Below are 284,099 nucleotides of genomic sequence, written 5' to 3'. Positions count from 1 at the left end.
GGTGCCCCACCCAGGTGGTGATCTCATCTGTCTCTACGATTCAGTCTTCCTCTGTGGTGTTCACAGACCTGAGAACGGCCCGGGTTGAGGTGAAGCTAGATGGCAGTTTGGTCCTCTTCCTCCAGGACCACCCCGATCGTTAGCTGTGACTTTGCAGAACTTACGGTGGGGTTGTGAAGGAGTCTTTATCACTTCAGAAGGGGAGTTCGCAGGAATTTCGGTCTTTCCTTGAACCTGACTTCTTAGCGTCCCAACTCCTGCATCTTCAGAATTCCCCAAGTGCCGGAGATGGTGACAGGCTTGTATTTGAAGTCCCCCATGCTTCCGCCAGTATCCCTTCATCCGCAGGCACAAGTTAAAAGAGTTCTTTGTTATAAACTGGACACAAATCTTTCATCACACGTAGGATTTGCAAATATTTTCTCACAGTCTGTGAACTGTCTTTTCACTTTCCTGAAGGGGTCTTTTGAAGCAGAGATGTTTTTAATTTTGATGAAGTCCAACCCCTCAGTCTTCCCTTTGGCACTTAGGCTTGTGGTGTCACATCTAAGAAATCTTTTACTTTACCCCCAAGATCATTTAGATTTACTCCTGTTTTTTCTTCTCAGATGTGTTGTCTGTGAGTGTCCTGTGGGAGGGGCAGAGGGATAGAATGAACTTTAAGCAGGTTCCATGCTTAGCATAGAGCCCCAGTACAGGGCTCGATCTCACAACCCTGAGATCATGACCTAAGGCGAAATCAGGAGTCAGATGCTTAACCAGCTGAGCCACCGAGGTATTCCTTTTCTCAGAATTTTTTAATGTTAGCTCTTAACCTTTAGGTCTTGGACCTACTGAGTTCATTTTTTGTACATGATCTGAGATAGGGTCCAAATTCATTGTTTTGCCTTTGAATATCCAGTTGTCATGGCACCAGCCATTAACCCACCCACCACCCCCTCTTAAACTTTGCTATAGAACTATTAGAATAGATAGAGAAATAGAATAGTATAATGACTCTCTGTGTATCCACCACCAGCTTTGGTTATCACCAACTTGCCAGTCTTGTTTCATTCGTTTCTATTCGCTTTTGGACCCACTATGGACTTAGGCTTCTTTCTTAGGTTAAGTCTGTGACTTCTGGATCTCACTCATGTCTTTGCCTTTTTCTGGTTTTACACTAAACTAACTGGACCATATCCTTCAAAAGCAGGTGTAGGAATTAAACTTTTTTTTAAGATTTTATTTATTTGAGAGAGAGAGAGAGAGAGCACTACCAGGGAGGAGGGGCAAGGGCAGAGGGAGAAGTACATTCTTTGCTGAGCTGACTCAGGGTTCCATCCCAGGACCCTTAGATCGTGACCTGAGACAAAGGGAGGCGCTTAACCAGCTAAGCCACCCAGGAGCCCCAGAAATAAACTTTTTGAGCCCTTGATTTCAGATACGTCTATCCTGTGCCCACACTTCATTCATTTAAGTTGCTGTACTTGAAATTCTAAATTGAAATGCATTATTCCCTCGGAATTTGGAGAGTATTTTACCATTATTTTCTAAAAACCTAGTTTTGTTTTTGAGAAAAGCCTGATGGAGTCTGAATTTTTGTTTGTAACCTACTGTTTTATTTGTTTGCCTTTCTGGAAACTTGTAGGATTTCACTCTGTTTTATGGTCTTAAATTTCCAGAGTGGTTCCTTGCCGTGTATTTTTTTCAACTTTTATTTTCTTGTTACTTGGTGGTCCTTTCTGTTTGAAAACTCTTGATCCTCAGTTTTGAGAGGAAATATTTTGGCATGTTGATGTAATAATACATGGGGATATCCCCAACTTCCTGGATAATTCTCAAAAAAATAAGAGCCATTTTCTGCCATAGCCATCAGAGTTCTACAGGTTCAATTCTCTTAGAAATAGATCTGGGAACTGATAACCTGAGTCTTCTCCGAAGGAGGGGCTACTGGTGTTAAGGTGATAACACATGAAGGGAGACCTACTTCTCGTGTGACGCCTATTTATAAATTTCTGATATTTTGTTGTGCTACATTTCTTACTCAGAAATACAAATGGCAGAACACTGCACATTAATAGCAGGCTTAGGATCATGTAATCTTTACTTAATCTTGTTATTGATCTGTAGCTCAGAGTGTTGTTAGGAAGGCAAACATTTCATGAACAGCTGTAGATTCGTTCATAAAACCTCTTTGTTGTCACCTTTTGCTTAGACTTCTGCCTCTTCCTGTAGATGGATCTCTATGATAGAAAACTGCATTTCTCTTTCTAACTGTAAAAGGGTAAATAAGACTCTCATTTAAGTGTTGTCTATTAAGTTAGCTCCCCAAAGCCTGTGTTAAATGCCTTCTGCATGTCAACTGCTTCTAGATTCTCTATGGAACAGGGATCTATAAGACAGATGCTCCATGCTACTTCTCACTCGGGTAGAGAAAGATGAGCACATAGATTCAGCAGATATGATGAAAGGGAATACAGAACAGTGTTGGGAGTTTGTTGGTGCTTCTCTTGGATGGTATCCAGGGTGGGATTGACCCCAGGCCAGATATAGATAGTCACTGTCACAGATACGGGCCCCTCATCTTCTTTGTATAGTATGGTGCCTTCTTCTGTGTCCTGCTGAGTAGGCAAGAAGTGTGAGTAGGTCTCATCATCCAGAGTAGCCCATTCATCCAGATTAACTATTCATTCTATACCGTATTTGTTTCTCTGGGTCCAGATCCTGCCCTCAGACTTGTTGGGGAATATTGTTCACCCTCTCCTTTCCACACCGAGTGCCACTCACTGGAGAGAAAGCAGAGACTTTACATCTGAGTGTTGGGTGTGGGGGGGGAGCCACTGCTTAGCTGTCCCTGGACAGTTGCTAAGGAGGGAAAGATAGTGAGAGGAGGCATGGAATAGAGGAGTGATGGTGCAAGGTAAGTGGGTGGCAGATGGGGACGTGTACCCCAGGCTACTTGTGTCCTTCTCTTTGGCCATCAGGGTCCTGGTTAAACTGTCCCTTCCTAATGGGCTCTTTTTGAGAGGAGTAGTCTACCGTGGGAGGGTGTTGGTTTTTTTTAACCTTTTAAAAGAGTTATTTATACCTGTAAGGACCAGAAATTCAGCAAGCTATTTTAAATTGAAGTAAATGTTTGGTAGAGACATACAAAGGAGGGATCTAGGACACCGTTCTTCATTCTATAATCCGTACTCTGAATAGCAACTTCAGCGTTTTGTTGCTCTATTTTAAACAAATGTTTACCTAAGTAATTGGAATTATCTTTTTACACTTAGCACCTGGCTGCCGTGGAGGAGAGAAAGATCAAGTCTCTGGTGGCCCTGCTGGTTGAGACACAGATGAAGAAGTTGGAGATCAAACTTCGACATTTTGAGGAGCTGGAAACTATCATGGACAGAGAGAAGGAGGCTGTAAGTAAAGGGACAGTTGTGGTGGCTTTCTGACCAGGAAGTGCTGACACCTTCCGTAAACCGCAAGTTAGATGAGTGGTAGCCTACTCTGTTGGTGCTTTCTCCTTGTTTGCTTTGCCCTTTCAAAGGGGTTCTCGGTCATTGATGAACAGAAGGAACTCTGTTCTCATTCTAAAACTAATGATTTAAATTCCAGGTTTACGCCTCTCAGCTTTCCAGATGCATGCATGATGGTATAAAATTCTTCAATACAGAAGTTAGATCTAAGACTTCTTTTCTGTATTACTTGTTACCAGTAAAGTAGAATTCATATAGATCCATTGTCTGATTCAAGGATTTTCTTGATTTCCTGTCTTCTTCAATACAAATCTCAGAAAGTAAGGGCGCCTGGGTGGCTCAGTGGGTTAAAGCCTCTGCCTTTAGCCTCAGGTCATGATCTTAGGGTCCTGGGATCAAGCCTCACATTGGGCTTTCTGCTCAGCAGGGAGCCTGCGTCTCCCTCTCTCTCTCTGCCTACCTCTGTCTACTTGTGATCTCTGTCTGTCAAATAAATAAATCTTTAAAAAACAAAACAAAACCAAAAACCCACAAATAACAGAAAGTAGGAGTTAATCTCCCCTTGAGTTAGAAGCCTTGTTTCTATGACCCCTCTTAACCAAATCCTCCTCTGGTCCACCTTGGACTCTCAGTCTTCCTCCCCTTCCCTGCACAGTGGAGGGCGGGGTGGGGGCTAGGCCCTTGCTGAGCTCCTAAGCAGCATGGTTGGGGGCAGACACTTGTGAGAGAAGGATGTGGCCCAAACAGGATCAAGAGAATTGTAGAAAAGGCCAAAACTAAGGAAGGAAGCAAAAAAAGTAAGAAACTAGAGGCAGGGGAACATTTGGTCATTCAAGGTAATTTTTGGAGAATTATTTTTTTAATGAGTTGACTAGAAGAGAGATTGATAATTTACTTTCTTTTTTTGTTTTTTTCTTTTTTAAGATTTTATTTGTTTGAGAAAGCACACAAACAGGGGGTGGGGACAAAAGGATAGGGAGAAACAGATTCCCTGCTGAGCAGGGAGCCGGATGTGGAGCTAGATCCCAGGACCCCGAGATCATTACCCAAGCCAAAGGCAGACACTTAACCAGCTAAGCCACACAGGTACCCCGGGAATTGGTAACTTTCTAAGCAGTGGACTAAATTTGAGGATTTAGTTAGGACTTGTTCTCTCTTATTATTTTGAGTTTTATCTATATGTGAGATACTGGTATCTAAGTGGTAGAACTTTAAAATTAAATTATCCCAGAGGCCTTCTAATTTTTTTTTTAAGATTTTATTTATTTATTTGACAGAGAGATCACAAATAGGCAGAGAGACAGACAGAGAGAGAGATGAGGAGAAGCAGGCTCCCTGCTGAGCAGAGAGCCCTATGCAGGACACGATCCCAGGCCCCTGGGATCATGACCTGAGCCGAAGGTAGAGGCTTAACCTACTGAGCCACCCAGGCGCCCCGAGGCCTTCTAATTTTAAGAACCTTTTTGTATTTCTTTAACTGTTTATTGGTCACATCCAGTCACATCCTCTGGCAGATTTCTCAGTAGTCCAGTAACTGTCATAAACAGCCCATTTTCATTTTGTCCTGAGACCAGCTCTGCCACTTTGGCTGGCATCCAGGCCCTGAAGAACAGCAAGGCTCCTTCAGTAACTCTCTACCCACACCCTTCCCCAGCCCACCCCCAGTTCCCTGACCTATAGGCTTGTCTCCCACTGCTGGCCCTCTCCTTCCCTGGGAGCTGCCCTCTGGGTACAAGCCACACCATGCCCCATGCAGGCTGCCCTCTCTCTGGCCTTGCTCTCTGTGCCACCTGTATGATTCTGCTCTTCTGCCTGCAAGGCCGTCTTCCCCAGCCCTGCATCACTCAGCCCTTCCCCTCTGGGTGACTTGCCCACCCCATCTGCGGCCGTGGCAGCCTGACAGAGCACCTACACTATGTATTGTAGTTGTTGGCTCACATGTCCATCTACCATCCCGGGGTATAGGCCCTTTGAGCGTGGAATCGATCAAGTGTTTTTGTAAACAGAACTGGCACATTATGGGCTCGTTTCGGTGGCTGTTGAATGAGTATATGCCAGCATCAGTGTCAGAAGTTAGAGAAGTGGAAACGGGAAGTCCACCCTTTAGTTGAGTGGGGAAGACAGGTAGACAGATGATGGCACGGTGTGTTCAGTGCTCCTCTGAGAGCAGTAAGGAGGCATACGTGGAAGACAGGGAGAGGGAGAATTCCTCTGCCAGCCGAGCCGGAGAGTTGAGGAATGGCTTTGTGTGTATCTTATCCTCATAAGCTGCCCTTTTGTCATGTGTGGATGTTTTTAGTGGGCTCAGTGTAACAGGGTAATAATGCACTGGATTCCCGTGGTGATCGGGTAGTATCCACTGGCAGCCAGACACCCTGCTGTCGTTCCTAAAGCAGCACCAATGGCTGAGCCTGGAGATGAGCAGGACTCTGGGCATTCACAGGACATGTCTGGATTCTCAAGGGGCTCTTTTCTCAGCTCTAAGGTACTTTCTTCTCAGAGGTTGAACCTGTGGATCCCCCCACTCTTTGAAACCCTCAGTGAAGATCAGCACCGTCCTCCGCCCCTCCCCAGTTCTCGCCCGGAGTCCCAGACACCCAGGGGCCGAGTGTAATGGCTACACTTCTCTTGGCCCTTCAGAATTTCCCTCATGCTATGGATTTGTAACAGTTACTACCTCTAATTACAGAACTGCACTGTGGTTTTCTTACTTGAATCTTTTTTTGTTGTTATGTTAAATTCTAATCAGAGCACATGAAACATTTTAGGGACTAGTCTCTGAATAAAATAGCACAACCAAAAATGTTGGGAACGCCTGCACCACGTCAGGTCAGTCTTCTCAGAGCCTTTGGTGGTCAGCCTGCCTTCTCTCAGTCGGCATCTGGGCAGGAAAATCCTCTGTGGGGGATAGTCCCAAGCTCTTGTCACTGACTAAGTAACACAGCTGTGTTATTCACTGCTGTGGGAAAAATCACACTAAACCTTAGTGACCGAAACAGCAAACCAGGTCTCACATGGCTTCTGGGAGCGGGGAGCCAGGCACCCTGGCTGGATGGCTCCAGCGTGGGGCTATACGAGGGTGCAGGCTTCCTGGGATCAGCAGGGTTAGGGCTCCCAGCTTAGCCCTGAGGTAAGCTTCTGCCACAACAGTTTTTCCAGGGTGCCGTTCATGAAAGGGCTCCCCCTGGGTGGGTGATTAAAAAGAGAAAGAAAGTGAATGAGCACCCAGAATGGAAGTCACCCTGTTGCTTGTCACCTAAACTTCCCAGTCTCTGTTCCTTCATTTTGCTGTGTTCTCGGTCACCCAGGCCAGCTGTGGTTCTGGAACCGGGCTTGGGCTTAGACATGGTTCAGGAGGCAGAAGGGCTAAAGACCGGAAGTGGGAGTGTGGAGGCCGGCTCAGAGGCTCACTCTCAGAACCAGAGTCCTGCAACACTCAAAATGTCTCCCATTCATGTAGTATACCATACTACTTTTTCTCCACCGGGTCCTGCTCTCCTGTCCTTTCATGTGGGCAGGCAAAGCCATGGCTACTTTCCAAACCAGTGATTACAGCATGGGACTATTGTGGGACTTAAATGACAAAAGTGTGGCATGTGCCTGGCACAATGCCTCTGACACATAGTAGGTGTTCGGTAAATATTTACGCGCCTCTCTTTTTTTAGGCACAAGGTAACCAGTGATTGTATATTAAGATTCATTATTTGTAAGTTTTTGATGGCTTTATAAACATTCATCGGACCAGTCACTGTGCTAAACCACTTTATATGGATTTTCTCATTTAATCCCTCAAAATCTATGAGGAAACCATTAGCAAGAAAATACTGATTGCTTTGAATCTTCAGCAGTGATGCTGGATGGGCACATAAGGCCCTATCTTTGTTCACTTCTCTTATGGAGGGAGAGACTGGAGCTTGGACAGGATACATTATGTACCTGCGATCACAGTCTAGAAGGGACAGAGCCAAGTGCCAAACCTGTTTGTTCAGCTTAGTGTTTTTATCTAACACTTTATAAAGAAATAAACCATTCTCAACTTCTTATAACCAAGAGAATCTTAGATATGCAAGGGTTTTGTTGTTGTTGTTGTTTTGAAGATTTTATTTATGACAGAGACGGACAGTGACAGAGGGAACATAAGCACAGGGAGCTGGAGAGGGAGAAGCAGACTCCCCGCTGAGCAGGGAGCCCAGTGCGGGACTTCATCCCAGGACCCTGGGATCATGACCTGAGCCGAAGGCAAACGATTAATTACTGAACCACCCAGGTGCCCCTGAGATATGCAAGGTTTTATCATCCCTCTTACAACTTAAAATTGAGACTAGAAAGTCCAAGTCAGCCAGGAGCAGAGCCTTGTACTAACCACCTGGCTGCTCTTCTGCCCACCACATTGCCTCAGTTCACTTTATTTTTTATGTTTTAAAGATTTTATTTCTTTAGTTGAGAAAACCAGAGTATGAGCTGGTGAGGGGAGGGGCAGGGGCAGAGGCAGAACGAGAAGCAAACTCCCCTCTGAGCAGGGAGCCGGACATGGGGCTTGATCCCAAGACCCTGAGATCATGACCTGAGCTGAAGGCAGACGCTTAATGACTGAGCCACCCACGCGCCCCTGCCTCTGTTCACTTTTAGGTGTACTTCTTTACCTACCAGCTCCAGGACATACTTTTTTTGAATTAAGCATTTGGTTTTATTTATATAGCAATAGATGTCAGAATCTATTCTTAGACTTTTAAGAATCAGATATGGAAGCATCTGGGTGGCTCAGTTGGTTAATCATGACTTCTGATCTCAGCTCAGGTCTTGATGTCAGGGTTGTGAGTTCAAGCCCCATGCTGGGCTCCACACTGGGTGTAGAGCCTACTTTAAAAAAAAAACAAAAAAGAATCAGGAACTTTCTTTTTCTTCTCTAATGACTTAAAATCATTTCTCTTGAGTCTTAAAGTATGTAATAATTAAGAACAAAGGACATAAACGTTAATCTTTTGTAGATACTGTGCATACAGCTGTAATTAGACTCAGAAGCCATTATTACACTCTCTTGTGAAGTGCTGGTATTGGCGGAAGGCAGTTATGAAATGTATAGAGCCCATCGAAGAAATAACGTGATAAGTATTGACTCCAGCTCGGGTGAGGATGCTGAGCTTGTGCTGGGTTCGTAACTCAGAGGGCCTGCCCATCTGAGCAGCCTTCCATGCCAGGTGGCTAGCGTACAGCAGTCGAAAGAGCAGGTTTCAAACGTGGGTTATGTTGGGGAATTGAGCCACCTGGGGAGAACTGGGGGCCATGTGCCCTGTCTAAAGCATTCCCATTTGGATTAAAAAAATTTTTGATGCCCATGAGAATGGATCTGTGAGCTGATCTGGTGGGCGAAATGCTATCTGCACTTCTGCAGGCCATTTGGCTAGGTGTCGAAATTGAATACATTCAGTAAAGAGAGACTGTGGGAATCCCAGGCTCAGTCCTCAAGGAGGTTAGAGGGTGAGTGGGACCTTGAGACATAGAGACACTGCATACTGCAGGGTGATGGAGCAGTGGAAATCCAGTGGAGGGGGGGATCTTGAGGGGGCTCAGCCATGGTTGGCTGAGATTATCAAGGAGAGCTTCCTAGTGGAGGAGGGACTGATCTGAGCTATTTAAAAGTCCTAAATCCAGAACTTTAAGAGGAGACTGAAGAGTCAGCCTGCCTAGAGCTGTTTGCTTTTGCTGCATTAGGTGATGTAAGATTAAGGTCATTTGTTTGTTCCTCGGATACTCATTAAGCACCTGTTTTGTTCTAGGCCTGATATGGTAGTGGGGATACAGTGGTGAATAAAACCCAACCAAACTCTTTGCCTTGGTAAAGCTTGAAATAATTCACGAAGGGGGTTAGGAGATGTTCTGTGCTGTGTGTGTATGCATACACAACTGTATGTTCCAGGCTGGGGAAGGGAGAAATCGCACTTTGCAGTGGTGTCCTCTGGGTAGGCCTTATTGGGAAACTCACAGGTGCATCCTTCTAAGGCCTAGAAACAGCGCAAAGGCTCTGCGGCAGGAGCATGTTTGGGAACTTAGGAGTGATGGTTGGGCTGGAGCATAAATGAGGAGGGGAGAGGATAAAGTCAGAGATTTGGTGACCTAAGCCACCCAGAGGCTTTTCATTTTATTCTGATTAAAGCGTGGGAAAACTACAGAGCCCATTTTATGGATTCCATATAGTAAATGCAGAGGCTGGCATCCTTGCAGTTTCGCAGGGATCCATGTGCCGGCTGTGTTGTAGAGAGGAAATGACAAAGCAGCAAGGCCCAGAGAGGAGAGACTGGTGGCAAGGCTGTTAAAGTAGCCCACACGAGATGATGGTGGCCTGGATCAAGATGAAATGGTCATGTTCCCAATAACAGGATCTCTTCACACACGGGATGTAGGTTCAGCAGAGTTTCATTGTACTTTAGGACAGATTAAGGAAGAAAGAACAAAAAGCCAGAAAGTGAAGTTCATACTGCCCCAGGAGAAGCACGTTGCACTTGGTGTTCTGTGTCTTTGGGTTAATGCATTTTGATGCAGCCTGTCCTGTCACAGAACCTGTTGTCAGATGCGTGCCATTACGCGAGGGGTAGTTTCAGCTGAGTTGAAGAGAGCTGTGCTCAGTTGTGGGTATAGTTCTGGATCACAAATGCGTGGCCTCAGGCGGCAGGCAGAAGGAAATAAGACGGAGTGACCAGTCACCACGATGTGCGGCTGCCCTGTGGCTTTCACCTCCCAAAGCACATAGGGAAACCACGGGACATAGTTGTGGTCTTCTGTTTTCCACAGGTCTAAGAAGGAATGAATGGGTCTGTATGGGACTTGGTTTTTTATAAGTGATGTCTGGTTACTGACCCCTAACATTTTAAAGGAAGGTGTGTGATTATTTACTTAGTTCTGAGGCCAAGTCGTCAGAGGCTCAAGTCTCAGCCAGTATTTCAGCCCGTGGCAGTGTTGGTGGACTTGTGCGGCCCCCACCTTGTACTCTTTCCCACCCTCCTCCCTGCTCTGAGCCTGTGAAGCGGGGAGGAGAGCTCTGTGGGAGCCACGGCTGCACTTCGCAGCTGTGTCTGTGTTTGGTGTCTTGGTGCAGAAAAGTGCTCTGTTGTGCTCTGGTTCCGCTTGGATTCAGCTTCTGATGCGTACACAGTATAGCAGTGAAGGGGGAGAGGAAGGCACAGTTTGAATGCGGTGGGGGGATGTGTCTTCAGAGCCCAGCTACAGGCAGCTTTGTGTGAAACCTGCTGCCCTTGAGCCAGATCGGAGCCATGAGAGGAAATGGACAGGTTCATTAACATTCTGTGTCCGTGAAAGTACATACACGGTTCGCTTTAGCTGTTGGGACTTTGTCCACAGTTCTAGGAAATGGAAAACAGAGAGGAGAAAATCAAACTATCTATAGCATATGACTTGCATGCTTTTAGTGTTGGGTTTTTTGTTTTGTTTTTTCAGTGTGAGGTTTTTTGTGGGTTGTTGGGTTTTTTTGTTGTTTTTTTTTTTAAGATTTTATTTGAGAGAGTGCATGCGCATAAGCAGTAGGGAGGGGACAGAGGGAGAAGCAGATGCCCTGCTGAGCAGGGAGCCTGATGCAGGGCTCCATTCCAGGACCCTGGGGTCACGACCTTAGCCAAGGGCAGATGCTTAACCGGCTGAGCCACCCAGATTCCCTAGTGGTTTGTTTCTTGACAAAAATATTACACGTAATGAAACAATTTTCAATAAAGAAAGAAATGAATAAATTAAAAAGTCTCTCTTACCTTTAATTTCATTTCTAGGAATAATCACCTAATAGTTTGGTGTCTTCTAGGACACCAAATATATAATGTTTGTATATGTGAATAAAAAGGTATGGTTTTTTTTCTTAATTAAATTAGGATTAGGATTGTGTTAGTAAGTATTGCTGCAACTTGCTTTTTTTCCTCAGTGTATCTCAGACAACTGTACATCAAGAATAGTACTTGGGTCACCTGGGTGGCTCAGTCAGTTAAGTGACTGCCTTCAGCTCAGGTCATGATCCCAGGGTCCTGGGATCAAGCCCCACATCAGGCTCTCCACTCAGCAGCAAGTCTGCTTCTCCTTCTCTGTGATCTTTCTCACTTTCATTCTCTCTCAAATAAAGAAATAAAATCTTAAAAAAAAAAAAAAAACAGTACTTTAATGGCTGTCCTTAGACACACACACATAGAGTTTTCTAGGACAGATTCTCAGAAGTAGAATCACTGGTTTTATGCATTTAAAATTTGCTCAGAATCATCGAGCTCTCCTCAAAACTGCCAGTTGATGTTGTCTCCGATTGAACTCAGTAGCAGTAAGGTATCTACAACAAGAGAAGAATGTCTGTTGCATGATGGGGCCAAGATGTTTCTGGAAGCTCTGCTTCGTGTGCTGCAGAGCAGAGGTGGTCCTCTCGGAGCCACGTCGTGGCCTGCTGTCCGGGCACTGCACCCACCCCACAGGACCTTTTTAGCCCACACTGGAGATTTAGTTTAAACTGGGTTCTCTTTCAGGAATGTATGTATGCAGATATATGTGTTTAATTATTCATCTGTTTTAATTCTTCTAATTACTTTCTTTTAATTACCTTCCATGTTTTGAAATGATAAGTGAAGCTCAGGAAAAAATAGGGTAATTAAGGTTAGTACATTTGTGGACGTGGAAAACTGGGCAAATTTCTCTTTCCGAGGTTAATAACTTGAGGATAAGGTCAGCTCCCGCAGGACTGGTTTGGTTTAAAAACCAAACCAAGCCACTGAGACAGGAAACGCAGAGACTACAGTTTTCCTTCAGAGACACAAGATCTCTTCCAGCTTCTTGACAGAACAGATCTTGACCTAAATTATAGTTCTTACATAACTGTGTGACTTCAGCCAAACCATCCAGACCAATAGTGGCTTGTCCAGAACATAGATAAGAGGTCCTTTTCTGGCAACCTCTTATGTCTAACTTCAGCAAAGTCCTGAGTTTCCTAGAAAGAATCATTAGAAGGAAGCAAATCCTGGGACCTGTAGTTAGAATTTTTCGATCCCTTTTTTCTCAGTCTGCCTCTCCATTGCTGATTAAATGTCTTGCAGAGCTGGACTTACCGAGGACTCCCTTGTTTTTTACATTTTGCAATTCCCTGCTCATTATACAAACAAGGAGGAGGGACACCGTGCCAGGCTCTAACCTCTTTGGGTCACCCTCCTCAGAAAATGAAGAGCCCAGACCAGTTTGTTAGGACCATGGCAGCACCCTGCCATGACCCTCAGCCACTCACAAAGTCATTTGTTTCAGAAGATCTCCTCCCTAGGAGACTCCCTGCAGGCCAGCGTGGGACCTGAGCTTTACCATCTATTCCCTCCACTCCCCCTCCTCCTCACCTGGTCACACTGTTCTCGTCCCTCTCGCACCCTCCTGCACCCCATCCATGGCCGCTCCCTAGCAGCCACTCCTGATGACCAGTAATGCTTCCCTCTTGGTTCCGCAGGGTCTTCTCCTCGGTCAGCCCTCTGCTGAGAGCCCATATTCCTAGGCTAACTCTTAGGCGTATTCCAACCAGTTTTTGCTGGTGACAGTGTATAGTATTTATCTGTAGAACTGGCTGCTTCTGAAAGCTAAAATGTTACATTTTTTAATCTATTAATGCCTCGAAATAGTGCTATCCAACAGAAATACAGTGTGAGCCACATATGTAACTTAAAATTGTCTAAGTAACCACATTTAAAAAGGTGTAATTGTAATGCTTAATTCAGTACATACAAAATATTATTTGAACACATAATCAGTATGAAAAATTAATTTTTTTCATGCCGAGTGCTCAGAGTTTGGTGTGTGTTTTTTTACTTAGAACACATTCCACTTCAGGTTAGCCACATTTCAAGTGCACAGGAGCCATTTGTGGCTTCTGTCTGCCGTCTTGGACGGAAAAGCTCTAAAAATATCTTCCAGTGACTCAGATCTTGCCGCTGGAAGTGGTGGGCTTGAACATTATTGACAAGAAACAGATCCGATAACCCTCCTTATGATCTTTACACTTTTTACTTCCAAAATCTGGATTTTTATTTTCCTTCATGGTAAAGTTGATTTTCTTTTTCCAGGCCTGCATTAAATTATTTTTGATAGCATTTAAGGTGGGCTTCCTCCTCTGAACTATTCTCAGGCATATGGTTTCTGGATTTCCTGGCACATGGAATAGCTTATTTCTCTTTATTTTAATTTGGGTCCCAGAAAGATTATCTCGAATATTGAAATACTTATATTCTTCAAACCAAGATTCATGCACATCTTTATTGAGTCACCTAAAATATTCTGTGAATGTGTCACCCAGTATAATTTTGGGTAGTTGAAAGCTAAGATTTGCGGTGGCACTGCCAAAGCTCCACATAGAAAAATGTGTGTATTTGCAGCTAGGGCCACGTCCACTCACCCTGAGGATTTAACTCTGTGTCAGTTCTAAAATAGTAACCAAAGGATCACATCCAGAAGTGAACACCTGGGAAAGTTGTGTGAACTTGAAATTCTAGTAGCTGAGGGACTATTAAAAGGAGAGGGGAGGTTTGTTTTACTTGGGCAGTCATGAAACCTATTTTTACATCTCTGAAAGCCTGCCAGACAGGATTCCATGTGTACTGAGTGGGCCCAGAGAACAGGAACCCCACTGGGTAAAGGTTACAGGAAAGACAGACCTTGTGCACGACAAAGAAAAGACCTTGACCTTGGTAACAGGTGTCCACATGGAAATAAGCTATTCAAGAAGTAATGCCTTGAATGTTGCAGGGGGCAAGGTGGCTGTGTGCCTGGGAAGGTGGTACACAGAATTCGGGCATTGGGTCGATGTCCTGTGTGTCATCCATTCCCGAGAAGCTCTCTTGGTGTCATCTCTCTTTCCTTTCCTTTTCTTAACAGTTAGAACAACAGAGGCAGCAGTTGCTTACTGAACGCCAGAACTTCCACATGGAGCAGCTGAAATATGCCGAACTGCGAGCCCGACAGCAAATGGAACAGCAGCAGCACGGGCAGAACCCTCAGCAGGCACACCAGCACTCAGGAGGGCCTGGCCTGGCGCCGCTCGGAGCAGCGGGGCACCCCGGCATGATGCCTCATCAGCAGCCCCCTCCCTACCCCCTGATGCACCACCAGATGCCGCCACCTCACCCACCCCAGCCAGGTGAGAGGCAGGCGGCGCACGCGGGTGAGGTCGTAGTCATCCCTGCGGCTCAGTGGCAGAGGAGCTAACCACACCCGTGACAGTTTGGGGCTAGGACCGTGACTAGGATGCCTGTTGTCTAGGTAATTGTAGGCAAGTAAGACCCGCTTGTATAGCCCTCACCACACAATGCTGGCTGTGTGCTGTGCTGTTCCCGGTGTGATGCCCTTCCTCGGGTCAGTCAGCCTCCAGTTGGCTGGTATATCCCAGAGTTCCTTAAAAATTAATTCGTGGATTGTCTGCGCTTTTCTTCTTCTTCTTCTTCGTCTTCTCCTTTCTTTTAACTTACAGGCATTTTTAAAGATAGACACCCAAAAATAAAAACGCAGTGAACTCTTATGACCCAGCTTCCACACCCATCACTTTCCCACCATTTTTCACTTTTTGTTAGAGAATCTACCATGGGCAAAAGGAGAGCGAATAGTGTAAGAGTCTCTCCATATATACCTCTTGCACGGCTTCAGAATTGCCAATATTTTATTTATTCCTCCTCACCCTGGGGCAAGAGGTAGACTTCAAGATATATCTCTAGCCAATGGAAATCTTATTCTTTAACATAACTACTATTATCACACCCATAATTCCTAGTACCATTAACTAAATGTCCTCAGATGCTTCATTTGTTTGAATTGGTGTTCAGATAAGGTCCACACATTGTATTTGCTGATAGGTCTCTTAAATCTGTCTTAATGTGCTAACAGTTCACCTCCCCTTCTTTTATTTTATTTATTTATTTTTTTTAATGCCATTCATCCACCTGTGACTGCCTGATTGTGCCCGGGAGGTGCATGGTGTCATTTTGCATGCTCTTCTCCCCACCTACCTCTCCCACACATCTCCCGTAAACCAGAGGCTTCTTCTGGATACGTTACCAGGTGCGGGTTCACTTTTTGGAAGCTGACATTTTTCATCTCTCTTGGTGACATGAAGGTTGGTCGGTGGTTCTAGTGTTGTTAGGCTGACCCGTCTGCTACAGAGTTCCCTGGCAGACTTTCCCAGAGGTTTTCTGCTTTTGAGAATTGCTTCTAGATGAGCTCTTTCATCAGGCCTTGCAAAATGGTGAGACGTCTCTGTTGATCTTCCCTCCTGCATTTATTTCTATTCGTTCATTTATTAGCAGCGATTCTTTTATTTAAAAAACAAAAATCAAAGAGACCTTGGTCAATCATGTATTCATCCAGAAAATGAGTTCCTTACAGGAAAGTCTGGATAAAGGCTTCATCCTTTCTCTTTATTGGTTCCCTGAATAATGGATTTCTAACCACTGTCTTCACCAGAGGTGACCAGGAAGGGAGTGTGTATGCTCTCCGTGTGTGTTTTTAGTATTGTGGATTTATGTATTGTATATTTTACTGTTTCAGTCTGTTATGGACATTATTGTGTTTGATGCTCAGGTGGTCCTATGTGTAGCTTATGGGAGCCCGTTCAAGCTGGCAGCTACCCACGACATTTTAACCACCTTGAAAGTTGAGCTCACAGTCCTTTCAAACTTAACTACCTCCCCTAAACAAAGATTACCCACCAACATCATGAAAACCTAAAACATAGGGGCGCCTGGGTGGCTCAGTGGGTTAAGCCGCTGCCTTCGGCTCAGGTCATGATCTCAGGGTCCTGGGATCAAGTCCCGCATCGGGCTCTCTGCTCAGCAGGGAGCCTGCTTCCTCCTCTCTCTCTGCCTGCCTCTCTGCCTACTTGTGATCTCTCTCTGTCGAATAAATAAATAAAATCTTTAAAAAAAGAAAAGAAAAGAAAAAAAAAAGAAAACCTAAAACATACCTTTAATTGTAGCTTTTCTTCCCGCCATGTTCCTTTCCTTTGTAGAGAGTGATGTATATGGGTGTGTGCTCATTGATCTAATAACACTCATCCTGTAAGAGTTTCATAATTACACTCTCATCATGTGCCAGATGTCTAGCAGAGCCCAAGTTTGTGTTTCCTGGGGTGGGATGCAAATTCTCTGGCCACGGCTCATGCAAATGAACTAAGGTAATATTGGGAGACCCTTGCAAGCCAGGGAAGGTCCCAATGTGATGATAGCAGCTAGCCTGACTGCCTCAAATGACAGAGTCTCGAAAGCCGTGACTGAAAAAATTGTGATCTTGACAACTTGTATTATCAACATGGGTCTTTCAGTTCGCCACCCAAAACACATTTTATGTATTAATTTTTCTGGGCTTTACTCAAAACGGGCTAGGTCGATTTTGATTGGGAAGCATTCATTTCACACATACACGACTTAAATTACAGCTGTGGAATTTACAACCGCCATCAGGCTTGCCACTTGATCTAAATGATGTTTGTGGATATAATTGTAGCAGTCTCCCCTCCTCACAGTGTAGGATTCTTTCTTCCTTAGTCTTTCTGTCTGCTTGAACAGATTAAATTCTCTGTATGAGATTGAATTTTCTTCAAAATTAAACTTCCAAAAGATAGAGATGCTTAACCGAGTGAAGATCACAAAGTGATTTTTCAGAAATAGTGCTTATTTTTAAAATTTATTCCTAAAACTACTGGGGATTTAATGGGGAAGTTCCCTATGGCTACTTGGTACTTGGTTCTGGCTGGTGTTAAGCATCAGAATCTATAGTAATTGTTCACAGGAGCTCCAACATCTGCATTTAGCTTGTAAAAGATGGGAAGAGAGATGCTTTTGCCTTTTCCCTTAATTACATCCTGGTGAGGATAGGTTTTTGCAGGCTAGGCCAGTCACCCACCTTGTTCTGCTTGCTTGTCATTGTCCTTACTTTACCGCTGAAGACCAATGTGTGACAGGGACCATGTGGTCTTGCTGCCTGATGGACCAGGATTTGTACTGGGCTCCATCCGATTCCAAAGGGATAACTTCACACTGCGCCATGACCCCAGACTAAGAGGGGACGTACAGCAGATTGAAATACAGCTATTCTCTTAGGGAGGCTATGCCAAAGAAATGAGGGTTCATAGAAATAGCCTTTAGAGGGGCACCAAGTGGCTCAGTGGGTTAAGCCTCTGCCTTTGGCCCAGGTCATGATCTCAGGGTCCTGGGATCGAGCCCCACATTGGACTCTCTGCTCAGTGGGGAGCCTGCTTCCCCCCCCCCTCTCTTTGCCTGCGTCCCTGCCTACTTGTGATCTCTTTCTCTGTCAAATAAATAAATTAAAAAAAATTTTTTTTAAATAGCCTTTAAATAGAAATAGGGAGTTTTTCTCTTATTACTTTCTCATAGAAATAAGCTCTTCTTCAGTGATTTTTTAAACAAAAGGATTGTTGGGGCGCCTGGGTGGCTCAGAGGGTTAAGCTTCTGTCTTCGGCTCAGGTCATAGTCTCAGGGTCCTGGGATCGAGCCCTGCATTGGGTTCTCTGCTCAGCAGGGAGCCTGCTTCCCCCCGCTCTCTCTTCCTGCCTCTCTGCCTACTTGTGATCTCTCTGTGTCAAATAAATAAATAAACAAATCTTTAAAAAAAAAAAAAAGATCGTTGCATGTATGATGAGACTAAAATCGGTGATGAGATCATCTTTTTTCTTAGTTTTTTATTGAAATATAATGTATGTATGAAAAAAGACACAAATCATGAGTATTCAATGAGTTTTAACAAAGAGAAGATACCTGTGCAGCCATTACCCAGAATCCTCTGCTATCTTCCTTTCTACCTCCTTTTCTCCTGGGGGCGACAGCTATCCAGGTTCCTAACAGCAGTGAATTAGTTGGGATGGTTTTGAATGTTATCTGGAGGGACTTACAACATGACTTTTTTTTCTGTCCAGTTTCTTTCACTCAACACTTGATACCCACCCATGTTGGTGTCAGTGGTCGCAAGCTTATTTCTCCTGTTTGCTGTATGTGGTCCATTGTGGGGCTCTACCTCGTTGTATTGGTCTGTTCTCCTGTTGATGTACATTGATTAGTTTCCAGGGTTTGGTTGTTACAGATAGTAACTGCTACTGTGAACATGGGTGTGCACATGTCTTTGGTAGACATAGGTAGACATTTTTTAATTTATTTCTAAATTTAAATTTAATTAACTAACATATAATGTATTACTAGTTTCAGAGGTAGCATTCAGTGATGGATCAGTCTTTTAACATCCATGCTGATTCCATCATGTGCTCCTTAATGTCCTTCAACGAATTATCCCATCCCCCCAACCCACCTCCCCTTCAACAACTGTTTGTTCCCTAGAGTTAAGAGTCTCTTAGAGTTTGTCTCCCTCTCTGGTTTTGTCTTGTTTTGTTTTTTCCTCTCTTCTTCTACGATCCTCTTTGTTTCTTAAATTCCATATGTGAATGAGATCATATAATTGTCCTTCTCTGATTGACTTATTGCACTTAGCATAATACCTTCTAGTTCCATCTATGTCTTTGCAAATGGCAAGATTTCTCTTTTTTTCGATGGCTGAGTAGTATTGCATTGTATATATATACCACATCTTCTTTATCCGTTCATCTGTCAATGGACTTCTGGGCTCTTCCCACAGTTGGACTGTTGTGAGCATTGCTGCTATAAACATTGGGGTGTAGGTACCCCTTCAGATCACTACATTTGTATCTTTGGGGTAAATCCCTAGTAGTGCAATTGCTGGGTCGTAGGGTAGCCTGTTTTCAACTTTTTGAGGAACCTCCATGCTGTTTTCCAGAGTGGCTGCACCAGCTTGCATTCCCATCAATAGCAGAATAAGTATACGCTTCTGTTGTGTGTGCCCCAAAGTTCCTAGAATGGGTCATAGACTGTGCATATGTTCACATTAGTAGATGCTGCTGTTCCAGAATGGTCACATGGATTTACATGCTGGCTGTGTGAGAGTTCTAGCAGCTCAAGGTAATCATTTTTCTTAATTGCCCCTTTTATGAGAGTGCTTTGGAGTTCAAATGTAAAGTTAAATCAAGTGTGTTAGTAAAATTAAGAACAACAGTAAATTGAACCCACATTAAAAGTTGCTTTAGTATCACCACTTCCGAAAAAGCTGGTTGTTAACAGATGAGCCAAGGGCGCCATATTTTGTTACCAGCTAAAGGGGCCTTCTAAAGCTGGGCCAGTAAGGAAGTCGGTGGTGTTTTGGGTGAAGTTCATCCTCAGTCCCTTGTTTAGTGTGTCAGTTAAGAATTTTGAGTTTGGTCCTTCCACCTGTTGTTTCCTAAGTCCTAGAAAGGTTTGCAGGCCACAGCCTTTATGTTGGGAGCTGAGGATAATTATCCAGATCAGTTGGCTAGCTTTTGGTATTTGGCCAGAATTTACGGTGTGTGAAGGAAAGGGAAAGCAGCCTCTGAAAAGCCAGCAAGGCTGGGGAAGTGGTGAGGTCAAGACTGATTTATCACTGGATGGTTAATTTGTCCAGCTCTCTTACTTAGGGTTTGTATAATTATGTAGATAAATCCTCCATAAGCTTTCCTCCACAAAACTGTCCATCAGTTAGCAGTAGAGCCCATTACAATAGTGGCTCAATGTCACAAATCTGCCGGGCTGTCAAACACATGAGCCTGGGCCCCAGAGCGGCTGGTATAAACCAACACCCCTCCTCTACCACTCCTTAATTCATTCACATACTTAGAATTTTGTGTAGGGAATACTGTCTTTATGCTGTTCTCACTCCTCCTCAGTGCTTATTGTTTGGTCCTGCTCTGAACCTGGGAAGTCCGCCTTTGTGTAGGTTTCATTTCGTTCCTGTCTCTGACTGTCCCAGATTGGTCCGTTCCCTACCAAACAAAAAGGCAAAGGATGTATCTCTAGTATGTTTCTGGTGTATAGAGAGCAAATGGAGACCTGGAGGTGGCCACAGGCATCTTTGGACCGCCCTTAGGTTTTGCTCATCTTGATAAAGTACGTGCCACTTCATTTCGTCTTTACATTTCAACTGGAAAACTGTGATTTTATGAAGTGATTTCTAGAGTCAATCCTTATGCGTTCTGCCTACACAACTGCCATTGAGGATGGCGCAGGTGAACGGCCCTGGTAGCAGCCGCTTCTGGAGCACACACGTAGCATCCTTTGAGCGTGCCCTGGCCTGTGGTACCCGTGACAGCACGTGGGGAACCAAGGAGAGGGGCCTGGGTCGCAGCTGCAGCTTCCTGAGGTGCTCTTGACTGTGCGGCTTGCCTTGAGCCAAGAGGACCCCTCTGATGGCTGGAGGTCTTTAATGTCAGCACTCCCAAGGGCCTCAGCCTGTTCTTACAGGAACACAACCCGTCAGTGAGTTGAATCAAAAGGAAATGTGCACGTAAGCTCTGCCCTCCGCTGGACATTTAGAGTCACTGAGGCGCTTTGGAGTTTTTGTGGATCTGGAATGAGCCACCTGCCTTGGGGAAGCCTCTGCGTGAAAAGCGGAAGAAAAAGGACATGTTGGTTAGGTACCTTTATGGTTTCCTTGTGGTTAATAGTAGAATGATCTCTGGAAGTGCCTAAAAAAGCCGAGGTAGGAATGGATCTAAATGGATGAGAACTCAGACATGGTAGAGATGATGTTTTAATGACAAAACTAAAATTAGTGACATGTTGGTTGTTGAAGGAAATTTCAACCAAGGCGTTAGTCACTTGGCTTTTAAGCCCCCAAGTTAGACCCACTTCGACATTTCTACCCGTGAGAAACCGTGCTCAGGAAAGAATTCCATCCAGTCATCTCTGCCCAGCCCACTCCCTGGACTCCCCACACTGAAAAGGGAAAAGCCAAGTTTTTACTATCTTCGGTGCCTTTGGTCCTGCTCGCATCATGTGATAACAAGGCTGCTGAGCCACTTTCCGGCTTAGCAGGTTACCCTCACAAAGAGAACAGTGAGGGCCCAGTCTTCAACAAAGAACGTCTGTCTTGGGTGCCCCCGGAAGCTACTGCAGGAGGAGCACTCCCGGAGGAGCCTGGGCTTCCCCTCACTTGGCCCTGATTGTGTTATTTCCGTTCTCCAGGGCACTCAGCCAGGGGATGTGCTGTGGACGGTTAGAAAAGGGAGTGATGAAATGTGCCCAAGATTGGAAATTCACAAGTTCCCTTTCCTAGTTTCATGTTCTTTCCCCACCTGCCTCTTCCATCCCAAAGAATAGAAATCCTTAAATAATATTGCACTGGGCATGATGGGCATCATGCTTTAGTAAAAGATCTAATAAACCTGAGAGAGTGTGAGGGATTTTTCCACTAGGCTAAACCTAATTTTAGCAAACCTTTCCATTTTTCAGGCTTCAGATGCCTGCTGTGTTTTGTGTTTTGTGTTTTGTGTTTTTTTTAAGCTTGTATGTAGGTCAAACTCCCACCAGTTTTTGCTTTCATGCTACTGTTTTGAAGCCGTGTCTCATCTCTTTCTCCCTTTCAGCTCCCTTTCTACCAGGAAGGGAAATACCTGATTTTTTTTTTCTTTTTTTTTTTTAATGACAGAACATACAAACACACTCTTCATTTTGTGTGGTAAGGCCTGCTCCCGTGGCTTTCTTCATATATAGTAAGAGGTCATGGCAATGCCTTCAGACATTGTCATCCTTGTAAAAAAGCGGGGAGACCTTTGTCGGACACCAGAAGAAAATACAGGAATACGTAAATTTAAAAAGACCAGAGTTTGCATTACAAGAAATTGATTCTGTCTTCTCTTCAGTCCTCTTTCAAATTCTGCTTCATTTCAGATTTGATCCTTAGAAATCAGCTTTTCCAAGGAAAGAGCTGCTCCTTCAAGACACGGTGGTGTAGGTGTTAAGGAGGAGAGAATGAGCCTCGAGGGCAAAAAGATCTGGGTTTGAACCTCAGCTCTGTCTCTGCTTCTAGGGAACTCACAAGCCAAATTACACAGTCCCTCTGAGACTTTGTTCCTTATCTTGAAACTGGGTTCTTTCTGTCTCGCAATCTAGCCAGCAACCTAGAGGATTCAATAAAGTCACTGTCATTGCCTGGCAAATGGCAGGCCCTGGCTTAGGATGATATCCTGGTCTCCCTGCTCTCTGTTCCCTAAATCCACCGTGCTGATACCCAGCACTGTGAGTCGTACAGCATGTGACAGCACTAAGCTCCGGATGGCACAGGGACATCGCCCTCTCTTAGTGCTCCTTGCTGTCCTGAGAAGTGTTTGTGCAAAGTCCGATAAGCAGAAATAATCTGTTTCTTTCTCTAGCTCTTCCTTTTTGCTGCCACCTCTCCAAAGGAGCCACTGTCCTCTCCCTCACACCTGTGCTCCAGTGGCTTTATTGCCCTGCTACTATAGGAAGGTGGGAAACCTGTTTTCAGAATACTTCAGGATTTATAGTGAGGAAAAGAAGTTCCTTGCAACTGTTGGTCTTATGGCCTTGGAAAACCGTGAGGCTGCCCTTCCACAGCTTGTTGCCATAAAAATAGAGGGAAACAGGTAAACAGGCCAAGCAGGTAGCTTTGGAAATGGCACCACTGAGCCCTGCCAGCAAGAGCCATCAGCCTCAGCCCAGTGCCTGTTGCATAGGCGTCACTTCACAGGTCTGGGCCAATCTGCAACTGATTCTCCTCTTTGCCAGATTATTTCGTGAATAGCTCATTTCCCTGCTGGAACCCCCACACTGAGCTGCTGGTTGGAGACTTGTTTCCTCTCTGGAGCTGTGTGTGGGTCAAAGAAGTGACCTGTCAGTTTAGTGGCAGCCCGGCTTGCATCGCCCAAGTCTGTGGACCCCTCCTCCAGACTCTTACCTGCAGGGGGCACTGTGATCGCAAGCACCATCTCTGGAGCCACAGGACCCACGTCCCTTCCAGGCTCCCTGTTTACACTTGAGGACATTGACGAGTTACTCCACCTTTACGTCTTCTCCTTTTATAGATTCCGTGACTTGAAACACCAGATGGGCTCCCTCAGTCTGCAAGCTAAAAGTTCATTGTCTAGCCAGACCTGCTTATCTTCCGGAGTTCTAGGGGACAGTCTATTCCTTGTCTCTTACAGCTTCTGGTGGCTGGCAGCAGCCATGTGTCTCTTAGAAGGACACTTGTCATTGGATTTAGATCCCACCAAGATAATCCAGGATGATCTCCTCATCTCAAGATCCTTAATCACATCCACAAAGACCCTTTTTCCCAGTATGGTTGCGTTTACTGGGTTCCAAGTATTAGAAAATGTACCACATATCTGTTGGGTGGGGGTCACCATCCAGCCCACTGCAGGCTACCATATGTTTGGTAAATTAAAAAATTGCTCACTGCAGCGGCACCCGGGTGGCTCAGTTGGTTGTGTCTAGCTCCTGGCTTTGTCTCAGGTCATGGGATCAAGCATCGCATGGGGCACCACACTCATTGTGGGCGCTCTGCTTGAAGATTCTCTCCCACTGCCCCTCCCTCCCTACTCGTGCACATTCTCTCTCTCTCTCTAACAAATATTTTTTTAAAAATTACTGCAGGAGGGGTGCCTGGGTGGCTCAATGGGTTAAAGCCTCTGCCTTCAGCTCAGGTCGTGATCCCAGGGTCCTGGGATCGAGCCCCGCATCAGGCTCTGTGCTCAGCAGGGAGCCTGCTTCCTCCTCTCCCTCTCTCTGCCTGCCTATCTGCCTACTTGTGATCTCTGTCAAATAAATAAAATCTTTAAAAAAAAAATTGCTGCAGGAAGCAGGGCAGTCTTAAAACTGATACAGGAAAGAAGAAAACATGGTGGCTAGAACTAAAGTATACACCTTAGGGGGTGTGTTTTTTGGGGTGTATTTATTTATTTGACAGCACAAGCAGCAGGAGGGACAGAGGAAGAGGGAGAGAACATCTTAAGCAGACTCCACACAAGTGTGGAGCCGGGCGCAGGGCTTGGTCTCATGACCCTGAGACACCACCTAAGCCGAAAATGACAGTTGGACGCTTAACGGACTGCACCACCCAGTGCCCCAATTTTTCTTTTTTTTTTTTTTTAAATGCTGGCTATTATATTAAATCCTTTCGCAGGAACTGTTTCATTTGGGCATCAAATAGTGTGGTGGAAAGAGAACTGGATTTAGAGTTAGAAGACTTGGATCTGATACCTCTTACAAATTCTGTGACTGTCAGAAGGCCCTTAACTTTTCTGAGCTTCTGTTTTCTCTCTGTACAATGAAAATATTGCTCTCACAGCATGTTGGAGGAGCCAGTGACATAATAAGGCACTGAAACAAATAAACAAAGCCATAGGGTGAGATTGGGGCAGATCCCTAGTTTCACTCTGTATAATCTCAAGAAACCCAGGCTCTGGGCACCCTCAGTGACTTGCCCAAGAACACTTGATCTTGGTTGGGGTGACATGGAAGTAAGATCACGCTGTTTAGTTTTCCAGTCTGATGAGTTCCCCCATACCTGCCCTGTTGAAGATGGTACTAAGTGGCTGCTGACAGGGATCCCCACTGGTGAGCCAGGAGTTGGGGCAGCCCCCAATTGCTCTTCACGTCCAAGCGTAGACCTCTGACCGCTGAAGCGAGCAGCGGTGGGACTGCACAGCTGTGTGCCGTAGCACTTCTGTGAGCGCTCATCTGCTGTGCCCTTCCTTCTTCATCTACCAGTAGTCATTCTGGCCTTTTTTGGTAAAGGAGTGCCTTACTCTCTTCAGTTTTCTGGAGAGAGAAGGGCTGGCAACATATTTTTCCTCACTTGCTCAAGGCCTCTTGTCCAGACTGAACTTGGAAGAAGGAGGTGGCTGGTACCCACTGATACACAGGTTGTATTGGCTGGTCTAGCGCATGGTTTCCATTGGCCACGAGTCCATGAAAAGTTCTTTCATCTCCAGGTTGGGAAATGAGAGCTCCAGGCTTAAAAGTGGGCCTCGTGTTTCCAGCAACGAAAGTATCTGCTCTCTTCCCTATTACACCACCAGAATACCTTTAGAGAATCACTCTTAGAGACTTAGGGACTCGGGAGCCTCTTGAGCAGTGGCAGGGGACTGGCTCCATGGGCCGCTGCCCACGGGAGCCTCTGGGATTTGCGTACCTCCCGGGCAGCCCGCCTCCGCGTGCTCCTCTCACTGCAGGTGGCCTGGCCCGTGTCTCCCGCTGCCAGAGCCACTGCCAGAGCCGGAGCCCTTGCCCGTCCTCCCTACTTCGTCGCCGCTGCACTTCGCCCGTTGAATTCTCTGTCCTTCCCGCTGCACGCTTGCCTTCTGCCTTGCTCTCTCACCCCTTCCCAGGCCGCCTGTGGGTGCTGCCTCTCACCCCTCAGCTCCTACCATTGTCTACTCAGCCTGCCCTCCCGCTTCTCTTGGAAAGCTCTCTTACTCTCCTCTAGACTCCAGCTCCTCCGCTGGAGCTCCTCTGTTCTCAAAGCTCTCTGTCTCACAGGCCGTCAGCCTTACACTCCCTTCAAAACCTGTCACCAAGTCCTCGCCCCATTCTGTGTGTAGGGCTCATCCCCACAGCCCCTTTGCTGTGAGTCCTGTCAGACAGACCGTGGGTCACGTGGCTCTTACTTGAGCACTTTTTTTTTTTTTTAAAACACCTTTTTGAGCCAGTTGTTCCTCAGGCAGTGCCAGCAGCGGCTAATAAGGTGATGCACGTACCTCAGGGAGTGGCAAGTGTGAAGGTGCTACCGGTGAGTGGTCGCTCTCGGGAACAGCGGGGGTGACACTTGTATTGTTTGTTGATGGCATAACTCCAGCTGGGCCTTGTGCTTAGGATAGTCTGCTGTTGTCCTGTCTCTAATCCCCTCCTTCACTCCTTTGCAAGTCATCCAAAAGCCGAATCATTCACAGGTATGTCCAGTTGGCTGGACGGTTTCAGGTTTTTGGCCTGCTCCTTTCGTGGTTTTCCCCGAATGTGCCTTCCACGCTGCTCATCTGTGGAATGTATGCCATGCAATATATTTGATAGTAGTTCCTTTAATTTCCATGCCCCTCCCTAGATTGATAGGCTTTCCATCTCTGCCTGCATGTGGCCTAGCGTCATGGCCCATGCACCCAACAGCTTTGACTTTGATGGTCAGTTGGTGTAAGAATGGGTGGCCATGTTGGCCCCGCGGTGAGTGCAGGGCCTGCCCTTGCCCTCTCTGAAGCAGTTTGATGAAGCTGTCCTCCAGTGGATGGACCTGGGGGACTCCTGGTGGGCTCTTGCATGATCGCATTATAGAGCACAGAAAGCTGGGCCTGAGAGCCCCCAACTTGCTGTCCTTTTTGTTCTGAGACATACGGATATATTTTGCTTTCTAAAGATTATTTTTTCAAAGATAGTAGACCACCTCTTCCCCTGACTCTTGAACCTCTGGAGTGCTCTTCACTGACACCCCAGTAGTGAGGGTCTCCTCCTGTCCCTGGGTCAGGGAACAGACACTAGAAATAGATGGTGTGAGGCTTGAAACTGTGTGTCTTTTTCTTAAGACAGGCCTTTTTCTAGACCGTAACCAAGAACTCCCAGCAAGTTATCTCCAGGACTGCTGTCTACATTGTAACTGATCGGGAGCTATCAGTTCCATCTCCCAAATATACAAGCTGGGACCTTAAGCATTCTTACTTCCACCTGTCTCGGAACTGCCTAGAAACCTGTATTTAGTTTCATACAACTGACCTTACAGACATGCTGAAGTCCCTAGATTTCAAAACAAAACAAAGCACCATAGATTCTCTTTCCTTATTCCATAGAGAGTATCATGTGCCGTGAGAGAGAGAAGCATGCACTTCCACCTTGGTCTGTGCACATTGAACTATTCTCCTTTGTTTGTAGCTCTTTAAAACCAAGCCCAGCAGCCAAACCACTGAGTTTAAAGCAGGGTTGGTGAACTACAACCTGTGGGCCAGCTCTGGCCCACTTCTGTTCTTGTATGGACTGCAGGCCAAGAATGGTTTTTACGGTTTAAATGGTTGGGGGAAACTCAAAAGGAGAGTGTTTATATCTCCTGAGAATTATACAAAATTCACATTTCAGAGTCCATAAATAAATATTTATTGGGACACAGTCTCAGAAATTTGTTATCTGTGACACATGAATGTCACCTGTGACTGCCTTCATGCTACAGTGATAAAAGTTGAATAGCTGTGACAGAGACCATATGGTCTGCAAGGTCCAAATATTTACTGTCTGGGTCTACAGAAAAAGTTCACTAAACGTCCTGAAGGCTCAGCATGAAACTGCAGACAGGAGGTGTTTTACTTTTCCTGTGTCTGGCGTCTCCTCTCGTCGATTTCAAACCAATAGGAAGAGGTGAAGGGGTTGTCTGTTTTTCTCGCTGTGCACCCCCCACCCCCCCACCCCCGATCACAGTGCTTCATGGTGGGGGCTAGAAGGAGAGGCGTTTTCATGAACAGGACTTGGAACTTCCAATCACAATCCCTTTATAATGTTGATTTCACAGTTGTGACCAATATCCTTTCACACATACCCTCCCACGAAGCCCCTGTGGGAAGCTCAGTCTTGACTAGACTGCGCGCTGACGTGCAGTAAAAGTCTTCTCCATCCCCTGTGGCCTGTGCTTGGTGTTTTGTGTTGTCAGGAAGATGTAGGATAAGCCACTGTCCACCCACTAACCAAAACGAATGTTTTCTTGTAGGGTGCTTTTCCTGTAATTGCTTCTCATGGCTACCTGCCTGTACCAGGATTTAGAGTGGCCATGAGCTCCATAGACTGCCCCATTATCCTTCCTCCTCCCAAAAAAACGGAAATCTAGACATAGAGATTATTATAGATTATTGCTCTGTTGGTATTTCAGAGCTTTGGAGGGTTAGGTTTTTGTATTTAGCAGTCCTGTGCATTGATTTGATCCCTTTCTCCCCAGTACACTTACCTTCATACTTTAAATCTCCTTCCACAGGTCAGATACCAGGTCCAGGATCCATGATCCCTGGGCAGCCCATGCCAGGCCGTATGATCCCCACCGTTGCAGCCAACATCCACCCCCCTGGGAGTGGCCCAGCACCTCCTGGTATGCCTCCAATGCCAGGAAACATCTTAGGACCCCGGGTACCCCTCACGGCACCTAATGGCATGTGTAAGTAGCGTGGTACTACTACTTCATCACCATAGTGGGGTCTCTCTGGGTGGGCTGGAGGCAAGGGACAAAGGCTTTATTCTCTAGATTATCTATAGTTTAGCAGGTCCATGGACAGTGCAGCCTGTGACAGTGGGTTCCAGAAGATCGATGTGTGGCCTGTGCTCTTCAGCACCCCTGATGAGCCGGTAAACAGGTGATGAGTGCAGATGCTTACAGTCATTTGGCCTTGTGCGCCACAGCCTTTGTGGCCTGTACTCTTGACCCTGAGGTCTGTGGGAAGGCCGGAAAGACATTCCTCACCCACTCATCTTTAAGCTTCTCTAGTTCGAATCTTATTAGACATATTGAATTGCTGGTGGTTTTCCTACAGAAGCCTTTTATGGATATGGGGTTCAAATGTAGAGGGTGTAAAGAAAAATAAGAACCAGTTTAAGGCAGAAATCACAAGTCTTTTGTGCTCCTCTGGGATATTGCTAGTAGCGGCTTAGACTCAAGAAGGAGTGTTGAGGGGCTGTGTTGAGAAGGACTAGGAGGTCCTAGCGGGCTCTGTGGAGAAGGCACAGGTCCTGCTGGGCAGTGTCTGGCATGTGTATGAAGCCGGGGCTTTTTCTCCAGTAGACTCTGGTCTCCCCCAATCCTGGCCTCCAGAGGGTTGCTTCAGAAGCTCTGCCCTGTCCTTTACTCCTGTCGATCTCAGAGTGATCCCAAAAGACAGCCAGTGGTGGCCAGGTGCCCCAGCCACATCTGTGATCCTGATTCATTTACCAGTTCATGTATGTGCCAAGGAATTAGCTCCTATTCACAGTACAAAGAGCTAGGACTCAAGAATTCCTGGTCTCCAGGAGCCTTAGTTGGGAAAACAAGAAATGAGTGAGTAGAGAGTAGTCTATAAGATTTGCAGGTTACCCGAGACTCTGAAGTGCTTTGAGTGTACTGTAGTGCTCAGGAAGACTGCCCAGAGCCAGGAGGCAGGCTACACAGAGGCCTGTTTCTGGACCCCTAGGGGCTAGGACAGAGTAGGTGCATGGAAGGAAGACAGCAGTGTGGCCGCATGTGAAGATCATGACAGTAGAAAACCTTCTCCCTTGGGTCCTTGGTCACCGATTGCATTGTAGCAGATACTTTTCCTTGGCAAGAAAACACTGCACCTCACTGCCTTACAGGGCCGGTCTGCCAAGACAGCTGACCAGTTTGCCATTTAGTTACAGATACGATATCCTTGGTCTTTACACTGGCCAGGATTTCATCCTGAAGGGCCCTCAAGGGATCATCTTGAGAATGTGGAGGGTTTCAGGTGCTCCTCCCACTTCCCACCACAGATGACTTGGCTCTAGGATCCCAGGCAGGCCTCATTGGGTAAGGTGGTTCCCCTCTTCAGGTCTTAGTTTCCTCCACTGAAAGATCAGTGGCCTTCAAAATGCTTTGAAGAGCTTTAGCAGTTTGGTGGAAATCTCCTGGAACGGGGGTGCGGCGGGGGGAAGGTTGGGTGAACTGACTGGTAAGCAAGGCTGTACTTGAATTATTTGTTTCATATGTTTTCATTTCTGACCAAATCAAGAGGTTTAAAAAACCCTGGATTAAATAATCTCTAGGGTTCCTTTGTACGCTAAGCAGCTAAAGTCGAAATAGGAAAGAGCCCCAGACACTCATACTAATTGTTCCCTTCAGGACCTGACCTAGTTTTGGCCAAAAACCCAAGGACTACAGTTCAGGAGCTGTGGGGCCTCCCAGGACTGTCCAGCTTGTCAGCAGCTGCCTCGAGTGAAGCTCTCTGGTCCTGGTGGAGACACTTAATCAGCAAGAAGTTCTTGATAATCTGTTTTGTGCCCACCTAGGCCAGGCACTGAGAGAGAAAGAAAAGAAGACACAGAACTTGCCCAGGAAGGAGCTTTATCATTTAACTGAAGAAGTTAAAATTAGCAGAGAGAACCATTAAAATGCAATAAAATCAAACTAAAATTAAGTTCTGCAAAGGTCTGGAGTGATTCTTGGAAGGGGTGGGCTGCGGAGGAGGTTGGGACAGATGCAGACACCTCAGCACGCTAGCCGAGACTTGGGTGTTCAGGGGGGACCTGACCTGCCCGGCCTGCGGTGGCACCAGCACCTCGAAGGCCACGTTGATTGCCTGCATAACAAAAATCACTTCCTATGTCATTTTTCTTGGAAGGGGCTCTTTCCCCAGCCCTTGTGTTTCCAGCAATGACGAGTCCCTCTTGGCTGTGTTTGCAGATGCCCCACCGCCGCCGCAGCCGCCACCACCACCGCCACCACCGCCCGCAGACGGAGTCCCTCCGCCTCCTGCTCCAGGCCCGCCAGCCTCCGCCGCCCCCTAGCCTGGAAGAGGCAGGCAGCGTCCATGCCCGGCGCCAGCAGCTGCAGGGGGGATGACGAGACTTGTGTTCCTCGGCTTCCTTGGGTTTCTTTTAGGATTTTTCTTCTTGCAACCCCAAGCACGCATCCCATATTTCCCTGTACCCCTTGCCGGCCCTCTCCATGCTCGGACACCTCCTTTGTCAGGTCCGCGAGGGGAAGCCTGTGGGGCCAGTGTGTCCTGGTCATCCTCACGGTAGCCTGCGTCCCCCTGTCCTGCTGTGGGGTGTACTGACCCTTTCTCTGCAGGTCCTGTCAACATGAGAAGTTTGTCTGTTGTTTCAGTGCTCTCCTGCAGTGTTTGGTTTTGATGCTTACATGGCTAATGCTTTATAATCATTATGTTTTATTATTTTTTTTTCCTTTTGTCATTGCTTTAAATGAGAGCATCCTAAGTTCATAGGAACCAAAAAAAAATGGTGATGGGCAGAGGGAATAGCCAGAGGGGACGAACCTAAAGGCATTATAAGTGACCTTATTTCTGCTAATCTGAGCTAAGATTGGTGCTGATGGTGAAGTTTCCTGAGACTTTTGCCTCACATAGATGCACCAAAATTCAAAGAGATGGGGACAGGGCGGGACCCCACTGATTTTACTCCTGGACCGAAAGGACCTCCCTGCTGCATGGCCCCTTTAGTACCTGATAGGGGAGCGCCCAGCAGTACAACAGACCCACACTCCTTCCCTGGGCCCACCGGTTCTGGCTTTCTATGCAGATGATTTGTTGGATTAGGGGTGGGATTTGGGGAGGCGTTCCTTCATTTCCTAGACGAGCCAGGGAGCGTTTGAGTCTAGGGCGATGACTGTCCACTGAGTCTAGTCCACTAGTCACTGCTTTGTACTCATTCTTTTTTATTTCCCCTCTTTAAAAAAAAGCAAAAAAAAAAAAAAAAAAAAAAAGAAAAGAAAAAAAAGTAAGTAGATAGTGCTAAACATTTTAGCTCATGGAACTTGGTTAGGATGGCCGGGGGTTCGAGTCCCCAAACTACCTCTTGCAGTCCGGGGTGAGTGGGGCTCAGTGAAGCGGTACTTCAGGTTTGGGGCTGGATTGGAGAAGTGGGGCAAGATCAAGGGCTCTTGTCCCTTCTCGCTTCCCTTGGTGAAATCTCGCATTCCATCTGTCGCAGGGTTGTCAGAGAGAAGCTGGGGGTCCCAAGGCATGCAGTTGGCCATCAGAGCATCATGCTTTGAGGGTTGGGGTTCTCGGACTGAACGATCAGAATGCCATTCCAGAGGCAGAGCCACAAAAATGCCTTAACTCGAACCCATTTTGACCCCTGCTGATGAATTACTTGAGAGTTCTTGGTTTTCTCTTCTTGTCCTTCTTCCCTCCCCTCTATCCTTCCGTGGATGGGGGCAGGGTATGTTTGGTGGATCTTGATTTCCAAAGCGCCTGGCCTCTTCATGTCACATTCTCAAGTGGCAGTTTCATTGTTTAGAATACTAAGTGGCACACCTTTTGGATATCTTTTTCTATATATTCTGTAAAGCTTTACATACGAGAGGGTGTAGGGAGGTGTTTATAAAACACCTCAGAACTTTCTTCCTTAGTATCAGAAAGCAAAAAAATAAAACCACAATTAAGATTTGCCTTTCAAACCCTCAGGTGTTGCCTCTAACCAGGTGGCCCTGGTCACCATCCGAGTACTGGAACCAAGGAGACCTTGTTCCTTTTGTGTGTGTGTTCTGGACTCTTGGAGTGGAAATGAGCTTGTTCCTGCTGGAGTTAAGTTCCAATGCATTTGTCTCCAGAAAGATCCCAGTGCCTTTTGACAATGGCCAGGGTGTTCCCTAATTCCCGCCAGTCTTTCCCAAAGGAAACTCATTCCAAATACTTACTTTTTCCACTGGGGTCTTAGAAGGAAAATGGAATTCTGGTTCATACTGTGGTCCCTTGTTAACCTCAGGTCTTTAATGTGATCGCTTTCAAATTTATAAGATCCAGGTGGAAATACTTTTACTATGCCGGTAACAATTCTACAAAATACCTGAATTCTTAACACTGTTATATTTCACTATAAGTGGTGACTTTTCTTTTCATGTCTTTGATCTGGTTTCGTTCCTGTAATACAGCTACCCAATTTTGTGAGGGGGGGAATAATACGTGGTTTTTGTACAAACGTGTTTCTCAGTGTGTTATTTTGGAAAAATGAAGGGAGGGAGTTTTGGGAGATTGGAGGAAATTGATCAAGAAGACCTCATCTCCCTCTTTTTTTAGTGAATAAATAGAACATTTCTGGATTCTAGTCCCATTCTCTGCATTCACACACCAGTCTCTTCATGTGTCCTATGAAGAGTCTAAAGATTCAGCCCCACCTGGTCTGATCCGCAGTGAGTTCAGGGATGCGGGACTTCCTGACCGAGCACCTTGATGATGCTTAAGGAGCATACAGTTAAATGTGCCTCGCCCACTGCTTCCGTGGTCAAAGTGAGGAAAGGTCTGTGGCCAAAAGCCTGGCACCTCCAAGGGAATGAATAGTTTTGATGGGAAGGCTAGAGCATGTTTGTCGGGATGCCGTTTAGAGAGCCCCCAGCTGGAGGCAGACCTTGAGGGCAGTTGGTTTCGTGCACCTTGATGTACTTTTGAGGACAGCCTTTGAGCATCCACAGGTGCAAACCCTGTGCAGAAAACAGGAAAAGGCCATTGCCTTCTAGCTGCTTTTATGAACCCAGTGAAGCAAAAGCAGGGGCTTCTGCGGCGAGCAGTTAGCACCCAGCTCCTCGGGGAGCTGTGCCGGCCAGGTTGTGCTTTGCTGCTGGATCTGTTCGGACTCCCCTTTAGCACAGAGTGCTAGGACCAGTGGGGTCTCCCAGAGTTCTGTACTCCCCAAGGGTGACAAAGGAGGGTAAGCCCTGACCCAGACTAACCAAAGACTGGTTTCTAAACTTGAGTGTGAGCTCTTTAAAAAGTGTAACAGGACATGTGTAATCCACCAGTCTCTCACAGGTTCCTGGGATCCTTACTATGGAGTGGTTCCCCCAAGTGTGGTAAAGGACAGTAGTGTTGCAACCTCAGTACAGATCAGGATTACCCAAAGCATTGTTCAGAGACCGGCTGCTCAGCCCCACCCTCAAAAGTGATGGAGCAGGTCTGGAGTTCTGAAACACCATGTTTTGTTCTGTTCTTTAGAGAGTGGGGGCAGAAGAAGAAGGAGAGAATCTTAAGTAGACTCCATGCTCAGCACGGAACCCCATCGGGGCTCGATCTCACCACCCTGCGATCATAACCTGAGCCAAAATCAAGAGTTGGATGCTTAACCAACTGAGCCACCCTAGCGCCCCTGAAATACTGTGTTTTTAACAGATTTTTAGGGGGTCCTGATGTACCTGGGCAAGGGACCACCCTTGGGGAACCACTAGTTAGGAAGGTTGTGAGGTAGAACAAGATCTCTGTGGTTCCTGACAGCTGATCCTATGAGTTCCATTCATCTGGGAAACATTTGAGGGCCTCTTACTTGCCAGGCATTAGACCCTGCATGCAGTGAAGTCATAGTTATGAATAAGGTAGGCAAGGCTCCTGTACTCCAGGCCACTTAGATTCTTTTGGGGTGGGGGGTGGGGGATACAAGACCATAAATTAATAAGAAATAGGATTATGTTAAATAGTGCTAGGTAGTCATGAAGAAAAATAGTGTAATCAGGAGCTTTCTGGGGGATCATGTAAATGGTCTGTGAATTGGGTGTGCTTATATGATTTCTGTCCTGCTGGGTGCAGTAACCTGAGGGTTCCCCCTCATTCCAGGAAGACCTCATCTGAATAATCCGAGCACCCTTTGTCTGGATACACAGTGCCAGCCCTGAGGTTTCCTTCTGCAAACCTCTCTGCCTGTGGCCATTAGTGTAAAGCCCTTGCTTTCTCTTCTGCTGCTCCTGGAGCATAGCTGCACTCCAGTTGATCCCTTGAAGGAGGACTTACTGGGAACAAGGTGAAAGCTCCTTGCTCCCCTGTGAATGGGTGGTCTCCATCTAAGGAAGTCACCTTGCAGGATGGGATGGAAGCCCAGGACCGTCAGTATTGGATCTCCTTGTAAACGGCTCCCCTGGACTTCATTTCCTGGTGGCTTGTTTTTAGGCCTGCCTCCTCTCTTCTTAGGAAGCACCTTTGACCCTGAATTTAAAACCGAGCTAAACAGTAGTGACCAAAAGGAGAGAGTCCTGTGAATCAACTTAACCAGAGGTTCTCAAAGCAATTAGAGCCAGTTCTCTCCAAGCACCACCCCCCCACCGCCGCCGCCCTTTCCAATCCGTTAAACCCTAAGGGAAGAGAGACTTGTCTGATCCCCTCTTCCTGCTCCTGGCCTGTCTTGGAGAACTGGGACCAACTTCACTCCCTTCTGTCCCCAGTCCTTGCTGTCCTTCCAGGCCCTTCCAAGCCCACAAAGAACCGTCAGGTGACTGCTAACGGCCACCTTACCACTGCAGACCCTTAGGGTACAGCCTTTGCAGACTTGTGCAGAATAGCAGTGGCTTCACACAGTACAGTGACCAACACCTTTGGACAACTTAGACTGGAAAGAAAATCCCTCCCACTCTCTCCTGTGGCAACCTACCACCTCAGGTGCCCTCACAGCCAGATGGTCCCAGAGGGAGTTAGGAAGCAGCAGTGCCACTGGGTGGTAATAGCTTCTTTGCACAGGCTGATTTCCATGGCTGGTTTGGCCCTGACATTTAGGATTTCCCATAGTCATCCAAATGGACTGGCATTCCTTGTTCCAGGAACTACTGTGTAGTACCTATGGGTTTCCTGAGAATCACCTGGCGAGGTCGCTGGCTGAGACAGCAGGACTTCTGCAGACCAGCCTAGCCGCTGCAGGTCTGAGGCTGTGTTGACTTAAGCTGTGTAGCTCTCTCCCAGCTGACTTGGCTTTTGGGGAATGAAATTCAGGGGCTTCTCCAGTCTTGCAGCAGACCCATTGCCTGGACAAGATGACCACCTCCAGGTTGCGACAAGCCTTTCTAGGAGAGTACTTGTGCAACTGAGAATCCAGAGCAGGGGCTTGTCAGCGCACATAACCCGGACCCCTGACTCTTGGCTCTCCCGGTAATGCTGCAAGAAGGTCCAGTAGCAGCCCATCACCAAAAATGGTCAGAGCTGACTGACCTGGGACATGAGTTGGGGTTATTGCCATCTTGTACCCCGTAAGAAATCATAGCATTGACTTAAATGCCCAGGTGTAGGTAGGTGCAGGGGGTTGGGGAGGGAGGCTAGGCTTCCATTCTGCCAAATGAGGCCTGACCTCTGCATCCTGATTCCTCTTGAAACTAAGAAGCAAGGATGAAAACGTTTGAAATCAAGATCTTGGCTCAAGTCCTGGCCTTACCACATCATTAGCATGATCTCCGTGTCAGTTTGCAAATGTGCAAAATGGTTACGAGAAAGACTAGAAACTCTAAAGACTAGAAAGACTAAAAACTCACAGAAATGTTAGTAGTCACTACTAAGGACTTAAATCCTGGAACCACACAGCTTCCTGTTCAGACTGAAGTATGCCCCAACCATGGTAACTGGAGCAGCTCCTGCCCTGGACAGCAGCCCCTCGTTAAGCTAGAGGCTTTCTGTGCCCAAGGAGGCAGGCTGTAGCCATGGCAATGGGCCTTGTGCCTGCCTTGGTGCTGGAGGCAGGTTGCCAAACCCAATAGGATCCTCAGAGGCATGTGGAAGCCATTGCCTCACAAAAGCATCCTTGATGCCCAAATGCACAAGACTTGGATGTGGGGACATGGGTGTGGGCTCTGGACAGGGGTTAATCTCCCTTTCTTCGACTCTCTAGTTCCTACGTCTTAGATCTCTTATTTGGTCCACTCTAACCCCTGTGCCCAGAAAAAGTAATGCAGTCCCTGGACACTGTGGCTACCACTATCTCATAAAGGAGATGGGTTACTGACTCCCAAGGTCATGCAGAGCTGATGCTGTATCCTGCTTTTCCTGTCACATTCCATTGCCTGATGAGTTCCCCCATTCATCTCGAGGCGTTTCCAAACCTGGTGTGCCGTGCTCCGTTCTGAGGTCTAGGGGGAATCAGCGGATAAGTTTAGGTTAAAAGAATTTGCCCCCAAGTTAGGGAAGGGGGTCATTGAGGAAGGGGACATTTCATATTTTATTTTATATAATATGCGTGTTATAATTCAAAAATTAAATTGAAGCCAGCCTGGCCGGTTGAGAGGGTGGGGCATGTGACTTGATCTCAGGGTGGTGAGTGCAGACCCCACATTGGGCATGGAGCCTACCTAAAAATTGTTTTTTTAATTGAACTTAAAAGAATATATTTAAATATTCAATAAAATACATTAAAATGAGAAAGTGGAGTAGCTGGAGTTTTAACAGAGAAATGGGAGAAGGGTCCTGTTCAGAACTTCCTAGTGAAAAACAAGGGAGTGGTCCTCATGCCCCAGCTGTCAAGGCCCCATTGGTGAGGCCTTATTCCAGACAGACCTGCCGGGGGAAGGAGGAGGTAGGCACGTCTCCACTCTCACAACCACCACGCAAGAGTCAGACCCAAATAGAGGAACACAGACTTGTACATAGGCCAAAAAAGAAAATACAGATGTAAGCCACAGACCAGGGAAGCAGAGATGGGGTTGGAGGGTGCGTTAGTGCCTCTGTGGCCAGCCAACAAGTGCAAAGCCCAGCCTGGCCCTCTGCTCAGAGAAGACTGTATTCCAAACCGGTATTTACTGTCCCCAGAGGCAGCATGAAGCCATGGAAAGAACCTCACGAAGTCAGCCCCTTTGCAGGAAGCTCCAGACCCACGTTCTGTGGTGGGAGTATCTGGTGGGAGTTGTCTGGTTGGTGCATGTTTGCTTCTGCTGCCCTTCCAGAACCTCCCAGTGCCTGGTCCTGTGCACTGTGTGCTCCACAGTCCAGTGGGGAATTGCTGTAGACAGGCGATATCACCGGGAGGCTGGGAAGGCTTCGCAGAAGGGACAGGTAATGGAACCAAGCTTTCTGAGCCCGTTTTCCAGGCAGACTTGGAGGGCAGGGAACACCAGCCTGCCTAAGAGGCTGCTGTCACAGGACTGTCTGTGAAAGGAACACACTTTGAACCAAGGGAATGCCATCCAGAAACACGCACTAGGACATGAGGAGGTAGATACTCCAACTTGGTTACCTATGTGGCTCCCTAGCGACAGAAATGGGAGTGTCTCACAAATACCACGGTTGTCACATCTAAGGTGGTGACCCCGAATGTCATTTGGGTCAATAACACACCGGGAGGTGGGCGGTTGCTTTGCGGGATAAGCTACCAGGACTAGGTCACAACTCCCCACCAAGCATGTCTCCGGGGATGAGGGGTCCCTGGCTGAACACCGAGCTTCGGTCAGCCCGCACACTAGTCTGACACCGCTCCTGCAGCCCGCGCGTCCCTAGGCTGCGATCTTGGCTCCTTGGGTCAGCCCAGGACCTTGAGTTTGCTGGTCTGGGACACATGTGTGTTGGGAGGGTGGTGGTGATGGATCCTGGGAGGAAGGGGCCAGGATTAAAGGGCGCTGCCTGGGCTACCCCGAGGAGAGAAGAAAGGCGGGAGTAGCTGTAGTCTCAGAAGGGTCTTGCCCCCTGCCCCTGGGATGCGTTGTGGAGGGCCTGGCTGTGCGAGGTCTGAGCTTTGGCTGTGGACGGATTAGGTCTGATCCGATTAGAGCCTGGGCGGTCGGCTTCGCCCCCTTGCCTGGCGCTGCCGGCGCCTGCCCCGCCCCCGTGGGCACCCGCAGACGTCCCCGAGACCCTTCCCCGCCCCGAACACGGCATTGGCGCAGAAATCCGAGAGGCTCCGTGCTCCCCGGACTCGGCTCATTTCCACACCGCGAGCTCGGGCTTCCGCCCCCTGCGGCCCTCCCGAGCCCCGCCCCGAAGTTGCGGGTGTCTGGGCCCCCGCCTCCGTGCTCGCCGCGTGGCGGGTGGGTTCCTCGCAGGTGGGGGGGAGCCCGTAGCAGCCCTCCACGGGGAGGGCTGGCCCGCCCCGCAGCTCTCCCGCCCGTGCACCTGTCGGCTAACGCCACGCGCGGCGCTGTGCTCCGCACCCACCCGCGCTACTCCAAGTCCGTTTGTCTCGGCGTCCAGAGCCGGGGGTCTGTCTGTCCACCGCAGGCGGACGGAGCAGGGCAGGCGTCAGAGCTACGTGCGGCGGGGCGGGCGCGGCGGGAGGGGTGGGGGCGGCGCTGAGCGCGGCAGCGGCGGCGCGGGAGGCGGGGAGGCGCGGCGCGCCGGGGACAGCGGTGGACGGCGGCGGCGGCATGCGGCTTCTCGCGCTGCCCACCGTGGGCTGAGACGGCCGCAGCGCGGGCGGGAGGCGCGGCGGCCGGCGAGCCGAGGGCGCAGCCAGCCGGGCAGACCGTGGACAGCGGTCGGCGCGCCGCGCCATGGGCCGAGCCGGGGGCGGGGGCCCGGGCCGGGGACCGCCGCCGCTGCTGCTGCTGCTTCTGGGGGCCACGCTGGTCCTCGCCGCCGGGGCCGCGCCGGGTAGGTACCCACTGCGACCGGGACCCCAGTGACTCTCGCACCTCACCCTGGGCCAGGGTCCCGCTGGCCTCGGGTACAGGCGGAGTTCGCGAGCTATGGCAAGGGGGCGGGGCAGCGCCTTGCTCGCGACGGGGGCGGGGGAAGGGGCGCGCGAGGAGGTGGGGTACTTGAAGGAGGCCGAGGGGTGGGGGTCGGCCCCGACCCGGGTTGGGTGGGCAGAGGTGCTGGCTGGGGGGAGGGGACTGAGTGGGCGGGGCGTGAGGGTGCGACTTCGAGGCGGGACCTGGAGGTGATGGGGGCCCTGAGGATGCGACCTTAGGGCGGGGCCTGGAGTAGGGCGGGGCCTGGAGTGGGGCGGGGCCTTGAGGGTGCGACTTCGGGGCGGGGTTTGGCGGTGGGGTGGAGTCCTGAGGGTCAAACCTCTGCCTGGGGCCGAAGGTGGGGGCTGCCCCGTTCACACTATGGGCCTTGTCGGGGGCGGGGCATGACGCCTGAGGGGCGGGGCCTGAGCGGGAAACGTCGGGCCGGGTGTGTTCCCTTGGGGGCGTGGCCTAGACGGTGGGGCGTGGCTTTGGGAAACCTGGTCCTGGCGTCTTCGGGTGGGCGGGGAGGCCGGGAGTGCGAGCGGCAGCGGGGGGCGGGGCCCTGACGTCGTGCCCCCTCCCTCCCGCCCACAGCGCGTGAGGCGGGCAGCGCCGTCGAGGCTGAGGAGCAGGTGAAAAGCGTCCTGGAGTGGGAGCCGCGTGCCAACAGCACGCGGGAGAAGGCCGGCCCACCAGCTGCTGGGGAGGATGAGACCTCATGGACTGCACCTGGCGGCCAGCCGGCTGTGGTGGGGCCTGGGGCCAGGCCAGAGGAGGCACTGGAGGCGTCCGCGGCAGTGACCGGCACCGCCTGGCTGGAGGCCGACAGTCCGGGCCTGGGTGGAGTGACCGCAGAGGCGGGCAGCGGCGACACCCAGGCCCTTCCAGCCACGCCCTCGGCTCCTGAGGAGGCCCTGGGACAGTCATCGATGCCCACTGTTACCCCCGAGGCTACAGAGGCAAGCGGACCACCCTCCCCCACTCCTGACGACAAGCTGAGCCCAGGCCCCGAGCTCCCCAAGGAGAGCCCCTTAGAGGTTTGGCTGAACCTGGGAGGCAGCACACATGACCCACCTGGGCCAGAGCCCACATTCCCCGTTCAGGGCACACTGGAGCCCCAGCCGGCGTCAGATATAATTGACATCGACTACTTCGAAGGATTGGATGGTGAGGGCCGTGGCGCCGACCTGGAGAGCTTCCCAGGGTCGCCAGGAACCTCAGAGCACCACCCCGATAGCGGGGGAGAGACCCCTTCCTGGAGCCTGCTTGACTTATACGATGACTTCACCCCCTTTGATGAATCTGACTTCTACCCTACTACATCCTTCTATGATGACTTGGAGGAAGAGGAAGAGGAGGATGACAAGGATGCAGCAGGAGGTGGAGACCTGGAAGATGAAAGTGACCTTCTGGTGCCCACTGAGAAGCCTGGTCTGGGGCCCGGGACTGGCCAGCCCACCAGTCGGTGGCATGCCGTCCCCCCACAGCATACTCTGGGGATGGTCCCTGGCAGCAGCATCGCCCTCAGGCCCCGCCCAGGAGAGCCAGGCAGGGACCTGGCCCCAAGTGAGAATGGCACCGAGTGCCGCAGCGGCTTTGTGCGGCATAATGGCTCCTGCCGGTCAGTGTGCGACCTCTTCCCAAGTTACTGTCACAATGGCGGCCAGTGCTACCTGGTGGAGAACATAGGGGCCTTCTGCAGGTAAGGGTGTGGCAGGCAGGTGCACAGGGACTTATAAAAGAACTGAAAAGCATATGTGAGGCCTACTCAGCAAAGAGGAGGACATGATGGGCACAACTTCCAAGAGGTAGTGAGTTGCCAAGCCAAGAGGCTCCTGGGATTCCCAGGTCAAGAGATGTTCACATGATATCTTCCACAGGAAGTTACTTCTTAAATGTACTTCCTGTGACCTCACTAGGAAAGACTCCCCAGAAGTAAGATTTTGTATTTCCTCCAAGTGTGTGCCCTATACCAAAGCACTAAACTATAAAGGCAAAATGAAGGGACTTCTCTGAGGGTTTTGGAAAGCAGCCTTTACTGGCTCAAGGGGTCCCACTGGAGAGTTTTGGCTACAGTGGCACAAAGAGTAGGCTTATAAGCCTGCTCTGGAGGAAAGAAGGCCTCTGAGCATGCCCTCTGAGACACATGTATGGTAGGAAGTGGACTCTGTCTACCCACAGGGCACCTGTAGGGGGTGGACGTACAGAGTCACAGTGAGGAGCAGACCCCAAGAGGAGCCACTTAAGTAGGTCAAGTGAGGCAGAGTATTTTTCCTGGCATAGCAGATATGGGGTTCCTTGACTTTGGGTAGTGGCTTTTCCCTTTCTACTTGATCTTTGTCCTCCAGCGCAGAATGTTTTAAAGACTCAGAGAGTTTAGTGTCTCTAAGGACGTCGTCTGCAGCCAGCATCCCATGCCTCATCAGGAATACATCATACACCCGCCCTCGTGGCAAGGTCATTAACCTGCTGGGGAGCTCACTGGCTTATTCTGGAAGAATCCCAAGTCAGCAGTGATCTGGGTAGTTTGCTTGTCTCCGTCCTTTACAGACCCTGGAAGTGGGGTGGGACCCCCAGATTGCTCAGGGACTTGTTTCTGTTGGTCCTAGGAGGAACATTTCTGGAATCTAGGTGTTTCTCTAAGTGTCATTCCTGATGTTTCTTTTTCTTGGTCTTTTTGGAGGTATGTGAAGAATTCAAATTCTACAGGTCTTGATGTTCCGATAGAAAAATAATATATAGAAAGTGTAAATGTTGTGCCTTTGGCATTAAAGCTGGCTTCCAGTTCCTTCTTTCCTATAAGCAATCATGAAATGATTAAGGTCAGTCATATAGAATGTGTCCACACAATTGTGATTGGAGTTGTCCAGTCATTGCTAAAAGAAGGATCTGTCATCAAGACATTATGGCAATAGTACCTTGCTAGTTGGCTAAGGGCTACCAGAAGCTACCCTGTGATTTTGCTCCTCAAGCTTTGGTTAGTGGGATGATAGTGATGCTTAGTGGGATTTACCCTGGGAGCTCTGAAATCTCTGTGTGAAATCATTGTCTTTCATCCTGCTGGAGGCCTGGGCTTTTCACCTTCAAAGTAGTCTTGCCATCACCGCATGAAATGGAGAGCCCACGATGCTTCTGGAGAGCTAGCAAAGTTCCCAGAAGCTCCTGGAGCTCTAGGGACTCCCGAGTGAGAAAGCAAGCTTGTCCTCAGTAAGCTGCCTGGCTGTGCTGACCGGGGATCCTCCAGTGGGTCCCGCTTCAGAGGACTTTTCCACAAGTCCCCCCACCAGCTCCCCTAGCTCACCTTCCCTCCCAGGGGCACACTCGGTCCTCCCTCCCAAAGATCCCTCCTCAGGCTGTGCATGCCCAGGCTCTGCTCTGGCTCAGAAACTGTTTTGCATTCCATTCACAGGAGACTGCCGAGCCCTCCGTTGCAGACTGCAGCACGCCTTTGTCTCTGTCACCCTGACCCACTGCAGGGAAATGAGCAGAGCGATGGCAGAACTTTTCTAGAACCATGGGCTAGTGGGATCGTCTTTGCTCACTGCGCTCAGACAGATAGCCTCCCAGGACTGCAGAGCGTCCGTTGGAAAAGAAAGACTTTCCTGTTAGTCATGTCTCTGCGCACTATTTCGGGCGTGGAGTAGTCAATTCTCCGAGGCGAGGCATAATTTCCCCTTTTCTGGACCCCTTTTTCTTGTCTGTCATTCACCCTGAGGTTCATGTCCTCCCTCCTTTGCCTGCCTCTGTATCCTTCCACATCTTTCCTCTTTGAAGCAGCCTGGTTCCCATGGAAACAGCAATGTCATTGGAAGAGTTGGAGCCTGGGAATGTCCCCAAGGGCAAGAGAAAGTCACTCAACAAAAGGACTGAAACCCACCCAGAGGGTTGATTCTCACTGTGCTTTCATGACCGTTCTCATGGTAATAGGACAGGAAGCTTTAGGGGCAGAATTTGGGGGGCTGCAGAGACAGGAGGAGACTACACATCCATCTTTGTGTTCGTCCTTGTCTGTCACTTCCTTCTATTTCAGCATCTGGGGAGCCTCGTGAACTAGACGGGACTGCAGAACACCAGGAGAGGTTTTCCCGGGTAGAGTGGGTTGACTACTTTTGGAGCCAGAGGTCCTATTAATCTTGTTTTTCACCCAGAGCCAAGGGCAGGGGATGCTGAGAGAATCCTATAATTGTCCTCCTTGAGGCTGCGAGGTAGAAAACCAGGGTTCCCACCCCCCCCTTCCACACAGTCCCTTAACAGTCACGTGAGCGACCTGTTCACTCCGTCCCTCGGCACTCTGGTTGTCTCATTTATGTCCTGGACTCCAGTGCTGTCCTGCCCACTGCGTGGGGGTGGTCACGCAGAACCTCCACCCCAGTTGTTCTAGACCCTCATGGGAACGGGCTGCTGAGGTGAATGTGGGGCGAAGGGGCCAGGCCCTTGCTGTGGCTGCCGGCCCGTCCGCTCAGTCTCACTCTGTCGCTGCCCCCAGGTGCAACACGCAGGACTACATCTGGCACAAGGGGATGCGCTGCGAGTCCATCATCACCGACTTCCAGGTGATGTGCGTGGCCGTCGGCTCAGCTGCCCTCGTCCTGCTCCTGCTCTTCATGATGACTGTGTTCTTCGCCAAGAAGCTCTATCTGCTCAAGACGGAGAACACTAAGCTGCGAAGGACCAAGTGAGTCTGAGTCCGCCAGCCGCGCCCTGCCCCTGTGGCTGCCCCCGCCATCTGACCCCGGGGACCTGGCCACGGGGGTTCCTGGCACCTGCTGTGCCTCCCTAGTTGTGTTTTCCATCCCAGAGGCTCCCCCAGGTTGATCCCTTCCTGCACGGAACATGCTGGCATTGTGGCAGGGCCTGAGCCCCTGGGGCACACCGTCCAGCGCCGTTCCCAGTGTCTTCTGCCCCGTGACAGAGGGCGCTTAAGGAAAAGACACCCAGCACCCTCCTGGCCGTGGTCCCCCATGTACGTATCTGCGCTCAGTCCTCCCACAGCGGACTGCACCTGCTCCATGGCTCTTTGCCAGGCACGGCCAGTGTGAGGATCTCGCTCACGAACTGCGAGGAGTAACCCCAGCTCCCTCAGACCTGCCGTCTCCCAGGCCCGACTCCTCCTGACTGAACGCTGGAGAGAAGAGCTTGGGCAGCGCATCGCCATGCCCAGCTTGTCGGTGCCTGGTCCAGACAGAAGTGCAAGGGATTTAGGGAAGTCCTCTTGACCTCTCCTAAGTAAAGTTTTGGGGGTGGAGGGGCCTAGGCTAGGCTTCCTCTGTGGCGGATTTTCAGGGCCCCATGGGAATAGAGTCTCCTTCCGGCTTCTCTCTTAGCAGACGAGTGACTTCTGTGTGCATGTGAGATCCACATGTGTTTCCCTCTAAGTCCAGGCCTTGCACACTTGGCCGTGGCCTTATGCACTGTGAGAGAGTCACTCTGTCCCTGAGCAAAGTAAGGAATGCTCTGAAGTGTCACGGGAGTCCCAAAAGGAGGAGGTTGCGGTTCAGCTTCCTGGAGGCCTGAGAGACAGTTGATGCAGAACTGTCCCCCACTTTCGACCTGTTGCCCCCTCACTCCCCTCCCCCGCTGACCCGAGACTCCCTCCAGGGAATGCTCCTGAAGTACTTTCCCTGGGATCCTGGGAAAAGGACAAAAGGCCATCTGTTGCTCCTTTGCTGGGTAAACTCCTGCACTGTGCAGATGCGGGCGGCCGCCGGGAGCCTTTCAGTGACCCGTCCCGACGCTGCAGGGGCCTCTCCATTGTGACTGTGCGCTGAGGCGGGCCGGATCCGTGCATGTCCTCATCAGCCAGGACCCTGGGTGGCAGGGGGAGGAGAGGGCCATGCTGCGACCACCTACCAGGGTAGCTGCTGAGGAGGCCAGGGGAGAGAAGGAGCAGCTGGCAGGGCAGTGGAGAAGCAAGAGTAGTGGCCAGGGACAGTACCACGTTCTAGGCCTTCCTCCATCAACAGGCTTTGTGTTCTGCACAGAGCCTGGCCCCCGGGGCACCGTCAGCTCCCAGCATGCCACCCTCACTTCCCGCGCGTGCTTGCTTGCTTTTGGGCTCACACTCCACGTCCTCCGTGTGCAACAGATACTGCTGCGGTGTACTGCCTCTGAGATGTTCACCCCCCCCCACGCCCCCACATATTAGCGTCTCTGAAACTGGACTGCGTCTCACAATCACTGGCATCTTATCATCATGGTTGGCCAGATGGCAGTCACGATGTGGTTGTAACCGCCTGGCAGTCACAGTCCTGGCCAGAGCTGTTCATATCGTTGTCAGTGCTTTAACGGAAGTCTCCGTGAGCCACTTCCAGTCTAGAATAAAAACTCTAGGTGATAAGAAAGTTCCTGGGTCACGCTTTTAAGGGGCAGAAGTTTTTTTTTTTCCTCCGCGGTGCATCGAATAATGGCACTCCTTATTACGGTCCGCGGTGTCTGATGAAATAAGCATTTGACCCGCGATGCTTTGGGCAGGCTTGGCCATCCGTGATCGTCGCACTCACGTTTTCCCTGCTCTCTTCCGTCCCAACCAGCAAATTCCGGACCCCGTCGGAGCTCCACAACGATAACTTCTCCCTCTCCACCATTGCCGAAGGCTCTCACCCAAACGTAAGGAAACTTCGCCACAGTCCCTGTACCTCCTTTCCCCCCTGCACATGCCCGCACCTTGGCTCCCCGTGATGACTTGTCTGTCACCTGTGACTTGTCTTTCCCACCCTCTCCCTTATCCATAGGCCCTGCCCAGGCCACTGCCCTTGTCTTTGGGCTACTTCCAAGCTGGGGACGGCTCCTCCCAGCTCTGGAGGTGAGCGTGGGGAGACCAGTTTGGGTGGCGACGTGGGACTAGGACAGGGACGGTGCACCGCTTCCTTGACAGACAGCTCTAGGGGGTACCAAAGATCTTTTTTCCAGGATGACTCGGGATTTTTAGCTTTATCTAGACTTTAGAAGTCCGATTTTTCCTTCCCAGGGTCTTTCTGCTCTCTGTATGGAGAAGAAAGACTGTTTTCGTCGTGAGGGAATGTCCTCGTGGTCACTGAAGTGAATGGCGGTTGCTCTTTGGAATGGCTGGACCAGTGTCCTTTACACTGTCCAAGGAGGCATATTTACGCTGGTTAAAGCTGAGGGGGGCACAGAGCACTGGTGTAATAGTAAGTCTAGGGGTAAATTCTGTTCTTGGGAGGATGGGCTCGTAAGTATCAGTTGAGACTTAAGAGAAGGTCTCAGTGGTCTCAGTCGAGCAGTTTCTAAAGATCCTGGCCTTCTAGTGTGTCTTCTGGACCACACTAACCGGTAAAGAAAGTACTGGATACTGTGAGAGAAAATCTCATAAATAAAGCAGAAACCGCCCAAGCTCCAGATCACGTCACATCCGAACCCGGGACTTCGGCATGTGACACAGGCCCCGTACCACACGGTGAAGGCATCAATACACAGATAAGGGAGCGAAACTCAGACTCACAAGCTGCCTGCGGCTGGAAAGCTTGCGGAAGAGCGGCTTATGCTGCTGTGGGGACAGCACGGAACTAGACCACTGTTTTCCTCTGATAGATGGGGATGGTGCAGCCCCAGGAAGGGAAAGAGAGAATAACAGTAAATGTGACCTTGTTCACCAAACCCCAGGGAAGAACTTGGCCTGGTGGAGAAGGAGGAAAGGGGTCGACTTTAAAGAAGAAATCAAAGAGGTTAGTTTAGGATAATTTGTTAAAGTCTTTGATACAAAGGGTAGAGAAGCAGATATGATTTTACTGGGTATGTACCGAGATACTAATACGTTCAAGACCATCTAATAACCCAGGACGCCAGATGTCTTATAAACGTTCAGATTGATAAGCACTTTAACCAGCCCTTGAGATAGGCACTTTGAGGACAGGAAGAGCCTCCCTCGTCTCCATACACTCCATCCCTACCTTGTTCGGCCTCACACAGTGGTACATGTGTGGTCACCATTTGTGGAACGCTGGCAAAAGATGGCCTAGCGGGGCCTTCTGGTTCCACTGTATGTGTGGGGCAGCCCACCAGACCTGTGCGGTGGTTCCTGGTTCCACTGTACGTGTGAGGTCACCTGCCAGACCTGTATGGTGGTTCCTGGTTCCACTGTACACGTGGCTGTCCGGTGGCTTCTGCAGGCAGGGTATTCCTTGTCCAGAGAGCAAGGGTCCTTAGGAAAGTTTCTGATGCATACATAGTCCATTGTTCTGGCATCCCAGGTGTAGACAGACAACTTTCCTCTTCCCGAAAAGGGAGAGGAAAGAAATAGCTCCTCTTGAAGGTCTCGGTGGCATGAACCAATACCGAGGCTTCCTTGGCCGACCTGACTTTGTAGAAGGTACGGCGTTTGTCCAGTAAGGCCCCCACTGACCTTGAGTTCAGAATACCACAAGGCTTAAAACTGGAGCCGCGCACGGGCCGGTCCACCATGGGGGACTCCGCCTGAGAAGGACCTGAGAAGGGGCGGTCGGGGTAGTGCTCAGGACATCCCTCAGTGGAGGGGCAAGATGAGGCTCTGGGGGTCTCCCGCCCCTCCTGGATCTTGCAGGTTGTGTCAGCCTGGCATCTTGCGCTCCACTTGTGCTCCAGGGGACATCCTGTCCCCTCTGCCAAGGCTCTGAGTGTGAGAGGGGCCGACTCTCCTGTCCAGCAGGGCGTGTACCCCCCGATCTCCTCCCTTCAGCTCTTCGTTCTCTCCACCCAGCCTGCAAGTCAGACTTGATCGTATTCAAGACCTTGTGGGCACTGGCGGTCCAGACAGTTGCCACTTCAGTTCGAAGTGAAGCCCTGTCGGGCGCTTCCTTCCCCACCTGCAGTCGCCCAGTGCTACTTACTCCTCACCTGGGCTCTGCAGCAGGCGAGCCGGTGGCGGCATGAGCCCATGAGCCTGCGTGCAGCCAAACAGCCAGCCCCTAGAAGGAGCATCGGGAGGGAAGGGAGAGCCTGTTCTCCTCTGCCTGTGCTATGGAGACCTGCAAGTTCTCCAGGAGCAATGGCCAGCGTGTGGGAAGCTCAGCGTGGCTAATGTCACCTGAAATCCACAGGCCAATGCCGTGCACCGCCCCGTTGGATCTCACAGCCATGCTGTCCACGGAATGTCACGGATATGACACGGTCTTCCCAAGATTCCACAGACCTTCCAGGATTTCAGTTTATTCCTTACTAGCGCATCTCTGTGTTGTCCCTTAGTGCTTCTGTGCACTCTCTCCCCATTTCAATCTTTCTTCCTTCCGAGGCTCTACTTCTTTCATGTCCCCTGCTGAGGGAGGTTTGTGTCTGGACAAGTGGGACTCCAAGCCTGAACCCACACCACTCCTGGCCTGAGGGATCCCCATTTGGCTGGAGTGGAATGCCAGGAAGGGGAACACGGAGCAGTTCCCAGGACTTAGGCCAACTAGAGGGCCAGCTCTCTTGCCCTGAGGGATTTCTGGCACTTCAAAGGCAGATGGGCCTTCTGCTGAGGAATCAGCAACCCTAGGCTTGCTAGGATCCAGTTCTGGCGGAGACACTTGGGCTAGCACAGCTCTGTCTTGGTTCAGACACTCCCTCACCTGCCCTGTTTGTTGGAAGTACTTAGCTTGTCTAATAGCATTGTTTGGATACCTGTATTCCTTATTTTTAGAATATACTCATCCCACATGTTGGCCCAGAAGTCCATTTTCTCATCTGTCTAGATCCCAGGAGCCACGCTTAACTTGGGCCCCCACCTTCAAGTCCTCACAGCTTTGATGCCCATGTCTGTAGGCACCCCTAAATATACTTTTCTTTTTCTTTTTTTTTTTTAAATTTTCTTTCTTTATTTGACAGACAGAGATCACAAGTAGGCAGAGAGGCAGGCAGAGAGAAAGGAGGAAGCAGGCTCATCATGGAGCAGAGCGCCCAATGAGGGGCTCGATCCCAGGACCCTGGGATCATGACCTGAGCTGAAGGCAGAGGCTTTAACCCACTGAGCCACCCAGGCGCCCCTAAATATACATTTCCTCACACAAATCCTGTTTGCCCCCAAAGACTGTGTGATGGCGGTGGGTGGGGCAGTCAGAGGGAGGTGGTGTTGAACAACATGAAAATGAGTCCCGTCTTTGTAAGAGGCCTGGCAAGTACCGGCCATCCTGTCCTACTCCAGATTTGCTATGATGCAAAGTCTGCTCTGCCTGAGATCTTTAAAGGCACGGCTCTCAAGCTTCCGAGCCCATTGTCTCTCACCAGACAACACGGAAGTACGCGGCATGAAAAGTACAGTTCTTCCTCATCCCGCTTCCCTCTCCATACAGTCTGTGTATGTGTGTGTGTGTGTGTGTGTGTGTGTGTGTGTATGAGTGCATATACATACTTAACATATCAGGGAGATTGTTCCATCTCATTACATCTATATGTGTGTCATTGACATTTTTTTTCTAAATCTCTCCCAGCAATAATAGAAAATGCCAAGGGCCTGAAATCTGCCTCAGTACCGTATGAAGTTCATTTCTTCTGGCCCTTGTGGCATTGGGAATGGGGAACATGTGTTCCCCTGTGGTCTGGAAATCATTCCTGAGGTCTTTGAAACTCTACCATACTGCTCGGTTCAAGATAGTCTTCTGGAAAAGTGCCAAGTGAGGCTGGGGACAGGGAGAGGCGATAGTGAGTTCTGTATGCACACGGTCCTTTTGAATACCTGTAGTGTCCTGTGTAAGCCTGGAGACTTTCTCTGCTTGCTTTCCAACCAGTCACTACCCCAACCCAGTGCCATAATGGGTCAAACTCGGTAGCAGTCAGCATGGGCAAGAACTCACCACAGTTGTACGGAGTAGGCCCTGCTCCCAAAGCATGATGATCGCCTTGGATTTCAGAAGTAGTTAAAGTCAGAAAAGTCTGAGCTAGCTGGTCAGAGAGCAACATTCCCTACCCTTCTCACCACCCGTGCCTGTGATCAGCAGACCTCCAAGCACTCACAGTAGCTCTCTGGGGTGCCTGAGAAAGAGCTGAGGCCCACCGATCACATGGGTGTGCAGGCCCATCTCCGAGATACGGTGGGTCCCATTCCAGACCACCACAATAAATAAATAGCAAAATTAAGCGAATAAAAGGAAAGTTGTTGTTTTGCGGTGCATGCAGAAGTCAGGTTTACACCATACTATAGTGTAGTAAGTGACCAACAAAACAGTGTACATACCTTCATTTAAAACCACGTTCTTGCTAAGGAATGCTAACCATCATCTATCGACTGGTCACAGATCACATAACAATAGTAATGAAAAAGTTTAAGATATTGTGAGAATCACCAAAGTGTGACACAGAGACAGGAAATGAGCAAACGGCGTTGGAAAACGATGCCGATAGACTTGCTCAACCCAGGGTTACCACCGACCTTCAATTTGTATTAAAAAAAAAATTGCGGTGTCTACGAAGCACAAGAAAATGAGGCGTGCCTGTAAGGCCCAGACGGCCCTGAAGGAAGAGAGCCGTGGGAAAGAAGGGCATGGCTCAGAATGCCCAAAATGCAGAACTGGGGGACTGTGGACCGCTGTGGGTTTCCTGAAAGCCTGCAACAAGCAAATTCAGGTCCGGGTCCGGAGCTGGTCCGAGGGCTGAGGGCACACACACCCAGGTAGGCAGGAACGGATGGTGAACCAGCAGTGCGAGTCCCATCCCACACGAAGGACGACAGGCCTGTTGAGGCAGCGGGACTCACCCAGGCGTGGGTTGAGGAAACACCTTTCAAGTTAGCATCTCTTGGTAGATAAACCCCTGCCGGGAAGGGGCACACATACCTCTGTCCTCTCGTCAGAGGGCGTGTAGTTTTCAGGGCGACCTTCCTAGAAAGCGGCTGCAAAGGCATCCGTTTGGTTCCTTCGAGTCTTAGAGTCTCTTTCTTTCTTCTCTCCAAAGCCTGGGGTGGTTCTTTGACCCCCTCTATCCGCCGTCTCCTTCCCGCCCCTCCCTCACCCTTTTCCCTCTTCCAGGATGATCCCAGTGCTCCCCACAAAATCCAGGAAGCTCTCAAGTCCTGCCTGAAAGAGGAGGAGTCATTTAACATCCAGAACTCCATGTCACCCAAGCTCGAGGGTGGCAAAGGTGACCAGGCGGACTTGGAGGTGAACTGTCTTCAGAATGACCTCACCTGAAGCAGAGCAAGAAGAGAGGGCATGGGGGCGGGGGGCAGGGGAAGAAACGTGACCTCCTCTTGTACAGAGTCTATTTCTTGTAACCATTTGTTAAACGCTTTCTTTCTCTGGTCTCATGGCATGCCTTGATGTATTTTGTACAGGAGGGAGAAAACACAAAATAAGCAAAGAACCTGAACAGAACCGCATACGTTGGGTTGTTTTGTCTGTGCTGTCTGTACATTGCTTCTGCCGCTGTGATTTCTAAACCTACGCTTTTATTTCAACTGACTTTTTTTTTGTACTTTGACCCACCTTTTTTTGAAATAAGAGTAAACAACAAAGTTCTTGAAATAAAACTTTTTAAAAAGCCATTTTCTGGAAGTCATTGTGTCCACTCCCTACCCATCCTTGTCAGTCTGTGTTGAGTTCTTTTTTTTTTTTAAAGAGGTTTTATTTATTTATTTGACAGAGAGAGAGATCACAAGCAGGCAGAGAGGCAGGCAGAGAGAGGGGGAGAGGCAGGCTCCCTGCTGAGCAGAGAGCCCGATGCAGGGCTCGATCCTAGGACCCTGAGATCGTGACCCGAGCCAAAGGCAGAGGCTTAACCCACTGAGCCACCCAGGTGCCCCTCTGTGTTGAATTCTTAATAAGAATTCCTAATACGAATAAGAAATAAGAATAAATAACTTCTAATTTATACATGTTTGAAATCCCAGAGGTGCTCCATGCATCGCTTGGATTGCCATAACAAAAACACCACAGACTAGGTGGCTTCAACAATAGAAATTTATTTTCTAATGGTTTTGGAGGCTGGGTGGATGTCCAAGATCAAGGTACCAACAGAGCTGGTTTCTGACGGGGATCTCTGCCCGGCTTGCACACAGCCACCTTCTTGCTGTTTGCCTTTTTTCTGTGCACACGTGAAGAGAGGGAGAGGTCCCTGGTATCTTTTCCTCTTCTGAGAAGGACCCCAGTCCTATTGGATTAGGAAGACCCTGTCTCTAGATACAGTCACACTAGGGGATAGAGCTTCAACATATGACTTTTGGGGTGACACGATTCAGTCCATGAGTCTGTAGTGCCTTATATATTAAGAATACCCTTTTCTAGGGGCACCTGGGTGGCTCAGTGGCTTAAGCCTCTGCCTTTGGCTCAGATCATGATCTCAGGGTCCTGGGATCAAGCCCTACATCGGGCTCTCTGCTCAGCAGGGAGCCTTCTTCCCCCTCTCTCTGCCTGCCTCTCTGCCTATTTGTGATCTCTCTCTCTGTCAAATAAATAAATAAAATCTTAAAAAAAAAAAAAAAGAATACCCTTTCCTTGGGGTGCCTGGTTGGCCCAGTCAGTAGCACACGTGACTCTTGATCTCAGGGTTGTGAATTCAAGCCCTACTAGGGATATAGAGCTTACTTAAAAAAAAGAAGAAGAAGAAAGAAAGAGAAAGAATACCCTTCCCTTCTTTCATAAACAGATGTTGAGCACTTAGCCAAGCATGATGTTAAATGCCAGGAACTCTGGATAAATAAAACAGACCCTAATCTCAGGAAATTAACAATGTAACTTGAGAAACAGAATTATAAACAAATAATTATAGGGGCACCTCAGTGGATCAGTCAGTTGAGCGTCCCACTCTTGGTTTCAGCTCAGGTCTGAATTTCAGGGTCCTGGATTGAGCCCCGCATGGGGTTCCGCGCTCAGCAGGGGAATCGGCTGGGGATCCTCCCGCTCTCCCTCTGCCCCTCCTACCCTATGTTAACAATCTCTCTCTCTCAAATAAATAAATAAATCTTTAAAAAATAAATATAATACATGGTATCAACATATATTACAAAACTGGAAGCGAGAGTTTCGAATTCAGAAAGGCTTCCAGGAAAGAGCTTTAAATTGGACTTTGAAGGATGAGGAGGCGTTTTTCAGGATAACATGGGAAGAGAGGGTGTTCCAGGTAGAGGGAGGATATTCATGGAAAAGTCTTGCCATATGACCAGAAACTGTGAGAGGGAGGGGTCCTGAGTGATGAGGTTGGAAAGGGCAAGTTAGGACAGATTGCAAAGGGCCTTGAATACCATTAAACACGGCTAAGGCAAGGTCAGATTTGTTTTCTAAGAAGATAGCTCTGGAGACGGTGGTGAATGCAGACAGAATGGAGATCGTAAATGCAAGCAATAAATGAGGAGGGATTAGAGAGAAAATTAGGGAGTCCAAATGGCCAGAATTACTACTGGAAGAGTTTTCTAGAACTTTGCTTGTGTTCAGTCTGTGATAATTCCAGTAAATGGAATCTCTGTGAACGTGTTTCTGTTGCCTTGGTTTTGGCTAGTTCTCCCTGATCGGTCTTCCCCAGTGCCTCATTCTTTTTTATTTTGTGCTGGACATGGTATTTATAAAATACATTATTTATTTATTTATTGATTGATTGATTGATTGATTGATTGAAAGATTTATATTTATTGAAATATTTTGCCTAGGATGATTTCTTCCTTTAGAGAGGGGTTTTTTGTTTGCCTCTGTCAAGTGCCCAGGGGCACTAGACTTCTGCAATCACATTATTATTATTCCAGATCAAGGTTGGAAAGTCCCAGGTCACTGAAACCAGTCTGTAGACTTATCAGACTATGCAAGAGCTGGTTTGCTTTTGGTTCATCCTTACCTTTAAGGGCACAATTCTCTGGAGTCACAGCCCCAAACAGGCAGTGGTTTACCAGCTTTCCACCTTTGGTAGGCCCTGTACTCCAACGCTGCTGCCCACCCCCCAAGTCCCCAGACATTCAGAAACACAACTTAGTGTTCTAGCCCCCTCTTCCAAATGGGTAAGTGCCTCTGGGGAAGAAGTGGCCCTGAATGCTGGGCTCTCCTGTCTGAGTTCCTCTCCTCTCTGGGATGTCAGCCTTGTAATTCTGCAGTATTTTGTTAGCTCTTTGATGCTTTTCAGATATTTGTACATCTTTTGGTGTCCTTAGTGAAAGGGTTGGTCTAAATTTACCTAGTCTCCCATTTCCTAACAACAGAAGTCCTCTGTTTTCATCTTGGGACTTTTGCCCAGATGACATTCAGCTGCTTCTGTGAGCTCAGTCTGCTCTTTGCTATCGGATAGGGCTGCAAATTAGGATGTTGTGTTACGGCCTGTGTGTATTACGGTTTCCTAACCTGATGCTTATCCACTTTTGGGGGGGGGGTTGGCATGGTTTTACTTAGGATTTCCTGTACTCTCTGAATCAGGGGACAGACCCGTCTTTCATGGCTAGGCACCTCTGGCTCCTTTCATAAGGAGGCCCAATCAAGAGGGATTGTATGTGAAAGTACTTTGTAAGTTCTAAATCCCATCCAGACCTAAGGGTTTGTTAGTATCATGGTTTTTTTTTTTTTTTTTTTTTTTTTCCGCACAACAGTATTATGGGATGCAGATCACCGCCCTTGGCTCTATCTATCCCATCTTCACACATGCAGGAGGGATAGGAAAACCCAGATCAGAAGGGGAGCAGGAGACAATGCAGGCCTATGGAGTTACCAGATGTCGCCAAGAGTCTTTGGCCCTGGGAGGAGGCCACCATGTTGGAATCAGATATATCGATGTCTCGCTGCGCTGGCCCTCTTTCCTGCCAGGGCGTTTGTGCCTCTTAGTGACCGTGCTCCGTGAGCCCAGCCAGCATCCTCTCTGGGGACCTCAGCTCTGCCCCTCGGGGATTACCTATGATTGACAGGTCCCTCTTCAGCACCCCGGCACTCTCAGGTGACATTCCCCAGACGTCTTCTGTCTGCTTTTTCCACACCACTCCATAGCCCGTCTTGTGTCCTCCTCTCTAAAGAAAGGGCAAACCGAAAATGTGGGAAACACAGGCATCGCGGAAGAAAGTTCATTTGTCTGGGGGCCTTCCGCCACTGACGGATCACTTCACTTTGGAGAAGTGTCCATGCGGTGCTGAGCCATCTGTCTCCACAAGGCATTTCCTTGACACATACGCCACACCTGTGTTTGTGTCCCGGGGCTGCCATAACAAATGAGCCCAGGCTCCATGGCTAAAACAACGGAGATGTGCTGAAAGCCACCGTTCTAAACTCAAAGTGTCAGTAGGGCCAAGCTCCCTCTAACTGCTCCAGGGAAAAATCATTCCTCATCTCTTCCCAGCTTCCGAGAGCTGCCAGTAATCCCCAGCATTCTTTGGCTTATACTTACATCACTCTGGTTTCTGCCTCTATCTTCACATGGCCATCTTCCCTTTGCCTGTGTCTGTGTCTCTGTGACCTTCTTATAAGGACCCCTAGTCACTGAGTTGAAGGCCCACCCTAATCCAGTAGGACCTCCTCTCAACTTGATTACAGCTGCAAAGACCCTATTTCCACACGAGACCACCCTTACAGATAGTGGGAGTTAGGACTTCAATATCTGTTTTTGATGAGACGCAGCTGTGAACACACCTTTCTATTTAGAATACATTTCACACCCATGCTCTTCTCACAGGCTCACCGGAGCCGGGAGTTGGGGTCTTAAGACTGGAAAGCATCAGTGACAATATTAGAACCCAGACTTCAGGGGTGCCTGGGTGGCTTGGTGGGTTAAGCCTCTGCCTTCGGCTCAGGTCATGATCTCAGGGTCCTGGGATCGAGCCCCGCATCGGGCTCTCTGCTCAGCAGGGAGCCTGCTTCCTCCTCTCTCTCTGCCTGCCTCTCTGCCTACTTGTGATCTCTGTATGTCAAATAAATAAATAAATAATCTTAAAAAAAAAAAAAACCCAGATTTTAAACTTCTATTTCGGTGTCCTTTCCTCTGTGTGACATCACACCACAGACACAGTCCCTTGTCCTTTCTCATATAATTTATAGGAATGAAAGGTTAGTCTGGGCTCCGAAAAGCAGCCCTAACACTGGACTCAGAGCTAGAAGGCCTCTCCATTGAGGGAGTCAAAAGAACTCTCGGAACCTCAGGTTCTTCATCTGTAAAAATCCTTACCTCTTCACAGGACTACCTAGGCACCAGGGATAAAGCGAAGAACAGAATGGACCAAAAGCCCAGACTGATGGCGTTTACTTCCCAGTGTCATGATGTTCATACAAGGTATGTGAACATATTCTGAGAAGTGGAAGGGGCTGTACCGACCCACCCTCCAAACCCAAGGGAAAGGGGCATAAGGGCTACTTTATTGGTCAAGCAAGCAGTGAGTTGTGTGAACACCACCACTGCTGAGAATGACCTCGTAGCTTCTCCCCTAGCTCTGGGGCTCCCACAGGTACGTGAGAGGCTTTGGGGGAAGTGAGGGTCTCTGCCAGTTTGAACATGGAAGTTATAATGCCTCCTGGGTGTGTAACCATGAGATTACACAAAGTACGTGGGAGCAAAGAAGATAGGCCAAGTCACCCTGAGGGATCTGATGGCCAACCAGCCTCAGCAACACCTTGGCCAAGGGCTTATCAAAGCCAAAGGCAGAAATGTGTCTGTCACCAGGGTCGGCCCCTGTACCTACACTGCGTGCAGTGCAGAGGTCTGTATCGAGGAGCAGAATTGCTAGAATGTAATTCAGCCTCTCTCAACCTTTCCAAGATAACGTCCCAAGTGGCTCAGTCAATGAACAGCTCCCACCAACAACGGATGAGAGTTGCTTTTGCCTCATCAGCACTTAGAGCCCCACGTTAGGAATAGAAATTTCTTAAAGTCTTAAAAAATAATAATAATAGTAATAAAGAAAGAAAGAAGGGGTGCCTGGGTGGCTCAGTGGGTTAAGCTTCTGCCTTCAGCTCAGGTCATGATCTCCGGGTCCTGGGATCGAGCCCCACATTGGGCTCTCTGCTCAACGGGGAGCCTACTTCCCCCTGCCTCTCTGCCTACTTGTGATTTCTCTCTGTCAAATAAATAAATAAATAAAATCTTTAAAAAAGAGAGAGAGAGATTCTCACATTTTTTAAAATATTTTATTTATTTATTTGACAGAGATCACAAGTAGGCAGAGAGGCAGACAGAGAGAGAAGAGGAAGCAGGCTCCCTGCTGAGCAGAGAGCCCAATGCGGGACTCGATATTAGGACCCTGGGATCATGACCTGAGCTGAAGGCAGAGGTTTTAACCCATTGAGCCACTCAGGCACCCCAGATTCTCACATTTTCAATTCTAGCCATTCTTAAGGCATGTAATGGTATATAATTGTGATTTTAATTGGCATTCTCTAGTGATCAGTGATTGCGTCCCTCCCCATATGTTTATTAGTCATCTACATTTCTACTTTTGTGAAGCATCTGCTTAACCCTTTAGACTGCTTTTCTATTTGACTATCTTCTATCACATTTATGAGCTCTTTTATAGGTCATATGTGTCACAGATATCTTTTTATCCTCTGTGGCTTGCAGTTTCGTACACCTGATGTTAAAGTAACATTAAACTTAATTTTTATGTAGTCAAACTTATCAATCCTCCTTTCCCATTACAAAATCCTTCCCAAAGAGCTTTGCCACCTAGGGTGCTCAAAGTCACATGAAGACACCGCTTATATCTTAATAGCAAGAAAAACGTCAGATAACCTGCACAATCGCAATTTTTTGGCCTCATCTGGGAGCTGAGGTCACAAGGCAGCCAGATAAATTGAATTCCAAAGGGCGACAAGCCCCTTCCAAGAGACTCAGCACAGAGCCCTGGAGGGGGCGGCAGCGCCATAAAAATGGGAAAGGAGACAGCCATATGTTAATGAATTCACAAAAGCAAAGTTTAGCCAGTCTGACAGTTCAGAATCTCAGAAAGCTCTAGACACAAGGGTTGTCTATGGCCATTCACACGCTCTTTTCCACAAGCCTCAATTGGGTGCTCACAAGAAAAACTGGGGGCGGGAAGCACGAGACCCGAGAGCACCCCAGTTCGTGGTGCACGGGAACAACACGACACCCACTTTCCAGACTCCTCTATCACTCAAAGCAAAAGCTTTAAGCTTCTGGAAACCTTGCTGTTCCCACAGCCAGGAAAAATGAACTGCCTCTGAGAGAGGGTAAAAGCAAAGCCACCTGCCTGGGCACCTGCCTGGGCAGGTGGGGCAGGAAGCCCTTTTCCCCACTATAAGGTATCATTTCTGATACCTGTTGAGGGAAAAAGGAAGGAAACCCCACCCTGAGACTCAGGAGTTGCAAGATCTATCTACGAGTGCCGCTGAACTGGGAAAAATGAGAAAAACTGCCCCCATCACGGGTCTCTCTGTGATTAAGCCACAGCAGTTTGCTGCTGGCAAAATGGGAAAAGCATGAAGAGACCCTCCTTCTCTGAGGTTCAGGCACACAGGGCTTGCTGAAAGTGGAACTCAGAAATGCTGAGAAAAACATTCTAGCATCCCAGGCTTCACATGAATCAAAAGGTAGCAGCTGTTTGCCATTGAAGAAGTTAGAGCAAAAGCAAAATTCGAACTCAGCTGTACTGCTGAGTTGACTGCCCCAGTCCCTCTATGGACAACCCCACAGAAAAAGAGACATGCCCATATTTAGGCATCAACACTATTTACTTAAATCTCTACCATTCTTTTACACACAATATCTGGCATTTATTTCATACCTAGAAACAAAAAGAAGAAAAGAGAAACAAGCCACTGTCAAATGATAAAGGGGTCAAAACAACCAGACCCAGAGATGACCCAGGTAATGGAACTATGGGAGACTAATCTGTTAAAGGATGTGGTGGAAAAGGTGAGCTGTATGCATAAACAGATGGAGAATTTAAGCAGGAACATGAATATGAAAAAAAAAAGGAATCATAAAAATGCTAGTAGTAAACAGCAAAAAGATCACCACAAAACCAGAAATGAAGAGTCCCTTCGTGTATATTATTAATAACATAGAAAATAAACTTCAGAACAAGGAATTTTACAGGGATAAAGAGGAGCATCACATAATGACAAAGATGGTTTATCAAGAAGACATGACAATTTTAAAAGTGTATAAAACCTAATGACAGCTTCAAAATGTATAAAACAAAACCTGGTTGAAACCAAAGAAGAAATAACTAAACTCCACTTACAGTTGGAGTTTTCAGCACTCCTCCCTCAATATGTGGAAACCAAAATCACTGAAGGTACGAAAGACCTAAATAACACTATCAACTTGATCTAATTGGCCTTTCTATAGTCCTCCCCACAACTGCAGAATACACAATATTTCAAGTGTGCATAGATAGTGCATAGATAATGTTCATAGTCAAGATAGATGATATTCTGGGCTATAAGGATTCCTGGCTGGCTCAGCTAGTAGAGCATACAACTTTTGATCTCTGGGTTGTAAGACCCATGCTGGGTGTAGACATTACTTAAAAATATATATATATTTTAAAAAGAAAAAAAAAAGCTTTTAAGATGATATTCTGGGCTATAAAATAAATCTTGAAATGTAAATATATTGCAATCATACAAAGCATGTCCTGACTAAAATAGAATTAAACTAATAATCAGTAATAAGATATCTGGAAACACCCAGGTCCAAGAATTTGAAAATTAAACCCCACATTTTGACCCACCATTCAAAATCACAAGTGAAATAAAATATTTTTAATTGAATGAAAATGAAAACACAGCAGATCAAAATTTGAGGAGCACAGGTAAAGCAGTACTTAGAGGGAGATTTTTTTAAATTTTTTAAAAGATTTTATTTATTTATTTGACAGACAGAGATCACAAGTAGGCAGAGAGAGAGGAGGGGAAGCAAGCTGGCTGCTGAATGGAGAGCCTGATGCAGTGCTTGGTCCCAGGACCCTGGGATCATGACCTGAGCCAAAGGCAGAAGCTTTAGCCCACTGAGCCACCCAGGTACCTATGTCCTGTCGAGCCCCTGTGTCTGGCTCTCTGCTTATCAGGGAGCCTTCCTGACTGATACTACCACTTCCCCCCACTTGTGCTCTCTTGCACACACACACACTCTCTCTCTCAAATAAATAAATAAAATCTTTTAAAAATATGAAATTAAATTAAGTTTAAAATACTGTCAATACCAAGTGCAGGAGAGGCTGTTGGAACCACTAGAACTCTCAAACATTGCTTCTGGGAAAGCACTCTGGAAAACAGGGTGGTGGTTTCTTATAAAGGTAAGTGTACTTACAACCTATGAATTGCATTCCTAGATACTCAACAGAAATAAAATATATGTCCGTAGATAGACCTGTGTATGTATGTACATAGCAGCTTTATTCACAATCACCAAAACTAGAAAACAACAAAAATGTACACCCACCATGAACAGATTAAGTGACATACAGTGGGATACTCTTCAGCCACAGAAAGGAATGAACTACTCATACACACAGTATGGATCAATCTGAAAAACAACAGGCTGAGTTGAAGCTAGAATCAAAAGGCTACATCCTGGGGCACCTGGTGGCTCAACCAGTAGAGCACGTGACTGTTGATCTCAGGATTGTGAGTTTGAGCCCACACTGAGGGTAGAGTTCACTTTAAAAAAAAAAGAGAGAGAGAGAGAGAGAGAGCCTACATATTTGATCTGTTTATTTTACATTCTGGAAAAGGCAACACTGTAGGGACAGAAAATACATCAGTGGCTGCCAAGATCTGAGGATAGAGGGAGAGAATTGACCGCCCAGGAATAAGGAAACTCACCCCAATGGAAATGTTCTGTAATTTGCTTGTGCTGGTGGCCGTACAACTTGCACATGTGTTAAATCCCATCAAACTGTATATTTTAAAAAGGTGAGGGGCACCTGGGTGGCTCAGTGTGTTAAAACCTCTGCCTTCGGCTCACGTCATGATCCCAGGGTCCTGGGATCGAGCCCCTCATCGGGCTCTCTGCTCAGCGGGGAGCCTGCTTCCCCCTCTCTCTGTCTCTGCCTGCCTCTCTGCCTACTTGTGACCTCTGTCAAATAAAAAAAAATTTTCTTTAATTTTTAAAAAATCTTAAAAAGGTGAATTTTACACCGTGTGTTGGGAGTCCCCAAGATCACACCCAGTCATAAGGATTCACCCACAGCTAAGATTTATGACAGAGATAGCATACAAAGCAAAATCAGCCAAGAGCAAAGGCATGGGGAGGGAGGTCCAGAGAGAACAAGGAGCAAGCTTCCAAGAATCCTTTCCCAGTGGAGTCAATAGAGCACATACTTAATTCCTCCGGCAATGAATTGTGACAAGAGATTTGAAACGTCATCTATCAGGGATGCTCAAAGAGATTCAGTGGCCAGAGTTGTTACCGAGACCTGGTTATGTAGGCACCCACTGCTTAGCACATACCAAGATTCCAGTCTCCCAGAAGGCAAGCAGGTGTTCAGCGTAAACCACATTGTTTGCAGAAACCCTGTAGGCACAGTGAGCCACTTACTGGAGCGCGTAGTAAGAACCCTTCTGAAATCTGGAACTCGGAGATGCCCACCACGGAACAACCCTGTAAGCAGTCCTTTCTTGGCGCGGCTATATTAACTCTTTTCTACACATATCTCAACAAACCTAACCCCAGAAAAGAAAGAAAAAAAAAGAAAAAAAATTGTTCTCTTCCTTGAGATGATGAAAGCACTTTCCTGGGGTGCATGGCTGGTTCAGCAGGTGAAACATGCGACTCTTGATCTCAGGGGTGGTGAGTTTGAGCCCCTTGTCGAGTGTAGAGATTACTTAAAAGTAAATCTTAAGAAAAACTTTTTAAGGGCGCCTGGGTGGTTCAGTGGGTTAAGCCTCTGCCTTTGGCTCAGGTCATGACGCCGGGGTCCTGGGGTTGAGCCCTGCATCGGGCTCTCTGCTCAGCAGGGAGCCTGCTTCTCTCTCTCTCTCTCTCTCTCTGCCTGCCTCTCTGCCTACTTGTGATCTCTCTGTCAAATAAGTAAATAAAATCTTTTTTAAAAAAACTTTTTAAAATTATGGAATAATTCCATATTTTTAAATAAAAACTATGTGTTGTCTTTCACATTCAGGTCTGTAATCAGTGGTATGCCAGAGGTGACTGATACTAGTTTGGAATAAAGTGTTTCACTTTTCATATATTTTGTGAGCCAATTGTTAAATACAGTGATTATTAAAAATTAACCTGTATAAACTTCAGTTAAATAGATTATGTTAAAAACAAGTGTAATAACTGAGTGGCTCAGTTGGTTGAGCAACTGCCTTTGGCTCAGGTCATGATCCCGGAGTCCTGGGATCGAGTCCCAAATCGGGCTCCCAGCTCCAGGGGGAGTCTGATTCTCCTTCTGACCTTCTCCCCTCTCATGCTCTCTCTCACTCTTTCTCTCTCAAATAAATCAAATCTTTTTTTAAAAATGTAATTAAAAAAACCCCAAATACTCAAAACTCATCACTCCCTACTCACTTTACTATTATCTCTGCTCTTGAGGTTATTAGTGTCAATTCACTCTACATGTCAGAAATACCGTCTGTACTGCTACTGCACATTTTCTTTCCTCCTCTTTTCTTTTTTTAAGATTTTATTTTTTTTATTTGATAGAGAGATCACAAGTAGGCAGAGAGGCAGGCAGAGAGAGAGGGGGAAGCAGGCTCCCCTCTGAGCAGAGAGCCCGATGCAGGGCTCGATCCCAGGACCCTGAGATCATGACCCAAGCCAAAGGCAGAGGCTTAACCCACTGAGGCACGCAGGCACCACTCCTGCTTGTCTGAATTCAGTGCCGTTACATTGGTTACTTAGTGTCAGCCGGGGTTGGAGTATTTACACCATGGAACTCACTAAACATGGACAATCCTGAGTCAGGCTTCCCACTCAGTGGGGAGTCTGCCTGTTCTCCTTCCGCCCTTCTCCCTGCTCGTGCTCTCTTTATCTCGGTCTCTGTCTCTCTCAAATAAATAAATAAAATATTTAAAAAGATAATGTTTTCCATAGGCGTTTTGCAGACATCATTTACCAAATTAAAGAAGATTCCTTCTATTTATATTTTGCTGGGAGTTTTTACGTTGAATGGATGTTAAATTTTATCAAAAGCTTTTTGGCATCTATTGAGATAATCATGTGATTTTTGTCTTTTATCCTCTTAATACATAAAATTACATTGCCTTTTCAAAGGTCGAACCAATTTTGGAATTTTGGAGTAACTACAATTTGGTTGGATGCATTAACCTTTCAATTTGTTGCCAGGCTGTCTTTTCTAACATATTTTTAGAAATTTCACATATAGATTCCTGAGTTAGATTGGCTTGTAACTTTCCTTTCCTGTACTATCTTTTTTTTTTTTTTTTTTTTTTTTAAGATTTTTTTTTTTTTTTTGACAGAGAGAAATCACAAGTAGATGGAGAGGCAGGCAGAGAGAGAGGAAGGGAAGCAGGCTCCCTGCTGAGCAGAGAGCCTGATGCGGGACTCGATCCCAAGACCCTGAGATCATGACCTGACCCGAAGGCAGTGGCTCAACCCACTGAGCCACCCAGGTGCCCCTCCTGTACTATCTTTGTTAGGTGTTTGCTATCAGGGTTATTTCAGCCTTATAAAATGTATTGGGTAGTCTTCTAGAGATCCCAGACCCAATTCTTTTTTTTTTTTTTAATATTTTATTTATTTATTTGACACACAGAGAGAGATCACAAGTAGGCAAAGAGGCAGGCAGAGAGAGGGGGAAGCAGGCTCCCCGTTGAGCAGAGAGCCCGATGCAGGACTCGATCCCGGGATCCTGAGACAATGACAGGAGCGGAAGGCAGAGGCTTAACCCACTGAGCCACCCAGGCACCCCCAGGTCCAAGTCTAATGTGAAGATCAGGGGCTCCGACAAAATACCAAGCATTCTCAACCACCAGCAGGGCATCCCAGAATTCAACTCAGTTCTGACAGAATCTACTGGCCGATAGCATCAGATCCCACAGGTTGAGAATTCAGGCCTCTGAGGCTAACCCCCAACCTCCACTTCAGGTATCAGTCACAAGTCTCAAGCTGTCACCTGTGCTTTGGTTACTGGCTACAGATTGGAGGTTCCAATGACCTTCTCCTTAGGTTTGACTGGTTTGCTAGAGGTGCTCACAGAACTCAAGGAAACACTTAAGTTTACCGGTTTATTAAATGGTGTGATGAAGGATATGAATCACTAGCCAGATGAAGAGATACACTGGGCAAAGTCCCACACAAAGGTGCTTCTGTCCTCAGTGGAGCTCCCGGCCCCCGGCTTAGTGGCATGTGGAAGTGTTCCTCTTCCCCAAGCATGGACGCTCTCCAAAAAAGTACCAAAAAGCTGTTCTCTTTTTTATGGAGACTTTATGACATAATCCTGATGGACTAAGTCATTGGCCATTGGCTGATCCAATCTCCAGCACTGTTGCTATAAACAACCTTGTGTACGGTTTTGTGCGGACATAAGTTTTCAACTCCTTTGTGTAAGTCTCCAGAAGTGCTATTGCTGGATCATCTGGTAAGAGAATATTGAGTTTTGTAAGAGACTGCCAAGCTATCTTCAAAGTGGCTGGACCACTTTTGCATCCCCACCAGCAATGTATGGGAGTTCCTGGTGTTCCACATCCTTGTCGATTCCTGGCATTGTCCGTGCTTTGGATTCTGGCCATTCTAATAGATGTGTGCTGGTATCTCATTTCAGTTCACCTCTCCTTGATGGTACATGACATGGGCCATCGTTTCATATGCTTATTTGCCATCTGTACATCTTTGGTGAAGGTGTCTGTTAAGGTTTTCGGCCCATTTTTTAATCAGGTTTTTAAAAATTATTTTTGAGTTTTTTTTTTAACTCCCCCTAGCCCCCAACCCCTATTACTATTGAGTTTTAAGAACTCTTTATATATTTCTGGTAATAGTCCTTTATCATTGTGTTTTTTGCAGATAATTTCTCCCAGTTTGTGGCTTATCTTCTAATTCTTCTGATATTGTCAGTTGCAGAGCAGAAGTTTTCCATGTCATTGAAACCCAGCTTATGGATTATTTCCTTAAGAGATCATGTCTTTAGTATTGTATCTAAAAATGCTTCGCCATACCCTAAGTCATCTAGGTTTTCACTTATGTTATCTTCTAGGAGATTTTTTTTAAGATTTTATTTTTAAATAATCTCTCCACCCAACATGGGGCTCGAACCCATGACCCTGAAACCAAGAGTCACACACTCTTCCAACTGAGCCAGCCAGCCAGATGCCCCATCTTCTAGAGTTTTATAGTTTTGTTTTACATTTCAGTTTATGATCCATTTTGAGTTAATTTTTATGAAGCATGTAAGACCTGCATCTGGGTTCTTCTTTTTTGTTGCATGTGGGTGTCCAGTGGTTCAGTACCATTTGTTAAAGAAGTTGACTTTGTTCTCTTGTATTGCCTTTGCTCCTTTGTCAGAGATATTATATTTATGTGGGTCTGTTTTGGGGTTCTCTATTCTGTCCCATTGATCTACCTGTTATTTTGCCAATATCTCACTGTCTTGATTACTGTAGCTTTATTATAATTCCTGAAGTTGAATAACATCTGTTCTTTAACTTCGTGCTTCTCCAGCAATATGGTGTTGATTATTCTGGGGCTTTTGTCTCTCCGTATGAACTTTGGAATCAGTTTATTAATATCTGTGAAACAACTTGGTGGGATTACATTGAATCTATAAATCAAGTTGGGAAAAACTGACATCTTGACAATATTGAGCCTTTCTTTTTTTTTTTTTAAGATTTCATTTATTTATTTGACAGATCACAAGTAGGCAGAGAGGCAGGCTGAGAGAGGGGGGAAGCAGACTCCCCGCTGAGCAGAGAACCTGATGCAGGGCTCAATCCCAGGACCCTGAGATCACAACCTGAGCTAAAGGCAGAGGCTTAACCCTCTGAGCCACCCAGGCACCCCTATTGAGCCTTTCTATCATGAGCATGGACTATCTCTCCATTTACTGAGTTTTTCTTTTCTTTTCTTTTTTTAAGATTTTATTTATTTATTTATTTGAGAGAGAGACAGGACAGAGGGAGAGGAAGAGGCAGGCTCCCCACTAAGCAGGAGCCCAAGGCTGAGACCCTGAGATCCCAACCTGAGCCAAAGGCAGATGCTTAATCAACTGAGCCACCCAGGTGCCCCTTACTCAGTTTTTCCTTGATTTTATTCATCAAAGTTTTATCATTTTTCTCGTATAGATATCATGTATTTTGTTAGATTTGTACCTAAGTATTTCATTTTGGGAGGTGCTAATATAAATAGTATTATGTTTTTAATTTCAAATTCCACTTGTTCATTGTTCCTATATAGGAAAGTAATTGACTTTTGTACATTAACCTTTTATCCTGCAACCTTGATATAGTTTATTAGTCTCAAAAGCTTTTTTGTTGATTCTTTCAGATTTTCTACAGATGTGATTACATTATCTACGAACAAAGACAGTTGTATATCTTCCTTTCCATCAGTGTATCTTTTTTTTTCTTTAAAGATTTTATTTATTTATTTGACAGACAGAAATCACAAGTAGGCAGAGAGGAAGACAGGGGTGGGGGGAAGCAAGCTTCCTGCCGAGCAGAGAGCCCGATGTGGGGTTTGATCTCAGGACCCTGGGATCATGACCTGAGCCAAAGGCAGAGGCTTTAACCCACTGAGCCACCCAGGTGCCCCAGTGTGTCTTTTCTTCTTTAATATTTTATTTATTTGAGAGGGGGGGTGCATGTGTAAGTGAGGGGAGGGGCAGAAGGAGAGAGAGAAAGAGAGAATCCTCAAGTAAACTCCCCTCTGAGCACAGAGCCTGACTTGGGGCTCAATCCCAGGACCCTGAGATCATGACCTGAGCCAAAACCAAGAGTCAGCTGCTTACCCAACCGAGTCACCCAGGTTCCCCAATCAGTATTCCTTTTAATTCCTTTTCTTGCCTTATTGCCTTAGCAAGGACTTCCAGTATGATGTTGAAAAGGAGCGGTGAGAGGGGATAGCCTTGTCTTGTTTCTGGTCTTAGTGGAAAAGCTTCAAATGTCTCAGCATTCAAAAGATGTTAACTATAGGGTTTGTGTAGATTATCAAGCTGTGGAAGTTCTCTTTCTGTAGTTTACCAAGAGTTTTTACCAAGAAGAGTTATTGGAGAATAAGTCAGAGAAAGACAAATACCATATGACTTCACTCATGAATTTAAGAAATGAAACAGATGAACATAGGGGAAATTTTTTAAAGAGAGAGAAGCAAACCATTAAACAGAGACTCTTAACTATGGAGAACAAACTGAGAGTTGCTAGAGGGGAGGTGGGCAGCGTGATAGGTTAAACAGGTTATGGGTATTAAGGAGAACATTTTGTTGTGCTAAGTACTGGGTGTTGTAATATATAAGTGATAAATCACTAAATTCTATTCCTGAAACTAATATTACACTATTGTAATACTAACGTACACTAATGTTAACTAACTGGAATTTAAATAAAAACTTAAAACAAGTTAATAGAGACAAACTAGGTATTATGAAAGGGTGGTATGGAGAATTTTAGTTCTCTTTTACTGTTATAAAATGTCCAATTATATTTCTAAAACCTTAATAAAATAGAAATTATTTTAAAAAGAATAGTTATTATGGGACGCATGGGTGGCTCAGTGGGTTAAGCCTCTGCCTTCTGCTGAATTGTGATCCCGGGGTCCTGGGATTGAGCCCCACATCGGGCTCTCTGCTCCTCGGGGAGCCTGCCTCCTCCCCTCTCTCTGCCTGTCTCTGCCTACTTGTGATCTCTTTCAGATAAATAAATAAAATCTTTAAAAAATAATTTAAAAAGGTGGCACCTGGGTCGCTCAGTGGGTTAAAGCCTCTGCCTTCGGCTTGGGTCATGATCCTAGAATTTTGGGATCGAGCCCCACATCAGGCTCTCTGCTCAGCAGGGAGTCTGCTTCCCTTCCTCTCTCTCTCTGCCTGCCTCTATACCTACTTGTGATCTCTGTCTGTAAAATAAATAAAATCTTTTAAAAAATTAATAAAAATGAGCTACTGAGCCACCCAGGCGTCCTAAACTTTTTTAAAAAAATATTTTATTTATTTATTGGGGTGCCTGGGTGGCTCAGGGGGTTGGGTTTCTGCCTTCGGCTTGGGTCATGATCTCAGGGTCCTGGGATCGAGCCCCATATCGGGCTCCCTGCTCAGCGGAGAGCCTGCTTCCCCCTCTCTCTCTGCCTGCCTCTCTGCCTGCTTGTGATCTCTGTCTCTCTGTCAAATAAATAAATAAAATATTTGAAAAATATATTTTATTTATTTATTTATTTGAAAGAGAGAGAGAGAGATAGAGCACAAGCAGAGGGAGCAACAGGCAGAGGGAGAAGCAGGCTCCTTGCTGAGCAGGGAGCCTGATGTGGGGCTCGATCCCAGGACCCAAGGATCATGACCTGAGCCAAAGGCAGACACTTCATTAACTGATGCTGAACCACCCAGGCCTCCCTGCTTACTTTGAATTTAATTTGCTCTTCTTTGACTAGTTTCCTAAGGTGGAAGCTTAGATGATCGATTTTAGGTGATTGATTCATCTCTTCTAATAAATGCATTCAATGATATAAATTTCCCTCTAAACACTACTTTCACTGAATCCCCTAAATTTTAATAACTTATGTTTTAATTTTCATCTAGTTTAAAATATTTTAAAATTTTTATTGAGATTTCTTCTTTGACTTGTGTTATTTAGAAGTGTATTGTTTAATCTCCATGTATTTTGAGGTTTTCCAGTTTTCTTTCAATTATTCATTTCTAATTTAATTTCATTGTAGCATGAGAGCAGACATTGTGTACTTTCTATTCTTTTAAATTTGTTAAAGTATGTTTTCTGACCCAGAATGCAGTCTATCTTGGTGACTGTTTAATGTGAATCTGGAAAAAAAAATGTGTATTCTGCTGTTCTCAGTTGTTGTCTTACACAGTTTGGTGCTGTGTTGTTAGGTGTATAGATTCATTATAGGAATTTTTATGTTGAAGAACCTGGGTGGCTCAGTTGGTTAAGTGTATACCTTGGGATCAAGCCCTGTGTTAGGCTCCCTGCTCAGCAGGGTCCCTGCTTCTCCTTCTCCCTCTGCCCCTCCCCCCTTCTCATGCGCGCGCTCTCTCTCTCTCTCATAAATAAATAAAATCTTTTTAAAAAAATAATAATTTTATGTCCTTTTAGAATTGATCTCTTTGTCATTATATAATGACCTACTTTGTACATAAAAACTTTCCATACTTTGAAACCTGCTGATTCTAAAATTAATACAGCTACACTTGCTTTATTTTGGTTACTGTTAACATGGTATATTTTTCTCCATCCACTTACTTTTAATCTATATGTTTCTTTATATTTAAAGTAGATTGTTGGGGTGCCCAGGAGCTCAGTGGGTTAAAGCCTCTGCCTTCAGCTCAGGTCATGATCCCAGGGTCCTGGGATACAGCCCCGCTTCGGGCTTTCTGCTCCGCAGGGAGCCTGCTTCCTCCCCTCTCTCTCTCTGCCTGCCTTTCTGTCTACTTGTGATCTCTGTCTGTCAAATAAATAAATAAAATCTTTTTTAAAAAATTAAAAGGGACGCCTGGGTGGCTCAGTTGGTTAAGCAGCTGCCTTCGGCTCAGGTCATGATCCCAGCATCCTGGGATCGAGTCCCACATCAGGCTCCTTGCTCGGCAAGGAGCCTGCTTCTCCCTCTGCCTCTGCCTGCAATTCTGTCTGCCTGTGCTCGCTCTCTCTCCTCCTCTCTCTGTCTCTGATAAATAAATAAAATCTTTAAAAAAAAAATTAAAAAAATAAAGTAGATTGTTTATATACAACATATATGTGGGTCCTACTGGGTTCTTTTTCACTATTTTATTTACTTATTTATTTATGTATTTATTTAAGAGACAGAGCAGGGGAAGGAGCCAAGGGGGAAAGAATCTCCAACCGACTCCACATAGAGTGCAGAGCCCAACACGGGGCTCAATCTCACAACCCTGAAACCAGGACCTAAGAAGAAACCGAGAGTCAGATATTTAACTGACTGAGACACCCAGGTGACCCAGGTCTTATGTTTTGATCCATTCTGAAAGTCTCTTCTATTTTATTATTATTTTTAAAGATTTTATCAATTTATTTTGCCAGATTGAGAGAGGGAGCACAAGCAGGGGGAGCAACAGGCACAGGGAGAGGCAGAAGCAGACTCCCCCCTGAGCAGGGAGCCTGATGCGGGACTTGATTCCAAGACCCCAAAGTCATGACCTGAGCTGAAGGCAGACGCTTAACCAACTGAGCCACCCGGGCGCCCCTGACATTCTCTCGTCATTGCTGCATGTAGACCACTGCCATTCAAAGTGATTACTGATAGACATGGGTTAATATTTACTACTTCAGTATTGTTTTCTGTTAGTGGCCTTTGTTCTTTGTTCTTATTTTTGTCTTCCTCTTTTTTTCTGCCTTTTATTTCATTGAACATGTTCTACGATTCTACTTTCTCTTCTTTCCTTAGTTTCTTTTTTTTTTTTTTAAAGATTTTATTTATTTATTTATTTGACAGAGAGAGATCACAAGCAGGCAGAGAGGCAGGCAGAGAGGAAGAAGCAGGCTCCCTGCTGAGCAGAGAGCCCAATGTGGGACTCCATCCCAGGACTCTGAGATCATGACCTGAGCTGAAGGCAGCGGCTTAACCCACTGAGCCACCCAGGCGCCCCTTTCCTTCGTTTCTTTATAAGAGCTCCACTGAAATGTAATTCACAAGCCATGCTACTTACCTATTTAGGGAGTACAATGCAATGGTGTTTAGAATAAACTCAGAGCTGTGAACACTCACCTCAATTTTAGAACTTATCCATTACCCTAAAAAGATACTCCATACCTATTTCCCATGTTTTACTTCCCCCTGTCCTGAGCAGCCATTCATTTATTTCCTGTCTCTGTAGATTTGCCTACTCTGCATATTTCATCTAAATGGAATCACACTGGGGCGCCTGGGTGGCTCAGTGGGTTAAAGCCTCTGCCTTCCGCTCAGGTCATGATCCCAGGGTCCTGGGATCGAGCCCCACTTCGGGCTTTCTGCTCAGCAGGGAGTCTGCTTCCTCCTCTCTCTCTGCCTGCCTCTCTGCCTACTTGTGATCTCTGTCTGTCAAATAAATAAATAAATAAATCTTTAAAAAAAAATGGGGGGCGCCTGGGTGGCTCAGTGGGTTAAGCCGCTGCCTTCGGCTCGGGTCATGATCTCAGGGTCCTGAGATCGAGTCCCACGTCGGGCTCTCTGCTCAGCAGGGAGCCTGCTTCCCTCTCTCTCTCTGCCTGCCTCTCCGTCTACTTGTGATTTCTCTCTGTCAAATAAATAAATAAAATCTTAAAAAAATAAAAAATAAAAAATAAATGGAATCACACAATACACAATCCTTTGGTGACCGACTTCTTTCACTTACCATGTGTTCTCTAGCATCCCCCATGTTGTAGCGGTTCTCAGTACTTCGATCTTTTTATGACCACATAATATTTATTTATTTATCCATGTATCAATTAACAGGCACATTTGGGTTTTTTCCTTTTTTTTTTTTTTTTGGCTATTATGAATATGCCACTATAAACATTCATGCCTAAGGTTTTTGTGTGGACCTATGTTTTCATGTCTCTTAAGTAGAGTAAAATCATTGAGTCATATGGTAACTGCATGTTTAAAACTTTTCATGAACTGTCAGACTGTTTTTCAAGGCGCTGCACTGTTTTATATTTCCACCAGGGGTTTACGTGGGTTCCAATTTCTTCACATGCTTAACGATACATATTATCAGTCCTTTTTTTTTTTTTAAAGATTATATTTATTTATTTGACAGAGAGGGAGAGAGCCCAAGCAGGAAAAGTGGAAGGCAGAGGGAGAAGCAGACTCCCCTCTGAGCAGGGAGCCGGACGTGGAGCTCGATCCCAGGACCCCGAGATCATGACCTGAGCTGAAGGCAGATGCTTAACTGAGCCACCCAGGTGCCCCTGTTACTTACATTTTCTATATCTTAATGATTTTTTGCCTGCTTTTTCTATTGATTGTGAGAAATGGGTTTAAATTTTTCCAATGTGATAGTGGGTTTGTCTGTTTCTCCTTATAGCTATATCAATTTTTGTTTTGCAAAATACAAGACCATGTTACGGGATGCATACAGATTTAGAACGATTATATCCTGCTGAATTGAACCTTTATAGCATCATGGGGTGACCATCTCTATTGTTGTAATGACTTTGGCCATTTTATCATGGTACCATAGTTATATCAGCTTTCCTTTGGTTAGTGCTTACAGAATGTACATTTCTTTTCTTCTCTCTTTTTTTTCCTTTTCCTTTTCCTTTCTTTTCTTTCTTTTTCACTTTCAACCTTCCTGTATCCTTTTGTTTTAGATATTTATCTTGTAAACAGCATATGGTTGGTTTTACCAGGCTGGAAATATTTTCTTTATCAACTGAAAGATTTAGTCCACTTACATTACAATTACTGATAAACTTGGATTTAAGCCTCCCACTTTACTATGAACTTTATCTTTATTCTCTGTTCCTCTTTTTTCTTCTTTTCATCTTTTAGATTTTCCCAATTTTTAATTTTTTTTACATCAAAACACTCTATGCTTCTTTCTAATATCTAACAAAATATTTTTTTTCTTTCTTCTTTAAACTCTACACCCAACGTGGGGCTTGAACTCACAACCCTGAGATCAAGAGTCACATGATGCTCTACCAACTGAGCCAGCCAGGCACCCCTGACAAGATGTTTTTAAACAATCTCCTCTCAAAATCTGTGTGTTGAATTGGAGCTTCAAACTTGTCTTCATTATCATTTGCCCAGTTTGCAAAATGAAATGGTTATCTTTATCATTCCATGTTTTGCCACTCTTAGTATGAAAGTTATTAACTCTTTTTCTATATATTTAGCGGCTTCTCTAGAACACTCCTGACCAATTTCCCATCTTGTGCTCACTGGAAGTGTTCTACATTTATGCTGTCCTATAGAAGCCACTGGCTACAAGTGGCTATTGAACGTTTGAAATGCAGCTTAATAAAACTGAGGACCTGGGAGCACCTGGCTGGCACAGTGGGTAGAGCACCTGACTCTCGGTCTCTGGGTTGTGAGTTCAAGCCCCATGTTAGGTATGGAGATTACTTAGACACACACACAAAAAATCTTCCCCGACGTGGCACCTGGGTGGCTCAGTGGGTTGAGCCTCTGCCTTCAGCTCAGGTTATGATCTCAGGGTCCTGGGATCGAGGCCCGAACTGGGCTCTTTGCTCAGTGGCAAGGTGGCAGAGATCACCTTGTCTGGCTTGCCAGTCAAGGAAGCTTTGGGAGCCTGCTTCCCCCACCCCGTCTCTCTCTGCCTGCCTTTCTGCCTACTTGTGATCTCTGTCTGTCAAATAAATAAATAAAATCTTAAAAAAAAAAAAAAGAACTAAAAAAAAAAAGAGTCTTAAAAAAACAAAAACTGAGGAACCAAATTTCAAATGGTATTTTAGTTTTACCTAATTAAACACCCATACGTGACTGGCAGCTACCACGTCAGAAAGCGCAGCTCTCAAAAGTGCAACACGCATCACTTTCTCTTCAAAGTCCGGTACTGGTGTCCTTCTCACCCTTCTCCCAGACCACGCGGAAACCTTAGGACACGAACTCGCTGTTCCTCTCCTGATCCACATGCTGCAGTCAATATTTTAACATTATCTCCAAATATTTGCAATTTCCAAAGACATTGTTGTTATCACTTTACACTGTGTCCCTTTGTTCAGTCCATTTCTTAGCCACTCTGGCCTTTCTTTCCTTGGATTTCCTTGAATTGCAAGCTCATTTTCACCTTAGCACTTGCTGTTCTGCTACGACGCTCGCCCTAGACGGCCTTCCCCGACGTGGTTGTAAGCTTAGCTCCTCCTCATGTTCAGGTCCCCGCTCAGCTGGATGCTCTTGAGGGCTTCCCTACACTGTACTGCATAGTTCGCTGACTGCCTATCCCACTACGATGTGGGATCCTGTTCCTAAGAACCTTCATCGTTATGCCTCCTCTGAGAGACCCCGTGCTTCAGGGTAGCTCCTGACTGGCAAGCCAGACAAGGGGATCCCTGCCACCTTGCCACTGGATGGTTTTAAGCTTGAGCCTGTGATGCTGCTCTGGTAAATGAGAGAAGTTTGCTGGAGGAATTCTGGGGAAAATTTCCTACCGCCACGAAATGATGATCTCTTTAGTGAATATGTCGTGCCTGAGTGTGATGCCTGGCCCTGCAGCAGCCACCTTGAGACCGTGAGGGTCCCTAGCCTGAGGACTCCTTTAGGGTCCTCATAATATTTATCACTGTTGAACACTATTCTTAATTTTTATTTAACAAATATTTTGGGGTATTTACTGTCTGCCATACCCAGTTTGAAGTACGTTACAAATGTTAACTCTTGCATGAACTCTTTTAGCCCTTGTAACCACGCCATACGATAGAGGCTTTTATTGTCCCCACTTTCCAGAGGAGAAAGCTGAGGAACAGAGGTTAAATGGCTTCCTCCAGGTCCAAAGGCGGGCCTAGCACTGGGACTTGAACCTATGCCCTCCGACTCCAGACTCAGTGCTCAGTGCTCATCACCACTGTCACCTCTCTGGTTTGCCATTAGTGGGGACTTGTTTGCTGTCCGACTTACAAGGAATAATTGTTTTCTGAGAGCAGAGATTTGTTCTTGTTCACAACAGTGGCTCCAGGGCCCTGCAGGCTGGCAGCAGGCTTTCCTGCGCGTGTGTGAGTACACGGATGTAGACCAGCTCCTTGTTCACAGCCACAGAGCCCCAGGCCTGGAATAGGGCTGAGCCGTCTCAGGGTTTGTTACCTGGGGCATGTGGAGCGAACCCATCTCTGGATCCCTGATGGATGCCCCATCTTCGGGGGCCCCAGGGGGGGCCTTGCAGAAGTCCCAACAGGCCTCAAAAGCATGACCCTTTCTTTGGCATTGCCTTGTTACAGGGGTGCTCTGGCGCCCCCCCCCTTCCTATCTCTTCCCTGCAGAGGGAGGGGAGCTGGCCCGAGTGGCCATCATTAATCACACGGCCCACGGCTGGCTGCCCACGCGGCCGGCTTTGAGGGTTGGCCAGAGACTCTGGTGGGAACTGCTCACTGTCCTAATTGGGCTTCTCTCGGGAGGCGGCAGGTCCTGCTTCTCACTTGTCTTTGCCCTGGCTGCTGCCTCACCCTCTCAAGGAGGACAGCACGCTTCCTGGTCTGGCTGGCTCCGTGGCCAGCCAGGGCCGAAGTTCATCCTTGTTCTACAAATGGAGAAATAGAAGCCCTGGGGTAGACTGGGTCCCTGCCCAAGGCCAAGGCAAGGCCAAGCAAGGTTGCCAGGAGTAACCACCAGAGAGCCAAGGGACCCAGCTCTGTTCCTCACTCTGCTGGCAAGTGGAATGAGTTCCCACAGGAAAAAAGACCTCCCTTCGCCTCCTAGGGCCACCCAGGGCCTGCCAAGCGGCATCTGTGAAGATGTGTCTATGTGAGAATTGTCGCACCCCTGGCCCCCAGAGACCCTGCCAAACCCACAAGAAACAGACGAGAGCACGGCCAACGGAAGAAGATGGCAGGTCCCCTGTGACGCAGAGTGGGGCAAAGCTGGCTGCCCACATGGGTGCCTGTGGTTCAAGTCCCAGTTCTAGGTCCTCCTTTGGACCTGGAGGAAGTTATTTAACTCAGGTACTGGGACTTCCTGCTCTGTACCTCAACATTCACCCTGACTGGAAAACGAAAAGAGTTTCCAGACACTTGACGGCAGGACCAGGGGAGGCCTTCTCCGAGAGGGACCTGCTAGGTGCCTTTCATCGGCCAGACTCCTGTCAGGGAAGAGCTTAGTTATCGGCAAGTCCTGGTCACCTCTCTGTGGCTTAAATCACCTCCAGAAATCCTGCAGGATCAGCAAGAAGGCCCTCATGACCTCCTACCGCAGCCCATTTTTCTTCTTCTGACACCTTCCCGACCTTCTGGTTAGACGGGTCATTTCCTGTTGAGCCCTCTGGCCTCCCCGAGTCACCCCCTGGGCCTCGTTCCACTCACTGAGCACTTAGAATGACTCAGGAAGTCTCTTCTCTGCTTTGACAGTCTTTTCAGGACCCAGGGGCAGCCCGAATGCTGTTCCGAGCTTCTCTTCTCCCGGCTGAGTCTCTTCAGCCCTTCCGCCATCCTGCCTACGACAGCTCTCCCGGCCCCTGGTTTCCCGCGCGCTGTTCTCCGGACATCCCGGGGGTGTCCAGAAGGGGTCCCTGTACTCTAGATGTGAACGCAGAGGGCACACTTGCTGCAGGCTCACCCCTGCACCCGCAGGGCCAGAGCTGGAGCGCCAATGCGGATGGATCCACGTCTGCAAGCTTACAAGTCACCATTCGAGCTAGAATTTCAATAAGCTCTACTTTGATCTCCGCACCTTCCTGATGTCCTGGAAGGCTAAGCTTGCATTTAAAGGATTCCTAAACTTGGAGTTCTGCCCCAGAACGTGGTGGGGCTGGGGGAGCAGCCCAGCTGCCTGGTCCTGCCGCCTGGTCCTCTTCTCAGCAGGTCTGCCCCACCTTCAAAGCAAGATATGCCAGGAACATACATGAGGACACATGAGTCCTCGTGGTCCAGGTTTGCCCACAGCCACTGGCTTCTGTAGCCCCATCCTTCAGGGAGAGGTCCAGGGAAGCAGGCTGGGGGGCTATTGGGGCAAGAGATTCTGAGGCTCCAGGTACTGAGTGTGGTCTGGAAGGGGACAGTATGGATCCTGAGCAGGCATGACCTTGGCCCTGAGGGTCCTTCTTGCCTGGGTCTGAGGGCCTCAGTGACAGTCAGCCCGAACCGATACCCATGCATTCCCTTATGTCATTTTCCTGTCCCGAGGGATGTAACAGCTCTATCTGTTCAGTAGGTTTGGAGGACCCATGTCCTGGACTTGACCTTGGTCAGAAGCGAGTTTCCTGTTTCTAACTTGTTCGGCTTGTTTTGAGCCCCACAGTCCTGTCCTCCAGAGATACAGATGCGCTAACTGCCCATGTCTCTGCCACCCATGTAGGCTGAATGTGCCACCAGCACCCCCAAGCAAGCCCTTTGTAGGTCATCACGCAGCCCGGAGCCCCGGAGCCTGGCTTTCTCCCCTGGGGCCAGTCCCTCTCTGTCTCTGGGGGTCCCAAGGTGTAGGGTTAGTGGCGCTGAAGGCCAGCTGATGATGGCTGGGGGTGGGGGTGGTGGCGAACGGGGAGCGTGAACAACACTCCAGGAACGGTGAAGCTCCCACATGAGCTCCACTTCCTGGGGGCTGGCTGCCTTGTCCAGCCATCAGTAGGGCTGTGGGAGGCAGGTGGCCATAACCCTCGATTCCTTACGCTTTCCTGAGTTGTGATTAGTAAACTCAATACTAGCTACCCTCAAGTCAGGTACTAGGCAAGGTGCTCAAAGAGCATTACTTCATTTAATTCTTGTGACAACACTCAGATGCACGTAGGCATTCCTCTTTCTTCAAAAGGAGCTACCAGAAGCTCCGCGAAGTTAATCATCGAGGATGGGAGCATAGGGCCAGACCGATCTTTCTCCCCGCCCCATCTTTTGATGTTTATTAGTTTGCCACAACTGTGCTTTTTTTTCTTTTTTTTAACTGTGCATTTTTTTCTTAAGAAAACCCCTTAACGGGGATGCCTGGCCGGCTCAATGGGAAAAACATGTGACTTTTGAAATCAAGATCATGAGTTCAAGCCCCACACTGGACTCAGAGCCTACTTTAAAAGGAAAGAAAAAGAAAGAAAAACCTGGGGCACCTGGGTGGCTCAGTGGGTTGGGCCTCTGCCTTCTGCTCAGGTCGTGATCCCAGGGTCCTGGGATCGAGCCCCACATCGGGCTCTCTGCTCTGCAGGGAGCCTGCTTCCTCCTCTCTGTCTGCTTGCCTCTCTGCCTACTTGTGATCTCTGTCAGATAAATAAAAAAATAAAATCTTAAAAAAAAAAGAAAGAAAGAAAGAAAGAAAAACCTTCACTAAGTCACATTATTCTCAAATACACAATTACAATAATGCCCCTTATCCCAGTATGACTTATACTTTTCTTTTTTTTACCAAATATACGGAGAGAGGGACATATAATGTTCAATAGTATATTTCTGCAAGGTTTTTTTCAGACCAGGATTTTTTTTAACCTCTTAACTGTCTTCCATAGTCATTCAAATATCTTTATGCTTTTTATTAATTCTTTAGGAAAATCTATTTTGGGATTTCCATTTAAAAAAAAAATCTAAGGGTGCAGTGTTTATTTTCTGGTATCTCGGTGAAACAGTTTTCTTCCTCATCACATTTCCCATGTTTCTCCAGGAGCCCAGGAGAAGTGAGTCCTTGTGGGGGAAAGGAATGATGGAGGAGTTACTGAATGGACCAGCAGGGGTGTCAAGTGTATGACAAGTGTCAGGTAGAGTGAGAAACCTTCGGATAGCTATCTGAATCTTTCAGCTCTAAGCCACAGGTTTGGGGATTAAGATCCACCCCCCAAAATCACTAGAACTGACACAGGAACTCAGCAAAGTCACAGGATATAAAATCTATGCACAGGGCGCCTGGGTGGCTCAGTGGGTTAAGCTGCTGCCTTCGGCTCAGGTCATGATCTCAGGGTCCTGGGATTGAGTCCCGCATCGGGCTCTCTGCTCAGCGGGGAGCCTCCTTCCTCCTCTCTCTCTGCCTGCCTCTCTGCCTACTTGTGACCTCTGTCAAATAAATAAATAAAATCTTTAAAAAAAAAATCTATGCACAGAAGTCAGTTGCATTTCTATACACCAACAATGAAGCAGAAGAAGGAAAAATCAAGGAGTCGATCCCTTCTGTAATTGCACCAAGAACCATAAGATACCAAAGAATAAACCCGACCAAAGAGGGAAAGGATCTGTACTCTGAAAACTACAGCACGCTCATGAAAGAAATTGAGGAAGATGCAAAGACATGGAAAAACACTCTATGCCCATGGGTTGGAAGAACAAATATTGTTAAAATTTTTATGCTACCCAAAGCAATCTACACATTCAGTGCGATCCTTACGAAAATACCATGAGCATTTTTCACAGAGCTGGAGCAAATAAGGCCAAAATTTGTATGGAACCAGAAAGGACCCCAAACAGCCAAGGTAATGTTGAAATAGAAACCCCCCCCTTCCCTGCCCCATCCAACCTGTGCTGGAGCACCCTGCCCTCCCTTAGGATCACCTCTGGGACCAGGCAAGACTGAATCTGGCACCCCAGTCAGGAGGGACCTCACTGCACTCCTGTCCTGGGTTGCCCCCAACCCGTAGCCTCCCCGCCTCCCCCACCATTGTCGGCAGCAAAGGAATACGGCAGAGCAGGCTGGGGGTCAGAAGCTGCACGTGTGCATGTCGGGGCGTGAGGCTCCACGCTGGGTTCGCTCCCAGAGCATCACCCCTCCCATCTCTGCCCCTCTCCTGGGCTGCTGCAGTCTCCTGCCTGCCGTGGACTCCGTTCCCAGTCGTTCCTGCCCACAGGCCTGCAGTACTTTGAGGGGCCTTCCTTCAGACCAGTTTCCCAGGACGCACATGGCCCCTGTCTTGTCCCGGACTCAGAGGACACACACACAGCATCCCGACTCTCCCGTTACCAAGACACACTGAAATACCTGCCTGCGGTCGTGCCCGTGTCCTAGCGGCGCCTTGCGGGTGGGAGTCTGGTCCGACGGACTTGGTTGGCACGGTGGTCTGTCCAAGTGTAAACCTAAGTCATGTCCCACCCTGCCCAGGGCCCTGGGTCTACTAGCAGAGGCTGAACTGTCTTCACAAACACATATATATATATTTTTAAGTTTCTTCCTTTCATCTTTAAAATTCACATGAAATTTGCATTGGACTTCATTTATTACATGGCTCTGTTGATTTCAATTTTAAAGGATTGAATTTGCAGTGCTCACATGTTAAAATCTTCTCCCCCCAACTAAATTTTTTTTTTTTTAAGATTTTATTTATTTACTTGACAGACAGAGATCACAAGTAGGCAGAGAGGCAGCAGAGAGAGAGGGGGAAGCAGGCTCCCACTGAGCAGAGAGCCCAATGTGGGGCTCGATCCCAGGACCCTGAGATCATGACCTGAGCTGAAGGCAGAGGCTTTAACCCAATGAGCCACCCAGGCGCTCTTCCCCCAACTAAATATTTAAGTAAAACCAACGCCCAGGTCGTCCCTTGGCCTCCTGAAGTCCTGTCTTCCTGGGGTAAATGTGCCCCATGACAGATGCCCAGGCCTCCAGCACAGGTTACATTTTACTATGTCCTTGCGACCCTTGCTGTGAACTCCACCTGCCCCCCCCCCGCCCATCCTCAGACAGCCATCCTCCTGAACCATCTCCTTCTCTTCTCCCAGCCTGATCCCAGTGCCCTGCCTGCCTCCTCCTCTCCCTTCAGAGTAAGCACGATCTTGCCAAGCTTCCCTGGGGTCCGGCAGGTGGCATACACCTGCTGGTGGCCATACCAGTGCTGTGGCACTTCTTGCCTGGTTGGACGTGTCTGCCCCTCTACTCCTCTGACAGGGGCTCTGACTGTGCTTCCTGAAGGGACGGGTGAGCCCAGAGAGACCCTGTGACAACCCAATCAAGGTCAAGGAGCCATCTGGGCCCCAGGGGAGGGAGGCAGACCCTTAGGCCGGGCCACCCTGGACCACCTTCCCCCGGGCTGGCCAGTCTGACGGCTCCAGCATTAGAGACCCGAGTGATGATTACATTCAGCTGCGCAGCTGCTGGCCAGGGCGCCAGAGCTGTGTGGTGAGGACTGGGCTGGCATCAGAGTGTGGGACTCGAGGGGCGGCTGGCAGGGAAATCAGAGCAGCCCTTCTGCCCCTGGCTCCGGCTTTCCGCTGGTGACATGGAAGGGTATTAGGGTTCAGAACTCTCGACAATGGGCTTTTGTTCTCAGGACTACATCGTCATTGGCTTGCAGAGCCCTGGAGACAGGAACAAAAGCCAAGGGGGCCCTGCCATGTCTCTCGCCCTCCAAGCCCTGTGCCCTACAGGAGTGCAGGGGGCCCCAACCCCACTTACGGTGGGTCCCTGGCCTCCAGCTCCATCCAGGAGCTCCAGAGCCCAAGGGACATGTCCGGCGACAGGCTGGCACAGGAGATTTCTCTGAGGCAGCCCCGGCTCGCAAGGGAATACCAGAATCCTGGAACGTCAGCATAGGAGGAGGCAACAGACACCTGCCCCAGCCTCTGCTCAAACTTACAGGGAGCAAACTGAGGCCCAGAGAGAGACTGTGACTTGCCCAGGGTCACTCAGTGAGGGAAGGCCTGAGCTGGGCTAGGAAGAAGGCCTTGCCCTCCAGAAAGGCACCGAGGCCAGTGTCTTCCCACCACTGGTCAGTTTTGCCTGCTCTAGAATTGCTTATAAATGTAATCCGGCGGTACGTGCTCTTTTGGAGAAGACTTCCATCTCTCAGCAGGATGGTTTCGGGTGTTGATGGTATTTTGTTCTTCTTATTGCTGAGTATATCCCACAATTTATCTACTCACCAGCTGATGGGCACTTGGTTTGTTTCCAGCTTCTTTCTCTTACAAAGGAAGCTGTTATGAACATTTAGGTACAAGTCTTATTTTTCTAAAAAAAAAAAAATTGTCACAGAGAAGATAGAGACTATTGTGACAAACACATTTTTTTAATCAAGAGTAAACATCTCGTCACATTTGCTTCTGTTTTTTTTTTCTTTTAAGCAGAAAATACACATCTAGTGAAGCCTCCTGATATGTTCTCCCTTTTGCCTCCTCCCCAGAGATAACCCCCAGCCAGACTTCAGCTTTTTTCCTGTGTACGCAGCTGGCAGTTTTTCTAGGTACAGTCATTCATTCCTCTTAACAAATATTGAGCACCTACCATGTGCAAAACCCCGATCTAGCCCCTGGTGATGCAGCCATGAACCCAACAGGCAAAAATCCCTGCCTTTGGGAGACGTTAACTAACTAAAATATATCATATGTCATGTTAGTGGTAAGGCCTAGGGAGAAAAATCAAGAGAAGGGAGAAAAAGTGAGGAGGTAGGGGAGTGGCTTGAAATTTTAAATTGGGTCGTTAAAGAAGGCCCCACCAGGGGCGCCTGGGTGGCTCAGTGGGTTAAGCTGCTGCCTTCGGCTCAGGTCATGAACTCGGGGTCCTGGGATCAAGTCCCGCATCGGGCTCTCTGCTCGGCAGGGAGCCTGCTTCCCTCTCTCTCTCTCTCTCTGCCTGCCTATCCATCTACTTGTGATTTCTCTCTGTCAAATAAATAAATAAAAAATCTTAAAAAAAAAAAAAAAGAAGGCCCCACCAGTTTCTATGGCTGTGTAAGAAATAACCCCAACCCCAAACCAAGTGGCTTATGCACAAGAATCCTACACCACCTCTCCTGGCTTCTGTGGGTCAGGAACTCGAGAGCAGCTCAGCTGGGTGGCTCTGATTTGGGGTGTCTTATGAAGTTGCAGTCAGGGGGTGGGCGGGCTGGCACCCTCACCTTGAGGGCTTCACTCACACACCTGGTCCCTGGCCTGGGTGAGACCCGGGCAGCTGCAGACTGGCCCAGGCGGGGGCTCTCTGGGCATCTCTGTCTCTCTGTTGTCTGTCCTCCTGTGCCCTCCAACAGTCAGGGCTCCAGAAGCATGTAAGTGGGAGAGAACCAGGAGGAAATGGAATTGCCTTATGGAGCCAGCTTTGGAAATCAGGGTCACTTCTGCCATCACCTTGGTCAAGGCCATTACAGAACTCCATCTGGGTTGAAGCAACGGAAACACAGGCATCGCCCCCTTGCCCCCGTGGAGTATCAGCATCATGTTGTAAGATCACGCAGAATAGGATCTATACTGGTGTGTGAGAGCTCCCGCCTGCCCCAGAAGACAGCCTGTGTAGGGGTCCCTAGGAGGTGAGCGGCAAGCAAAGGCAGATCACACTTCTGAGCGAAGCCCGTTCCAGGCAGAGGGAACCAGCAAGAGTTGGAGGTAACTATCTGGAGTGTTCAAGAGCCAGCAAGAAGGCTAACTGGGTGGAGAGGAGTGAGTGATGGGAAGGCTGGTAGGAGAGGCGAGGTCAGAAATGCAACCTCAGGGGTGCCCCGGGTGGTTCAGTCGGTTGAGTGTCTGCTTTTGGCTCAGGTCATGATCCCAGGGTTCTGGGATCGAGTTCCACATCAGGCTCCCTGCTCAGTGGGGAGCCTGCTTCTCCCTCTGCCTGCCACTCCCCCTGTGGTGCTTGCTTGCTCTCTCTCTCTCTGACAAATAAATAAATTTTAAAAAAATGTTTTAAATTTAAAAAAGAAGAAGAAATGTAACCTGGGCCTTCCGGTCCCTGCAGGGGCCCAGCTTTTTTCAGAACGTGAGGGGACCCATAGAGGGATTTGTAGCAGAGGAGTGCTATGGGCTGACTCAGGTTTTTGTTGTTGTTGTTCTTGTTTTTGTTTTAATTGTTAATATATCAAAAGGCCCGCTTTAGTGACATGTTGGTCCCACCAGAAAATAATCGCAATAAGCCTTTGTCAGGAACCTGCTCAAGCTGACCAACCAACTCTTATTTCTAAACCTTTGTGTGTACACGTGTGTCTTTCACTTATTTTTACTTTTTAAAATGATTTTATTATTTATTTGAGAGACAGAGACAGTGAGAGAGAGCACAGGCAGGGAAGAGGACCTGTAGCTCATTTGTATAGCTGGATGATATGCTTTCTAGAAGGTTGCAGAAAATGAAGGAGGAGCATTCTTCGCCGGGCTTCCCCAAAAACCGAGCTGAGATGAGGTTGCTTACTGGGAAGGGGACCCACAGCAGGGAGAGACAGAAGTGGGGGAGCCTGGGCAGAGCTGTATGGTCTGCAGGGTAAAAGCATGCAGAGTGCCCCCTCCTCAGAAATGTGCACCTGCAGGACAGGGGACTGGAACCTTTTTCCATTGGTTTCTGTCCTCACTGGTTGAGGTGGGGGGGAGAGCATGTTGCCTGCACCCTGGAGCCCTCATCTGAGCCTTCTTGAAATTGGAGGGGCCCCAGGGCATGTGAGACTTTGCTTGGGGTGAGAGTCTGAGCACACAGAGGGAGTCCAAAGCTGGAGGAGAGTCTGTGAGGTGCTGTGACAGCTGAGCTGAGGGCTGAAGGCGGGGACTTCAGGAGCCACACTGGCCAGGACGTGGGACTGATGCCCTCCAAGTGTGGCTTCGGAGGGCATGGGGTGCAGCGGCCTTAGAGGGAGGGGACAGGAGGCCAACGGGGGCTGAACCAGGCCGACCGTGAGGACTGGGAGAGGGAGAAATCTTAAAATGCCATGCAGGCTGGAGGAATGACCAGCAGGGAGCCGTGAGAAGTCTAGGCCACAGGCACAGGCGCCAGGGTCCTGGGATCAAGCCCTCAGCTCAAGTTCTCTGCTCAGCGGGGAGCCTGTTTCTCCCTCTTCCTCATTCATTCATTCATTCATTCATCCCATTCGTTTAGCACCTGCTGTATCACTGGGAGAGGCCCTCTGCAGCCCAGGCCGAGCCTGCTGGATCTGAGAGCCAGAGGTCGTCGCCTGATGGCTCTTCCTGCAGATCTTTCTGGAAAGGGAGTCTGCCTAGTGCAGCTCCGTAAACACACGGGCCGAGCTCAGGGACGAGGAGCTGAGCCGCGTGGAGAATGAGCCCTACATACATGGAACAGAGAAGCACAGGCCCTGCGTGGCCTTGCCTCTGAGGCCTCCAGAAGCACGGTGGGCTGCTGGACGGAGGGAGCGGCGGGAGAGGACGTCAGGGCGGGACTGGGCCAGCTCCGCGGGTGTGTGAGGTCTCCCCCTCTTATTCAGAGCAGGAGGGGCGCTGTGGCCGGGGGAGGGGTAGGGAGGCGAGGACATTACAGAGGGAGGGCGACTCTGGAGCAGGAGAGCCCATGAAGAGTCCACCGCCAGGCTTCCAGGGAGGGGAGCTAAGGACTGTCAGCCCGCGGGCACCCTGGAAAGGCTCGGGACTGCAGCGGTTTCGGGTTCGCGAGGGACTCGGGCGCCCTGCCTCTTTAGACAGTGTCTGCTGCCCTCTGGTGGACGTGCGGGCGATTGCCCAAGCCCACTTCCAGTTTTTGCTTTAGCAGGCGGTCTGTGGGTCCTGTGGGTTCATCTTCAACTCGGGGCTGTAAAAATAGGTCCTGGAAGCGCCAGGCAACACTTGGCAGAAACAATTCAGCAGGTTAGCCACAGGAAGGCAAAGGGAAACTATGGTGTGGTTGCAACAGTATTTGGAGTGGAGCTGGAGCAGGACTGTGTGATGTTTTCTACCAGCGGTGGTCAGACAGAAGTGGGGCAGAGGGTGCATCTATCTTCTCCCTTTTGTTTCTCCAGTCCTTTCCACACCCTTGGACCCAATTTCCCGCATCAAATCCTTCGGTTTGAATTTTCCAGATTTGTGTTGGTTTGTTCAACATGTGCATAAACTACGACCAGGAGCAAATCCAGCTCTCCGGGGACCCGAAGTTTATACAACGGGAGAGAGAAATTCTCATTAAGGAAAGGAATAGAGGGGCGCCTGGGTGGCTCAGGGGTTAGGCGTCCAGCTCTTTTTTTTTTTTTTTTTTACTTATTCATTTGAGAGAGAGTGAGAGATCACACATGGAGAAGGAGAGGGAGAAGCAGACTCCCTGCTGAGCTCGATCCCAGGTCCCTGGGACCATGACGAGCTGAAGACAGACGGTTAACCAACCCAACCACCCAGCTCTTGATCTAAGCTCGGGTCTTGATCTCAGGGTCCTGAATTCAAGCCCAGCGTTGGGCTCCATGCTGTGCATGGAGCCTATTGGAAAGAACGAACAAATGGAAGGGAGGAAGGAAAGGGAAAGAAAGAAAGAAAGAAAGAAAGAACGAACGGACAACACTGTGAATAATATATGAGATTTATGAGCTTCATGGTAAGTTCACCTTTCCTCTGACCCAACCATTTCACTCCAGATACATACCCTGGCGAGGTACCAAAAGACATGAATGAGTATGTTCACAGAGGTACTCTTTGTCAAAAGAAAATGCTGGATTTAACCCATCGCTATTGATAGAAAAATGGAGAAGTACAAGAGGAGTCAACATTTTATATTGAAAAGATACCTATTCTCAAATTATATCTAATGATTCAGTACAATACCAATCAAATTACAGCAAGGTTGAATAGAACATACTACTTCCAAAACTGATGTACATCCCTTACCAAACACAAAAACCAGTTACAGATGGATTAAAGATTTAAACATGAGCGCGCATCAGTGGCTCAGATGGTGCCTGTCTTTGGCTCAGGTCATGATCTTGGGGTCCTGGGACCGAGTACCGCATCGGGCTCTCTGCTCAGTGGGGAGCCTGTTTCTCCCTCTGCCTCTCTCTCTCTCTCTCTCTGTCTCTCATGAACAAATAAGTGAAATTCTTTTTTAAAAATTTAAAGGGGCACCTGGGTGGTTCAATGGGTTAAGCCTCTGCCTTGAGCTCAGGTCATGATCTCAGGGTCCTAGGATTGAGCCCTGGTTGGGCTCTCTGATCAGCAGGGAGCCTGCTTCCCCCTTTCTCTCTGCCTTGTGATCTCTGTCAAATTTTTTTTAAAAAGGCTCAAACAAAAAGAAAAGTTTTCTAAATTCTGGTTCATCTAGATAATTCACAAACTTCTACTTCCATCCAAAGTGGAGTAGAAAGGACGAGATTTTCTTTCTTGCTTAAAAAAAAGAAGGAAAAGATGATGTATACAAACATATGCAACAGCAACTTGAAAGACATTGGACATCAGGTGACCAAGGACAGCATCCTTGAGAAATGCACAAAGAACAAGTGACCCCTGGGGTTGTTTCCAGATAGGAAGGAGGAACTAAGGTGAAATACTCCTTGAGTTAAAAAGATGAAGCTAAGAGGCACCTGGGTGGCTCAGTGGATTAAACCTTTTGCCTTTGGCTCAGGTCAGGATCCTAGGGTCCTGGGGTTGAGCCCCATGTTGGGCTCCCTGCTCATTGGGGGTGTACTTCTTTCCCTCTCTCCTTCTGCCCCAACCCCTGGCTCATGTTCTCTCTCTCTCAAATAAATAAATAAAGTCTTTTTAAAAAATTTTTTTAAAAAATATTTATTTATTTATTTATTTATTTATTTATTTGATAGACAGAGATCACAAGTAGGCAGAGAGAGAGGAGGAGGAAGCAGGCTCCCTGCTGAGCAGAAGCCCGACGTGGGGCTCGATCCCAAGACCCTGAGATCATGATCTGAGCCGAAGGCAGAGGCTTAACCCTCTGAGCCACCCAGGCGCCCCTAAAAATTTTTTTAATTAAAGTGTGCCTGGGGGGGGGGGCACCGGGGTGGCTCAGTGGGTTAAAGCCTCTGCCTTCGGCTCAGGTCATGATCCCAGGGTCCTGGGATCGAGCCCTGCGTCGGGCTCTTTGCTCAGCAGGGAGCCTGCTTCCTCCCCTCTCTCTCTGCCTACTTGTAATCTCTGTCTGTCAAATAAAATAAATAAAATCTTAAAAAAAAATAAAGTGTGCCTGGGTGGCTCATTTGGTTAATTGACTGCCTTCAGCTCAGGTCATGATCCTGGAGTCCTGGGATTGAGTCCCACATAGGGCTCCCAGCTCTGTGGGGGGAGTCTAATTCTCCCTCTGACTTTCCCTCTCATGCTCTCTCACTTTCTCTCTATCGAATAAATATTTTAAAAATTGTTTTTTAATTTAAAAAGTGTTAGAACATTGGGGCACCTGGGTGGCTCAGTTTAAGCCTCTGCCTTCAGCTAGAGTCGTGATCTCAGGATCCTGGGATCGAGCCCCACATCGGGGTCTCTGCTCAGCGGGGAGCCTGCTTCCCCCTCTCTTTGCCTGCTTCTCTGCCTACTTATGATCTCTCTCTCTCTCTGTCAAATAAATAAAATATTTTTTAAAAAAGTGTTAGAACATAATTACAGGATTTGGTTTGTTAGGTGATTGAGAGGAAGGTTTGGTATTGGATGTTGTCAAAACAGGGTTCTATGATCAGGTACCTTAATCTCATCTACAGGGAGGGCAGACAAGAGTGAGGCTAAAGCTGTGATGGTAAAGTAGCAGTAGTCATTAGCTGGGAGCGGGGATGTCTGGTTGTTTGCGGCTTGGACTTGCTCTTATTTTGTGTTCAACGTAACTATGGAGTGGACTAGTTTTGTCGTGACCCATCATAATCAGCCTGATGTTGTTTTATGAAATTGTTTATGCGAAACAGGACAACACCAAGAACTAGCCTCTGGATGCCAGGGGCTGCTCTTCTCTCTTTCACATACTAGTAAGCATATAATGCCCCATTCCTGGCTGGAGGATCTAAGTAATTTTGACAGGGAGATTTCCAGCCCAGGTGGGGAATTTCAAATAAGTAATTACATACATGAAATTTATTTATTTTTAATTATTTCATTTATGTATTTGACAGAGAGAGAGGGATCACAAGTAGGCAGAGAGGCAGGCAGAGGGAGAGGGAGAAACAGGCTCCCAGCTGAGCAGGGAGCCCAATATGGGCCTCGATCCCAGGACCCCGAGATCATAACCTGAGCCAAAGGCAGACACTTAACGAACTAAGCCACCTACGTGTCCCCAAAAACTTTTTTTTTAACTGAGGCATATACATACAATATTATAGTAGTTTCAGGTGTACAATATTATGATTCACCATCCTATACATTTCTCACTGCTCGTCAAGTTAAGTGTACTCTCTGCGTTGTTGCATCCGAGAGAACAAGATGGCTCACCAGGAGCTCTTCTGGAGCCATGAGGAAAGATGTCCAGGGTTCTTGCCACATCTGCTCAAACCAGCAAGGTCTGATCCAGAAAAATGGCCTCAATATTTGCTGCCAGTGTTTCTGTCAATATGCGAAGGAGACAGGCTTTATTAAGCGGGATTAAGTGAACTTCCTTGAATGGGTCATCCAAAATACCTACCTTAATGCCAATTCATTGTACATAAAATAAAAATGTATTTTTTAAGATTTTTATTTATTTGGCAGAGAAAGATACAGCGAGAGAAGGACAAGTAGTGGGAGAGGGAGAAGCAGGCTTCCATGTAGCAGGGAGCCTGATGTGGGGCTCAATCCCAGGACCCCAGGATCATGACCTGAGCCAAAGGCAGACATTTAAAGACCGAGCCACCCAGGCACCTAAAAATATTTCAATTATGAGTGCTTTAATGTGGAAAAAAAAAAGATAAGTGTACTGTTACCTTCTTTATCTATTTTAACACCTCCCCCACCCACCTCCCCATCCACATCTATCTTAACCTTGTGGTATGCACTGGAAACCTTGGTTCTCTTTACGGTCCTGGCCAGATGTTGACCCCCTACACACAACTATGCTCTGTTTCCAGCCTATCGACAAACAGCATTTCATTTAAATTTCACTTGAACTCCATCCTTTCCCAAATCCTGAAACTGCCTTTCCTTTGCTCCGTGAAGTCCCAGGACTCTACTAGTATGCTACTTCTCTCCTTGGCAATGAGTCAATAAACGTGATTTGGTGCTCTGAGGCTCACACTGTGGTACACGAGAACTATATATAGTAAGATATAAATGCTATGGAAAAAAGAACGCAGGGGTTAAGTGTTGGGGAAAGGACAGTTTGCAATTTAAACAGAATCGTCAGAGAAGGCCTCGAAGATTAGTGATATCTGAGCAAAGACCTGGAACAAGTGGGGGATTTTTTAAATCTTCCGAGTGTCTGGGAGAACAGCATTCCAGGAGGCAGGCACAGTTGGTGCAAAAGCCCTGAGTGGGAGCATACAAGGTGTGCTCCGATCACATTTTCACAGCGAGCCTACCTTGATAACCTCTTTAATTCCTAACCTATCCTTCCCCCCCCCGTTACCCCCTTACCCAGCTTGTGCTCCCCACCCCCCAAGAACTCTTCCATACACAATCCCGTGATTATTACGTTTGTTTTCTGTTTTGCGAGAAAGCGCGGGCATCCTCACCCATCTCGCTCCCTAAGTAGCCCGAACTTAGAGACTTGGGAGGACACACAGCAGGAGCTCGAAAGGTACGGGTGGAGGGGCTGACTGCACTATCCCGAGGCCCGGGGCTGGGGAGAGAGCGAGGCCAAGGGAAGGCGGAAAAGACCCGTCTCGCGGGCACTCGAAGACCACCGCCCAGCAGGCCCAGCCCCGAGAAGTCACCGCAGGATCTGCGCCCCGGCCCCTACCCCAGCCGGAAGGGCACCCTCGCGCGTGCGCCCGCAGCACCCAGGTCCAGGCGCCCGCCTGATTGGCTGCGGCGGAGCCAGGAAGCGGTGTTGCGCGTGCGCGCTTCCTCCGCGCGGGCTCGAGTGGTGTGCAGCTCCCTGGTCTCTGTCGTCCCCGCCGCAGCCCCGACTCCCGGTCTGGGACAGTCGAACCCGGAGCTCGGGATGTTCCCAGAACTCAATAACCTTCTCAACACCACCCCTGACAGGGCGGAGCAGGTAAGAGGCCGCGCGGCGGGAAGGGGGCGGGCCCCGGAGCGTGGCGGAAGACCGCATGCCCGGATGAAGCGCACGTGGACTCTTGGGAAAGACGCGACGTCCGCGGGGCACCGAGGCGCCTGGGAGTTGTAGTCCGGGGAGGGCCGACGGGGGACCCGGGCTCGGCGCGGGCGCTTAGGGAGGGTGGGCGTCTCTCAAAGTGCCTTGGGAGCTTGGCCGCCTCTGCATTGGTTTACGTTCCCAGACCTGTACCCGGGAGCCCTGGGCGTGCTCACTGGCTCCCGGCGCCCAGAGGAGGAGGTTGTCTTGAGAGTCGGGAGTTTGATTCTCCCCGTTTCCCAGGAGACTAGCTTCTCATTCGCCCTGAGTTTCTCTCTCTGGCCCTGCGGCATTGTGCAGGTCGCAGTGAACGCTGCTCCTCTTCCTCCTCATGGTCTTGAATGCTGCTCTTCCAAGTTGCTCCCAGCCAGCGTCGGCTTCTGTCAAGTCGGCCTGGGGCACGACAGCTCCGCCACTTTGTTTTCTCCGCACTCCGGGGCATCCCGAAATTTTTCACATTTTAGCCCGGGGCTTACATCTTCCAGGAAACCAACCTGATTTATTTTACAAACTCTGTCCTCCCAAGAAAATGGAAAGCTCCACCAGGCAGCCAAAACACCATGTGTACCAGTCGGACCTTTTTAGGAACCTGTGGTGTCAGTTGCCCAAACCTGCAGATGGCACTGGCGACCTTCCTAGTTACCTCGGGCACCTCCGGAGTGCTCAGCCCAGGGCCGGAGTGGAGGAATGGGGGGTCAGAGTGGGCACCAGGAAATGACAGCACTAGAGGTAACCCTCAAGGTCTAATCGTGCAATTTTTCAAATTTTATAAGTGAAAGAAAACTCAGAACATGAAAGTGTCCTATCAGATACCATTTGATCCCAACCTTCCCTTTGAGGGGGAACTAGAGGCGGCTGGAGCAAGGCAGCCAGCCCCTGTGGAGTCCATCTTTAGATATAGTCTTTCCAGGACTTTCCATGACCAGAGCTCTCATCTAGGGCCACTGGGATGAGAACCTTGTTACTGGAGGTCTGCCAACTATTACTTCTCCCCTCTGCCCCCACCCTATTGGACAGAATTGGTATCAGAATTAGAAATAGGAATTAAATTGGATCAGATTAGTTTTATGAACGCCCATTCCCATCTTGGCAGGCTGTGATTTTTATTCTATTCTGACAGTAAAAGCTTCTTTTGTTCAGGGTCTTGTTCTCCCCAGGACTGGTCCCTGAGGTACCACGGTGAATGAGGAAGATGAGGCACTTCATTCTGCTTGCCTTGGAGAAGTAGAAGCCGAGATATGCTTACCTATAACAAGTGATTTAATCAATCACTTTAAGCAATCACTTAAAGTATTGTTTCTTTCCCTTGTTTTGACTTATTTCCTTTTTTTTTTTTTTTTGGTAATCCATGTGTGTGTCTCTGTGTGTATAAGATACTGACCTCTTTCCAGGGAGTCTAATTCACCTTTTTGTGTTCCTCTTAACTTTTAGGGGAAACTGACTCTACTCTGTGATGCCAAGACAGACGGCAGCTTCCTTGTGCACCACTTTCTCTCCTTCTACCTCAAAGGTACAGGATTCATTGATGTTGTAGAAAAAGAAACCTAAGGCAAAACACAATGGGAATAGCGTTAACCAACAAGGGCTTTGGTGTTTGGGTAGCCAGATGGCTGTTTATTAGGTCATAGGTTACTTGACCGCCTTGCTCCCTGCCCATCCTCCCAAAGGGTGGTACGTACTCTCTGTATCCATGTCATATCTTCTCTTCTCCACCAAGCGTGTGTGCAGTCTCACGGAGACTCTTGTGGCCTCCTGATTTGGTTGCTCCTTGATCCTTGTGTACTTGAGGTCCTTAGGACCTGGATCCATTGACAAGTTGCCCGGGCAGGAGATGCTTCCTAAAGAACGTAGGGAGGGAAACTGTAGGGCCAGTGCAATTTATAGAAGCAGATTAGAAGAAGAAAACAGACGATGAAAAAGAGACTCATTTATCAACTGATTGCTTCTTGAGCCCCTGCTGAGCCAGGTCAAGATAGAGGGTAGACATTTGGCACTCTTAGTTGTAATAATTCACAGCTTTGAAAATTGTTTTCTTTTCCAGATGATGTTATTGTCTGCACTGAAAGAGCAAGAGAATCTACGGTTAAATTATTAGAACTAATTGTGTTCCATAAGGTAGCTAGGGCCTAATAACTTCTTGGATATAAGACCAGTTTTGTAAAAAAAAATTAGTTGTATTTCTGTATGCCAACAATAAACAGAAAACATTATTTATTTGTTTGTTTGTTTTTAAAAGATTTTATTTATTTTTCAGGGAGAGATTGGAGAGCACAAGCACAAGCAGGGGGAGTGGCAGGCAGAGGGAGAAGCGGGCTCCCTGCTGAGCAAGGAACCTGATGTAGGATTCTACCCCAGGACCCTGAGATCAAAACCTGAGCCAAAGGCAGACCCCTAACTGACTAAGCCACCCACGCATCTTCAAATAGTGTTTTTTAAAAAGCACAGTTGGATGAGGCATCTGGATGGCTCAGTGGGTTAAGCCTCTGCCTTTGGCTCAGGTCATGATCTCAGGGTCCTAGGATCGAGCCCCACATCGTGCTCTCTGCTCAGTGGGGAGCCTGCTTCCCCCTCTCTCTCTGCCTGCCTCTCTGCCTACTTATGATCATTCTCTCTATCAAATAAATAAAAATCTTAAAAAACAAACAAGCAAACCACAATTGGTTTAAAATAGAACAAAGTAAGGTATAACTAGTAGTACACGTAACAGAATTACATATCAGGTTCGATGAAATAAGACATATATGAGAAAATGTGCGTCTTAGAATGAAATTGGGTATGTCATATTGCAAGGGCCCTTGAGTCTGTCTAGACCTGCCCCAGTGCTTTTGTTTCCAGAAGTATGAACTAGATGAGAGTGATTGTAAGTGAAGACTTCACTAAAAATCTGTTTGCTTTGTTTTCTAGCTAATTGTAAAGTCTGCTTTGTGGCACTCGTCCAGTCCTTCAGTCACTACAATATCGTGGGAAGGAAGTTGGTAAATATTGTAGACCTCCGAGGTGCAGTCCCTGAGTATGTGGGTCATGCCGGTGTGAGTAGGGCCAAGGCTGGTCTCCCCTCTCTGGGTTCTAGAGAACTTAGCAAGAGAGTGACTAAGGAAATCACAGGGTGCTAAACCCCTTATCTGAAGGGCTAAGGCAACATCTCTTCCTGTTTTATTAATTTAGTTTATAGAACCACATCTGTTGTTAATCCAATGCAACTCTACTGACTCTGGACCAGTTACGATTTTCTCCTTCTAGTGTGGGCTTTAATCTTAGTTTTACTGAGTTGAAGATCACAGCTTGTTCTACCCCCAAACTGAGTGCCTCCTGTCTTTCTCTCAGTTTAGAGCTTACATCTCCCCGGATGTGGGAAGAGGTGCTTTTGTCACCAGCTCCTTATCTCATCTTGGCCTGTCCTTCATCTTAATCGATGCCGGCAGGAAAGAATAAGATGGCCAAGAGGCTGGTGAACTTTCTGGCCTAGCCTAGGCCATCACCCCTGACCTGTGACTGTGGGAGCTTACTGTTTTATGTTTTTGTTTTTGTTTTTAGTAGGCCTGCCTCAGAGAGGGAAAGAAGCAGGCCACTCATTAGCAGCAATGTATTGAAATGTCAGTTTTCCTACTGGGCCATGTCACCACCTGATGTCACTGTGTTGGGGAGAAACAAATGAGAGCATAAGAGGAGGGTAGACTCTTTCCCATCCTCTGCAGAGAAAGAAGTTGTTCCTGTGTTAGAGGTCAGAGCATGAGCTCAGAGAGAGCAGTCATGTTAAGAACATGTTACAGGGGCACCTGGGTGGCTCAGTGGGTTAAAGCCTCTGCCTTCGGCTCAGGTCATGATCCCAGAGTCCTGGGATCAAGCCCCACATCGGGCTCTTTGCTCAGCAGGGAGCCTGCTTTCTCCTCTCTCTCTGCCTGCCTCTCTGCCTACTTGTGATCTCTGTCTGTCAAATAAATAAATAAAATCTTAAAAAAAAAAAAGAACATGTTACATTCCACGTCTGTGAAGCATGTCTCTGTGACCCTAGCATCTGTGTTTCTGGATGAGAAATCAACGTTCGCTAGTGTCCAGATTGGTACCTTTGAGTTGTCGTCGACACAGCAGGACTGGCACACACAGCACTGGGCACATGGAGGGCTGGAGTGTGAGCCTCCGTGCTCTGGGTGTGTTACTGAACTGCTGTTAGCGGAACGGTAATGAGCGAGAGCAGAGGTGACGAGCAGGAGTCTTTCTGTCTGCCAGGGGTCACTGTGGGGCTGATGGTACTGCTTAGTGGAGGGCACCGGGGTGTGAATGAACACTTGAGACTTGGCCTAGGGGCATGAGGAGTCTCTAGAGAGTTCCATGTGACCTGTTTCTGCACAGATAGAGCAGCGGGCTGCCTATCTAGATTATATCCATCTTTGGGAGTTTGTCGAAATTCAGATCGTTGGGCGCTGCCTGCAGATCTTCTGGTTCTGGAAGTCTGGAGTGGCGCTCCGGGATCTGCCTTATAATTGGGTGACTTAAGAGCTTCTTAGTCAGCTAGGTCATGAAGAGCCCTATTGAGAAGTTCTGGTCTAGGGGCCCCTGGCTGGCTCATTCCATGACCTCTTGATCCTTGAGGGATCAAGAGTCCCATATCAGGTATAGAGATTATTTTTTAAAATAAACAAACTTAAAAAAAAGAAAAGGGCTGATCTAGAGCAGGGGTTGACCCATCTGTTTATGCATCGTGTGTGGCTTCCCTCACTCTACAGAGCTGAGGAGTAATAGCACAGATCGTGGCCCGCAAAGCCTATGTTGCCACCTCCGTTGTCCACCTCCGAACTAGTGCATCAGGAGTTCGTGTCGCCCTAGCTCTCGTGGGAGTGCCGCCTCTGAGGAAGAGGGAGGAGAAGGAGAGCCTGCTGCTGATGAGATCGTCCTCTGTGGCCAGCAGCCTGGCAGTCGGTCTGGGAGCTGTGTTACTGAGAACCTCAGAGCCCCGCTGAGGTCCTGTGCCGCTGAGGCGCACCTGACAGGGTTTGTGAGGTCCAGAGCCAGCATCTGGCCCTTTCTTCTGCAGCCAGCACTTTTCAGACCTTGGTAATTCTCCCACCACTTTTTTTTTTTTTAAAGATTTTATTTATTTATTTGACAGACAGAGATCACAAGTAGGCAGAGAGGCAGGCAGAGAGAGAGAGAGAGAGGGAAGCAGGCTCCCTGCTGAGCAGAGAGCCCGATGTAGGGCTCAATCCCAGGACCCTGAGATCATGACCCGAGCCGAAGGCAGTGGCTTTAAGCCACCCAGGTGCCCACTCCCACCATTTTACTGTCATTATTATCGTTTCTAAATGTGCTTAACTTGGTAAATACGTGCATTTGAAGAGTTTATGATAGACTTCATGATACTGTTGCAAATTAAAGCCAAGTATTGAGCCATGATGAAAACAGACGTGTAAGCAAAACATCAGTTCTTTGCGAAGTGACCATTAAATATAAAGGCACAGTGGGGCTGGTGGGTTGGGGACACCCAGTGGAAAGAAGGCACGGGCCCCAACCAAAGGTGGACAGCTGCACGTTTACGGGGCTTAGAATGTGTCCTGTGCCCTCTTGTGAGCTGGAGTCTGGCTGCTGGGGTGGGTTCGCCTGCAAGGCTCCGTGATTCACTCTCCCGTGTTGTTCAGGGTGTCAGCCTGACTGCGGCCCGGGAATGTGGGCAGCTTGTGTTCCTCGAGGGACTTAAGTCTTCGGTGGATGTCTTCTTCCGGGCTCAGGCAGAGCCACACCCCCTGCAGTTCCTCAGGTCAGTCAGCCCCCACCCCTGCCCAGAAGTACCCAGTGGGTGGGGGGGACCCAGATCAGGCTTGCTCTGTGATTCCTTGTCCCTGGCATGTGGCATGTGAGGGGACGGAGCTGCCTCCAGAAGGCAGACGCTTCCCTGGTGTTGTGGCTTCATCAGAGAGCCCTTGGCTCATGGACCTCATGGGCCAGAGGGCGTATGGCTGACCCAAAAGTTATAGAAAGCGTTATTTGCTGGGAGTATGGCAGAACAGTATGTTTTTTCCAACCCTGGCTCAGAGCCTTAGCACATACCTTTGTTCTGTTTTTGGCTCGATGTACAGGGCTCAGCAAAGTACGGCCTGTGGGTCAGCTACCTGTTTTTGTATATAAAGGGTTTTTTTAAATTTTTATATTTTTATTTATTTGAGAGAGAGATCACAAGTAGGCAGAGAGGCTGGCAGGCGGTGGGGAAGCAGGCTCCCCGCTGAGTAGAGAGCCTGATGCGGGGCTCGATCCCAAGACCCTGAGATCATGACCTAAGCCGAAGGCGGAGGCTTAACCCACTGAGCCACCCAGGTACCCCTGTAGATAAAGTTTTATTAGAATAGCTGCATTCCCTTGTTTGCATATTGTCCTGGCTGTTTTGCACTCCAGCGGCAGGGTTGAGTTGCTGAGGCAGACACCATAGGACCCACAAGCCTCAAATTTTACTGTTGCCCTTTAAGAAAAGATCTGTTGACCCTGGGTTTGCTATTCTGAGACTGGTTTTCCTGTTTCTTGTCCTTTGTGAGTGTCAGACATAAACACAGCTCTGTGCAGACCCCCCACGTGGCTGCTCTCCTTTGCTCCACAAGGGAGTCCCTGCTTGAGCTCTCCCCGCCTCCCACAAGACCAGGCCTTGTGCAGTGGCTGGAAGGCGGTGTAGAGTCAGAAGGCCCCGTGCCCCGACCCTGTGCGTGTGATCTTGCACATAGCCTTTACCATCTCCGAACCTGGGTGTCTTCTTCGGAATGATGGGTCTGGTTACACTTCACCCCCCAGGCTGTGGGAAGTTGCTGTCCTTGCTGTTAGTGGAGCTCAGACCTGGGGTGTGGGCTGGTGCCTAGGTCCTGTGCTCTGGTCCTTTTTGGGCCTCTGTTGCTGGGAGGTATCCGCCCCGGGTAGACAGTGGGGAGGCTTGTTCAGAAACAGGCGGAATCTGTTTGGTACACAAACAGCCCTTAGACCTTGGTCCCTCACCGCTAGGTCACCTGAATTGCTGTTTAGCTTTTTGTCCCCATGACGGCCTCCCGGGAAGGCTTCTCCTGCCTGCCTAATCCAGGTTAATCTTCCGATGCTTTAGCTCTTAGGTGGAGGGGTGGCATGGTGTCTCGTTAGGGAGGCTATTTATTTTGTGTCCCCCAGTGCTTTGTACCTCCTAGGCCTCAAAGAGTGTTTGAAGTACAGCCCGCTTGTGTGTGCACGCATACCTTTTCTTTCCAACCAGATCAGGAACCCCTTTGGCCGAGGCCTGTGATCCAGTTCTTTGCCTCCCCTCTGCCTGTTCCTGTGAGGCTTCTCGGTCCCAGATAAACATTCGTAGAGAGAGAACTCGCTAATGAGTCGTGCTTGATGTTCCAGGGAGGCCGATGTGGGGAACCTGCAGCCCCTGTATGAGTTTGTCCGAGAGGCTCTGAAGCCCATGGAGGACGAACAGGCCGCTTGGAGGTACCCGGTCCTGCTGGTTGATGACCTCAGTGTGCTGCTGAGCCTGGGCCTGGGGGCAGTGGCTGTCTTGGACTTCATGCACTACTGCAGAGTTGCTGTGTGCTGGGAACAAAAGGTATTGATCGGCCTGCTCTTTGTGCTCCCGCTCTGACCTCCATGGGCCCAGGCGGGTCCACACCTCCCTGGCTTGCGGTGCTCTTTCTTGTGGATTCACCTTGGGGTTTGGCTTTATGCTGGTAGGCCCAGAAATCTTTTGGTCTGCCATCCTCCACTCCCCTACTTGCCACTGTTAAAAAATAAGGGCCTCCAAATGAAAAGGTTGACCGGTACTGTCTTGACGGTAGCCGGTCGTGTGTGGTACTACAGCAGTCCTAGCTCCGGCACACGTTGCTTCATGTCCTGGGAGAAGTCATTGTCACTCTGCATGGACTTTGAAGATCAGTTAAGGTATAAACTGCTGTAAAAAAATTGTGAGATGTGATGCAAGTATAGGACATAACTGTTAACTGTCAAATGATGAGGCAAAAATGGGGATTTTGCCAACACAGAGCAATGGGAGTAGACCCATCTATAAGATATAGGAATGGCTTTGGTGCCTGCCTCACGGGAACCCAATGGCAGGAGTTTAGTGACACGAAGTTTGCAACACACCAACACAGCATCTGGCTCCCGGCGGCCGTTCTTCAGCATGTGATGGTGCCCCTGGCAGGCGCCTGTGGCTCTCAGCGCCGTGCGGTCAGGCCGCGGTGCTGGGCAGAGGGTGAGGTGAGCTAGTGGAGTCAGCCGGGGCTGTATGTTCCCAGCAGGGCATGTTGAACCCTCCTGTGCAGGGGCCTGCCTGGCAGCCAGGCTCGGGGGAACTCCAGGGACCACAGGGCTGCAGTCACAGGCGCCGGGAGCCCGGCAACAGAGAGAACGGGAGGAGGAGGGACCGGAAGGGGCGTGGAGGGAGCCATCAGCCACACGGCGGCAGGCATAGTGCCTGCAGCTTAGCTTGCTCTGTGGCCTGCTGCTACCCTCGGTTTGGAAAAATACCTCTTTCAATTCAAAAAGTAAAACTTGAGAATAGTTTAAGAAAGAAAAAAGTAAGTAGCACAAAGAGTAGTACAAAGTAGCGGTCTCTTCCCCCACGTGGATATCTTTCCCGAGAGTCTGTGCAATTGTGAACGTTTTATGTAGTGTGTGTGTTTCCTGTTGTCCTGTGTTTTTCTTCCCGTCACTGGTCACCTGCCATGCCATTTCATAACACACCTGTATTTTGGTGTCTGTTGCCTAAGAACGGAACACTTGAGTCTGCTTTCTTCTTCTTTTTTTTTTTTTTAAGGTTTTATTTACTTATTTGACAGACAGAGATCACAAGTAGGCAGAGAGGCAGGCAGAGAGAGGAAGGGAAGCAGGCTCCCTGCTGAGCAGAGAGCCCAATGCGGGGCTCGATCCCAAGACCCTGGGATCATGACCTGAGCCCAAGGCAGAGGCTTTAACCCTCTGAGCCACCTAGGCACCCCTGCTTTCTTCTTTTTAATGACTGGAGAGTGTGCCTCTGAAAGGACTTACAGCGTAGCCCCTTCAGCGGGTCGACCTCCCCCTGTGGTTCTGGTTGGCCAGCTCCTGCCTGCCCTTCTGCCTCTGCTCACATGCGGCCATCTCCTGACCCTCTCCGCTGGGCCAGATAGGATGCCTCTTCCTGGGCTCCCTCAGTCCCCCATGCTGCCTTTTCTCCTGGCCTGTGTCCTGTGTCATCTCCAGGCCCACACCACTGCCCTCTGATCTCCGCTGCGGTCTGGCCCGTGCTGAGCACTCAGGAGCCGCGGACTGGAAGAATGGGATCCTGGCAGAAAGGCGGCACTTTCTGCTAACATGGAGGACCACAGGCCAAGCTGAGCTTAGTTTAAGAGGGATTGAGCTGGTGGGATTGAGCTGGTTGGATGTGCTGGTGAGGCTGGAATTAGGGTCTTGGAGCGTAAGCAGGCATCCTTCCTAGCCACAGCAGTAGCGTGGAGGCTGATCAGGGTGAAGACGTGCAGGGGATTGGAGGCCCTGAAAGCCCGGGGCCCCCCGATGGCCCTGCCTGGAGGAGCAGCTTCTCAACTTGACTCTCTGTTGCAGGGAAACATCGTGGCCCTGGTACATGACAGTGGAGACGCCGAGGACGAGGAGAATGACATCCTCTTGAATGGCCTTAGTCACCAGAGCCACCTGATCCTGCGGGCCGAGGGCCTGGCTACGGGCTTCTGCAGGGATGTGCACGGGCAGGTGCGCAGGGGCTCATGGGGCACAAGTTACTGCTTCTGTGCCTGAGCCGAGGCCTTGCGTGGGATGGTGTCGGGCCCTAGGGGTTGTTGGGTTGGGGCGTTCCTTCGGGTACAAGGGAAACCTCAGGAGTCGTGTGAATGCAAGACAGAGTCTGTTCCAGATGGGGCTAGCCTCACACAGCGGTGCACATTTTCCACGGTGGTCCCATTTGTGCCCAAAGTGGGACTTCTAAAAAGGACACCGCCATCTGGAGCAGAATTCTGCTGTCCAACAGCGGAAGGCCTCTGCAGGGCCACAGCAGGCTTGGTATACTCGGCAGTGCTGCTCCTTTTAAGCTACAGACCTGGGAGAACCATCCCAATGGCTGGGGGTGCTGCCGCCCCGCTGCTGCCTCTGACCAGAATGTTTGAGAACTCGGGCAGAAGCTTAGAGTCCTGTCTTGGGAAGGACCCCACCCAAGGGGTTCTACCCCCACCCAAGGGGTTCTCTGCCTCCTAGAACTTCTGTCTCGGAATATCCCCCAAAGCCCCTGCCACGGCTTCCAGGTTACCTTGACATTGACCACTCTCGACGCATTAAGCATGGGTGAGAGTTTTGGCCCAGAGTTAGAAAAGAAAAGAAAAGGGCAAGCCCAGGGATGCTGTGTTGGTGGCACCTATGTGCACCGTGTGAGCAAAGGGTTCAGAGGAGGTTCTCTGAGGCCAGGCCCCCAGAGCGTTCTCGCATGCCTAGCATTGAGACATCATCAGAATAAACGTCTAGCCTTCCTGAGCCTGATTGAATGTACTTCATGAGCTGATTTTCAGAATCAGGATAGCCAACAAAACCACACATAGAAAAAAAGACCAAAAGAGAAAATAAAAACACTTAAGCAGTTTTTCCCTGGAGGGCTGTTTTTCTCTTTCCTTCTCTTACACATTTTCTGTAACGAGCAGATATCACTCCTAGACCGAAGGGTTAGTTTTAGTTAGCTGGTAATAAGCTTTGTTTCCGAAGTGGGTCGCATGGCTGCGTGGCATGTGACTGGGACCCCCTGCAGGCCTCGGTCGCGGGGGGTGGAGGAGGCAGGGACGTGGGAGCTCTGCTTCTCTTTCATTCTTCTCCTTGTCCCTGTAGCTGAGGATCCTCTGGCGGACACCATCACAGCCTGCGGCCCAGCGGGACCGGAGCCTCACTTACCAGTACAAGATACAGGACAAAAGTGTGTCCTTTTTTGCCAAAGGAATGTCTCCTGCTGTTCTGTGACCTGATTGAGGAGCACATGGAGTGACCTTGGACCATTTTCAGATGTGAAAGATAGAGCGATGGGTCAGAATGGACCTGTACACCTTTGAAGTGGCATTTCAGCCTGGACCGGCAGCCCTGCTGCGGTGAGGGACAGCGGAATGGGGCCGTGACGGACGCCCTCGTTCCCCAGGGCCCTGGGCAGAAAACGCAGAGGGAGTGGTAACCCAGCCTCTGCAGAGAGAGATGCCACATGTCGAACCCAGGTGAAAATGGTGCTGGGAGCCTTCCCTTAAATACGCTTAAATGTGCTTTCGCCTTGACCACCCAGCGGGGGTATGAATGTGCCAGCTAGGAGATGGTCCCGGGTGGCAGGCACCCGAGGGACGCCGTGAGTAATCGTGGCTGGCATGAGGAGAGCCCCATATCTTGGCTTCCTCGTGATGGGCTGTCACATTTCATTTTTACTTGCATCCTGCAGAGGTATTTGCCCTTCAGTCCAGTAAGAAAACCAGTTTAAAGAGGCTTGGCAGTGCACTCAAGGCTGGAGAGCAGCTGTAGGCACCAAAGCCTGACTGAAGTCTGCACTTGCTGACCGAGCCTCCCAGAAACCAGAGGCGCCACTCGGTTCACGGCTTCACTCCCTCCTGGTTCTGGGGTCCCTGGCACGTGATGCTTCCTGGCTTGGTGGGAGGGGTAAGGAGTGTTCTTGCTGCCAGGAGGGAAGGGGCCTTGGCAAGTTGCTGCCTCCCTCACCTGCGAAGACCAAAGAGGTGAGCTCTAGCCCCAGTGTCCCATAGATGCCCGTCAGTCAAGATGGGCGCAGGGTAGACCCCAGGGGCAGTCCCTTAAAGTGTGTACATTTTTATTGTATGCTGATTATACCACAATGAATTTGATTTTAAAAATGAATAAAATGAAACAAGAACACTGCTCTGCAGGGACTGAGGAAATTTATATCTGTTTTCAAAATTCCACTTCTCGGGACGCCTGGGTGGCTCAGTTGGTTGGACGACTGCTTTCGGCTCAGGTCATGATCCTGGAGTCCTGGGATCGAGTCCCGCATCGGGCTCCCAGCTTCACAGGGAATCTGCTTCTCCCTCTGACCTTCTCCTCGCTCATGCTCTCTCTCACCTCCTCTCTCTCAAATAAATAAATAAAATCTTTAATAAAATAAAATTCCACTTCTCACATTTTTTAGTTTTTGTAAAAGGGAACAATTCATTGCTCCTCCCCTCAAGACATACCGTTGTGTTGGTTATCCTACTAATAACCAGTAATAGTAGCTACTTTTCTTCCCAAAATATCACAGACCTGATAGAATATTTGAAAATTATAGTTATTGAAGAATCTAATGATTCTTTTATGAATACTCTTCAGTATTAATACCAGCTTCATCTGAGCTAGAGTTCTGAATGGGCATGGCACCCTGAATCTTTTTTTATATGAATGTTGTTATTCTGTTTTTTCACTTAATTTACAATTTAAATTCACAAATTTACTTACTTCACTTAATTAACTTCAGTTAATTAATTTGTAAATTAATTAAATTTTTTATATAAGATTTTATTCATTTGAGGGGGGGAGCACAAGCTGAGGGAGAGGGAGAAGCAGGCTCCCCACTTAGCAGGGAGCCCGACTCGGGCCTCTGTCCTAGGACCCCGGGATCATGACCTGAGCCAAAGGTAGATGCTTAACTGATGGAGCCACCCAGGTGTCCCTGAGTTCACTATATTTTAACATTTAATGATTATTGAGCATTTTATGGTGTCATTATCCTAATTTGCTCTGCTATTCTCTGAGGATAGGTTCTGGGATTTGTAATTACAAATTGTGTTACAAATACTATTTTACTATTTTTAATCTCATTAAAGATGTTATTTTGGGGGTATCTGGGTGCTCAATTGGTTAAGCATCTGCCTTCAACTCGGGTCATGATGCTAGGGTCCTGGGATCAAACCCCATATCAGGCTCCCTGCTCAGTGGCAAGTCTGCTTCTCCCTTTCCTTCTGCCCTTCCCCACTGTTCATACTTTATCTCTGCCCTCTTCAAATAAATAAAATCTTTAAAAAAAAAATTATATTGGGCGCCTGGATGGCTCAGTGGGTTAAAGCCTCTGCCTTCGGCTCAGGTTGTGATCTTGGGGTCCTGGGATCGAGTCCCACATTGGGCTCTCTGCTTGGCGGGGATCCTGCTTCCTCCTCCCTCTCCCTCTCTCTTTCTCTCTCTCTCTCACCTATTGTGATCTCTCTGTCAAATAAATAAAATCTTTTTTAAAAAATTATAAAGAAAAAAAATTATAAAGATTTTGTTTTTAAGCAATCTCTGTCCCCAACATGGGGCTCGAACTGAAAACCCTGAAATTGAGAGTCGCATGCTCCAACTGAGCCAGCCAGGTGCCCTAGGAATTTTATATACTATACCTTTTTGAAGGTGGGATAAATACTTGTTTCCTGAGAACATTCATACAGTCATTCAACAAATATTAAGCACCTTCTATGTGGCAGGCTGCTGTAGGCACTGAGGGTATGACCATGACAGAGCAGGTCTCTGCCTGCAAGAAATTGAGAAGTAATCTATGTAGAGTTAGACTGTGCTAAGTGCTATAAATAAAACAGGGAAGGGGCACCTGACTGGCTCTGTTGAAAGAGCATGTGACTCTTGATCTCCAGGTTGTGAGTTCAAGCCCCACACTGGGTATAGAGATGACTAAAAAGAAAATAAACTTTAAAAAAGCAGGGACCTATGAAAGTGAGGGATGATGAAATTTTAGTCTTCTCCCTGAAGTGGAGTTTTTGAATTAAAGCATGGATTGGGGCACCTGCATGGCTCAGTTGGTAGAACATGTGACTCTTGGCTTCCAGTCCTGAGTTCAAGCCTCATAGTGGGCGTGGAGCCGACCAAATTAAAAAGGCAGAACAAAACGTGGACCGGCCCTCCCGTGGTATCATATTGTCCTTCAGAATGATGGAGCCGGTTAACAGTGATCTGTAAGTTTTCCTCCACCAGCATTGGATTTAACTTATCTTTTACGAGTTCAACAGTTGTGTAGAGTTGTGTGAAAACGGACACTTCTTTAACTAGGCTGATTTTCTCTCTCTATTTTCCCATGTGTGGAGAATGTATTCCTCACCTTTAATCACTTATCAGTTAGAATCTGAGGTCAACCTTGTTTTATCCATTCTTTGTAATATTTTGGAAAGGATTTTATCATTTGTTCATGTATGTATTTTTCTACTTTTATTTTTTATTTTATTTTATTTTATTTTTAATGATTTTATTTATTTATTTGACAGAGAGAGATCACAGTAGACAGAGAGGCAGGCAGAGAGAGAGAGAGGGAAGCAGGCTCCCTGCTGAGCAGAGAGCCTGATGTGGGACTCGATCCCAGGACCCTGAGATCATGACCTGAGCCGAAGGCAGCGGCTTAACCACTGAGCCACCCAGGCGCCCTGTATTTTTCTACTTTTAAAAACATTTTATCTTCAGAAAGATTTGTTTTCTATTCCAATATGCATTAGTTCAAGAAATATTTGTGGACTACCGGTTTTATTTAAGAGACCATTAAGATAAAGACAATCCTAAAGGCACCTGCTGTGCTCTGATGGGAGCTAGGAAACAGGCGTCTAAGTAATGTGACCCAGAGGAGATTGATGTTGAGGGCCATCAAAACAACTCAAGTAATGGACGGTGACAGGCTGATCGTCACAGGAAAGAGCAATTATTTCCCCGTCACTTTTTTGCTTTTGTTGAGGGAGCAGAGAATTGGGGAAGAAGTTATGGAGGCAATACTTTTTTTTTTTTTTAAGATTTTATTTATTAATTTGACAGGGAGAAATCACAAGTAGACGGAGAGGCAGCCAGAGAGAGAGAGAGAGGGAAGCAGGCTCCCTGCTGAGCAGAGAGCCCGATGCGGGACTCGATCCCAGGACCCTGAGATCATGCCCTGAGCCGAAGGCAGCGGCTCAACCCACTGAGCCACCTAGGCACCCCTGGAGGCAATACTTTTTGAACAAGACCTTGGAATTACTCCCGTTTTGTCTCTGATGGTACCTTAGTTCTTCAGGATTTGGGAGAGGTATTTTCCTTCCCGAGTGGGATGAAGGTGCTGTGCTTTGTTGTTGTTTTTGTTGTTTCTAGCTTAAAATAATTTTTAAAATATCCTTCAAGTTAACTGATTTGGAATTTGCTACAGTATTGGGGCGCCTGGGTGGCTCAGTGGGTTAAAGCCTCTGCATTCAGCTCTGGTCGTGATCCCAGGGTTCTGAGATGGAGCCTGGCATCAGGCTCTCTGCTCAACAGGGAGCCTGCTTCCCCCTCTCTCTCTGCCTGCATCTCTGCTAACTTGTGATCTCTGTCCATCAAATAAATAAACAAAATCCTTAAAAAAAAAAAAGAATTTGCTACAGTATTATAATTTGTCTCCATGCTAACTAAATAGCCCAACAGGATTTACTGAAAAGTAGTAATCCTTTCTTGTTATGTAGTTTGGGTTTATTTATATGTAAAGTTCTTAAAATTGAGCTTTTCTGAAATTTGTTTTTACTAGGTATTGAAAGGTTAGTATATGTCTGCTCTCAGGAGCCTTTATTAAAAGGGTACCAGTCCCACTTATTTATCCAGATGAATTTCACCAACTTGGTACTAAACTCCGTAAAGTATCCTTCAAGGATATTTTGTTCTCATTTTAAAAATTGTAGTTGTATCATTTTATTTAAAAAATTAGTGAAGATGGGGTGCCTGGGTGGCTCAGTGGGTTAAGCCGCTGCCTTCGGCTCGGGTCATGATCTCAGGGTCCTGGGATCGAGTCCCACATCGGGCTCTCTGCTCAGCAGGGAGTCTGCTTCCCTCTCTCTCTCTCTCTCTGCCTGCCTCTCCATCTACTTGTGATTTCTCTCTGTCAAATAAATAAATAAAATCTTTAAAAAAAATTAGTGAAGAAATTAATACTCTCTTATTAAGTGCTTTTTATTATTGGAGAAGAAATGATCTGGTTTTATAGAGTTTTTTAGGTTTTTTGTTTTGTTTTAAGTAGGCTCCACACCCAGCATGGCACCCAACACAGGGCCTGAACCCATGATTCTGAGATCAAGACCTGAGAAGGGCTGGATGCCTAACCAACTGAGCCACCCAAGTGCCCCAATTTTGTGGATTTTTCTATGGTGTCTTTGACATAGGGATGTAGTTGACTTTTTTTTTTTTTAGATTTTATTTATTTATTTGACAGAGAGAGAAATCACAAGGAGGCAGAGAGGCAGGCAGAGGGGGAGGGGAAGGCAGGCTCCCTGCTGAGCAAAGAGCCAGATGTGGGGCTCAATCCCAGGACCCTGAGATCATGACCTGAGCCAAAGGCAGAGGCTTAACCCACTGAGCCACCCAGGCGCCCCTGTAGTTGACTTTTTAAAAGGTATATCTTATTTTGGTTTTTCTAAACTAATCTCTAATTGAGATTCCTGAATTTTTAGATATTTTTTCATGTTTTCCTTTTTTCAGATATTAGCATCTGCAAATAATGCCAATCTTGCTTATTTTAACTTTAAATAGGGCAAATTTTTTAATAGAAGTATAGTTAATTTACATTATTAGTTTCAGGTGTACAACAAAATGGTTCGAAAGTTACATACATTATGCAGTGCTCACCACCATACAAGTAATGGTAATTCTCGTTAGGCACCATACAAAGTTATTACACTGTTACTGGCTAAATTTCTCATGCTGTATTTTGCATTCCTGCTATTTATTTACTTTATAACAGGAAGTTTGTACCTCTTGATCCCCTTGACTTATTTTGTCCGTCCTCCTCCCCTCCGGCAATCGCCAGTTCTCTGGACTTACAAATCTGTTTGTGTTTTTTAGTTTTCATTTTTAGTTTCCACATATAAGTGAAATCATACAGTATTTGTCTTTCTGTGTCTGACTTACTTCACTTAGCATGGTCTCCTCTAGGTCCATCTATGTTGTCACCAATGGCAAAGGCTCATTCTTTTTTATAGCTGAGTAATATCCTAACGCGCGTGTGCGTGTGTGTGTGTGTGTGTGTGTGTGTGATATCTTTATCCATTCATCTATGGAGGGAAACTTGAGTTGCTTCATATCTTGTATTCACTATAGTAAATAGTGCTGTGATAAACATAGGGGTGCATTATGTTTTCAAATTAGTGTTCTTGTTTTCTTTATGTTTCTTTCTGTTTTCTTTTTTTTTTTTAATATTTTATTTATTTTATTTGACAGACAGAGATTACAAGTAGGCAGAGAGGCCGGCAGAGAGAGAGAGGAGGAAGCAGGCTCCCCACTGAGCAGAGAGACCGATGCGGGGCTCGATCCCAGGACCCTGGGATCATGACCTGAGCCGAAGGCAGAGGCTTTAACCCACTGAGCCACCCAGGCGCCCCTCTTTTTGTTTTCTTTGAGTAAATATCCCAAAGTAGAGTTACCGAGTCATATAGTATTTCTGTTTTTAATTTTTTGAGGAAGTCCGTATTGTTTTCCACAATGGCTACACTAATTTACCTTCTAATCAATAGTGCCTGAGAGTTCCTTTTCCCCCCACATCCTTCCCAATGTTGTTACTTGTTGTGTTTTTGATTCTAGCCATCTGACAGGTATGAAGTGATACCTCATTGTGGTTTGGATTTACATTTCTCTTATGATAAGTGATGTTGAGCATCTGTTCATGTGTCTGTTGGCCATTTGGATGTCTTCTTGAAAAATGTCTTTCCAAGGTCCTTTGCCCATTTTTTAATTGGACTTTTTTTTGGTGTTGAGTCATAGGAGGTTTTTTTTTTAATGTATTTTAGGTATTAACTCCTTATATTATATATAGATGTATATCATTTACAAATTTCTTCTTCTAGCCAGTCAGTGTATTTTGTTAATGGTTTTCTTTTCTTTTTTTTTTTTTTTAAAGATTTTATTTATTTATTTGACAGAGAGAGATCACAAGTAGGCAGAGAGGCAGGCAGAGAGAGAGAGGAGGAAGCAGGCTCCCCACTGAGCAGAGAGCCCGATGTGGGGCTCGATCCCAGGACCCTGAGATCATGACCTGAGCCAAAGGCAGAGGCTTTAAACCACTGAGCCACCCAGGCACCCCAATGGTTTTCTTTAGTATGGAAAAGTCTTTTTAGTTTGACACAGCTCGAATACTTTATTTCCCATGAATAACTTCAGTCAGCATTTTGAAATCTGTTAAGAGTGGTGTGAAAGGACATGGGACACTTGGGTGGTTGAGTTGGTTAAGCGTTGCCTTCAGCTCAGGTCATGATCTCAGGGTCCTGGGATCGAGCCCTGTGTTGGGCTTTCCACTCAGCAGGGAGTCTGTTTCTCCCTCTCCCTCTGTGCTCTCCCTCCCTGCCTTCCTCCCCCCCCTCTCTCAAATAAATCTTTAAACAAACAAACAAAAAAGGAGTGGCATGAAGGTATTTTTTTTTAAGATTTTTAAAATTTTTTATTTATTTGACAGAGAGATGCAGTGAGAGAGGGAACAGAAGCAGGGGGAGTGGGAGAGGGAGAAGCAGGCTTCCCACCTAGCAGGGAGCCCTATGCAGGGCTCGATCCTAGGATCCTGGAATCATGACCTGAGCTGAAGGCAAATACCTAATGACTGAGCCACCTGGGCACTCTGGTATTTGTTGTTTCAATTTCTGTTTTTAAGGGAATAGGAAGCATATTTTATAGTAATTCTTACTTTTAAAATACATTAATTATCAAGTTAGTGAAATAACCTTGGAAAGGGAAAGAAAAAAGAAATGCTCCTCCTTAATCTCTTGCTCCCCCCCCCTTTACAGTTTAACTGGTAATCATTAGTGAATTCTGTACTTTCTCAGCCTCATTGAGGTACTGGCACTATTTTTCCTGTGCATGTGTTGAGCATCTCTCTGTTGTGTGAGCGCTAAATTCCTTTTGCAGCCTTGTTTTACTGGTATTTGTTCTATTTTCTATAACGTACTGCTTATGTTAGGCTTGTTAAAATTTTTAAGTGAATATTATTGAGCTTCTATGCAATCTGTATTTGTAAGAAAGATGAGCTATAATTTTTTGTTAAATAATTGTTAGCTTGGCTGTGTTTGAGCATTAGAACAATGTATGCCTCAGGGTACCTGGGTGGCTCAGTTGATTGAGCATCTGACTCTTGGTTTCGGCTCAGGTCATGATCTCAGGGTCGTAGGTTTGAGCCCCGTGTCATGTTCTGTGCTCAGCAGACAGTCTACTTGAGGATTCTCTTCCTCTTCCCTCTTCCCCTCCCCCCTTTCAAATAAATAAAGCTTACCCAAAAAAGAGCAATATATGCCTCATAAACCATGTTGAGGAACTTACTACTTTTTTTTTTTTAAAGATTTTATTTATTTATTTGACAGACAGAGATCACAACTAGGCAGAGAGGCAAGCAGGGAGAGAGAGGGGAAAGCAGACTCCCTACTGAACAGAGAGCCCGATCCTGGGATCATGACCTGAGCCGAAGGCAGAGGCTTTAACCCACTGAGCCACCCAGGTGCCCCAGAACACACTACTTTTTGTATCCAGACAAATTCTTAGTTTATTTTATCCCAAATTAGGACTTACCTTGGTCAAGGTAAAGTAATTTTTCAGAGGTAGTTTTTTTTTTTTTTTTCGCATTTCGAACACTTTTTTAATGACAACAGACGGTTCCCCCCCCCCCAGAGGTAGTTTAAAAGTATTTCTTTGTTATTGCTCTTTACATATGATAACTTTTCTTCGTTGTGCCAGTTTTAGTACTTTATTTCTAAAATAATTATCCATTCTATTTTTTTAACAAAATTATTTGTAAGTCATATATACCATAATAGTCTTGTGTCCAGAATATATAAAAAACATACCTCATTAAGAAGACAACCCAGTTAGGGGCACCTGGGTGGCTCAGAGAGCCCGCATTGGGCTCTCTGCTCAGCAGGGAGCCTGCTTTCCTCTTTCTCTGCCTGCTTCTCTGCCTACTTATGATCTCTGTCAAATAAATAAAATCTTAAAAAAAAAAAAGACAATCCAGTTAAATAATAGGCAAAAGATTTGAACGAACATGTCACCCAAGCAGACATAGGAATGGCCAATAGGCTCATAAGAAAATGTTCTATATCATTACCTAACAGGGGAATACAAATTAAAACCACCATGTGATGCCACTGTGGAATCACTGAAATGGCTGTAGTGAGAGGATGGACAATTTCAAGTGTTAGCAAGGAGATGAAGAAATTGGGGCCTCAGATACTGCTGGTGGGGATGTAAAGATGGTGCAGCCACTTTGGAAAACAGTTGGGAAGTTTTGTGGGTTTTTTTTTTTTTTTAAGATTTTATTTATATATTTGAGAGGAAGAGGTAAGGAGAGAGCATGAGCAGGGCGGAAAGGAAGAAGCAGGCTCCCTGCTGAGCAGGAAGTCTGACCCCAGGACCCCGGGATCATGACCCAAGCCGAAGGCAGACGGTTAACCGACAGAGCCACCCAGGCTCTCCTGTTTGGCAGTTTCTTAACATGGATTTACCATCTGACTCAGCCATTCAGTTCCCAGGTATATACCCAAGAGAAATGAAAGCAGAAACACTTGTAGGTGGATGTTTCATGGTGTTATTCATAATGGCCCAGAAGTGGAAACAAAATATCCGTCAACTGATGAATGGATAGACAACACAGGGGGAGGGCCCTGCAGTGGAATGCCATTTGGCAATTCAAAGGAATGAAGTGCTGCGACATGGCACAGCGCAGATAAGCCTCAAAAACAAGATGGCAGGGGCGCCTGGGTGGCTCAGTGGGTTAGGCTGCTGCCTTCGGCTCAGGTCATGATCGCAGGGTCCTGGGATCGAGCCCCGCATCGGGCTGTCTGCTCAGCAGGGAGCCTACTTCCTTCTCTCTCTCTCTCTGCCTGCCTCTCTGCCTGCTTGTGATGTCTCTCTGTCAAATAAATAAATAAAAAATCTTTAAAAAAAAACAAACAAAAAAAAACAAGATGGCAGACGCAAAAGGCCTGATAGCGCACTAGTTCCAACGGGACTGTGGTGAGAATGGGACATGACTCCACTTGGTTTCTTTTTGGGCAGATGAAAAAGTTCTGAGGTTGGAATGTGATGATTGCACTCTATGTATCCTGGAAATCACTGGACACTTAAAGTTTATTTAAAAAAAACCAAGGTTATCTTGACTCCAGCCCTCAGAACTCTTCTGTAGTAGCAAGCAGCCTCCAAATCCCAGCGACGTAAATGGACAGACGTACACTTCATTTAAGTTACATGTTTGGAACTATGGGTCGTTGCTTCCGTTCTGCTCCATGCCCTCTCATTCTGGGACCCAGCTGGAAGGAGCATTCCCAATGTGGCACTCCTGTCCCCCTGGGTAAGGGTGAGAATGAGAGGCTTATTCTCCCAACCAGTGGCTCTTAGAGCTTCTGCCAGGCCATGTTCACTCACACTCTGGTGGCCAAAGCCAGACACGTGGCCAAAGCTGCCAATGGAGAGGGAAGTGTATTCACCCTGCCGGGAGGCACCAGTCACAGGACATTGGGCAGGGCTGTGTGTATGATCCCACCGCTCACCAAGAAGGGAACAAGGAAATAGTCGATTATAATGACCTTACTCGAGTACTCTCTCCAGGTACCCTGTCCAATGTCCCATCTGAAACCAGAAGCCAATCCTGAATACAGGGCAAAATCTTAAAGATCACTTTAGGCCAAGGTCGGTTGTCCTCACTATTGTTTACTTTCCCTTGACAATAATGTGTGGGGCAGGGAGGGAGGCAAGGCCTTGGAGAGGTGGTCCTGAGTCCTGTGGAAATGAATGGGTGTGAGGGAGGGGATATGACTCTTTGAAAGAAGGCTTGGAAGGGGTCAGCGGCCTGGGCCGGCACAAGAGCTGCTTCTGAGTCCCACTTTGCATTGTGACTACATCTATACCTTATACCATCCCAGAGCTGTTGCCTCTGAGGGCAGGAGCAGGGTCTGCCTCGGGTGGGTGCGGCTGAGCTGAGCGTGCCCAGGGCCGCAGGGTTGGGGGCGGGGCTGATCTCTGACGCTCTAGACCCGGTTCTGAGAGGGCGAGGTGAATGCGATCCAGGTCCCCGCTTGCGGCCTCGGGCAGTCAGTGCACAGCATCCCGGCTTGGCCAGCACTGGGCAGGCCGGGACTCGTGTCCCCACAGGAGACGAAGCCCCCAACGTTCCCCTTATATGAGACCCAGTAAGGAGACCTCCCTCGGGGTTTTCGGGACGCTCAGATGAGCGGACAGGTCAGCCCCCGGCATATACTAAACACTCAGTGGACGCAGCTATGCGATTCCAACAAAGACACGGTCCGTGTGAAATGGTTAAATGCCCATTGGCGGATGGAAAAACCCAACACCCTAAATCTGCCACCCAGACATATCCACTCACTACACAGCTGCAGCACCTAGACCCTTCCTTCTCCGTGGTTGACTTTCCATAAAAATGATATCGTACTTCACAGTTCATTTTGAACCTCTTTCAGGAACAGGTTTCAACATCAGTAAGTATTCATAAGACTTGTCTTTTAAAAAGGCTGTAGGGAAATTCGTTTTATGGACTGAATTTATTCGACCCACCTGTATTTGTTGTGCATCTGTACTGTTGTCTTTAATTTTTTGCTGTTTTAAGCGGGGACCTAGGCATCTTGGGCACGTTCTTGGTAATCCTCGGAAGGTGCTGTCACAGCGGTCGAGTCCTGGTGCGGGCTCAGGGCCCTGCCCCATCTTCAATCCCCGCCCCGCCCCGCCCCGCCCCGCCCCGCCCCGCCCCGCCCCGCCCGGACCAGTACAGCCACCTCTCCCTCCCTCCGGGTGGCGCGGCAGGCGTCCGCCAGGGGGCGAGCGGGAGCCGCGGGAGGGGCTCGACTACGCATGTGCGCGCCGCTGGAGCACGTGCGGGGGGCGGTGAGGGCGGGAGGGGAAAGGTAGGAGGTGAGAGGTGAAGGGGCGGAGAGCTGCGCGGGCGCCCGGCGGCCGGGAGAGAGAGGGCGGGTACCACGTACCGGACCGCGGGCCGGGAGCGCGCACGCCGCGCCCCGCCCCCGCCGCTGCCGCCGCCACCGCCGCCGCCACCGCCGCCGCCCGGGAGCTGCTGCCGCCACAGGTACTGCCGCGCGTGTCCCCACGGCGCCTGTCCCGGGGCCCGGGGTTCGGGCCTCCGGCCTCGCGGTCCCGGGAGGTTGGGGGGTGGGGGCCGCTGGGGACTCGGGCGCGCGGGCGTGGGCGCTGTCCAGCAGCCGTGCGGGCCGGGAGACCGCAGCCCAGAGAGGGGGCCGGGCCGCCGCGTCCCCACCCGCACCGGGTCCCCGCCCGCGCCCTCGTGTCCCCACCCAGCTTCTGGCTCCGGGTGACCACTGCCGGTTGAGGGGGTCGCGCCGTGGCGGCCCCTGGCCCGCCGTCTTCCCCGGGAAGCCGCCGCTTCTAGAACCTGCTTCGGAGCTGTCGGGGTTTTCCAGAGTGCGGGGGAGAGCTTGCTGTCCACTCTGCCTCTTTTTGGGGCTGTCTGGTTTTGAGGCAACACGTAGCTCCTTTGCTGGGTTTTGCTTGGCTTCTAGTTTTGCCCAAGCCCAAACTTTGCTCACTCACGTTACTCGTGCCTTGTTTATTACCTCGGTATATCATACTGGATTATAATGTCACGGTGGCACGAGTGCAGGGAGCCTGGGCCGTTTGAAGTGCAGAAAGTTGCACAGGTGGAGATGCTGTCGGCTGGAGGGAGCTGAGGGTCCCCGCGGGGCTCTGGCAGGAGTTCCCCTTCCTTGTGGCTACTTGCTGGCCCACCTTCTATGGTAACAGAGCTGCGGGGTTAAACTCTTTCTGGGGATTTTGTAACAATTCTTGTGAAGAAAACCCAGGAAAGGTTTCCTTAATGATGTTAGTCTTGTATGTGTTTCTTGTATTGGACCAGATCTCTTTTGGAGTTTGGTTATAGGGTGTCTTATTGGTGTGCTGCGGTCTCAGGATATCATGCTGGGGTCAAGAATGTCTGGGTAGTGTTCCTGAGGGATGCTTAACCGATGAACTTCTTTTCCTTTTTTATTCCTTTTCTACGGTGCTGTTTCTTTAAAAAAAGATTTTATTTATTTATTTGACAGACAGAGATTACAAGTAGGCAGAAAGGCAGGCAGAGGGAGAGGGGAAAGCAGGGCCCCGCTGAGCAGAGAGTCCCATGCGGGGCTCCATCCCAGGACTCCGAGATCATGACCTGAGCAGAAGGCAGAGGCTTAACCCACTGAGCCACCCAGGTGCCCTTATGGTGCTATTTAAAAAAATAATTTTTTGGAGTGTAGTTGTTACACTCCAGTGTTACATTATTTCTGGATGACACAGTGAGTCAACTGCCTGTACATTATGCTCACCATAAGAGTAGTTACCATCTGACCTGTATTTTTTTTTTTTTAAGATGGCTCCAGGTGAAGCCCTGGTGGGGCGGGGGGCAGGGGTCTTGAACTCTTGACCCTGAGATCAAAACCCCAGCTGATAACAAGAGTCAGCAGCTCAACTGACTCAGGCACCTGGGCCCCTATGACCTGTACCTTTTTAAGTGTATGTTAATATAGTTTGGGTTTTAGGTTTTTACACATTTGCAGCATTCCCAGTAGGCACATCATGTAAAAAAACAAAATATATGTGTATGTATGTGTGTGTGTGTATTCATAGTCCTTGTTTGAGTCTCAGATTGAAAGAATTTTCATTGGGGTGCGTGGGTGGCTCAGTGAGTTAAAGCCTCTGCCTTTGGCTCCGGTCGTGATCCCAGGGTCCTGGGTTTGAGCCCCGCATCAGGCTCTCTGCTTAGTGGGGAGCCTGCTTCCTCCTCTCTCTTTCTCTGCCTACTTGTGATCTCTGTTTGTCAAATAAATAAAATCTTTAAAAAAATTCTCATTTATTGTGAACTAATCTGGTGTTTGAGAGCTCTCTCTTTTCTTTTGCTGTTGTGCAAAAACCACCTCTCCTGAGGTCTCCATGTGCTTTATAATCATTGGTTTGCCTTCCATCCCCATCACCCAGACCAGTTGACTGTTAGGTGGATATAAAGTCTACTAGTTTATGACTGAACGATGGAGGCAGAAAGATGCTGAATTGTCGAGGTCGTATATGAGCAAGTAAACTGTCCAGTTGGGGTGCAACCATGCTTGTGGGATTCAGTACTTATGCACGTATTAATGTTTGGTGGCAGACTTAGGAATGCTTACTCTCTTAGTTATCTAGCCACACACATGAATGTGTCCCAAGGAATGACATGTAGGTTTATGTGCTGTTCAATTACTCTCACTCTCACCGTTGATAGCCATTTGCTGTGGCCAGGGTTAGTGATATTGGCTCCAACAGGTACTTTGTATACGGCTTATGTCATCACTTCCATTTGAACAGATAAGAAGACCGCTCCTTAGAGTGAATCTGGGTTTCCAGGGTCACCCAGCTTGTAAGTCGTGGATCAGGTCTTCAAACCAGATCTGCCAGACTCTACTGCCTGAGCTACTTCCACTGTAACTTGCTTCCTTCCGGAGTTGGCTGATGAAACAAAGTCCACGTGACTCCCCCCCCCTCCCAGTAGTAATTGAGTAAAAAATATTTATTGAACACCTGTGCTGTCTAGGTACTGTGCTAGGTGCTCTAATAATAGCTTATCTTACTTAATCATTATAGTAACCAGGTGAGATACTGTTACTCCCCCCCCCCTTTTAGTGCTGAGTTTTACAGTTTTATCTGATGGGTCCTGGGTCACTGCTTGAGTTAGAGGCAGCGCCCAGGTGCAAACCCAGGTTTGTTTGACAACAGAGTCCATGCTTTTATGCTCTTGTGGCGGCAGAGTACAGTGATGGGGTGCAAGGAAGGAGCTAGCTAGCATCACAGACTCAGGTCAGAGATGTGGGACTCAGCAGGAAGGATAGCAGTTTGGGGGCTGCATTTGACAGCTTCCGCTTCAGGGGTCGGGGGCACTGCCCGAGCATGCTTGTGGGGTTGCTGGGCTATACGTAAGCTTTACCGTGGAGTCCAGAGATGAGGCGTGTCCATGCAGCAAGGGCGCTTGGAGGTCTCAGGGGAAAAAAATCAAACTGATCTTTGTGTTTGTTTTAGCTTTACTTAATTTTTATTAGGTTATTTTATAAGGTACACTGTATATTATAGTAGTACATGCGTATATATGAATATACATATATTGGGACGTATACTCAAGTTCTTTTGGGGGGTTTAAATTAAAAAAAAATTGGAAACCACTGACTTATTTGATATTTAACATTTGTATCAAACATGTAAGGTGTTGAGCTAATCATTTGTTCCTTATTAGGAAGTTTAGTGAAGTTCACTATAATTTCACATAATTAGAGAGAGGAGTATTTCGTATTTTTTAAAAACATTAAAAAAAATTTATTTCATAGACAGAGCACCTGCATGAGGAGGGAAGGGGCAAAGGGGGAAGCAGATTCCCCACTGGGCCAGATGTAGGGCTCAGTCCTAGGACCCTGATATCATGACCTGAGTGGAAGGCAGATGCTTAACTGACTGAGCAACCCAGGTGCCCCAAGAATGGTATGGTATTTCATATTAATAACCAGTTATAAATTATTTTAAAAATTGCAGTCACAATTTTGTGAAAGAGGATCTGGTATTTTAATAGGCTTTATGTCTCAAATGTAGTAGCAGTGTTAAGTTTGGAGCTAGAGTGACTGATACAACCCTTTAGAAATTAAAATTTTGTCGAACCTCTATTTTAATGTGAGAAATAAGAGAGACTAAAATAATCAGTTAACATAAATGTGGCAGTTGTAATAGTCACATTTGTGCTGTTAACTTCAGAGTATTTGCAAATCTTAGATGATATTTAGATACATTAAAATTCCAAATGTTGATTCCTTACCACTTCTTACAAATGAGATTTGAGTTTCTTCAGGTCACTCAGCTGCAGTGATTGGTAACTTGTATCAAAATAAGCAATTCCAGAATTCTGCCTAACTTAAAAAAATCTTTAAATTCTCTTCCAGTTAATTTCACAATTGAATAGATTAGTGTTTGTTCAGGAGTTCAGGTTAAAATAACAGAAAGGGATTTGAGCAAGAAAATACATTCCCCTCGCTAGACAGGTGAGGCATTATTCATACCAGTGGTTCTCAGACTTTTGTGTGAATTAGAATCACCTTGTTTTAATCCTATTTCGCTAGAGTCTCTGACTCTGTAGGTCAGAGATAGGCCTTAGAATTTGAATTTCAAGCAAGTTCTCAGGCAGCTGCTGCCCGTCTTTGGAACCATACTTTGAGAGCCACGGCTCCATACAGGCACACCTAAAACCAGAGCACAATGCCAGTGCTGATGTGTTTCACACTGAATCCCAGCAGCATCAGTCAGTCATATATTATAGTTTTGCCAAGTACATAACTGGCTCTTGTTTTTAGACAGTTCCCCTTATTTTTAGATGATGTCATAATTAAGATTTCATTCTCAGTGATACTGCTGTTTATACTTTTTACTGTGTACTGTATTTCTAAATTTCTTGAGTTAGAGGTTTTTTTGTTTTTTTTAATACAAGTTGTCCTTGTTGAAGAACAATTAGTACGCAGGTGTGCACATGCACAAGTTTTGTAATCCCGGTGGTGACCACTAGCAGGCTTCACTCTCGCTCATTCTCTTGTTCTCTGTCTTTATAATGGGATCATACTGTTTTGTATCCGATTCATCCCTCTGTATCCATGTTATATGTGAACCTCTTTTTCTGTAAAACACTATCTTACAACATTTTTTTTTTAACTTAAAAATCTCATTTATTTCTGTGTTCCCCAGTTAACTTGATCCTATGGGGCCTGGGTTGTGTTTAGCTGGGGGCCTGGGTTGCACCTTTCAGAAGACCGCAGTATCGCTGGGAAGGTCTCTGGTCGTGGTCCTCTTCACTAGTCTTCAGTGTCCCCCTGCCCTCATGGCCTTCCCCGAGCTGGCCTGCCCAGCCCTTCTTCCCTGCCACCTCACGTGGATGCCATCTCATCTCCGTGGGTGATTAGGTCCCTTCTGCCAGCCTGAGCCTTCGTTGGGTTTGGATATGCATTCTAATTTGTCATCCCTGCAACAGTGACTGTTGGAAACCCCAAGACCTGCCGTTAGCAAACAACAGAGAATGTTGCATCTCATATTCCTGTCAGGAAAGATAATCTTGAATTCTTCTCCCAAGTGCCATCCGAAGCTCAACTGAGAGAAAGAACATTCATTAGACTGTGCTGGGAGGTGGGGTTTTTTTGTTGTTGTTGTTGTTGTTGTTTTTTTTAAGATTTTATTTATTTATTTGACAGAGAGAGATTACAAGTAGACAGAGAGAGATTACAAGTAGGCAGAGAGGCAGGCAGAGAGAGAGAGGAGGAAGCAGGCTCCCTGCTGAGCAGAGAGCCCGATGCGGGACTCGATCCCAGGACCCTGAGATCATGACCTGAGCCGAAGGCAGTGGCTTAACCCACTGAGCCACCCAGGCGCCCCTTGTTGTTGTTGTTTTAAGATTTTTATTTATTTATTTGAGAGAGAGCTCGAGCACCAGAGTGGGGAGGATCTGGTGGGGAGGATCGGAGGGAGAAGCGGACTCCCTGCTGAGCAGGGAGCCCAATGCTATCCTGAGACTCTAGGATCATGACCTGAGCTGAAAGCAGTCGCCTGATTCAGAGCCACCCAGGTGCCCCTGGAAGGTGTTTTAATGCTTACGTTCCAGGCAATGTTTTGTCTTTGAGTGAAGCCAGATCATTAAGAAGCAGCGTAATTCTAGTCCCTCTTCCAGCTTTTTAGTAAACTGACTTGGCATGGCCCTGCCAGCTTGCATTGAGATCTGAGAACTCCCCAAGAAAACCTGTGAGGCCAATTAGAAATTTCTTCATGGGGGCGCCTGGGTGGCTCAGTGGGTTAACCCACTCACTGCCTTCGGCTCAGGTCATGATCTTAGAGTCCTGGGATCGAGTCCCGCATCGGGCTCTCTGCTCAGCAGGGAGCCTGCTTCCCTTCCTCTCTACCTGCCTCTCTGCCTACTTGTGATCTCTCTCTGTCAAATAAATAAATAAAATCTTAAAAAAAAAAAAAAAAGAAATTTCTTCATGTTCAGTGCCTGGAGTGACTGTGCCTCATTTAAGCTACTGGTTTGATTTTTTTTTTAAAGTATATGGTGAACTGTGTCAGTAATGTTTCCTTCTTTGCGTTGGCTATTAGGGAGCTCAGAGTCCTGTTTGTATGGCTTGTGGTTTCTGTATAAAATTATTTCTGGCTTATAATGTTCTGCTTAATGGCTAGTTATTTTGCTCTTTAAGATTTTGCCACAAAATATAGAACACATTTTATCCCAGTTCTAAAGATTACTGTCATTGTATTGTAACCAAATGTGTTCCCACCCTATTTCCTTTTTTCTTAATACTTTTGAATTCCTCCTAGCCCTATCCCCCGCCCCCTCCTGTGTACTCATTCTTTGTTATTGTAGTTTAATTTTTCTGTTGTGGTAAATACACATAAAACTTACCGTGTTAATCATTTTAACTGTGCAGTTGAATGGTATTAAATGCACACATAACGTGCAACCAACACAACCATCCTTCTCCATTTCTCTTTTAATCTTGCAACACTGAAACTCCATACCCATTTAACATTAACTCCCTATTCCCTCCTTCCCCCTGCCCCTGGCAACCGCCCGTTCTACTTCCTATCTATCATTTTTTTCTAATCTAATTCCACATGGGTGGAATCATACAGTATTTGTCTTTTCGTGACTGGTGTGTTTCATTTAGCATGATGTTCTCATGGTTCATTCATGCTGTAGCATGTATTAAAATTTCCTTCCTTTTTATTTTTTCAGACTAGTTATTTATTTGAGAGAGAGACACACACACAGCAAGAGAGGGAATACAAGCAGGGGAAGTGGGAGAGAGAAGCAGGCTTTCCACTGAGCAGGGAACCTGATGCTGGGCTTGATCCCAGAATCCTGGGATCATGATCTGAGCCCAAAGCAGGCGCTTAACAACTGAGCTACCCAGGTACTCCTGTTTGTTCTGTTTTTTATAGTAACCATCCAAGTGGGTTTGAGATAGTATCTCATTATAGTTTTGATTTGCATTTCCCTAATGGGTGGTGATGTTGAGCATCTTTTCGTGTGCTTGTTAGTCATTGGTGTATCTTTGGAGAACTGTTTATTCAAGTCCTTTGCCCAGTTTTACATCAGATTGTTTTTTGTTGTTGTTGAGTTTTAGGAGTTCTCTATGTATGCTGGATAGTAATCTCTCTCTCTCTCTTTTTTAAAAGATTTTATTTATTTATTTGGCAGTCAGAGATCACAAGTAGGCACAGAGAGAGAGGGGGGAATCAGGCTCCCCGCTGAGCAGAGAGCCCAATGCAGGGCTTGGTCCCAGGACCCCGGGATCATGACCTGAGCCAAAGGCAGAGGCTTTACCCCACTAAGCCACTCAAGCATCCCTGGATAGTAATCTCTTTATCAGATACTTGATTTGTAAATATTTTCTGTGTACTGCCTTTTTACTCTGTTGATAGTGTCTTTTGATGCACACAATTTAAAATTTTTTTATGAAGTCCAATTTTTTTTTCTTTTGTTGCCTGTGTTCTTGGTGTCTTTTTTTTTTTTTTTTCTTTAAGATTTTATTTATTGGGCGCCTGGGTGGCTCAGTTGGTTGGACGACTGCCTTCAGCTCAGGTCATGATCCTGGAGTCCCGGGATGGAGTCCCGCATTGGGCTTCCAGCTCCATGGAGAGTCTGATTCTCTCTCTTACCTTCTCCTCGCTCACGCTCTCTCTCACTGTCTCTCTCTCAAATAAATAGATAAAATCTAAAAAAAAGTTACTTTAAAAAAATATATTTTATTTATTTATTTCACAGAGAAACAGTGAAAGAGGGAACACAAGCAGGGGGAGCAGGAGAGGTAGAAGCAGGCTCCCTGCTGAACAGGGAGCCTGATGGGGGTCTCCATCCCAGGACCCTGGGATCATGACCTGAGCTGAAGGCAGATACTTAATGACTGAGCCATCCAGGCAACCCTGTTCTTGGTGTCTTATCCAAGAAATCATTGCCAAATCCAATGTTATGGAAGCTTTTGCCTTTTTTTTTTTTTTTAAGTAATCTGTGCACCCAGTGTGTAGCTCGAACTCATCATGACCCTGCAATCAAGACTTCCATGCTGTACCTACTGAGCCAGCCAGGCAACCTTTGCCCGATGTTTTCTTAAAGTTTGTTTTTCTTTGTTTTTTTTTTTTTTTTTTTAAATTTGACAGACAGAGATCACAAATAGTCAGAGAGGCAGGCAGAGAGGAGGGGAAGCAGGCTCCCTGCTGAGCAGAGAGCCAGATGTGGGGCTTGATTCCAGGACTCTGGGACCATGAGCCAAGCCTAAGGCAGTGGCTTTACCGCGCTGATCCACAGGTGCCCCAACACCGTGTTGAAGCATGTATTAGAATTTCATTCCTTTTTCAGGCCAAATAATATTCTGTTGTATGTGTATCCACATTTCATTTAGCTCTTCATCTGTCCGTGAACACTTGGATTATTTCTATCTTTTGCCTATTGTGAATAATGTTGTTATAAGCATGAGTGTACAGATATCTGTTCAAATCCCTACTTTCAATTCTTTGGCTATATACCCCGGGGAGGAATTGCTGGAATTTCTATGTTTCACTTTTTGAGGAACTGCCAAACTATTTCCTACAGCAGCTGTCCCATTTTATATTCTGTCAGTAATGCCCAAGTGTTCCCAGTTGCTCCACATCCATACCAACACTCATTTCCCATTTTCATTTGTTTGTTTTTAATTTTTTTAATAAGAGCCATTCAAGTAGGTGTGAAGTGGTATCTCATTAAGGCTTTAATTTGCATTTCCCTAATGATTAGTGATGTTGGGCATCTCTTTATGTGCCTCTTGGCCATCTGTATATCTTCTCTAGAGAAATGTCTGTTCAAGTCCTTTGCCCATTTTTGAATAGGGTTATGTGTTTTTCTGCTGCCAAGATGTAAGAGTTTTTTACTCTGGGTATTAATTCCTTATTAGATGTGATATGCAAATACTTTTTCCCATTCTGTGGGTTGTCTTTTCACTCTGTTGAAAGTTTCCTTTGTTGCACAAAAATTATTCATTGTTTGAGGTCTGGTTTGTCTGTTTTTTTGTTTGTTTGTTTTTTGGGGTTTTTTTGCCTGTGTTTTTGGTGTCATATGTAAGAAATCCTTTTTAAATCCAACATCATGATGCTTTTTCTCTACTTTCTTTTAAGAGTTTTATAGTTTTAGGGGCACTTGGGTGGCTCAGTTTGTTAAGCATCTGTTTTTGGGGGGAAAAAAAGCATGTGTTTTTGGCTCAGGTCATGATTCTGGGGTCCTGGGGTCGAGCCCTGCATGGGGCTCACTGCTCAGCGGGAAGTTTGCTTCTCCCTCTCCTCTCCCTGCTCTGCATTCTCTCTTGTTCTCTCTCTCTCTCTCAAATACATAAAATAAAAAAGAGTTTTGTAGTTTTAGCTCTTTGTTTAGGCCTTTGATGCATTTCGAATTTATGTATGTGATCTAAGGGTTCAATTTAACTGTTTTGTATAGTAGCTATTCAGTGTTCCCAGCACCATTTGTTCAGAAGATTGTGTCAAGGAGAAGGGCTCCAGGAGAACCTCATCTTTGGTCTCTTCTTTGCAGTTCTTTCCCTCACAAACAGTGCTTTTGCAGATCTGTGTTGGGAATGGAACCATTTTCCATGCGGCATTTGTATGAAAAGCTCTTGAAACCATAATAAGAAAGAGACTCATCACACCCCCACTTTGGGGTAAGCTATTAAGAATGATGGTGCTCTCCAGCAGGCCACACATTTGTCAGGAAACCAGGCAAGGGACCTCCATCCTGTGTGGATGTGGATGTGGCTGCCCATGTGTAGCTGGGAGCAGGTGGCTGGTCCCAGCACCTGCCAGGACCGAGACTGAGGTACCTTCTGCCTGGGCCAGAGGTCTTGTGAAATGACAGGGCTGCCCCACTGGGCTCTTGAGTTGTTTCTGCCTTTATTTTATTTTTTAAGATTTATTTATTTATTTTAGAGAGAGAGAAGGCAACTGGGGGTGAGACAGAGGGAGGGAGAGAGAAAATCTCAAGCAGACTGCCCGCTGAGCACAGAGCCTGCTGTGGGGCTCGATCTCACAACCCTGAGAACATGACCTGAGCTGAAGTCAACAGTTGGACACTTAACTGACTGAGCCACCCAGACACCCCTGTTTCTAGCTTTAAAAAAAATTCTTTTCCCATATTCTTGGCAAGGGTCAGTTCAGTCTCTTTGTTAGTCATTCCTGACCAGTTCAAGAGGGAATAAGAATGTAGGTAGCTGGCATTATGGAAGAAAATCTTTAATGTATTTGTTGATGTCCAGTTGTGAAGAGGGGCAGCATCATGTACTTGGTTACTTATTAATACAATTTTGTCTTTCCTTCAATCTGGGTGTTGCTGTGCCATCCCAATGATTTTTTTTTTTTTTTTTTTTTTTTTTTTTAAGTTTTTTTTTTTTTTTTCGACAGAGAGAGATCACAAGTAGGCAGAGAGGCAGGCAGAGAGAGAGGAGGAAGCAGGCTCCCCGCCGAGCCGGGAGCCCGATGCGGGACTCGATCCCAGGACCCTGAGATCATGACCTGAGCCGAAGGCAGCAGCTTAACCCACTGAGCCACCCAGGCGCCCTGATTTTTTTTTTTTAAGGTTTTATTTATTTATTTGACAGAAAGAAACAGCGCATGTGTGAGAGAAAGCACGAGCAGGGGGAGCTGCAGGTAGAGGGAGAAGCAGGCTCCCCACGGAGCAGGGACCCTGACTGGGTTGTGACAGGGGCAGGGGGAATGGGGGGTGGGTGGGGAGGGCTCAATCCTAGGACTCCCAGGTTATGCCCCAGTAGAAGGCAGATGCCTTCGACTTAACGGACTTCGACTTAACTGACTGAGCCACCCAGGTGCCCCCAATTATTATTCTAAATGTGGCAGTAATCATTCTCTTGAATATATGTATTTTCATGCTTCACGTTCTCTGAAATCAGCTTTCATTCATGAACTGAAACTTATTTCTCTTTTCAGTACTTTTAACTTACTCTGCTGAGCATTCTTCTGGCTATTTGCCTAATTTTGATGCTTACAGAAGCAGAATTTCGTGTCCTAATCATCGGTCTACTTTACAAAGCAACTTTCAGGAAAAGCTTCTTTTCCCCAAGGGTGAACTGTTAGCAACAGTGGACTAGTTTAACCCAGTGAACAGACCTGCAGTGACTTTCCGCTCGGCACCAGGTGAGGTGCTGGGTGCTCTAGGGAACACAAAAGTGATTCAGCAGTGACCTTCTTCCTGAAGAAACCACAATCAATCAGAGGAGGCTGAAAGAGAATGAACGCAGGCATAATGGAAATACACAGTTACGGAAGCTCAGAGACGGAGGCCACTGCTTCCACAGGGAAGCGTTCAATATTGTTAATTTCAGCTTTTCGCTGCAGTAATAGATTCACATGGCAGAAAATTCAAAAGGAACAACAGTATACATGGGAAAGCTTCCCTTCCATTTTGCCCCTGGCCCCCATCCTCTCCCTAGAGGCAGCCAGTGTTACCAGTTCTCTAGTATCTGTTCAGGGGTGTTCTTTGCATGATGCAGACAAACACACAGAGAGCTCTTTTCTTTTACATGAAAGTAGCACACTATGTCCCTCACTTTTTTGTCTCTTTGTGATAATTTGTTGTCAATACATAAGAGTTTTCTCATTGTCTTTCACAATTGGATAATAGTCCACAGTCAGGATGTGCTTTTCTTTAGCCAGAGCTCTCCTGACAGACATACAAGGTGTTGTAAATTTTGCTAGTTTAGAAACACTGAGTTGCCTTCTATATATAGCATCCTTTGATGCATGGCCAAGTACATCTGCCTGGTCACTTAACCAGGAGCGGCATTGCTGTGTTAGTGAGTATGTGCTTTTGTAAAATTGTTAGCTCTTACCTGATCAGCCTCCATTAGAGGCTCGGTGCCTGTGTGCTCCTTAGCTGTATGTGGCTGTGCCTATTTCTGCACACCTCACCAGCACCGGGAGAGCGCATGGTTCGGTATTTACCTGTTTGATAGGTGAAAAAATTGTTTCTTTGTGTATATTTTTTTTTCCCAAAACTCAATTTTCCCTATAGAAAAGTTAAAAGAGTAATAGAGTGAACGTTCATATCGGGGTAGTTTTAATTTGTAGCTCTCCCTTTGCTCTAAGATTGAGGGACCATTTCCATTTCCTTTGCCCATTTTTCCTTTGGGCTTTGGTGTTTTTAACATTGATTTTGTAAAAATCTTTCATTTATGAAGAAACTTAGCACTTTGTTGGTGATAAAAATTGCGGTTATATTTTTCCAGATTGTTATTTCTTTTTATTTAGGATGGTTTTGTCATGAAAAAAAATTAGTTCTTTATTGGGTCATATTCATTGGACTTTTAAGGCTTCTGGGTTCTTTGTCATACCTAGAAAGAGCTTCCCTAGTAGAAGAGTATGAAAAATTACCCTGTGGTTTCTTAAAGTACTTTTTAAATTTCATTATTTTCCTTTATATCTTTTATCCATTTGGAATTTGAGAAGACACCTTGTATGTCTGTCAGGAGAGCTCTGGCTAAAGAAAAACACATCCTGACTGTGGACTATTATCCGATTGTGAAAGACAATGAGAAAACTCTATGTATTGACAACAAATTATCACAAAGAAAAGAGCTCTCTGTGTGTTTGTCTGCATCATGCAAAGAACACCCCTGAACAGAAGAGTTGAGAAGCTCCAATTTAATTTTTTCCCAAATGGCCACCCATTTGTTGCAACACCTTGTAATGAGTAATCCATCTTTCCTCCCACTGGTCAAATGTCCTTTACTGTATGTGATCTACTTTGCCACATGTTGAATGAATTTGGGTCTATTTGTAGACTTTCTGTTCTACACATTAATCTGTGTGTTTATGTTTGGGTACACATTGTTTTAATTACTCTGGCTCTAGAGCATGTTTTGATATTTGGTAAAGTTAATTATCATTCATTGCCTTTAATTTTCAGAACTTTCCTGGCTATGTTTGTTTTTCTGTATGAACCCTAAGATAAATCTGTTTCAAAAAAAAAATCCTTTTTGTTTTTCTTGGCACTGTGTTACATTTTTAGGTTAATGTAGGATGAGTGATATTTAGGTGATGAGTCTTCCCCACTAAGACTGTATGCCTTTTTCTTTGAGTCTTCTTTCATGTCCCTCTGAGTTTGAGAGATTTCTTGGCATTTCTTGTTAAGTTTATTCCCAGAGCTTTTTTTGTTTTTAGTGTTGTCAAAGTATTTTATCTTCTACCTTCTTGTTGATGTATGTGAAGGCATGGATTTCTGTATGTTAATTTTCACTACCTGCCAGTAGTGAAAGGTAAAGGTTTTCAGCTGATTCTCTATATTAGAATATACTCCACAAATAATGATCATTTTATTCTTTTCTAGTTGCATGCCTGTGTTTTCTTCCCATCGCCTAATTGTGATCACTGGCACCTCCACAGCACTAGTAAATGGTGGTGATGAAGTGCACAGGCTTGTTTGGTCTTTGAATCTGATGGGAATTACTCTAATGTGTTCCCAATGGGGTTGATTTGGCTTTGGGGTTGAGAAGGAAATAAATAGTTGAAGTCTGTGTGTGTCTGTCTGTCATCTGTCTATATGTAAGTATAATATAAATGGCAGGGTTTCCTTCTTTTCTCATGGCTCAGTAGTATTCCATTGTAAATCTCCACTACATCATCTTTATCCATTTACCTGTTCACAAACAATTAGGTTGTTTCCATAACTTGGCTATTGTGAATAATGCTGCGCTAATGGGGATGCAGATAGCTATTCATGATAATGATGTTGTTTGCTTTGGATATATACCCAGAAGTAGGATTGCTAGATTATAGGTTTAGTTTGGTTTTTAATTTTTTAAGGAATATTCATATTGTTTTCTGTAATGATTGTACCAGTTTACTACCAGCAATGTACAAGCATTCCCTTTTCTCCACATCTTTCCCAACACATGTTTTCTGTTGTCTTTTTACTTATTTATTTTTTTAAAAGTAGGCTTCACGCCCAGCGTGGAGCCCAATATGGGGCCCGAGCTCAGAACCTTATCAGTCAGATGCTTCATTGACTGACCCCCCCTGGGCACCTCATCTGTTGTCTATTTATTTAGTTATTTATTTGGGGGTGGGCAGAGAGAAAATCTTAAGCAGGCTCCACATCCAGCCTGAGCCTGATGCATGGCTGGATCTCACAACCCTGAGATCATGACCTGAGCTGAAATCAAGAGTTGAGGATGCTTAACCGACTGAACCCACCCAGGAGTCTCCGTAAACAAAAGCCATCCTAGTAGTTTTGCTCTGCATTTCCCTGATGATTAGGGGTGTTGAGTACCTTTCCATGTATCTGTTAACCATTTTTATGTCTTTTTTGTAGCTATTAACAAATTATTGTTGCTGTAGTTATTTTTAGTAATTTTGTCTTTTAACGGTTATGTTGGAATTAAGTGATTAACACATTACCATATTAGAGTATTAGAGTTTTCTGAATGACTGTATACTTGCCTTTACCCAGTGTATATTTTCATGTTACTAATTATTGTCCTTTCACGTCAGCTTGAAGAACTCCTTTCAGCATTTCTTGTAAAGCAGGTCTAGTGGTGATGAACTCTGGGCTTTTGTTTGTCTGAAAAAGTCTTTATCGCTCCTTCATTTCTGAAGGACAGCACAGCTTGATAAAGTATTCTTGCTTGGCAGTTTTTTCTTGCAACACTTTGTAGGGTTTTTTGCTTTTTGTTTTAAGTTTTTATTTGAATCATGTGGTGCTCATCACAAGTGTGTGCCTCAGTCCGCATCACCTGTTTCACCCCTCCCCCCACCCTTTCCCCTCTGGTCACCATCAGTTTGTTCTCTATAGTTAAGAGTCTCTCTCTCTCTCTCTCTTTTTTTTAACCCTTTGCTTCTTTGTTTTGTTTCTTAAATTACACATATGAGTGAAGTTATATGGTATTTGTCTTTCTTGGACTTATTTCACTCAGTATTATACTCTCTAGCTTCATCCATGTTACTGCAAATGGCAAGATTTTGCTCTTTTTTGTGACTGAATACTTTTCCATTGCATGCATATACCACAGCTTCTTTCTCCATTCATTCATCTAGCGACAGACACTTGGGCTGCTTCCATATCTTGGCTATAGCAAATAATGCTGCTATAAAAATAGGGATGCATGTATCCCTTTGAATTAATGTTTTTGTATTTTTTGGGTAGATACCTAGTGTGATTGCTAGATACTGGGTAGTTCTGTTTTTCATTTTTTGAGGAATCCAGTGGTCTGAGGAACCACTCTTTTCCACAGTGACTATACCAGTTTGCATTCCCACCAACAGTACCTGAGTGTTCATCCTTCTCCACATCCTCATCAACACCTGTTTTTTCTTGTGTTTTTGGTTTTAGCCATTCTTATGAGGTGTTATCTTATTTTGGTTTTGATCTGCATTTCCCTGATGATGAGTGATGTTAAGCATCATTTCATGTCTGTTGGCCACCTGGATGCCTTCTTCAGAGAAGTGTCTGTTCATGTCTCTTGCCTATTTGTAAACTGGATTATTTGGTTTTTGGGTGTTGAGTTTTATAAGTTCTTAATATATTTTGAATGCTAACCTTTTAAAGGATATGTCATTTACAGATATTTTCTTCCAGTCCGTAGGTTGCCATTTAGTTTTGTTGATTGTTTCCTTCACTGTGCAGAAGCTTTTTATTTTGATGTTGTCCCAAAAGTGTATAGTTTTGCTTTTGTTTCTCTTACCTCAGGGGATGGACTGATCTAGAAAAAAGTTGCTAGAGCTGGTGTCAGAGAAATTTACTGCCTGTGCCCTTTTCTAGGATTTTTATGGTTTTAGATATCACATTTAGGTCTTTAAACAGTTTTTAATTTATTTTTTTGTATGGTGTAAGAAAGTGGTCTGGTTTTCCCAATAGCATTTGTTGAAGCATGTGTCCTTTTTCCCACTGAATAGTCTTTCCTGCTTTGTCAAAGATTAATTGACTATATAATTGTGGGATTCTTTCTGGCTTCTGTATTCTGTTCCATTGATGTGTCTATTTTTGTGCCAGTACCATACTGTTTTGATTACTACAGGTTTGTAATATGACGTGAAATCTGGAATTGTGATGTCTCCAGCTTTGCTTTTCAAGATTTCTTTGGCCATTTGGGGTCTTTTGTATTTCCACACAAATTGTAGGATTATTTGTTCTAGCCCTGTGAAAAATGCTGTTGGTATTTAAAAAAAAAAAAAAAAAAAAAAAGATTTTATTTATTTATTTGAGAGGGAGAGAGAGAGCATGAGAGGGGAGAAGGTGAGAGGGAGAAGCAGACTCCCCCTGGAGCTGGGAGCCAGTTGTGGGACTCGATCCTGGGACTCTGGGATCATGACCTGAGCCGAAGGCAGTGGCTTAACCAACTGAGCCACCCAGGCACCATACTATTGGTATTTTGATAGGGATTGCATTAAATGTATAGATTGCTTTGGATAATTTAGACATTTTAACAATATTTATTCTTCCAATCCTTGAACATGGAATGTTTTTTCATTTTTTGTGTCATCTTTGATTTCTTTCTTACAGGTCTTTGCCTCTTTGATTATATTTATTACTAGGTGTCTAATTTGGGTGCAATTGTAAATGGGATTTTTTTCTTAATTTTTCTTTTTGCTGCTTTATTATCGATGTACAGAAATGCAACAGATTAGGGTGTGTGGGTGGCTCAGTCAGTTAAGCATCTGGCTCAGGTCATGATCTCAGAGTCATGGGATGGAGCCCCACATCAGGCTCCTTGCTCAGTGGGGAGTCTGCTTCTTCCTTTCTCTGCTCCTCCTTGATGCTCATGCGTGCACTCTCTTTCTCTCAAATAAATAATCTTTTAAAAAATGTAACAGATTTTGCGGGGCGCCTGGGTGGCGCAGTGGATTGAGCCTCTGCTTTGGGCTCAGGTCATGGTCTCAGGGTCCTGGGATGGAACCCCGCATCGGGCTCTCTGCTTGGCAAGAAGCCTGCTTCCCTTTCTCTCTCTCTGTCTGCCTTTCTGCCTGCTTGTGATCTCTGTCTGTCAAATAAATAAATAAAATCTTAAAACAAAATGTAACAGGGGCACCTGGGTGGCTCACTTGTTGAGTGTCTGCCTTCAGCTCAGGTCATGATCCCAGCGTCCTGGGATCAAGCCCTGCATCAGGCTCCCTGCTCAGTGGAAAGCCTGCTTCTTCCTCTCCCACTCCCCCTGCTTGTGTTCCCTCTCTCGCTCACTGTATCTCTCTCTGTCAAATAATAAATAAAATCTTTAAAAAAAAAATGTAACAGATTTCTGTACATTGAATTTGTGTCCTGCAACTTTACTGAATTCATTTATCAGTTCTAGCAGTTTTCGGGTGTAGGTTTTTGGGTTTTGTGTATGTAAGTATCATGTCATCTGCAAGTAGTGGAAGTTTGACTTTGCTGATTTGGATTATCTCTTTTTGTTGTCTGCTTGCTGTAACTAGGACTTTCAGTACTATGTTGAATAAAAGTGGTGACAGTGGATGTCCTTGTGTTTTTCCGGGCCTTAGGGGAAAGGCTCTCAGTTATTCCCCACTGAAGATGACATTAGCTGTGGGTTTTTCACATATGGCCTTTATTAAGTTGAGGTATGTTCCCTCTAAACGTACTTCCTTGAGAGTTTTTTCTTTTTTTTTTTTTGAGGGTTTTTATCTTGAGTGGATGTTGTACTTTGTCAGATTCTTTTTCTGGATCTACTGAAATGATCATACGGATCTTATCCTTTCTCTTATTGATGTGATGTATGTGATGTATTACGTTGATTGATTTGAGAATATCAAACCACCCTTGCAACCCAGGAATAAATCCCACTTAATCGTGGTGAATGAATTTTTTTTTTTTTTAAGATTTTATTTATTTATTTGACAGGAAGAGATCCCAGGTAGGCAGAGAATCAGGCGGCGGGGGGGGTGGGGGGGGGGAAGCAGGCTCCCCGCTGAGCAGAGAACCCGATGAGGGGCTCAATCCTAGGACCCTGAGATCATGACCTGAGCTGAAGGCAGAGGCTTAACCCACTGAGCCACCCAGGCACCCCTGATTTTTTTTTTTTTTTTTTTTACCCCTGATTTTTAAAAAAATGTATTGTTGAATTCAGTTTGCTAGTATTTTGTTGAAAATTTTTGTATCTGTGTTCCTCAGGGATATTAGCTTGTAGTTCTTCTTTTTTGTGGTGTCTTTATCTGATTTTGGTAACAGAGTAATGCTGGCCTCATAGAATAAGTTTGGAAGTTTTACTTCCTCTTTTTTTTTTTTTTTATAATAGTTTGAGAAGAATGGGTATTAACTCTTCTTGGTAGAATTCGCCTGTGAACCCATCTGGTCCCAGACTTTTCTTTCTTTGGAGTTTTTTTTTTTTTTTTTTTTTATTACTAATTCAGTTTATTTGCAGGTAATTGGTCTGTTCAGATTTTCTATTTCTTCCTGTTTCAGTTTTGGTGGGTTATATGTTTCTAATAATTTACCCATTTTTTGGATAAATTATTAGGATAAATTATTAGGTTGCCCAATTTGTTGGCATGTAATTTTCCACAGTCTTTTTTATGTGGTGTTTGTTTTTATTTTTTCTCTCTCGTTTGTGATTTTATTTATTTGGGTCCTTTCTCTTTTTGTCTTGATAAGTCTGGCTAGAGAGTTATCAATTTTATTGTCCCCCCCCGCCCCCACCCAAAGAACCAGCTCCTGGTTATGTTGAGTAGTTGTTGTTGTTGTTTTCCCCTTTTAGTTTCTATATCATTTATTTCTGCTCTCATCTTTATTGTATCCTTTCTTCTTCTGGTTTTAGGTTTTGTTTGTTCTTTTTCTAGCTCTTTTAGGTGTAAGGTTAGGTTGTTTGAGATTTTTCTTGCTTTTTGAGCAAGTAGGCCTGTATTGCTATAAACTGCCCTCTTAGGACTGCTTTCACTGTATCACAGAGGTTTTGAACCATTGTGTTATCATATTCATTTGTTTCCATGTTCTTTTTCATTTCTTCTTTTATTTCTCAGTTGGCTCATTCGTTGTTTAGTAGCATGTTATTTAACCATGTATTTGTGGTCTTTCCAGATGTTTTATTTTGATTGACTTCTAATTTCATAGTGTTGTGATCAGGAAAGATGCATGGTATAATTTTGATCTTTTGTTGAGGCTTGTTTTGTGGCTTAATATGTGATCTCTTCTGGAGAATGTTCCATGTGCACTTTGAAAAGAATGTGTATTCTACTCTTTTAGGATGGAATGCTCTGAATATATCTGTTAAATGCATCTGGTCCGGTGTGTCATCCAAAGCCCTTGTTTCCTTGTTGATTTTCTTTACTTTTTCTTTTTTTTTTTTTTTAAGATTATTTATTTATTAGAGAGAGAGAGAGCACACGCACAAGTGGGGGAGCAACAGTCAAAGGGAGAAGCAGACTCCCTGCTGAGCAGGGAGCCTGATGCAGGACTCTGTCATGACCTAGGATCATGACCTGAGCTGAAGGCAGTTGCTTAACCACCCAGGCTCCCCCTATTACTGTATTATTATCAATTAGTTTTTTTTAATGTTTGTTGTTAACTGTTTTATGCATTTGGAAGTTCCCATGTTGGGTTTATAAATACTTATAATTGTTATATCTTCTTGTTGGATTGTTCTCTTCATTATAGTATTCTTCTTTGTCTCTTGTTACAGTCTTTGTATTAATGTCTATGTTTTCCGATATGAGTGTTGGTGCTCCAACTTTGTTTTGACATCCATTTGCATGATAAATGTTTCTCCATCCCCTCACTTTCCAGCCTGCAAATGTCTTTAGGTATAAAATAAGTCTCTTGTAGGCAGTATGTAGATTTTATTATTATTATTATTATTATTATTATTCATTCTCTTATTCTGTGTCTTTTTATTGAAGTGTTTAGTCCATTTACATTTGAAGTAATTATTGATAGATATGTATTTATTACTGTTTTGTTACTTGTTTTGTGGTGGTTTCTGAAGATTTTCTCGATTCTTTCTTTCAGGGTATGCTAGTTTTCTTTAGTACTCTATGTGGATTTCTTTCTCTGTATTCTTTGCATATTTCTTAGTGGTTTTTGATTTGTGGTTACCATTACGTTTGTAAATTATATTTTTTCCATATAGCAGTTTATGTTAGGTTGATGGGCATATAAGTTTGAACCCATTCTTTACTCCTCTCCATGTTTTAGGTATATGATGTCATATTTTACATCCTTTTGTTTTGTGTTGTTTAATTTTTTTTTTTTACAGAAATATTTCTTTTTATTGCTCTTGTATTTCCTACATTCATGCTATTGGTTTTGGCCTTTTCTTTCTACTCAAAGAATCCCCTTTAATATTTCTTGCTCGGGTGATATAGTGGTCATGAACTCCTGTAGTTTTTGTTTGTCTGGGAGACTTTTTTTTTTTTTTTTTTTTAGATTTTATTTATTTAGTTGATAGAGAGGCACAGCGAGAGAGGGAACACAAGCAGGGGGAGTGGGAGAGGGAGAAGCAGGCTCCCCCCCAAGCAAGGAGTCCAATGCAGGGCTCGATGCCAGGACCCTGGAATCGACCTGAGCCAAGGGCAGATGCTTAATGATTGAGCCCCATTGTCTGGGAAACTCTTTATCTCTCCTTCTATTCTGAATGACAGGCTTCCTGGACAGAGTATTCTTGGCTTCAGGTATTTTCTGATCAGCACTTCGAATATATCATGCCACTTCTTTCTGGCTTGCAAAGTTCCTGCTGAAAAATCCACTGTTGGCCTTATGGGGTTTCCTTTGTATGTAACTGTTTTTGTTTGTCTTCCTGCTTTAAATATTTTTTCTTTACCACTATATTTTGCCATTTAAAAAATTTTTATTATTATTTTTAAAGATTTTATTTATTTATCTGACAGACTGAGATCACAAGTAGGCAGAGAGAGAGGAGGAAGCAGGCTAGCCGCTGAGCAGAGAGCCCGATGCAGGGCTCCATCCCAGGACCCTGGGATTATGACCTGAACCAAAGGCAGTGGCGTTAACCCTCTGAGCCACCCAGGCGCGCTATATTTTGCCATTTATTTTTTAATTTTTTAATTTTTTAAAGATTTTGTTTATTTATTTGACAGAGTTCACAAGTAGGCAAGGAGAGAGAGAGAGAGAGGAGGAGGCAGGCTTCCCGCTGAGCAGAGAGCCTGATGTGGGGCTTGATCCCAGGACCCTGGGATCGTGACCTGAGCCAAAGGCAGAGGCTTTAACCCACTGAGCCACCCAGGCGCCCCTGTTTTGCCATTTTAATTACAATATGTGATGTGTAGGTGTGGATCTGTGTTTGTTGATTTTGTTGGGGGTTCTTCGTGCCTCCTGGATCTGGATGTCTGTTTTCTTTCCCAGATTAGGGATGTTTTCAGCTGTTATTTCTTCATATAAATTCTCTGTCTCTCTTTCTGTCTGTTTGTTTTTGGGATTCTTACAAGATGGAGGTTATTAAGTTTGATGGAGTCACTGAGTTTCCTTAGTCTGTTCTTGTTTTGCATAATTCTTTTTTCTCTCTTTTGTTAAGCTTGATTACTTTCCATTACTTTGTATTCTAGGTCATTAATTCGTTTCTCTGCATCCAGCCTTCTGTTCATTCCATCAGGTGTGTTTCTCATTTCATTTATTGAGCCCTTTATCTCTGCTATGTTGTTCCTTTGCTCTGTGTTTATGGTTTCACTGATGTCCTCCACTCTTTTTTTTTTTTTAAGATTTTTATTTATTCATTTGACACAGAGATCACAAGTAGGCAGAGAGACAGGCAGAGAGAGAGGGGGAAGCACGCTCCCTGCTGAGCAGAGAGCCTGATGTGGATCTCAATACCAGGACCCTGAGATCATGACCTGAGCCGAAGACAGAGGCTTAACCCACTGAGCCATGCCCAGGCACCCCTGATGTCCTCCACTCTTAAGGCCAGGGAGTATCCTTATGATTATTGCTTTAGGGGTTTTTAGTTTTTGTTTTTAGTATATGTGCTGCCAGAGCAAGCTCTTGTTTTTTGTTTGTTTTGTTTATTTGTTTTGTTTTTAAGTAAGTTCTATGCCCGATGTGGGGCTTGAACTCATAACCCTAAGATCAAGAGGGGTGTGTTCTACCAACTGAGCCAGCAAGGTGCCCCATGATCATTGTTTTAAATTGTTTATCAAGGGCGCCTGGGTGGGTTAGGCCGCTGCCTTTGGCTCAGGTCATGATCTCAGGGTCCTGGGATCGAGCCCCACATCGGGCTCTCTGCTCAGCAGGGAGCCTGCTTCCCTTCCTCTCTCTCTGCCTGCTTCTCTGCCTACTTCTGATCTCTCTCTGTCAAATAAATAAACTCTTAAAAAAAAATAAATTGTTTATCAAGCATGTTACTTATATCTGTTTCACTCAAGTCTCTGACCATGGTCTTAACCTGTTTCATCTAGGACAGATTCCTCTGTCTTCTCATTTTGTGTGAATCCCTTTGCCTGTTTCTCTGTGTTAGGAAAGCCAGCTACATCTCCTGTTCTTTAGTTTAATGGCTTTATGAAGAAGAGGTCACGTAGTGCCCTACAGCGTAGTGTCCCCTGTTTCGAAGGCCTGGTACTTCTGGGACTGTCTCCATTGTATGCTCTGTGTGCTCTGCTGTTGTATCCTGGCCACTTTATCCTTCAGGCTAGTCTGCCGAGGCTTTCTTTGACTGTTGTGGGCAGGGTTTGGTGCCTGGCCCGAATGTTGTACTTTTTAACTTGGTGTGCTCTGGCCTGCTTGTGAAATGAGATCTGTTGCTGCAGCTGGAATTGAGGCCTCACAGAATGACTGGGTTGGGAGACATGGTGTGGGCAGGGGTTTGGGCCAGTCATCTAGGGGAGGGCACCCCCCAACACCTGAGCTGGGACTGAGGTAAGCATGACTAGGGAGGGTTCTTCCACTTCAGTGCAGGGAAGTGGGTAGTGGGAGGGAGGTTGGTATAAGCCAGTTAGGTAGGGAATGTGCTCACTACACTGGTTCCTAGTGGTGGCTCTGCGTTTATGCTGAGAGGTGGAGGAGGGAGATGGTGCTGTCCAGTTCCCATGTTCCTGGCGGGAGAGGGGGTGTCTCTGTGAATGCTGCCTCCCTAGGACATGCTCCCAGATGAGCAGCTAACCTCCCCACCGTGTGCCCCAGGCACTCTTCAGATCACGGTTTCTAGGCCGTATGTCAGCAGACTATTTGCCCTGCCTCTTCTCAAGAGTAGGCCAGTGACCTCTCAGCCCTTCCAGAGGTAAACATGCTGATCTTTAAAACTCTAGACTTTAAGACCCAGTCATTTCAAGAACACACAAGATTTGGACTGTCATGCTTTGCAAGGCAATTGCTATGGGGATTTGTTTTCCCCATGCACCCCTGCGTGTGCTCGTCTGTCTCTTGTCCTTCTTGCCTGTGGTTCCCTCCCCACTGCAGTAACCACGCTCCATTCCTCTCCCGAACTGCATCTCTGCACTTCCTGTCCTCTTTGATGTGGTCTCTTCTCTACCTTGAGTTTTGGAGTTTTTTCTGCCAGTCTTCAGATCAATTTCTGGGGTAGTGAGGATAATTTGATAGTTATCTAATTGTATTTGTGAGACCAGGCAAGCCTAGGGCCCTCCTGCTTCTCTGTCATCTTCCTCAGTCAGTCTCTTACAGCATTTTGAATACATCATCCCACTCTCTCTTGGCCTAAATAGTGTTTCTGCTGAGAAATCCACTGATAGCCTTGTGGGGGTTTCCTTGTAAATGTGAAGAATTTTTGTTCTCTTGCTGCTTGAAAAATTCTCTTTGATTTTAGATGGCTTTATTATAGTTTGTCTTGGAGAAGATCTTTTTGGGGACCTATGAGCTTTATGAATGTGGATGTCTAAATCTCTCCCCAGACTTAGGAAGGCCTCAGCCATTGATTATTTATTTTTATTTATTTTTCAAAAATATTTTATTAAATTTTCTGACAGATAAGAAGAGAGGGAACACAAGCAGGAGGAGTGGGAGAGGAAAAAGCAGGCTTCCCACTAAGCTGGGAGCCAGATATGGGGCTTGATCCCATGACCTGAGCCAAAGGCAGGTGCTTAACCACTGAGCCACCAGGGTGTTGTCCCCCTCACCCCCACCATTGTTTCTTTAAATAAGGTTTCTGTCCTTTTCTTCTGTTTCCCTTTTGGGATGCCAACAATGTTTAGATAGTTTCTTTTGATGGTATCTCATAATTCACATAGGCTTTCTTTTGTTATTTTTTTCTTTTGTTCTTTTCTGGATAATTTTAAGTGACCTGTGACTTCACAGATTCTTCTGTTTTTTTTTTTTTTTTTTTTTAAGATTTTATTTATTTATTTGTCAGAGAGAGAGAGGGAGAGAGAGCGAGTACAGGCGGACAGAATGGTAGGCAGAGGGAGAAGCAGGCTCCCTGCTGAGCAAGGAGCCCGATGCGGGACTCGATCCCAGGACGCTGGGATCATGACCTGAGCCGAAGGCAGCTGCTTAACCAACTGAGCCACCCAGGCGTCCCAGATTCTTCTGTTTTGATCACATCTGTTTTTGGTGCTCTCTACTGCATTTTTCATTTCACTCGTTGCATTCTTCACCTCCAGGATTTCTTGGATCTTTTTAATAATTTCTTTCTCTCTGTTAAAACAACTTCTCATTTTGTTTGTGTATTGTTTACTGATTTCATTGAATTGTCTTTCTGTGTTTCCCTATAGCTCACTAAGCTGAAATCTTTATTAGGTAGATTGCAGATCTCTATTTCTTTGGGGTCAGTTACTGGAAAATTACTGTGTTCCTTTGGTGATGTCTTGTTTCCTTGATTTCATGTTCCTGGGTATCTTACGTTGCTATCTTTGCATTTGAAGAAGCAATCACCATCTCCAGCCTTGACTCATTGGCCTTGGGAGAGAAATATCTTCTGTCAACCTGCTGGGATCCTGAGGCTTTCCCAGTGAATGACAATTGTATTATCAGATATTCCAAAACACTTTTTATCTTTTTTTTTTTTTTTTTTCAAAGTAGTCTCCACGCCCAGCAGGGAGCCTGTTGCAGAACTTGACCTCAACTACCCTGAGATCCAGACTTGAGCTGAGACCGAGAATCAGATGCTTAATTTAAGAAACAAAACAAGGGCGCCTGGGTGGCTCATTGGGTTAAAGCCTCTGCCTTCAGCTCAGGTCATGATCCCAGGGTTATGGGATCAAGCCCTGCATCAGGCTCTTTGCTCAGCAGGGATTCTGCTTCCTCCTCTCTCTCTCTCTGCCTGCCTCTCTCCCTACTTATGATCTCTATCTGTCAAATAAATAAAATCTTCAAAAAAAAAAAAGAAAAAAACAGATCAATGTAGGGCAAGGGAAGGAAAAATAAAATAAGATGACAGAGGGAGGCAAACCATAACAACTCTTAACTCTAGGAAAATAGGAAAATTGAGTTGCTGGAGGGGAGGTGGGGGGGAGATGGGGTAACTGGTTGAAGGGCATTAAGGAGAGGATTTAATGTAATGAGCACTGGGTGTTGTATGCAACTGATGAATCACTCAATTCTACCCCCGAAGCTAATAATATATGTTAACTAAATTGAATAAAAAAAAAAAAAAAAGTCAGATGTTTAACCAACTGAGCCATCCAGGTGCCCCTCCAAATGCTTTTTAAATAGTTATCACGTTTTAGAATCAACGTATACAAAATGTACAGAAGATTTTTATAACAGTTTATTTATTTTATTTTATTTTATTTTTTTAAAGATTTATTTATTTATTTGACAGACAGAGATCACAAGCAGGCAGAGAGGCAGACAGAGAGAGAGGAGGAAGCAGGCTCCCTGCTGAGCAGAGAGCCCGATGTGGGGCTCGATCCCAGGACCCCGGGATCATGACCTGAGCCGAAAGCAGAGGCTTTAACTCACTGAGCCACCCAGGCGCCCCTATAACAGTTTATTTATTTTAAATACTTAATTAATTTATTTGACAGAAAAGGAGAGATAACGAGAGCGGAATACAAGCAGGGGGAGTGGGAGAGGGTGAAGCAGGCTTCCCCTGAGCAGGAAACCCCATTCAGGGCTCGATCCCAGGGTCCTATTATCATGACCTGAGCGGAAGCCACACCCTTAATGACTAAGCCACCCAGGTGCCCCTTGTAACAGTTTAAAAACTAAATATAAATGTTGGCAACATATAAAGAAAGAAGCATCACAGTAACTAAAATCAGAAATAAATTCCAAAACTACTTGAATATAAATATGTGTGTACTACTTTTAAATTTTTTTTTTTTTTTTTTTAATTTATTTAGTCAGAGAGAGAGAGCGAGAGCGAGCACAGGCAGACAGAGTGGCAGGCAGAGTCAGAGGGAGAAGCAGGCTCCCCGTGGAGCAAGGAGCCCGATGTGGGACTCGATCCCAGGACGCCGGGATCATGACCCGAGCCGAAGGCAGCTGCTTAACCAACTGAGCCACCCAGGCGTCCCATGTGTGTACTACTTTTATAATTGAAAAGCAATCACTGTTGTGGCTGCTAATGGAGAACTTTGGGGTAATACTCTATTTCTTGATGCGAGTGTTGTTTAGATTAATGGCTGTGTTTACTTTCATGGAGCTGTATGCTTATAATTTGTATACTTTTTTGTAATATTTTATGCTAAATTTGAAAAGTTTATTTAAAATAAAGGTAGTACTCGGGGTGCCTGGGTGGCTCAGTTGTTAAGCATCTGCCTTCGGCTCCGGTCATGATTCTGGAGTCCTGGGATCGAGCCCCGCATTGGGCTCCCCGCTCAGTGGGAAGCCTGCTTCTCCCTCTCATGCTCCCTCTGCTTGTGTTCCCTCTCTCTCTGTCTCTCTCTCTGTCTCTTTGTGTGAAATAAATAAGATCTTAAAAAAAAAAAAAGGCAATACTCATCATAAAAAATGTAAAAGTACAGAAAGTTGACTTGAAATATTTCTCCACATACCTTATGCCACATGAAGACCAACAACCAGTACTAACATTTCCCTCCATTTTTCGGCTGTGCATTTTTGGCCTATAACCTTTATTTCATTATTTCAGACTGTAGAAACAGTACATGCTCTGTGTGGAAAACTTGGTAAACACAATAAGGCACCACATCTCACAATGGAATGATAAGATTGACAGAAAGATGCCAATAGGCATAGTATAGCAATTAAGATTCTTTAATGGCAAAGAATCCAGGAATTTATGAAGATATTTACATTAAGAACTGAAAGGGTTCTGATTCTGGTCAAGATGTAGTAAGAACATCCTGTCCTTTCTCTCTGACTGAATCCGACTAAAATCCCTGGATCAGTTGAGTACCCTGGAAGATAAATGACAGCAGATGGATTGGGGAAGGAAAACGTTTTTATTTTTTGTTTCCATACAATACCATCCAGCCTGGGCTCAGAGGTAGCACTAAACCTGGAACTGGGCACTGGGTGCGGACAGAAGAAGGTCTAAGAGAACCCCCCTCTTTCTAGTCTCGGGAGCAGGAAAGGGGATTCCTATGGGACAGGGGAGGGAGGTAGAGGAAGAGAATCTCTGATTTTTGTTTGCTCCCCTCCCTCTCCCCCCCGCCATTTTCTCCTGCCCTGGCCCCGGTGAAATACTGTAGCAGCAGAGGCAGTAGTGACATGGGCAGCCAGACTGGAGAGGAATCCTTTATTTAGGGGGATTATGGTCCCAGGAGCATGGAGAGAGATTCACTGAATTTATTTTGTCTCTTCTCGCCGGTTTACTAGAGGCGATCACAGTTGTGGTAGGTGCTCAGCAGAGAAGCTAAAGCTTTCCCTTTCTACCCAAAAGACTGGGAGCTGGAAAGTGTCAGGAAGATTGCAGAGAGGAAGGAACTCAACAAAGGGAACCCATAGTATTGTGTATGAACTCCTGGGCTCTCCTGTGAAATAGCATGGGTGCATCTGACTCTGAACAGTAAGCTGAGAGCCTAGAAGAGCAGACTACTGCCCAAGTCCTCTGCTGGCCACTGCAGGGTATGCCTGGGACAGATCAAAGTAGTACTGCAAGAGTTGTGCGAACTAAACTGATATTAGAACACAGCCCACACTGTACCCCTGGGGATAAAAATATATGTTTATAAATAATTAAAAATTAAAAAAAAAAAGAACACAGCCCACAAAAGATGGGTAGGAGCTTGTGGATTGGGCCTACTTAAGTTAATTACTGTTAAGACAAACAAAAATCCAACATTTTCCATTCCACCTTAACAAGATCCAGGTTAATATAGCGTAATATCTAGAAATACAGAATTGCTCCACATACGAAGAGCCAGGAAAATCTTACTCTCCTAAGGAGAAAGGACAGATGGGAACCATGACATGATCCAGATGTTGGGCTTATCAAAGACTTTCAGGCAGAAAGTAGAATTAAATTATAATTAAAACTCCCCTTTAAGAATTGAGGGTGAACACTTTTGAAACAAATGGAAAATTACATATTTAAATTTTAAATCGGAAAACTTATAACTAAAACTAAATTTAAAAATTCATGAAATGGGGACGCCTGAGTGGCTCAGTTGGTTAAGCAGCTGCCTTCGGCTCAGGTCATGATCCCAGCGTCTTGGGATCGAGTCCCACATCAGGCTCCTTGCTCCGCGGGGAGCCTGCTTCTCCCTCTGACTCTGCCTTCCACTCTGTCTGCCTATGCTTGCTCTCGCTCGCTCTCTCTCTGACAAATAAATAAATAAAATCTTTAAAAAAAAAAAATTCATGAAATGACCTCAGTAACAGAGGCGGGGGTATTGGAAGAGCCAGTTAACTCAAAGACGGAACAATGAGAATGATCCAGTCCAACCCAGCAGGAATTAAACTGAGGAAAAGTACACGGAGCTTCAGGGAGTTATGGGACAATAAGAGAGGGCTTAGCTTTCATGTTATGGAAACCGCCAAAGGAGAGGCAGGCGATGGAGTGGTACAGAAAACTGAAGAAATTATGGAAAGGAAGAAATAATGTGTCTCTATTTGCAGATGACATAATAATCAACTTAGAACTTCCCAGGGAATCCATGAAAAAGACTCTAGGTAATTGGGGCACACGGGTGGCTCAGTTGGTGAAGCGTCTGCCTTCGGCTCAGCTCATGATCCCACGGTCCTGGGATCAAGCCCCACATTGGGCTCCCTGCTCAGCAGGGAACCTGCTTCTCCCTCTCCCACTTACCCTGGTGTTTCCTCTCTTGCTGTGTCTCTCTGTCAAATAAATAAAGTCTTAAAAAAAAAAAAAAAGACTGTAGGTAAAATAGTTTTTGTGTGTGTGTTTTTTTTTAATTTTATTTATTTATTTGACAGACAGAGATCACAAGTAGGCAGGGAAAGCAGGCAGAGAGAGAAGAGGAAGCAGGCTCCCTGCCAAGCTGAGAGCCAGTTGCGCTCGATCCCAGGACCCCGGGAACATGACCTGAGTCAGAGGCTGAGGCTTTAACCCACTGAGTCACCCAGGTGCCCCAGTAAAATAGTTTTGAATGGGAGGAAACACAGTACCCATTTCAAGACTTATTTTATAGCTACAGTAATCAAAACTGTGTAGTATTAGTAGAGCGATAGACACATAGATCACTGGAACCGAACAGGAAACCCAGAAATAGACTCACATAAGTATAGCCAACTGCTTTTTGACTGAATGTTTGTGACTCCCCCAAATTCACATGTTAAAATCCTAACCCTAGTGTGATGCTACTAGGAATTGGGGAACTTTGGAAGGTCATTAGGTAGAAGGGGTGGAGCCCTCACAAATGGGATCAGTGCCCTCATAAAAGGGACACCAGAGAGCTCGGAATTTTCCTTTCTGCCATATGAGGACACAGAAGATGGCCCTCTATGAACCAGGAAGTAGGCTCTGCCCAGAAATGTAATCTGCTATGATCTTGATTTTGGATTTCCCAGCCTCCAGAACTGTGAGAAAGAAATGTATTTTGTTTAAGCCACCTTGTGCATGGTATTTTCAAATGCTATAGAAGCTCAAACAGACTAAGATGTGCCAAAGCAATTCAGTGGAGGAAGGGTGGTCTTTTCAGCAGTTGGTGCTGGAATAATTTGATATCCATGGGACCAGGGGGAGGGGGAAAACAACCTAGGCCTAAGCATCACATTTTACACAAAAAGAAATTCAAATGGATCATAGATTAGTTGTAAAACTATAAAAACATTGGGGAAAAAATCAGAGAAAATTTTCAGAAGTACAGCTTGGTGAAGAATTCTTACACATGACAAGTAAAGCATGATCCATAAAAGAAAAAAGTGGGTAAACTAGACTTCATTGAAATTAGAAACTTTGATTCTATCAGAATTTGTGGAAAGAATAAGACAAGAGACAAGTGGGCTCAGTGGGTTAAACATCTGCCTTCGGCTCAGGTCATGAACTCAGGGTCCTGGGACTGAGCCCCATATTGGGCTCTCTGCTCAGCGGGGAGCCTGCCCCCCACCACCTGCCCTATCTCTCTGCCTACTTGTGATCTCTCTCTCTGTCAAATAAATTTTAAAATCTTAAAAAAAAAAAAGGAAAAAGACAAGCTACAAAGACTCAGTGAAACATATCAGACCAAGACTCATATTGAAAGAATATAAGGATATCTCAACAATTCCTAAATACCCAGTGGATCAAAGAAGAAAACACAAGTGAAATGAGAAAATACTTTGAGATGAATGAGAACAAAAATCACAACATATGGAAGCTTACAGGATGCAGCTGAAGTAGTGTTTGGAGGGAAACTTACAGCTGTAAATGCCTGTATTAAGAAAGAAAGAAGATACCAAGTCAGTAAGCTCAACTATTAACTACTTTAAGAAACCAGAACAGGGGGCGCCTGGGTGGCTCAGTGGGTTAACCCGCTGCCTTCGGCTCAGGTCATGATCTCAGGGTCCTGGGATCGAGTCCTGCATCGGGCTCTCTGCTCGGCAGGGAGCCTGCTTCCCTCTCTCTCTCTCTCTCTGGCTACCTCTCCGTCTACTTGTGATTTCTCTCTGTCAAATTAATAAATAAATTCTTTAAAAAAAAAAAAAAAAGAAAGAAAGAAACCAGAACAGGAAGAGCACAAATAAGCCCAAGACAAACAGAAGGAAGAAATAATGAAGACTAGAGTAGAAGCAAATGAACAGAGAATAGGAAAACCAGAGTAAGTAAAATAAAAAATTGATTCTTTTAAAAGATCAACCAAATTGGTAAGCCTTTAGCCAGAATGACCAAGAAAATAAGATTCATATTACTAGAATTATTCATGAAAGTGGGGACATTACTACCAACTTTCCAGAAGTAAAAATGAGTGTAAGGAAATACTATGAACAATAAATATGATGCCAGTAAGTTAGTTAGCCTGGATGAGATGGACAGATCCTGAAACATACAAAGAAAACTTACTAAAGAAGGAATAGAGGGACGCCTCCCTCCCTCGTGCTCTCTTTCTAAAATAAATAGATAAAATCTTTTTAAAAGTAGAATACCTTTTTTGTTTTTATCTTTTAAGAGGACTAGAAAGAAAGGGGTTGGGGGGAAGGGCAGAGAGGGAGAGAAAATTCAAGCAGGCTACATGCCCAGCATTGACCCTGATTGAGGGCTCAGTCTCACAACCCTAAGATCATGACCTGAGCCCAATTGGACACTTAACTGACTGAGCCACCCAGGTGCCCTAAGGAGAAATAGAAAATCTGAGTAGCAGAAAAACAGGGAAAGAGGTTGAGTTAATCTTAAAATTTCCCACTTAAAAAAACAAACAGGGTGCCTGGGTGGCTCAGTGGGTTAAGCCGCTGCCTTCGGCTCAGGTCATGATCTCAGGGTCCTTGGATCGAGTCCCGCATCAGGCTCCCTGCTCAGCAGGGAGCCTGCTTCCTCCTCTCTCTCTCTCTCTGCCTGCCTGTCTGCCTACATGTGATCTCTCTCTGTCAAAAAAATAAATAAAATCTTTTAAAACAACAACAACAAAAACAGGTGCCTATGTGGCTCAGTTGGTTAAGTGTCCAACTCTTGATCTCAACTGAAGTCTTGATTGCAGGGTTGTGAGTTCAGTACTCATGTTGGGCTCCACACTGGGCATGGAGCCTATGTAAAACAACAACAACAACAACAACAAAAGCTTTTCCATTAATAAAAGCCCAATATCTGATGGCTTCATTAGTGAATTCTATCAGATGTTTAAAGATTTATCTTGAACTCTTCCAGAAAATTAGGAGGAAGCACTTCCAAGTCATCTTGTGAGGATGGCATTATGCTGATACCAAAGCTTGACAAAGAAGACATAAAGAAGGAAAACTGCAGAGCAGTATCGTTTATGAATATAGACATAGTATCCCTTAGCAAACCAGGATGACCAACATTTAGAAGGAATTGTACCCAGTGATACAAAGTTGGTTCAACATGAATACAACAACTCAGCCTTTGTAATATACCTTATTAGTAAGATAAGTAAAAAACCATAAGACTGTCTCAAAAGATACACCAAAAAACCATAATACCCTTTAATGATTAAAAAATAACAACAAGGGGCGGCTGGGTGGCTCAGTGGGTTAAGCCTCTGCCTTCGGCTCAGGTCATGGTCCCCGGGTCCTGGGATCGAGCCCCACATCGGGCTCTCTGCTCTGTGGGGAGGCTGCTTCCTTCTCTCTCTCTGCCTGCCTCTCTGCCTACTTGTGATCTCTGTCTGTCAAAAAAAAAAAAAAAAGAAGAAGAAGAAGAAGACCACCTCTCACTCTTAAGCTCAGGAAGCAAACTGAGGGTTGCTGAAGGGAAGGAGGTGGGGGGGATGGGGTGGCTGGGTGATGGACATTGGGGAAGGTATGTGATGTGGTGACCGCTGTGTATTGCATAAGACTGATGAATCACAGACCTGTACCCCTGAAACAAATACTATATTATATGTTAAGAATTTAAAAAAAAAAAAAAAAAAAAAACCAGACCCTCTCAAGATAGGAACAGAAGAGGTCTTCCTCAGCCTGGTGAAGACATCTATGAAAAACTTTGATGTGCTATCATATTTAATAGTAAAAAAATGAATGTTCTCTTCCTAAGCTCAGGGTTAAAATGAGGACTCATTCTCACCACTGCAATTCAGTGTTGTGGTAGAAGTTCTAGCCAAGACAAAAAAGACTATCTTTTTTTTTTTTTTAAATTATTATTGTAATAAAAACACATAACATAAAATTGACCATCTTGACCATTTTAAGTATACAATTTAGTAGTGTTAGTATATCACACTGTTGTGATATAGATTTCTAGAACTTTTTCATCTTACCAAACTGAGATTCTAAAGTCATTTTTTAAAATGTTAATGCATTTGTTTTTTGTTTTTTATTATGTATTATTTAATGACTTTACCAACCTTATTTAGCCAAGACAGTTTTTTTTTTTAGGTTTTTTTTTTAAAGATTTTATTTATTTGACAGAGATCTCAAGTAAGTGGAGAGGCAGGCAGAGAGAGAGAGAGAGGAGGAAGTAGGCTCCCCACTGAGCAGAGAGCCCGATGCGGGGCTCGATCCCAGGACCCTGAGATCATGACCTGAGCCAAAGGCAGAGATTTAACCCACTGAGTCACCCAGGTGCCCCAGATTTTTTTTTTTTAATTTAACAGAGAAATCTCAAGTAGGCAGAAGTAGATAGAGGGGCAGACAGATAGAGAAGGAGAAGGAGACTCCCTGCTGAGCAGAGAGGCGGATATAGGGCTCTATCCCAGGACCCTGGGATCATGACCTGAGCCAAAGGCAGAGGCCTAACCCACTCAGCCACCCAGCCGCCCCAGCCAAGAGAGTTTTATAAGAAAAATAAAAGGCGTCCAGATAAGAAAAGAGATTAAGCTAACACGGTTTGCAAATGACCTGATCTCGTGTATGTAATATCCTAAGACATACACAGACACATAGCTGAGAGGCATGTGTTCAGTGTCACTCGTCCTTAGGGAAATGTATTTTAAGACCCAGTTAGTTATCAGTACGTACTTAGCATAGCCAAAATAAAAAACAGTGGAAATACCAAACGATTCTAAATGATAGCAGATGAGAAGAAATCTCTTATGCTGCTGGAGGAAATGTAAAATGGTACAAGCACTCTGGAAAGTATTTTGGCAGTTTCTTAGAAAATTTCAACGGGCCATACTACCTAGCAGTTTCACTTCTAGGCGTTTATTCCAGAGAAATGGGATAGTCAGTAAACCTTTGTGGTAAAAACAAGCATGATAGGTCCATTGTGGCTGAAGCTTGGGGGAGATGGTGAATATTTCCAACAAACAGTCCTGAAAAGCTGTGGGACAGAGCCTGTAGTCTATATAGGTTTTTTTGTTTATTTGTTTTTTGTTTTTTACATCTTTTTTCCTATTACCTCCACCTCTCTTGGGTCTTTGGCACATTTATTTTTCTTGGTTGATCTTTTTTTTTTTTTTTTTAAAGATTTTATTTGTTTATTTGACAGAGATCACAAGTAGGCAGAGAGGCAGGCAGAGAGAGGAAGGGAAGCAGGTTCCCTGCTGAGCAGAGAGCACAATGTGGGGCTCGATCCCAGGACCCGGGGATCATGACCTGAGCTGAGGGCAGAGGCTTTAATGCACTGAGCCACCCACGTGCCCCTCTTGGTTGATTCTTATTAAGTGTGACTTGTTTGAAGAGAATTTTAAGTGTTGGGTGTTTGGTGAATATAGGCACAAAAAGATAATCATTTAAATTTTATATTAATGTATATATGTGGATTTTTCTGTAAGTTTCACATGTATTTTCTCATTCGGGGCCTGTTCAGAACTGTGGGGATCTCAGGCAAGCTGATGACAGAGTGGGATGAACTTGCCTCCCTGCTCTGTCCTTAGGGACTGACACATTCCATTCCTTGGGCCCTTCATTTTCTGAGCCAGAGTGTCTGACTTGATCCAGGCTTGTCCTCTATAGAATTCCTCAGGGCTGTTCTGACTGGTTCTAGCAGTTTTTTTCTTTATGTGGACAACTCTGTAATTTAGGTGTCTAATAATGAACTTCTTTGTTTTTGCTTATAGTGGGGTCTCCAGCAAAGGCAGGCTGTGGGATTGTTTATGTTTTCATGTAATGTACACTTTGGCCTCCTGGGCCTCCATCCTTTCCACATGTTGTGTCTCTTTATATTTTTTATTTTTATTTATTATTTTATTTTATTTATTTATTTGTCAGAGAGAGAGAGAGAACGAACAAGAGAGCCAGCACAGGCAGGGAGAATAGCATGCAGAGGAAGACGCAGGCTCCCTGCTGAGCAAGGAGCCCCATGTGGGACTCAAGGGCTCATGACCCAAGCCAAAGGCAGAGGCTTAATGACAGAGCCACCCAGGCCTCCCATGTTGTATCTCTTTAAATTCAGGAAGCAGAGCTGTAGATTTTGATATGAAGAAACCTATTAAGTATGGGGCAGTGTAGGAAAAACAGGGTTTTGGATCACATAGAAATTTTGCTTTGGAGTAGCTTTGCATTAAAATTGTATGCAGTGGAATAGAGATGAATAATGTCTCCTCTTGGTAGGTTCAGGTAGGTTGGCTGTGTAATCAAGTAGAATTTGCATTTTTTTTGGCCTTGTTTTCTGGGTGCTATGAAAATTAACAATTAGTATAACTGGTAATATTAAGATCAGTGGGAGCTGAAATTAAGATCATGTCAGAAAGAGTTGTGTTGGCTGCAGACTGGAAGTGAATTAGATCGTTTTTTTCTTCTCTAGTTGCACTGGTGAAAGCAGGACTGCAGAGGTGGGGCCCCTCCCCCTCCTGTGTTACTGATGTGTGTACAGAGGAGGCGGAGAAGGAGATTGGCATCACAAAATCAGAATTTTTTGGAGGGCTTGGTTTTGTGACACTTGAGGGAAGAGATGTGAGACTTGCCAGAGGACTGAGGTTGGAAGAGGTACAGTTGGTTTCTGGCCTTCAGTCTTTGGGGATCCCTGTGATAGTGTCTCTCTCCCCGCAGGTGAACATCTCATCAGTGTGTGTATCCCCACCCGCACCCCAGGGGCAGGATGGAGGGCCAGGGAGCAGGAGCAGAAACACTGCTTCCCGGGGTCCTGGTGTCTGCTGGGGGGTGAGCACTAGTGCGGGTCGCCCCTGGTGGGTGCTCTGCTAGACACCTCTCTGACATGCTGGGCTCCAGTTGAGCCTTGTGAATGGCTGAGCTACCGGAAACGGCTCTGCTGCTGGGGCCAGCAGCTGCCACCTGCAGGCTCCTCTATCCTGAGCCTGTTGAGTTGACCCACAGAGGGTTCTATATCCTTAGAAGGTTGCTGGGCTGGAAAATTGCATATGCACGTAAAGCTTGTGTTTCCTGGAAGGTGGAAGGGGTGTTAGCCATTCATCTTCTTGAGAGCTGGCTATGCTGTGACGCCTTTGGCCTCTCCTTTCTGGTCTTGACGCTTCTGGAGAGTCACCTCTTTGGTCTAGGTTTCCATCAGTGAGCCTGATCAAGCCAGGACACAAGTCTGGGCACGTTCCCTATAACACAGACCGAAGAAAATGGCAACATGGAGCAGGAGATATGGATTTCTATTTTAGGGTAACAGTGGAGAGCTTGTAATGAAGGGAATTCTAGAACCTTGGGCCTTTGCTGGAGTTTTCTATTCTGATTTTATTGGTTTAAGGTTTTCTACTTGGAAGCAACAGAAGTTAATTTTGGCTCATACAGGCAGAAAGAGGATTTATTGGAAGGATATACAGTGGCTCACAGACTGGAAAGAAAAGCTGCTGAGCATCGTCTTCAGAAGGTGCTCGCATCAGAGGAGCCATGATCTTGGGAGCAGGAACCTGTTGGGGTTGAATAAGCACCAGCACATCTAGTTCCTGTTTCTTTTTGCTCAGAAGTCAAAGTCCAGGGACAGAGGCCCAACCACCTGGCCTGGTGTGGGTCAGGGAGGGGCACCTTGACTGACAGAGTGTCCAGGCCCAATCCCGTGGAGGGGGGTGGTTCTTCTGTGGCACAAAGACAGGGGCTGGGCAGGCCGCCACACGACTGTGTCCCAGTCTGACTGGGAGCAGTAGCTTCCTCTAATGCTGCTGCCACCATGAAATGTGTTTTCTGTCAAAAAGCCTGGGCTTTTTGGTGTTTTTTATGTTAAAGGATAACTCTGCTGAACATTCCTTGCCAGTGAAATACTCTCTGTGCAAGAATGTGTTTTCTGAGGGGTCAGGCCTATGTAAAGTTTTTCTGGAAATCCCAAGGATTTCTTTCAGTCTGACCTGTGCCCAGAGAAAGGGTGGGGAGGATGTCCAGAATCCCCCTTTGTCAGAGAGCAGCTGAAGGTGATGTCTGCTACCCAGGTGTGCTTTCCTGTGTCACCTGTGGGAACAGTGCCCTCTTGACGGAGTGGTCTTTTAGAAATGCCTGTATGGGAGAGGGTTGAGAGTTCATCATCAGAGCTAGAGGGGCAGTTTTTGGCTCTTAGGTTAGACTGACTGAGAAACTGCCCACCGTTAGAGCTGACCAGAGGGTGTGTGTGTGTGTGTGTGTGTGTGTGTGTGTTGGGACTGATGTCTCCAGACCTTGCATGTAGGCATCCTCAAACACGTCTCCAGCCACGCCTCACAGCCCCCTCCCCCAGCAGCGCCAGTGTGCTTACTTGTCTCCCTTCTTGCCAGGTACCAGCCGATGGTGTCCATTGTCCGTGCTGTCCAGCGCACACCAGGCTGATCCATGGTCACTTTCCGGGATGGCAGCAAGGTGACTTCAGCTGAGGATGACCCTGACTGAAAGGCTGCGTGAGAAGATATCTCAGGCCTTCTACAACCATGGGCTGCTCTGCGCATCCTACCCGATCCCTATCATCCTCTTCACAGGGCTCTGCATCGTAGCCTGCTGGTATGTTTCTGAGTTGTGCTGGATAGGGTAGGCCACTGTGTTGGGACAGCAGGTTTCCTAATCCTGATTGCTCTGCAGCCCTTGAACTGTGTATACTTTTTACACAATGAAACTGGACGTCCATCGGAGCTGGTGGGTGGAGAGTTCGAGTCCTGAGGTGTTTAGCCGCTAGACTGAAAACGGTTCAGGCTGGCCCCGGCTTAGGCATTCGCCAGACTTGTTCATGTCATTAGTAGTCTATTTCTACTTCTAAGAAACTGGAAGATAATTGAAAGGCATGATCTTGTAATATTCCTTCTCCACAGCGACACTTTCATTTTGGTACCTGGTCAAGAGCAGGAGCATTCGAATGTTTTAAAACAAAATCCATTTGAACAGTCCTTGGACACCCTCGTGCAGGCTCACACAGAGACTTGGTTCTCTGCTCTCCAGTCATTTTCTGATGTTTACAAGGAGCCTGTTTCTGACCTCTTACTGATTCTCAGGGCCTGCTGTGCTCCCCGAGGACTGTCGTGCCTGCTGTAGCCGCCTTCGATTCACGTCTGTCTTTCTGTTACAGAGCCTCACAGAAGCCGAAGGCTACAGCTGATGATGACATGAAAAGGATGGGTTTGGTGTTAAAGGGTATCTGAGAGCCTTTTTTGGCTCTAAAACACTGACAGCCATGAAAAGAGCCCAGTGTGTTATCCTTGCTTCTGGAAGGATTTCCACACTGTTTGTACATCTGACGTTTGTTGGATGCGTTCAGTGCTGTGCTGGAAGGAGGGTGGTTCGGGACTGAGCTCGCTGTCAGTTGTTGATGATCCCAAGTTCTTCTCTAATTAGGATTAAGGAAGATGAGTATCTTTCATTGAGAATTTCCTTCCGGGTGCTTCAGGCATATAATTAATCTCATCAATCCTCATAATAACCTTGGAAAGCAGTCCAGTTATATTTCCATTTAACCAAAGGAGGTTGGGGGATTGGGGCCTTGCCTGGTCTACACAGTTAATAAGCAGGGATACTGGGCCTAGGGATTCTCGTGCCTGCCCCCGAGGTAGGTACTCTGTTACCCTGACTCCCCTCTTTTCTGGCTCAGTGTTTTTGTACTGATGCTTAACTTTTGTTAAATTGTGTTGTAAAAGATAAGATACAGCTACCTCTTGTAGGACATATATTAGTAGAACCCAGATCTTGTGTGTGTGGTTTTTTTCCGTCTAAGTTAATTATCTTTTTAAAAGTCTCTCAAGATCATACTTTTTAAAAGTCATCTCTATCCTTCAAAATCATACTTTTCTAGGCTTGGCCTGCGTGGTTCTCAATCCTGAGCTAGCAACAGAATCACCTGGAGGCATGCGCAACACAGACTGCTGGGCGTCACCCAGAGTTTCTCATTCATCAGGTCTGGGCTGGGTCTAGGAATTTGTATCTCTGACAAGTTCCCAGGCTTGGGACCACATGCTGAGAACCACTGGACTGTCTTTCTTGAAAATCTGTCTGTGGCTCTGCCACGTCTCCGCTAAAAGTGTTTTCTCTTTTATTCTGATTTCTGGAGCAGCTCATGGGGACACTCATGGTTATTATCCCCGGTATGGCCTTCTGTTGGGGGTGGTGGGACTGGGCTTCCCGTGCACTAAATCCTTGGGTCTTCAGTGGCCTCCATATGGGGGAAGGTGGTAAGAAATACTTGGTGAACGAGTACATACAACTTGTATGCTGTGTGGTCAGTTTGAGTCAAAGAGGGGTAGTTGTGATTCCCTGTCCTCAGAAATAACTCTAGCTACAGGAAGAGGGAAGGATGTTTTCTGTTTGCCGTTCATCTTTGGGGATTGGGTGTCGCCAGGTGAGACCAGGCAGCGTCCTGGACCAGGAATGTAGGATACATGATCCCGGAGGACCAGCTGCTTGGGTGCAGTCGGGCCTTACCTCTGAATGAGTAATTTGCTCTTACACAAGTGTTTCAGAACAGACAGTTCTTGGTTTTATGACATGAGGTTTTCTGGTATGAAAACCTTAGAAGATGGCTACAGTCTCAAGTTTGGAGGACCCCTTCTCGACTCTGGGTGAATTAGAATGGGCTGGAAGGTTGGGGAAGAGGCAGATGTGCTGATATGATATTTAACAACCAACACAGCCCAGATGCTGCCAAGCCTGCCTTATATCCCGCAGGTGCTCCTGGCTGAACGTCAGTCCTGGGAAAGGGGTGGGTGAGGCTAGGGGTAGGACCGGGCTGATGGGAAGGCAAGGAAGACTGATCTTCCTTGACTCCTGGCTCGTAGGTCCTTTGGTACTTTCCCTTTCCCACGTGCTGTTCCATTTGATGCCTGACATCCTTAGCGGGGGTGGTTATGTCCTAGTTTTTTTCAAGATGATGACACTGGTGTGGAGAGCTGATAAGTGGTATTATAGCTGGCATGTCCTTGTGGAAAGCCCTGTACTTCCTCCACCTCACCAAGGTGATAGGAACTTTTTGAAGAACACCGCCTAGTGCTGATAGCTTTTGTTGCAAGGAGTTTGCTCCCTGAACAGGAAGCCCAGGAGACATGGCCTCAGCTGCCGTGGGCCAGGAGCAGGATCTGTAGGCAGAACCTGCCTAGACAAGACCGGAGAGGGGTTTTGACACATTAGCCCTGTGTAACAGAAATTGAGGAGAGCGCTCCAAGTGGGTTTTATAACACTTCAGTAAAGATGGCCATAACAGGGGGCCCTGGGTGGCTTATTTGGTTGAGCAACTGCCTTCGGCTCAGGTCATGATCCCAGAGGACCGGGATCCAGTCCCATGTCGGGCTTCCAGCTCTGCGGGGAGTCTGCTTCTCCCTCTGACCCTCTCCTCTCTCCTGCTCTCTCTCACTAAGAAATAAATAAAATATTAAAAAAAAAAAAGATGGCTATAACATATGCCAAGCACTGTGTCAGCCTAGTGACGCACATATCATCTCCTCAGAAGCGCGATCTGGACCCAAGACAGGTAGCCTCAGTGCCATTGGATGCATGCTCAGCAGATGTGACCTGGCCTTGGTGCAAAGGGAGATGGTGGTGTCAGGGAGGCTTCTCTGGGGGAAAACCTTTGAGCCAAACCCTGTAGGAAGAATGAGTGGCATCTTCTCCCCTCTTTTCCTGTTCATGGTTATGGCCGTCAGTCAGCTCACTCAGCAGCTGGGCAGGAAGGGTGGTCCCCCGAGAGCCCCTCTGAAAACCTGCTGCCTCCTCTGGTCCCACCTTCTCACGGCGCTACAGGTTCCTCATGTCTTTGCAGTCACGAGGTTTTAATTTGAAGAGGAAAACCAGCCTTAGATACTGTCCCATTCTCAGTGCCGTGTACTTTCCCAAAGCAGCAGCTTTGTCATGTCATCTCGAAGGAGCCTTTTAACGGCTTTTCTTAAAATCTGATTGGCTTAGGAAACATTTTGCAAAGCTAAATGAAGTCTGTTAGCCTCCTAAAATGACAAAATGTGTTTCAACAGATCCACAGATTCTGGACCTTTTTGTCTAAGAGACCAGATACTGTGGCCCTAGGGCACAGGCCTCCCTGTCCTCTTCTAACCTGTGAAGCTTCTTTGTCCAGGGCAGGGTCCCCCCTCCTGTTCAGTCTCAGGTTGCCTGCAGAAAGCAAAGTGTGGGTCATAGACAGCTTCTAGTAGTTTTGTTAGATACCTGCATTCTGTTTAGTGGCTTATCTTTCATTGTCCCTGGAATGGGGCACTGGTGCAGCTTGAACTCAAAGGACTCCTGCTCTTGAGACCCTTGTTCAGATCTTAAAGGTCACGTGAGCTGTAGACCATGTTCGTCAGCACCGGATCACTCCAGGAGCAGTGAATGCTCTTTCCTCTGGGAAAATCTGATGAAACCTGCAGCACGTAGGCACTGTGGCAAGAGGTGTCTTCACATTTCCTAGAGGTTAGGCCACCCAAGGTGTGGCCCAGCAGCAGCCCAGCAAGGCGGAGGGTGCTCTGGCTTCCAGGCGGGGGTGTGGTAGGTGCACCGTGGGATGAAGAAAGAGTGCTTGGGTACAGGCTACCTACCGGCCTTCCTGGCTGCAGGTCAGAGGTTAGCATGAGGGTCATTGGGTCCCTTGATTCTGTTGATTCTGCAGCCTGCTGCTCCTGGCTAGAGAGGGTGACTTTAACTTGGAGAGCAGGTCAGAGCATGCTGAGGCCATTCTGAACCCCATGAAGGGTGGTCATTGTGCAGTCTGTGCGGGAATGCCAGAGCAGGCTTGGCTCCTTTCCTCTTCCTTTTTCTCTGGGAGAACACAGTATCTTGGGGCTGAGGCTGCATGTCTCAGCTCTGGTGGTTCTGTGTGGCAGCCTCTCTCCTGCTCTGCCCATGTTTTGAGTTCCCCCAGATCACCATGCTCTTGGTGGGGTGTGCACACAGGGCCTTGTATTAAAGGCTCTTTTTTTCTCTGCCTGTGTGGCCACTCTAGACACATTTTATTCTCTTTGTGGACAGGAAAGGCGTCTAAGTAGGTGAAGGCCTGTCTGGGACTGTGTTCTGGAGAGCCAGGCTGGATAGCTGAGGACAAGTCCCAAAGCCCCACTGAGCTGTGCCCTGAAGCCAACACCTGAGAGCCCAAGGGACTGGCTGCTGCAGCTGCTGCTGGACACTGGCCTGTCCAGCATGCCAAAGTCCAGGCCTCGCCCAGCAAGAGTTACTCCCGGCCTCATGGACAAGCTCCGGAAAGGCTCTGGGATGCCTGTGGGAGATCAAAGACTCCTTCACCACCCGAAAGTTCCTCAGACACAAGAGAGCCGGAGAGCCCGGAAATACTGCTTCTAATCTTTTCACTACCCCACCCCTCGGCCTGCACTGGGGTTCTCCCCTGAGAAGGGAAGAGAGGAAACATTTCTCACCTTGATGTCTCCAGACAGGTGCCTCAGGCAATGTCTCTGAGCGTCATTTCTGTGGTTGCTGTTTCCATCTGTCTTCAGCATCTCCTGAACCCCAGTCCCACATGACTGGGAGTGAGAGGGAATGAGACAAGCCAGTAGCATCCCCGTAATTGTGGGGCTAGAGCAACAGGACATTGCAGGGCTGCTTTGGGTCAAGAAGCAGGGGAAGGGACCATTCAGGGTCCTAAATACTCTTGCATGGAAGTGGATGAAATGTCCCTGCCCAAAGGCCCACCAGATGGGCTGTGGTGCTGCCAGTCTGGGCTGTGGGATGGCCGTCGCCTCACCCTGCCCGGGACACAACAGGGTGTGTGCACATCTGACCCTGACCCCCTCCCTTTGTTCTTACATTCAGGCCCCTGCTGGAGGGGCAACAAACAGGATACGTGGATAAGGGAGGGCAAGGCCGGGTCCTGGGATGTGGGGCAGAGGGGCTAGTGGTCAAGAACGTGTCCCAGGGAGGAGGGACCGCAGGTGAACCTACATGCCATACCCTCAGCACACACTCTGTTGTGGTGGACTTCAGAACACAAGTTTAAATGTATTAAGAATTTCCATACTGCTATAGCAGAGCATTAAACACCAAGCACTCAGACCTTATGAGCATGGAGTTCTGTGCAGCAAAATGTGCACTCACGACCTCAGCCTTGCGTGGGCTGTCTGGAAGATACCTCATCCTGAACATTTCCTGAATGTCTTCCATGTGGCTAGTATTTGGGATGCAGGAATTAAAATGGCATGTCCCCTCCCTCTGTTTCCTGTATTAATCGTGTAGATGAGTAGGGGGTCTCTGGGCTAATGGTTGCAGGCTGCGGCAGAGTATAGAGGAGAGGGACTGATCTGCTTGGGGACAGAGGAGTGGGGAGGCAGTGTGGCCTTGAAGGATAGGCAAGAGTTTGGCTGGCATTTGGGGGGCTGGAGGGCATTTTGGTTTGGGTTCCCCTGATGCAAGGACTGAGTCCATGTAGCTTGTGTGTGAGATGACATGAGCTTGGACGCCAGTGAGCAGTGAGCTGGGAAGCAAGGAGCAGCATCCGGGAGTGAGTCCCACGGGCAGCTGTGTCACCTCACCGGGGGATGTGCAGAAACGGGGTAGGACGGCTGCCTCGGAGCTCCTACCTGGGTGTGGGGGGTTGGACAGTCTCTGCCAGGGGTCAGCGGACTCTTTCCCTAAAGGGCCAGAAAGTAAAGCCACACACCACCTCGGTCACTTTGTTGTTTCATTTTTTTAAAGATCTTTATTTGAGACAGAGAGTGAGCATGAGGGGGGAAGGGGCAGAGGGAGAGGGAGAAGCCAACTCCCCACTGAGCAGGGAGCCGGATGACTTGGTGCTCAGTGACCCCAAGATCATGACCTGAGCCGGGCAGATGTTTGACTGACTGAGCCACCAGGTGCCCCTTGTTTGTTTGTTTATTTAAAAGAACCTCTTAAATGTGTAAAAACCATTCTTAGGTCATGGGCCACACAAAAATGGGCCATTGGCTGTAGTTTGTGAACCCCCAGTCTGTACAACAACAACATCCGCTGGTTGAGGGCTGCCTCCCACTAGCATCAGTTCCCACCAGTTAGGCAGAGAGACCTCCAACAGCAGTGGAAGTGTCGGGGACAGAGCTGCAAATGCTAGCAGCTGGAAATTGGGAATTGCGCCAGCAAGTTCAGAAATAAGAACAGGGGGGATAAGGGAAGGGCACCAGTAGCCTGTGGGTGATGTGTCGGGTGGTCTCATATGGGGAACAGGCCGCACAGGTGTGGTAACAGAGTTACGGGTTGGGGAGATTGGGGACTTTAGGTCCATACCTGACTAAGAGATAAGTGATTTCAGGGGTAGAAGCAGAGGCTAGCTAGGCTAGTGCATTGCCCCAGGTGAGAGCTAATGGTTGCTTAGTCCAAGTGGAAGGCCTGGATGTGTCCTTGTCTAGATATATTTTGAAGGTGGAGCCTTCAGGATTGTCTGAGGACCAGATGTGAAGTATGAGAAAAAGAGGAGTCAAGATCAAAGTGCTTGGCCTGAGCAGCTGGATGGGTGGAGCTGAGGCAGGAAAGGAAGGGGAGGTTTTGGAGACATGGTTCATTTCCTTTGCCCCTGTGAGATCAGGGTAAGCCAAGATGTAATCTGGTCTCAGAAACGAGTTTTGCAGAAGTAACATGAGGGTGATGGTAGAAATCCCCAGACAGTTTCTTTATTTTATTTTTTATTTTTTATTTATTTTTTTTTTTAAGATTTTATTTATTTATCTGACAGAGAGAAATCACAAGTAGATGGAGAGGCAGGCAGAGAGAGAGAGAGAGGGAAGCAGGCTCCCTGCTGAGCAGAGAGCCCGATGCGGGACTCGATCCCAGGACTCCGAGACCATGACCCGAGCTGAAGGCAGCGGCTTAACCCACTGAGCCACCCAGGCGCCCCCAGACAGTTTCTTTAAATGTCTCTAGTCTGTTTTCTAACCTTGGAAAAGTGAGTGTTTTTACTTCTGAAAATTGCCTGACACTTTCCTTCAAAGCTTTCCTTTTGGCTAGAATTTGGCAGCCATGGATGGTGATGATTCCCTTGCATTTTGCAGTTTTGTAGAAGTTGGCATTTTTCTTTGCTTACGTTAAAAGGGATATATGGTTGATTAAATTTTTTTAGGAAAAAAAATGCAGTACAAGGTATTTGAGTGTGACCTTAAGAACACAGACTCTGGTGCCACACAGTCAGTGTTGACATACTGGTTTTGTTGCTTTCTAGTGGTGATGTAGCTTCTGCGTGTCTCATTGGGTTGTGGTGAGGCTTACATGAGCACATCGGTGGGAGGCACTGGGATCCATATCTGGCACGTAGGTGCTCAGTGAGAGAAACTACCACTAGTACAGGGACAGAAAATGGTCCACTGTCAGTGATAAGAACCATGTTGGGGTGAGTATGGGGCACTTTGGTAGCTCACAGGAGGAGCTGCCGAAGGGAACCCAGATATTGGGGGAAGGGGAAAGACTTCCTGGGGCAAGTGGTACCACAACTGAGGGCTCAGAGATGAGTTATCTAGAAGAATGGGCAAGCGCGTTCCAGCAGGGATGGAGCCTCAGAAGCAAGAGAGCAGTTGTATGGCTCCAGGGCACAGGAGAATCACTGGGAGCCTCTTGAAGAATTTCAAGGCCTGTGGACCTTTCTCCCAAGAGACTTTGTCCTAAGAAAGTTGGAGGCTCTGGAGTGTCCTTCCCTTCTTTCTCTTCCTGCTATAGTGTTTAGACTCCTGGAATTCACAGATGTTTTTAGTAATTTACAGTTTGAAAAAAAGGCTGCATCTAGTCCAGTCGGTGTGTTTCAAGCAGCTGTGGTGTGGGACGTGAACGTAGACGTGGAGAGTACTGAGTACTGCCTGCTTTCATCCTGGAGTGAAGCTCACGCTCCATCCATCTTAGCTCTGGGCCCCCAGACTCCCCTCCACAGGCAGAGTCCAGGGCTCAGCCCGTGTGCAGTGCAGAGCTTTCCAGAGCAGAACCTTAGCTCTGTTTGGAGTTTGGAGACAGCCCTTGACACCTACCTCCAAACAGTTGAACCTTGGCTTTTGAAAGCAGCAAGAGAGGAACAACTGTTCGTTTTCAGGGGAGTGTTCGTACGACTGACAGCTGATTTCTCCTCCCGAGACCATGGAGGCCAGAAGGCAATGGGATAACATTTAAAGTTTTTGAATGAAAAAAACTCAGGAAAGAATCATATATTATACTATACGATTGTTTGGTAATGGAGAAATTGAGATATATCCAGATAAACAAAAACTGAGGGGATTAGCTACCACTGGGCTTGCTGTACAAGAAACACTAAGTAAAGAAAGCCTGTCAGGCTGAATAGATGGGATACTAGACAGTAATTTTAAATTAAAAATAACACTAGTAGGGGCGCCTGAGTGGTTCAGTGGGTTAAGCCTCTGCCTTCGGCTCAGGTCATAATCCTAGGGTCCTGGGATCAAGCCCTGCATCAGGCTCTCTGCTCAACAGGGAGCCTACTTCCTCCTCTCTCTCTGCCTGCCTCTCTGCCTACTTGTGATCTCTCTCTCTGTGTCATATAAATAAATTCAAAAAAGTCTTTAAAAAAAAATAGCACTAGTAAAGGTAACCAGATTGTAACTTTTGGCTTGGTTTTTAACATCTTTCTTTGTCTTTAGGGCTTTAAAAGGCAAGTGCATTGAACAATTATTGTTAAGTCTATGGTGATAGGCCTACAATATACAGATTGGAGTCTGTGGCGATAATACTATAAAAGGAGAAAGACAGCTGTAGAAACAGTGTTTAGGTACTATTGAAACTAAGCTCTTCAGGCTGGATGGTTTCAGTTGTCTTATTTTCAAGGTCGCTGACCCCTTCTCCTGCTTGCTCACATCTGTAGAACCCCTTTGTAACAGCAGTATTTAATCTAGGTTGTTGTAAATTGTTAATAATAATTGTATTCCCCATAGTACCCAAATGATAACTTGAAAAATGCAGAAAAGGAAAGAAGGGAATCAAAGTGGCACACTACCAAAAATCAGCCAGATACCAAAAACCAAACAAGCAAACACAAAAAAACAACTATTGAAGGAATTGAGGAGCAAAAGTCATAATAAGACATGCAAAAACAAGTAGCACAAATAAATCCTTCCTTATTAGTAATCATATAAAATGTGAGTGGGTTGAACTCTTCTATTAAAAGAGACATTGGCAGATTAGATTTAAAAAGAATCTGTCTGTATGCTGTCTACAGGACACTTCAGATACAGACTACACATCAGATGTAATAACACAGAGAGTCTGAAAATAAGAGGATGGAAAAATATATTCCATGCCGAATAGTAACAGAAAGAGACCTAGAGTGGCTGTATGATTATCGGATTCTATTTAAAAGGTTATGAGACAAAGAAGGATGTGGATAAATACCTTAATAAGCAAGAGTGCAGGACAGTTACAGACACACACTCCCTTTCCAACAAGAGCCCCCAAAGCGCATGAATCAAAAGTGGACAGAATTGAAATGCAAAATTGAGAAATCTACAGTTACAGTTATTTGAATCCTGCACTTACTTGCAGTACTGGATACAAAACCCAGACAAGATGATAAGGAAATGGGGAACTTGAGCAAGAGTGTCTGCTAGCCAGACCTCACAGCCGTGCGGAGAACACCCAGCAGCGGCGGGACTGACCTTCTCAAGTGCTCATGGAACTTTCTCCCTGATAGACCATATGTTAGGCCACCTTAAGCAAGTCTTAATAAATGAAAGAAGACTGAAATCATATAGAGTGTCTTTTCCACTGTGGACTGAATCTAAAAATATTAGAAGGAAAGCTGGAAGATCCACAGATAAGTGGAAGTTAAACGGCACATACTAAAACAACCAGCGAGTCAAGTAATCAGAAGGCGAATTAGGAAATACCTTGAGATGGGAATGAAAATAGCACAATACACCAAGTGTGGTGGGGTGCTGTGAAAGTTCTACAAGGGGGGAGATGGGGAGCTGTGAAGAGAGCTCCGTACTCATAGCCAGAATATATAAGAGCTATGAATCAATGAGAAAAAGATAATCGAAAGAGTTGAAGAAAAGAGAATGTGTCCAAATGGCCAAAAAGCATGCAAAAGACTTTTCAACATTGTTGCACATTGAAACCACAGAGACCCAGGCCTTCTCCTGGCCATGGTTGCAGTTAATTGGCCTGACAGCATCTAGAGGTGGCAGGGCTCTGGAGCAGCTAAAATTCCCGTCACACCACTGGTGGGCACATAGCATTTGTGCAACTACTTTGGAAAATTAGTGTTATCTACAAAGTAGAACAAGTGCACTCTAACACCCAGAAGTTGTCTTCTAGGAACACACCCAACAGAAAGGAGTGCTTTTGGCCACCAAAAGCCATATATAAAGATGACCATAATAGCTTTATTCTTAATGACTGAAACTGGAAACCAGCCAAAGGTTCCTTGACAATGGAATGGGAAAATGCACTGAGGTGTAATTCAGGGGAACGGCACATATCTGTGGGAAGGGGTGATCTGCCGTGTGCACTGGTGTGGGTGAATCTAGCAGATAAAGTTTAAGTGAAAGCATCCAGTCATGAGAGGAGTACACACGTGGCACGGGTGATTTCATTTGTAAGCCATTAAAAAGGCAAAACTAATTTATGGTGGTAGAAGTTCTAATTTATTTATTTATTTTTTTGAGTAGGCTCCACACCCACTGCGGAACCCAGTGCAGGGCTTGAACTCACGACCCTGAGATCAAGACCTGATGAGACCAAGAGACGTTCACTGAGCCACCCAGGCACCCCCGATAGTAGTTTGGGGGATGCTCTTCACTTGGCGAGGGTGCAAGGTGCCTTCTGAGGTTCTGGAAATGTCCGATAGCTTGATCTAGGTAGTGATTATACAGGTGTATGTATATTTCAAAACTTATTGAACTACGTAGTTTAGTGCATTGTATTCTATAAAAGTTAATTCTCAATTAAAAACAGAAGTATTCTTTTTTTTTTTTTTTTAAAGATTTTATTTATTTATTTGAGAGAGAGACAGTGAGAGAGAGCATGAGCAAGGAGAAGGTCAGAGGGAGAAGCAGACTCCCCATGCAGCTGGGAGCCCGATGCGGGACTCGATCCTGGGACTCCGGGATCCTGACCTGAGCCGAAGGCAGTCGTCCAACCAACTGAGCCACCCAGGCGTCCCTAAAACAGAAGTATTCTTAAAAAGATGTGAAAGAAAATGCACATCGGTTTGCCAGCTTTTTGATACAAGGCCAGGGTTTTCCCTTGTGAATGGTGGGTCTGATTATGAACCATGCCCTCAGTGTGTTCTACACAATTTTCATGGTCTCTTTAAATTGCAGCAATTGCCCAGCAGTATGCCTCCGGCTCTTTGGGATTTTTATAGATCCCCCCCCTCCCCAGTTTCTTGTTGTTGTCTTGCTTACATCTAATTTGACAATTTTTTTTAGCATCTTTCTTACGTCTCTAAAAATGTTCAACCTGTTTTATGAATTAGACTTCCTTGTAAGCTTTCTGTGACTAAAAATGAGCTTGAAAAAATTCTGATCTCCGAAAGTGGCTTCTGTGAGTGTGTTTCTAGCCCTGAAGTTTTATGGTTGCAGTATTTTGCACACGTGCACTGTACCTGCGGTGGCTCCTGCGTCACTTGTCCTGGCGCAGCCTGTGCTCCCGCCATGGCCTAACCCTTCTCTCCTTCTTGTTCGTCGCAGCTGCCCACTGCTGAAACTGCCCCTGCCAGGGACGGGGCCGGTGGAGTTCACCACTCCCGTGAAGGACTACTCGCCCCCGCCTGTGGCCCTTGACCACCAACCAGGGGAGCCCAATGAGCGGCCAGAGTGGGTAGGTGCTCAGCATGTGGCCGGGGAGAGCCCCGAGGGTTGGGTGGAGATCAGCCGAGGCAGGGGTCTTGGGAGTGTGTGAGGGTGGCCATCTTCTGACTGGTGAATCTGTGTACTTGACCGGCTCTGCACAGGTACCACCAACACCTAGTCACAGTGAATAGCCTTGTTTGAAAGGAAACCCCAAATGACACAACAGTGAGACTGTCCTACAACACCAGGGTCGGGTATGTGGTTGTCATCGCTGTGGCCAGGTGGGTTCAGGGTCCTAGCGGGGCAGCTCACACACCATACCTGGGGCCGAGCAGCCTGAGGTGGCGCTAGCAGCCAGGCCATCTCCTCCTTGCCCCAAGCAGTCATGAGAACCACGGAGCATCCCTAGAGAATGTTGTCATCAGAGTCTTGGCACCATCTAACGTATGCCGTGTTTGCCTCATTTCTCAGATCGGTTAGGTCGGTTAGGTTCGATTTTCTCACAGTGCAGTTAGGTAGAGAGAGTGGAGTTTTGTGTTTTGGGTTTTTTAAATCCCTTTTTACAGTTAAGGAAATGGGGCCCGGAGTGATGAAGGGCCTCTGTTACTCAGTTTACGTGGGGTCAGCACTGCCATCATAACCCCAGGACTCCTGACTCCGGGTCCCTGCTGCTTCTGGACCGTACTGTCTTCAGTTGACTGGGCTCTGATGTCCACGAGGAAGGAAGAGTCACTCCAGTTGAGGGTCTGAGGCAGAGGAACTCACTCACTCTGACACTGGACTCGTTACTCAGAAATCTGGCAAGCTCCAGAGCCCATCTCTAAAGTTTTTACCTGCCAGGTAGTGGATAATCTGTCCATCTTTCACACATTGTGCTTTGGTCCCGTGGACTTGTGCTGGGCTGAGTGTGTTGTTGAGGAGGAAAAGCAAAGCTCGGAGGGCAGAGCTCTTCCTCTGCCGCCTTCTCTGAGAGTGATGGTATGTTCCTCTGTTTCCTTTGCGGGTAATGTGGCCATCCAGTTCCGTGGTCAGCCGGGTGTGTGTTAAGCTGTACATGCTGTCCAGCTTACTAGGATAGGACTCCGTCCATTAACGTCGGAGGGAGCATGACTGATGTTGGCAGGAACTCGCTCTGTGATTTCGTGTCTCAGCTTGACCATTGGCCCAGCCTGGGATCTTCTTGGTTCAGACCCTTTACCCTCATTAACCTCTTGAAGCAGTTGTACCACAGAGTGGAACCGAGGGCTCCTGGTCACAACAGGGTGGTCTCTGTTGGTGGATATTTCATGACTCCACGAGTTCGGTGGGCCTGACGATATCGGGGAGGCATTTAATAATACAGCTGTTGGGGGAGGGGGTGATGTGTTTGTGAGCTCTTTGAACTTCCATAGTGCCCTTCTTTGGTCTGGGATGATGGTAGTAAACAGCTGTCGGATAACTGCCGGGCGCAGAAGTCAGAGGATTGTCTGCTCTCTCGTCCTCACTGGAGTACCCCCCGCCCCTGCCTTGAAGGCCTCTGTGCAGTGACCTGGTGGCTGTGCAGGTCAGTGTTCAGTTATCTTACCTCTGTGGACAATCCATGCTCAAAATCCAGGACAGCAGAGCAGGAGCAGTAAGGACTGCCTTAGTTACAAGGAACAGAAAACTCAGCCCAAACCAGAGTAAGCAAGAAGGGAATTTGGGGAGTCCTAGAACTCAAGGACACTATGGCTTGGGCCTCAGAAGGAGCCCCTCTCTCCACTCTGTCAGCTCCGCTCATGATCTGCGCGCCAGCAGCGCCAGCCCCATGTTGGTGTGGGATGAGAGGGTGCCATGCTGATCTAAGGGAGGTTACGTGTAACTCCCCATCCCAGATCCAGGGGCAAAGGCGGGTACTTTGTTGACTGGCTTCATCATTTGTCTCCACCATGAGGCTGAGAATGAGGGTGGACCATTTCCAAAGGAAAATCAGGGTTCTCAGGCTCCAGGCAGCACAGCACAAGCACCTGCTGCCCACCGGGGAATGAGAACATCCTTCCTTCCCCCGTTGCTTCCGGCTTTCGCCATGTTTACTGCATGTCTGTGGTGTGCCCGGTAGGGTGTGATCTAGGGGACACACAGAGCTCACGGCTTCCGGGGAGGTCCCAGGCCAGTTCGATAAGACAAAGATGTCTGTTTATTTTATTTTATTTTTAAAGATTTTATTTATTTATTTGACAGACAGAGATCACAAGTAGGCAGAGAGGCAGGCAGAGAGAGAGGAGGAAGCAGACTCCCTGCCGAGCAGAGAGCCCGATGCGGGGTTTGATCCGAGGACCCTGGGATCATGACCTGAGCCGAAGGCAGAGATTTAACCCACTGAGCCACCCGGGTGCCCCAAGATGTCTTTCTAAAATAAATATGATACATGTCAAAGGGACACAGGAACCGACTGAAAGAGCCTGGTGGTCAGTGCTGGAAAATAAAATTTATTTTGCAATAAAGCAAAGTATTGGATTGGATTATAGGCCAAAGTATAAAATAAATATCTGAGTTCATATGATCAAATAAGTAAATGGGGGAAATAGACAAATTTGGGCAAAAATACAAAATAATTGATGTAAATACTCTGCCCTCAAGGCGGTGGGATTTAACCCCCTTCGTTAAGTGTGCACTGTGCATAGCGACTTCCTTCCAGAGAACACCGTATGGAGACGGGGAGAAAAGAAGCACTTTACAGTGGAGAACCAGATAGATACCTCCCCAGCAAGGCGGTCAGGGTCAGTGTCAGCAGTGGTAGATCAGGCTGATGGTGTATACCCTTGAGGGGTGACAAGTGAGACCTTCTGCTCCTGGTCTTCTTCCCAGATACCCATAATCCCAACCTAATTATGGGAAGAATATCACATGAGTCCCAGTTGAGGGACGTTTTATGCAGTGCCTGACCACAACTCCGAAAAACTGTCAAGGTTACCAAAAGCAAGGAAATTCGGAGAAACTGTCACTAAGGGAAACTAAGGAAACCACATTTTCTTAGTTTTTAACCTGAAGTCCTTTGTCTTTCCCAGGGTCCCATTTAGGGCACCACAGTACATGCACTTGACGCTTCCCTGGCCGCCTCGCAGACCTTCCTGGTCTTGGATGAGCTCGGCAGCTCCAAGTGGTGGCCAGGTGTTTCGTAGAGCTGCCCGTTTGTGGGGGGGCGGGGAGGTTTCTGGTTTTTCCTCTAGATTAGACTGGGGTTGTGGGTTTGGGGAAAACTGCAGGGTTGTGAAGCATCATTCTTTTCACATACATCAGCCTCCTAAGTTACTTTTTAAATTTCCACACAGTAACAATGTTCAGTCTTTATACCTTGCTACAAGTTTTTAAAAAGGTTTTCTAGGGTGCTTGGTGGCTCAGTTGGTTAAGTGTCTGCCTTGGGCTCAGGTCATGACCCTGGAGTCCTGGGATCAAGTCCCATATCGGGCTCCCTGCTCAGCGGGAAGTATCCTCCCTCCGACCCTTCCCCTTCTCATGCTTGCTCGCTCAGGCTCACGCTCTCTCTCATTTTCTCTCTCTCTCAAATAAATAAAATCTTTTTTTAAAAAAGGTTTTTAAAGGATACATAGAGAAATCTCATTGCGGTTTCCATTTGCCTTCCCCAGATGATTAATGTCAAGTGCTTGCTGTATTTGCATGTCTTCTTTTGCTGTTTGCAAGTGCCCATTTTGAATGAAGTCATTTGGATTTCTTTTTATTGAATTGCTAGTCTTTCTGTATGCTTTTTATCCTCTTTGGCTTTAGTGTCCCCACAATGGGAGGCCATAGCTACACTCTGTGGTCTTGCCTTCGTGGGTCCTGCAGAGAGGTCTCTGATCCACTCTGCCTGGTCTTAGTACTCTGAGTCAGGCCACCCTATCTTGGAGTCACTAATGCAGCCCTGTCAGTGTGGGAGGGGCACTTTCTGGAAAGAGGGATGTTTTTACCTGAGGAAGAGAAGAACAAAGCAGAAATAGTAGAAGCTTTCCATTCCCCACACTTGTGTGACCTTGGGCAAGTTTCTTCACAACGTTGTTCCCTTGTTTCCCCATTCATAAAATGGGGATGAATCTGTATCATCCATTGTCAGAAGATTAGACAAGGCATGCAAAGGCTTAGTGCGGTACCTGGCTCATCACTTGCATTTGACACATTTGTGACTGTCACTGTACTTGATCAGATCTGGCCAAAGTCCTGGAGGAGGACCAAAGTTCATATGCTCGGATTGCCCTCTGGGGCACAGCAGGCTGCCACTCTCTCCAGGAAGCCTCCCCCAGATTTCTTGCCCTGCTTCTTCTCTGCTCTTGTGTTTCCACCTAGTAGGAATTGTGTTCTATTTAAGCGTGTATTTTAACATAGTAGTTGCTGAAGAAAAGCTTCTTGTTGAACAGAGAAACCGGGTGGCTTACATAGCCGACCAGGAATGTAAAGTGAGGCATTTCTCTTGGACCTGGGTGGGTGGGTGGGGCCAAGTTGGATCTGAGGTGGTGGAGTTTTAACTTTGATTGTATGCGCAGTGGGAAGCCAATCCCCCAGAGGCAAGGACTTGAGGAAAGTGTCAGTAGGAAGATCAGTTGTATTAAACGTGGAGAAACTGAGAGACGAGGTGACCATGCCTGAGAAGGATAGATATGTGAGTGGAAGGATTCATCTGGAAATCCTAATTTTACTAGTTTTAAGCCATGGTAATGTAACTTCATACAACTCACATGTTTTTGGCTAGACACTTCGCCGGATGGTTATATGTGTGGTGTTTTCTTGGGTCCTCACAGTGAAGTGTGAGGTCTGGGATTCTATCCCTGTTCCCTAGTAAGAGCCTGGGGGCTTAGAGAGTACAGACACCATTGTCCAAGGCACACTGCCGGGGCTGGCACTAGAAATTGAACCTAGATGGGTCCCCTGAGCCTGTCCCCCACCCACCGCCCACCACACCCCCTCACATGCCCAGAGCTGGAAGACAAGGATCAGTAGTTCTGTTTTTCAGAATTGCTGAGTAACAGGTATCCTCTGTCATGTTCTGCAGAGCCCCTGGGTGTGTCAGGATAAAGGTAAACTCCCTGGAGCTCTAGGTTGCTCTGTCTGAATGGAGAGGAAGGACTGTGTTTTAAAAAACAAAACAAAACAAAACAAAAACAAGAACAAAACAAGCCTGAGGTCTCTTGCATTAGCCTGGCTTCCCTAGACCGGCTCACCAGGAAACCTGAACTTCACACGAAGCCTACCTGGCCGGCCGCAGAAGTGGCTGGGCTTCCAGGGCCAGCCCCGTGGTGTCTGTGGTGGTGGCTGAGCCTGGACTCGGGCTTTCCAAGGAGCCCTGGTCAGCGCCTCATGCTGTGAATGCTAGTGGTTGGAGATCTCATTGGCTGTTGAGGAAAAACAGGCTGGAGAATTGGGTGGCTCTGGCTTTTAATCCTGACTCAGCTCCCTGTCCGCTCTGTCCTTGGACACATCCTTAATCTCTCTGGGCCTTGGTTTTCTTATCTGGGTCCTCGAGGTCAGGGTCTCCCAAGGCTGCACTGAAGGTATCAGCCAAGGCTGCGCTCCTCTCCGAGCCTGACTGGGGAGAATCCACTTCAGGCTCTCTCAGTGACCTGCTGGCAGTGCAGGCTGTCAAGCTGGGGGACTCCCTTCCTCACTGTGTGTTGGCTGAGGGTCCCCTCAGTTCTTTGCTAAGTGGGCCTTCCAGAAGAGGGGGACTTCTAGAAGACGAAGAGTTACAGTCTTTTCCCTTCCAGTTGCGCACACTCTTGTATGCATTGTGCAACCATCCGCCACTGCAATTTTTCGTCTTGTAAAATGGAAACCCTGTACCTCTTAAAAACCCCCGTGCCCCCAGCCCCTGGCAACCACTGTTCTTTCTGTGTCTATAAATTTAATTTAGGTACCTCGTAGAAGTAGACTTGTACAATGCTTGTTTTTTTGTGACTGATTTATTTCATGCAGCATTACGCCCTCAAGGGTTACTTGTAACCTAATCTCAGAAATGACATCTCGTTACTTTCGCTGTCATCTGTTTGTCAGAAGCCAGTCACTGGGTGCTGCCCACTTGGGGTTGCACACGGACGTGAGCCCCGGGAGGTGGGGGTGGCTGGGGTCTCAGTAGAAGACTGCCTGCCGCAAGCTCCATCTAGTGGGGAGTCTGCGCTTTGTGCCTGTGGGCATCTGGATCCCTGCGCCCTTCCTCTTCTGTGGCCGCTGTTGGGGTATGGGTGGCTGCGTCTGTCTGCCTGTCTCTCACTTGACAGCACCCAGCATGGGGAGTGGTGGGCCCCTGGCCACGTCCCGCTGCGTTTTCAGTGCCTGCCGTCTTACTTGCCAGCTGCTGCTCCCTGCATTGCCTGTGTAGGCGGATCTCAGGTGCAGCAAGCTCAAGATGCCGGGGATGCAGCCCTCAGGCAGGAGCCGCTGGGCAGGTGTGTAACACCTGAGCTCTCTAGTCCCTTAGGTGGGGTGACTCAGCTAAGACTTGTTACCGCAGAGGTCGTTTGGCCGGTAACACCCTTTGTTGGTTGCTTTCCCTCCCTGTGGCTTGTGCTTTTCCCCTCTCTGTGCTTTCTGCACACCCCGAATAAACCACCCGTCTTGGGCTCTGCTCCTCGGGAACCCAGACTGAGACAGTGGATGACAAGAGTCAGGCCCATGCCTATTGAATAAACCATGGTAAGGGAATTTTGATGCCCAGAAGAGGGGGCTTGAAGGGTGCCAGTGTTGGGTGGCAAGTTTGTTACAATCCTATTAAATGAGGACCAAGACCTTGGAAAAGTTGCAAAGACGTAAAATAGCTGCTTGGGAAGTTCACTGGGAAATCAGGGAGGGTGAGTCAGGAGCCCTTCAGCAGAGGGAGGCCCAGCCAAGGCCAGGGGGCAGGGCAGTGCTGTAGGACTCAGCCATTCCCTGGGGCTGCCGTTGGGGCTTGCCGGCAGGGCTTGCCAACCGACGAGTGCTGGGTCTACCCAGCCCTGGTGGAAGGACAACAGAGAAAGAGACGTCTAAGGCAAAGGCTTACATGTTCCTATGAAAATCTGATGAAAGCCGTGGATCCCTCTCCCCTAAAAATGATGATGATAGTCATAACATGTACACTTTGAAGCAGAAACTTTTTTTAAAAAAAATTGGTGCTCCCAGAACTTCTAGAGCTGTCCGTAGGACCCAGGAGAGGGCTCTGGTTCTGAGTCATGTTGCACTTGTAGAGATGGTAGTGTGAGTGGTCCTGGCTGGGATGAAGGGGGCTGGGGAGGAAGTTGAGGGCCTAAGGGTGGAGGTGGAGGGCCCGAGAAGGGCACTGGGCAGAGGAGGTGGCGTGTGTGACACAGCCTTGTGGCCAGTGGGCACAAACCAGGGCTGGAGGCTCTGCGGTGCTGGGCCATCTCTGGGTGACCTGCCGTGTTCTTCACAGGGTTTGGGGATGATTGCCCTGGGGCGGGTCTCCTTGTAGAGCTGTTTGATTTCAGATGGCTCCTCCCCCACTCAGGCCTGTGGGGGGAGTTGAGCGGAGGAGCTGCTGGCAGCCAGCTCCCTCCAGAGTCCTCTGTGCCTCTGAGCAGCTTCTAGCAGGCCAGGTCCTGTGCAAAAGACAAGCAGGTGAGGCCTTCTGTCCGCGGCGCCTTTGTGAGGGCGTCCTGAACGGAAACTTCACAGAGGCACAGGTGGTTGCCTTGGGTTGTTCCTTGACACTCAGGAGGCCGGAACTTGCCGCTTGCCTTCAGCATCCTGACCTTGCTTGTGCGATGAACTGTCTGGGCGTCATCGAGCGTCTGAGTGGCCTTTCTTCATGTCCTCCCTTGCTCTTGGGCGTCCCTGATTGCGGCACTGCCATGCGTCATGGCTGCTGGGCTGTCTTGCCCTGCCTCCACCTGGATGATGCCATAACTCCAGAGGCTTCCAGAGCGTGACTTCCACCTCGTCGCTTCCTCTCAAAGACAGCCGGGGGCTATTCTTTGTCAGCGGGTTAGAATCCGCAACCACTCAGGCAGGCGCCCTCCCAGCCTCCCCTTGTTCTGGCTGGGACTTCTGGTCGCACCTGGCAGGACTCCCGCGTGCTGTCCAGACTGGCTGTGCGCTCAGAGGCGCTCCCCGTCCCTCTCCTGCCAGGCCTTCCCCACCTCACGGCTCCACGCCATTTCTCCCTGGGCCGGCTAATCCAGTACCTCATTTTGGGGGTGCTCCATGACCTCTGTGTCACTGGGAATTACTCAGACGTGCCTGTTACATGTCTGAACGCTTCAGTCAGGGACCTGTTGTTAGTTCTTCCAGGGCTGCCGGCCGGTTCTAGTGAGAGAAGGGTGTGGCGCTGAGTGAGGAGACGCGGGCTTGGGCCCTTGTAACACCTGCACCAGTCCTGAGAGCCTGGGGAGTCCCCTTGCTTCTCACAGGACTGTCGGGGGGCGGGGGTGGTGGCAGTGAAAAGCTGTGCCAGAACTGTTTATTGGTAAGATTTCCGTGAATACGTAATCTCTGCATGTGCTGTTTGGATGCATGTGTGTGTCTGTGGGTCCATGTGGTGGGAGGCGTGTGTGTGTGCGTGCGTGTTCTCGATGCTGTGGGGTGAATGTTGGTCACATCCTTTCACAGTGAGGAAACTGGAATCCAGAAAAATACATGTTCCCGAGGCCGTACGGTTGGAGAGCTGGGATTTAAAATTGGGTCTTTGGATCTTTAAAATCCACTGACATGCAAGTGATGGGGTCAGTAAGACAGGCCGCACCCTGTTGGGAGCTTAGGGTGGCAGCAGACCCATCCCATAGAGGGAAGGGCTGTAAGTGCTTTAGGCTTCATGAGTCACAGTCTCTGTGCTGAACACTCACCGGAGTCATGGTTGTGTGACAGCAGCCGGGGACAGCACAGAGTGGGGTGGGCACAGCTGTGTTCCAGGAAAATCGTATTCAGAGAAGCAGGTGTTGGGCTTGACCACGCTTGTAGCCATGGTCTGCTGACCCCTGGTCTATTGGGAAGTGAGAAGGGAAGTGGTCCATAGATGGTAAAGAGCCCCTCGGGGACACCTTCATTTCTGAAGTCCCGTCCTTCGGGCCTCACATGGTTGGCCCATCGTAGATGCTCAGTACAGCCTTCCCGAGCATGGGCCAGTGCCGAGCTGACCTTTCTGCCCTTCCCCCGTTTCTTCCGCAGTATGTGGGTGCCCCCGTGGCTTACATCCAGCAGATATTTGTGAAGTCCTCGGTGTCTCCCTGGCACAAGAACCTCCTGGCAGTGGATGTGTTTCGCTCCCCTCTGTCACGTGCATTCCAGCTGGTGGAAGAGATCCGGAACCACGTGCTGAGAGACAGGTAACCCTCTCGGAGACCACAGCCTCCCTGAACTCCTTCCGCACCGCAGGAGGGGTGGGTGCCGGCCTCTCTCTAACCACAGAGCCAGCCAGCTTGGCGGAAACTGAACAGGCAAGCAGAGCCGCGGGGTCGCCAGCTTTGCATTTCTCAGCATCCTGCCGGGTCCCCATGGCCACACACCCCTGGACCTCTGCGGAGGGCACAGTTTTGTCCTCAGGTCTCAGATGGAGTAGGTGTCATCAGTGCTGACCCTGTGCCGGGCTTGCCTCACACCTCAGCTGGCTTGCTGCCTGGCGCCCCTGAGGCGTGGACGTGGTGGTGGTCGGGCTGAGAAGAGGCACCCCCCGCACCCCCAAAGCAACGGATTGCTTCTGAGGCCCCATGGGTGGTGCCACCCAGCCCCCCGGTCTCTGGGGTGTGCTGGCTTCACAGGCTGCCTCCCCTCTGGGATTTTAGTTAGCTAAGGGCTTTGGCACACATTTTGGTGACTGAAATGAAGCCCCTCATTTTTGCCCTGGCTGCCCACTGAATTGCCTGAGGTGTCTTAGTGTGTGAGAGGTTGTATCCGCTCTCAGAACGCACTTCTCAGAGAGGCTTGGGGCCTCACGTGTACTGTGAAGGTCCATCAACCACATGGTTTGGTTGTTGACCACCTGGAAGAACCCCCCCCCCCACCCCCCGCCCTGCAGCTGTCCTAATCCTTAGGCATCTGGGAACCTGAGATCAGGAGCCCCCTGTCAGTGCAGTGCGCCTGCCTTGTGTTCACGGACACAGCAGGTGCCTTGTGCTCTCTCCTGCACAGTTCCGGGACCAGGGGCCTGGAGGAGGTGTGCCTGCAGGTGACCGACCTGCTTCCAGGCCTCAGGAAGCTCCGGAACCTACTTCCGGAGCATGGATGCCTGCTGCTGTCCCCTGGGAACTTCTGGCAGAATGACCGGGAACGCTTCCATGCTGATCCTGACATCATTGGGACCATCCACCAGCACGAGCCCAAAACCCTACAGACTTCAGCCACGCTCAAAGGTACCTCCAGGGCAGGTTGCCTAGGTTGGTCACCATGTCCTCTGTGATGGGCGCTCTGGCAGATCAGGGGTTACCCCATGTTTTTCGGGGTGGGGGTAGGGAGGGGTCCTTGACAGCCCTACAGTGGCTGTCTTCCTATGTCAGTACCTGATGCTTTCTGTCTGCAGACTTGCTGTTCGGTGTTCCTGGGAAGTACAGCGGGGTGGGCCTCTACACCAGGAAGAGGATGGTCTCATACACCATCACCCTGGTCTTCAGGCGCTACCATGCCAAGTAAGGCTGGCGGCGCTTGGGGCTCCTGGCTGGGCTGTGGAATGGCATGAGGCTTTGAGTAGTCCCTGCTCTGGTTTAGGGTGTCCAGAATGCCCCCCGGAACTTGCAGTTTTTAAGCATCCTGTTGAAATGTTTATCTCCCTTAGACTGAAGGAGGCTGTGTTTCCACATTTGAGCAGGGATGACCTGACTCCTGGTTAAGAATAAGGAACTAACTATACATTGGATAATTGAATTAAAAAATAAAGAAAAAGAAGAAGGGACTAAGGCAAATTCATTGTCCTGGTGCTTCCACTCTGGTAGGAGTCCCTAGCTGGTGACTCCTGAGCCCGATGTGGCCTCAGGCCTTCCTAGCAGAGTGCTGCAGGCAGCTCCCTACCCAGGGAGAGAACACTGGAGATGCCTCCAGTCGATTGGCTGTCTGGGCCTTGGGCACTTAGAGTGCTATGAGAGGTCAGGAAAGGAGTGTTCAGGAAGGAGCTGGAGGAGCTCCTGAGATAGCTTTGTCATTCTTCCAAGGCTGCTTGGAGACTGTGGGGAAGCTCAGACACCACAGAGCCTCCAGCATGGGGAGGAGGGCAGCCCTGATGGGCCTTCCTGCCAGGGAGGGTCTCTTCCCCTGGCCCAAGAGGGACAGTCTGCCCCCTCACTCCTCCCCGCCCCCCTGCCCACGAGCAGGTTCCTGGGCAGCCTGCGGGCCCGCCTGATGCTGCTGCACCCCAGCCCCAACTGCAGCCTGCGGGCGGAGAGCCTGGTCCACGTGCACTTCAAGGAGGAGATTGGCATCGCCGAACTCATCCCCCTCGTGACCACCTACATCATCTTGTTTGCCTACATCTACTTCTCCACACGTAGGTGCACAGCGCCGAGGCGGGGGGCTTTCTCCAAGCTAAGCGGGCATTCCAGGCTACCTGCTTCCCTGCTCTGAAGGTGGCTTGGCAGAGAGGTCACCCATGCCCGGCGATCACAAACGCCAGGGCTTCCTCCTCTGGTGGAGTCTCAGGCTTGGGTGGTTCTGGGCCTTCTCTGGCTTCTCAGGAAAAGACCCTTCCTGGGTTAGGGCTCCCAAGACACACCATTTCTCTGAGACTGGGAAGTATGTGTGGCTGTTCTTTTCTTGGATTAAACTAGGGGCCTCCGCTTCCTCAGAGGTCAGGCACACTCTGCTCCTAGGAGATAAGTCCAGACGGGCCCCGGGTGGGTCAGGGTCTGGGGTAAACGCTGCCCTGAGGTGTCTTCTCTGCCTTCCAGGCAAGATCGACATGGTCAAGTCCAAGTGGGGGCTGGCCCTGGCTGCTGTGGTCACAGTGCTCAGCTCGCTGCTTATGTCCGTGGGGCTCTGCACACTCTTCGGCCTGACACCCACCCTCAATGGCGGGTAGGTCCCCACCGGGTTCCCCTGAGCTTCAGGCCAGAGAGCCTCCAGGCTTGCCCAGGACTGGATGCTTGCTGTTCCCCCAGATCTTTACGTAGTTATCTTGACATTGAAGAGATATATTTTTTTACCTTTGACTCACTTGGCTTGTATTTACACTCATGTATGTATAGTGTATCTATATATACATATAACACATATGCAGGTATGGCCGTGTATGTGGGGCAGGTATTCATATATGTGTATATAAGTGTGTTTTTGCATGTGTGTGTGTAAGCGATGTGGACGTGTGTGTTCAGTATATATCCACATGCATACCGCTCTGTATTGGTTTAGGGCACAGATGGGTAGGAGGTTAAGAAAGGTACATTTCTTCCCTTTTTCACTACTAAAACATTCAATTACTAACAAAATAGGTCATTTCAGAGTTTTTTTTTTTTTTTAAGATTTTATTTATTTATTTTGATAGACAGAAATCACAGGTAGGCAGAGAGGCAGGCAGAGAGAGAGGAAGGGAAGCAGGCTCCCCGCCGAGCAGAGAGCCCGATGCGGGGCTCAATCCCAAGACCCTGAGATCATGACCTGAGCCAAAGCCAGAGGCTTTAACCCACTGAGCCACCCAGGCGCCCCCATTTCAGAGTTTTTAAAAGATACAAGCACAGTCTAATTTGCCACCTTTCCATTGACCTGTGCTTTCTCTTGCCATTTCTCTCCAGCTCTGGGGCTGGAAGCCCTGTTCCGTGTTTGTCTTAGGTCTTTAGGCTCCCCCGGCCCCTGCCCATCCTTTAGTGGCCGCTGACTGCCTGGCTCCTCACTTACTGGGGCTGCTCAGGCTGGTTGTGGGCGCAGCGATACTGTGCTTTCTGTTACTTCCCTTGCTCGTGGAACACTTGCTGCCTTTTCTGAACCTGGTGGGGCTGACACCCCATCCCCCGTGGCTGCTGTACCCTCCTCAGAGCCCTGGGTTCCATGGCCCCACAGCAGGGGTCCCGGCGGGTACACCTCAGCTGGGGTGACCTGTCCCTCACAGTTCTCACCAGTAGTCTGAGCCTCAGCTCCCAGAGAACAGGTAGTTCTCCAGATAGCTTCTGCAGAGGTGACGAGGGCCTGGCTGTGGTGCTGCCAAGGGCTCCCCGCCCTTTGCTCTGGAAGTCCGGTGTGGGAGAGACAGGGAGAGCGGTGCTCTGGCAGCCACTGTGTGCTGTGTAGATTTAGACCAGGATGCTTGCTGATGCCCGGCCGGGCTTCCAAGCCTGCCTGAAAGCTGAGGGCTGTGCAGGCAGAGGGCCTGTGTAGTGCGGCAGAGGGGGCTGGGGCTTGTGCCCTGTGCTTCTGGAAGTCACTCAGCAGCCTCCCGCTAGAGGCTGCAAACCCCACAGCCTTCCCAGGGCCCAAGCCTATGGAGGAGCAGCACGTGCTGGGGCCTCCTCAGCATAGTCCTCACTCTCTCCCTCTCTGTCCCCAGCGAGATTTTCCCTTACCTTGTGGTGGTTATTGGGTTAGAGAACGTGTTGGTGCTCACCAAGTCTGTGGTCTCGACCCCAGTGGACCTGGAGGTGAAGCTGCGCATTGCCCAAGGTAACACGGCTGGCAGTGAAGGGGGCGCTGGGGGTGGGGGGCTTCTGTGCTGCGCTTCCTGCTGTGGAGGAGACAGGGGGCCCCACGGGTCGCCCTTGCTCTGACCTCCAGTATAACGTCGTGTGGACTGCCGGGCCCTGGGGGCTTGGTAGCATGTGCCCTGAGGAACCACGGAACTGCTAGACTGGACTTTGTGCTGGTTCATGTTTCAGTCAGAACACAGCAGGGCCCATGTGTGCCGTGGCCCTCTGTCCAGACTGGCACCCAGTGCTTCCTCTTCCTGCCTCACTCTGCCACACCAGGCGCAGGCTCCTGCGTCTGGTCACTGCAGAGACTGCCTCCACCGCTGCCACGAAAGGCCCTTGGGACTCGGTGCCAGGAGCTGGGGGTCAGGATTCTGAGGAAAGTGGGCAGAGAGCCTAGACCTGGAAGTCTAAACTCTTGCACTTCCTCTGCGGAACCCCCAGTCTGTGGGAACGGGGCCGAGGGCAGGCTGTTCGTTCATTCGAAGCCTTTGTGAGCTGCTGTGAGAGGCCAGGCCCTGCGCTAGATGGGGAGCTCTGAGGATGCGAGGGGACACGGCCCCTTACCCAGCAGGGGCTTGCTCGGGGGCAGGGGCTGGAGGAAGAACACAGCCAGCACTTGCATCGCTCGGGCCTTCCACCGGCTGTGGCTGTCACTTGCGGACCAGACAGTATAGTACATGGCTGTGCCAGAGTGGGCGGCACTCGGCTTTCCTCTCGGATTTGCTCATCTCCGCACCCTGCTTCTCCCTTCGTCTGATGGCGGCCGTAGCTCTTCTCGGTACTCTCCAGCCCCTTCCCTGCGGCAGCCGTGCAGTGCTGGCAGTACTGGAGCCTGGGCACTGGGAGAGTCCCGAGCACTGGGCCACTGTGGTGGAATGGCTGCCTCAGAAGGCTGGGCACCCTGCCGTGTGCTGGCCCCATGGCCCTGTTGTCCCCTGCAGGCCTAAGCAGTGAGAGCTGGTCCATCATGAAGAACATGGCCACGGAGCTGGGCATCATCCTCATTGGCTACTTCACCCTGGTGCCCGCCATCCAGGTAAGACCCCAAGGCCTGCCCGTGCGGGGGTACCCCTCAGCACGGACGCCCTGGCCTTGGGACCTCTGCTGCCCAGATGCCGTTCCATGCACACAGTGCTCCTGGCAGGCCTGGTTCAGAAGTTCTACCCAGTTCCAGTCAGACCTGTTTCTCATTTCTCAAGCAGAAGCCCTGTGCTGCACTGGCCCTCTCCTCCTTCCTGGGCTTAGCGCGGACCCACTTATGTAGCCTCCAGGCACAGACTACCCCCCACTATAGGAGGGCCACCACCCACTGCTCTGAGTGGCTCCTGTTCTTGGCCAAGTGCTCCCACCCAGCTGTGGGGCTGCGAGCAGGCGGAGGGGGACCTACGCCGAGTCGGAGCGCAGACTTGACTTGGGGGGTTGCAGGGAGGGAGCTGTGCAGCTTGTCCTCCCCGTCCGTCCCCCGGAGCTGGCAGGGCTGCTGAGTTGTGGTGTGAGCAGAGAACATAGGGTGACCGAGAGGGCATCTGCAGGACATAGTGCTGTCTTGGGACATTAGAGCTGCCAGAGCACTGTGTCACCATGAGCTGGGTCCTTTATCTTACCCCAGATGTGAGTGGAAGCTGTGGTGAAGGGCAGGGAAAGAAAACTGAAATCTGAGCAGATTCTGTGGACAGAACTTGGAGAGCAGAGGCACTACCCGTATTCCTTTCAGGGCAGAAATAATTCCCTCCTGCCCTCTCTCCCTCCGTTGGTACTGTGCAGTCACTGGCAAGGAAGCTTTCTGGGAATCCTGACATTGGGTCAGGCCTGGGCTCTGTGTACGCATTGGTCATAGAACTTAAGCAGGGCCAAAGAGTCTTTGAGGGAGGCCTTTTGGGGGAGCGGGATGCTGGGGCTCAGAGATTTTCAGGTTGGATCAGGCCTTCCTCTCTAGGGGGGTTGGAAGGTATAGGGAGAGCACCTACCCTTTCCACCTTCTTGGGGTGGTGGTGGGGGAGAGTGTCTCTGCTGCCGCCTGGTGGGGAGGGAGGGGGTTGCAGCTGGCACTGCCGCTTGTTCCTCGGCCACTCTGAGTCAGAACACAGCAGCATCTCTTTATCTCTTGGCTGGGCTCTGCCCGCCACTGCCATACAGATTCTGAGGTACTTGCAGGCAGGGAGCTGCTTCTCAGGGTCTGCGCCATGATGTCATCGTGTTCCCTCAACTGCTCTAATTCCAGGAGTTCTGTCTCTTCGCCGTTGTGGGCCTGGTGTCGGACTTCTTCCTTCAGATGCTGTTTTTCACCACTGTCCTTTCCATTGATATCCGCCGGATGGAGGTAGGAGTGTGCTGTGCCCTGCCCCACCTACCTTCCTGGCCATGCTCAGGGTGGCCCAGGGTGAGAGCGCTGCAGATCTCGGTCGTGGGCTGCCTCTGGACAGCAAGGTCGAGCCTTGACCACTGTGCCCCCCACAGCTAGCAGACCTGAACAAGCGGCTGCCCTCAGAGGCCTGCCTGCCCCCAGCAAAACCAGTGGGGCGGCCAGCACGCTTCGAGCGGCAGCTGGCTGTGCGGCCCTCCACACCCCACACCATCACGCTGCAACCGTCCTCCTTCCGAAACCTGCGGCTCCCCAAGAGGCTGCGTGTCATCTACTTCCTGGCCCGCACCCGCCTGGCGCAGCGCCTCATCATGGTACCTGCCACCCCCTGCCCCCCCACCGCCCTCTGAGGGCTGGCCCTCCGTTCCCTCTGGACTTCTGCGCTTTGCTTTGGGAGGTGGGGGGTGCTCCTCGGGCCCTCACGGCCCCAGGGAAGCTGCCCACCATACCCTCCTGCCCAGATCCTGGTGGCTTCGGAGGTGATAAGCCTATCTCTGAGAGCAGCAGTCCCGGGAGCATCGGGTAGAAGAGTCACCGTCTCCTTAGAGGGACTCAGGACAGGAGCCTGGTGGATGGGGTGCTCTGGGATGGAACAGTGCCCGGCGTCAGAAAATGCTGGCCAGACTCATTCACTTGTTGGGCTGCGTGGAAGGAGAGGAGCAGGGCTGGCTACTGGTCAGCAGTGGCGCTCCCATGGAGCTGCAGGGAGAAGGCTGAGGCCCTCTGAGGACTGGGGGACCCGTGGGCGTCTCTGAAGCAGGTCAGTTAGCCGGTCCCTCTCGCCGTGCTGACCATGGGAATGGTGCCTGCTTTCTGGCCCCAGCTATTAGATGGGGTTTGGGGAAGTTCTAAGGGCGCTCTTCGTATTTCTAGGGCAGGAAACCCAAACCTTGACCATGAAAAGGGGACTCGGTCCCTCCAATGACAGTTGGCCCAGGTGGTAGTGGGAGGACTTGGTGAGGCAGAAGGGAGGACAGGTTGGGACCTGGGTCTTCTCCCCACCCCCAGGCCTGAGGTCCCTGCGCTGTTTCCTTCTGGCATGAGGGCCAAGGCTGCTGGGGGTCAGGGCCACCCGGAGGTCCCTCTGAGCACCCATTGGCCCCCCTGCAGGCCGGCACTGTCGTCTGGATCGGCATCCTGGTGTACACAGACCCAGCAGGGCTGCGCACGTACCTCGCTGCCCAGGTGACAGAGCAGAGCCCGCTGGGCGACGGCGCCCTGACTCCCATGCCTGTGCCTAGTGGCGTACTGCCCGCCAGCCACGCCGACCCTGCTTTCTCCATCTTCCCACCTGATGCCCCTAAGCTACCTGAGAACCAGACGTTGCCTGGAGAGCCGCCTGAGGCTGGGGGCCCAGCAGAGGGCACCCCTGACAGCCCTGTCCCAGAGGTAACCTGGGGGCCTGAGGATGAGGAACTTTGGAGGACCCTCTCCTTCCGCCACTGGCCTACGCTCTTCAGCTACTACAACATCACACTGGCCAAGAGGTGAGTTGGGCTGTATCAGCTCATCGTCCCAGAGCATCCCTCCCCCCTCAGGCAGGAGACCCATTGCTTTGAATTTTGTGTTTCCTTTCCAATAAACACCCATAGGGTTGTGAGGTAGGAACCTATGCTCCAGGCAGTCACAACCCAAGACAATGGCCCTGGGTCTCACCCTGGGAACTCACAGGTTGCGGCCAGCCCCTCGGCTGGAATGACATCAACCCACCGGCCGTCACCCACTCTGTGCCCGGATGGGGGACAGAGGCGGCCCACATGCAGTGGTGGCTGAATGGGCACTGGGTGCCTATCACAGAGCAGGGCTTGGGGTGGGTGCTGGGCTGGGAAGGACTTGGCTCTGCCCCCCCCCCTTCCCTGCTGGGAAGCCTGTACCCAGAAGGTGGGCTTGGAGTGGAGCGTGTTGAGCCAGTCCTGGTGGGAAGGGGGAGGGGCCCTTTCACAGGCTCTGTGCTGACACCCCACCCCCACCCCCCGCGGGCTCCCAGGTACATTAGCCTGCTGCCTGTCATCCCGGTCACCCTGCGCCTGAACCCCAGGGAGGCCCTGGAGGGGCGGCATCCTCAGGACGGTCGCAGTGCCTGGCCCCCACAGCGGCAGGGCCCAGGGGCGCTCTGGGAGGCCGGCCCCAGGGCGCCCGGGGTGGTGCCGGCCCACGGCGACATCACCCTGTACAAGTAAGGCTCCCCAGGGAGGTGGTCGGCGGAGGGGGATGCAGGGGTGGGGGCGCACGTGACCACGCTCTCGCCCGCGCAGGGTGGCGGCGCTCGGCCTGGCGGCTGGCATGGTGCTCGTGCTGCTGCTGCTCTGCCTCTACCGCGTGCTCTGCCCGCGCAACTATGGGCAGCCCGGCAGCGGGCCTGGGCGGCGGCGGCGCGGAGAGCTGCCCTGCGACGACTACGGCTACGCGCCGCCCGAGACGGAGATCGTACCGCTGGTGCTGCGCGGGCACCTCATGGTGAGCTGGTGGGCGGGGGCGGGGTGGGCGGAGGCGGGGCCTGGGCGGGGACCACGTGCTGACACCCCTCCGCCCACTTCCGGCAGGACATCGAGTGTCTGGCTAGCGACGGCATGCTGCTGGTGAGCTGCTGCCTGGCCGGCCACGTGTGTGTGTGGGATGCGCAGACCGGGGACTGCCTCACACGCATTCCGCGACTGGGGTAGGTGCCTGCCCCCGCCCCCCCCCCCCCCCCCGCCCCCCCCCCGCCCCCCCCGGCCCCCCCCCGCCCCCACCCCACTCGGTCCTCATTCCATCTTCCCTCCATTCTCACTCCGTCCTCCTGGCCCGCGGCAGGCTGCGCCGCGACAGTGGCGTTGGCAGCGTGTTCGAGGCGCAGGAGAGCTGGGAACGGCTGTCGGACAGCGGGAAGGGGGGCCTGGAGGAGCCGGGGGACAGCCCTCCCCTGCGGCACCGGCCCCGGGGCCCCCAGCCGCCTGCCCTCTTCGGGGACCAGCCAGACCTCACCTGCCTGATTGACACCAACTTCTCTGCCCAGCCGAGGCTCTCGGAACCCACGCAGCCGGAGCCCCGGCACCGGGCGGGCTGCAGCCGTGCTCGCGAGGGTCCGGGCTACGACTTCAGCCGCCTGGTGCAGCGCGTGTACCAGGAGGACGGCCTGGCGCCCAGCCACTCGCCAGCCCTGCGCCCGGCCTCCCCTGGGCCCGGGTCGCCCCCGACCCCCGAGGACGAGGGGGCCTATCCAGAGAAGGGCTCCCCTTCCCTGGCTTGGGCCCCCAGCGCAGACGGCTCCATCTGGAGCCTGGAGCTGCAGGGCAGCCTTATCGTGGTGGGGCGGAGCAGCGGCCGCCTGGAGGTGGGCCGGGGCCAGGGGATGGAGGGATGGGGGAAGGGCAGTCCACTTAGGGTTTTAGGGTGCCGGCAGGTGCTCATGGCCTCTGGACCTGCAGGTGTGGGACGCCATTGAGGGCACACTGCGCTGCAGCAGCGAGGAGGTGTCCTCGGGCATCACGGCCCTCGTATTCCTGGACAAGAGGTGAGAGTGCTGCCCAGCCTGGCCAAGCCCCAGCTGTGCCCTTCCCGGTCCCTTCCCCAATGTGTCATTGATGGCCCTTCTCAGTACTCAGCCCCACACCTGTCAGCAGCAGGTACGCCACTACAGTGGGGGTGACAGCTGAAGTGCCAACAGCCTCCCCGCCAGCCTGGGCATGTTTTTCAGTTCCTCCACACTTGGAAATTCTTCCCTGCTCTGCTCGTTCTTTCCCGCCCCTGACCCCAGGGTGTCTGCCCAGCCCTCAGAGCTCCTGGTGACCGCCGGCTCTCCTCCTGGCCCTCCTGCTCCCCCTGCGCCCACCTTCGTAGGCTGTGGCCAACTGTGGCTTTCCGGTTCAGGCCTTGTAGGCAGGCCCTGCCTTGTGCTGGTGGGACCTCTGGGCAAATGTCTCTCTGCCTAGGAGTTCCTGGGCAGGGAAGAAATCCTGCTTTTTTGTGTGGAAAAAGGGAGTGCAGTGGGTGGTGCTTAGAGCAAAGCTGCTCTTCTTTGGTGAGACCACATGCCTCCTGCGGCTCCCACACAGTCCCCTTGGGGCCCATCTCCCTCCTCGGAAGCCCGCCCTTTAGCTTCAGGCTGTGAGGGCTTTAAACTGTCTCACCTGTTCTCCAGGTGCCACTTTACACGTCAGCTCATGTGCCCTCGTGACCACCCTGTGAGGCAGTAGTTGTCCCCATTTCACAGATAAACAGAGGCAGGGTAGAGTTGCAGCCTGGGTCCCCGGCTTCAGCATGTTTCCCAGCACCTGTGCTTGCCTCTCGGCCATGGTCCCTCCGGCCGCTCTCATATGCCCAGCGGAGCTGACCCGTCCGGTGGCCACAGGGCTCGGGTGTTCTGAGGGAGCGCCCCCAGCAGCCGGTCTTCTTTTCCAGGATTGTGGCTGCCCGGCTCAACGGTTCACTGGATTTCTTCTCCTTGGAGACCCACGCTGGCCTCAGCCCCCTGCAGTTCCGAGGTCAGAGGGCCTGTGCTGGGCACGTGTCTGCGGCCGGCGGTGGGCAGGGGTGCAGAGTGCGGGGGCTGCCTGCAGGGTGTTTCCTCAGAGATTGCATACTTGGGCCGCTGTCTGCAGGGACTCCAGGGCGGAGCAGTTCCCCCGCATCCCCTGTGTACAGCAGCAGTGACGCGGTAGCCTGTCGCCTCACCCACACCGTGCCCTGTGCGCACCAGAAACCCATTACAGCCCTGAAGGCCGCAGCTGGGCGACTCGTGACCGGGAGCCAGGACCACACGCTGAGAGTGAGGGTTGGCTCCGTCTTGTGGGGGCTGCGGTGGCCTAGCCTGGGATGGCGAGCTTTTGGGGTCAGCCAGGGAGAGGAGGTAGAGAAGGGATTTCCCGGCCAAAAATGGAACTGGGAAACCACCCGAGACCAGAACCTGATGCCCACCCCTGCCCCAGGTGTTCCGTCTGGAGGACTCGTGTTGCCTCTTCACCCTGCAGGGCCACTCAGGGGCCATCACAGCGGTGTACATTGACCAGGTGAGGGGGCCACGCGTCAGGTACTGGGTACCAAGCCATGGCCTTTGTTTGGACTTGGGACAGCTGGCCTCCAGAACCTTTGGGGAAGCAGAACGGGAGGGAACCCCCACTCCCCAGGGCACTGGGATACTCTCGTGGACAGAGGCATTCCCCCAGTGACCCAACCCCCACCCCCGCGCCTTTTCCCCTAGACCATGGTGCTGGCCAGTGGAGGACAAGATGGGGCCATCTGCCTGTGGGATGTGCTGACAGGCAGCCGGGTTAGCCACATGTTCGCTCACCGTGGGGATGTCACCTCCCTCACCTGTACCACCTCCTGTGTCATCAGTAGTGGCCTGGATGACCTCATCAGCATCTGGGACCGGAGTACCGGCATCAAGCTCTACTCCATTCAGCAGGTGGGCAGATCCGGGGCCACAGGACTCTTGGCATTTTAGGGAGGGATTCGAGGCACTAAGCTGATCCTGTCTTTGTCTCCAGGACCTGGGCTGTGGTGCAAGCTTGGGGGTCATCTCCGACAACTTGCTGGTGACTGGCGGCCAGGGCTGTGTCTCCTTCTGGGACCTAAACTACGGGGATCTGTTACAGACCGTCTACCTGGGGAAAAACAGTGAGGCCCAGCCCACTCGCCAGATCCTGGTGCTGGACAATGCCGCCATTGTCTGCAACTTTGGTAGCGAGCTCAGCCTCGTGTACGTGCCCTCCGTGCTGGAGAAGCTGGACTGAGCAGGGGTGGGAGCTGACGGTGCACAGCGGAGTCTTCCAGAAGCTGTCTCTGAACTGTCCTGTCCTGCCTCATGACTGTAATAATATTAAACTTTTTTTTTTTTTTTTAATCCCATCTGCTACGGATCCTTCGAGCCACTTGCATCTTCCCCTAGAGCTGTCACACCCCTGCCTCACTGCCTCCATGCCCGAACCCCAGCACGAGCCTCGCATGGTGCTCAGGGGCAGCTCTGGGCCTGCCTCCTTCACCCTTCAGAGGTGTGGAAGCCAAGGGTGGCTCCGTGGTCCTCCTACGACCTGGCCACATCCAAGCTCACTAACGGCACCACATTTCAGGCAGTGCTGCTGAGGCTCCAGGTACCCCACCTAAGGCAGCAACAGGCAGATGCTGGCCACAGAACAGGTTGGTTTATTACTTTAATAGCAAAGAGCTGAAAAAATGTCAGGTCCCACAAAGGAGCAGAACCTAACCCAAGGCCCGCAAGGCATCTCCACCCCACAGGGGTGCGGGCTGGGCCAGGCAGGGCTGAAGGCAGCAGGAATGGGAACAAGAGACCAGGCCCACTGGAGAGGCCCTGCTAGGGTGGGCAGCCTGGTGCGGGAGATGTAGTGTAAGGACTGAGCAGGCAAAGCCTATTCAGGTCTTGTTAAGTGTCCAGAGTGGATCCAGAAGGCTGAGGGGGTCATCAGTGGCCCGGGCAGCCCTGAGACCCTGACCATTATGGGCTTGCAGAAAGTTCTGCTTGCTCATCCGCTGCTTTCCTCGCAAGGAGTTGTCCAGAGAAAAGGCCTCGGGAGTTAGGGAGGCCAACAGCTCGAGGGAGGAGGAGGGGGGCCCCAGGCTGGGGGCCTCAGGTACTGGTTGTTCCTCCTCAGGCTGGGGGGCCTCGGGCTGGGGTGAAGAGGGGGCGGGTGGGGAGGAGGGCGGGAGCTGAGTGGACTCTGGGAGGCTGGCTGGTGGCAGGCCCGGGGGCTCTACGGGGCCTGGGATGCTGGCAGCCGGAGAATCCAGGGCCCCAGGAGGCCGGATGCTGAGCTTGGCAATGGTAGCCTGGATGGAGCTGATGGGCACGTCCCCACCGAGGACCAGGTCCTGGGAGTCCTGAGGAAGGTGGTTCTGGGAAGACAGAAGTGGGTGAAGACCAATCTGCAAGGCTGGGGCGCGCCTGCCAGCCCCAGGGGCTCCTTCCTCACCTTCTGGCTGACGCTGGTGCCGGCCGACGGTCTGCCCGGAGGAGGCACACCATGGCGCTGCAGGACCTGCTCCACATGTCTCACCACTGCCTCGTGGCAGAACCTGAGGTGCAGCTGGAGAGGGCCCTCGGCTCAGTCAGCAGGGCAGGGTCTCACCGCCCAGGGCGGAGGGCCCCTCCCCGGCCCCATCCCACCCACCCCCTTCGCCCCCAACCCTTACTTTCTCCTGCAGCATGTGTTTCCTCTGCTGCCGCATGCGCCGCACCAGCCGAGGCAGCTCGGGGATCCCATTCCCAGCCTCCACCTCCTGCACGGCGGCGTAGAGCAGCGCGAAGGCTCCCGTGCGGCCCACCCCCGAGCTGCGGCAGGAAGGGGGTGTAAGCGGGGTCCAGGGCTGAGGTGCCGCGGGGCACGCAGCCGCTGCCCATGGGGCCATACCTGCAGTGCACGACGACGGGCGTGTGCAGTGGCCGCTGGTGCAGGCAGTGCGCATGCACCTCCTGGATGAAGCGCAGCAGGTTGCTGGGGCTGTCCGGCAGGCCCCTACGGGTGCAGGCAGGACCCGTGAGCCTGAGCTCAGCAGCTGCCCCTGTAGTGCCCGCGCCAGAGCCCGAGCTGCCCGAGCCCCCCGCCCGCCCAGAGACAGCAGACGCACAGCTCAGGCCAAGTGGGGAAGTGGAGGTGCACGAGCGAGCGCTTGAGGCTCTGGTCCCGGAACTGCAGGCTCAGCACGCGCTCCACATGGGTCTCCGTGGCCCGAACGCTGCTTAGGGCCAGGCTCAGGGCACCGTGCACCATGGGCTGGCCCCTCTCGGTGGGGAAGTAGCGTGCCACCTTTTGCTGAAGAAACAGGCAAGGCAGTAAAGGCTGCTCTGCCAGGACCCCTCCCAGGCGCCCCCCTCCCCTCGCCCTCTCACCTTCTCCATCTCTGCCTCAGACACCAGCATGACAATGACCGACACCTTCTGCTCATGCACCATGAGCCAGAAGTCTGCGGCTGTACCGGGCAGCGGCGCCTGGGTGGCCACCAAAGGCGGGCAGTAGGGTGAGAGCCCTTCCACACGGCTGGCGTTGATGTAGTCGTCCTTACCCGAGCGCAGCACCACGCGGTTACTGTCGTAGGGCATGACATCCTGGTGCCGGTTCTTCAGGGAGTAGCAGCGGGCAATGGCAATGGACCGGCCACGGGCGTCGTGTTCCTGGGCATCCTGCAGCTCTCGCCACATGGCGTCCAGGGCCGCTGCATCCCCCAGCTGGCCTCGAAAGGCCTCCAGCTCCCGCTGCAACTGCTGCAGCCTCTCGGGGTGCTCGTAGGGGTCCCGCTCAATCAGCCGCAGGGCTTGTGGGCGGCGGCCCTCGGCCGCGTCCACCTTTGTAGGCTGCAGCAGGGGCTGCCCACCCCCAGGGGGCTGCGTGCCTCCGTGCTGACTCTCCGGGCTGGAGGATAACAGGTCTGCGGCCGCAGTGCCCCGGCGCGCACATGGGGGCGGCTCTGCAGCAGGGGGCCGAGGTGGCACCGGGCCAGGCCCTGGTGACGGGGCAGGTGAAGGCACCAGATGGGGGTTGGGGGTGGGCTGGCCAGCAGGTGAGGGACCCCGGATGGAGAGAGGGGCCGCCTGGGGGCCCAGGGGCCTGGGGGAAGGGGCAGGACCATATGCCAGGGTGGGATGGGGAGACTGAGGTGGACCAGGGGTGGGGAAGGGCAGAGCCCCTGAGTGGGGGGGCAGAGGGTCCTGAGAGGGGCCCGGGTAGAGGGGGGTGTGCAGGGGTGGTGTTGGCTGTCCCAGGACACCAGATTGAGGGGCAAAAGGGTAGGGAGCTTGAGGGGGGACCCGCCCTGGAGCCGGGGGTGGGAAGAGGTTCGGATGCTGGAGTGGAAGGGGCTGCTGGGGGGGCTGGGGCCCAAATGCCACTCCTGCGGGATGAGGCTGGGGCCCAACCCTAGGGGCTGGAAAACCTGGGGGAATCCCAGGAGGAAAGTGGTGCTGGGTTGGGGGAGCTGTGAGGGGCGGCTTGGCTCCCATAGGGTAGGTGTAGGGTGCGGGCAGTAGTTGCGGCTGTGGTGGGGGCACCGGGAAGCAGGGCTGGGGAGGAACAGGGCTGGGGTTTGGCCGTGGTGCGGTGTGGCTGGAGATGGGGGCCTGCACACTATCTACAGTGGTGGTGGCTGGCCGAACCCCCATGGCCATCTCAGGGCCTGAGAACTGGGGAGGTGGGGCTGAGGGCAGACCTGCAACTGGCGGGGGGGGGCCTACACCCCTATAGGGACTGCTCACCACACCATGCTGTGGGGAGGACCGGGGGACAAGGCCCAACTCCGGTGCGTAGGCAGGGGCTGAGTAGAGGGCAGGTCCAGGGGCGATGGCCATTGCAGGGTGGCCTGGGACCTGGGGGGCCCTGGGCTGCAACACCTGGCTGGGGCCTGAGTAGGTACAAGGAGGAACGGGACCTGAGAGATAGTGGGGTGCTGGGCCCACAGAACTGGGGAAGGGGCTGGGAGGAAAGTGGAGTGGGGTAGCAGTTCCCAAGTAGGTTTCCGGTGGCCGTGGGCCGGCCACCATGTCAGGGGGCAGGCTGCGCAGCTCCTCGGGCAGGTCTCCTGTCTCCGCTGCCTCCCCCTCTTCCCTCCGGGACAGTAGTGGCTTCGGGGCCGTGGGCCGTGGGGGCGGCTTCTTCTTTAGCTCCCTGCAGGACAAGGTCAGGAAGGAGTGGAGCCAGACTGCCATCGGGGAGCCTGGGTCTGGGTTAGAGCTGCCCCAAGGCCACACCCACCTGTCCAGGAGCTGCTGGCGCGCAGCCTCACGGGCCTGGCAGGTGGACTGCGCCCGCTCCAAGAGAGCAGCCACCTTGCTCTCCAGGTCCGCGTAGAAGTCCTTGCCCTCCTGGGACTTCTTCATCAGGTCCTCATAGGCTTCGTAGGAGGCCACCAGGGTCTGGAGTGTAGAGTTCCACCTGGTGGGCAGAGAGGCCAGCGGCAAGTGAGGAGTGGAGCCGGGCTCCGGGCGGGAGTCTGGGCTGCAGTGCGGGGCTAGACACTGACTTTTGGTCCAGCTCACTGAGCACCCGCCGCACGGCCGCATACTGCACGTTGGCCTCGGTCAGTGCCCGGAGGACGTTGTCCTGGGCCGCCAGGTTCTGCTCCAGGTACACCCGCAGCTGGTCATACTTCTTCAGCTGCTCCTCAAACAGCTTCTGAGGAAGGGGGTTGGGGCGTAGGGGACACTCAGGGCCGCACTGCTTCAGGGGGCAGCCCAGCATCAGAGACCGGCCCCGCCTCGCCAGCCCCACCTTCATCTCTGAGTGGTCGGCAGTAACCAGCGAGGCCGTGATATCATCCTTCTGGATCAGCTCCCGCAGCTGCTGCTCCAGGGACACACGCTGGTCCCGCATCTCCTGCACCTTGGCCAGGATACGCTTCAGGTTCTGCAGCACAGCCTTGTCCTCTGCGAGCAGCAGTGGTCGGTGAGACCAGAGGCTCCAGCTCCACATCCCTCCCCAGGGGCACAGGATGGGGGGGTGCAGGGGGCTCACCCGGGGTGAGGGCTGGCGTGGGCAGGGCAGCCCGGACCTGGTCCAGCGGCCCACTGAGCAGGCGCAGGTTGCCCACGTGCAGATTCATGGCCCGGTGCAACTCGCTGTTGGTGAAGGAGGCCTTCTCGTGGACCTCCATGTACTTAGCCCAGTCGCGCCTCACCTCAGCCAGCTCTGCCTTGGAGCCCGCCGGGCTGGCCCCGGCCTGGCCCAAGGCCTCCTGCAGCTTCTGCTCAAGCAGCTCGTCCTCCTCCAGCAGCTCCCTGATGTCCTTCAGGGAGGCTTCCACATCCGTGAACACACCTGACAGCGCTGGGGGGCGTTTGCAGGAGAGGAAGAGCTCCTGAGGCAGCCACACCAGGCACCCACCTTGCACCCGTCCCCAAGGAGACACAACTACCCACACGGTCAAGGGCTGGTGTGCGGCCCCAGGCTCGCTAAGCAGGACAGATGGGAGCATGAGGGTGGGTGCCTGCACAACCTCCGTCCTCAGTGAATACCGGAAGGCCGCCGCAGAGGACTTCCGCCACCCAAGTGCTTCTCCCCCTTGCTCACCTTGCATGGACTGCACAAGGTTCCTGACAGTATCAGGCCGGACACTGAGAGCTGCGCACTTCTCCATGAGCTGGGGCGGGATGTGGTTGTACGCATCAAGGTTGTCCACAGTCTCAGGGTCCAGCTGCATTGAATCCATGAACTGACTGGGGGGGTGGGGATGGGCAACAGGACCAGGTGGGCACCGACCCAATTTTCCCTCCTCTCATGAGGGTAAGCCCCACCACTGAAACCCAGGTCTGAGGTCCTAGCAGAGGCAAATCAGCATCCTGACCTCCACCACTGAAGGTCTGGCCTAGCCCCACAGAACACACCTGGGGCACTGCTGAAAACGGGACACAGGAACACTGCCCTCCCAAGCCAGGTGACTGTTCCCCTATAAATCTGGTACCCAAGACCATGTGCAGGAAGGGGAAGGCTAGGCAACCTGATGCAAGAAGACATTCACTCTTCCTCTCCCCGTTGTAAGCAGCACTAGAGACCCTGCAGAGGTGCACCGCATCCCCACGCCCCCCATCCCCGCGCCTCCCACCTCCAGCTCCGCACTCACTCCAGGACCTCATTCTTGTCCTCAATCTTGGCCATCATCTCCCGAAGCAGCTTGGCCTTCTCCTCACTGCCAAAGTGACAAAGCAGGTGTTGGAAGCTAGGTCTCGAGACCGCCCAACCCCATCTGTGCTAAGAACAGGTCAGCTCCTCCCACCCACCTGTAGAGCGACGAGGCTTCGTGAGCAGCCATAGGTACCAGTTTGGCAAAGATGTCAGGGCCTGTAACAGCAGGGTCTGTGGGGTTCACTGGTAAGGGCTTCACCAAGGGGGCGCCTGGGAGGAAGAGGAAAAACGGTGGAAACCAGGCCCACACAAGCCTTGAGTCGGCCTCTATTCTATACTCCTGCCTTCACGACCCCCCCCGCCCCAATCCTCAGCCTTCCCTCAGCTCCAGACCTTTTACAGGCTGAAGGGTGTCCAGTGCTGGGACAGCCTCATGGTAGATGAAGTCATTGTCCTTTTTGGCAGAATTGTACCTGGGGTCAGAGGGGGCAGTGGGGAGTCCAACAATTAGGCCACCCACTCAGCTACTTGAGAGCTGAGCCCCCCGCCCCCCTCCTTCCCAGCCCAAGACTCACTTTCCCCCAATGACGTCCATAGCAAAGCGCAGTGCGTCCTGCACGGTGTCAGGCTGGCCCTGGAGGAAACGGATGGGAGGGGACTCAGCCCCAATCAAAGCCAGTGCTAGCACAATCCTCGGCCCCCCGCAGGCTCACTCCAGGTTCTCTCGGGGCTCTGAGGGCCAGCCAGGCTCTTCCTCAGCTTTACCTTGGCCAACTTGATGGCTTCATTGAGCTTGTCCAGGGCACTCTGGAAATATGCGACCTGTGGGGGGGCAGTAGGCAGAGCCTGGTGCATCCTTCCCTCCTCCTGCAACCCCACTAAGCTCTGCCTGCTCATGAGGTGACCCACTAGAAGACCAAAAGCTTGAGGAAGCAGCCAGGTGTCAGCCCAGCCAACAGCACGGAGTCTGGCAGGCCAGCTGGCTCCACTTTACAGCTAGCCCGCCCCCACCAACCCATCCCCACCTCAGTCCCCTGGGGACAAAGGTGAAGCAGGTAGGACAACACAAAAGAAACACCAGGCCTGCAGCTGGGGGGGTGGCCAAGGATGTGGGGGTGAGGAGAGCCTCCCCATCCTCTGCCATGGAAGGGAGCCCTCTAGCACCTTGTGAACAAGGATGGAATCAGTCCGAACCCCTCCTCGCCACAGCTCACTCACCCGCTCCCCAAACTTCTGCTGCTCCTCCGCCTGCTTCCCCATGTGCAGCTGGGGGCAGAAAGAAGAGACTCTTACTTCCCAAGCGGTGCCCGCCCCGCCCAGCCCTGCCCCACCCCGCCCCAGTGGTCACGGTGCTCGCACATGAGCCACAGCTGCAAAGTAGTAGATCTTCATCTGGACAAGCTTCTTCCAGTCCTTCTGGATCCGGCCCAGCAGTGAGGCGGTGTCGGGGTTCTCCAAGGCCCGGCATGCCTCCTTGTAGTAATCTACTACCTGGGGGCCAGGATGGGGTTGTGAGTGGGAGTCAGGAGTAAACTAAAGGCCTGCTCTCAGTCCCTTAAGGGCCACCATCCACCCCCGCCCCTACCTGTGCACTGATGCGGGCCACCAGAAAGCTCTTCCTGTTGTCCAACATTGACTTCTCCAGAAGGCACTCCTGAGCCTGGCCCTGGGCCAACAAATGCAGAGATCTTACTCTTCCCACCAGGGGAACCAGAGAACCCTGTCCTCTCCTCCCACCTTCCCGCCTCCAAGAAGCACCCTCCTGCTCTGACCAACGTGCAGCTCAAATGATCAAAACCACGTCCCCACTGCCATGTGCACAGGGCCGGGTCTAGGATCCGGCGCTGGCTGTCCCCTCCCCTGGACAGAACTGGGCCCCGACGAGGGCCCCTCCTCACCAGCATGAGGTTGACGTTGAGAGAGAGGATCTGGCGACTCATGTCCACACTGTAGGCCTGAGGGAAGTGCTCACGCAGGTAGGCAAAGGCGCCTGCTGCACACTGGAAATGCGTACAGGAGACCTTCATGCCCTGGGAGGGAAGAAGAGGACGATGGCCAGAGGCAGAGCCAGAGAGCTGCTCGTGTGTCCACTCCCATGGGACAGGGCACAGACTATGGAGGTGAAGAACACTTAGCCCCACCCTTATGTCTTGTGTCCTGCCCGCCACTCCTCACCTCCTCAGACACCCGCTTGTCCATGGCCCCCAGCATGGAATGCAGCGCCCCTGGGGAGTGAGTCAGAGGACATGGTGTCAGAGCTAGCCTGTGGCTGCTCCGAGTCGCCGCACGCCTCTGTCGAGTGTGAGGCAGGGAAGACAGGGTCTGGGTATTGCGGCAGATGGTCCAAGAACACCCAGAGAGGAAACTCCCAAGTCCAGCCAAGCCCCTCAGTGTCTTGCTCTATCCCAGGCAGACATGGGATGGAGGAAGGAGGAACTCCCGTCCACAGCACTCAGCCCACAGTTCCAGTCTTGAGGCCCCAGGGATGCCTACACAGACAGCACTTGGGACTCCCCAGGCTTCTCCCTTGAGCCACACTGGACCTCAGTGTGGATTGAGTCGCTGGACTCAGCTGGACTAAGTCGTCCGGGCTGATAGCAGGGCTAGTTGAGGCCAGCCTTGTTCTCCCGCCTGGAACAGCCCAAAGCCACTGGGGGGTTAGAGCTGTCCAGTCAAAGAGAGGTCACTGCTCCTGGCCAGAGCACACAGCAGCACCACCACATGGCAGAAGAGGAGCTTCTCCCCAGCAGTGTGCCCATGGCCCAGGAAAGAGGTGCTAGGAGAGCTATGGGGAAGGCGGTGGAGGGGTCGGAACCCAAGGGTCTTCTGTCCATGAGCCCACTGCCTTTGCGGACTTCTGAGCGGAGATCCTAGGTTGGCAGAGCTGAGAGGCAGGCCCGTGGGGAAAGGGTTAGGCAGCTCACCAAGGTTGTAGAGAATGCAAGCCTGCTCGTATTTGATGTCCTCATGGGCCACAGACTTGCCAGAGAAGATCTCGGTCCTGCAGACATGGCACCCCCATCAAATTAAGGGAAGGAGCTGGCCAAAGCCTTGAGGCCAGGTGAGAGGACCAGCCACCCCAGTTAGGTCAGAGGGAGGCCTAAGGAGACCACACCAAGCCACCCCCGTCCTCGGTGGCAAGGAAAAGGGGAGGGGGCTGAGGAAGGGGAGGGGACATCCCTACCATCCAAACACTGGGCTGGCCCAGGCTCCCTCTGGGCATCCCCCCAGCCCTGCCTGCCAGCTCTCACCAGGTGACAGGAACGGCGGCCTCCTGGCCCGAGCCCATGGGGACCCGACTCTGCAGGTAGTGAAGCTGGCCCAGGTACTTGCGGAGCACGCTGCAGCCCTCAAAGTCCCGTGGGACACGGACAGCATTCTGGGGGGCAGATGGGAGAAGCGGTCCCGCCATCACTTGAGGTAGAGTACAGGCAGGTCTGTCTGCCCACAGAGGCCCCAGGGAGAAATCTGCATCTGAGATAGAGACTGCACACTCCAACGGATCCAGAGAAAGCCCACAGCTAAGGCTGCAGCTGTCTAACCACCGCCCTGCCAGCTGGGGCTAGCTGAGTTGGTCCCACCTTCCTGGAAGGCAGGTCTACAACAGGTATTAAAAATGTTCATGTACCTGACACTGACCCATGGCTCTGTGTCTAGAACATACAGTAAAGAATACGCAGAGAAGCAAATGCTTGATGAGCACACGCAGATATTTATCACAGCATTAGTAACAGGGTCACATACTGCATGCCTCCGAAGTGGACTGTTCAAATAAATTATATCAAGGCCACCCCCAAGAGAGAACACGGCCACAAAGACTGAAGACGAGAGTCTCTATTACGTCTAGATGTTCATATTTATTGAGCCAAAAAAGAAAGGTAACAGATAAGCAGTATAGTTTCATTTATATGAAATTGTATAGATACTGACAGCCAACTAGGTATATAAACAAAGATAAAAGATTCTAGAAGGTTATTCACCAAAACGTTAAGTGAATACCACTGGGTAACAGGGTTTAAGTAACTTCTCCTATTCTATCCATACATATAGAGACATCTGTTTCTTTGTACTATTTACTCATTATATTGAACACTTTCACTTTTTTCCTTTAAAAAATTTTTTTAATTTAAATTAACATATGGTGGATTAGTTTCAGAGGTAGCGATCAGTGACTTATCAGCTGCACACAACACTCAGTACCCATTACATCACGGGCCCTCCTCGATGCTCATCAGCCAGTTACCTCATCCCGCCCAGCCACCCCCCTCACTTTCACTTTTTAATAAAAAACAATAAAGCTATTCTCATTTGGGGGAAATAAAACAAAGCAGATGAACACTGCACTCAAAAAGAAGAACAGACAACATCCTCTCCAAGAAGCAGGTGCACAAAACAAAGAAGGGACGGGCTAGAAGCATTGTGCACACCCTCACCCCACCTGCTGGAGAGAACCACAGCACCCCACTGCCCCCTGGGGACTTCAGCAGCCACTGGGCCCAGCCGAGGGCTGACCAGCACCAGGGCCGACCAGCACCGGCTAGCAGAAATCCTCCTTGGAGGACACCACACTCCACAGCTGGGCTCAAGGCCTCTGCCTGGGATACTCTCAGAAGGAAGGGCCAGGCTACTTCCCCAGTCCGACTTGACAGCACTCCCCGGTGCCTCCAGCGCCTCTCTAAGCAGGAATGTAAACTCCCTCCAGAGCCGCTTCCAGAGGATCCAAAACAAGGATCAGGCATGTTCACGGCCTTACTGCTGCAGGGGGACACATCCCTCAGGCCAGGCCTTCTGGAATCCAGTCACCACCCACTCCCCATCAGAACTGCTGCTAGAACCAAATGCCTCATGGACTTAACATCTTCCTTTAGGCTGACCCATCTGTCAAACTGGAGCCACATCCTCATCAGGCGCCTCTCTAAAACAAGAGGGTCCGTGTGTTAGCTACACAGTTTTTTAATATTCACTAAAGCATATAGAGAAAGATTAAAGCAGAAAACATTTGTCTTTGTGCTTCCCAAAACCACCTTTGGGAAACAATGGAAGCAACCCTCCAAGACACAACTCCACAGCACTTTTAATCTTTTAATCCGGCCAAGGATGAACCCCCCCCCAACCCTTCCACCCCCCGGCCGGGCTCTGCATGGGGAGCACTAGGCAGAACTGGAGGGGCTGAGCCAACAGCAGAGAGGAAAGGAAGCTGAGACCGCACCACTCCCACCACCCCGCTCCTGCCAGCAAACCCTTCACCGCCTGCCAGCTTTATGCCCTATAAATCAAGAACTGATCTGAGTTGCAGCCGGAAGGTCTTCTTAGAGACAACTCTTCCAGCCCCTGCTTTAGAGATGAGGATACTGAGGCCAGATCACCAAAAGAGCATCTCCTACAGCTCCCCAAACTTTATCTGCCTTCCATTTCCAGGGGGCGCCTGGGTAGGTCAGTTGGTTGAGCATCAGACTATCAGACTCTTGGTTTCCGCTCAGATCAAGATCTCAGGGTTGTGAGATCGAGTCCCGCATTGGGCTCTGTGCTCAGGGCAGAGTCTGCTTGAGATTCTCCCTCTGGCCCTCCCCAATCTTAAGCTCGAGCTCACTCTCTTTTGCTCCTGCCCTGCTCATGCATGCATGTTCTCTCTCTCCCTCTCAAATAAATAAATACGTCTTAAAAAAAAAAAAAAGAAAAAAAGATCTGCAATGGACTCCTGTGTAGCTCCCTTAATTGGAGCCTTCCACTGTAGAAGGCCAATTTTTCCAAAATAAAATAAGCCACCTGGCACTTGGCCTTGGTAACGCTGTCTCCGCAATGCTGTAGGTAGTACCTCGGTTCCTCGCCTGAGAACTGAGCCTGCGTCAGCTCTTCTAGCTCTGGTTCCCACACCCGCTGCCCCACTGTGTCTTTGATGAGCCACCATGTGCACGGCTGGGACCACACCACCTCGGGAGGCAAAGGGAGGCGTCAGTAAGTCACGTGGAAGCAGGAAGGCCTCACCCCAAACTGCCAGATGAAAGCCCCACTCTAGTATCACGCTTCCCGGATCCATCCATCATGACGCTTCTCTTTTACTGGGCACCTTGTTGCTTTTCTACCCCCCAGCCCCAGGAAAATGAACTCAAATACTATCGGAAAAAAACAATTAACAAAATAAATTGCTCAGGGCACCTGACTGGCTCAGTCAAAGGAATGTGCAACTCTTGATCCTGGGGTCATGAGTATGAACCTCACAGTGGATGCAGAGATTAATTAAAAAACAAAACAAATTGCTCAACTGCTTTTCTCCACACTAACTGTAACAGGTGGAAAATATAAAAGGGGAGGGACACTTAACGATAGCAACAACAATTTAAAAAAAAAGTCTAGGAGCACCTGGGTGGCTCAGTTGTTAAGCATCTGCCTTTGCTTGGGTCACGATCCCGGGGTCCTGGGATGGAGCCCTGGATCGGGCTCCCAGCTTTTCCCTCTGCCTGCCACTCCCCCTGCTTGTGCCTGCAGTCTCTCTTGCTCTCTGTGTCAAATGAATAAAACCTTTAATTTTAAAAAAAATGCTTTATGGCTAAAAAATGCTAGCTGAGCTTTCAGTGAATTTCAGTGAATTGTAAACTTTTTGCTGGTGGAGGGTCTTGCCACCATACTGATGAATGATCAAGGTCGTGGATGAATGATCAAGGTCGTGGTCGCAGGCAGCTGTGGCAATTTCTTAAGTATGGTAAGTGAAGTCTGCCTGTGGATTTGCTCTTTTACAAATGATTTCTCTGGAGCATGTGATGCTGTTTGAGAACATTTTACCCACAGCAGAGCTTCTTTCAAAATTGGAGTCCGGGGCGCCTGGGTGGCTCAGGTCATGATCTCTGGGTCCTGGGATCGAGTCCCGCATCGGGCTCTCTGCTCAGCAGGGAGCCTGCTTCCTCCTCTCTCTCTCTCTCTCTCTGCCTGTCTCTCTGCCTACTTGTGATCTCTCTCTGTCAAATAAATAAATAAAATCTTAAAAAAAAAAAAAATTGGAGTCCGTCTTCTCAAATTGTGCTGCTACTTCATCAATGCAGTTTACATGACACTCTAAATCCTTTGTCATTTCAACAACTTCACAGCACCTTCACCAGGAACAAAATCTAGCACAAGAGACCACTTTTCTTTGCTCATCCATAAGAATCTGGTCAAATTTTATCATGAGATTGCAGCAACTTAGTCCTATCTTCAGACTCCACTTCTAGTTCAAGTTCTCTTGCTGTTTTTACCGCACCGTGGTAACTTTCTCCACTGAAATCAGGAATCCCTGAAAGTCCTCCATGAGGGCTGGAACCCACTTTTTCCAAACTCCTATTCATGTTGACAACCTCCTCCCATAAATCGCCATTGTTCTTAATGGCATCTAAAATGATGAATTGTTTCCAAAAGGTATTCAACTGAATTTACCTAGATCAGAGGAATCATCATCTATGCAGCTACAGTCTTGTGAAATGCATTTTTTAAGGAATAAGCCTGAAAGCCAAAATGAGCTGCAGAATGGATGTTGGTTAACAGGCATGGAAACAACATTTCCATCAGCGCTCTTGGGTGACCATGTACACTGTCAATGAGCAGTCATATCTTGAAAGGAATCTTTTCTTCCTGAGCGGTGGGTCTTAACAGAAGCCTTAAAATATTTAGTAAACTAAGGGGCACCTGGGTTGTTCCGTGGGTTAAAGCCTCTGCCTTCAGCTCAGGTCATGATCTCAGGGTCCTGAGATCCAACCCCGAATCGGGCTCTCTGCTCAGCAGGGAGCTTGCTTCCCCCTCTCTCTCTGCCTGCCTCTCTGCCTACTTGTGATCTCTCTCTCTGTCAAATAAGTAAATAAAATCTTTAAAAAAAAAATTTAGCAAACTACATTGTAAACACATATACTGCCATCTGGACTTTGTTGTTCCATTTCCAGAGCATAGGCGGAGTAGAATTAGCATAATTCTTCAGGGCCCTAGGATTTTCAGAACAGTAAATGAGCACTGGCTTCAACTTTACAGTCACTAGCTGCAAGAGAGTCAGCCAGTCTTTTGAAGCTCTGAAGCCAGGCACTGACTTCATCTCCAGCTATGAAAATCCTGGATGGCACTTTCTGGTATGAAAGGTGGATTCTCCACACTGAAAGTCTGCTGTGCAGTGCAGCCACCTTCAAAAATTATCTTCTAGATCCCCTGCTGCAGCTTCTCCATCAGCACCTGCTGCTTTACCCTGTACTCTGTTTTATTTTGTTTTCACAGATTTTATATATTTGTTTATTTATTTGAGAGAGACAGAGAGAGAACAAGCAGGGGGAGGGACTCGATCCCAGGACCCTGAGATCATGACCTGAGCCGAAGGCAGACACTTTACCATTTGAGCCACCCAGGCGCCCCTCACCTTGTACTTTGATGTTAGGGAGATGGCTTCTTTCCTTAAACCTCATGAACCAACCTCCGCTGGCTTCAGACTTTCCTTCAGCAGCCTCCTCAGCTTTTTGAGCCTTCACAGAATTGAAGAGTCATTGTCTTGCTCTGGGCTAGGTTTTGGCTTAAGGGAATGTTGTGGCTGGTGTGATTTTCTAACAAGATCACTCAAACTTCCTCCACATCAGCCACTGCTGATGTGGTTTTGTTACCATTCATGTGCTCACCAGAGTAAAAACTATATTTCCTTCAAGAACTTTTCCTTTGCATTCACAACTGGGCTAACTGATACAACGGCCTATCTTGGATTTCAACCTCTCTTCCTCACTAAGCTTAATCATTTCCAGCTTCTGATTTAAAATGAAAATGTGCAACTCTTCCTTTCACTTGAACACTTAAGAGACTGTTGTAAGGTTACTAACTGGCCTAGTATCAATACTGTTGTTTCACGGCAACAGGAAGACCCAAGGAGAGAGAGAAAGACACGGGAACAGCTGGTTGGTAGAGCAGTCAGAACACCCCCAACATTTACCGATTGAATTTACATGCTTAGATGGGGTTTATGGTGCCCCCAAACCACGGCAATAGTAACCTCAAAAATCACTGACCACAGCTCACCCCAGCAAATATAAAGATGAAAAAGTTTACAATATTGTGAGAATTACCAAAATGTGACAGAGACACACAAAGTGAACAAGTGCTGTCAGGAAAATGGAACAAAAGACTTGCTCCACGAAGGACAGGACAGTCACAAACCTTCAATTTGTAAAAAATACAAACAAAAAAACCAAAAACAAACAAACAAACAAACAAAAACCAAAACACAGTATCTAGGGGCGCCTGGCTGGCTCAGTCAGTGGAGCATACAACTTTTGATCTCAGGGTTGTGGGTTCGAGCCCCACATTGGGTGCAGAGATTACACTAAAAAATAAATAAATAAAAAACACACAGGGGTGCCAGGGTGGCTTGGTCATTAAGCATCTGCCTTTGGCTCAGCTCATGATCCCAGGGTCCAGGGACTGAGCCCCGCATCACGCTCCCTGCTTGGCAGGGAGGCCTGCTTCTCCCTCTCCCACTCCCTCTACTTCCATTCCCTTTCTCACTATCTCTCTCTGTGTCAAATAAATAAATAAAACATTTAAAAAAAACAAAAAGCAAAAAATAAACACATATGGTATCTGTGAAATGCAATAAATCTAAGTCTAGGAGAAAAATGCACAGAAGACACTGGCAAGTCCTAAAAGGATATATAACACATTAACAACTGCGAAACCTTACTATTAACCAAATAACAGAAAATTAAAATTAAATACCCTTTTCACCTAACTGCCAAAACTGCAAAGTAGCAGCAGGAGTAGGGGGTGGAAATGAAAACAAGTGCATCCTCTTCACCCACTAATTCCTACAGAAACAATCCCAGAAGTGGTCAAGCATGCATGACATGGCTTATACTTACAATGGGGAAAATGGAAATAACCATATGTTTGCTGACACCAGACTGATTAAATCACAGTGCAATGCAATGATCACAGGTTGTTACAAATAATATGGTTCTATGTTCACTGATACAGAAACAAACCCACAATACATTAAACGAAAAAAGTTGACTATGGAGGCTGTATAGGCAGTGTAGGGTCCTACTGTGTTTTTGTTTTTTTAAAGATTTTTATTTATTTATCAGAGAGAGAGAGGGGGAGAGAGCGAGCACAGGCAGACAGAATGGCAGGCAGAGGCAGAGGGAGAAGCAGGCTCCCTGCTGAGCAAGGAGCCCAGTGTGGGACTCGATTCCAGGACGCTGGGATCATGACCTGAGCCGAAGGCAGCTGCTTAACCAACTGAGCCACCCAGGTGTCCACCTACTGTGTTTTTATACAGTATACACAGCTGACACTTGAACACTGTAGGGTTCAGGGTGCTGATCCCCCAAGCAGTCAAAATTCACTATAATTTTTGACTTCCCCAAAACTTAACCACCAATAAGCCTACTGCTAGCTAGAAGCCTTAGTGGTAACATGGTCAGTTAACACATATTTTTTATGTTATACGCATTATATATTGCATTCTTATAATAAAGCTAGAGAAAAGGAAATGTTAAAGAAATCACAAGGAAAATACATTAATAGTACTGTACTATAGAAAACCTGCATATAAATGGACCCATGCAGTTCAAACCCATGCTGTTCAAGGATCAACTACATATAAAATTATAAAATATATATTCAAAAATTTGTAAGAATTAAGAGTTTTTTTTTGTTGTTGTTGTTGTTTTTGCTTTTAAGCATTTCAAACGTCTCCATTAAGTCAGCTGCTTTAAAGAGAAAAAAATATTAAACTAAAATAAGAACACAGGCGGCGCCTGGGTGGCTCTGTGGGTTAAAGCCTTTGCCTTCGGCTCAGGTCATGATCTCAGGGTCCTGGGATCAAGCCCCTCATCGGGCTCTCTGCTCAGGTGGGAGCCTGCTACGCCCCCCTCACCCTCTCTGCCTGCCTCTCTGCCTACTTGAGATCTCTGTCTGTCAAATAAATAAACAAAATCTTTATAAATAAATAAATAAATAAATAAAATATGATAAATAAATAAAATATGAACACAGTTCCAGGTGGCTTCTTTACCTCCCTATCAAACCTGTCCCATTCACAAGTGCGTAAAAGTACTGTTGTCCTACCTGTCTGAGCAACTCCAGCTTCTTCAGTTCCTCATTGTAGGCTTCTGGGTTCTCTCCGTAATTCTTTAGGACAAACTAGAGGGAGGGGGAGAGAGAGAGAATGTAAACCAAGAACACAGAACACTCCCCTGCTCTCACTCCTGCCCTGAGCCCTTAGCAGTCACTAGTCTAGATGCACAACCACGAGCCTATCTCCTGGACCACTGGGAACTTTACCTCAATAACGGGGTAGCACTGAGATGTTGACCATGGGAGCCTCTACCTTTAAGCTAAATGGGAAATACGACTGGACCACCCTATGTGAACATGCTGGCTGGTCTTCATCAGGCTGAGCCCTCTCTGTAAAGTCCAGGACTCTGGCAGCTCAGGAAGCTAGGGAACTTAGCTGGCTGAAACGGGATCCCACTAAGCATCCCAAAAGAGGCCACCAATTCAAGCCTCCCTCAAGGACTGGACCTTGCTGTGTTCTGGGATCACAACCATAATCCTAACCCAACAAAAAATGTAAGCAAGACATACCAAACAAGAGTGGGAGTGCAAAGCCTTCTTCACCAGCTGTCCTGGCTAGGGAAGGGCACTGCAGTACAAATGATTTACATCATCCTCACCTTGAAGAAAGGCCCACAGGTGTGTGAGGGGAATGATCCATATAGGAGAAGGAAAAATCTGTGCTCACATCAGAGAGGGGACTGGCATGCCTGGCCCCAAAGCACTCAACCACCTCAGGAGTGGACTCTCGGAAATGAGCACACTCATCAGTCTGGAGGCATAGCCTGCACCACAAGAGCCCCTGTCCATCTAAGATCAGCAGACTAAGGCCACTGACCAGGAAGCCTGTTGTGGTGCCTGCTGCCAGCGTTAGTGATCTGGGGGCAGGGGGCAGATATACCCATTCCACAAACACTAAGGCACTGATGCCCACCTCACAGGTTCCCTAATACCCAAACCAAGGTTGTGAAGCGGTGAAGGAAGTCAAAAAGGCTGAATAGAGGTGGCCAGCTCTCTCTAGTAGCACACTCACACAGCGTCTGCGGCCCACTCATCTGCTCTGAGGTTCCTTCCCAGAACCTATGCCACAGAGCTGAGGCATTAAGCATGTGCGAACCCAGGCCATGTGACAGCTCCTACCTGCCTTGGCAGGGAAAGGGAGAGGAGGGACAGGCAGAGGGGAGGCTCCTGCTGAGCTTCTTTCAGCATCAACCAGTCACATTCCCAAACCTCCAATCCTGACCCTCTTCTGTTGGTTTTACCTCCTGCAAGATCCATGTGTTCATAAGCTCTATTCTCACCCCTTCAAATCTACCCCTCACCTAGATGCCAGAGTTCTCTTTCTAGCAAAATCCACTGTCATTCCTAACTTCAAAGCCTTCTGAAACACACACACAGCTGGGGGGGGGGGGTGGTGGAAACAAAACCCAAACATACTTTTCTCAGGACAGTGAGATTATGAGAAATAACTGAGTTGCAACCTAAAGAGAAAAATCTGGAAAGGATGTGTGACAATGGCTCCCCAAAGCCTCCAAAACCAAAGGTTATTTCCTAGGCACAGAGTTCACGGCTCTTCACAAGCACTCCCAACAGCCTTCAAGGACTGTCTTCTAGCAACTCCTGGGGACCCCCAGCCACCAGGCTTGTGGAATTGCACTCTCAGTTCTCAATACTTGTTCACATGTCCCCTCTTCTCTATTAAGACTCAGCTGAGATGTCACTTCTTTGAATTTCAGCTGCTGCTCTACCTACATTCTAAACATGCCTTCACCAGACTGTGCCTGACATAGTGGCAGGGTCCTGCCAACAACACCCCTCCAACCCCCACCAAGCATCAGAAATGGTAGGGGCCTTACTAGGTGTTTTAGATAACTCAGCAAAAGGTTGTGTTTACAGGAAATGCAGAGAATGGATGAACAAACTGAAAAAACTAAAAGGAGACACTCAAGAAAATTCCGAAGATGAGACATTTTGCCCAACAGTTAACCTATTCTCTGAAAAAAAAAAATCAATGTAATGGGAGTGCGGCTGAACAAGAGACTAGTCTAGATTCTAAAAGATTAAAGAAACAGAACTAAATACAATTTGAGAACCTTGACTGAATCTGAATTTGAGGGGAAGTCATAAAAATACTTCGGGGGGGAGAAGCCTGGCTGGCTCAGTGGGTAGAACATGTGACTCTTGATCTTGGGGCTGTAAGTTGGAACCCCATGCTGGCTGCAGAGATTACTTAAAAATAAAATCTTTAAAAAAATGCTTTGGGGACAATAGGTAAAATTTTAATATATATTATAGTAGAAAATTTTTATGGACTTTCTTACGTGTGATGATAATACGGTCACACAGGAGGATGTGCTGAGATATATACAACTTACTTTCAAAGCTTTGTGGGATATATACATATACACACACATGGGTGTGTGTGTATAAAGACACACAAAACAAGAACACACAAACACAGTGAAATCAAACTCTTTTTTTTTTTTTTTTTAAAGATTTTATTTATTTATTTGAGAGACACAGATAGGGATAGAGAGCATGAGCAAGGGAGGAGAGGGAGAAGCAGGCTCTCTGCTGAGCAGGCAGCCCAATGCAGGGCTTGATCCCAGGACCCTCGGATCATGACCTGAGTTGAAGGCAGACACTTAACCGATGGAGTCACCCACGTGCTCCCCGAAATCAAACTCTTTACAGTTGCAGAGCTCAGAAGAAAAGTCTGCTCAGGATCTGAAGCTCCTGACAGAACCTGAGAAAAGGCCCAGCAGCAAACAGACCTCGGACCCTGCCACCACAGACCAGGAGCAAAAAACTAGAAGGCAACAACAGGACACCAGTGCACCTATACAACCAACAGCGAGTTAGGGTTGAAAGGACCAGAGAACCTCCAGAGCCTAAGCCGGCTCTGGAGCAGCTGGCCATCCTTTCCTGGGGGAATAAAAAGACCTACGGACAGGTCTGTTAACTGAGACCTTATCCGGGATCAAAGCCACTGGGGTGGGGGGCATAAAAAAGGAAAGGAAGGAGTTACAAGCGCAAAATAGTAAGAGAATGGAAAGGCCATCTCCAGAGAGAAAGATCAATATGATGTTAAGACCTCTAATAGGAACTCACATGCATTAATTCTTTTTTAGATTTTTTTTTTTTTAAATTTCTTTGAGAGAGAGAGAGAAATCACAAGTAGGCAGAGAGGCAGGCAGAGAGAGAGAGGGGAGGAAGCAGTCTCCCTGCGGAGCAGAGAGCCCGACGTAGGGCTCAATCCCAGGACCCTGAGATCATGACCTGAGCTGAAGGCAGAGGCTTTAACCCACTGAGCCACCCAGGCACCCCTCACATGCATTAATTCTTGATTCTCACAAGCTTATGCGTTAAGAATAGTTCCATATTACAGGTGAGAAAAATGAGGACCAGATTAGTTATATAATTATTTGTAGCAGCTGAAGCTCACCTAAATTAAGTGGAAGAGATGACCTAAACCAAGAGCTGTCTGATTCCAATGTCTATGCTATTTCCATGATACTACTCTTCTCTTTAACTGAGCAACAAATGGCACAGAATTTTGTATGCAAACATTCATCCTAGGTCCTGCCATTTGTTTACAGATTGTAAACAAATGGGAACCAGAGGGGCACCTGGGTGGCTCAGTGGGCTAAAGCCTCTGCCTTCAGCTCAGGTCATGATCCCAGGATCCTGGGATTGAGCCCCAGGTCAGGCTCTCTGCTTGGTGGGGAGGCTGCTTCCTCCTCTCTCTCTCTGCCTGCCTCTCCACATACTTGAGATCTCTGTCTGTCAAATAAATAAATAAAATCTTTAAAAAACAAAACAAAAAAAAGAACCAGAGATTAGCAATGGCAGTGCTGGAACCCCAAGCCAGGTTTCCTGACTCTTGTCCCAGGGATATTCCATTTGTATCTCTTTCTCTTCTATTAGCATGTTCCCATTCTTCTGTGTCTGTGTCCCCTCACCCCCTGGCCCGCCCCAGGCCATGGGGGTGTTTAGCTTTTGCTCTTAAGTTGATACAACATCTTGGAATTCCATGGTGCTAATTAAAGCAATAAGACAAGAAAAAAGAAAATAAAAGGCACACATGTGTTAACATTACCTTTGTTCACCACACACTTATTTTTTTGCCCCACTTGCAGGATTTACTCAAATATGAGGCATTCCTTGGGCTGGTCCATGGAAACACACATAAAACTAAGTCCCACATAGAGGAGTGTTAATAATTACAACATATGCTTTGCTACTGAATTTCAAATGAGATTTATTCAGAGAAAGAAATTTTATTGCCCCTTGATGTCAGCAAGCCTAAAACCAAATTACAGGCCAACAGCACTGAGGATGAGAACAAAGTGACCAGAGTGACCCTACACTCAAAAGAATCTCTCCCACATCTAACACCACCACCAAGGATAACTCAAGTTACATCTCCTGGCAGGTGCTAGAACTAGACTAGGTCATTCAACCAACACTTGTGAAGCACTCTCCACACACAAGTATTTATTACTTCCCAAGTAAAGGAAAGACTCTGGAGTGAAATGGATACAGGTTTTTGGTGTATGAGACTGAAGTCAGAGAGATGACCTGGACAATGCAAGTCATCTGCTCTTGGAGCCATTCGGCTTTAAAACACAACTGGGCAGACAGGTTTGGTGACTCCAAATCTGTGATAAGAGATAAGCCAGGTCACCATCAGAGGTAACCCAACGTCCCATGCTCCCCACTGCTGAGGAGGCAGGGTCCCCTTTTAGGCCCCTGGTTGTCTCATTTTCTTTTCTGTGTGTGTAGCAAGAACTTCAAAGGAGTCGGCTATCGAGAAGAGGGAGAAAAATCCCACAAACCTAAACACCAGGCACTACAAGTGAGTAAGATGAACCATAAGAAGAGGTAGTAAGAGTGAACACTCTGTGCCCCAGGTCAACTGAGCATTAAGACCTGACTGAATTTGGAGGAGTGTGGTACAACAGCTAGACAGCTAAAGGGGCCCAGAGGACGTAGGGTTCAACCTGAATAATGAAGAGGAGGAAAGGAATTCCAGTAAGGACCAGAGCATGAACAATGACCAGATGTGGAAGGAAAAGAGGCTGACAGTTCCTACAGGAGAGGCCTGGGGGAACGAATTAGAGAGAGGCAGGCTGAAGCCAGTGGAGGCAGGCCTTGAATAGTGGACAGTTTCTCTGGAGAAAGTGGAGATTTAGAGATCAGTCCAGCCAGAGTGGGAGGAGAGGTGAGGCCAAGAAGCTACTCAGTTGGCAGGATGGCTACCACATGATACATCTGCCCTTGAGGAAGAGTTACTATGTGGATCATCAGAAGATAAGCTCCAGGGGTGCCTGGGTGGCTCAGTCTGTTGGGCGTCTCACTTTATCTCAAGTCACGATCCCACAGTCCTGAGATAGAACCCCCACATTGGGCTCCCTGCTCGGTGGGAAGCCTGCTTCTCACTCTCCCACTCCCCCTGCTTGTGTTCCCTCTTTTGCTATGTCTTTCTCTCTGTCAAATGAGTAAATAAAATCTTTAAAAAAATAAATAAATAAGATAATCTCCATGAAAGCAGGAATTTTTGTCATTACATACAGCCCTGACTTCCCAGGGCTGGCACATACAGTCACTCAATAGCTATTTGTTCAATAAATGAATCCGAGATGGATGTTAACACCTAAGTCCAAGTGAGCTTGACTTAAGCTCTAGTGTAGTTGATTAAGGGCAGGTGTTTGGGACCGGAGGAGGAAACAACTTCAAATACCAACACTTGTCACCAAATCACTCGGTGATGTAGAGTACAAATCAGCCTTCATCAGCTTCCAGTGAGTCAGCACTCTGGGCTCCACAGCACAGGTAAGAAAGTGCAGAGACAGCAGCATTTTCCCACTCAAAAATTATGTGCGCCCCAGTATCCCAACCTAAAGTTTGGCACTGCAGTTCCAAACCAGCTTGCTGTTCTCCTGGCTCTTATTTCACGTTTCTCCATAACTGAAGGCATGTTCATTAGGAGCAAAACCCCATACTAACCATTAAGAAAGATCTTTTCAACAGTCCAGGCCTTACAAAGAAACAAACCCTTTAGCTCTCTGGAAAACTCCTATTCATCCTTCAAAGCCCACCAAGCCTTCTCTGATGGCCCCTCCTTAGGCTGGTACTTCATACACTGCATATACTCTTCCACTGATACCACCATTTAATTTTTAAACTTTTTTACTAAACTGAACTCCATGAAAGAAAAAAAAAAAAAGAACTGTCTCTTATTCATCTGTATTACCAAGGTAATAGTGCTCAATAGGTTGACCTCAACAGAACCCATTTTTACCCCAGTATCCTAAATTAAATTCCACCTCTCAGCTCCAAGTCACTGGTGAAGGTTCCCACAGCTGAGAGAAGGGTAGAAGAGGACAAGCATACGAATGGCAGAAGCAGAGTAGGGGCTCTGGTTGGGGAGAGGAGTCCGGGTCAGGAAGAGTTCCCAGGCTCAAGTGGCTTCTGCAGTCTCCCTCAGGCAGAGTTCTAGAGTACCCTGAGGAAGCCCAGCCTACCCACACACTGCTATTCCTTTTCAGTTGGTTCTTGCAAATACATGCCACAATCTTAACCTATCAAATAAATGGCATATCTTTCCCAACCCCAAAGAAGAGGAAACAAAGAAAAAAACAAAGACTAATCGTGTCTAGGAAATGAAAAGTTTCTTTAGCATTTGAGACCACCTGAGGCTGAACAGCTAATGAGCAACTACTCTCTGGAGGCTCAGAGAGCCTTCCAGAAACTCATTACTCACAAAAAACCCTGTTGGTTAGGTAAGAGTGGCCAGAGTATCAAAGGCTAAGTTCCAACAAAAATATCTCCTAGGATTTTCTGAGCTAAGCCTTTATCCACTGGATTTCCATAATTTATGGTCACCATATCTAAATTCCCTCTCAAATGTCATTCAATCATTTGAGAAACACTTTCCTGAATGCCCAACTATGTAGAGGGGACCCCACTAGGCTTTGAGGACAAGGAGATGCTTCTCTGGTCATTTAGAATTGAATAGTTAAAACATAGCACACATACTAACACCGGGAAAAGAATGGAAAAGGGGATTCAGAGAAGAGAAAGATTCATCCAGATGAAAAGGATTAAAGAATGCTTTCGGAAGAGAAAGAACTTAAACTGGGTCTTGAAAGATGGACAGAACCAATATACAGAAATTAAAGAGGGGCCCCACCCCCATCCCACAGGACAAAGAAGAGAGATTTTCTGGGTGCGAGGAATTCCACAACCAAAGGCACAGAAGAGCAAAATACAGAGAATGTTAAGAGAACAGCAAATGGCTGACTGTGAACAGAATCTGTATCAGAGATACACAGATCAAGCATACACTTGGCCGTCAAAAAATACTGAAAGGGCTGGGGCTGGTCAGGGAGAACTCTAAATGGGTTGGGGCTGAATGAGAAAACAAAGGAGTTTTGTTGTGTTTTAGAAAAATTCATCCAACTGAACTTGCCTGAAAGAGCAGATGGAGAGAAGACTGGGAAAGAGCTAACAATATCTGGGAAAGAGCTAACAAAATTCTTGAGGTTTAGATTAAATCTAATTTCCTGTCTTTACAAATGAGTGCCCAAAGAAGTTTAGTTTAATGACGGAATCAAAGGAATTCAATCTGTTACCGGTAGTGAAAAGAGAGGGAGGGAAACCCAGTGCTAGGTGGCCCTCCCCAAGGCTGATGTCTCAGGGGGCACCTGATGCTCATTCCACACGCCTGGCCCCTGTACCAGCCCCACCTGAGCGCGCCAGAGCTCCCTTGCCTCCATCACCAGACCTGTCTGTCTCCCCCGTCCAACTGAACGCTCAACACAGCAACTGCTAAGGTTTCTCCGGGAGCTACAAGCTCCTCTCCCCTCCAGGAGGTTAAGAAAAGCAGTAACCCTTCCAAAAATGACAAGGAACTGTATCTTTTGGTCCAAGGGGGCTCCCGAACATGGTTCTTCGTAAGAGCCCAGAGACAACTGCACCAACTGTCAGAGAGACCCCAATCGCAGAGGTCAGGCATACCTCTGGCTCCCACCTTCAAAACTCACAAGAGGAGCCACAACCCCTGAGTCCGCCCAGGAGGGTGCTGGACTGACCCCGCACCTAGGGTACAGGTCAACGAAACGGCCAGGGAAGCCCGCCTCTCCCCGCGGGGCGGTCCCGGCCTGGAGCAGAGGCGAGCCGAACTAGGTCCGGAGCGTCACCCCGAGGAAGTGCGGTGCTTCCGTGGGAACCGCAATTGGCCCGGAGCAGAAGTCGGAAAGTCGGTTTCGACGAGACTGTGGGTATTAGCCCCGAGCGGGCGAAGCGGGGACAGGAATGTCTGCGGGGGGTGGGCCAGGCTGAGGAAATCCACCCGAGGCCCCTCCTGGCCTCACCCAACCCCGCGACCAGGGCCTAAGGGAGATGATGGACGCGCAGGGGGCGTCACGCGCTGGCAGACGGCGCTACGCGGGAGAGGTGGGGGCTGTGGGGGAAGTACTTACCTTCTTCACGGCCGGCTGGAAGAGGAAGTCACCAGCCTCCTTCAGGTCCAGCCAGATCATGGGCATGCGGGGTACGGCCTCCATGGCGGCTGGCGCCCGCCGGCCACCGGGCCGCTCCCCTAGCTGCCCCAGCTGCTGCCTCAGCCGTGCGCCCCGCCCCTCCGCGCCGGAAGTCACTTGTCACGCGGGGATGAAAATTGGCCGCAGGGCCTGCTGGGGGATGCAGTTCCCGCCTGCGCAGTCTTTAGGGCTAGGCGCAGCTCCATTGCGCATGCTCAGTTTCCTCCGCAGGAAGGGCGTGTAGGGCCAATCTCCAGCTCCCCGCGAAAGGGTTTCTGGGAGTGATAGTCTTCCTTCACTAAGCTGAGAAGCCGGTGGCGGCTGGTTTTCTCTTCTGAGGCGGGGAGGATCTGCGGGCCTGGCATCTGCAGCCGCGCTCGGGCGCTCCGGTGTCGGGGCGGGGAGGGCGTTAGAGACCTCACCCATTAGCTTGTAGTCCCAAGTAGAGTCGAGGAACGTAGAGGACAGGGGCAGGGCGGGTGCTGTGACAGAGATAATGTGACGGGTGGGCCGCCCAAAAGAGGTGATTTGGAAACAGCCCTGAGGGAGGGACCCCCTGGCCAGAGGGAGCCCCGGGCAAGATGGGGCTCAGAAGAAAGCAAAGGGTTTTATCCCAGGTTGCAGAAATTTGGGACAAAGAAGTGACTAGTTAGAGACTAGTGTACTCCGTCCAGCCTGAAAGGCCCGGGGCTGCCTAAGGGACTGAGGTGTCCACTTCTGATGGGAAAAGAACGCCTCGCTAGAGTGTAAAAGCTAAGAGCCATGTGACTTGATGGGCTGGGGTGAATATGTGTGGCCCCGTGAGTACCTAGGATGCCCAGACTGGCGGGGGAACCACAAAATAGAGAAGTTAACCTCTAGAGGGGTGACCTGTAGAGCTGGAATTTTAAAGTCATGTATGTGTGACCTGTCTTTGTAAATAAGATGGAGAATGGTTTGGAGATCCTGAAGGCCAAAGTCGAAGCTGGGAAGCCAGTGAGAATCTTTTTGTAGTCTTCCAGAACACTGGTGATGCTGGGTTGGGGCAGAGGGAGGTAAAAGGTGGGCACATTTGAGAAACATTTTGGAGAAAAAAGTGTCACAGCTTGGGAAGGATGGATGAAGGGGTATGAGAATGTCAAAGATGATTTCCAAGTTTCCATTTGGTACAGTTGGGTGGCTGCAGGAACACTTACTGACGTGAAAACAGGAAGAGCAAAAGCTCAGGTCTGTCTAGTGCTGAGCTCGGAGACATTTAAGAGGAGATGTAAAGGAGAGTCTGGGACGTGTGGTGTCTGGGCTCACAAGAGGGGATTCACCCACAATGCCGGACCCAGTTTGACCCCAAATCTTGTAAGACTCAGTCAAGGGCCTACCTTCATGTCAGCGGGAGTTAGAGCAAAAGAAAATGCAAGCACAGCAGTGTTCCTAATAGTGTTATTCACAGTAGCCAAAAGGTGGAAACAAACCAAATGTCCATCAGTGGATGAGTGGATAAACAAAATGTGGCAAATCCATACCCTGGACTATGACTCAGCTGTAAAAAGGAAGGGAATTCTGACACCTGCTAGGATATCAATGAACTTGAAGGCATTATGTTGAGAAAGAACGGAGAGCAAAAAGGACAAATATTGGGGCACCAATAAATTGGTGCATTAATTCACTAGGGCTGCTGTAACAAAGTATCATAGACTGACTGGCTTTAACAACAGAAATCAATTTTTTCACAATTCCAGAGGCCCCAAGTCTGAGATGAAGGTCTTAGCAAGATTGGTTTCTTCTGAGCCCTCACTCTGGTTTGTAGATGGGTGTCCTCTACCTGCATCTCCACTTGGTCTTCTCTCTGTGCATGTCTGTTTCTTAATCTAAGACACCAGTCATACTGGACAAGGGCCCACTGTCATGACCCCATGTTAACTTAATTACCTCTTTCTCCAAATACAGCTACACTCTGAGCTACTGGGGGTTAGTACTTGAATATATGAATTTGAGGGAGACACATTTCAGCCCATAACACAGGGTCAGTGATATAAGGGGCAATTGGGGTGAGAGGTATCAAAGATCAAGAGGCCCTGTGAGGGGGCCTCAAATGCTGAGGATATGGGTGGGGGAACAGGCCAGTGGGGGCGAGGCAGCAGAAAGATGTCCCCCAGGGCAAGAGGTACCTTCCTAACACACGTACTTCCTCACAGGGTGGGACAGAGTTGGGAGTTTAGGGAAGCCTAAGACGCCACAGTACCTGAGGAAGAGTAGGCCCCATTACAAGGGGACAGCAAACACCCCATTCAACCCTTTCTCACGACAACCCCATCACACTCGGTAGAGCTGGAAGGGCCTCAGAGACACAGACATCCTGCCCCATTTTACGGCCGTGGAAACTGAGACCTGGATTGGTGAATGGATCCCTCAAATCCCCCAGCAAGTGAATGGAAGAGTCCAGGCTGGGCCAGGGTATGCTCCCTCCCAGTTCAGTTACTCAACAGTTATTTACTCCACAGCCCCTGTGCTCTGTGCACTGTTCTAGGTGCTGTTGAATAAGACAGGCGAAGATCTCAGCCATCACAGAAGAAAGAATATACACTAGGTTTGATGGCAATAACAGCTACGATTAAGATGAAAAAATAGAGCAGCAGAGAAAAGAGGATGGGAGCATGAGGAAGGGACATCTACAATTTTGTATCTTTTATAGAGATACAGGGTGGTGAGGGAAAGCTTCAAGGAGAAGGTATGATTTGAGGATGTAAAGGAGCAAGCCAGGCCCATAGCTAGGGGAAGAGAGTTCTAGAAAGAGAATAGCAAAGGCAAAGACCCTGAACCTAGACTGTGCCTGGAGAATAGCGAGGAGGCCAGGGTGTTTGGAAAACTGTAAGGGATGGGGTCAGAGAGGCAATGGGTGGAGGTGAGGTAGGGGTTTGCTGGCGGGAAAGGCTCTCAAAGGCCATGGTGAGGGTTTGGGCTTTTCTGAATGACCTGGGGAGCCATGGGAGACTTTGGAACAGAGGAAGGATGTGATCTGACAGTTTCAGGATTACACCGGCTGCTATACTGATGGACTGCGGAGGAGGGTAGTGCCTCAGAGGAAGGCCCATACCAAGAATTATGGATTCCCAGGATTCTGTTCTGGGCCCTCTAGAGAGGAGCAGGGGCCAGAACTGCTGCCTCAGGATCTTCACAGAGAGGTCTTGGATATGGGCACACACAGGAAACGTGGGAGGGGGACTTGAGGAAAGAATATACCACAGGGGCAGAGTGAGGCTGGGGTCTGGCATGCTTAGGCCCAATCACCTCCACAGAACAGAGCGGGAAAAGTGTGACTCTGCAGGAGGCTGAGTACTAATGGGGTTGGCGAGGAGAGAGTCTTTCTAGCTCAGTGCAAACGCCTGTCAAACTCCCAGTTGGGGTGGTGTGTGTGTGTATGTGTGTGTGTGTGTGTGTGTGTGTGTAAGTTGACAAGCTGTTTCTCAAATTTATGTGGAAAATCAAAGGCTTTAGAAGAGTCTCCATAGGATTTAAGAAGAGAAACAAAATGAGAAGACCTGTTCTACCTGATGTCTAGCCCTGTTAGAAAACTGTGTGATTGAAACAGGTGAGTATTTGTTCAGGAATGTAACATTAGACCATCGGAATGGGGTAGAAAACCCAGCAACAAATCAAAGCCTTCCATGTCCACTCAGGGGACTCCAGAGTTAGAGCACAGCAGGCCAGAGGAGAAAGGGAGGGCTGCCGACTAAATGACGCAGATCAACTAGTCCCCCACAGGGAAACAATTACACTGGAGTCTGTTATGGGGTAAATTGTATCCCCCATGAAGATATGTGAAAATCCTAACCCTCGGGTACCTGTGACTATGACCTTATTTAGAAATCGAGTCCTTGCAGACACAATCAAATTAAGATGAGTTCATCATACTGAGTTAGGGTGGGTCCTAACCCAGCAACCAGTGTCTGTAATTCAAGAAATTCTACCTACAGGGGTGCCTGGGTGGCTCAGTGGGTTAAGCCTCTGCCTTCGGCTCAGGTCATGATCCCAGGGCCCTGGGATTGAGCCCCACATTGGGCTCTCTGCTCAGCAGGGAGCCTGCTTCTCCCTCCCCTGCCTGCCTCTCTGCCTACTTGCGATCTGTGTCTGTGGAATAAATAATAAATAAAATCTTAAAGAAAAATTCTACCTACAGACGCTGATCATGGCAAACCCCACAGTCATGTTAACCAATTCCTTAAAATCAATCCATCTTTCTATCTATGAGCTATCTATGTGTCTCCTATTGGTCCTGTTTTCTCTGGAAACCCCTAAGTGACATGGAGTCTACCTTACATCATGTTTCCAGTCATGTGTAAAGTCAGGAGAATGGCCATCCTTGGGGGTGAAGGAAGAGAAGTGATTGCAAGTGGGGGACACACAAGGAGCTCGTGGGATTCTCAGAGTGTTTTGTCTCTTGATCGATCCAGGTGCTAGTTACAGGAATCTGTTTACTTACTTCTGTAAGAGGTAAATAAACCAAGCTGTACACTTCTCCATTGAGCATATTTTGTACATATGTTACATTCCAATAAAAAGTTAATGTAAGGGGGCACTTGGGTGGCTCAGTGGGTTAAACCTCTGCCTTTGCCTCAGGTCATGATCTCAGGGTCCTGGGTTCAAGCCTCACATCGGGCTCTCTGCTTGGCGGGGAGACTGCTTCCCCCTCTCTCTCTGCCTGGCCTTTCTGCCTGCTTGTGATCTCTCTCTGTCAAATAAATTTTTTAAAAATCTAAAAAAAAAAGTTAATGTAAGAAGTTAATTCCAGGTATATTAAGGACTGAAATGAGAAAGGCTCTAACTTTTCAAAGTAGTTATAGGAGAATATCTTTATGAAGTCAAGCAGGGAAAGATTTCTTATGGTATAGGGAGTACTAGCCATGATGGAAGACCAATAAATAAATTCAACTTCTTTTTTTTTTTTTAAGATTTATTTATTTATTTGACAGAGAGAGAGAGACAGAGATCACAAGTAGGCAGAAAGGCAGGCAGAGAGGAAGGGAAGCAGGCTCCCTGCTGAGCAGAGAGCACCATGCCATGTGGGGCTCGATCCCAGGACCCTGAGATCATGACCTGAGCCAAAGGCAGAGGCCTTAACCCACTGAGCCACCCAGGCGCCCCTAAATTCAACTTCTTTTGAGTTAAATTCTTTTGAGCAAAAGACATCATAGAGCACTGAAGCCAGCTTAAAAGGCTACATTGGCCAAATCTGGGACAATTTGAGAATCAAAATAACATAAGAATAGTAAGGGATTATAACCCATCAAATAAAAGAGTACATGAATTTATACAGGTATAAAAAATAATAGGTTAAAACAACCAAAAGTCAACTACGAGACTTACTAGGAAGGATGAAATCACACTCTTCAGCAATCATCATATTAATAATTTAGGCCAAATCTTCGATGGACATAAAACTAGTGAACTTAAGAAGTAAAGCAACATGGTAGTTACAACATGGTAGTCACATAGTATTGCCCCACCATATATTTATTAATTACAAAGGGAAAAATAATAACTTTAGATGAAGAAACTGGACAGACCCCCAAAGAACCTAACAATGAAATGAGACACATTTGATATGGGCTTTTCTTTTTTGCTTTAAAGGACATCACTAGGAAAATTGGGGAAATCTGAGTAAGGTCTGTAGATTAGATAATGGTAGTGTGTTAATGTTAATTTCTTGCTTTGGAGACTTTTTCAATGGAGAATGTTCTTATTTTTGGAAAATATATGCCCAAGTATTTAGGTGTAAAAAGGCATCATTCTGCCCCTGTCCCTTACTCTCAAGCCTCTTGCAGGAAGTTGGGGGGATAAGTATGTGTGTGTGTTTGTGTGTGTGTATGTGTGTTATATCCATAAAGTTATATACAGAGAGCAAGAAGGGAAGAGGATGCAAATGTAATAAGATGTTAACATTTGGGGAATCTGGGTAAAGAGCATGAAGAAATTCTTTACACTACTTTTGCAACTTTTCTATAGAAGTCTGAAATTATGTAAAAACATGAAGTTAAAAGAAAAACAGGACACCATAAAGAAAATGGAAGGACAAGACCAAATTGGGAGAAGGTATTTGTCAGACATAACCAACAAAGGATTACCATCCAGAATATGTACAAAACCAAAGGCATCTGGCTGGCTCAGTTGGTAGAGCAGGCAACTCTTGATCTTGGGGTTGTGAGTTCAATCCCCACATTAGGTGTGAAGCCACCTTCACACAGATGTTTAACCGCTGAATCACCCAGGTACCCCTAGGCATGGAACCTTCTTAAAACAAAAACAAAAACAAAAATAGGATGTGTAAAAAACTCTCATGAGTTCTCAAGAAAGACAGGGGTGCCTAGGTAGCTCAGTCAGTCAAACGTCTGCCTTCGGCTCAGGTCATGATCTCAGGGTCCTGGGATCGAGCCCCACATCAGACTCCCTGCTCAGTGGGGAGGCTGCTTCCCCCCCCCCCTGCCTGCTTGTGTTCTCTCTCTGTCAAAAAAAAAAAAAAAAAAAAAAAAGACAAATAGCCCAATAGAAAAATAGGCAAAGGACTTGCAAGGAAACTTACAGGAACAGCCAGACACATATGGAAAGATGTCCAGCCTTATGGATACCCAGGAAAATGCAAACCCAAATGATGATGAAAGTCCACTTTATATTAATCAGATGAATGAGGACACATCAGCGTTGGTGTTGGTGAGGATGTGTAGTCACAGGAACTCTCGGCCACTGCAAATGGGGTTGTAAATTGGCACTACCACTTTGGAAAACCATTTGGTATTATTTAGTCAGGTTGACACTACATGTCTCCTGTGCCCAGTGACTCCACTGCAGCGTATCTGTATAGCCTGGAAAGACCCCTACGCACACACCCCAGGAGCTGTGTCCAGGAGAAATGGTCATAGCCACCCAAACGGGAGACATGGGGCCCTCCCACCCCCACCCCTACCTCCACCCCTGCCACCCTCCTTGGATGCGAATCCAGAACCACTGCATTACAGGTGGGGAAACTGAGGCATGGAGCGGGAAAAAGGCTTCCCAGAACACCACCTGGGCTCTGAGGCAGGGGAATGGTCTGGTGTGGCAGGGGAAGGGAGAAAAAAGAGAAAGAAGAGGGGAGGGGAGGAGCGAGGAAGGAAGACACAGAAAGATGAGGAGAGCGACAGAGCTCTCCTGATCTCACACCTGGCAAACTGGAGGCCAGAACCTGAGGGGTCCCCATGGAACCCCTTCCCTTCCAGCCACTATCCAGTCTCCTGGAGCTTGGGGAGGTGACTCTGAGGCTGCTCCCCTCCTTTTGACCTGGAAAAGGCTCCCATGAAAGGAGCAAAGGAGAAAATGCTCAGGGACTCAGGGCTGCTCCTCCACTCTCTAGAGGGTCCCCGGTCCTCTGGGAATCCTTGGAGCATCGGTTACTTTCTTCTAGAAAATGCTCCTGTAGGACAGGTTTGCAAATAATGCAAGGTCAGGGGCCTCTGAGGCTCATCCAGGAAACCACACTGCCCCCTAGCGCCCAGAGGTCACTTAGCCAGCAGATGGCGCCAAAGCCAACAGTGTCCCAGCAACACAGCCACAATCCCAGGGGTCACTGGCAGAGCAACCCCCCAGCAGATTTGACATGATGAGTTTTTGTTTGCTTGTTTGTTTGTTTTATTTTTTGCTCAGGACCAGATTTAATTCTTGGGTGAGGGGCCCTCCTGTACCAGTGTTTGTGCATAAACAAGGAGCAACAGAAGATTTATCCTTCCCGTGCCTAGGACAAACACCCTAGTTCAGGTCATTGATAGGGAGAGACTCCAGGGTAGATGTCCAGCTAAACCTGGCACAACTCTGAGATATCCTGGCTTTTGCAGAGGGAGCCTGGAGGCTGGGCAGCACCCTCTGGGGGTGGAGGGTGGCGGGGGGAAGGTTGCCAAAACTGATGGGTCAGGTTGGGGTCAACCTGTGGGCTTCTCAGATGCCAGGGTCATCCTAGCTGAGGTCTCAGTGTCTGTGGGTAGTGGGGCCATAATTCTGGTTCTGGAGCATCAAGTGTGTGTCCCCATGGGCCCAATATGGCTATGGCCTCTTTCTCCTGCCCATCTGACCTGTGCAGGGCATCCAGAGAAGGGCTACGTTTTCCTGGAATTTGTGGTCCCCTTGACCACCCCATTACAACAAGGGGGACGCTGAGGTCCGAGAAAGGCAGAGGCTTGCCCAAGGGGCCACTGCATTTCTTTCTTCATAATTCCTTGGCCCTTGTGAAGGTTTTTTTGTTCCAAACTGTAGGGCCTCCACTTACCAGCTCTTTGCCGGGGCCCAGTTCTTAACCGCCTGGGGCCTTTCTTCATCTGCAAAATCAGGTCCTGCTCAGAGCCTGGAGGGGTTAGAGCGCCATACTTGCTAATGGTCTCTGCTACGTTTCTGGGCCATCACTGACCTAAAAACCATCACAGCCGTACCTGAGGCTTCCTCTGCCTTACTTGCTGGCCCACATCTTCAACCCACTTTAGTTTTTCATCTTCTCACTCCTACAAGGTAAGAGGTGTCATCTCTGCTTTACAGATGACAGGCTGCCCAATAGGGTCCCAGGCTTCTGGGGCAATCAAGGCTCCCAGGTATGCTCGGCTGAGCCTGGCAAGGTTTTGCCGTTTCCTCCAGCTTTGCCCGCAGGGAGAAGATGCATATTTGTGTAGGCGAAGGCTTGCTGTGGGCCCCTCCCATGAGCAGGCCTTGCCTGACCGGTGGGGTCCTGCTCCAGGACTCCACAGCCCTGAGCCTGTGCAGGCTGCATGTTACTAGCATGCCTCCGCCTGCAGGGGGCACTCTAGGGCCATGGATCTCCAGCTCCATGCAAACCACCAGAATGGCTTTAGGGTTGTAGAGTTCAGGCTGCAGAAATCTTTCTGAGGCTATGTTAAACTTGGTGTTTCCTGGGGCGCCTGGGTGGCTCAGTCAGTTGAGTCTCCAACTCTTGGTTTCAGTTCAGGTCATGATCTTCAGGTTGTGGGACTGAGCCCTGAGCCCTGCATGGGTCTCCCTTCTCAGCACAGGGTCTGTTTGAGAAATTTTCTTTCTCCCTCTCTTTCCCCCTTCCCTGCTCTCTCTCACTCTCTCTCTCTCTCTCTCTCTCTCAAACAAATAAACAAATAAAATCTATTTTAAAATAAGTAAACAAGCTTGGTTTCTCTTATTGGACAGGGTAAGACTTAGAGTTAGGCAACTGCCTATTCCCCCCGTTTAGTCTTCTCCTGTGACCCGGCCTCTTCCCCATGGCTGACCTGTCCCAGGTCCCTGTTCTTCCTGATCTTTGCTGCCCACTCATGCACAGTCTGCACTAAGTAGTCTGGCCTTTGCCTGCTGGGTCCTTCTGGGCCTCTGGTCCACCAGCCAGCCTCCAACTCTTCTATAGCCTCTAGGGTAGAGGGAGCCCAGCCCCAAATTCTGAGGTTCCATTTTAAATTGGGGACTCAGTCTCTATTTGGGCTGGTTGCCTGATTTGTAACAGAGGAAAGGAGAGAGCGCTTTCAGGAAGGCACCAGTCCTACACGTCACCAGCAGCCCTTGGACAAGGCAACCAGAGGAGCAAGTGGCAGTGGATCAGAGAAGGGACAATGGCAGGGGTCTGGAGGAGGCTAGTGCTAGTGGTAGCTTGGCAGCGGTGGCCTGTGTAGAAGCCATCCCAGCACCTAGTGTGTTGGGTGTCCTTGGGGCCACCCAGGCTGGGGAAGCAGGTGACACCTGCTTTATAACGAGCATCCAGTGAGGACAGTGGGTGGGAGAGAACGTCTGGCATGGGCACTGAGTGCTGGGTTAACGCTAGCTACTGCTGTTTTTATGATAACGTTTCTTCCACGGTAAGGTAAGACAGAGATTGGAATCTCAAGGCCTGACAGCTGGCTAGTTGGTAAATTTGGGCGTCTGCCCTAGGATGGAATGTGGGTCTAGGAATTCAGCCTCTACTCGGGCCCTGGGCACAAGGGAATGAGCAGAGCTGTTTCAAAGCAAGGAACTGGACGGGTCTCACTCGTGCCTCACGGGTGGGCTTCCAGCGTCTCCCTCCTGCCTGACTGGCCTTCTCCTGGCAGCTGAACAGGCAAGGCAGGTATTCTTCTTACTTCACAGAAGTGGAGACTGAGGGGCAAAGACAGGAAGCGACCCTTCAAGGTCGGGCACAACTAGGAAGTGGTATCCTTCAGCTAGTTCTAGCCCCGCCCATCTTCAATCTCTGGGGAAGTCACTTAGGAGGCCCCTTTTAGAGGTTCTGGTTGGGGGCACCTGGGTGGCTCAATCAGTGAAGTGTCTGCCTTCAGCTCAGGTCATGATCTCAGGGTCCTGGAATTGAGTCCCACATTGGGCTCCCAGCTCAGCAGAGAGCCTGCTTCTCCCTCTGTCTGCTGCTCCCCCTGCTTGTGCGCTCACTCTCTCTCTGACAAGTAAATAAAAACTTAAAAAAAAAAAAAAAGAGGTTTTGGTGGGAGGTGCAGACCTTGGCTAAGCCCCTTCCAACTTGTAACTGTGACCCCTCTGTGCCTCTGTTTCCTCATCCATAAAAGGGACTCCATCACCAGTTTTCTCTGGCTTCTTTAGAAGTCCAGCCCCACCACCCACTTCAACTTCAGGATCAAAGATGTGGGTCTTCAGGGAGGGCAAGATGAATCTCCGACACCCCTGCCCCACTCTGTTCCCTGCCCCATGGAGAAGGTCCTCTCCACTCTCCCAACTCACGGGTGCTGTGCCTCTGCCTCCAGCCCCTCTCCACGTGAGGTTTGACTGCAGAAGCCTTTTTAAAAATTGGGTCTTTTCCTTAATTTTTTTCTAAAGATTTTATTTATTTATTTGACAGAGGGAGAGAGATCACAAGTAGGCAGAGCAGCAGACAGAGGGAGAGGGGGAAGCAGGCTCCCCGCTGAGCAGAGAGCCCCGTGCGGCCCTCAATCCCAGGACCCTGAGATCGTGACCCGAGCTGAAGGCAGAGGCTTAACTCACTGAGCCACCCAGGTGCCCTACTTTTTCCTATTATGAATGATTATTGATGTGGGAAATAAAGGTAGAAGAAAAATTATTACATTTCCTTACTACCTATAGTCAGCCCATTGACAGACAAGTCCTTGAAACCAGCAGAGTGACATTCCTCTAGGGACTCAACTGCTTCAATGTAAATACTTTGCTAAGGGCAAAAGGCAATCCTAGCCCAACCGCCCCCACACACCATCCTGTAAGTCTACTTTAACATATAAAAATTCCTTCAGAAACGATCTCTAAATGCCCGAGATACATGCTGGCAATCATCCCCCAAGCTTATGGTCCACCAATAGACATCGGAAGGATTTCATGCCTAAAGTTCTATCAGACAGTAATAAATGACCTTTTCCTAACAATAGCTAGCTCCTTCAAGGTCCTGGGAACCTTGCTTCCAAAATTCCTTAGAGGCTTACCCTATCCCTAAAGCCCTCCCAACTTGGAAGTATATAATGGGCCACTCTGCATGACCCCAGTGCAGCTCTTTCCGCCCATGGGTCCTGTCCAAGTGCTTTAATAAAATCACCTTTTTGCCCCAAAGACGTCTCAAGAATTCTTTCTTGGCCATTGGCTTCGAACCCTAACATCATCTTTCCTACATCATATGGTGCCCAGCGTGGGACTTTGAGTTCAGGGTCCCAGCTGGACTCTGAGCAGCGGTGCAAACTTAGTACTTCCTCTTCTCTTCCTTTACTCTCACTCCAGGGACTCCTCAAGGAGTACGGTCTTACTGGAACACTTGCATGTCGACTGCTCAGGCTGCAATCCTCTAGCACGTGGCTACCCTATGGGGAGGAGAGAGCCTGCCTTTTGCCTGGAAGTTAGTACACTGGCCGGAATGGTAATAAGACCCAGAAACTTGATGCCCTCTCTTTATTCCTGTCCTTATATGAAGTTGTGTTGGGCATAGGACAGCCACCTAAATCACCAGGACGACTGCCAATCTTAAGACTCCTCTGTGAGGTTTCCTCCTGATTGATCTAATGTGACACTGTTCACATCCCTAGTCCAGCCGCTTCTGGCCATAGGACCTCCACTGGGAGCTGGCCGAAACTAGTACCCAATTGAATTAAAACCCATCAGGGATGTTTCCTAGAGAAGTTGGCTGTAAAGACTGTTTGGGTTGGAATGTCGCTTAGATCATGATCGATTTCCATCTTTACTATTTTCCATTAATTTCCTCTACTAACTACTTAAGCTACAAAATTTGGTAAATTGACCTTCTAAAATTTTTCTAGTGTTCTTCATGGGTTAAAACAGTGGGTTCTTCAAGGCAAGGAAAATAAGGCATGACCTTCTATGGCATGACCTTCAAGGTACAGGATTTCGGTCCATAGGCCAGGCACCCATCCATAGCCTAGGATGCAATGGGGAAATAGGAGGACGCTCGCATCCCTCCTACGGGGGCCTTTATCGGCAGTGGTAGTCATAGCGATTTTGTTCAGGGGGACACCTGGGGTCGCTTTGATCCCAGGAACCTCTGGGAGTCAGAGGGGGATTTTCTAGGTAATGGACCTTCTCTTTTCTTCAATTCCCAAGGACTCTCCCTTGGAGTGCCTTTTAACCCAATGGAAACAATTCAGATTGCAAAACTTACGGAAGTATTGAGCTCCTGTAACACTGCATGGCCTCAGTGGGCTCTCTTAGATCTCTTTTGCAGGAAATAAGGCAGAATGTGTTTGCCCGAACGTGCCAGCTAGTAAACTCCCTCCTGACATGCTGGATGATCATTATCTAAATGGGCCTCCTCCCAATAAAGCCAGGTGGCTGGAGGAGACACAGCTTTCCCTAGCAAAGGGATCCCGACTCTCTTCCTCTCTGTTCCTCCCCGTAATTGTTGTGGGGGCTTCTCCCTCACTCACTTCCTGGATTAATGGCTCTAACTGGAGACAACTGTGGTTAGTCTCCCTTGGGATGGGCGAGCAGCAGGCAGAGCATAAGCAGGGAGCCTGATGTGGGATTTGCTTGTAGGACCCTGGGATCATGACCTGAGCTGAAGGCAGACACTTAAGGGACTGAGCCACCCAGACGTCCCTTGAGATGGGGAATTTAAGGTATATTCCCAAGTAGCTGTTGGAACTCCCTTTGTTTCGGGAAAATTCCCTATCTTCTCTGGCCCGACATGGACTGCCTATTTGTTCTTATTGATGGGAAAACATGGCATCTGCTCCTAGAGCTGATGAACTCCAGAACTGGGAGCCCTTTCTCTACCCCTGGCAGCACTTTGCCTCTTTTGTCTCCCCCTCCCATTCCTCCTGTTTCTGCATCACCTTGGGTGTGGCCTGCATAACTGGCTTCCACACCATTCTCGAAGCTTCTTGCACCATGGCTCCTTCTCCTTCATTGTCGAGGAGTAAGAAGAGCATCCCCGGGACCTAACACCACCCACTCCAGATTTCCCCACCAGGGTCTCAGGTAAAAACTGAAAATGGGGTGGGCCCAGGTGGCACATAATAAACTAAGTTAAGTTTATTGGCTGAATTAAGATAGACATGTCTTTTAAGTGATCAGCAGTAAATGTGAAATTTTTATTCTATTGAGGTTTACTGAAGGTCAAATAAGCTCATGTTATCTCTGTTGCAATTTGTTGGCAAAAAGATGACCAAAAATGATGGTCAGTTGTCTGTCTCATCAAAGTTTTCATGGTAACCTGAAACTTCAAAGTTTTGCTTGGATGATAAATGGAATTCAATTCTTTGGACATCTCAGTCTTTTCCAAACAGGATAAAGTCCTAAGTCATTGATAACTGGATGTAGGTTTGTGCTTTTGACTTCTTATTGCAAAGAAACTAAGGATATTTAAATCTGTTGGTAAACACATTTTGTGCTTAACTGATTCAGAAGTTTGCCATCTAAAGAATTCTGGTGTAACAGTTCACAACTGGTTACTCCTTAGTCTTTGCTGGAGACTAAGGTTTCTAAAGAGTGCAAAATTCTGCTCACTGTAACTAAGACTGATGAAATCAGGGAAACAACTCCATATGTGGAAAAGTAGAAGATATGCAAGAAGGATATAAGGAATGGGAATGAATTTTTGTTGAAGGTAAAAGAAGGTAATTTTGTCTTAAATGAGATGGTGGTTTGGAGAGAAGTGGCTTGGGACAAAACCTGAATGCAAAGGAAAGTTGTAAGAGGTTTGTGAAGGGAAAACTTTGGAATGGAATTTTAGATGTGGTCAGGAGGGGCTGAGACTGAAATAAATGGATTTTACAGGACACTGGCATAAGACTGAAAGTCTGCTTTTTCTCTGTTCAAAAAGACAGTTTTCTCCAGTTGTTGGTCTGCTATTGATAAGAACATGTAAATAGTTGTTTTCTCTTAACCTGCCAGAAAAACCAGTTTCTATTTCTTACTTTTATCAGGTCTTTAACATCCCTAATCCTATGTAAGCATGTGCTTTAAAACTTCCTAAGGTTTTAACAAAGTTCCCCAAGATTTGAATCATGAACAAAGTCTCATTGACTAATTGGGCTTGTTTGGTATGTTACATTCTGGCATAAGATGTTGTGTGTCACAGAATAACTGAGTTTCCTTGTCAACTGTATCATAATGAACTCTCATATCAGATCATCAACAATGTCCCTTTCTGAGTTTTTGTTATTTATAATTGTTCTTATTGTTTTGCAAAATGGGTTTCATCTTCAAGGAGGTTCATATAAAAGACTTTTAGGACAAATCAAGTTACTCAATATCTTTAAGATCAAAACTGAAGTGAGTAAGAATTTCCAGAACGAACTAAAAGCTACATTCAAACTGAACAAGAATTAGTAACCAGGGACTAAATGAGCTAAAAGGATGATTATAGTTGTGTAACTCTTGGTTGAAACACTGCTGTGCTGGTTTTCTAATGTTTACTGCTCCAGATTAAGGAAACTTTCTCTTAAGATATCTATGACTTACAGAAACATGATAAACTATTCATTTGTGAACAAACTGAAGCATTTAACTTTTCTCTCTACCTGAACGCTCCAAAATTCCAAAGGTCTCAGTAAGTATTCTTTCTTCTATGGCAATCATAGTCATTTGCATAAGTTCAATAAGAATCTGTTCTTGTAACAGGACATCACTGGAAAATGTTGGTTATTTTACCACGGCTTAGACTGGAATGTCATATTTGAGAGAGACAAGCTCAGACACAGTATTACCAGACAGCTTTAAGGAACTAAGGTTGACTTTATGAAACCTGGAACCATAAAGCCCCTTGGAAACGTTGGCCTGATACTTTGCTTACAGAGTTCCCAGCAGCCTCACCAGGTGAGTCAAGAATGTCACTTCCTGGCAGATGCAGGAACCTCAGGATATATTGGGGGACCTTATGAAGAGGAATCTGCCCAAATTGACAGGTATTGTAGGCATGTCTGATGGCAAGCACTTGGCCTGGCTTCTGGCCTGGAGAGGCTATTAAAAACGCAACCTAGGGGCACCTGGGTGGCTCAGTGGGTTGAGCCTCTGCCTTCGGCTCAGGTCATGATCTTAGGGTCCTGGAATCGAGCCCCGCATCGGGCTCTCTGCTCAGCAGGGAGCATGCTTCCTGCTCTCTGCCTGCCTCTCTGCCACTTGTGATCTCTCTCTCCATCAAATAAATGAATAAAATCTTTTAAAAAATAAAAAAAAAAAATTCAACCTAGAGATTCCTTATAAAAACCTCGAGCAATGCAGATTCTCAAAGATCTATATGATCAATCATTATTCTTGCTGAGCTTATGTAAATGATTATGCCAAGTTTGTTAAAACTTGACTTGTTTTGCAAACAAATTAGTCCGATTGGGTTACTTCTGATTTAAAATGAGGGTTATTTTAGAGAAAAAAAATATGTTTCAGTAAGTCACCTTTGTGAATGTTAAATTCTAGATCTGATTGTCTTTAAATGTTTGTGTACCTAAGCTAGACATCTTGGGGGTAAACTTCAGAGAAATTAGCACAATAGCATGTATAGACAATCTTATTATTCTGTGGGGATAACAGGACCCCATGGGTACATGATTATTTAAACAGTTGGAAAATGGGATTGAGTACCCAACAATTGTATAACTCAACTAGTACCTTGACCAATTCTATGTGGCTGGGATGATGAAATTGTTCCCTAAGAGCCAGAGAATACCCCACTCTGTAGGGTTAACCATGGGTTTGTGGAGTTAATGGATGACCTCACTTTTTTATGGCTGGATTGGATGGTGCACTTGGGGATGCCCTTATCTCTTGACAAGTCTTCTCCTACTTGCCAGTGATTCCTTATAGTTAGGATATTCTTAACACTGGACCTCAAACAAAGAGGACTTCTTGACGGCTTCATCCCTCATGTTATATTTATCCTAGACCCACCTCTACTGAGATACGATTGCAAACAAAGGCTCTAGCCAAGTACACAATAAGGGGAACCTCAGATCTCACTATGGGACAGTTCCTGACTGGAAGGACTTCACATCAAGTCCAGAGTGTTTTAGAGACCAAAGGCCACCAATGGGTGATGGAGGCTGACTTCCTAAATACCAGGCTACGCTTATAGGTATGCCTGAAATTATACTTGAAACCCATCAAATTTTAACCCCAGCTACCCTTATGCCTGGACCTGACCATTGTCCTTCTACAGAGCATAACTGTTCAGAGGTTATTGATCTTGTTTATGTTAGTCAACCAGATTTAAAAGATTCCCCATCAAAAATGCAGATGACAGTTGGTTTACTGATGACAATAGTTTCATGGAAAAAAGAATAAGAAAAGCTGGGTATGCTGTAGTTCTCACTCATATTTGGCAATTGCCAAAGCCTTAAAAGTCAATACTTATGCTGACTCCAAATATGCTTTCCTAGTCCTACATGCTCATGGAGAATTTTGTAAGAAAAGGGGATTATTATCATGCAATTAAACATGGGCCTGAAATTAAGTCTTTTACCAGTTTGAACTCCAATAAAGTCCCTAAGTTCAGTCTATTCAGACCAAGAAATGCACAGGACTGGCTTATTAATAATAAAAAATCTTTATATCCCAAAATAACCAATTGAAAGTAATACAGGATTTACACCAAGCTACTGACTTGGGTAAACAGGCCATGGAGGTGACAAAACCTTTGCCAAGAAAAACTGTCCCTAGATTTGGACTCCCTTGGTCCCTACAAAGTAACAACGGACTGCCTTTTATCACACATTAAAAAGATGCCCCTTCAGTATCATGCTTAGCGAAATAAGTCAATTGGAGAAAGACAACTATCATATGATCTCCCTGATATGAGGAAGTGGAGATGCAACATGGGGGGTTAAGGGGGTAGGAGAAGAATGAATGAAACAAAATGGGAATGGGAGGGAGACAAACCATAAGTGACTCTTAATCTCACAAAACAAACTGAGGGTTGCTGGGGGAGGGGGTTGGGAGAAGGGGGGTGGGGTTATGGACATTGGGGAGGGTATGTGCTATGGCGAGTGCTGTGAAGTTTCTAAACCTGGCGATTCACAGACCTGTACCCCTGGGTATAAAAATATATTATATGTTTATAAAAAAAATATATGCTCCTCCAAAAATGGAAAAGCCCTTCATATCTTGACTGCAGTTAAAGGAGGTCCAGAATTGGATGACTATCTTCTAACAGGACCCAATGGCTATGCAGCTCTAATTTGTGTTCAACTTGGCTTCTCCCAGGCTGGATAGGCCTCTGAACTCTGGGTTTTTCCTGGATGCATGGATGCATTCTTAAAACCATTACCAACCCAGCCAGCCTTCCAAATTTAAAACCAAATTTAAAATAATGGTGAACATGTTCTGTGTCTTTTTGGTAGGAGCATGTTGTTTGGCACATAGGAAGTTAATAAGTACACGGTCAAAGCCCTACAATCTACAAAACAGAATGACATTAGATGTCTCAACTGCTACACAAGGTGGAAGTCGTGCTATCACAAAACAAAATACTATGTATATGTTCCTGATTACCCCAAAATACTTCTGGGTTTCTGACATAAATATTCAAATTGGGACATCAAAAGATCTCTCTCTTTCCTTTAATGATCGGTTAAACACCTGGACAGGAAGAGGATTTTTGTCAACTACTAAAGAGCTCTTACTTGAGCTTCTTTTTCTTTTTGTTGTACTTATCACGTTTTGCTGTTTTCTCCCATGTCTGTCCACTTGGTGCCGAGACACCCTCGCTGCCATGACTTCAAGCCAACAGATGATCCTTTCCACTCAGGGAGATCCACCCATGCAGTCTTCCTTGGACTCAGCTGCCTCTGCCTTTTGTAGCTCCTGTATCTACATAAAGCACAACTGACCAATGTTGACCCACAGGGAGGGACATCTCTATGTCCTATTTAGCAGCAAGAAGTTGCAGAAGATGAGACCTTCCACCCTCAACAACCTTAAAGATTTAAAGGTCGAAAGTGTTCAGGGAGGAATGATGTGGGAATCAAAGGCACAGGAAAAATTATTAAATTTCCTTACTACCTATAGCCCATTGGCAAATCCTTGAAACAGGAAGAGTGACATTCCTCTAGGGACTCAACTGCCTTGATGTTAATACTTTGCTTAAGGGCAAAAGGCAATCCTAGCCCGAACAGCCCCCCTGACACACACACCAGGGTCCTGTAAGTTTCCTTTAATGTATAAAAATTCCTTTGGAAACTTCCTTTATCTCTAACCCCCCCTCCCAAGATATGTTTTGGCAAACATTTCCCAAGCATATGGTCCACCGACATACAACAGAAAGGTCTCATGACTCAGGTTTTATTAAACGGTAATAAATGACCTTTTCCCAACAAGAGCTGGCCCTCTCAAGGTCCTGGAAACCTTGTTTCCAAAATTCCTTAGAGAACTTATGCTATCCCTAACCCCTTTCCAACTTGAAAGTATATAATGGGCCACTCTTCATGACCCCAGTGCAGCTCTCTCTGCCCACGGGTCGTGTCCCCGTGCTTTAATAAAATCACCTTTTTGTACCAAAGACATCTCAAGAATTCTTTTTTGGCCGACAGGTTTGTACCCTAACATTGTCTTTCCTACATCAATTATCAGTCCTTATTATAGAAGAAACACATGCTGGGTGCCTGGGTGGCTCAGTCAGTTAACCGTCTGCCTTTGGCTCAGGTCATGATCCCAGCATCCTGGGATTGAGCCTGGCATTGAGTCCCGTGTCCAGCTCCCTGCTCAGCCTGCTTCTCTGTCTCGTGCTCCCTCGGTTTGTACTCTCTCTCTCAGTCAAATAAATTAAAAAAAAAAAAAAAAGAAGAAGTAACGCACACTGTAAAGAAATTACTGAGTATAAAAAAAGGAAGAATAAAGTGGGACCATAATCCACCTAGAGATAACTGCTTGTATAAAATTAGGAAAATAACATTTTATTATAGCAAATTAACAAAATGTGGAGGAGCAAAATAAAATAGAAAATGTCCCGGGACCCATCACCCAGGGACAGACATTAACCATTAGTATCATCCTCTGCATCTTTTCTCTGTGCACTCTTCTATTTCCCACAAATACGACCTCCCCTCCCCAAGAGTGGGGATGATTCAGGTACTTATGTTATAAAACCGGTGGATGGAATATTGTGCAACTTTTGAAATAAATATGAAGATAGTGTTACATTAAGGAAAATGCTTGTGTTAGAATACGTGAAGACTTTATAAGCCTGACTAACAAAGAGAGAGGCAAAACGTGTTCAGGCAATGTGGGAGGGGAAGAGCCACAAACACCCACATACCAGACTGATGGAATTTAAGAATTTATGACTACCTGCAAAAAAAAAAAAAAAAAAAAAAAAAATTGTGACTACAGAGAATGAAAAGCCGGAGGAAGTGAATGATTTCTTAGCTAAAAATGAATGATCAGCATTGACCTGGGACTAGAGCAGGAAGACGTGAAAAGGCGTTTTCTCATAAGAGCCTGGAAAGGTGATTTAGAGTTCCAGCACCTGATGGCCCACAGCTGCGATTATCCAGGCTGGAGAGAGGGGCTGCTCAATGCTCACAAGAGACCTCAGAGGAGTCTCCTTAAAATACAGATTCCGTTGGGGCACCTGGGTGGCTCAGTGGGTTAAAGTCTCTGCCTTTGGCTCAGGTCATGATCTCAGGGTCCTGGGATCGAGCCCTGCATCGGGCTCTCTGCTCTCTGGGGAGCCTGCCTCTCTGCCTACTTGTGATCTCTGTCTGTCAAATAAATAAATAAAATACAGATTAAAAAAAAATACAGATTCTGATCCAGTAGGCTTGGGTGAGCCCCAGGAATCTGCTTTTGCAGCTCATATTCAGGTGATGCTGGTCGGCATTTGGAGTGGGGAGGCTTTGAACGACTTCATCCCAAAGTTACTTTAAACTTTGTTAATACAGATATTCCTGACTCAGTGCTGGTTCAGTGATGGTTCGAGTTACGGTTGTCCTCGACAAAGCTGCAAAAGAGATATGTGTGAGTAGAAACTGTACTTCAAATTTTGAATTTGGATTTTTCCCTGGGCAGGGGCGAGCGGTTCCATCTTCTCTCCTGATGTGGGGCAGGGCTCGCAGGTGTGATCAAAGGGGTGAACTATTCTGTACCCATAGAATCAGGCTGCTTTTCATTTCCACTACAGCACTCAATAGATTACACGAGCTGCTTAATGCTTTGTTATAAAATACACTTGCTGTTCGATGATTTTGCCTAACTGCAGGCTACTGTAAGTGTTCTGAGCCAGGCTAGGCTGTGGTGCTCAGTAGATTAGGTGGTGTATGAAATGCATTTCCGGACGTATAATATTTTCAGCTTACAGTGGGCTTCTCAGGACATGACCCCATCGTAAGGAAGATATGTAGTTTATGTAAAATATCACAATATCACTTCTATCTATATATCATAGTTATTTAATTCAAAACCAAGGGGAAAAAATGGAAAGCTCCTCAATTCATTTTATTAGTCTCAGAATACACTTCATATAAACCTAAAGAGAGTATAAAATATCACTTTATGAAGCAATTCTCCATAGACTACTGGCAACTAATAATAACAGTAATGTTGGTAATAGTGCGTTGTCTCGCCTTCCCAGGATCTGAAACCTAGTGTCCTTTTCCCAGGCTGTTATACTAGCAGACAAAAAGCCAAATCCTTTCTGATCCTAAAACGCCCAGTTTGGGCTTTCTCTAGATTTTTGCAGATTTAATGTAACCAAATTATAGCCCAATCTGATTAAAAGGCACAATATAAGATCTGAAAAAAATGGAAAGAGAAGTCTAGTAATTTAAGCTCCAAAAGGCAGGAGTGTCTGATCGGATTGTTTGCTGCTTTATCTCCCTAACTAAAATTCAGGGCTTGTTAATTAAAAATAAATCCTGAACCAGTCAAAAGATTTAATATCATGAATAAGTCCATTTTCCCAAAATACATAAACTCAATGTATTAGACTTCACTAGGATCCCTACAGGGTTTGTGTGTTTTTGAAGGGAATAATCTTCAAATTCACTTGTGAGAAGCGACGTCCAGGAATAGCTAAGAAAACTGTGAAAAGGAACAATGAGCTGAGACAAAGTGACTGTGGTCCAGAAGGGGGACGAAGGACAGGAGGGAACCAGGAAGCAGGTTGCTGTACATATGAGAAGGGCTCGGTGGCAATGACAGTAGCATACTTTAGTGGGAAAAGGATAGTTTTCTTTCTTTCTTTCTAAGACTTCCTTTATTCATTTGAGAGAGTGAGGAAGAGCGAGAGAGAGAGAGCACAAGCATGGTGAAGGGCAGAGGGGCAAGCAGACTCCCCGCTGAGCAGGGAGCCTGAAGTGGGGCTCGATCCCAGGACCCTGGGTCCATGACCTGAGCTGAAGGCAGACACTTAACCGACTGAGCCACCCAGGCGCCCTAGAAAAGGATAGTTTTCACACTGGAGGAAGACATGTAACCTCTATTAATTCCACTTGGATTACAGGCACAGGTATAAAAAAAACCCAACATCTTTCAAGAATACCAAGTGGGCAAAACGTGGGAATGAAGAGGACACCAGGAAAGGTGAGGAGAATGACTGAGCAAATAGTGGGACAAGCACACGGGGTAGATTAGAGCTTTGGCAGAAGGTGGGGGGAAAGAAGGCTCAAAAATTATGTACACACACACAAAAAAATTATGTAGAGTCCATTTTCTGTAAAGTACACAAAAACTCCCAAATATGGACATGCAGATGCACCCAGATGGCTTATATGAATACGGAGAAAAATAGAGAAGAAAATCCATGGGTGTTAGTAGGGTTTTTTGCGGGGGAGCTGCTGATGTAAGTGGTAGGAGAATGAGGGGGAGTCAAGCAGAAAAGGAAAAAAAGTGGGAGCTTCGCTGGAGCAAAGCCTCCCTCTGAGGCACACTTTCCTTCGTGTGAATTAGGAAGGGGGAGGTATGAGGGGAGCATAGGCATAAAGAAGTTGAAAGTTTTAAAACAGCAGCAATCTTGAGGACCATGTAACATCAAGGAAAAGTGTTTGTGTCCAATGGCTAAAGCAGGGCCCCAAAGTTTACCTACATGGGTGGATACAGCAGGCCCCAGCCTGGGAGCTGCTGAGCTGGGCTTGTCCCCATGCGACGGAGACCACAGTGCCCCGAGAGCCCACAGGCCCCCTTCCTGTCCCGGCCTGAACCCCACGCCAGGCTCCAGAGCCCCAGAAGAGACAGCAGACCTTAGGGGCCACAGAAGCTGCAGTGAGAATCAGTGTTTTTTGTTTTTGTTTTTTTTGGGAATCAGTGTTTTGTTGCTTAAAAAAAAAAAAACAAAAAACAAAACAGGGGCACCTGCATGGCTCAGTCGGTTAAGCATCTGACTCTTGGTTTCGGGTCAGGTCATGATCTCAAGGTTGTGTGATCGAGCCCCATCCCAAGTCGGGCTTCACTGGGCGGGGAGTCTGCTTGAAGACTCTCTCCCTCTGCCCCTCCCCACACTCACATTCTCTCTAAAATAAATCTTTAAAAACAAAACAGCTTTACTGACCTCGCTAACTGACATACAATGACTTGCACGTATGTATTCAAAGTGTACATTTAGATATACTTGACATAGTACAGACCCCTGAAGTCATCACCAAAATCAAAACAGTATACACATCCGCTGTCCCCCACAGCTTCCTCACAGCTTCCTCACAGCTTCCTCACACCGGTTTACGATCCTTGCCTCTTCCCTGACACCTTCCTCCCCAGTCCCGCTGTTCTCAGGCAATCACTTCTTCCTGTTGCTGTAGATGAATTTGCAGTTTCCAGAGTTACATATGAATGGAAGCCTCTAGATGGGGTGTTTGTGTACCCTCAAAATTTGTGTGTTGCAATCTTGGCCCCTCCACAGAGGGTCTGTGGAGGTGGGGCCTTTGGGAGGTGATTCGGTTGTGAGGGTGGAGTCCTCATGAATGGAATTACTGCCTTTATAAGAGATGGAGAGCTCCCCCGCCACTCCCACCATGAGAGGACGCAAGCAGCAGACTGGCCGTCTGTGAACCAAGAAGCAGGACCTGACTCCACACGGAATCTGCCAGTTCCTTGACGTCGGGCTTCCCAGCCTCTACAACCACGCGAGACAAAAATTCATGTTTTTTTTTTTTTTAAAGATTTTTATTTATTTACTTGACAGACAGAGATCACAAATAGGCAGAGAGGCAGGCAGAAAGAGAGAGGGAAGCAGACTCCCTGCTTAGCAGAGAGCCCGATGCGCGACTCGATCCCTGAACACTGGGATCATGACCTGAGCCAAAGGCAGAGGCTTTAAACCACTGAGCCACCCAGGCAAAAATTCATGTTGTTTTTAACACCCCATCCATGTACTGCATTTGGTGATAGCTGTCCGAATGGACTAAGAATCACACAGCACACCTGCTTCTCACATCTGGCTTTTCTCACTAAGCATTGTGACATTGAGAGTCATTTATGTTGTACCGATAGTTCATTCCTTTTACGGCCAAGTACAGATGGGACAGTCACACTTTGTTATCTGTCTACCTGTTGATGTTTTTGTTTGCCGCTCATTACTGATTGATCTCGGGGAGGTCTCTTCCCCTCTCTCACTCTTAGTTTGCTCATCTGTAAAATGGGGATAACCCGGCTGTCTCTTTGGGAGGATCCAACAAGACTTGTTGGACGAATACTCTATCAAGAACTGAGGAGGAGTGCCTGGCTGGCTTAGTTGTTAAGCATCTGCCTTCAGCTCAGGTCATGATCCCAGGGTCCTGGGATCAAGCCCCACATGGGGCTCCCTGCTAGGCAGGAGGCCTGCTTCTCCTTCTCCCACTTCCCCTGCTTGTGTTCCCTCTCTCGCTGTCTCTCTCTCTGTCAAATAAATAAATAAAATCTTAAAAAAAAAATCAAGGAGAGCTTGGCCTCGGAAGGAGGAGCTAAGTGTCCTTGACCCTCCATCTCCAGGGACCACGCATCTTACCCGTTAGAGGAGCTGTGTCTGATCCGTCCCGGAAACCATGTCAACAGAGCAGGCCCTGAGACCCTGGGGAACCTCTGGAGGCGTCTGAGCAGGGTAGTGATGAGATGTGATTTACAGCTTTACAATTTCACTCTGGCTGCCGTGCTGCCTGTGGACTACAAGGAGCTCAAGGTGGAAGCCAGGCAGGAAGCCATTAGGGCGATCCACATTCTAAGGGATGTTCTGAAGGTGTGGACTGCTATGGAGGTGGAGGACAGATTTGGACTGGAGGGAGAGTCAAGAGAACAAGATCATAGCTTGGCTGATGGAGAAGAAAAAGATGAATGAGTGACTCTCATCCCTTCCCCAATCCCAAATCCACCACTAGGTTCCTGAGTGAGCAACTGGGAAGATGAGAGATACACTATCAGGAGGGGAAAAACTAGGGGGTGACCAGCTGAGGTACCAAAGTGGAAATGGTCATACTGGGATGCAGACAAGTGAGTATGCGATTCCGTGCCAGTCCAGAGATGGGACTCCAGATGCCTTTCTCACACCTGGGAATGGGCACTATCAGCTAGGGAGAATGTATAGGATGGAATCAGAGCCCAGGACAGAGCACCGAGGCCTCTCACATTTGGAAGTGAGAGAGAGGCAGAGGTGGGCAGTAGAAGAGCGGAGAACAGAGATGATCTTTGAGACAGAGAGATGGGAGCATCAGTGAAGAAGAGACACAGCATCATCTCAATCCCTGCTGAAGGGGCAAGAATTTCCCTAACCACAAGGATCCAACACCCTAAGAGAAGCAGATGCCCACCTCAGGGGGGTCTTATATATATTTAAGATTTTATTTATTTATTTATTTTAGAGAGAAAGAGCATGGGCAGGAGGGGCAAAAGGAGAGAAAGAAAGATTCTCAAGCAGAGTCCGATTAGAGTGCAGAGCCCGACATGGGGCTCAATCTCATGATCCTGAGATCATGACCTGAACCAAAACCAGGAGTTGGAGGCTTAGAAGACTGAGCCAGCTGGGAGCCCCAATTCTATCAAATATATATATATATATATATATATATATATATATATATATATATTATTTTTAAGATTTTATTTATTTATTTGACAGAGAGAGATCACAAGTAGGCAAAGAGGCAGGCAGAGAGAGAGAGAGAGAGAGAGAGAGAGAGGAGGAAGCAGGCTCCCTGATGAGCAGAGAGCCCGATGCGGGACTCGATCCCAGGACCCTGAGATCATGACCTGAGCCGAAGGCAGCGGCTTAACCCACTGAGCCACCCAGGCGCCCTCTATCAAATATTTTATATTATTTTTTAACGATTTTATTTATTTATTTGAGGAAGAGCCAGAGAGAGAGACTGAGCACAAGCAGGGGGAGCAGCAGAAGTAGAGGAGAAGCAGGCTCCCCATGGAGCAGGGAGCCCGACGCAGGTCTTGATCCCAGGACCCTGGGATTATGACCTGAGCCTAAGGCAGACTCCTTAACCAATGGAGCCACCCAGGTGCCCCAATCAAATATTTTAGAAATAATACCAATCCCTCACAAACTCTTTCAGAAACAGAGGAGTAGGAAACACTTCCCTCCTATGGGGGGCAGTATTACCAGCCAAAGATATCATGAGAAAAGAAAACATCTTTAGTGAACACAGACACAAAAAAACTTCACCAAATATTAGCAAGCCACACCCAACAACATAGAAGGATTATAAAGCCATGGCTGAGTGGGATTTTCCCCAGGAATACAACGTTGGCTCAACATCTTGAAAATCAGTGTTATATGCAGCATTAACAGGTTAAAGGACAAAAACCACATGATCATCATGAGATATGCGGGAAAATCATCGGACAGAATCTAATACTCATTCATGACGGAAAATCTCAACAAATTAGGAATAGAATAAAATTTCTTCTGCTTGAAAAAACTCACTGAAAGGGGTGCCTGAGTGGCTCAGTCGGTAAAGCATCTACATTCCGCTCAGGTCATGATCCCGGGGTCCTGGGATCAAGTCCTGCATGAGGATCCCTGCTCGGTGGGGAGCTTGCTTCTCCCTCTCCCTCTACTGCTCTCCTGCTTGTGCTCTCTCACTCTCTGTCAAATAAATACATAAACAAGTAAAATCTTTAAAAAAAAGAAAAGAAAAAGAAAAAGTCACTGATGAAAAAGCCACAGCTGTGGGGTGTCTTGAGTGGCTCAGTGTCAAGTGTACGACCTCAACTCATGTCATGACCTTAGCTTAAGTCATGATCTCAGGGTCCTGGGATTGAGCCTGACATCAGGCTCCCTGTTCAGTAGGGAGTCAGCTTCTCCCTCTCGCTCTGCTCCACCCCATGCTCTTTCTCTCTAATAAACAAACAAATAAAATCTTAAAAAAAAAAAAAAAACCAAACCCATAGCTTAACATATTTAATGGTAAAGGACTGAATGTTTTCTTCCCTAAGACTGAGAAGAAGGCAAGGATATTCATTTTTGCCACTTGTATACAACACTTTGTACAGCAGAGGTTATAGCTACTGCAATAAGCAGGAAAAAGTTAAAGCCATCCGGATTGGAAAGGAAAAAGCAAACTGCCTTTATTAACAGATTATATATCTTATAGAGAAAACCCCAGGGGCACCTCGTGGCTCAGTCATTAAGCAGCTGCCTTCGGCTCAGGTCATGATCCCTGGATCCTGGGATCAAGCCCTGCATCAGGCTCCCTGATCAGCAGGAGGCCTGCTTCTCCCTCTCCCACTACCCTTGCTTGTGTTCCTTCTCCCTGTCAAATAAATAAATAAAATCTTTTTTTTTTTTTAAGAAAATCCCAAAGAATGTACATTATTTTTTAAGGATAAAAACTAATACATGAGTTTAACAAGGTCTCAGGATATAAGACCAATATCAAAAATAATCTCTAAATATTAAACACCAAAAAAATCTGAAAATAAAGCAATTCCATTGATGATAGAATTAAAAAAAATAAAAATATGTAGGAATATTTTAACAAAAGAAGTATAAGATTATACACTGAAAATGACAAAATATTGCTGAGAGAAATTAAGGAAAATCTAAACAAATGACAAACATTCTGTGTTCGTGGATTGGAAGACTTTATATTGTCAGGTTGGTTAAATTCTTCTCAAATTCATTCATAAATTCAACATAATATCTATTAAAACCCCAGAAGGTTTTTCTGTAGAAATTGATGAGCTAATCATAAAAGGTATGAGAATACAGGCACCTAAAATAGTCAAAAGAATTTTAAAAGGAATACGGTTAAGGACTGAACATTATCCAATTTTAAGACTTTCTTTCTTTCCTTACTTCCTTCTTCCTCTTTCTTTTCTTTTCTTTAAAAGATTTTATTTATTTATTTGTCAGAGAGAGCACAAGTAAGCAGAGTGGCAGGCAGAGGCAGAGAAAGAAGCAGGCTCCCCGCCAAGCAAGGAGCCTGATGCGGGACTTGATCCCAGGACCCTGGGATCATGACCTGAGCTGAAGGCAGCTGCCCAAAAGACTGAGTCACCCAGGTGTCCTTTAAGACTTACTTTAAAGCTGAAGAAACCAGTATCATACAGTCAGTGTGGTATAGGCTCATGGACAAGCATATAAGATCAATGGAACAGAACTGAGAAGCTAGAAATAAACCCTTCCATTTATGATCAACGGATTTCAACAAAGATGCCAAAGCAGTTCAGTGGAGGCGTAGTCTTTACAACAAATGTACCAAGACAAATGGATAGCCATGCACACAAAAAAATGAAAAATTAAAAAAATATTTATTTGAGAGACAGAGAGAGGGAGAGCACGAATGAGCATTCACAAGCAGAAGGGGCCGGGGGGGGGGTGGAGAATCTGAAGTAGACCCCCCCACTGAGCATAGAGCCCAACTTGGGGCTCGATCTCAGGATGCTGAGATCATGACCTGAGCTGAAATCAAAAGTCAGATGCTCAACTGACTGAGCCACCCAGGTGCCCCCCAAAAATGAAGTTTTAAAAATTAACTCAAAATGGATCATACACCTACATAAGAGCTAAACCATGAAACTTCTAGAAGAATTCCTTTGTGATCTTTGCTTATGCAAAAAGTCCTTAAGACTATGACTTCAACAGCATAATCCATAAAACAAATAATTGCTAAGCCAAACTTTGTCAAAATTAAGAACTTGGACAATTCAAGAGACGCACACCGCTGACAAAATGAAAACACACCATACCCTGGGAGAAAATATTTACAAGTCCTGCATCTGATAAAGGGTTGGTATCCAGAAAATGTAAAGAAGCCTTATAGTTCATTCATAAGACATGACCCAATTTAAAAATGGGCCAGGTTTGAATAGCCATTTCACCGAAGATACAGTCAACAAGGGCATGAAAAGATGCTCCAAATCTTTAGTGGTCAGGAAAATGCAAATTAAAACTCCGGGGAGGGGTGCCTGGGGGGCTCAGTGGGTTAAAGCCTCTGCCTTCAGCTCGGGTCATGGTCCCAGGGTCCTGGGATTGGGCCCCGCGTCGGGCTCTCTGCTCAGCGGGGAGCCTGCTTCCCCCTCTCTCTCTGCCTGCCTCTCTGCCTACTTGTGATCTCTCTCTCCCTGTCAAATAAATAAATAAAATCTTAAAAAAACAAAAAACAAAACAAAACAAAAACTCCGGGGAGATGCCATTCACATCCACTAGAACGGCTCTAATCAGAGAGAGACGATTTCAAGAGTTGGCAAGCTGCAGGGCAACCGAATGCTCGCCCACTGCTGATGGGAACACGGCAGAATGGTACAGCCACTGTGGAGCAGCTCATCGGTTTCCTAAAAAGTTGAACAAACACTTACCATGTGACAGGGACCTTCCAGGCACCTACTCCAGAGAAATGAAGATGCATGTCCACAAAGACTTGTACATCACGCGGCAGTATTTTTCATAACAGTCACAAACTGGAAACAAACTAAATATTCATCAATTAGTGAAAAAAAATGGATAAACAGAATGTGGCGCATCTACACAGTGGAATATTATTTAGGAACAATAAAGAAACAAAAGGGTACATGCTGCTGCCTAGATGAACCTCAGATACATTCTAAAGGGGGCACCTGGGTGGCTCTGTGGGTTAAGCCTCTGCCTTCGGCTCAGGTCAGGATCTTAGGGTCCTGGGATCGAGCCTTGCATCTGGATCTCTGCTCAGCAGGGAGCCTGCTTCCCCCTGCCTCTCTGCTTATTTGTGATCTCTCTCTCTGTCTCTGTCAAAATAAATAAAATCTTAAAAAAAAAAAAAAGAAAGAAGAAACATTCTAAAGAAGCAGGCAGAAAAGACCACCCTTTTATATGATTCCATTCATATAAAAAAAAGACCACCCTTTTATATGATTCCATTCAGAATAGGCAAATCTGTGGAGACAGAAAGTGGTTGCCTGAGGATGACAGTGGGAGTGGGGATTAACTACACACGGGGAAAAAGGAACTTTTTGAAATTATGAAAATATTCTAAGATGGGACAGTGGTCATGGCTGCACAATTCTATTTGCCAAAAATCTTAGAGCACTTAAAATGGGTAAATGTTGGGCGCCTGGGTGGCTCAGTGGGTTAAAGCCTCTGCCTGCAGCTCAGGTCATGATCCTGGGGTCCTGGGATTGAGCCCTGAATTGGGTTCTCCGCTCAGCAGGGAGCCTGTTTCCCCCCTCTCTCCGCCTGCCTCTCTGCCTACTTGCGATCTCTGTCAAATAAATAAATAAAATCTTTAAAAAAGGGTAAATATTAAGGTATGCAAATTATGCCTCAATAAACTATTAAAAATCAGCAGTGTTTGCATCTGATATCCCCGAGTGTCCTCAAGTTCAAGAAACATACTTACGACACCTCCTCTATGCACCCAGTGCTGAATACATGACAAAAGACACTATCCACCAGGTAAGACAGGTAAACAGTCTGTTCCCTGGTGGGATACAGCAGGTGGGGACAAGCATGGAAAAGGGGCACCGTGCTGACAAGAGATGCTTTCCTAGAGGAGGGACAACTATGATGACACCCTGAAGGACTATTTCAGGGAGGCCAAGTGGGGACAAGTGCCAGGATGCATGGCCTTCTATAACATGCGGGGATTTTATCCTGAACTGTCAAGCTAAGAAAAGAGAATAGGGAGCCGGAGCTCAGCTCTGTTAGAGAGAAAAACATCTGGGTACCACTACTAGAGATGAAACTGGGAACAGCAAGGCTGGGCTAATCACTATGAGGACAGAGAGATGCCCTTGGCACTTTTTGGTTGTACAATGTTATGTCATCGTGAGCAGGAGCAGAAACCAGTAGTGTTCACCTTTGAGGTGAGGAGGAGTGGGCTCTGCTGTTGGTTGTGAAGGGAGAGGAACCCATGGGACTACAACAGAAGGACATGGGGAGTCCAGCAGATGAGTTTAGCTGAGTCTAGCTGGACTTCTGAACAAGAGGGTGGTTACATGGAAAGGGCTGTTCTTTTGGGGCAAACAACTTTCTTCTACAGCATAGAGCCCACAGATAAGCTGGCTTCCTCTGCTTTGGCACGAAGGTACTTACTTCTATGATGCAAAATCCATCACAGTTCTGGGCAGCAGCCCTGCACACACCAGGCACGAGGCTGGATGGACCAGACGCTGCTCCCATGCAGCGAGCTGGACTGAGTGTGGAAATCTGGTTTCAGTTCTTGGCAACACCACCAGTTAGCTGATGAATCAGGTCTGCGGGCCCTTCTGAGGCTGTTTCCTCATACTGAAATGAGCCATGCTAACTACCTGGTGGGGATTCCTGAGAGGCCCTGGTGAGAATTTATAGTGTTTATGTGTGAAACATGTGCTGGTGGGATGTTACATGGGAGAGACATACCCTTCCAAAGACTTGAAAAACAAGTTGCCGGCATAATCATCACCCAGTGGGTAAGACTGACCATAGCTGACTTCTGGAAAAGTGCAAATGAAGAGTTTCCTGACCTCCACAACCAGTAACCAGCATGTAATCTCAGGAAGGCAACTCTGGAATGTGGCTGTATTTGGAGAAGTAGAAACTAAAGACGGGAGTCTGGTTCTTTCCCATTCTGAGGACAAACCACCCCAGGAATTTGCCTGCACCGGAGTGCATGGCTGGCTCAGTGGGTTAAAGCCTCTGCCTTTGGCTCCGGTCATGATCCCAGGGTCCTGGGATCGAGCCCTGCATCTGGCTCTCTGCTCAGCAGGGAGCCTGCTCCCCCCGCCCCCCGCTTCTGCCTGCCTCTCTGCCTGCCTGTGATCTCCATCTGTCAAATAAATAAATAAAATCTTTAAAAAAAAAAAAAAGTTTTCTAGTACCTTTTATGTGCACCAAGGTTAAGCACTTCTGGCCCAGAGTTTTAGAAAGGAGCTGGACACTTTGGTTCTAGACAGTCAATGGGGCAGCCGCATTCCATCAGGGAACTCATGTTTTATGGCTCTGAGTGAAGAAAAGGGGAAAGCCGAGAGGAGTGCTGATTTGGACACCAGCAAGTATGCAACATGCGTATTTTTCACCCGAACCCATTCTTATAAAATACACATGTCTCTCCAAGGACTGCTTTTGCTACACATCTGGCCCTTCTCTTATTTTCACAGGAATATTTTTACATTGTCCAATGTATTTTTTCACTGAAAGGCAAAGAAAAGATGATTTACTTCTAATATTTAAAAAATAAAACAAGAAAGGACAAGAAGGTATTAGGAGTGTACTCTTTATTTCTCTTTGGTTTCTTAACACAAAAGACATGCGTTCTATAAATAAAAGGAAGTAAGATTTGCTGGGGGACAACGACTTGGTGGGGGGTGGGAGGAGCAGAATTGCTACCTACTCCCATCTCTGTGGCCGAGTGAAAAGGCTGGTCTTCAGCTCCCATCCTGGCTTTGATCTCAGGTGAAACCTGGAAGACAAGGCTCCATGTGTTATCTGGGAAGGGGAAAGGCCCCAGGACAGTGAGTGTCACAGTCCTGTACTCACAGGTGGTCCACTGAGCACAACATCTCCCCCACCCGCTGGTTACACCCTTTTCACAGTATCCTTGGGTGAGGACTCTTCATTGGGGCTCCTGGAAAGGCCAAAGAGCCAGCCCAGCCACTTGCAAACATCCTCCTCAGACTACGGAGCCGACTGCTGAAGAGTGTGCAAATGTTGGTGTTGGCTCATTTTTGTTCAGAGCTCACCTAGATCAAAACATAGGCCTCTCAGGTGCAGCAGTGTACCTTCCGCACCAGGAGATGGGGGTGGAGTTTGGGAGGTTACTACGAGAGCAGCAGATCACACGGGAAATGACCTATCAGCCTCAATGGCAAAATCTGTGCCACCGTCCTGAGGAGCTGGGAAGCCTGCTCGTTAGCCCACTCACTGATCCTTAACCCCTCCGTGATCTGGGCTGGCCGGGACTGCTTCTAGTTCACAGAAGGGCTTGTAACAAGATGGGCACGGACACACATCTCTCTAACAGGAAACACAGACCCCACTGCCTTCCCAGTCTACCTCTGTAGACAGACTGAAAGGGACTGAGAAATGCTGGGGTTCCGCCACGAGCCCAGGCTCAACTATATCAGACTGCTGAGTCTTTTAAAATAAAAAGATAATTTTCAAGTGCTTGTAGCAGAGGCCCAGCTCCTAAGTGGTGGGTAACAAAGGTACTTCCCTCTGGATACATGGCGATTGCACATACTCGTAAACCTTGTGGTGCTGGGGTGGGAAAGACGTCTCAGGCTCACACTGTGCCTTTCTGAACACGCTTCCAGGTCACCCCAGGCAGCCATCAAGGGACGAGAGACCAGCCAGGTGGAGGATGGGGCCCTAAGAGCCAGTCTTGCATGAAAGGAACTATATCCTCTTTTAGTCTGTACTGGAAGCATTTTAGAAAACCAGATTTTGGCAGCAGCAGTTGAAGGACAGCCCCACTGCCCAGTGCACTGGTAACACAAGAGTCCTCCTGTTCGGGTTCCACTGTGCGACACCGAGGTCCCGTCCAGGGAGGAGGAGGAAGGAGCATAGAGTCTCTTCAAGAGGTCATTTGCTAAGATCAGAGGAAGAAATATAAAATCTTGTTCTTTGCAGCAGCAAGAGATTCTTTCGGCCTTTAGTTCTCTGCCATAAAGTCAGCTTTGCTCGAATGTAAAGGCCCACCTTGCTGGTCGTTCTGCCGAGGGCTGGAGGGAAGCCAGGCCCCTGGAATTGGTGAGGGGATGGAAAAGCAGTGGACTGGGGGGGGTAGATGAAGTTACTGGTCCAAGCTGGCCATGGCTGGTGGAAGGACCAAGTCCCTGGTTAGGTTCTAGAGGTACCAACGGTCAATGTACCCTAGAAGCATCACGATGAAGAAAACGATCCAGGAATGATAGATAGATAGGCGAGAATCCGGCCGGACCTGCTCTTTCTTTGCTGGTCAGATGAGGAATGAAAGTGGGGGTGGGGAATCTGAGTGAGTGCCATGGTGGCTGTGGGAGGTGACCACAGGGGCACCCGGAGCCTCCAGCGACCAGCTGGGAACTCCCACCTAGAAGAGTGGCCGGCTGTCAAGCAGCCCACTCGCTAAGCCTACAGTTAAAAAAAGTCCTCTGATGGCGGGTGTGAATGCGAACCCCGTGAGCACCTTGCTAGAGGACCAGTGGAGAATACACTGAGCCCGGACATGCGAGGGCCTGGACACGCAAGGGCTCAGAGGCGACCCCGAGTGCCGTGCAAGGCCTCAGGACCCTGGGACCCGAACGTGGGAGCGGACGCCGCCCTTCTCGTGGTGGCAGTCTTGACACGTGTTCCCCTTTAGTGTCTTTCAACGTTTTCTTCTCCCAAAGAATGTTCACTTCAAAAAAAGTACTTTGCTTTCCAGTTTCTTTCAAGTGTTTCTTTGTTTCAATTTCCTTCGATTTCTTTCAAGTATCTTTTTTTTTTTCTTTTTCTTCTTCTTTTGTTGCTCCTCAACAAGATGAAAAGACCTCACTGAAATCCCGAAGCTGGACATGGGAAGAGCTTCTGTTCTCCTTGGTTACCTAGCAGTGAGGACCCAGTGCTCTGTGCCCTCGGATGGAAGAGATGCTCGTGTGCAAGCAGCCCCCGTGCTGGGGTGCCTCTGCCACAGGCAAAGAGGACACCCCAAGTCCATCCTTCCTCCCCCAGCCGCAGCCCAGCTGCCAACAGGCTGGGCCACCAGAGCCACTCCTCTGCTGACTGGCCACAGCACGGCTGGAGAGCAGCAGGTGAGGAGTGTCAGACGGCAGGCCTTCTGCAAGCGGCAGGTGGGAGCTGGCCCTGGATGGAGCCCGTGTGCGTGTGGACCAGCACAGCAGTCCCGTCGCCAGCTGCGGAACCCAGAAGGGCTCTGCCCCACGCGGTGCACCTTGGTGACCTAGGCTTGACGGTCCCCAGGGCAGCGCGGAGAGGGAGGATGTAAGCACCTGGAAAAGCCGTACCTCCAGCAAGCTCACATTCACCCCGTCTTCTGGTCTACCCCCTCTCCCAAGAGGGCCTGTCCCTGGAAGGGAGCGCCTATGTTTGTACCAGATCCCTACCCCGCCACATCCCCCCTCCGCCTTAGATAGTGAGGAGGGGGATGCAGCCCACACCCACGCCGCCCTCGTGACAGGCCATGGGGGCCATGAATGTCCAGCGGTCCGTCTCCGGGTCGTACATCTCCACCGAGCTGAGGTTTGACTGTCCGTCATAGCCCCCCACGGCATAGAGGTGCCCGCAGCTGGCCACCAGGGACACCCGGCTCCGGCGTGTGTGCATGGGCACGATCAGGCACCACTGGTCGGCCACGGAGCTGTACATCTCGGCGATGCTGAGGAAGCCGGAGCCGTCATAGCCCCCGCAGACGAACATCTTGCTTCCCAGGGAGGCGGCCCCGTGCCGGCAGCGCTTGTTGAGCATGCCGGCGGCCGGGTGCCAGGTGGCCGTGTGCTGGTTGTAGTGCTCCACCTGCAGTGGGGAGAGAGGCCCAGGTCCGCAAGTCAGAGGCTGAGCCCGAGTGCCGCACGTGGCAGGGCCTCGAAGTGCCCAAAGGCAGCCTCCAGGGAGAGGCCCGCGCACTGCCCCTGATGCCCACTTTCCGCAGCGGCACCCCTGCTCCTGGGCTGATCCACAGAGAGCACCTACTCTGACCCCTGTTGTCTTACTTCCTGGGAAACAACGGCGTTGCCCAAGGAGGCACTCCTGCGGGGTCCGGGGGACGGGAGGAGAGCAGGGTCTCCTGAAATCCGTCTAGAGCGCAGCCCTGATGGACATCACAGACCTACTACTAGACGGCAGTTGAGGTTTTTTTAAAGAGAATAAGTGCAATTTCATGGGACGCCTGGGTGGCTCAGTGGGTTAAGCATCTGCCTTCTACTCAGGTCATGACCCCAGGGTCCTGGGATCGAGCCCCACCATCGGACTCCCTGCTCCACAGGGCACCTGCTTCTCCCTCTGCTTGCCTCTCACTCTGCTCCCCCTGCTTGTGCTCTCTCTCTGACAAATAAATAAAATCTTAAAAAAAAAAAAAAAGAATAAATGTAATTTCAAATAAATTATCCAGAATACAACTATTCGCAAATCCGCCCTATCTAGAGTTGAGCTTACTCCAGGCAGCAGTTCAGTGGAGAACGGAGCGGGGCGAGTGGGGGACGGCGCGGCTATACTCTTCCCCTCCTCTGCGTACCCTGGCTCCACTCTCGGAAGAAATCTCAGAGCGCGTGGCAGACGGCCCGAAACCTCCCTAGATGACGCTCTGCCCAGTTATGGCAAGGCTGAAGTTTCTTTAAAAAAACTGCCTTTCAAAATTACACTCAAAGGTGGGGGACACTTGGGTGTCTCAGTCGGTTAAGCATCCGACTCTTGATTTTGGCACAGGTCACGATCTTTCAGGGCTGTGAGACTGAGCCTTGCGCTGGGCTCCACGCTCAGCAGGGAGTCTGCTTCTCTCCTTCTCCCTCTCCCTCTGCCCCTCACCCCACTTGAATTTGTGATCTCTCTTCAAAATAAATCTTTAAAGACAGAATTATTCCTTGAAGATGGGAGGAGTGAGTGCCCTTAGCCCCAGGGGAGCCCACACTCACGCTGCTGAAGATCTGCAGCCCGTCGTGGCCGCCTGACACATAGATCCTGCCCTCAAACACCGTCACCCCTGCAGCACTGCGACTTGAGCTCATCGGGGTCACCACCGTCCACCTGCAGGAAAGAGCCAGACGAGGGAAGCCATGAGATGCAGTGTTGCTGTCCTCCCAGGACAGCTTGGAAGCGGCTGGGCAAACTGTACAGCGCTCCTTCTCACCCTGGACAATCTCCCCACCTCTATAGGCAAGTCCCTCCCTCTTACTCCTGCCCAGTCCTGGGAATGGGGCCACTGGCCATCTAGCTGTCCTTCTCAGATTCAACGTTTTTATGGCCCTCTTCTCCTTTATCTTCAACATTCCTGTGGTCACCAAGTCCTTCTGGCCAGACTTCTAGTCATTGCTTGTTCCCACCCCCATTACCGCTGGCCTAGCTTGGGCCTCCCCTCGCACAACCTGCCACAGCCTCTGTACAGGAGGCCTGGCTTTGAGACCCCGCCCACCCCTATGCCGTGTGGCACGTCCCTCGGGTGGCTCCTCCTCATTTCCTCCAGGGCAGAGTCTGAGTTCCCTGTGCAGTTCTTTTTTTTCTCAGGCCTCACCTATTTGCACTTTCCCCTCCTGCCATGTGCCACCCACGCCGGCTCCTCATTCACAACGAGCACCTTCCTTCCTCTGGGCCTCTCCTCGTGCTGTCTCCCTGCCTACCATGCGCATCTTCCACTGTCCGTGATGGGCCTCCTCTCAGAAGTCATCCCTGCCGCCCTGCTGCTCCCTGCCAGCTGCGGTAGAGATGAAGGTGCTCCCAGGAAGTCCAGGCAGGCCCCACAGGGTAGGCTAATCACGATGTACCGGGGACCCCAGCAGACCAGATGCTACTTTTTTTTTTTAAGATTTTATTTATTCACTTATTTGAGAGAGAGAGAGAGCACAAGCAAGCAGAGAGAGAGAGAGAGGAGGAAGCAGGCTCCCCGCTGAGCAGAGAACCCAATGCGGGGCTCGATCCCAGGACCCTGATATCGTGACCTGAGCCGAAGGTAGAGGCTTTAACCCACTGAGCCACCCAGGCGCCCCCCAGCTGCTACTTTTAAGGATCTCAGACACCCCGCCTGACACACAGTAAGTTGGTTAAGTGAATGGGATGTTGGCTGAAAAGCATTCGGATGAAGCCATTTAATGAACTGGCTTATGAGAAGATTCAAATACTGAAATGAAAAATTCGGGCTAACCTTGCCAGCTGTTTTCCAAAGAGTAGTCCACAAAATAAGATGGTGACAGGCATTACGTAAGATGAGATTCAACAGATTTCTTTACTGCCGAATTTTTCAGTCTTTAAATTGTTACTATGTTTGATGGAAATTAAGAACTCTGGCGGTACAGACACCATTGCCTTCCAAGCTTATCCGACTACGTAACATTTTTCTTTCTTTTTTTTTTTTTTTAAAAGATTTTATTTATTTATTTGTTAGAGAGAGAGAGCAAGCACAGGCAGACAGAGCAGCAGGCAAAGGCAGAGGCAGAGGGAGAAGCAGGCTCCCTGCTGAGCAAGGAGCCCAATGTGGGACTCAACCCCAGGACACTGGGATCATGACCTGAGCCGAAGGCAGCCACTTAACAAACTGAGCCACCCAGGCGTCCCCAATGTAACATTTCTTGCCCCCCTAAATCACATCCAACCCAAATCATACCTCTCCTACTTGGGAAAGTGATGTTCATTTATTCCTCATTTCCTTCCACTTGCATTTCCATTAAAATGGGCGATTTAACAAAGAAGTATACACTGTTAAGTAAACACCTTCAACCACCTAGGTAGACTAGTTTGTTTTTAAAACTTAGTCAATCCTGCATTCAGGAACTAGAAGTTATTAAATACCGATTATATGCAAAGTACTATAGGGACTGAAATGGTAAGATACTCTGCATCCTTCAGAAGTTTAAATGAAGACCCTGCAGTTCTAATTCTCATACTGTCCGTTTAACCAGTTCCAGTTTTCCCAGGGGAGCTGCAGGCGAGCAGGTCTCCTTACTTGTCTGTCTCAGGCGAGTAGGTCTCCACAGAGCTGAGAGAAGAGTTGCCATCATAGCCCCCACAGACGTAGATCTGTCCATCCAGCACGACCGTCCCCATGGCACTGAAAAAGACAGAGCTGTCATGTAGACGGGCCTCAGACCTCCTGGGCCAGCCTTGCACGCTGCCTGGAGATCCAGCTGCCCACCACAGCCTCTTTCTAGAGCAGACCCAAATCCCACGTGTGCGACTAAGTGTAGAACAGAGGGGAGAGCAGCTGCTCTGCAGTGCCACCTGTTGGGGTTCCCTCGGGAGCCCTCTCCACCCTGGATGTATCTGAAACGTTCATCTTCTACTTCGTGTGCTCAAGGTCTCATTACATCAAGGTCCTCTCCCCCCTGCTCAAAAAGCCATCCTTGCCTCAACAACTGTCAGTCAGTCCCTCCTGACCCCAGGCTGCCAGAGCAGCTTCTTTATCTCAGGCCTTATCATTGTCGTGGTCACTCATTCACCCCTGGCGTCCCATGAGGCACTCAGGAGGCGTGCTGTCCTGGGCCCTAGAGTCACAGTGCCGAGCGAGCCAAAGCTCCTGTCCGCAGGGGCTCATTCTGGCGCCTGGGGGTGCTGGGAAGTCACCTGTCGCCTCTTTAACAAGTGGGGACCTCCTGGAAGACAGGGTCTCCCTCTGTTGACTGTGACCATGCTTCGTGTACTGCTTTGTACGGGACAGGCCTTCAATATGGGTTTGCTTTATTAGCCTGATTTTCCTATTTAATTCACTGCAAAGTTTGACAAATGTCTTTTCATGGCAGATGTGGCACTGACCGCCACTACTTTGTCCCTGTGGGTGATGCTATGCTCCCCTTGTGCACTGATGGAGGTCCTACCCCCCCAACCACACCTGCCAAGGAAGTGCCACCACCTTCACGGTACAGACGAGCAGCCACGGCTGGGGAGGCTGGCTCCTTCTCTGGGCTGCCCAGTGACAGGCATGCCTCGGATGAGCATGAGCTCACTCCCATGCTGCCCACCGTGCCCCCCTCTTCCCAGGTCAAAGACCCAGCAGTCTGGCATAATCAGAAAATCTGTTCTACATAATGCCTCAAGAGAAATTAGACATGTGTGCCAAGCTGCCCGATTCACTGTTTTCAAATCTGATGCTGGAGAAGATTCAAAATGAATCTGGGTGGCTGACAAACAGGAAAATAAAATATGCCAGGTTTAACGGCCACCTTTCAAACGTACACAGGAAACCAAGCTGATCCCCGTAATGTCCCTTTGAGTGACACCGTAAAAGACCCCCTCAACTGGCCCGGAAGAGGAAAAGGACTTTTGCCTCAGGCAAGGATGGTGGGAAGACCACAAATTCACTAGACACTGTCATGTGCTTCCAGAAGTGGACAGAAGGAACAACACAGTAGTTCAGCAACCATATGAGGGAGAAGAGTCAGAGAACTGAGTGAGGTTAACTATCAACCGGGTGATAAAGCCAGTGTGAAGACGGAGGAGGCCTGCTTGGTCCACCAGAGGAAGCATGGCCTGGAACACTGCAGGCGAGGGGAAAGATGATGGCAGGAAGGAGCTTGTCACCACTAGCAGGACAGAGAGCCGTGTGGGACGGTAGGAAAGAAGTGACTCAGAACAGTTTTTGGCAGCCTGTAATTTCAAAGGGATGAAACGGAGCCGGGTCTTTGCTAATAAGAGGGCATTAACCACAGCGAGGGAAGGGGATGCCCGGAGGACTCTTCTCCCAGACAACACTCCAAACTCTGTGACATCAAAGCAAGGAATTTGCCCAGAGCAGACACCCAGAGAAGAACGGGCTGCAGTAAAAGCAAAAAAGGCACTCATTGCTGGGGAAATGGAGCAATGAGTCATCCGAGGCCAAGAAGCCTGTGAGACGCCCAAGGATAGAAAAGGGAAGCACTGAGGTATGGGGAGGAAGGAACGGGGAGGGTGTTAGCTCAGGGGGGAGCCGATCATGTATACAAATTTTTCTTCCCAAACAAACCTACTGTGACCCTTTGTGAATCTGGTCTTACCGGTACAAAAGCAGACTCCTCCCTGCTCAAGGCCACACACTAACATTGCAAAACATGGTATGTGCGCCTCCTGGCCTGACACTTCTTCTTCCTCACCACACAGGCAGTTGCTTGATCTTACACTCACAACAACCAGAGCAGGGTCAGACAAAGGGGCCTATCAGGCAAATGCTTAGGCCACAGAATTCACAAAGCAGAAATGCCCTCAAAGAGCATCTGCCCCAGTCGTTTTCAAACTGCCCCTTTCAAAAACAACTCCTGTGACTTTCCCCCTAAAGTTGGGCATCTGTCACGGAAGCTCGACTCATGAGAGAGATGCAGAACTGTTCTGGTTACTGGGGTACGGACTGCCTCCTCCGTCAGCCCCGAAAAGAGAGCTGAGCGCTGCTTGAAGCCGCTGACCCGGGGTGGCCCCACGGAGGGCAGAAGAACAGAAGACCCTGTCCAGTGATCCCTCCTACTCCAGAGCCCAGCTGTGCACATGCTCCCCACATGCCTGACGGAAGGGAAGAGGCCGCCTTCCCTTCAGCACTCAGAAGGCTGAATGGAGGTGCCATTCAAATGCCCTCCAACTCCTCTTCAGGAAATATAGCAGGCAAGTGACAGAGGAGACAAGTATCTGGAGTGTGTTAAGAGACATAAATCCGGTCCACCTATGTGCTCACACCTGGCGGAGGGAGGAGGGGACTGAGAGAAGCACGTTGCTATGGCTCAGGTACTCGCAGCGTGGGAGAAGCACGGGTGTGGCAGGGATCCAGGCGTGGGGGTGGGGCGAGAGTATAAGGGACAATGCTGCTCACGTCTTTTCATCACTAATAAAGTTAAACCCTCCTTACTCGTCAAGTTTCACCTGTAATCTTCCGGATGTTTCCATCCAGTTTCTTTCCCTTTTGGAAATCTACCATAACATATGTTTCAGTCCTTATCTGACACATAAATAACAATACAACTTCTACATGTCTGTGTCTCCTCAACGGACAAGGCAAGGATTTTACTTTGGAGCAGATGGGGGCGAGCTCCAGGTAGGTGCTGGCAGTGGCTGGCCTAGCCACAGGAAACCGCCAGGCCAGCTTGTGTTTTGTATTACTCTGTGCCCCTGCCCGTCTAGCATGGCACTCCCCAGATGCTCAGTGTGTGCGCTCGGGCTGCCCAAGTGGCTTCCAGAATACCTCCTCTTGCTATTCATGCTCCGCACTCTGGTCCACGTGTCCGTCTCTGGGTTGTAGACCTCCACGGTGCTCAGCCGCAGCTGGCCGTCATACCCGCCGATGGCATAGAGAAGCCCATTCACCACAGCCACACCGACGCGGCTGCGGGCTGTCGTCATGGGATGGCACTTCTCCCAGCGATTGGCAATGGGGTCGAACACTTCTACCACATTCAGGGAATCACCTGCATAAAAATTTGCTACTCAAATTAAAACAAATGAGACCACGTGTTTAGATCACAGCTGTTGGGCAATGATTACATGGAAAGTTTGACTAGGCTCTATCAGCTCTCCCCACAGAAATGCTCAAGCCACATGGGCCCACTAAGACACTTCAGCCGTGCTAACCTCAAACTGAATTCTTTAAGGAAAATCAGAATCAGACAGGAAGCATTTAGTTTTAAGCTACAATAAGGTATTCCACCCGCTTAAGGCCAAAGTGGAAGGGAAATGGACACACTCTCCCCACAGTGCAGGGGGCATGCCCAGAGGGAAGAACCTGGGTTCCCCTGCTGCCTTCACTTATTAGCATGTGACCCTGGGCAAGTTGCTTTGTATCCCCATCTTCTACTCTCACATGCGACATGGAGATAATCTCTATGGCAGAGCTGTCGTCAGGATTAAATGGCAGAAAAGCACCTAACGTAGTTGTAGAACACATTATGTGCTCAACAAATTGTAGTTACAGTCAGCAGGAATGATGAGTCCAACCCTGACATTTACAACAGGGTGTTTTTTGGATCAAATAAAATCATCTCCTCCCTGTTCTATCCCACCGTGGGGCACTTCACACCTACCACACCCCAGTGTCTACCAGCTGAGGTCGTCCCTTTTCCAGGACACATGGTCAACAAGCATAGGGTAAGCAGACTAGCACCCACCTCTCATTAACCTTCAATTAAAAACAGAACTGCCCAGGACTGCCCACCACCTGCCCCCCTCCATGATCCTGGACTGACCTTGAGGAAAGGCCCGGCCTTCACGTGGGAAGTGACTCCGCCCTTTGCCACCAACTGTGCCACCAAGATCCAGGAGTCCACAATGCCCCTCCCTGTGCCTGGGTGTGCAGGAGGGCAGGGGGCCTCACGGGCTTGCCTGAGAACTTGGCTGGGTGAGCGGCCAAGAACATGCCGACTCTAAAGCCTGCATGCGCTGCACGGGAGGCAGCAGGTGGCGAGAAAGTGGGATTATGGTTAGGGGCAACTCTGTGTATTTGGAGAATTTCCCTTCTCATGGTGACAGGCTCAGTCTAACCCCAGATATCCATAGGACCAAATGTGACTCTCATCACAGGCAGCGGGTAACAGAGTTGGGTCTCGGACTGCACGCTCTCCAAGGCTGGTATTTGGCTCTGATATTCTGATTCAATGGTATTCACACCTGACACCCTTTCACTGCCCAGCATAGCAGCTGCATCAATCAGGAGAGACCAGGGTGGCGACACATGGAGGAAGGGAGCCAGAGGACCAGGCTAGGTTGTTTGGTGCTTTTTCATCCAAAGTCCAAGACAGGGCCCTGCAAAGGGGAGCTGCAAGATACCTGCTGAGTTGAGGCCCCCCACGGCATAGATAAGGCCCGTGATGGACGTGCAGCAGCGAGGCCGAGTTCTGAAAGCCGGCAGGTGGGGCCGGCGCTCCGGCATGAGGTGATAGTCCTTGGCTTCGTCTACCAGGTCCCTGGAATAAGGTGCAGGATGTCACAAAGCCAGGTATCCTCCCCACATGGTCTACATTTGTATTTCCGAGTCTGGTCGCCCCACCCCCAACTGGAGGGGAAACATGCGAGGAGAAGCATTCTGGAAGGTTTGGTCTTGAACCCAGGTGAGTCCAGGCGGAAGCACAGCTCCTGAAACATCCTCAGAATCGGAGGGGCGAGATGAGCAGAGTAATCAGAGCGACTATCTTCTAATAGGCACACACTGGCAGGAGAACAGGGTAGTGGCTACGACAGCTGGCGCTGGGGAGTTCGAGAAGCAGCCTGCATCCTGTCTGCCAAGACCCAGCTCTTCCTTCCTATCCCTCTGGCTCGCACCCCGCAAAGTGCCATTTCTCACCTAGACTGTGGCAGAAGCCGACTGCTGCTGACCGACTGCCCTGCCTCCAGCCCTGCCTCTCCATCCCACCCCCCACACTATCGCCCAAGCCGTCGAAGAACCTTCAATAGCTACCTGCTGCCTTCAGAACGAAGTTCAAACTCAACAACCTTCTTGGACTGCTTATCACGGGGTCCCCCCACCTGCAGCCACACCACCCCCTCCTGCCATACGCCTTCATGTGGCTCGCGCACAGACACCGACTTCCTCTGAACTCGCTGTGAATATGACAGGCTGTTTGGAGGAAGGTGAACATTTTCCTTTGCTGTTCTACTTTTATAATGACGCTCCCATACGGCTACTGCCTTCCTGGCTGTTTCGGGAGCTCTGCTCTGCCACGTTGTCACTGATGTACCTTGGGTAAGTTTCCCCTGCTGGTAAACACCACCTCCCCCCTTGCCTATTACTGTAGGCAGGCCCAAACCCACCTGAGGCCAGTGCACTAATGTTTACTAGAGACAACGAGGAGCCCCAGGGAGTCACCACTAAGTCAACTCCTGGAGATGCTAGAAGATCCTCAGGGAGTGCAGGGGAGGAGGCCCCTTCTGCCTCCATGCCCCCTCATGGCACATTTACTTGCCCAAGGGATCGACTTGGGCTCTTCCATGGTCTAGACCCAAGGCAGGTCAATCTGCGTGCCGTGAATTAGGACTGACCGTGTCAAATTCTTCTGCCCCTGAGCTGGGACACACACAGCCTAGGAGCCCAAGCCCCTTCTCCGCTGGCCCCCTTGCCCCCGGCAGCGTCCTATGCGGGCCAGTCCTCGCTCACCTGCACTTGTGGCAGCAACGCACCAGGTCATCCTGCTGCACGCGGTCTGACAGGAACTGGGGCCGGCAGAGGGGCAGGCGGATATTGGACAGCAGCTCAGGGAGGCACGGCCCCCTCTGCTCCCGGTCATATCTGACCCAGGCCAACGCAGCTTCAAAGACCTGCCGTGGCGGAAAGTGCAAGCCGTTTAGTAACCCCTCGCTTCTGGGGCCACGTCCCCGGGCCCCCAGTCTCAACCCCTGCACTCCCTATACGGAGGCAGTCCCTCGGGCCCCTCCATCTTTCCTCCCACTTGTCTCCTGAAGTCACTGCTTTCTGCTTCCCCAATCTCCCCGTGTGGCCCAGCCTCCTGAAAGGCAAGCCTCAGTGGCTGTAACAGCTTCCCGGCTTTCATTACGTCTTCCTAACGGAAAGCTGCCAGGGGCTCCTTCCTCCTTTCTGCATGTCACCGCACTGGCCGCTTGTCTTCGCTCCTCGGCCCCCTCCACCCTCTGCTCTCCCAGGCTGGCTACTTCTCTGTCCACACATACCCCTGCATTGTGAAGGCCCCTCAAATCCTCCTCTTCATCTAAACCCGCCCCCCTTTCCTTAAGGCCTGGTTCCAGATCGATGCACTCTGGAGCTTTCTCTAAGGGCTCCAGCCACAAGGGTACATCCCTCTAGAACCCTGGATCCAACGTATCACCGATAAACGAGCTGCCCTGGGTCATGTTCATCAGTGGAAGAGCTCGGGACAGGGCTCGCTCTTGGGACAGGCTCTTCCCTGAAACTTATAGCGTCCACACGGCCACACTCGGGGCACCCTTTTCTACTGTTCTTCGGATATTAGGGAAATGAGCTGACTAACCTCCCAACAGCTTGCCTCCTGGGACCTGGGGCTCCTCCCGCTGAAGCAGAGCTTCCCAGCAGGCCAGGACTCCACACGGCAAGCGTCCCGAGCTGCTCTGCCCGGGGCCTGGGTTAGGTTTTCCAGTGACCAGAGCAGCGGACGCCTTGCCGCAGACGAGCTCCCGGCGCCTGCAGGGGCAGGTCCAAGCATCTCACCCCCGCACCAGAGCCCTTCGCCGTCCAGTCCTGGCCACCCTCTGCTCCAAGTATCATCTACTTTGTCCTCTCCCGGTGCCTGCACCACACCTCTGCTGACCAAAGGGATTGCCCTTTGCTCCTCTCTGACTGCTAATACCCTGTGTTCTCCTTTATTCACTCTTCTTGAGAACCCCACAAGAGGTCTCCTTTGTCCTTCGAGGACCCTAGCCATTCAAACGCTTTGCCTCTTCCATCGGTTTCATTCTTCCGTGCTCCCCACTGCCTCCAATCCTTTCCCCTCCATAACTGATGTCAATAGGCCTCTGACACTGCTCCGTCTCCCCCAACCTTGCGCTCAGGGCCCCTCTGGCCTGCTTCCTCCGTGTGGTCTCACCCAGCATGGGCTCTGCGGGTTCTGAGATGGGTGCCCTCAGCACTCATGCTGTGCACCTTCCTCCCTTAATCACACCCATCTGGAAAAAGTCTCTTCCCTGGTGAGGTCCAGCTCCATAAGTGGACCCCACAGCAGCATATGCCGCTGCAGGAGCTGGCTGGTCCTTTCCTTTCCTTTTTATTTATTTATTTTTTAAAGTTTATCTATTCTTTTTAGTAATCTCTATGCCCAACATCGAGCTCAGACTCACAACCCCAGATCAAGAGCCAGCCTGGCACCCCCTGGTGGGTCCATTCTAACTTCGTGGCTGCTAATCTCATCAGGCCCTACTTCCCACCAAGCCCCTCTTCCTTTCCCTGGTGTCATCTATTTCCTCTCCTGCTTCCAGAGGGCTGGCTCATGCCTTTTCATCTCCCCTCACATTTCTCACCCTCCTCCCGATCCTTATTCCCAGCTAAGAAAATAGACACGCAGCAGAAGAGAATGTCAGCAGGCTTTGCCAGCTTCTCCCTGTGCCCCTGGCTGTGGAGGTTCTCCCTTCCGCGGGGGTGGACGGGAGTGGCTGGTGCTCCCAGCAGGGACACCCCTTAAGCCCTCGACTCAGCCTCCTCTTGCTTCCTCCAGGACGTCACGCCAGCAGCCATTCTCCCTTTCCTCCTACGTCACCGACTCTTCCCTCTCTTCTGGAAAATTCCCACCAGTAGTCAAATATACTGCCATTTCTCTCACCTTAAAAAACAAACCAATCCCTTCCAACTTCATATTCCTCCCCAGTAATTGCCCCAGTGCTCTGCTCCCCTTTAGAGGAAGACTTTTAAAGAATTATCTATGCTAATATCCAGTGGCAGCATTATTTCTAATAGTAAATATGGGAAATCACTGGAACTTCTAAGAATAAGGGGTGTGATGTTGATAAAATCCACTGAGGGGCGCCTGGGTGGCTCAATCAGTTAGGCATCTGCTTTTAGCTCAGGTCATGATCCCAGAGTCCCGGGCCTGAGCCCAACATCGGGCTCCCTGCTCAGCACGGAGTCTGCTTCTCCTTCTCCCACTCCCCCTGCTCATCCTCTCTCTCTCTCTCTCTCACTCAAATAAATAAATAAGATCTTTTAAAAAAAATCCACTGCATGTTAGACACTGAAATGGATATAAAGTTCTCATGAAACACGAACACAGTATAATGAAACAAACCCATAATAAACAAGCCGCACATGCATTATGGTCTTCATGAAAAAAACAGAGAAGATTAGAGAGGCAGCCCCCACGTGCCCTGCACACGGCTACCGCGCTCTACACACCTGCTCCTCTGACTTCACGTTCAGCTCGTCCCGAGACACCAGCTCGAGCACGTCTTCCAAGGGCAGGGCCAGGAATTCTTCCGACATGGACACCTCCACGAAGTGCTGGTGGATGAAGCTGTTGGCCGCGTCATACAGCACGGCGCACATCATGGTCTCGGCAAACTGGCGGACGCCCAGGCAATTTTTGGGGTGAAGACTTTTGCCATTAGAAAAGAGGGGAAAAAAAAGTTAGAGGAAGAATAGTATCTTCGATCATTCTCAGGTTGGTTCTGGGGAGAGCTAAAGAATGCAGAAAACCCAGCTTTGCTGTCTGGTTGGCTGCAAATTCCCTACACGATCCCAGGTACACTGCTCAGGGACTCCATTGTGAAGGTTTACAATGAAGACAGTTTTATCCTCACAGTCCCTGCCTCTTGGACCTCGTGCTCAGTGCATCTAGGGGGGATGAGCTCTCTGGGAAGTCCTGGGAAGCAGCTATGAAGACAGCAGAAGAATATGCACTGGAAAACCTGTTTGCTTTCCCTTAGGTCATTGGCATTCTTCTTCTTCTTTTTTAAGATCTTATTTATTTATTTGAAAGAGAGAGACAGACAGAGATGGTGAGAGAGAGCATGAGTGGGGAGGAGAGGGAGAAGCAGACTCCCGCCAAGCAGGGAGCCTGATATGGTGCTCGATCCCAGGATCCCGAGATCATGACCTGAACCAAAGGCAGACGCTTAACCAACTGAGCCACCCAGGCACCCCAGCCACTGATACTCTTGGTCGAACACCTACCTGTTCCCCAGGAGGGCACTGAAGTTGTAGAATGAGAGTTTATTGTTTTTTTTTTTTTTAATTTTTGAAGATTTTCTTTATTTATTTGACAGAAACAGACAGAGCGAGCACAAGCAGGCAGAGCAGCAGACAGAGGGAGAGGAGAAACAGCCTCTCCGCTGAGCAGGGAGCCTGATACGGGGCTCGATCCCATGACCCTGGGATCATGACCTGAGCTGAAGGCTGCCACTTAACCTACTGAGCCACCCACATACCCCTAGAATAAGAGATTAAACCATGCAGAGAGATGACTTCTCTAACATCAGGATCCTTACATTCCATCTTCTGTCAACGGCAAGAAACTCTATGGGTCTAACAGGACACCTAGGAACGACAGCAGCAGCTACCGCTCACTCAGCACCATCAGGGCACCCAGTACTTCTCCAGCCAGAACCTTTTCAACAGCGCTACAGAGCAATCATTATTTCCACTTTTAGATGGAAAACTGAGGCTCAGAGAAACTAAGAATGTGCTCCCAGTCCTCTCCAAGCAAGTGGTGGTGCGGATGAATCCCGTATCCATTCCCACGACTTGGAGACAGACCTGCCCTCGCTGAGGCCATCTGGGTACATTCGGGCCCTGCGTCCCACCAGGTGACACGGAGGGCTCCTCAAGTGTCCATAACAGCTTCACCTGGAAAAAGGTAAGGATAACAGCTAGCCAGCTCCCACACCTGTGGCCACGCTTAAGCAAGAATGTGGCAAAAGCACTCAGCATGGTGTTTGGCGTAAAGTCAGCTACTGTCTTAATTTTTTATCGTGGTTGTTCTTCTTACTACTACTGCATCTGACAAAATTTCAAATGCACCCAAATTGGTTCTGAAATCTTGGTGATAGCAGGAGACCCTGAGGATGGGGTTTTCTTGTTTTGACTTTGTGACTGATAATCTGTGGAGGGAGAGGGTGTTTATCGGATGGAAGGGGCCCGGGTTTTCTTTATTAGACTGCCTGCTTTCCTTCCCTGCCATGTTGTTTGTTTGTTTATTTTTAAAGATTTTATTTATTTGACAGAGAGAGAAAGAGAGCATGCTAGCACAAGCAGGCGGAGTGGCAGGGAGAGGGAGAAGCAGACTTCCCACCCAGCAGAGAGCCTGAGGTAGGCTTGATCCAAGGACGTCAAGATCATGACCTGAGCCTGAAGGCAGTCACTTAACCGACTGAGCCACCCAGGTGCCTCACCCCACCACTCTGCTTAAAGTAACAGGCAGAGTTATATTCGCTAGTCAACAGTCACCACTGTCCCCCAGCTGCAGAGTCTCTGAAGGGCCGAGTCCCTCAGGAGCCTGCCTTTGGGATAATCTAAATTCCACAAGCTATTGCTTCCCTTCCAGCCTGAACTGGTTTGGTCCAGTGCTTTGGAAATCTGTGTGCATTTCCACAAAGGCCAGGAAGCATGAGCACTGACTAACACCTAGGCAAGGCCGCAGAGCCAGTGAAGAACACAGGGCTCAAGGTCAGAAGGTCAGCTCAGTCATCAAATACCACCTTTCTCCTGGAGCACTTACAGGGACTGAATGAGACTTGTTTAAAGGCCTTTACACATATGGCCGATGTGAGTTTCTACCTTCCCTGGGCCTCTACACCACGTGCTTCGCTGACCCCAGCCACAGCAACATCAGCTCAAGAGGAGGCTTCAGTGCTATGGACTGGGAACTGGTTAGAGTCCAGAGCCGTGGGGAAAGATGGCCAAGTAGCTGCCTGGTGCACATTTCCATCTGCTCCCTCTCCGGTTAGGACTCCTGTACCTCGCCTTTGGCTCTCTAATAAGGAGAGCAAAACACACCTTCAACTGAAATGGGCTTTCATGTCGATGAGATGTGAGAAGCTGCATGTGAGGCAGCTGGTGGGGAAGTAGAAGGCCCCATTCAGGAGCAGGAGGAAGAGAAGAGGGAAAATGAACCCCAAGGGCGGAGACAGACCCCCATCTTTCATTAGCCACCTCACAACCAGCAACCACCTTCCTTGCAGCACAGCTTGACTCTGTCAGCAGTAAGAGGTAATGCTTTATCAGAGGCAGGAAGCAGTGACCTGAATTAAGTAAGTTACTGGCTTGGTTCACTGATGCATCCGAGGTTCTGATTCAATTCTGAGAGAAGAGTTTTGGAGAATACATAGCTCCAGTGCTCACCTAAAAACAAGGAGGCCCATACATCTGAACACTTGGAAAGGGACCACAAGGAAAAAAAAAAATCAACTCCAACCTCATGGACAACTCTGACAGCTTTACAGCTTCTCTGTGCTCTGGGAAATCCTGTGTTTCCCACTATTGCTCAGAACGGTTTCTCTCAAGTCGCTAGTGATCACAGCTTGGCGATGAAGGGACCACATGCTTATTTTTGAATATGGGCACATGGGATGGGGACAGGTGGGGGGGCCCTAACACACTCTGCAGCCGGGCTCAGGGAGAACCACCCCAAGGAGCAGAGGCAGTGATGGTAACTACTGGAAGGAAAACAGAAAGCAGGTCAAGTCTCTGGGGCCTGTGCGAAGGAATGAAGACAGGAATAAGGTGTGAAGTGAGGCTTCAGAAGGGATCTTGCAGGACAGGACAGACTCATAAGGTCAGGCTTTGTGCTTAAGTGCGTCTTCCTAAAATGTCACTGATGCACGTAAAAACTCCACTGGTCTAAAAATCACTTTTCTAAGCAAGTTTTGGTTGACACTTCTTTGTAACAAAAGCTGGGTCCAGTGTTGAGTGATGACCTCGAAAGCCCCTAGGTGGAGCTGTTGTCCCCTTGTGAGAGTGGCCAACTGCATCCTTTCCAGAATGCCGACTTAATCATTCTGAGTTCTGTGGGGACAGAGAGATAAACCAAGACTGGTCTACATCCTTAAGCAGCTCAGGAGTGAGTAGGAGAGCCAGGGTGCCTCATACCCCCACATGCATCGTCCAGCCTGACCCAGAAGCCATCCTAGCACAGGGTCAAGCCAGGCTCTGGGGCTATGCTGTCTTTATGTAGTCTCATCTGTAAAACCTGAAACAGGACTACCTATCTCACGATGAAACCACTCACCCTGCACCCAGAAGAGACTGCCCCGTGTGCTAAGCATCATACCCACGGTTATTAAGACTAGCTGCACACACAGCAGTGCTCGGTGATGTCCATGAGCACCATGGGAGCAGGATAGGGACAGCAGGTGGGGTCCACAGAGCTGATAAGGGAGCTGGACTGGGACAGGGAAACATCAGCTCTAAGAGGAAATGAGGTTCAGGAGGGCAGATCTGAGACAAGAAAAATGCTGGTCTTCAGGCCAGGGACCCTGTGATCACAGCAGCTCAGGTGGAGGCCGGGCCTCAGAGAGCACCACAGACAGAGACTGTGTGAAGCCCAGCACTACCCTGCACCCCCAAGTCTCTAGTGGTTAAGGGGCAGCTTTGACCTTATGGCTAAGAGCTCCCCCTCTTCAGGGGGAAAAAGAGCTTTCTTATCAGCTCAGTCATCAAAGGGGCATTGCTGAATGCTGGACCTAGGCAGGGATATACTCTGTGGTCCTTACCCTAAAAGAACACACAGTGACTGCTTCCAGAAGACTTAGGGGGACAGAGAGTTCCAGAAGGTGAAATTTGGGTGGCCCTCTAAAGAGCTGAAGGAAAAAGAAGTCAAGATATTCAAGGAGGGGAAAGGATCCACACAAAGAAGGAGATGGGCTATGGAAGAGTGAGCAGCATGGAATCTGTCGGTTTGGTGAGAACAGCCAGCTAAGTCCGCCCCTGGTCAGACTGGAGGACCAGAAGAAGAGGTACATGTCAGGCCAGGAGAGGGCAGAGGCAGGGGTCCATAAATATGTTCCTCAAAGGTTCACCCCAAAGAACCGGGCACTGCTCGGCTGCGATCTGAAGAGTCAGCTCGCAGGCTCACTCCCTCACGGAGCGAGTTGGCAGGGGCTTCCAGGACTGACCCAGGTGCGCTCCCCACCATGGGCCGGGTCCGGGGCCTCACCGTTCTCGAAGGAATGTGCAGCAGGCGTCCTTGATGCTCTGCAGTTGCAGGAAGCTCGCGCCCATCAGCAAAGACTGCACGTTCTGCTGGTCAATGGCAAGGTGGCCGTTGTAGGCGAAGTTGATCAGAGCCTCCAGGGCGCTAGAGAAAGGAGGAAAGAGCCGCTTCAGAGACTCTGGCCCTCGCTGAGCTGACATGCCTACCTGGGGAATGTGTGGGCCCCGCTCTAACATCCATTGAGCCCAGGCCCTTCGAGAATCTGACAGGAATAATGACTTCCTCAGAGCCGAAGACTCATTCTACTTCTTAAGCCATCTTCATTGCCCAAATAATCTTATTACAGAAAATTCTAAAATGAGAAAGCAAGTACCCACAATCTCACTACTGAATGAGTCAACCGTGGTTACTTTCTTGGGTTCATTTTCAGTGCCTATTTGCCCGCATGCACAAATGGTACGCAGATAATCACACAATACTTATTGAGTCCTTTCCCATGCTGCTACGCTGTCTTCACATTTATCATTTTTAGTGGCTGCTATACAGTATTTCAACATGTAAACACGCCGTAATTTATTTCCTTTACTGGTAGGCCTCGTAGCTAGTAACTTCTTACTGCCATCACAAATAGTGTTTTTATTATTTCTTTGGGATACATTTCCAGAATGAGAGGCCGACAAATTTTTCTGCCTTTCAATTCCCACAGGGAAAGAACTCCCAGTTCCGTCTCGGCTGTATGTGGTCTGGCCCCTCTCCGGCTCTGACCTCAATGCCTTCCACTCCTAGCCCTCACTCTAGACCAACATGCCGAATACATTCTCACCGCAGGGTCTCTGTACCGTCTGCTCCGTCTGGAGGGCTCTGTCACCAGGCGGCTCACTCCCTCACTTTAATAAAGGTCTCGGCTCAAATGTCACCTCATCACAGAGGCCTTCCTTTATCACCCTGGAATAGCACAGACCTCCACCATCATTCACTTTACTTTTCTCAACCTGGTCTCGTTTGCCAGCCCTATCCTGCACATGTGCGGTTATGGTTATGGCCCGATCCCCAGGACTAGAGGCACACTCAGAGGCACTGTTTTCTCTGTGCTATAGCTCAGTGCTTACAGCCGCACACATGACAGGTGCTCAGTCTACCTCTGAAAAATGAAGCACTTGGACTGTGCATAGACGATGAGCACAGCTCCTTCAGACACAGACCTCAGAGAAGAGAGCGCACAAGTGTCCTTGCAGACCTCCTTCTGTGTCTTTCCTTAGAAGTAGCTGGCCTGAGATTTCTGCCTTGCAGTGGGGATATAAAATGCCTCCACGTGCTGAGGCAGATCACTGCAATCATCCAGAGGTTACTACTGTTCCCAGCTCCTTCACCCCCAGTTCCCACCATGGTGAGATTAAGAAGGCAGCAAACAAATGACAGGTTACTGGCTGATGTCACAGAATCATTGCTTTATTGTTTCTCCTCCAACAAAAATGTCACTGCCCTGAGTCACCCTGGGTGTCTCGTCGGCTACTGCATTCCCAGACCTCCGAACAGGGCCAGGCACATAAGTAGGGGTACAGCAGACCCTTGGATAGAGCCTAGGTTATAAACATACAGCCTCAGTTCATAGACTTGCCACAAAATCAAACACAGAATCAGTCACATAAACATCCTTCTCCTTTTCAAGGCCCAAAAAGGCATACTATGGAATATGTTTATATAAAGTCTTCATACAGTAATTAGCAAGGTATTTCCACGAACAGCATCCATTAGTAAGTGACTTTGCATGTCAGGACAACGTTAAGTAAGTGCCTGATGACATGATTTCAGCAGTTATGGTATTGCCTCCTGCCTCTAAAATTCATCTAGGGCAGACTATCTCAGCTTTGGCAGCACTGACGTTTGGGGCCTGGAACTGCCTGCTAGGGAGGGCTGTCTTGGACACTGAAAGGCATTTAGATGGGATAACTTTTGGGCTTGCCCTCTTTGGGCTTCAATTTTCTCAATCATTCAATAACCACAATTTTGCCATTTTCTGAATCTGTGTTGTCCCATATAGCAGCTACGAGCCATACACGGCAATTTCAAATTAAGCTAAAGTTAATTTTAAAATTAAGTAAAACATATAATTCATTTATTTAATCCCACTAGTTAAAATTCAAATGCTCAGTAGCTACATATAGCTACATATAGTGGTCACCATTCTGGAGAGTAAAAATGCAACATTCCCATCAGCGCCGGAAGTTCTAATGGCCAACACTGTATGAGACACCTGGGGAGAATACAGAATGAAGACCCTCATTTGGAAAACTATTTCATCAGCTAGAACGGTTAGCACAGAAAAGGGCAAAGGATAACGTCTCACCACATTTGTACCCAGTCCTCGTTATAAAAAAATATCTTGGTGCTAGCTCCTATTAAACGTGTCGCTCCAACAGTGCTATGTCCCGCCACAGGCCCGCCAACGGCATCATGCACGGGGCTGAAGCTGAGCCTGGGAACCTGAAGACCGAGAGACCCAGTGGAGAAGCTGAGTACCTGGGGTCCATTCCTTGCATTACAATCTCATCCTGCTTGCACTCCATCATGTCATTTGTAAACATAGCATGGAAGTACGGGATAGAGGCTGCTAAGACGATCCGGTGGGCACTAAATTTGTGGTCTCCAATCTGTGGGCAAAGAGAAATACAAAGAGAGATACTGAGTATTGCAAATACAAAACCTGACCGGCCCTTTGCCCCGCTAAGCCCCTGCCTGTCGCAATGGCACCGGAGGCATCCCAGTACATGACAGCTGAGCTGATCAGTTCCATCCACATACTCGGTGACAGGGGAAGAATGCAAACAACACAGTTTCATGGGCGTTAAAATGGTAAAAAAAAAAAAAAAAAGAAAGCCCGAATGCTTCCAGTGCTAGTTTTTACTTATATGCAGTCTCACTGCCCTGTTCCTGACTCCCCACCAACTCAGAGACCTGACATCTCTAACACATGATCCCGATCCCAGTTTTATTAAAGGCAGATGGAGGAGACAAACTGTCCATGAACCCAGGAACTCCTGACAGTAGGCTCCTCCAGAAGAGTAAATACACAGTGACAGGAAGAAAAAGAAGAAACAAGACCAGACTTGAATACGGGCACTGAAGGACAGAGCAGGCATGGTGGGCACAAGTGTTGGGGGGTCCGGGGGCAACAACCGGGCTGCGGGTTGCTACAAGGAGGCCAGAGTTCCTCTTAGGAAAATGGCCCCAGCAGCAAGCAGCTCAAATGACTGGTACTGTGTACTACTGGTGCCCCGCACACGCACAGTCCACAGGTCTCAGGTCACATGGGGACAGAGGCAGATTCCCTCCAACTTGTATCGAACCCTCCCAACAGACACATACTTAGCCTGGGGAGTCCCATAATGTGCTTTCCAACTATCTGCCAAAAGGATAGTCCTTTTAACAAGCTTTGCCATTTATAGCTTCCAGCCATGTAAACATTTCCACTTAAGAACTTTCTAGTCTTCAGAAAGAACAAAACAGTCTCCCTCCACCCCCCAGATTCCACATTAGTAAAATGCCAGAGCACCTCACTACCTGATACCAGCTCTTCTTGGTCACATTTACTCAAGGATTCTAGTTCAGGTCCTGTCACTAAGGTCTCTTTTTCATCACTTTCCGTTTATTATCTGTAAGCTGTCCTTCAAGATCACACAATCTTTCAAATACCAAAGGATCGATGAAGACTGACTCAGATTCGATGAGTTCCTCACAAAATCCATGTGTGGCTCATCTACCGGTGTTGGGGACATGAAATGGCTGTGTGCTTTGGAGGTTTTCATAATTAAACAAAAAATCATAGTAAAACACAGAACTATTTCTTAAAGTTGTTCTACTAAGTTTCTAAAACCAGCAGTTTCCCTGATTCCTGCTCTCAGGGGCCACCTCTTTCTTCTGGTATATATCTCCACCTTTCTTTCTTTCCTTTTTTTTTTCTTTTTTAATGAGATTTATTTATCTCTTTGAGAGAGAGAGTGAGCATGAGTAAGCAGGGGGAGGAAGGCGAAGGGGCAGAGGGAGAGAATCCTCAAGCTGACTCCCTGCGGTGGGCGGAGCTTCATCCCATGACTCTGAGATCATGACTTGAGCCAAAATTAAGAGCTGGAGGCTTAATTGACTGAGGCACACGTGCATCCCCATCTCCATCTTTCTAAGCAATGTGCCTATAATAGTAGTTCTTGAATTTTCACTTCTGGTTATGACTTGTGGGAGCATGTCTCCAAAGAGCCCTGAATGATCCCTGCCTCCTGGCCCTCACCCCACTGGGCAATCTCCTTGCACACTGTCTCGGGGTTGGTCAGTGCGGCTGACAGAATACACAGAAGTGATGGTGTCACTTGAATGCATGTTACATTCGTGGCTGGGTCATAAAAGGCACTGCATGGGGCGCCTGGGTGGCTCAGTCGGTTTAGCATCTGCCTTCGGCTCAGGTCATGATCCAGGGTCCTGGGACTGAGCCCCACATCGGGCTCCCTGCTCAGTGGGAAGCCTGCTTCTCCCTCTACCTCTTTCCTCTGCTCGTGCTCTCTTGGTCCCCGTCTCAATCTCTCTCAAATAAGTAAATAAAATCTTTAAAATAAGTAAATAAATACACAGGCAACTGCACATTCCTTTTATTGTCTCTCCCAGATCACTCGCTCTTGGGGGAGCCAGAAAACAACATAACCTGAGGAGAGCCATGTGAAAAGGAACTGAGGCTTCTTCCTACCGCTACCTGAGTGAGCCTAGAAGAGGCCCCTCCAGCTCTAGTCAAGCCTTCAGATGAATGTAGCCCAAGGTGGCACTCGGACTGCAAGCTACTTCTGAAGTCTGAAGCTGTGAGATAATAAATATTAATTGTTTTAAGTCACTAAGTTTTGGAGTAATTTTTGGTTAGACAGCAAAAGATAACTATTATATTAGCTACTTAATTTCTGTGATGGAAGATCAGGATTTTGTTCTAACATTCTCTTCACATAAAACTCCACTTACTTCCTCTGTCTTTCCAATATAATTATGTCTGCATTTGTTTAAATTAAGGGTTGCATTATTAGGTCTATGTGAATATTATTTGTAGCCAAGCCATGATGTATGCTATGATTACATTTCTTTTCTTGTATAATTTTTTCCCTGGAGATAAAAAGGAAGTATAGAACTCCTTTTAATACATTCAATCCGGCACCCTAGCAGTATGTTTCTGGTTGTCCTGGAGGCATCCCTACCAGAACTCTGTCCTTACAGGAATCCCTTTCACCTCATCTACACTAGAACCCGTTTCCTGAAGCCCATTGAGTCTTCTTCTTCATTTATTCCCTGTTCTGATGAAAAGCATCTTCTAGCAGAGCTGCCTAAGAAAAGGTATCCTACAAACTGTTTTTACTCACAGCACTCTGACACACAAAAACCAATTTTCCAACTCTCCAGACACCAATTGGTATCCTTATAATTCGAATCTAGCATGAACTACTTGGAGTTAGTGCAGGTTAAGGGCTCAGTCTCACAAGACCACCTCTGCTTCAGATACCAACTGCGAGCCTGAGCCACTTGTACTACCGAGCAATTGGGTATAAAGTCAGGGAAGGGGTGGGGATAAGAGTATTTCCCACAACTCCCTCCTCAGGTGTGATAATTTGGCAAAATGGCTCAATGAACTTCAGGGAAAATAGTTTACTTACTGTTACTGGTTTATCACAAAGGATACAAAAGAACAGGCAGCTAAAGAGGTACATAGGGCAGGGTCTAGAAGGGTCCTGAGCACAGGATCTTCTGTCCCTGTGGAACTGAGGTGTGCCACCCTCCCCACTCGTGGCTATGTTCACCAACCTGGAAGCTCCCCAGAGGTCAAAGGTTGGGACTGAAGTTCCAACCCTCTAATCACATGGTTGCCCCCTCTGGCAACCAGCCTTATCCTGAAGTTTTCCAGGGGTCCACAGAGAGTCACCTTATTAGCATAAACTCAGGTGTGGTTGAAAGAGGTTTGTTATGAAAAACAAAGGAGGCACCTCTCACTCAGGAAATTCCAAGGGTCTTAGAAGCTCTTGTGTCGGGAACTGGGAACAAAGACCAAATATTATAATAAAAGATGCTCTTATCACCCCTACCACTCAGGAAATTCCAAGGGTTTTAGAAGTTCTGTGCCAGGAACCAGGGAAAAAAACCAAATACATATTTTTTTTCCCTCAAAGAACTGTTTTGTGCTTTGTTCTTTTTTTTTTTTTTTTTTTAAGATTTTATTTATTTGAGAGAGAGAGAGAGATGCATGCATGCACAAGCAGAGGGTAGGGGCAGAGGTGGAGGGAGAGCAGGCTCCCCGCTGAGCAGGGGATCACAGCCTGAGCTAAAGGCAGGAGTTCACCTGTATGAGCCACCCGGGTGTCCTCCAAATACATTCTTATAGTAACACACAATCAAAAGGCATATACACAATATGTCTGAAAATGTCTTTGTTAGCCTTCAACCTGGATGATAGTTTAGCTGGCTATAAAATTCTAAGTTGGGGGATAGTTCTTATATCAGAATTCTGAAGGTATTACTCCACTGTCTTCTACTTTGTTGCTTTTGAGAAATTTAATGCCGTTCTGAACATTAATACTTAGTATGTGACTGTTCTCTCTAGAAGCTTCTAGTGCTTTCTCTTTATCTTCAGAGTTCTGAACTCTCACGGGGTAATACCTTGGTGTCCTTTCATTCATGGTGCTGTCTCAACCTATAGACTTTATTTTAGTTCTGGGAATGCTTTTCCATCTTATTTCTTTGATAATTTCCTCCTCTCTATTGTCTATTTTTTCTCTTCTGAAATTTCCATGAGTCAGGTGTTAGGCCTCTTGGAACAATCTTGCATTTTTTCACCTGTTCCCCATTTCCCACCTCTTTCATTGGGTCTATCTCCTGGGATTCTTCAACTTTATCTTTCAATATCTCTGTGTTGTAGCTTTTTATAAGGCTATGGTATTTTTAATTTCCAAGAGGTCTTTCTTGTTTTCTGAAGGTGTCCCACCCCACTTTTTATTGAAAGACTCTTATTTCTCTTTCATGGATGCTGTATTTTCTCTAACCTCTCTCAAGATATTATTTTTTTTTCTTTTTCTCCTCCTCCTCCTTGGTTTTTCATTCCTCTGAGTTCCTTTTCCTGAGTTTCCTGAGTTCCTGAGTTTCCTTTTCCTCTGGGTTCCTTCCCCCCCATTTGTTTTTGTCAAGATATTACAGTTAAATTTTTTCATCTTTTTCTCCTTCTCCCTGCTTTTACTGTTTTCTCTGAGTTCTTTTTCCCCATTTGTTTTAGTCTCTGTCTTTTATTCTAGCGGCTTGCTTTAAATGCCTTGTGACACTTGGCTATCTGTTCATATTTTTAGAAGTTGAAAGTTTTTGAGGGGGTGGCTAGGCTCATCAACTTGTGGACTTCACATCAGGGTGATCAAGCAAGAACCTGCCATTTTGCTGAGGACTGCTAAAAGCAGTATCTTTGGGACTTTTTCTCTGGGGCAAACTTATCAGAGACAGATCTTCCAATCTCTTGCATGGGAGCGCTTGCCTGTAGGTATTCTGGAAACTGGGTGAGAGAGGGGGTATGAGCCACCTTCCATTCACTATTTAGACTTTGCCTTAAAGCCCTTAAGTTCTGCTCCATAGTCTATTTCCTCTCTTCTATGCTTGGTATACCCTCGGTTCAATATGGAAGACTAAAACTCCTGTCTCCTGGCAAAGTGGGGGAGGAGCTGTAGACAACTAATTGCTTTTCACACAGACTTTCAACTAATCTTCCTGTTTTCAGTATTTTGCTTCTCCAATTTTGGAATTATTCCAGGGTTCTGCATTATAAGTCCTCTTTCTTCTTTATTTCTCCCCCAGCAGGCACTTTCAGTTCCTCTGGCCCTCAAAGTTCATCACACTTCAGACTTTCTGGCTTCAACATTCTATTGATCTATCATTTGCTGACATCTCCTCTCCCTCTTACTATCATTTTAATGGCACAGGGCTTAAAATGTGTGTTCGATTAGTTGTGTTAAATTGTCATGCATTTATTTTTCATCTGGAAAGGAGAAGACAAAAGAACAAACTGTACATGCATAAACTAGGTGACCTGGTTTCCCCAAAAAGCTCAGCTAAAGAGAGGGCAGACCTATCTTGGGATATGCTAGCCAGATTACAACTGGATTCTGCATTCTGTTAAAGGGAAGAACAAATATGTCTATATCTACAAGAGGGAGACCAAGGTAGGAAAAGGTCTGGAAGCTACATCTTAAGAGGAATGGTTAAGGAGAGCTTATTTGTAAAATGTAATGGGGGAGGGGGGATACAGTAGCTATCCTCAAACCCTAAAAGGGTCATCACATGGATGAGGGCAGATCTAGATGTGATAGGGGGGCAGACTTTAGTTTATTATAAAGATTAAGAAGAACCTGTCATCTAAGAATGTTTAGGGATGTCCTTCACCAGTTCCAAAACTATTAAGGGACCTACCAATTCTATAATCCTAGGATATCACATTTTTGTGAAAAGTTTAAAAAAAAAAACAAATACTGGGGCACCTGGGTGGCTCAGTGGGTTAAAGCCCCTGCCTTCGGCTCGGGTCATGTTCCCAGGGTCCTGGGATCGAGCCCCGCATCGCATAGAGCCCTGCATTGCATCGGGTTCTCTGCTCAGCAGGGAGCCTGCTCCCTCTCTCTCTCTGCCTGCCTCTCTGCTTACTTGTGACCTCTGTCAAATAAATAAAGAAAATAAAAACAAAATAAAAAAAAATTTAAAAACCCAAATACTCTCATTTATAATCTCAGTATAAAAAGTCACTCAAAAAAGATGATCATTTATTGAGTTCTTTTTTTCCTAAGTACCCATTATGCATTCTTTTCTCATTTTAGTCCTCATGGCAACCTTCTACATTAAGTAGCTGCTGTGAATTTTGTTTTGTAGAAGAAGAAATCAAGATTTTGAAGTTACATAACTTGCCTTTTATATGAAAGAGAAGGATTTATGCTTGAGCTGTTTACTAATGAAGCTTGAGAGGGATCCAGTAAATAACACGCCTCCTCCCTGCTCAAGTTCTCAGCCAATTGGGAAATTTTTGAAATAATAAAAAACCTACACACGATAAAAATTATACAGAATTAAATACACACATATACACCAGTGAATAAAAGTAAAGCTGGGGAAATCTGAATAAGAGTGGTGGATTAAATTAGTATCAATACCCTAGTTGTGATGTTGTACTACAGTTTTATAAGCCATTACCATGGGGGAAACTGGGCAAAGGGTACACAGGCTCTCACTGCTATTATTTCAGATAACTACATGTGAATCTACAAATTATCTCAAAGTAAAAAGTTCACTTAAAAAAAGGGACAGGGGCCCCTGGGTGGCACAGTTGGTTGAGCATCTCACTCTTGGTTTCGGCCCAGGTAGCAATTTCAGGGTTGTGAGATTAAGACCCATAATCAAAGCAGAGTCTGCTTTGAGATTCTCTCTCTCTCTCTGCTCCTCTCACTTGTATGTTCTCTCTCTCTCTCTCTCTCTCTCTCAAAATAAATAAATAAGTAAATAAATCTTAAAAAAAAACATATAAATAAAAAATAAACTAAAAAGGGGACCAAGAAAATGGGAAATAGAAACATTCTTTTATTACTGATTAAATACTATAAATTATGACCTACATAGGAGGACACGTGTGGTCCCTATTTTAACATCTTGAATTACACAGGCCCATGCAAAGGCTACTTTCTCCAGTAATAGATCTGCAATTATACTGTTACCTCAAATCTCCTCAATTCTCCATTCCTAAGGTGGCAAAGAAATGTGAAATGATGCAACAGAATTTACAGAAAAATAATTAATGAGCAACATATAATCGGCTGCTCAGAAAGGGCAATACTACTTGGAACACATCCCTACCTTTAATCACATTCTGCTATGTCCACCCTCAGACAATACCTGTTATAAAAGTATTACCCTTAGAATGGAATCAGACCGTACATTTCAAGTATTGGAAAGAGTCAGGTACCAAGTCCAAGCTAGGGCAGAAGGAAAGAAGTGAATCTGGTATAATGAAACACTTTGAGCTGAACAAGTTCAACTCATGACCACATACAGAAGCTGCCTGGGCTGGATCAGGGCATCAGGTCTCTGTGCACGCAGCAGACACCTGGTGCCTGTGCTCACACTGCCACTTTGTAAGCATTGTGTACCAGCACCAGCCACTTAACCACTGGGGGACGATATGCAATGACTAGCCTCTACAAAGCAAATTAGGGGCAATCACAGGACTTCCTGGGTACATAAACACCTCCAAATCGGCTTCCAAGGGGAAAAACAAACAACTCCAGCCAAGAGCCCAAACAGCCTCCACTAAAACTGCAGCAAAGACTCAGCACTCATGCCACTTGGATTCTACAAAGAGTGGATGCAAAACCTCTTTCTAAGCAGGGGCTCTGCACAGTAGGATCTGAAGAGGAGACTGAAGCATTCCTGCTCACCTATAGGGCTCCTCCATATATTTTTTAAATTATGAAGCCTGTGGGGGCGCCTGGGTGGCTCAGTGGGTTAAAGCCTCTGACTTCAGCTCAGGTCATGATCTCAGGTTCCTAGGATGGAGCCCCACATCGGGCTCCCTGCTGGGTAGGAAGCCTGCTTCTCTCTCTCTCTCTGCCTGCCTCTCTGCCTACTTGTGATCTCTGTCTGTCAAATAAATAAATAAATAAAATCTTAAAAAAAAAGAAAAAAAGTCAATGGGTAGCTTAAATGCACATGTGCTTCAACTTCTCTATACTTGCTTTTTTAAAAATCACGGAACACACACTATTCCTCGATAAATGTTAAAAATCAAAGTGGCCTCCGTGATGCAAGGATAGATATGAAAAGGAAAGTGATGTGATGTGAAGCTGGAAAAGTAGATATGGTACTCAAGAACTCTACGTTTTGCTTTAAGAGTATTAGGAAACCAGGCAACAGTACTAAGGAAGGGTCTCCAAAGCAACGGGGCCACTCTGCAGGGAGAGCATGAACTGGGAGTTGCCATTCACTTAAGGTCACAGATGACAGAGAGGGGCTAGCTTGCGGGTAGAAGATCGAGTCAAGTTTTGGACAAGATGCCACCACGTGCCTGGGAGGCATCCAAGCAGAGATACTGTGTAGGAAGTGGACGGGTACGTCTGGAACACAGAGAGATGGGAGACTAGGCTCAAATGACACCTTTGGGAGTTGTCAGGTTGAGACCAGAAGAGGTCACTGAGGGAGAGAGCTCAGAGACCGAAGAGGGTTTAAGAGAAATTCTAACATTTAAGTCTCATCTAGAAGAAGATGCCACAGCAAGGCAGCAGAAGGAAAGTACAGAAAGGAAGAGAAGCAAGGGGACGCCGGGAGGAAGAGAAGGGCTGGGAGCTGGGGTGGTGCGCACCGCTGCCAGACAGGTGGTGTGGTGCACACGGAAGCCAGAAGCCCTGTACCAGCAGGTACCAGCAAGGTCACCTCATACAGGTCTCTTCTGTCCTTGGCTTCCCAACTTATGACGTCATTCCTATTCCTCTGACTTCTCGGGAGTTTTAAAGAAGATCAAATATAAAGGAGTATGAAAATGGTTGCTATGAATGTCATTTGACCTAATCACCACGGTCATCCCAATTTCCTGAAATTCCAGTGGGGAAAAAGGTGTGCAGACCTGTGCAGACCATGCTGATGTTGCTGCCAATCCTGGGTCCTGTTTGGAGGGATGGATTTGTGCTGATTTGTCCCAGCTGGGTCACCAATGAGATAGGACTCAAGGGTACATTTACAAACCTGACGGAGGTACTCCACAATGGGACACAGATGAATAAATAACCAGCCGCACGGACTCTGGAGAAGATTGAAGCTACTTAGCTTTTCCTGAGTGGGGCCACCTAATTGCAACGCTAGGCTTATTAAATTAAGTGATATATGATACACATGCAAATACCCTAGCATGTGTCAGGTGCTTAGCAGAGATTTAACAAAAATATTGTTTTGCACCCAGCTGAGAGCTACAGCCCTATTTAGCCTCCTGTGAGACTAAGATATAAATAACTGAAATCCTCACGAGTCCAGTCGGATTCACAGAGATTAAAACTCTGGAGTTTCAGAGCCAGCTCTACTACAGACAGAAGGAATCTGCCCAGTTTTACTATGGTCTGTTCCCAGGTTGGGCTGGATTTCTAGGTAGGAGTATTACTTATGGCAGTATAGCAAGGAGTATAGTAAAAAAAAATTAGAGATTCTCAAGAGAAGCACTATAAATACTGGTAAATGTTGCTGTGATCAACCAGGCTATCAGACAGTATTAGAAAGCACTGCATTAAAGGTCAAAATACATGCCCAACTCTCTTATCTGCTCATCCCAGGGGAGACAGAGACCACAAGCTATACGCCACAGACTTATCGCACCAGCTTCCAGGCCAGCCGTTCTTTCTGTAATGATCCAGGCAAATCTTTTCTCTTCACCCCTGAGCCTCCGTTTCTTCATAAGGGGCTCTAACTGGGTCAGGTTTCTTAACAGGTAGTCATTATATTTGAAACAGTAGTCTAACATGGATTTGGTAAAGCTTTGCCTTTTGATCATGATGGCATCTACATACATGCAAAGAGTAATTATACACACATCTTAAAGGCATCATTTCTCTGGCCAACAGATTGGTGTACGTGTGGATATGAGGGCCCCTGGCAATAACTCTGCCCTGGGGCACAGAAACCTCTGTACCAGAGGTTCTCCAAGGGCCCTCCTGGTTAGTTGAGTCTGAAAGTATAAGCAAAAGGAACCAGAAATCCTGACCACCTCTTCGTCCACTTAAGTTTTGACTTGCCTTAACATACATGCACACGTGTGTGCACACGCATGCACACCTAGCTTCCATGTTCTTCCCTGAAAAGACTGGGAAATTTTCCATTCACAGCCCTGGTTTGGTGGTATCATTAGATCAACAAGGACAGTGTAGCATGACACCACAAATTCTGTTCCCTATCAACAGGCAGTTGGGGCTCAAGATTCAACCAGCTGCTTATTCAAGCAGGAAAAGCAGCAGGGCAAAATCTGAGTTGGCAGTAATCTGAGACAGGTGTTCCCAAAGAAAGCAAAAGATACACCCAGAATAGATTTCTCTTTGATGGAAAACATTTTGATACTATTGCTCCTACTTTCAAGCATCTGACAATAAATATAAATAAAACACTAAGTGCCCAGCCTGTACAGACAGATTACCCTTGGGATAAGTGGGATTTAAGACTAAGCTTTCAGACAGTCACAAGAGATGCTGAAAGTGCATAATGGTAATCCATAATTTTACTGAGGCATAAATTTGAATCATAAAGGCTATAAAGCTGGTGTGTGTGAGAATGTGTCTATAAAATGGACAAGTGGCAGGGATGGATTAACCTCTAAAATTCCTTTAGCCTCGAAAATCATTAATTACAAATCTTTTAAGATAGACAGCATATCATTGTAGATAAGAATAAGTACTCTGGGGGCACCTGGGTGGCTAGGTCAGTTAAGTGTCTGCCTTTGGTTCAGGTCATGATCCCAGTGTTCTGGGATCAAGCCCTATATCGGGCTTCCTGCTTCTCCCTCCGCCTGCCACTCCCCCTGCTTATGTTCTCTCTCTGTCAAATAAACAAATAAAATCTTAAAACAAAGAGCAAGTACCCTGGAGCTAGATGACCTGGGTTCAAATCTAGATTCTGCTCTTTGCTAGCTCTGTGCCTCAATTCACACAACTGCAAAATGGGGTTAAACAGTACCTCTCTCATGGGGTCATTATGAAGATTAAGTTAGCTAATATCTGTAAGGCATTTAAAACAGTGCACAGCACATATGAAGTATGACAAAATTGCTTATTAAATAAATAAAATGTCCTCAAATTTAAAACTATAGAAGTTACCTTTTTTTTTTAAAGATTTTATTTATTATTTATTTGACAAACAGAGATCACAAGTAGGCAGAGAGGCAGGCAGAGAGAGAGGGGGAAGCAGGCTCCCTGCTGAACAAAGAGCCCGATATGGGGCTTGATCCCAGGACCCTGGGATCATGTCCTGAGCCGAAGGCAGAGGCTTTAACCCACTGAGCCACCTAGGTGCCCCTAGAAGTTACTTTTAAGACCTTTAGAAAAGGGGTTGGCAAACTACAGTCTACCTGCCCAAATGCAGCCTACCTCTTGTTTTGTATTTTGCTTTTTTTTTTTTTTTTTTAGATTTTATTTATTTGACAGAGAGAGACATAGCGAGAGAAAGAACACAAGCAGGGTGAGTGGGAGAGAGAACCAGGCTTCCCGCTGAGCAAGGAGCTCTATGTGGGGCTCGAACCGAGGACCCTGGGATCATGACCTGAACCAAAGGCAGATGCTTAACAACTGGGCCACCCAAGTGCCCCCCTACCTCTTGTTTTCGTGTGGTATGAGGGAAGTGCTGTTTTCAAATTTTTGTATATGTTTTTTGGGGAAAAATTCAAAAGAAGACTAATACTTCATGACATGTAAAAATCATGAAATCCAAATTTCAGTGTCCACATACAAAATTTTATTGGAACACAGACATGTCCCTACCATGGCAAATTTGAGAAGCTGTGACAGTGATCGGTGGCCTGCAACGCCAAAAATATTTACTATCTGCCTCTTCATGGAAAGAGTTTGCTGACCTCTGCTCTAGAGTCAGAGGGAACACATATTACGAAAAGGGATGTAAATACATTCTCTAGAAAGAAGATGATCACTTATTTAAGAACCCCCTATCACACCTGATCTGTTGCTATTCACAACTCCTCCTGCTGAACTATTAGGAACTGTGGACTCCACCAGGGAGATAAAGTGTCTTATACAAAATATTCCTTTTAAAAAGGAAATGAGCTAAACCTGAAATAGAGCCACTCACACTGGAGCCATTAATGGCCTGTACAGGCCTGCCCAACACCAATGTGTCTTTTTTTTTTTTTTTTTTGAACTTCAGTTTCTTAACCATAGTTACACAATTATTCTCTTTCTGCCCCCCACCCCTACCCCCAGGGAGTTTCAATGCTAATTAGGCTCAGCAATAAAGCAGCCTTGTCCATCAGAAATGTAAGAGGTGAACTGCATGGAGATGCCTAGAAGCATCCACTTTCCTAACTCAGGTGTCAACCATGGCCCCACCTTACTGAGCAAGCGCCACCCACAAAGCCAGCTCAAGCCAGCGCTCCACCCCCCAAACAAAATCTGACTCAGACGTTAGCTGAGTAGGGCTATTCCCTGTTGCAGATGTCAAGCCTCAGTCACAAGCACCGTATTTTTCTGTTCTCACCCATTCCGGTGGACTTCAGACTCCCTGGGGGGATTAAGGGTTTTGTACACCCCTTACATAGCTCAGTAAATAGTCACGGAAATTAAAATACCAACTCTATCCTCAATAGCAGCCCAGAAAGTCAACAATTCCCTCTGAAAATAAATTAACCCTGGCGAAGAATGGCAGTTTCACCGAAGGTTATGTAAAGATGGACAGCATGATCTCTTGGTTAAATTTAGAAAAGCATAAATTTAGAAAGCAGGGGGGGCCTTAGGACTTTCTACCCATGTCCTTCAAATTTTTCTTACATATTTAAATAAATACAGTAAATCTTCCAATAACTGTAACACTTGAGGGCTACTATTATAATCTATTACTATCACTTGCCATTAACCAGATAGATCTCTCTAAATTGCTATGTAATATAGGTAAAGCTATTAACTATATGTTAACAATGTATAATACATTAACTATCATTACCTATAATATAATGATGATGATCCATAACTGAACTATTTTAGGTTACTTGAAGGTTAATAGAAAACACTGGTGGTTCAACACATGCCACTAAAAATCTTCCAAAAAAAACGACTAGCTATAGACTCCATCTCATATCAGCTCTGTCTAGTGCTCCTTACCTCCTGGGATCATTCATCTTCCTTCCAACCACACTACATAACACATGATCTAAGCCCTACCAATGAGACATTTCCTCAAGACTTTTCAAATGAGAAAGAAGAGGGACAATCCCCTGAGGATAGCAAGGAGCCATCAGATTCTCACCACCCCCACGTATGAAAAACCAGTCTGCAGGGGGAGGAGGATGCTGACCACAGAGGGAAAGTGTCTTGGCAGCATTTCAGTCCCTGGGCCCCCAATCAACACTGTCTTTCCTGCAGTTTGACTACATGAACCAATAAATGGTTGGTCTTGCTGAGGGTAGTTCTGCTATTAGAGCCAGAGTTCTGAGCACATGGTCCAGAGAAAGCCCTGGGGGAAATAGAAGAGGGGGAGCCTCCTTCCTGGCTTTAGTAGATGGGCTGCATCTAAAGGTGGCTTTAGCTCTGAATGGGCCCTTACAGTGCCTCAAGGCCCCCATTTTCCTCACCAGTCGGGGCTTAAAGGATTAGAACACTCGACACAGTAAAGAGGTCATTTCTGCTGTGCAAATATGATTTAACTCCTATCAAGACCAAAGCAAGATTATTTTTATAGATACAGATAAGACTCTTCAGGCCAAGGAACTAAAATAGGTGGAACAATTTTGAATAATAAAGTGCAAATGGCCAATAAGCACACGAAAAGATGTTTAACATCATGAGTCATCAGAGAAATGCAAATCAAAACTAGAGTAAGATACCACTTTATACAGACCATAGCTAGCTATCAGCAAAAAAACCAACCAAATGAAAACAACAACAACAATAAAACCCAGAAAATAACAAGTGTTGGTGAAGATGCGGAGAAACTTGAAGCCTTGAAGCAGGGAGGGCACTGCTTGCACTGCTGGTGGGAATATAAAATGGTGCAGCCACTGCAGAAAAGTTTGGAGAACAAAGAATAATAGTATGACACAGCAATTCTGCTCCTAGGTATATAACCAGAACTGAAAGCAGATATATTTGTGTGTTCACATATTCACAGCAGCATTATTCATAATACCTAAAAGGGGGAAAGAACCCAAGTGCCCACCAACAGATGAATGGATATACAAAATGTGATCTATTACACAACAGATTATGTAGCCTTAAAAAAGGAATGGAATCAAGAGAATGAGAAAATAAGCCACAGACAGGGAGAAAAATATTTGCAAAAGACCTATCTGATAATGGGCTGTTACTCAAAACCTACAAAGAACTCTTAAAACCTAACAGTAAGAAGACAAGTGAATTTTAAAAATAGGCAAAAGACTAATAGATACCTCAGCAAAGAAGATACACAAATGGCAAATAAGTATATGAAAAGATGTTCCATATCATGTCATGGGGAAATGCAAATTAAAACAAGATTATCTATTCGAATGGCCAAAATCCAAAACACTGACAACACCAAATGCTGGTAAAGATGTGGAGTATAGGGAACTCTCACTGATTGCTGGTGGGAATGTAAAATGGTATAGCCACTCTGGAAGACAGTTTGGCATTTTCTTACAAAACTCAACACATTCTTACCATACAACCCAGCAATTACATTCCCTGAGATCTTCCCAAAGGAGTTAAAAACCCATGTCCACACAAAAACCTGAACATGAATATTTACAGCAGCTGTATCCACAATTGGCAAAAGTTAAAAGCAATCAAGATGTCCCTCAGGAGTTGAATGGGTAAGTGAGCTGTGGTCCACCCAGACAGTGGAGCATCATAAAGCACAAAAAGAAATGAGCTGTCAAGCTAGGAAAAGACATGGAAAACTTTAAATGTATATTACTAAGCGAAAGAAACCAATCTGAAAAGGCTACATACAGCAGGTTTCCAACATCTGGGACAATGGAAGGATCAGCAATTGCCAGGGGTTGTGGTGAGGGAGGGATGAATAGGGGGAGCACAGATGAATTTTAAGGCAGTGAAAATTCTGTATGTTACAATAATGCTGCTTACATGTCATTATATAGGTCAAAAACCACAGAACATATGACACTGAAGAGTGAACCCTAATGGAAACTAGGTTTTGGGTGATAATGATGTGTTCATCTGAATTCGATTATAACAAATGTACCACTCTGGTGCAGGAATTGTTAGTGGGGGGTGCTGTGTGTGTTGTGGGGTTAGGGGCTTTATGAGAAATCTCTGCATCTTCTGCTCAACTTTACTATGAACCTAAAACTACTCTAAAAAACAAAAGCTTTCTTTCTTCCTTTCTTTTTTTTTTTGAGTTTATTTATGTATTTGTCAGAGAGAGAGCACAGAAGCAGGGAGAGCTGCAGGCAGAGCAGGCGGAGGGAGAAACAGGCTCCCTGCTGAGTAAGGAGCCTGATGCAGGACTGGATCCCAGGACCCTGATGCAGGACTGGATCCCAGGACCCTGGGATCCTGACCTGAGCCAAAGGCAGCAGCTAAACCAACTGAGCAACCCAGGTGTCCCAGAGGCTTTTTTTCTTTTAATTTCAGGAAACTCTACCCCCCAACATGGTGCTTGAACTCACGACCCCAAGATTAAGAGTCCTATGCTCTACCAACTGAGCCAGCCAGGCACTCTAGGCCTATTTTTTTTTTTTTTAAAGGAATGAAATTCTAATACATACTAAAATGTGGATGAACCTTGAAAACATTATACTAAGCAAAATCAACCAGACACAAAAGACCAATATTGTAGGATTCTACTTATAGGAAGGGTCTAGAAGAGGCAAAATCAGAGATAGAAAAGAGATTACAAGGGGCCAGGGGAAGGGGTGATGGAGACTTATTGCTCAATGGTTATAAGGCTCTGCTTTGCATGATGAAAATGTTTTGTAATAGACTGTGGGTAATGGTTACACAACATTGTAAATGCATTTAATTGACTCAGGGAGACTAAAGGACTCCATAAAAATCTGCTTTTTGCTCCTTTTCTTGCTTCTATTCTTGCTAGTACCTGCACCCCCACCCCACTTTACAAATCCTGCATAATGCAAATAGTTTATGTCCTCCATGTAAGGAAGGGGCAAGGAACCAATGATCTCTTTAGAATAGATAACATTTAAGGAAGGACCAGGTGAGAATGACCAGAAGCCATCATGTGCACATTTCAGACCTGGACATCTAGACGCCCAGGCCCTATGGCTCCAAGGAACAGCATCTGAGCCCTCATCCTTGTTCCAATCAGTTCCTAGATGCCTGAGGGGACACATACACCAGACCACCTTCTTCAATAAAACTCCCAGACCCCATATAAAGACGAATCTCCCAGACACTCTGTCTGTACCTGCACTTGCTCTATACCTGCAATAAATTCCGCTTTAACCTCCTGCTGGCTTGCATTGGATTTCCATCCATCCTCTGGGTCCCTGGACCCAGCTTGCTGCCATCATTATGACAAATGAATTATACACTTAAAAATGGTTTAAAAGGTAAAATAGTAATAATAATATTATACATATATATTATGTATAAAATTATATACATTATATTACTATATATTATTATTATTTAAATAGTGTAATGGAAGAATAAAGTGAGAGTAATCAGTCTCCCCATTTCAAGATTTACTACAGCCATAATTTGCAAAACTGCGTGGTACTGGTGCAGGGATACAGTACTTCTTGACCAGAAGAACAGAACCGAGAATCCAGAAGTAGCCCCACACAAGTATGGCCAACTGATTTTTGACAAAGGTACAAAAACATCTGTACCTCAAATGGAAGAAAGGGAAGTCTTTTGAGTAAATAGGACTGGAGCGACTGCATATCCACAGGCAAAAGAAAGACTTCAACTTATACCCGTTTATATAAAAATTAACTAGATACGGATCACAGATTTTTAAATATAAAACTTAAAAATTTTTAGGGGCACCTGGGTGGTTCAGTAGGTTGATTTTGGCTCAAGTCACGATCTCAAGGTTGTAGAACTGGGGCCTGCCTCAGGCTCTGCGCGCTCAGTGTGGAATCTGCGGGAGGATTCTCTCCCTTTGCCCCTCTTCCACCCACGCACATGCCCATGCATGCTCCTTCTCTCTCTCATAATAAATAAATCTTGGGGAAAAAAAAAAATAGAACTTTTAAAAGAAAACACTGGAGGAAATCTTTAAGACACAGGGCATGGTAAAGAGTTCTGATATGAGACCAAAACTACAGTCCATAAAGAAAGATTTGATCAATTAGACTAAATCACAATTTAAAAAACATTGCTCAGTGAAAGATCCTGTTAAGAGAATTAAAAGACAATTCACAAACTGGGAGAAATATTTGCAAACTCGCAAAATAAATAATTAGATTTTATTTTCAAATTAAATATAAGCCTGGTTTCTTTGGGTTTCAACTTTGTCTGCTTGAAATGGGGAGAATTATATTGACCACAAGAAAATCTTTTTTTCAAAAGAAAAAAGATTTTTTTTTTCAAGATTAAATGATAGAAGAGAAATGAAAAGGTCTTTTAAATTAAAAAGACACTCAGCAGGATCTCAAGAGCTCAGATCTTAGATCCTGTCCTTTCTCTGCAAGAATCTAAGGGGATCAGCAAAGACTATGCTTTCTGAATGGCAGGAACAGGCTTCCCCAGAACTGAATGGGCGGCAGATTCCCAGATTCATCACAATGGTACACCAGGCTACTGTAGAAATCCTCCCAATACACACTCTGAGAGGTGTGTGATGAAATAAAAACAAAAATGGGGCACCTGGGTGGTTCAGTAGGTTAAAGCCTCTGCCTTCAGCTCAGGTCATGATCCCAAGGCCCCGGGATCAAGCCCTGTATCAGGCTCTCTGTTCAGCAGGGAGCCTGCTTCCCTCTCTCTCTTCCTGCCTCTTTGCCTACTTGTGATCTCTGTCAAATAAATAAATAAATAAATCTTAAAAAAAAAAAAGAAATAAAAACAAAAGTATCATTATTTGCAAATTATACTTATAACTTTGTGCTATTACTTGCAAACAATACAATTAATAACAGGACTTGATACTAGTTAGTAGTATATTTTTGACATATTTGCCAAATATGAGTCCATCTGGCAAAGGACTTCTATCCATAATATATAAAGAACTCTGAAAATTCAATAGTAAACAAAGAAAAACAATCCAATGAGAAAATGGGCAAAAGACAGGAAAAGACATTTCATTAGAAAGGATATCCAGATGGCAAATAACAAACACATGCACTGTTCAACAACACTACTACCCATTAGGGAAATGCAACTTAAAATCCTAATTAGATATCACTACAGATTTGGCTACAAACAGAAAATGGCTGTTTAGCCAAAATGGCTAAAACAGAAAAAACAGTAGCGACAGCAGTTGCTGGTGAGGATGTAGAACACTGTATTAGGCAGGGTTCTCCCGAGAAAGAGAAGTGGTACATGTGTACACACATGGAGAGGGAGCGAGAGAAAGGAGGGAAGGAGGGACGGGGGGCTGGTTTTAAGGAGTAGGCTCACACAATTACGGGGGCTGGCAAGTCTGAAATCTATAGGGTGGGTTGACAGATGGAGATTCAGATAAGATTTGATGTTGTAGTCTAGAGTCTGAAATCTGCACGGCAGGCCCCCCAAGTGGGAAAATTAGACAGGGTGTCCCTGTTATAATCTCAAAGAATTGTTTCTTCTTCAGACACCTCAGTTTTGGGGGGTGAGGCCTTCAAAAATTATATGAGGCCCACCACATTATGGAAGGTAATCTAAAGATTTATTTATTTATTTGACAGACAGAGATCTCAAGTAGGCAGAGAGGCAGGCAGAGAGAGAGAGAGGAGGAAGGAGGCTCCCCACTGAGCAGAGAGCTGGATGTGGGGC

At 47.9% G+C, this 284,099-nt stretch overlaps 6 protein-coding genes and 1 pseudogene across 12 annotated transcripts in view; 5 read left to right on the top strand and 2 right to left on the bottom strand.

Moving 5' to 3' along the window:
* SMARCC1 (SWI/SNF related, matrix associated, actin dependent regulator of chromatin subfamily c member 1) overlaps nt 1–33,068 on the top strand; it is a 173,938-nt gene extending 140,870 nt beyond the window's left edge. For 2 of the 3 annotated variants that reach the window (XM_059389606.1, XM_059389605.1), the window contains exons 25-28: nt 3,258–3,392; nt 14,334–14,595; nt 28,278–28,454; nt 30,687–33,068. In XM_059389606.1, coding sequence (XP_059245589.1) covers nt 3,258–3,392; nt 14,334–14,595; nt 28,278–28,454; nt 30,687–30,790 — 678 coding nt within the window. In that variant the 3' untranslated portion in view covers nt 30,791–33,068. Of the gene's footprint in view, nt 1–3,257; nt 3,393–14,333; nt 14,596–28,277; nt 28,455–30,125; nt 30,428–30,686 lie in introns of those variants that run through there. The other variant, XM_059389607.1, reaches the window with a different exon arrangement.
* A 5,959-nt stretch (nt 33,069–39,027) lies between these two features.
* CSPG5 (chondroitin sulfate proteoglycan 5) lies at nt 39,028–72,420 on the top strand. Of its 3 annotated transcripts, none has more exons than XM_059389603.1 (6): nt 39,028–39,285; nt 39,963–41,070; nt 43,855–44,043; nt 45,899–45,974; nt 56,401–56,495; nt 72,037–72,420. In XM_059389603.1, exons 1-6 carry the CDS (start codon nt 39,186–39,188, stop codon nt 72,095–72,097), a joined length of 1,629 nt encoding a protein of 542 aa, XP_059245586.1. In that variant the 5' UTR covers nt 39,028–39,185; the 3' UTR covers nt 72,098–72,420. The 3 variants fall into 3 exon arrangements, with proteins under 3 accessions (XP_059245586.1, XP_059245587.1, XP_059245585.1); XM_059389604.1 differs by lacking the exon at nt 72,037–72,420 and adding an exon at nt 65,151–65,169; XM_059389602.1 differs by lacking the exons at nt 56,401–56,495; nt 72,037–72,420 and adding an exon at nt 51,299–51,807.
* A 16,453-nt stretch (nt 72,421–88,873) lies between these two features.
* Nucleotides 88,874–89,036, top strand: LOC132009788 (small ribosomal subunit protein uS14-like; annotated as a pseudogene).
* A 1,349-nt stretch (nt 89,037–90,385) lies between these two features.
* Nucleotides 90,386–102,785, top strand: ELP6 (elongator acetyltransferase complex subunit 6). Its single transcript, XM_059389601.1, has 7 exons — nt 90,386–90,581; nt 92,112–92,190; nt 93,585–93,655; nt 96,314–96,432; nt 98,031–98,232; nt 100,224–100,370; nt 101,487–102,785. The coding sequence occupies exons 1-7, from the start codon at nt 90,528–90,530 to the stop codon at nt 101,613–101,615; spliced, it is 801 nt and encodes a 266-aa protein (XP_059245584.1). The 5' UTR covers nt 90,386–90,527; the 3' UTR covers nt 101,616–102,785.
* A 10,761-nt stretch (nt 102,786–113,546) lies between these two features.
* Nucleotides 113,547–185,211, top strand: SCAP (SREBF chaperone). Its single transcript, XM_059389600.1, has 23 exons — nt 113,547–113,676; nt 151,107–151,326; nt 163,386–163,515; nt 172,593–172,750; nt 173,553–173,773; nt 173,941–174,046; nt 174,725–174,897; nt 175,298–175,424; nt 176,887–176,999; nt 177,967–178,061; nt 179,247–179,345; nt 179,483–179,701; nt 180,498–180,874; nt 181,375–181,563; nt 181,643–181,844; nt 181,931–182,046; nt 182,181–182,700; nt 182,795–182,880; nt 183,768–183,850; nt 183,968–184,134; nt 184,295–184,375; nt 184,567–184,773; nt 184,856–185,211. The coding sequence occupies exons 2-23, from the start codon at nt 151,205–151,207 to the stop codon at nt 185,099–185,101; spliced, it is 3,837 nt and encodes a 1,278-aa protein (XP_059245583.1). The 5' UTR covers nt 113,547–113,676; nt 151,107–151,204; the 3' UTR covers nt 185,102–185,211.
* A 276-nt stretch (nt 185,212–185,487) lies between these two features.
* Nucleotides 185,488–210,630, bottom strand: PTPN23 (protein tyrosine phosphatase non-receptor type 23). The gene is made up of 25 exons (XM_059389599.1): nt 210,469–210,630; nt 201,995–202,069; nt 194,185–194,312; nt 193,858–193,934; nt 193,109–193,158; nt 192,832–192,963; nt 192,519–192,599; nt 192,293–192,424; nt 192,152–192,199; nt 191,699–191,755; nt 191,509–191,567; nt 191,327–191,406; nt 191,089–191,203; nt 190,932–190,997; nt 190,382–190,527; nt 189,827–190,138; nt 189,584–189,738; nt 189,336–189,487; nt 189,068–189,247; nt 187,213–188,980; nt 186,951–187,135; nt 186,734–186,838; nt 186,516–186,654; nt 186,296–186,409; nt 185,488–186,218 (listed from the first exon to the last, which is right to left on the bottom strand). The coding sequence occupies exons 1-25, from the start codon at nt 210,550–210,552 to the stop codon at nt 185,739–185,741; spliced, it is 4,920 nt and encodes a 1,639-aa protein (XP_059245582.1). The 5' UTR covers nt 210,553–210,630; the 3' UTR covers nt 185,488–185,738.
* Nucleotides 210,631–242,506: 31,876 nt separating this feature from the next.
* KLHL18 (kelch like family member 18) overlaps nt 242,507–284,099 on the bottom strand; it is a 53,846-nt gene continuing 12,253 nt past the window's right edge. For 2 of the 3 annotated variants that reach the window (XM_059389596.1, XM_059389598.1), the window contains 9 exons: nt 264,958–265,088; nt 262,441–262,581; nt 257,685–257,883; nt 254,967–255,127; nt 253,643–253,779; nt 252,066–252,303; nt 248,874–248,978; nt 246,853–246,964; nt 242,507–245,737 (listed from right to left, as the gene is read on the bottom strand). In XM_059389596.1, coding sequence (XP_059245579.1) covers nt 245,351–245,737; nt 246,853–246,964; nt 248,874–248,978; nt 252,066–252,303; nt 253,643–253,779; nt 254,967–255,127; nt 257,685–257,883; nt 262,441–262,581; nt 264,958–265,088 — 1,611 coding nt within the window. In that variant the 3' untranslated portion in view covers nt 242,507–245,350. The remainder of the gene's footprint in view (nt 245,738–246,852; nt 246,965–248,873; nt 248,979–252,065; nt 252,304–253,642; nt 253,780–254,966; nt 255,128–257,684; nt 257,884–262,440; nt 262,582–264,957; nt 265,089–284,099) is intronic. The other variant, XM_059389597.1, reaches the window with a different exon arrangement.

The sequence above is a fragment of the Mustela nigripes genome, chromosome 2 (assembly GCF_022355385.1).
Source record: "Mustela nigripes isolate SB6536 chromosome 2, MUSNIG.SB6536, whole genome shotgun sequence".
NCBI classification, from domain to species: domain Eukaryota; kingdom Metazoa; phylum Chordata; class Mammalia; order Carnivora; family Mustelidae; genus Mustela; species Mustela nigripes.
This window is presented reverse-complemented; position numbering and strand designations above follow the sequence as displayed.

Excerpts from the sequence above, each read along its gene's own strand:
- CSPG5 (XM_059389602.1), top strand. The coding sequence starts at position 39,186 with ATGGGCCGAGCCGGGGGCGGGGGCCCGGGCCGGGGACCGCCGCCGCTG. Across the intron at positions 44,044-45,898 it reads ACTAAGCTGCGAAGGACCAA|CAAATTCCGGACCCCGTCGG; the intron begins GTGAGTCTGAGT and ends CGTCCCAACCAG. Across the intron at positions 45,975-51,298 it reads CCGAAGGCTCTCACCCAAAC|GATGATCCCAGTGCTCCCCA; the intron begins GTAAGGAAACTT and ends TCCCTCTTCCAG.
- ELP6 (XM_059389601.1), top strand. The coding sequence starts at position 90,528 with ATGTTCCCAGAACTCAATAACCTTCTCAACACCACCCCTGACAGGGCG. Across the intron at positions 90,582-92,111 it reads CCCCTGACAGGGCGGAGCAG|GGGAAACTGACTCTACTCTG; the intron begins GTAAGAGGCCGC and ends CTTAACTTTTAG. Across the intron at positions 92,191-93,584 it reads TCTCTCCTTCTACCTCAAAG|CTAATTGTAAAGTCTGCTTT; the intron begins GTACAGGATTCA and ends TTTGTTTTCTAG.
- SCAP (XM_059389600.1), top strand. The coding sequence starts at position 151,205 with ATGACCCTGACTGAAAGGCTGCGTGAGAAGATATCTCAGGCCTTCTAC. Across the intron at positions 179,702-180,497 it reads TGGCGCAGCGCCTCATCATG|GCCGGCACTGTCGTCTGGAT; the intron begins GTACCTGCCACC and ends GCCCCCCTGCAG. Across the intron at positions 184,774-184,855 it reads AGCTCTACTCCATTCAGCAG|GACCTGGGCTGTGGTGCAAG; the intron begins GTGGGCAGATCC and ends CTTTGTCTCCAG.
- PTPN23 (XM_059389599.1), bottom strand. The coding sequence starts at position 210,552 with ATGGAGGCCGTACCCCGCATGCCCATGATCTGGCTGGACCTGAAGGAG. Across the intron at positions 192,600-192,831 it reads TCAACGTCAACCTCATGCTG|GGCCAGGCTCAGGAGTGCCT; the intron begins GTGAGGAGGGGC and ends TTGTTGGCCCAG. Across the intron at positions 192,200-192,292 it reads ACTTTGCAGCTGTGGCTCAT|CTGCACATGGGGAAGCAGGC; the intron begins GTGCGAGCACCG and ends TTCTGCCCCCAG.